This window comes from Lonchura striata, chromosome 3, assembly GCF_046129695.1.
Source record: "Lonchura striata isolate bLonStr1 chromosome 3, bLonStr1.mat, whole genome shotgun sequence".
Taxonomy (NCBI): Eukaryota; Metazoa; Chordata; class Aves; order Passeriformes; family Estrildidae; genus Lonchura; species Lonchura striata.
In genome coordinates, this window is record NC_134605.1 from 81,818,519 (window position 1) to 82,106,876 (window position 288,358).

The 288,358-nt window shown below is 37.6% G+C and overlaps 4 protein-coding genes and 1 long non-coding RNA gene across 7 annotated transcripts; 3 read left to right on the forward strand and 2 right to left on the reverse strand.

Annotated features, from left to right (window-relative positions):
- The first annotated feature begins 4,070 nt into the window (after window positions 1–4,070).
- Window positions 4,071–21,943, forward strand: LCA5 (lebercilin LCA5). Of its 2 annotated transcripts, XM_021541599.2 has the most exons (9): window positions 4,071–4,344; window positions 4,808–4,929; window positions 9,117–9,498; window positions 11,969–12,498; window positions 13,972–14,109; window positions 15,358–15,454; window positions 16,567–16,712; window positions 18,572–18,710; window positions 20,528–21,943. In XM_021541599.2, exons 3-9 carry the CDS (start codon window positions 9,300–9,302, stop codon window positions 21,331–21,333), a joined length of 2,055 nt encoding a protein of 684 aa, XP_021397274.2. In that variant the 5' UTR covers window positions 4,071–4,344; window positions 4,808–4,929; window positions 9,117–9,299; the 3' UTR covers window positions 21,334–21,943. The 2 variants fall into 2 exon arrangements, with proteins under 2 accessions (XP_021397274.2, XP_021397275.2); XM_021541600.2 differs by lacking the exon at window positions 4,808–4,929.
- Window positions 21,944–76,291: 54,348 nt separating this feature from the next.
- HMGN3 (high mobility group nucleosomal binding domain 3) lies at window positions 76,292–99,729 on the forward strand. The gene is made up of 6 exons (XM_021541597.2): window positions 76,292–76,449; window positions 90,702–90,752; window positions 94,738–94,767; window positions 95,408–95,455; window positions 97,791–97,904; window positions 98,414–99,729. Exons 1-6 carry the CDS (start codon window positions 76,435–76,437, stop codon window positions 98,450–98,452), a joined length of 297 nt encoding a protein of 98 aa, XP_021397272.1. The 5' UTR covers window positions 76,292–76,434; the 3' UTR covers window positions 98,453–99,729.
- A 13,074-nt stretch (window positions 99,730–112,803) lies between these two features.
- LOC116183431 (uncharacterized) lies at window positions 112,804–114,588 on the reverse strand. Its single transcript, XR_004148067.2, has 2 exons — window positions 114,337–114,588; window positions 112,804–113,995 (listed from the first exon to the last, which is right to left on the reverse strand). It is a non-coding gene; the product is annotated as an uncharacterized LOC116183431 (long non-coding RNA).
- Window positions 114,589–114,885: 297 nt separating this feature from the next.
- Window positions 114,886–217,921, forward strand: PHIP (PHIP subunit of CUL4-Ring ligase complex). Of its 2 annotated transcripts, none has more exons than XM_077782322.1 (40): window positions 114,886–115,251; window positions 115,361–115,419; window positions 115,603–115,632; window positions 115,790–115,849; window positions 125,819–125,969; window positions 126,083–126,181; window positions 136,698–136,858; window positions 141,901–142,122; window positions 142,715–142,815; window positions 148,392–148,462; window positions 149,231–149,331; window positions 149,447–149,487; window positions 150,562–150,660; window positions 152,484–152,637; window positions 153,542–153,676; window positions 168,737–168,865; window positions 173,802–174,027; window positions 176,925–177,062; window positions 178,071–178,254; window positions 178,901–179,024; window positions 186,088–186,228; window positions 187,010–187,086; window positions 187,758–187,989; window positions 191,092–191,211; window positions 194,671–194,778; window positions 195,171–195,295; window positions 195,496–195,578; window positions 198,647–198,758; window positions 198,976–199,037; window positions 200,562–200,717; window positions 202,668–202,788; window positions 204,284–204,409; window positions 206,383–206,455; window positions 206,841–206,891; window positions 207,188–207,337; window positions 208,784–208,936; window positions 210,916–211,079; window positions 211,556–211,836; window positions 212,156–212,317; window positions 213,903–217,921. In XM_077782322.1, exons 1-40 carry the CDS (start codon window positions 115,206–115,208, stop codon window positions 214,544–214,546), a joined length of 5,472 nt encoding a protein of 1,823 aa, XP_077638448.1. In that variant the 5' UTR covers window positions 114,886–115,205; the 3' UTR covers window positions 214,547–217,921. The 2 variants fall into 2 exon arrangements, with proteins under 2 accessions (XP_077638448.1, XP_031360270.1); XM_031504410.2 differs by having other exon boundaries at window positions 114,887–115,251; window positions 213,900–217,921.
- A 17,129-nt stretch (window positions 217,922–235,050) lies between these two features.
- Window positions 235,051–247,114, reverse strand: IRAK1BP1 (interleukin 1 receptor associated kinase 1 binding protein 1). The gene is made up of 4 exons (XM_021545370.3): window positions 246,823–247,114; window positions 240,289–240,354; window positions 236,369–236,499; window positions 235,051–235,364 (listed from the first exon to the last, which is right to left on the reverse strand). Exons 1-4 carry the CDS (start codon window positions 247,087–247,089, stop codon window positions 235,094–235,096), a joined length of 735 nt encoding a protein of 244 aa, XP_021401045.2. The 5' UTR covers window positions 247,090–247,114; the 3' UTR covers window positions 235,051–235,093.
- Window positions 247,115–288,358: the final 41,244 nt, after the last annotated feature.

Below are 288,358 nucleotides of genomic sequence, written 5' to 3' on the forward strand. Positions count from 1 at the left end.
ACTGAGGCTGTGTTACCTGCTGCTTCTGACGGCAGCTGCCCCCATTGTGACACTGGGGCTCTGATGTCACAGGTGTCTGCTTGCATTCCTGCCAGGACTAAATAAAGGTGGACGTTGTGATCTTAAAAGCTTTTTCCAAGCTAAATGTTTCTATGATTCTCTTCCATAAATATCTCTCTTGCTACTGGATATAGAAGAAGCACTCCTGGCTGCCCAGACATGCTTTGAGGTAAAATATCTATAGTACAAACCCATCTATTTTGATCAAATATGTTTTTACAAGTGTGTCTGCAAGGTACTACCTTTGGTATATGCAGGGAGATGTATATAAAGTTTTATGCATCTACACTATCATATTGCCTATTCTGAGGGAAAACCTCAGAAAATATGATGGCTGAAGGAGTCAAAAGGGGTCTTCTTTGGTACTTCATACCTTGTCTGATAGTTTTAACCAGCCTTTGATCTTTTGCAGAAACTGAATGTCTAAGTCTGAATCTCACAGTGAATTTTCACATCATGTACTCTGGTTAAGCAAGCAGCACATCCCTTTGACTCTGTCATTTGTATGATCATGTAGTTTTTAAATCCCCACTTCTTATAGAAATTGTGGTATTGAAAGCAATAGTCGAAAGATATTCCCTTTTCAAATCTGAATGTCATCTTTATTTTGTCGATTCAGGGAATCTTTTTATCCATCACACTAGGTGCAGTTATTGCAACAGTTCCCACCCTGTTTGCCACAGCTATTTCTGTGGTGCAGTAGAAATCAATAGCATTTTTCTATGCATCAGGGATTTCCTATCAATATTTATGTACAACAATTAAATGAGCACAGGTTCCACTCATCTGAATAAGCCTGGCAATTTTACCCCTTTTTGGAACCTCAGGAAGTAGCAAACTGTTACATTAGGACCTGATTTAGTGTCTGAAGGTTTCTACCCCCCGTCTAAAGAATCCCTCCTCTCAGTTCAGCTCCGAGACTAGGGCAGTTCCTTCTGAGCCTTCTACTTCCCACTCCAGCTCTTGAACTTAATACTCTGCTTAAATGACGTTTCCAACCAACCAAGCAAGCAGTTAAGACATCAGACTTGCTTTACATAGCCTTAAGAAAATTGCAAAACTTTGTCTTGCTCAGGTGATTCATCTGTTTGTCTTGTCCAAGAGAATGTGAGATACAGCAGCATCAATTACCTGCTGTGAATCAACTGTTAGGTTGTTAAGACTATGTCTAAAATACATTATTTGTAGTTTTTAGACTAACAAATTTCTATCAATCAATCCCTACGCCAACATTTCATAATATCTGAATTTTTTCCAGCTCAGAAGATAAGCTCAGAAGTCCAGCTCTGAATTTTTTCCAGCTCAGAAGTCTGTTGGCATTAGTCTGGATGGAGCATTTGATGGAGAAAGCTGATGTCATTTGTTGTGAACAAGAGGCCTGTTTTCATTATGACTCAATACCTGTATTCAGTACTTGGATTACACATACATACTGCCTAAATTCAATACCTGTTGTTACCCATATTTGGTAAGTAATGATTAGTTACTCACTAACCAGGCCTCAAATGGTTAGCCATGGCAATTAGTCTATAAATCATTAACACAAAAAAAAAGTCTCTCCCACGTATTTTAATGCTTTCTCATGTTTGTTTGGTTTTTTAATTGCTTTTTGTGCTGCTTACAATTTTCCTAGCTATGGTGGGCATGGAGATGGATTATGAATCCCTTTCATCCTATTTACAGCGGCAACAGCATCTCAGATTCTGGCCTGGCTTGCTGCCAGATGCAAGCAATACATTTCCTCTAGTTGCAAGCTATAAAATTATTGTGTCTTTGTCATTCCCTGGATCTTTTTGAAGGACATCAATGATTCTCTGCCAGCATTGCTGTGATGAATTATATGCTTTTGCTGTTTAGCACAAGGGTGAGCTACACGAAGCCACAGAGGAAGAATTTTAAAAAGATCCACATGAGTTTTTATTGTTTATTGAAACCAATTTCATAATAGCAATGCAAGTACAGCAAAAATATTAAGTGCAATTAGGGAGACAATTGAAATTAGGAAATTCAAAGACAGGTTGTTGGGGTTTTTTGCATGCTTCATGCCTGTTTTCTTGCCTATTAGGATCAAAACATGAAAAGCTCCATTCAGCTTGGGAGATTCCATGTCGGTTTTATGCCACACAGCTACTTCTGTGCTTCTGAAATACCACTATACATCTCCTCTCCTTTTACAGGAGTTTCTGATTGCATTCTAGCCTAGTTACTAAATTACATTTTCCAGTAATTTAATTAAACATATTTAGAGTTCTTGTGCATAATACACATGATTTTTGAGAATTTCTTGTTTCATAATGACATTTGGGTTTTTTTTTTTCATTTTTCCTCCTAAAATGTGTAGTCAGGGAAGAGGGATTGCAATATTTTGATTTCAAGTGCATTAAAACTGTATCTTCCTCATATATTTCCTTATTTTTATTGTGAAGTGACAGGCTGTGCCCAAAAATATTGCCTTGGTAATAAAAACTGGCAAACAAAACAAAAACTTTGTCCAGTTTCCTCCATTTCTCTTTTCATTTAATGGTCATGGAGCTTTTATTTTGAACATTCAGAATTGTGGAAACACAGTTCTGCCAAGGGCAAATATGTCTTCCTCTCAAGGATGTCCCATTTATGCTTTCCTATACAGGCAGGATATAATCTTTGTCTGAAATGTTCTATTTTATCCTGCTCCACTCAAATTCCTGTATTACTTTCATCACTTTGCTAACATAACATACTCCAGCAAGTGAAACAAATAAGATCTCCTGTTTCCTTTTCCCTTCCTCTCTCCACAAAGAAATTTCCTTAACTACATGTTTAATAAAGACTGCATTAGGGAAAAAAATAGCAGCAACTCAGAGTAATAAAAGCCAAGGTTTAGAAACCCTCTTACTTTTTTCTAGAATAAACCACAACAGCCTGTTTACGTTGGGCCTGCCTTTGAATTCAAGCTTTTTTGCCAGCTTTTGGCAGTACTTTTATCCTTTTGTCAGTACAATCCATTCATTCATTTGCTCTCATCCCTGACCTGTCATTATCCCAGGTGCCACCCTGACCCAAAGCCTTGTGTTCAAACTGGCAATGCCAGAACGTGCCCAAGGTTCCCCAAAGGCTTCCTTGGTCCCACTGCCTGGAGAGGACACTACGGGTCTCAGCACTATGGCAGGCTGCTCTACTAGCCTTGTGCTCCCAGACAGCTCTCTGAACAAAATCACAGAAATCATTAGGCTGGAAAAGACTTCTGAGATTATCAGGTCCAACCTATGACCAAACAACATCATGTCAATTAGACCATGGCACAAAGTGCCACATCCAGTCCTTCCTTAAACACGCCAGGGATGGTGACTCTACCACTTCCCTGGGCAGCCCATTCCAATGTCCAGTATCCCTTTCTGTGAAGAAATGCCTCCTAATGTCCAATCTAAACCTCCCTGGAGCAGCTTTGAAGGAAGCTGTGTCCCCTTGTTCTGTCATCAGCAGCCTGCAAGCAAAGGCTAACCCCACTTGGCTACAACCTCCATTCAGAGAGAGCCAAAAAGCCTTCCCTGAGATGCCTCTTCTCCAGGCTGAACACCACCAGCTCCCTCAGCTGTGCTCCTGACCCTTCACCAGCTTCGTTGCCGTTCTCTGGCCTTGCTCCAGCACTTCAGTGTCCTTCTCGTAGCGAGGGGCCCACAGTTGGACACGGCAGCCACGGTGTGGCCTCAGCAGTGCTGAGTGCAGGCGCACAATCACTGCCCTGGTCCTGGGGCCAGGCGCCATTGGCGCTCTTGGCCATCTGGGCAGACGCTGCCTCATGTTTACCCGGCTGTCAACCAGCACCCGCCGTGCTTTTCCATGGGCTGCTTTCCTTGGATGTCCCGGGGCACCCGGCAGAGGTGGGGGCGGTGAGGGCAGGCCGGGTTTGGCAGCCGCCGCTCCCGGGGCACAGCCCGAGCCCGCCGCGCCCCACCCCGGCCGCAGCTCGGCGGAGCGCACCGGCCCCGGCCCGCAGCGCCCCCTGCAGGCGCGGCCGGGCCACAGCGGCGCCGAGAGGCGGTGCCGCACCGTTCAGCCCCTCCACATTCCCTCCTCTTTAGCAGCGCCTCAGCCAATCAGCAGCCGGGGCTCGGCCTTCTGCCAATGGGAAGAGCTGCTGCCGCCAAGCTGGCAGGGCGGGCGGCCAATGGCTGGCGAGCAGAGCCCGCCCCCGGCCCGCCGCCCGTTGCCGAGCAGCCGCTGTCAATGGCCGCCGCGCGGCCCCTTTAAGCGTAACGCGGCAACCGCCGGCGCGTCCTGCGGGCGGGCCTCTGGGCTGGGCAGGTACGGCCGGGACGGGCCGGGGGCGCCGGGGACGTCGCCGACATCGCGGGCGAAGGGAGCGGCACGGGGAGGGACAGGACCGCCGCGGGGCCGTGTTTTTCCTGGGGGCTGTGGGGGCTGGGAACGCGCACGGGCCTAGGCCTGGGGTTGGCCTCGGAAGGGTCTCGCGCCGCTGACGTTCAGGTCCTTTTTTCTGAAGTGCAAGTGGGTTTCGGTGATCGCATTTAAAATGTACCGTCGCGAAGTGCTGCTAGAGAATGACATTGGGTGTGTTCTTTAAGAAGGTCTGCGCGGAGCGAACGTCGGCTGCCTGTGGCTGCGGACCGGGGGGTGCTGTCGGGGCCGCTGCGCTGAACGCGGTACGTCCGCGCCGGGGCGCGGCTGGGAGCGTGAGCGGCGGCACGGGGCTCCGAGATGCACTCCGATTTACAAACAGAAACATGATCTCTTCCCCCGCTTGTAGGACTGGCCTGCATGTGCTCTGTTTGAAGTGCCATTTCCTCATTTCTGACCTGGGACTTACAGCAGCTTCTTCATTTTGAGATCTGACACGGGTAGCGTTGTGGCTTAGTGGCACAGAGTCAGGTAAATGTAACATAGGTTTTTAAAATCATAAAGCGTTTTAATTCATCAAAATGCAGGACAAGGCAACAGTCTTAAGCTGTGCCAGGGGAGATTTATGTTGGACATTAGGAGCGATGTCTTCACAGAAAGGGTGATTAAACATAGGAATGGACTGGTGGTGGAGTCATCATCCCTGGAAGTGTTTAAGAAAAGACTGCACATGGCACTTTGTGCCCTGAATTTGTTGACGTGCTGATGTCCAGTCATAGGTTGGACTTCATGATATCTGAGGGCTTTTCCAACCTAGTTGATTCTGTGATTTTGTTAAAAGCTAGTAAATTTAGAAAAACTGCATACAGTTAAGCCAGCAGCTGCAGTACCTAATGAAGTTATACTTAGTCCTCACTAAGGCTTGTCACTCCGTATGTTTTGATGTCATAAAAGTAAATTATTTTGCTCGTCTCTCTTCTGGAAAACTTACAGTATTTGGATATGAAAAAGATGGATGCAGGGAGAGGAAGAAGACAAATTTATTTTTAAATTATTCTTTGCTCTGAAGTTCAGCACTTCAGTGACTTGGGTTGATGCTTTTGTACTTGTCAGAAGCTGGCTTTCTTGCAGTGTCCCTGTCTCAGAATAGGTGGAAGAACGGAGCGGGCCGTTAGAGGTCAGTGTTTGTACGGGGAAGTGCCATTCTTTGACCAGCAAAAGCACTGAGCTTCCCCTGGTCTGGGAAGGGTGTTAATACTGAAAAGGACTTAGGAAGTTTTATGAGACTTGCACTAGAGAACTAAGGTCTGAGTGCACTGCATGAGAAGAATTGCTAAGTAATTTTCCTTCCTGACTATTTCATAATACCTGTAATCCCACAGTTCAATTTCTGTTTGTGTGATTTACTTAGGAGTAATAGGGAATCTCCTGTCTCCATTGCAGTTGTTTTGTGTGTTGTCTGTTTTGTCTGTCATGTCCTTTATAGTGACCTTGTTCTTGATTGTTTTTTGTAATGATGAACATGGTTTTGGTACAAAATATGTAAATAATAGCAATGGACAAAATATGTAAATAATAGCAATAGATAGAAGTGGCAGCAGTAAAGGAGTATGAAATCTTGGAAACAAAACTGTTTCTAAAGTTCATGCAAGTCCCACATTTCCTTCAGCCACTCTGTATTGATGTGATCTCAATTCATTAGGCTTCTAAAAGCATGCCTTGAGCTTTTGAGGGGAGAGGATTGGGATTTTGATGATGGTGGTAGAGTTTAGTAGACCCACTGCTAATCCATAATGTTTCGGTCCTCACAACTTATTAAACATACAGGGGAAAATAGATGTCTTTGTGGATCTTATTCACAAGAGTTAAACTTACTTTATAATCAACTTAAACTAGTTTGTAACAATTGGAAAGTCAGGGAACCAAAACATTTCTTAATTAAACAGTCCTTAGGCTCACTGAAGTGAAACTCAGATATCCTAGTTATTCTTTTGTTCCCAAGATAAACTGTGCATACTTTTGTTAATCAAATTGTATTATAAACTGTTGGAAAAATTAATTTGGCAAGACTTGACAGATTGAGGGTTTTTTTGTTTTGTATGGAAAATATTATAATATTACCAGTTTATGGAACTGAAAACCATTTGAAGATCCAAGAGATGTTTTTGGGTATTCCTCAAGGGAGCTTTCTTTGTTTTACCTTTTTTAATTTGTTTCCATTCCGCTGCTTTTCAAGTATTTCCAGAATGCATTGAAAATTCCTGTTCATTTATATCACTGTATGTCAAAATTATGCTTAGTAAAATATTCTCAGGGGTGAGGAATATCCAGTACAGGAGTGGTGGATAATTCTAATCCTTCAGTTCTTACAATTTATTTGTTTTAAATACAGCGAGTTCTGAAAAGCATTCTTCAAAAAGATTATTGCCTCTTCAGTGAACTCTTGTGAGGCTATAAAATAACTGATCAGCTTTAAGTTGGTACATGAAAGTGAGTGCTCTTGTTTTATATATATAATTAGACATGAACTGTAGGCATTTATGCTTTCCCTAAATGTATGAATATGAGGTCTGTGCCTCCAGAGTACTATTTTTATATCTCATATTATTTTAGTACTTTAATATAAATATATTAATTTCTATTTTTTTTGCATTCCCTGAAATTCTGTCCTGTGGAGACCTGATGCAGTATTGCCTGTGCACCTTCTAGTGAACAGTGTGCCCAAAACGCTGCCTGTTCAGACTTGTTTTGCTCTTCAAGGAGCAAAATAACATCCATTCTGTACAGGTGTTTGTGGGGCCAGGAGTTAGGAAGGGAAGTATTTGGGAGTAGGGAAGCACCCTGATATGTTCAAATATTTCTACATGATCTTAGCTGCAGTTATGATTAGGCACACCTTTTAAAATTTTAATAACTCCACTATCTTGTAAGGGAAAAACAAAACAATTGTTCCTGATTATTTGGATGTTCACAATAATGATACCTTCCAGCTTGTGTTTAGCAATCTCTAGGACAGGTGGTCTCAGGTATAGCTTATTTAACTTGCTAGGCTTTGCAGTGAGATTTTCATTTTCCTCAGATTCTTTTGACATAAGTTTTTGGTGTCTAATTTTTTTTCTATCACTTTGAAAATATTTAGGTGTTTAAAAAAAATTATTTTGGAAAATTGCTCCCTAAGCAACAAAAAATATTATTTTCCAGGTAATTCACTATTCATTTCCAACCATCTTCCCAGTTTAGAAACCTGATGGGATATTTATTCCTCTAATTCCTTCTGTATAGATTATGAGGCCAAATGGATTTCAGTCACTGGAGACAGGGTTGTGCTAACAGTGAACTGAGCCAGAAAGCTTGAATTTGTAATGAAAACTGTCTTGGCAGCTGACATTTCTGCTCTGCTTGGCTCTGCAGTAACGCATATATAGGCAGTGAAGGCTGAGAAGAAGGCCAAGTTTATTTTATTGGGAAATAAAAATATAGTGAAAAATTTACAGCTCATTTACAGGTATGTTGAATGTCCTGCAGTGTAGAACAGTTTTGACTGAAAGCAGCTCAGTTTTTGGTGTGTAATTTGCTTTGCCATTTAGAAATAAGCTAGGAGGTTATGTCATTCAACAGGTGGAGCTGATGGGCTCTGATGCAGGCCCTGTTTATTCACCCACTAGACACCTCATATCTCAAAGTTGGATTGAAAAGATAGAGATGATGAAATTAAGCTTGAAAGCTGCCAAGAGTGGTGAGAGAGCCAAAAGACAAGGGAAGCTGAGCATAGTCAGTAAAACACTACCTAAACTGTTGAGAAAATTCTTTTGACCTTCTTTGAAGGTGAAGAAAATTTTGAATATATTTGCTCCATTACATTCTCAGGAAGTGTCTCCAAATACAAAATGGGATGATTTCACCTTGAGATATGGGCTTTTTCAATTTGTTTCGGGCTGCAGGAGTAGACCTCCTTATTTTGTACCTGCTTCAGATGTAATGTTTATCCTGTACTAGTGTCGTGGTCTCTCTAACCAGATACAAAAAAGGTATAAATATAGATGTAAATATGTAAATACACATGACACAAATGTGTGTGCTCTGGCCAATCCTTGAAGGCATGAAGCACCAGATGTTGTAGGGTATGGGAGTACTTTTCATGGTGAAGATTGGGATAGATAGGTACAGTCTCATTAGGAGTTAAGGATTTGATGTTTTCCAGACAAATGACAAATTTATATTCAAGCCCATTATTTAATATCGTTGGAATGCCAAAAATTGAGAAATGGAAGATTTAGTCAAATTCTACAAATGTCTCAAGTCACAAAAATGAGTTGTTAATTCATTTGGTTAAGAAGTTTTAAAACATGCCTAAATTAGTTTTCTGAATATCAACAAACTTTCACTTGTGTTCTCTTTTGTTTTCCAAATTCTTCTTTTCCATTCTCTAACTTGGGAGTAGTTACTTATTCTAGATTTAGCTGTGTTGATATTCTGATTTCTCTTTTGGGATTGAAATACCTCAGACTATTGAATGTAATACTAACATTCCTAGAGTGACATTTAATATAAATAATTAATACAATTACTAATATAAACAATAGGTATCAATGTGGATGTCATAATGTTATAGGAATCATGAATTATTTTACAGCTTTTTTACCTTTCTTTTTTAAACAGTTTTCTTTGTTAGCAAAACCATTCTCACTGTTTTTTTCTCTCTCTCTAAATTGTTACAGAAAAATGCGTTCTGAATGATAACTATTGCTTGCTGAACTGAACTGCAGAGATCTTGTACTTGGAGATGAAGATGATAAACCAGAGGAAATAATCCAACTGCTGCCATTGTGACAAGTCAGAGATCCTTTGTGCCAAAATGAGCAGTCTTTGAGAAAATACTGGAAAGCTGTTAAACCTGAAAAATGGGAGAAAGAGTAAGGAGCCCAGATTCTGAACAGGAGAGGAAATCAGATGAGGATAAAAATAGTGACTCCTATTATTCAGATGAAGGTAATGAATCTCGTTCATCCAGCCAGTCGCCAGTACTAAGCTCTCCATCTACGAACCAAGAAAAAAGACATCACAAAACACAGACTTCCAACAGCCTGTTGCACTACCAAGGTAGGTAGGTAGCAGAAATTGCTGCTTTGTAACTGCTCCAAAGAGTTGATTATCTTTGAAAACTCAAAATAGACAAACTAGCATTATGAGCATCTACAAATACAGTTCATGTAAATTATACTACAGATGGCAGGTAGACAGTAGCTACTCCATTGAAAATTGAAATTAATCTTCTCCTGCATAAGGAGAAGTTGTGGTGATTTTCAGAATTCTTCACAGTTTTCTAAGCAAGTGAATATGGCTTTTATACTAGCCATCTGTGAATCATGCTGATGCTTTCCTTTTATCACTGACAAAAAGCTCAAGGCCAAAAACCCAAACCCAAGGCATGTCCTTGCTATGTAGTCTGTAAAAAGGAGATGATTGTTAAAATTTCCTTGACAAAATAACCTACAGATACCTGTCTTGTGGAAGTGTAGTCGACTAAGCTTTACAGGATAATACTGTGACTTTAAATAAACAAAAGACTGCTAATATGACAAAAAAAAAGAAAATATTTTTGATGAAAATTAGGTTCCGATGGAGATTCAAAAGAAAGTTTTTCCTGCTTCTTCTCTGAGGGTAAAATATTTCCAATTTGAGATGACACAACTCCACTTTGAGCTCCCTCACAGACATAGGCTGCTTTTTTGATTTTTCTTGGGGAGGTGAACATCCCTGCAAAGAAGAGTAGCATGGTTATGCAAGCCCTGGGCTGAAGTAGGACTGTGAAGGCTTTCTGCTGCACTTTGACAGCTTGTTCTAAATAGTTGTATACTTTTTTTGGTGAAGTCTTGCCATATCCTGCCTTTCTTGGGCAGATGTTTTTGTCTTTGATAAATGCTTGATGCTGTGTGACTCATTTGCTATGTGTTATAATCTAGGCTGTTCCAAAAGTTCTGATCTTAAGTGTTTAATTTGCTCAGGGAATGTATCTCTTCAGATCCTTGAAAGTGTGTGTATCCTGGTGCAACTGGTGTTTTGCTTCTGAACACTTTTCCGTGTTCAGAGTGGCATCTCCTCCATGGTAGTCCTGGGTTATCTGTCTGGGAACCAAAAATGGCACTTACACCATGCTATTTAATTTGGAGGAGGCAAATGTGTGACCGGTTCTTTGTTTACATAGCCAGAATTGAATATAATTATTACATGAAGGTGCTATGAATGTCATATTACATTGTCTTGAAATACACTATTCCCCAGTGTATGAGCAAAAGTACAATATTGGTACTGGAATTTTATGAGCGGCCTAAATACAGAGAAATTCTTACAGGGGCTGCAAGTGTAGGGTTAATGGGAACTCCCTTAGCTGGTGATAGGAGTGGCATCATTCCTGCAGTGCATGTATTAGATAATCTTTTCATACTTGAATGTGACATAAGTGTTCTTTGTAAAGGAAAAAAATACAACTTCTTTTGTTTGCCCAAGGTGTGGAAAAAATGAGCACAAAGCAGAAAAAGAATGAGTATTTTTCCAAAATGTCTAGAGGAAATTATAAGAAGGTATTTTTAAGCTGTTATTTTTGCTGACAAGTATTCTCAGTAGAATAGAAACATGGTGTATGGCAAAGGGGAGGAAGAATTTGCTGTCACACACACTGTCCGTGTACACGTAACTGGATTTCTGCTGTATCCCAGCTTTCAAGCCAGAATTACAAACTGCTGCTCAGTTTGCTCTTCTTTCAAACACTGACATACCTTAAGGAATTATGCACTCTCTATTAATTCAGTTGTTTTAAGAGATATTTTTAGTGGATTATATGATTCATTCTTTGAGCTTGGCATGAGGGGCACATAAGATAGAAACAAAATGTTCACCTTTTATGTGTGAGGATGACAATAATAATAGTAATAAATAGGAATGCAAGCGGTGCATACAAGTAATCAGAAGAGAATACTGTGTGGAAAATAACTTGTGATACAAGAATAAATTACTCATGGAGAGCTGAATTTTCATTGGATTTCTAATTTTGCTTCGGAGGCTTTTTGCATTGAGCCTTTGAAATCTGCTGTTTTGTCTGTAAGCACGGCAGCTGGATTTGCAAATACTACTGCATTTGTCTGGGAGAATTACATTTTGCATAATACATAACTGGCTAATGCTCAGCTAATTGTTGCTATTGTAAAAGCAACAATTTTGTATGCATTTACAGTATAGTATTTCTAAACCATTTTAATAAACAATATCAAATATTAACAAAATATTACTTATTTCTGATACAATTTGCAGATGATTACTTTACAAGGGTCCTATATTAATGGCTGCAGATATTACTTCCTACAGCAGATCACAGACATAAGTCTCCATTTTTCAGCTATCAAAAGGAGCATAACTCTATCATATATATGCGCCTTTTATTGTCTGGTTTGAAAGCTGCCATCTCTGCTAGATATAGTATGATTGTTTCAGGCAGAGCTTGGCTCCAAGTATGTCTGAATAGACAAACTGCATTGTCTAATAGTAAACACCCTTTTTATTTTTCCTCTCTTAGCCACAAAGAAATTGGATTCCAAATATGCACCAAGCAAAAGAGGGACACGGTGGGGTTTCCGTTCTCAGAGCCTCACTAGGGATTCTCCTGCAAAAGATATAGATCTTGTTACAAAAAGAGTTCTTTCTGCTAGGCTGCTGAAAATCAATGAGCTCCGAAATGAACTGACTGAACTCCACATCAAACTGGATGAGCTGCAGAAGGAAAACAGGGCACTGAAGAGGCTTCAGCATAGGCAGGAGAAAGCCTTGAATAAGTTTGAAGATACAGAAAACGAAATCTCTCAGCTCCTTGCTCGGCACAACAATGAGATTAGAATATTAAGGGAGCGCCTACGAAAATCTCAGGAGAAAGAACGTGCAACTGAGAGACGGCTGAAAGATACAGAAGATGAACTGTACAGGAAAAAAACTGTCTTGCAGAAACTGAAAAAGCTATCTGCAGATAAGCACCTTGCAGAAAGAGATGACCTGGCAAAGAAACTAGCCTTAGCAGAGAGCAAGCTGGAGGACAGGGAAAAAAGAATTAAGGTGAGATGACTTTCTTTTTGCAAGAAATTCTGGTACAGATATTTCTTTCCGCAATGAATTGTAATTTTACACAGCTGTGGAGCAAATAGAAAACCAGTATTTTTTGGTTTTACCATAGAATCAAGTAAATTATTTATAAGGTGATTATATAATTACATATAAGATAGTTGTGCATTCAAATTTCTCTTTACAAATTAAGCATATTTTGTCAGAGTATATAATGTGGATTTGTGCTTTTAAATGTTTTTATACCTAGCAATAACATTTCAGAAGTGGGTGCAGATGTAATACAGCTTTATGCAATGTAGTTTCTCCTTTTGGAAGGAAACAGTTTGTAAAATTTTCTGGGTATTTAGGGAACTTTACACTAAAATTCTAAAAAAAAAATTATCTAATAATTATTTTCACTTTTTCAAGAGCATTCATACAGTGTTTGATTGTCCACTATTCTGCACATCTAAGAGCTCAGCTGGACAAAATTACATCATGTTTTTTAAATACTGAAATATCTTTAGGCCTTTTTATGGGTATCCATTATAAAAAAATTGTCCACTATATTTTAATTCTGTCCAGCAAAAATGAATGTTTTAGTACTGTAAATATGTCTATGAACTCATCTTAAAAAATGTGTTAACACTATTTAATCTGTTGGTAGTTGTACTATTTTGATAGTAGATATATTTTATATACAGTATATAAATTTTATACTATTCCTAGCTTAAATTATGTCATTGAGATGATGCTAAGGTTTGTTGTCTATATTAGTAATTAAATGTAAATTACATTACAGAGATCTGGAAATCCAAGGATTAAGCTGGAAACTAAGCTTTCATAAAATAAATCCCAAAGTACCAATATATAAATGGCTGAGTTAGTTAAACCACCTCATCCTGTAGTGTCACCATCTGTCATCTGTACTTTTATGATTAGGTATTTCAGCATTTGTAATACTGGATCATGTTAAAATGAATCATACTTTAAAAAGTAAGGGATTTTCTTCTAGTTTTTTTCCTGCTTTCATCAACATAGCTTCACTTAAAACAGCTATTACAAGATGAGGGCATGTAAATGAAATCATAATCACAAGCTAACTTCTAGTAGAAAGGTTAAAAATTCCTTCTTGTTTTCTTCCTTCTAATGCTGCACTTTCAGGGAAGGATTCTCTCTTACCCATGAGTAGGAGATTTGTCTTAGAGATCTGGAGGTCCACTGTGGCAAGAGCCTTACAGAAAGTAGTGTGAGTTTCTATTATGTCCTCAAATCACCTCTGAATACTCAAAAGGATGGGCTGCAGCATCTGCAGGTGCTTTGTCCCCTCAGAGTTAGGTTTAAAGGTTTAAATGTATTCAGTGTTACAGCAATGGCTGAGCCCATATCTAAACTCAAGACACCGGTTTACTTAACTTTATATAAGTAATTTGACTATAAAAATTACTTCAGTTATTTAAAAACATTATTTTGTTTTAATTGAAGGATCTGGAAAGAAATCTTGAATTAAGCAGTAGCAGTTTTCAACGCGAGTTACAGTCAAAGAAAAAAAAGTTGTACGAGGCTCAAGAAGAAAACAGAGTTCTCCAAGAAGAGCTTAATCAGCTAAATCAGAAGCTGAAGGTAAAATGTGAAAGGAATAGAAGTTGCTAACCATGTTCTGGGATTTTGTCTTTGGAAGTATCTGTAATCAGGTTTGAATAGTTTACCAGCGGCTGCACTCTCTGATGTGTACTTAATTATATACAACATGTGAGTTCTTTTTCTGCATTAAATTGAAATGTTCTGTGCTCTGACCATACAGTGTTTATAACAGGAATGTCTCTGTGCTAATCATTATTGTTAGCACTAGTTAAGAAAAGCAAGATCAAATACATAGCCAAGCATTGAGAATAAATCACAACATCTATGGAAAATTAGATTTGAAGGCTTGAATTTAAAATTAAGTCTGCAGGTGTAAATAGTGCTTTGTTACTAATATACTTGCATTGCAGTAGGTTTGAATGAAGATTAATGTAATTTATTTGTGATATCCACATGTGTTGCTAAATGTGTGCAAATGTTTATTTGGACCCCACACCACCATCATTGTCCAAATTCTCAATAAAAGTACTTAAAATATTGTTATGTTCTACTTAGTTTACCTTTAGAAAAAAAAGTAAAACAAGAAAAAAAACCAAGTGAGACTCCAGATAAAGTACTTAATTTCTGGGAGAATTTTCCTCAAACTCCAAGTCTCTATATGCTGGAGATGAACCAGTTCACCACATTCCCAGCTGTCCAGCAAGTAGCAGTAGTTAGTAGCTCTAAAATGTTTAGTGTACGAGTTTTAAGATTTGTTGGTGGAGAGTTTACAGTTTGAAAACCTTTTTGTTTTCAGATAAATTCTGATAACTCACTGTTCATTTCTGTATTTGATTCAGTAAATGTGCAAAACGAAAAGTATGTCTCTATAATGCAGTGGGCCACTGCTAACTGATACTGACATACCCTGTGACAAGTATCACTGCTTGCTTTTAGATGTTTAACTCTTCACAACACTTAAAGTTGAGTTGTGCAGTCTATACATATAGTGTAAGTCTTGTTTATGGAAGCACTGGCATTTAGTTTTATTTTCATTGCAGAGATGTTTTTTTTTTTTCCTCTGTAATATTTTGCTAAGGAGTTTTTTGGGGGAGAGAAAGTTGTCTGCTTTCTCACAGCAGAAACAGAGTTAGGAATGTGATTGTTATCCTTAAAACAGTGGATGAAACAATTATTTATTCTGTTTCTATTTATAGTATCTATTTTTAATTTTATTTACAGCTTTGCTAGTGACTGGTAAATGAAATACCAGTAACTCATTCTTATACCTACCTCTTCCATTCACAGGAAAAAGAAAGAGAACTTGAAGCAAAAAATATATATGCTAATCGTATGTTGAAGTCATCACCTAGAAAAGACATGGATATTGTACAAAGAAAAAGAGGTAACTTGTATAAAGCAATAAAACCAGAAGAATTATTAGCATCACTTTGAAATGTCTCAGCTGAGTTATACCTTCCATGCTACTCAATACTCAACCCCTGACACTGCTTGTTCAAGCACATTTACCTTTTTGCACTTCTTTCAACACAGCACTGGTTATAAAGCATTAGTTTTTTGTCTGTTCCATAATACAGCAGAGCCAAAACAAAGAACTTCACCAAACAGCAGTTTTAACTCCTTTCATACCAGAAGTTCCTGGGTAGAGGAGGAGGGGAGCATTGGTAGTAAAATCTCCTATAGATGATAGATAATACTTACTTGACAATAAATTAGAGAGGCTTTAAAAATATGTATCTTCACTGCTAAGAATATTTTGGTGATCTGCTTTATTTTATACTAATTCAAATGTATTATCAGTCAGATGAGCTGCACTCATTTTTTTACTCAGAGTGTATGTGTCCCAGAGCATAATCTTCTAGAAGTATCAGTACAGTGATTTCTTCTAGTATGACAAGACAGTCTCAAACCTTATCCTACCCACATAAATATGTGTGTCTGTGTGTGTGCTTAGACTATTTTCACTGGATCAGTAGAATCTACTTGTCAGAAGAAGCAGAAATTTATGGGACTGTTTTAAATATTTAATGCCAGTATTTCAAACAGTTTGTCTGCTGCTTGTTTTATTATAGATGCTCTGCCATTATTCCATTTGAGGTTCAGATTTTTTAAAATGTCATTCCATAGGGATAAGTATATGTGTTTCAAAAATTCAAGTAAGTGAATTTTAATTTTATGAGTTTAATTCTGTGACAAGCAGTAAGATGAGTGAGATATTTTGTGGGTCTTTTTAACTAACATTCAGTGCACTGTAATGACCCTGTAAGTAGCATTGAGGTGGGATTTAAATTATTTTTTCAGTAGAATTTTTGCATGCATATTTTTTTATTATTAGGTTTTACAGATGCCAAAACAGCTGTGTGAAACTCATCAATACTTTCCGCTTCCACTGACTTCAGTACAGTGTTTGCTGCAAATCATGAAAAATGAGAGACAGGTATATAATGAGATATTTTCAAGTGAAAACAACATCTGATTAGTTTGTATTTTCTACAGCCAACAACCAAAATATTAAAAAAGGACCACAACTCACAAAAAGTGTACAAACCAGTGGATGCTTCTCACCAGCAGAACTTCTTCCAGAATCAGAAGTTGTCTGTGGTGACACAGCAAACAAGAAAGAAGGAATTCTTCCTAAAATAGTGAGTTCCATAAAAATTTGAGTCCCAGTCCAGACTATTCACATATCAGATTGTAAAATGCAGAGCTTATATATTAGAAAAAGTGTGAATATACCCATGTAAAGATATAGCAAATACAATTTCAAAAACAAAATTTCAAATTCTGTTCTTTAAGACAAGATCTACCTTTCTAAAAATATACTCAGTTTTTTTAAAGATTTTTTAAAAGTTTTTTAAAGAGTTTGTCATATTCTTTGTCTTACTGAGAGCCATTAGCTCAATTTATTTCTTTTTTCTGTCACTTTTACTTCTTTGAAGTTTTTAAGACTTCATTTTCACCCCTTTTCTTTGTTTCTAATGCTTATTTAAGGAATCTGTTAAACAGTGATGGCTGCCTTCTCTGTATTTCCCTTTGGTCTTAATTATGGTTTCTGTTACTTTCCAGAATTATTTCACAGTGCATAAATCTAACATTTCCTTTTATTGTCACAGTGCTGGTATTTCTTCTGACTTTCCAGCTTTGTCAGTATGCTTGGGTTTTTTTGTTTTTCCATTTCCCCTTTTAGTACAAAATAGTACCAATTAGAAGTATTGCTAACACTTTTGTGACCTTGGGCTAAAATCAAAGGTTTGTAAGGTATTATGAATCAGAGCGATATATCTGACGAATCAGATTCTGGTACAAATTCTGATGACATGAGGCTAGGATCTGTTTTTCAGAAATAATAGTCTGAGGATGGTCTTGGCTGGTGTCATGTTAGGGCTGAAATTTTTCATGGCAGTTTTATTTGTATGTTCTCTCTTCCCAAACCCTTTCTGTGGCTATGGATGTAGTTTAATATATTCTTCCAGTATATACTTGTGTGTGTGAGTTACAGAACCATACAGTTGGTACAAGTGCAGCTCATGGAGTCCAGCTGTGTGTTTTCTATATGTCTATTGCTTTAAATAATGGAAATTAGATTCAGTAGTCTAGGCTTTCATCAGTTTTTAAAGTTAAGCATTTTAAATACCTGGCCACCATCTCCTTATGTACTTTATATTTTTAATATAACAATGGTAACCTTGTACATGAAGGAAAAATACTTGAAGGTATATTTTCTTTGTTCATTAAGTAGTAACTATTTCTTTTAGAAGGGTATTTTTAATCTAGAAGTTTATTTTGTTCTAAAATAAGCACAACCTACAAAATTAACTACCATGTGTTGGACTATGCTGACACTTTTTCTTCACTTCATTGCCACTACTTTTCTGTGTTACTGATTTTTACTTCTGTTTGTTAATATCTTTTCTGCAGATTCTTGCCTTTTACATATGTATGTGTAGCCACCAGCTAAAATTGTCATCCGAGATTAAACCTTTCTCTTTGATTGTTTGTTACTTAATACCCTATAAATTTAAGTACCAAAATGAAATTGTCTGAATCTACAACTCACTCACTTGAGTTAAAAGGTCAGATTGTACAAGTAGAGGGCAGCTAATTGCTTGCTTGTTAAGAGAATATGATGGTGAAATGTGGCCTTCTATTAAACTCCTTGAAAAAGACAGTGTCTGTTTTTTATGGAGAACCACACTGAAATTGGTAGTTTTGCTTTATGGCATTGGAGATGCGACTTCCCTGAAATGTGCAATACAAAATAGAGTTGAATGTCTATTCATTTTGTTTAAGGTGTATATAAGTATACTAGAGGTGATAATATTTTCGGGTCAAACCCCTGGGTCGTCAAAGCTGGTTTGGTTTAAGGTGACTTACTCATTTTATGTTTAGCAGTAAGGATGTGATTTCAAAATGATATAGAAGTTCTTATGATTTTGTTAGGTTGTTTATTTTATTGACTGTTTTTGCCCATCAGCTTCAATTTTCTATTAATTTATTTCAGGAGAAAGAAACTCAAGACAAAGGATGGAAAGAACAAACAGAACTCCTAAGACAAGAACAAGACAGGGAGAGGGAAGAGAAACTGAAACATTTTCAGGAAATACAGTCCTTAGAGGAGAGGGTTCCAAAACTTCCTGACGGTAAGGAAATGGGCAGCTGAAGGCTGAAAAATGCACCATAGAATACTAATGAAGTGAGGCTGCTGGTTTCTGGTGAGAAGAGCAAAATGATTTTGCAGAGATCACTACAGTGGAAAATTATTTTCAGTTACATTATGCAAAGAAGAATCAAAAGGAAATACAGGATATAGAATAATCCATGTCCTGTACTCAGCTGTGATTAAGTATGCAGCAGCAGAAAATGCTGTCCACAAAAAAGTATTGGAGTCTGAGAGATTGTGCTTTACAAAACAAGAATGACACAGAAGGTAAATGCTGCTGTTTTCTCTGACTAGCTAAATGTTATTGAGGTAAGAAGTAGATTTTTACTATTGAGATTTGATATACTATTTTTACTATTGTTCTATTATAGTAGAACAAATGTGTTGTCTCTAATATAGCCTTTTTTTTCTGTACTTTCTACTGACTTACATAATTCGAAATTTTAGTTTCCCTTTTCAGGTCTGGTTATCTGAATCATTTGGTGTGGCTATTTGAGAAATGTCAGTTTCTATCATTACATATTAATATTGCTTTTTTGTTAATTTGGTTTTCACAGCATCTTAGTGACTTAAATGCACAAGTCATCTCAGGTATTTTAGATGGACTGCATCCTGTCATGTTAAAGAACTCTTTCAGTGATTGCAGTTAATGAACAGTAGTACTTACTTTATATGACAAGAATTCTAAAAATCTATAGCTGCTTTCAGAGGTAAAATCTGTGAAAAATCTTCTTTCACAACTTACATAAGCCAAGAATCTGATTTTATGTCTCTGAATAAGATGATTTAACCATCTTACCCACCATATGGAATAAGCTGGTATTTCCCCCACCTTACAGACAGGAACATGGGTTTTTACTTAACTTGTATAATTATTTGCTATTGAAAAAATATCTATATTAGGTAAATGCTAAATTAACTGAACTACTGCAGTTGTTTCTGAAATCCTGAGCCAAAGTACACTAGATAATACGGAACTTTGTGAAAGCCTAAGTCAGAAATTTGAGTAAAGTGTTCAAAGGAGAATGACACTATGTTGCAGGGGCCAAGTAGTCATATTCAACTTTTGGCCAAATATACATCTGTTATCTTGGGGAGGAAAATATTTTGAAGAGAGAAATATTTGAGAAGCTTCCTCCTTTTTCTACACATAAGCATTTCCAGGTTCCATCCATAAGTTGCTGTTTTGTACCTTTGGTGTCCCTTCATAGCTGTGCACAGTCACTCTGAGTCCAGGCAGTGATACACAGAGCACTATGTAAAGGTCTTTTCTGTATGCAGCCGATGCACGGTATTTTAAATCATTCACTGCTTGAAACAGGTGATGACTCCTATGACTTTGAGGCCTGATTACTTCAAATAAATAGTCCCCTTTATGAAAAAAAAAAAAAAAAAAAAAAAAAAAGAGCCCACACATACATACCAGGATTGTCCTTATGTCAGCAGTGGTGAAAAATAAAAATAAAGTACAGTGCAAATCAGAACTATTAAAATCAGTAAGGTTGTATTCATTTTCATTCAAACTCAGAAAATGGGAAGGCAATTGGCAGTATTCAAATTGCTTTGAAAATTCTAAAGCATGGGTAAGGTCCTTTGGAAGATGACAGTAAACTTTTATAAACCAGGAGTGGATTTAGTTGCAATTTTTGAAGAATTTATTTTTGCAACAGGAAAATTACATTGTACATAGAAGAGCATGTTAAAAACTCAATGGCTTTTACTTGCATTATTTTCAAAGTCTTATAAGGGTATTTTAAAATTAAAACATTTAAAATACTGTTCAAACATTTTTTGCAGAGTGGCAAAGGAAAGACTATGACAAAATTAAAAAAGAAAGCAACTTTTTATTGGATAAAGAAGATAAAATAAAGATGGAGACAGAAATCCACAAATCTGAAGTAGAGAGAGAAAGCACTGAAACACTGGAAGAGCGACGAAAAAGAGAGTTCTTGCTTGCTAAAATGCAAGAAATAGATAGAGAAATTCAAAATACAACAAACACAAAAACAACTTCCCAAGCACTACTTCTAAATACAGCAAGAAAATCTGATTCCCTGGAGAAAAAAGAGAAAATTAATCCATTCTTTGAGATTCCTGGGAAGGTTACTAATGGATTTCCTGTAAGGGACAGCCAGGATGACAGCACAAGAGCACAAGAGCAGAAGCAACGAAACGTAAGGACTGTAGATTTAAGTAGTGAGTTAGCATTTGGTAGTTATGTACCTTCCTTTGGGAAGGGATCACGGAGACCAAGTTGGCTCACTCAGAAAAGTGACAAATTAGAAGAAAATGTTAAGGAAAATGCAGATTCCGATAGTAAGAAAGAAAAGAAGTCCAATTTAATGGAACAACTCTTTGGAAGCAGTGCCAGTACCGTTCTTCTTTCTAAAAATAACAGTACACCACCCTTGGGCATAGATTGGGACACTAGTAATAAGCCTTTTGTTGATAAAAACAGTAAAGTCAAGGTAAAAGAAGACAATGGGCTCTTTGGTGAAGGAAGAAGCCTAAACAGACACCGACTGCAGTACACTACAAGCAAGCCAGGATTTAATACCCTTGGTTCTTTAGAGGATGAAGTTGAAGAAGTAGTCTTACAGTGATCGTGTTTTATATGTTTCATATGTAAATACTGAAAAACTATTTTCTTGTAATATTTATTAGATATAGATTTGAAATATTTCAGATTTACTGTAAAGCCGTATGAAGGAATAATTTACATAAATGGGTATGTGTATAGAGGAGAGATGCAGAGGAGGGATGCTTGGAGGTTTTTTTACCTGTATTTTTACCTGTAGGCTGCTCATAGTACACTGCTTTTCATTTGGAGTAGTTCTTTTAGGCCTCAGATACTTTCTTTCTTGGGCATTTGGAGAACCTCTTAACTGTGCCAGGAGAAGGCATGTGTAATACCAGTCATGAAATGAGTAGAAGAGACATTCTTAGCACTAATTCTCTTAGAGTATTTTACACTGATGTCATGTTATCTCAGAAGAATATCAAAAGAAGCATAATTAACTCAGGAACAGCTGCTCTCTCCTTTTGCATAGGTTTTTGTGGACCTTACTACCAAATGTGTAACTCTTCTCATATATTCAGATTATATTTGTTATACAATGCCATTTTTTGTAATTTCTGGATTTTCTATGTAAAATTCCAATCATTACTAAGTAATTTTTTAACAAAATGGTTTTATTAAATGAGTTGAGTAAATTTCTTGTGTGTAGATCATCTTTAATACAAAGTTCTGACTTCTTATATCATATTATTGGTATTTGGGGTGCTGTCTTGTGAAGGCTGACCTAGAACAGAGACTAGACAGAGTTAAAGAATAAAGTAAGTTTTTATTAGATGGATACACCTTGGGCAGCACAAGAGCCCAGCCAGGGCTACACCCAAGATGAACCCAAAATAGTCATAAAATGGACAACTGGTCATGAGGTCTCACACTTTTATAAGTTTGGTCCATTTGCATATTGGAGTTAATTGTCCAGTTATAGCATCAGGTTATGAAGTCACATCCTTCTTGTTTTCTCTCTTCAGTCCACGTCATTTATGGTCTTGGGCCTGAAATTTGGATTATTCATCCCCAGCTAGAGAAGGAATTGTTTTGTTTACCTACTCTGTGGAGAGATCTTACTATCCCCCAATATGAAGCTCAGAACTACATACTAAAGCAGTACAGAATCTGAAAAACATAAAAGCTAAAACCTGAGACATCAGGAGGGAGTTGGTTGCAACTTCAGTCGTGATGTTATTTGCTGGTTGGTGCTGTGTACACAAAAGATAGGCAATGAAGAATTTAGCAGAAGCATTCCAGGAAATAAGATGAAGGTCATTCATTAAGCTGAAGGTCATTCCTCACTAGAACAACAGATTTTCAACACCTCTCTGATATTCTCCCTCTGAGCCTGATTCAAAACACACTGAAATACAGAGAATTCTTACAATTCAAAGATGCATTTAATCAAGACTTTTCTGAACACAGTGGCTCTTCTGAAGAGAAGGGCAGTATCTTCATTATGCAGTAACTCTCTTTGCTCCTCTCATTCAGAAAGAAAATTAGTTACAGATCCAGATCCAGGGTGTGGACAGTTCCCAGTAGTGAAGAGCAGCTCATGTTCACCTGCTGCTTACAATCCCCATTACATTCCCTGTAATACTACAGAACTTAATGGTGAGAATATCAGAAATATTTTAACCAATAACAGTGAATTTAACTCTGTTACTTTCCTGCAAAAACTTTTTGGGGTAAATACTGTGGTGTAAGAGGTAGGAGAGGGCTGTGGGTAAACACTGGGTGTTTGTGACTGGATAGTTACTTCTCTTGTCCTGCCTGTGGGTGGTGCTGCCCTTCTGGAAGTGGGTGCTTTGCTCCTGAAGATGACATTGAGGTGGATTCTTTGTTTTTATTTTTTGTGGTTGAGGATTTGGAGGCATAAAACAATAATGTATCTGCTGCAGGTATTAAGAATCATGTAGTGTATGGAGGGGACTATTGGTTTTGTTTCTTTGGAAGTCGGCTCATTAACAACTGGCAAATTCCAGCTACAACGCTGAACTGATAAGCCCTGTTGTTTCAATTACAAATGCATCATTTCTAAGCTGTTTTTTATTATCAGCCCCTTCTCAAGGTCACAAATATTCACATCCTGTTACCAGCCTCTTCCTAATGCAAATATTGTGGTGACTCACACCAAAAATAAAAGGTCTATCTGCATTAAGAAGGTGAAAATAAATTAATCTGATGGTAAAAGTGTCACAGGTATAATTTCCCTTTTCCTCTCAGACCTGTCCATCTCTACAGCTTATTTTTTTTCTCTTGCTGCACTTTCTACTTTTAGAGTTAGTAGTAAAAATACCATTATAGATAAAATGTGTGAAAGCAGAGGTAATATTCTGATTGTGGGAGAAAACATTTCTATGCTTGTAATATCTGTAAGCAGCATTTCTGTAATATCTGTAACAGTTTTCTACTCACTGGAAGAAACTTTTGTAAGGTCCTAAAAGGCTTTGTAGACCTTACAAATGGGCACATTGATCCCCTGTAGTCCTCTGGACCCCTGATCTCATCTGCTGTAGCTGGACAGTCTGCATGTTGCTTTTACTGGTAGCAGTGTCTTAACAGCACTTGATTGACTGCAAAAAAATCCAGCTTTTGCAATAAAAGGTAGGTCACAACAGTTTTGATGATGATTTGTGTATTATTTGGTGGTTTTGTCCAGTCGTAAGTTCTGTTTGATGTTTAGACATGGCTATTACATCTGTTCTTGCTTTCCTTCTGAACCATCAAAGGTGATGGAAGAAATTCCTCCATTCCAACAAGGAAGGATCATTAGAGTTTGATTAACAGTTTTAGTGGAATATTCAGGGACATTATTACTGCCCTGGAAAAATGGTCTTAAACTTCTGATCCCCAAGAGAGTAGTCATCAAATAAAAGTATCTGAGGAACATCTGATGAGGGTGGTCAGGTGTCAGGGCTCACCTGACAGAGAAAACAGGAAGTTTTAAAAAGGAATTTTTTCTCTTTGAAAGAGGAGATGGACTGGTGAGTGTGTCAGGGGGAATATAATAGATGTTATGTAATCCAGAAGAAAAGTAAACCACTGGTTGAGAACTTGGGAGACCTTTCACAACTCTGAATTGAAGCCTCTCAGCTGAGGTAAGAAAAGGGAAGTGGGAAATGCTTAACATCTTGAATATTTTTCCCAGATCTGTGGAATATTTGGGCTAGCTAAAAAGTGGAAGCAGGGGGGAAAGTGATTTTCCATAACCTTATGGGATTCTATGTTTGTGGTTTTGCTTCTTCTATTGCACCCGTGCCTAAAGAGGTGAATTGCAAATCTGTGATGCTTCCAAAACGAAGACACATAGAGAGCATGGGCTTAGGGTACTTGGTAGCCTCAGGTTCATTGCTGGTCCTGAGACAGAAGGTCTTATCCTGCCAGGCCTGAGCCTATTTGCAGTGTCAGAAGGTGGGACAGAATATCTGATCTGGCATGTTAGGAGTATGAATTTGTTCTTGGGACAGGTGGCTACAGGAACTTCACAGGGCTTTCACTGATACTTGTGCTCTACAAAGTGCTTTGGGTGAGCCTTTGCTATTCAAGAGAATAGTAATAAATTCTGCCTGTGCTCTGCAGCAGAGACCAGCACAAACCAGTGCAGCAGACACGAGTGCCTTCAGGAGAGTCATGGTTGCAGAAAGGGAGGTTTTGTTCCCAGCATTGCACGGCTTCGCTAAGCCTGACCTACTCTTGTTCCAAGATGACAACTTTAAGCATAAGAGATGCCCCGGGTGACATTGCTCATTTATAAAATTCCCTTTTGTTGGATCAAATTTAATGTGGTCTCCTGTTTCGAATTATCTCTTTGATTAGCTGCAAAGTTTTGATGTCTGCAGGAGGAGAACAATTGCATCAGTGTGTGCTGTCAGCCGGGACTCGTGGCTGCTAGGGAGTTGCTAGGATACCTCTCTAAAAGGTACGATTCACTTGATTAACCACCAACCCAGTTTGCATGAGAAATATTTTTCCTATCTTTGTTTTGTTCTGGCATCAACTGTGCATTAGATGTGCATGTGTGTTTAGAGCAAGCTACAGGTTGATTTTCATGTGTGTCCATTTCCTCCTTTTGATATGCAATAAAACGCTCTTTGCTTCACAGCAAAGAACCCAGAGCAGTTACAGTAGCAATTCCAGTAATCTGTAAAATGAGCATTGCTTCTAGAGGGGAACATCTCTAGGAACAACCTAGAAAACCAAGGGAAGGTCTGACTTTAGATATGCATTTCTGGCATTATAGCTAAAGCTTCACTTTATAGCTGTGAAGATGCAATGGAATTTCTATCTCCTGTGTATTATTTTCTTTCCCCACTCTGAGCAGGGGGTTAGACCAGATGACGTATCAAGGTCCCAACCAAAACTATTCTATGATTCTGTCATCCTTGCCTCATTCCTCTGGTATTAATGCTCCCTTCCAGTAGAAATGCCTTGCACAAAGCTGCTTCGTTCCACTTCCACAAAGTTGTCTCAGAACACCTCTTGTGTGCCCATGTGTTCCTGAATATGGGAGTATTGTATTCAGGATGCAAACACTAACTCAATTCTCTCCCCAGTAGTTGCTTCCTACATGTTTATCTTTCCAATGCCTTCTTTTTACCTCCATTTTCCTGTTTCCTGAAACATCTTTTTCAAACATTAAAGCATCTTGCCATAATTTCTATGAATCCTCTCTTGTCCCACAACTCTCTGCACTTTCCCTCAGACTTCCATAAACTCCTTTTGCTGCTTCCATCATATCTTTCCTCCAATGGACCATCATTCCTTCCTTCTATCTGAACTGACTTCTGCTTTTCATCCCCTAGGCCTGACAGTTATCCTCTCCCTTCGTTCCCATTATCTCCTCTCCCAGGTTTCATTCCCCACTCTCAAGCTCCCTGCCAGCTGTGTTGTGCTGTGTTCCCTCTCACCTGTGAGTGGAAGTAGTGTTGCAAGAAGATAGGAAAGATGCTGGAAAGGGATGTGACCTTATTTTGGAACTGAGTTGCCCACACTGGAGCACTATGATGCAGGTGCTGGAGCACTCTGTCCAGCGAGCAGGTACCAAGGTATGTGTACCCAGCAGGCCTGAGTACCCACAGCACAAGGCTTGCCTGCTCAGAAGTTCTCCTCAGTCTTCTGTTCTCTCTTTTAATTGGGGAGGGTGGCTGGCTTTGGAAGTGCCATTTATGTCCTTGAGGAGCTGCCAATCTTATCTCACCTCTGCAAGTCATTAGGATTTCCTCTGTCCTTTCTTGCCCTGAAATTGCCAAGGCTGTTCTTCCCAACATCCTCCCTCAATGGCATGTCTGTTTTAGTCTGGGTATAGATCCCCTGCTATTCCAAGTAACCTAAAAACCTGCACATTGCTGTGCTAGGATCTTGATGACCTGCTAATCTGAGTGCTTCTGACAGCCTTTCTGCTGCTCCTCCCACTGCTCCCATATCCCAGCCTTCCCAGTCGTTTTCCCTTTGTGCAGTCTTCTTGTTTCCACTGCTGTTCTCTGTGCTGTGATATATTGGGAGTCATGGGACTCAGGCTATGTGCTGCTGTGTTGTGCAGAGCTTCTAACAAGCTTTGAGCTTCACAGTTTGCTGCTTAACAATTCTCATGGTAGCAAGGATGGATAACGCAGGTGCTATTATTCACTAGAGATCACTTAATTACTAGTACTCAGCATGAAAAAATTGTGTTCAGATTGGCAAAGGTCACACATACTCCCATACCTGACCTTCCTCTTGCTGTACAGCTAACTCTGGCTTTGAATTCTCAGTTGAAATATCTTAAACTGCCTGGGTGAACCAAGCACCTGAGCCTTGGGGAATGATCTTTGTTTAACAAGTCAGCATTAGTTTGACTGGTACATGGTTTTCCTTGTCTCATAATCCATCCTGTACAGTAACAACAGCAGCACCTGGGTTTCAGAGACATTTTTGACTCAACATGCTCTCTAAACCAATAGGTCTCATGCCACCCATGTGAAAACCCTGAGGAAATGAGAGGTGAAAGTGGCCTTCTCCAAGTCACAGTGGCCAGTGGTGGAAGTTAGACCTGGAATTTCCACATTGTCATGCATTATAAGACACTGTCCCCAATTTGTTTGTGTATGGGTATCCTCTATTCAAGTCTCAGGTATAGTGCAGTTCTGGAATGAGTTGTGTGCAGTTTTATTTATTTTTTTTTCAGAAAAGCATAAATCTAATATGGAAACATTCCCAGGATTATTCTGTCTTCTGAAAATCATGGTTCTCTGATATTTTGCTTGTTCCTAGTGACTACACCACAAATATTGGCACATGTAAGTAACATTTGTGAGCAAAGGATGTAGCTTCACCTTATCTGTTGAATTATAGCATCCTCCTGATACTACACCTGCTATCCAGTGGGGAAAAAAAATCATGGTTAATGCTTGAGTATGATCAACATTTACAAGATTCACTGAAAATACTTAATTTTAAGCAATATTATTTTTTTTATCTTCTCGTCAGTTATAAATTACACTCAGGGTCTAGAGTTTCTCCAAAATGTAATCAAGTAAATCCTGATTTTAATGAGTGGCAATCACTAAACCTGGGAATAATTGTCCTGACTTTCTTAACAGCAAGGCATTGCAGCACCTCTTGAATTCAACACAAGATTTATCTTCCTAGGGAAGCAGACTCTTGTCCTAGAATAATGTATACCCATGTATAAGATCTTCACATCAGTACATTGGAGATCAATAGCTCTTCTCCTGATTTGGCCAAATGATGGTGCAATCAGCCAGAGCTCAACTGGAAGATTGAGACAAAGTGTGTGTTGCTGTTCAAGGTACTTCATATTTCTTTGAAGGGAACATGTTGAGTTTTATAAGTGAATCACAAAGTAATTGCAGGCTCCTGATGGCTAAGGCTGAGACAAAGCACTGCTTATAGTTCTCTGGTTGCTCTCTGGTGCTTGTTCACTCACATGCTTCATTCCTGAATAGCTTTTGCAATCACGGTCTGTGTACCTGCTGCTGTGCTGTGTTATCACACACTCACACAATGGGCAGGGTTGGAAGGCACCACATTGGGTCACCTGGTCCAACCTCCCTGCTCAGGTTGGGTCATCCTACACCACATTGCACAGGATTGCATCCAGATGATTCTCGAGGAAGACTTCACAATCTCTCTGTGCAAGAATTATTTAGATTAAAGTTTTATGAAATAGATCAGGGCTCACTTCCACTTGTGCACTGTCCTGGTAGTTTGATGTACCTTTCTTTCCTTAGCCATGATCTCAGGTCTTGGTCCCAACATTTATGTTGTTTGAGACAAGGATGCCTTCTTACCATTCAGAAGAGATATTAATGACTCTGCATTTTATCATCTTATGGATTATTTAAGTTATTGCACCTGGGCTGTCGCTGGGTTGTTCCATGGCTGCATGGGCAGTGGGTCCCACAGCTGTGAAGCTTTCCTGTGTATCACACGAGTTCCCTTTCAAGGGCACCACTGACTTCCCTGAAGCCTACATTGATGCTTGTGCTTGCTGTTACCGAGGCTTGTTACCCCTCTGAAATACATTTTAGTATTTTTTGGCTCTAAATATTTTGGATGCTCTAGGCTACTGCACATTATCTACTGTGTGCAAATAATTGACATAAAATTCACATTGTAATGACTTCTGAGGCCTTGGCTATGATAATTTTCTCAGCCACTAAGCAAAATGCTGGAAGGAACATGCACTCCAGGATGCTGAACTGTGTCTTCTCACAAAGGCCTTAAGAGGACTGGAAGGCTCAACTTGAAAACACTGAGGCCAGCACAAAAGTGAGACTTCTACTGTGTGGTCTAGGAGATGCAGATTCTTCTGTCACATCTCTGTGACTAGATCTGTAGAGATGTAGTGGATTCTCCTTCCCTACAAATGTTGCTGTTTCACAGCAGATGGGATGTGTCTGCAGACAGATGTTTCTTTTCATCTTCCTCTCTCCCACGCTCAATTTGTTTCTTTGTGTGCTGTCCCCAAGGTGGGCAGGACGTGGCTGCATGGTCATCTTACTCATAAAGTGGTACCAAATGAGCACAGCTTTAGGAGGTTGGTTGTGACACGAGTTCCTTTCTAGAATGAAGGAAGTTGCTTTTAGGTTTTTTAATCTATATTTCTGCTTCTTATCTTTGATGAAGAAGTATGGATATCAGGGAGATATAGAAAGTGCCTTCTGTAGCCTCACAGCTTCAGGCAATGCACAGTTCAAGGGAAGTCCACAATGATGTAAGCAGGATAATTGTGAACATAAATGTCTGTTCTGCAACAAAAAATGAGATTTAATTTTAGAATTGAACACTCAAAAAGATGTAACTCATTTTTCCAGACAATTATTGTAATTTCATGAAGAGCATCCAACAAAATAGTAATTCAGATGCTTACCTGGTCTCTCACTCCTTATTATTGCTTATATCCTCTTCAGTGCAATTGCATCAACATGGTCCTCATACAGCGTTTATATTTTCTATTTATGCAGGTAATTAACTGCAGGGCTGCCTGAGTCTTTCTCGAATATTGCAGATGACTGAGGACTGTTCAGTGTTTGCAGCATCTGAGCTGGGTTTTTGCTCGTGCTCATAGCGTTGTCTTCTTCATTGGTTTGAAAGGTGCCCATGGCCCCCAGTGGGAGCAGCTGACTGGTAGAGGCAGAGGGACAGGACTGGGTTGAAGGACAAAGAAAACCCGGGTGGGGGTGTAAAAGCCATCCTTTGGAGGATTGCAAGGGGGTGTGGCAGGCACCGGGGCTCTCACAGGGCAGAAGCAGTAGCTGGAAGGCAGCCCAGAAAATGTCCCTAGGTGTATAATCCTGTGAATCTCACCAACCCATCACTTTCCTCTTCTTCCATCCCTGTCATGGGTTATTTTCATAACACCCAGCAGATTAAACCTCTTATTCAGCAAACTCAACATAATTTTATCTTGTGTTAGTAGCACTTACTGTTACACTGTTGCACCTCTATCCCCAAAAGCTTTTCAACCTCACTTTTACAACGCACTGAAAACATCAAATCTCTTCTGAAATGTTACAAACTGTATTTTTTTTTCCTAGTTAAATCAGCAGACCAAAGTTGGAAGAAAAATCTATTTCTACCAAACTTCTAGTTTATTTATGTAGTCATTGACGGCAGGCATGTTTACATCTCTGTGATCCTAAACCTTAGGGAATTGCATTTCATTTCAGGGCTGCTGGGTCTGCAAAATCCCATGAGATTTTTAGCTTTGATTTAAAAATAAACAGGGTGATTTTTTTTCCTATGGTTGTAGAGCAAGCCTTGAAAGATAGAATTTGGAGACCTCAAAGAAAAAGAAAAGAAAGCACATTTAGGAGATAAAAATATATTATTAAATAATAAAAGTTTCCAAGTGCATATTTCATCTGTGCCTTCTTTAAATTTTTTTTTCATTTTCATGACAGAAGGTGACAATTCATTATTTTGGATTTCCTTAGAGAAAGGTTTCTTCAAGTCCCCACCAAGATGATCATGAGTTTCAGTCTGGAATACACCATTACACTGAATGCTGTGTTCTTCCTATGTAAAAGAGGATGTATCCAATTAAATAACTATATATTATTGATATCTCCAATACCAATACCTTACAGGAAGGGAATCTGACTCTCTCCCAGCTCTCAGCTCCCAGGTACCTCAAGGGAACCTTGCAGCTACTACACCCACGTTGTCCAGTTTCAGACTTGAAAGGTCACATTTTAATCTTGGCTCATACAGAGCCAGTGGGATTGGTGACAATCTCTCTGAAGTCACAGGTTCTTTGTACATTTTTATTCCTCTCTTCAAAAAGGTGAGAATAGTGATATGTCTCAAAGTATTACCAATTAATATATAAGTAATTGTAACCCTTTCTGAGATCTTCCTCCTCTCACAGTTCAATGGTCTGAGGCACCCCAGAGTTGAAAGTATTCCAGTTTGTACAGTCCAAATTGAAATGAAATGTTACCCGCTGATCTCAGATGTTTCACCTTCTCTGTTTCAAAACCATTTATAGAATACTTGACTCTCAAACCAAGATCAAGAGCACTGAAGAGGTGCCTGATCTGCTAGGAAAGCAGTGGACAGTAGGTTCTGAAACACTCCTGAGGCCATAGGTGTGGAGCATCTCTGAGTGAGAGGGGCCCAGCGGGCTGCAGCAGTGTGTGGGTAGAGCACGGATGCTCTATGTGGTATCTTGTGTTTATCTCATTAGCTTGCTGCTCATGGTGATCCTTCATGGGATGAGCTGGTTCCCAGCTGTCAAAAAACAGAACAAGCAAAGCAGAAGACAGCCACAGACACCAACTAAACCTCAGCCTGGTGTTGGTTCTTGCCCTTTCTGAGCAGTTCCCTGCCACAGGCTCAGTTATAGCATAAAAAAGTACTTGGCACCCTGGATACCTTGTAGGCTCCAAATTCAACTTTTTACTGCAAATTGCACAGGTAATCCTAGTCCTCAAGTGAGTTCACATAGCAGCTGAGAGAGAGGCCTTCAGCAGCAGAGGAGGATGCTTCTCTTCTCTCAAGTACACTCTTGGCTCTCATCTTTCTGGAGGCTTGTCCCAAACAGATTAGCACTTCACCTGCCTCAGCCTGAGAGAGGTTTTCTACAAAAGTTGTGTTCTCCTGATCTTCCTGTTCTGAAGGTCAGTTACTGTCAGTGCTACCCCTGGATGGTCTGCAGACATTGATGCCAAAATAATGAAATTGTTCCTCCTTTACTATGTCTATAATGGGTTCTGCTTGAATTTTAAGCTAGACTTACCTTTCCAAAACATAATTGGCTTGCTCCCTGAAAAGTCCAAATTCAGCAATATTATCTTTATTTAAATGGAGACTGTAGTTAATAGAGCGAGTTGCATCTTTCACATTTTTCTAAATATTTTCTTTTTACTACATTTTATGGTTTTTTTAAAACTGTCATGCAATGTTTAGATGACCAACACCTAGACCTCTGTTTCAGTGTAACAGCAGAGAAGCAGAACGCCAACTCTTCATCATAAAACCCAGTCCTGCAGTCAAAGGAACACGACATCTCATCCTTAGCTTAAGCTGAATTATCTCAGTCTTAAGACTGAGGTATCTGGGTTGCTTGTGCTTCCTTACAGAAAGCTATTCTCACAACTTCAATGACAAGAAAGCCTCTGATTTTCAAAATTACTTAAATGGTACTCCTCTGTTTTCCCACTGACTCTAAGGTATTTCTGAAAAAAAGCTTGCTTTGCTTTGTGATGCTAAGTAAGTCAGTTCCTCCTATCTCCTCTGGAAACAGGGCTCTGTATCCCCTTTACTGTCCATATACCCTCCAAATTTGTATGAAGTCCTTTCCCTATGAGCTTCTCAGGCAGAGGTAAATTGGTGCAGGTGTCTCCTAGAATCATTATTAAATATTATTTTGAGTTTAATTTGATACATGGATGTGACCAGCTTCAAAACTAAGAGAACTAAGACCTAGGCATGTGATCTGTGCTTCATCTCTTAATAATGAGTAATTATTATGTATTATCGATTTCTTATCAGTTACTGTAGTTTACAGTATTTTGCTCAAAACACTAATGAAAATGCGGCTGCAGTTATATTAAATTGTGTGACAGTTATCCAAATATAATGAAATTTGTCATCCAATGTATTACTGATAACTGATGGGACCTACACAATCCCTGTAATTTTCAGCTTTGTGGGCTAACTGCCTTTCACACCTAGCAAACACAAAGACAGAGGACAGTTATGATGATGGACAATTTCCTATTGTTTCTGTTGAGGACAGGAATGTTAATATTTAAGCAACTGGTGTTAAATACAAAAGGCATAGAAGCTCTCACTCCTACTCAGTCTGTCATGCCTTACATATTTAAAGACAGTGTTAATCTTTTAAACCATCACTTTGCACCCAAGCTTCAGGATTAGCTCACCATCTAGTGTAACTCCTTAACTTCTTTTCCTTTCCCCAGGATGCAATCTCCTCTCCCATAAGCATAAATGTTCTTTTTCCAAGTATTTAACTATTTGGCTTCACTATAAATTAATTCTATTTGTTTGTTTGTTTGTGCTCAGTTTATCGCATCTGCAAGAGGGAACACCAGTCCTTTTTTTTGTTGTTGTTGTTTAACAATCTTCCGGGTTTTGTTTTATATACAAACTTTATCAACAATATTATATATGCTGTCTTCACTGATACAAGTTAATAATGGGAAGACACGGGGCAATGCACTAAAAATATACTTCCTTAGTAAGTCCCAGGAACGCTTATCTTTGAGATCAGCCTGGTTTTATTATCTACTACCTTAGTGATGATTCAGTAAAGAGGTAATCTGCAATAATCAAAATTTCATATATGTGTATATATATATATATATATACACATGTATTTCATATATTGAATTAGCATTTAGATATTTATCAACCAAATCTGTGATATGACTAAAAGGATACTGAGCTGCTTTGGAAAAAGATTTTGTTTTCTTACTGGTATTGATTGTACATCTCTCCTGTTATTTGCTTAATAATGAAATCCCGTATATACCCTTCTGTTAAATTTGCTAGAACTGATATTAGGCTGACAGAAGAATGGTTAATTTGGTAATCCTTTCAATGCCTTTGACATACAAAAACACATTGAAAGCAACCCTGTGGAAAAAGATTGAGTATTTCTCATTAATGAAAAACAGGACACAAGCCAACAGTGTGGACTTGCAACCCAGAAAGTCCACCACATCCTGGCTGCATCAAAAGAGGGATGGCCAGCAGGTCTAACTCTATTTTTGACACCCTACCTGGAGTGCTGCATCCAGGTCTGAAGTCATCAGCACAAGACAGACATGGACCTGTTAAAGCAGGTTCATAGAAGGGCCACAAAAATGCTCAAAGGGCTGGAACATCTATGTAGACAGGATGAGAGATCTGGGACTGTTTGACTTTGAAAAGAGAAGGTTTTAGGGACACTTTATAGGAGCCTTCCAGTACCTAAAGGGGATTTATAAAAAAGACTAAGAGTGGCTTTTTACACAGGCAGTTAGTGATAGGATAAGTGGGAAAAGTTTTTAACTGAAAGAGAAAAGATTTAGATTAAATGTTAGAAAGAAATTCTTGACTGTGAGGATGGTGAGGCTCTGGAACAAGTTGCCCAGTGAAGCTGTGAATGTCCTATCTCTGGAAGTGTTCAAGGCCAGGTTGGACAGGACTTGGAGCAACCTGGTCTAGTGGGAGGTGTCCTTGCCTGTGGCAGGGAGGCTGGAATCAGATGATCTTTGAGGTCCCTCCCAACCCAGATCATTATATGATTTTATGATACATTCTTCTATGTAGCCACATTTTTTTTTTTCTTCTTGCTTCTTTACTTCTAAAGGCAAAAAAATATACCTCAATATACAGTTGCTGTTGGCATAAACCAGCATATTTCCTATTGCCTTCTTTTCAGTTTGGGACAGGATGAGACTATCTAAGTGTTTTTCTAAAATCAGATGCAAAAACATGAATGAATCATACAGAAAAGAAAGAGCAATTTGTATTTGTATACTAAGCCCATCTATTTCCAGGGAGCATCCTTTAGTGATGAGAGAATTCATTCCTTTTGCTTTTCATCTTGTGGGTACAATCATTGCTGCTGTGCTTTTACACTGGTGCTTCTCCACTGTGACACACTCTTCTTTCTTCATTAATTTCAGGTGACTGATGCTCTTGACTCTGTTCGCAACATCTTTTGTAGCTATTTACAGACTAGGAAGGTTGGTTTGCTCTCTTCTCACCCAGATTTGTTTATCTGAGGAAGTGGTTGGGTTCTCATTGCTTTTCTCATCAAACCATAGTGAAGTTTCCCTTTCACATAGAAATGTCTCAGACACCTGTGAAGCTGAGAGCCAGAGATGGGTAGAAGACAATTTCCCCTTGCAAAATTATTTCAGATTTCAAAAGCTGTTCTATCCTAGTCTGGGACAAATATTTTTCCAGACAGACAGGTTGAGAGAGCTGGAGGTGGTTTGGGGTACACCACATGTAGCAGACTCTGCCACCCTCATCCAGAGCAGAAATTCGGTCTGTTCTCTGCAAGGCCTAAAAGGCAGCTCTGAGGAGAAGGAGGCAGAGGTTAAGAAACCTAAGTTTAGGAATCTGACTCTTGGTTGTAGAAGCATATCAGACATCTGAGCTTCTTCTAGTGGGTATCAATGGAGCCAGTTCAATTCCCTCTGAAGCAGGTGCCCTGTGCCAAGTCAGACAAACTGTGTGGATCCACTGCTTGATTCAGTCACCTACACATGGGGCTTTGAAATGCTCTGTGCTGCCTTGCCTGGCTTTGCAAGGTACATATCTCTCCTACATCCTGTGTTGGGTCTATGAGTTCTGGGTAACCCTTGCATTAAATAAACATCTCTATCCCATTGGGCAGGACTTTGACCCAAATCCATCACCTCTATGTCAAGTAGAGAGCAGATTTTTTTTCCTCTGGTTGGTAGATCTGTCATTTATACAAAGCAGAACAGCCTGGATAACTGAGGAGTGCCTGTATCCCAAAAGTTATTGAATATTGCCAGAGGAGCCATTACCTTAGTATTAGTAGTAGAATATCTTGGAAAAAAAACCTGTTTGATAGCAGACACATTCCAGAAAACCAAAAACAAAACCAAAACACAAACAAACAAAAAACACATAGAAAATTCATGACCTGATGTTCCTAATCAACACACTTGGAGTACAGTTCATGCTCAGAGCAGTGCTGAGTGTCTGTTTTATCTGCCTGCCTGGACTGCAGCTCTGCCTTTGGGGGAATTGCTGAGCTGTATCCCTTCCTGACTCTGTCCCCTGCAGCTGGCCCTGCAGCAGGAAGCTCTCCAGAAGAGGGGTCCCTCCAGGCAGGCAGCACTCAACCTCCACAAGAAAAGAACATACACAGGCAGTGGAGGATGAATAGGTGAGTCTGCTGTGGCACACAGGTGCTCTGTCAAGGGGATAAGAACTCTCCTTTTGAAAGACAAAGTTGAACTGCTCACCCCTCTGTCCCTTACAGCTCCATGGCTGGCTCCTTTGCAAAGACCATTTGAAGCCTCTCTACTTTCTTCTTTCTTTTTCCATTTACTACTTAAGATGGAGTTTTGGAGATAAATCTTATACTTCTAAAATCCCACTTAATGTATTATCATCCTTAGAATGTTGGTGGTTTTTCCTGGCTTAATTACACTAGGAAATACACAAGACCACTTCTCCTCACATCCTTTTACCAAGTATGATTTTTTTTTTAATGGACAAGGAAAAAATGCTTGGATTGATAGGGTGTTCAAGTGATGTCAGATTTTCTCTGTTGTTATTCTTTATTAATTAAGCAGTATTTCTGTATGTAATTCCTCAAGTTCAACATGATTCGTCACCCCCTCTTGAAATTACTCTGCTTTTGAGGCTTTTGAGTCCAAAATGGCCTGGGTGCTGCAGGTTAGGATACATCTTTCTTCTTCTTTTTTTCCCCCCTCTTTTCTTGTTGTCTTGGATGAAAAGCCTTGAATAAAAAAGTCTAGGAAGTTATCAGCCCAAATACACTGCTATTATATATCCACCTACCCCAGTGCAAGTCCTTTCTTGCACTGTTGCAAGAAATGCAATGCTACTACTTGCAGTGTTACTACTTGGCTTCAGTTCTGTCATCCAAAAGGACAGTCGGACAATTTTGGTTTTGTGTTTTTGAGGGTTGAAAAAACTTGTCTTCCTACATCTATCCCCCAGCAAATCTGGAGTTTCCACTTTCAGAAATTCTTTTGAGATATCTTGGCTAACAAAACTGCCTAATTTCTGATTTTGTTAACAGGGAATATTTACAGAATGCCAAATCTCTTCCAAGGTCCTTCATTGAGGTTCTTCTTTAATACTGGGGCTTGAAAGGCTGCATGTGCTCCAGGTCACCCTGTGTTCAGAGCAATTGATAGCCTTTGAAACCTAGAAATTTAGGAGCTGTCAGTCAGTGTTTCTAACAGAAGTATGAGCATCTTTTCATGCACAAACACTTCTTGTTAAAATGACTCCTGGGAGGTATTCTCTTTTGGTTTGTGGGTGGCTGACAAGAAGGTACTATGGTTTTGGCAACTGTTTTCTGCATGGTATTTTTTCCCCCTCTCCTTTAAGAACTACACTATCTAGATATAGCCTAGGGGCATATCCTCTGTACTGAAATGAGTCAAATTTTTCCAACTGTTTTGTTCTTCCCTGACTCCATTCTATGTAGACTTTATCCTAAGAGCAGTAACCATCTGGATTGTCCCCTATTGGTGAAGCCAGTTCATAATGACAAAGACAAACCAGCACCCCTGAAGATCCACTGGGAAAAGGGAGAATCATATATTTGAGTCAGGCACAAATACCTGAAAGCTGATTCAGCAGTTGCAGGACTCAAACTATTCACTTGGCAGAACAAATACTTCCTTCTACAGAGAGAGAGAGAGATACTTTGCTTGTTCTCTTCCACCTATTCCAAACTGCCTCTCCATCTGTTTCTCAAGAACCTTAACATAATTTCAGGCTGTCTTCTTCACCCACTTCTCTTTCTGGGATGCCCCAATGGAGCTCCACTTCTGCTTCTTTTCTCTCCTTGTGTAACTGCTGGCTGTTCCCTTATACAGCAAATGTCTCTATGCAGGTGATAGAGATGTTTTAACTTCTGTGCCTCCCTGCTCTGTTCAATCCTGTCCTGCTGGCAGCTCTTGAATAATTATCAGCTCTCAGAGTGGCTAACACAGATCTCAGCCAAGCCTTCTCCCACGCTCCTTTCTTTGTGGGGGAAAACCAGGGATATGCTTAAAGTCACACATCCTATCTGCAGGCTCTTTCTGTGACTTCCATAAATATAGATGTTTACATGCCGAACATCACATGTTAAAATACATTTATTTGTGGCTTTACTCTTCTAGGAGATGCAGTTTCACTGTCCACGAGCTGGTACAGAAGTCACAAGCAGGTGCCAAATGTGACTGCCCTTTCTTCCTAAGGCCATTACAGACAACCAGATACCTTGGTGCTTTCTTACCACGTACAAACACTGCACAAGGAGCTGGCAGTGGCATGGACCAGGCAAGGCTGGGAGATGCTCATTGCTCTTCAGAGGCAGGGAGGATCTGAGATCACGGGCACAGGAGCACCTGGGGACTGACACGGCTGTGAGCTGGGCGTGATGGGAGTCCCTCAGCCAGCTGAGGGGGAATGGCTGCTCCAACAGGACTGATTCCATACAGATGCTGCAAGGTCAGTTTGTACACTTATTGGAGAGCCCAGCTGACTGGCGAAACAGCATTGCTCAAGTTTTGGAAAGGTGAAAATTCAAAGTCAGGTTCTAACCAAGCCATGCCACCAACGATCTCTGATTTGTAACAATTAATGGCCTTTTTGTTCTGGCTTTGTGCATCATGCAATGAGATCATGATCCATGACTACACTCCTATGCAATAAAATAATACAAATAATTAATAATAATAATAATGAATTGAGTTTTATTATGTCTCTTGCACTGCTTAAAATCCCCTGTGAGCAGTTACTGTCAGTGAGAATATTTAATGTCTTGATGCAATTTGAAAATGTAGTCCAAATGACAGTGTAATAAAACAAAGAACTTCATCAACTTCTAATTGAAATTAATGAGGACTGAACTTCTACTTTGTACATAAGAGACTTTTCCCCCAACTTTAAAAGCTGTTGGCTCCGGGAGTGGTATGACTCAATTTGAATTATCTTCTTTTTCTACCTCAAAAAGATTTTACTGCAGAAAACTAGTCTTATTTCAGACAACCAGTAAACATCATACAGATTAAAAAGTTAGACTTTTCTCTCAATTCCTGCAGAAATGTTTTCCCTATGTATTAGCAGATCTGTAAGAAATCATAGCCATCTGTATTTTGTGAGACTAGGAGCTGAAAATGCATTCTTTATCTAAGAGACTATTTTCTACCATACTATTTCAGAAATTTATACATAGACCAAATCTTAACAAAAAAGACTCTGTTATTTCAAGGTCATTTTGAACCTCTGTGGCAGAGGTACAAATATGAGTAACATCATCAGGCAGAAGCATAGTGCACTGAGGCATGCCAGCATGTTTGTCAAAATGGCTGTGGAAGCCCTTTTCCCATCCCTTGGCAGCAGAAGGGAATAGCAGAGATGATTTGAACTGGTCATTGCATTTTATTACCATGCAATGAGACAGGAAAATATAATTCTCCATGCTGACATTTGGCACTGGTACAATTTCACAGACCCCTAATGACTGCAGTGGAGCACAGTTCAAGCCACTCAGCTCCAGGTAACTGAAGTGTTCCTTGTCTTCCAAGTCTTCCAAGTTATATGTAACATTTACTTTTCTTATAATTTTTTTGCTATAAAACCTGCTAAACCAAGAATTAATATTTTCTTTTACTTTTTTTTTTCTTTACTAGTTTGCACAGCTTTGCAGAGCTTTAAGAATGTCTAAATTGCTGCGAGCTTTAGCACAGCCATTTAGGTCATCCCACATTGCTATACTGCAGCTGTTTGCATTACATCTTGTGGGTCACTTGTGAAGGGAAGAGTTGTTGTGATGTACTGTGCTTGCCAACAGCAGGCACAAATCAGGAGAATTGTACTTGGAGGCATATCATTAAATTTCAGCAAACAGGTTTACTGGAGAAGTCATTCATCCTGTGAGATCACTAAAGCTGCCATTGTCCATAAACTATTTAGAAGACCTGAGTAAAGGGCTACTTAAAGTCTTCAGCTGATAAGGCTTAATGCTGTGTTTTCTCATTCCTTTGTTTATGATTCTCCTACTTGCCAGTGGTTTCTTCTCAGTGCCTGAATAATTTGTGTTCATGGGCACCTACTTTCAGGATTGTTGGAAAGACAGGATATTTAAATACTAGCTCCATCTAGTACCTACAAAGAGACCTAAAGATCTGTAAGTCTTTTGATGCCACAATATGAATGGATGGTTAGCTTGGGATAAAAGCATGCCACACAAGCCTCTAGGAAGGTGAGTTCAGGCAACAATTTTTACCTCGGATACTGTTGGTTTATTTCTTTTCATAGCAGTTACACACACTGCTTCTAAAAATAATTTTTTTATATATACCATCAGCCTGCACTCTGGGTCTAACTCAAAGACTGTAAAGGAAATTGAGATTATTCTAAGCAAAGATAAAAAAATATCTATAAATAGGATAGAAGTTGTGATATTTTGTTATATTTTACTTTAACCAAATGTGAAGATATAAAAACTAAAACTTCTGTTTTCTGAAAATGTGGTTAGTCTGCACCTTCCAGAGACCAAGGAAGCAGTGTCCAGAACCCACAAACTCTTCAAAATGGTTACCCTTGTGGAACAAGAAACAGCTTGTCAAAATCCCATCTTTCATAGTGGAATTGGCTACTTCTTGACAGAGAAGGATACTTCCTGCAGCAGTATTATATACTTACAAGGCATGAATCAATTTGCATTTTAATCATGGGGGACCCATACCATCAATTGGTGAGAGTGCTTTTAATTTACCTGAGCTCGGTCATTGGGTTGATCCCTGCAGATTTACCTCTACGGCAACACCTGCTTTTATCATGACATCTCTTGAGTATTCAGCCTCCATAAAAATAAATAAATTCTCCTGAAACTGTGTTAAATTCCTTACCAATGATTATCCTTTCACTATATGAAATTCTAAATAAAAAAGATAGGTTTATTTTAAGCCTTCAACAGACTGTTGTAGTTAATCGTGTATATCAGGCAAGCGGCTTGGTTGCTAAGAAAATCTTTGGCATGTTTCCATGGGATTTGTGTGTTATCGACAGAAAAAGTACCAAATGATAGGAAATGCATCTGCTAATTTGAATAGTGAAACAAAAAAAAAAATAATAGAACCATTTTCTGCTCAACTTTTGAGTTAATGCAAGCTCAGGCCAAAAATAACATACTTCCTATCAATTCACAGAGAAGATTTTTGGCTTCAAAGACTTGATTAAGATTACAAAAAAAATAAAATCCCCATTTCTATGTGGGTAGAACATATGGATCTCTGGCTGTCAGTGGTTGCCCTTATACTACTGCACAGAGGTTCCTAGGACGAGCTCAAAGCTAGAATACATTCTGGAGGTGACCTGCAGAAGCACCTGGTGTGTTTGTTACTTGCAGAAGAAATATCAGTTGTATTTACATTGAATGTTCTCCCATGTGCAGTTGTCTGCCATATGATTAGGAAGACCTTTCTCCATAGTTTTTCCAGCTATCTCAATTATCATGGTCCAGAAGAGAGAGAGAAAAACGGCCAGAGATGGGGAAGACAGAGTGCCTCCTTTAAAAGACCCTGACAGTGCTTGCTTCAGGAAAGGACACAGCAGTAGGCATCCAGGGCTTTAGTTGAGCAAACCCTGCCTAGAGGAGCAGATGCCTAGTACTGGGTCATAGCCTGGAGCTCAAATTGATGCCAGAGAAGTTCTGCCAGGTACTGAAGCAGCCAGTTGCAGAGAAAGCCAGCAACCCCAGCATGGAGATGGAGCCCCGCACATGCCAAGTTTTAAAGACTGGCTGACCATGAAAAACATACTTATTCCTCTGCAAAACTTTTTTGTATTTAAATATCAGCCAGAGTCATCTGGAAGTCAAGAATCAAGCAATGGGGTTAGATCTTATTGATGTCTTCTCAGAAACCATCATTTTAGGTGCCCTGTATTTAGACCTTTGGCTATGCTCCATAATCAGTGCATGACCCCATAATTTAAGATTTTGGAAAAGGAATTAGTCCCTCAGGTCTAAATGTCAAAGAAAACAGTGGCTGTATTGTGGGAGGTTACATTGTTTAGCAGGGTAACATAGCTTAACAAAGTATTGTGGTGGCCAAGGAGACTACTCTGAGAACAAAGTTCCTGGGCATGCTGAGAACATTGATCTACAGTGTAAAGTTCATAAAATCTTGTGGAAAGTTATTTATTCTGTGGGATGATCATTTTATTTTTAACTTCTTGGATTTCTGTTGCTTTTAGGCATCTTTTTTTATCCCTGGACAAGGAAAATCAATCAGAGCTGAAGCCTATAGCCACATAAGGCATGTGTGGGGTTCCGTAGTTGCTGCCTACAGTGTTCCTTTACCTTGTGAAAGAAACCTGGATTTTTTGTTCACTCTCATTTAAAATAATTGTTTCTTATTTCAGTTTAAACATGGGTGAAATTTAAAGGCCAAGGAACAGGGTTTCTGCTTCTGGTTACCATTGAGCTACTTAAGCAGCAAAGCAGTACTGGACAATGAGGGGATCCTATGTAGGCAAGAAAATTGAGAATATAAGACTCCGTGTTACAATTCAGTAATAGTCCTGGAGAGGCTGAGTCATTTTTTGTGGAAGATAAGCAACCATGGATCTTTTCTACTTTCTTTCTCCTTCTCTTTTTTTATCCATTCTCTGACTTGGGGCAAATTCTCCCAACTTCATGGTCCCTCAGTTTTCTCTTTCTGCAAAACAACGAATCAAACGTCTTTGCTAGAATTTTGGAGGAATGGATGTAGTTCTTATAAATATGTAATGAGTTCTATTTTTGCTAGGAGGGAAATTGGACTACTATATATATATAAATTTAATGTTTGCCACTGGCTTTGGAATTTTTTTCAAGACATGCCAACAAGACAATATACTTAGAAGTTAGTCTGACATATCTCATTGTATGTCAAAGGTTTGCATCAAATATTTGATTCGAGCTTCTCTATGAGTCTGTTTTTAAAAGAGCAGACACAAGGCACATTTGCTTAGCCTGCATATCCCTAGAAAGGAATGAGATATACATTTTTAAACCATCTCCATTTACTTATGAGAAGAATATCTATCTGCAATACTTCACATATAAAATGCTTCATGCCCGCATAACATATGCACAGAGCATATGCTTTAATTTTAGTTCAGTACAATACTTCAAATTTAAACAAATTAGCCCAAGGCATAAAGTACTACCGACCATTTTTTTTCTGTTTTTAATATAAGCCAGATTGTAGAGAAGCATTACTAATGAAAACAGCAATCATAAATCTGAGCATATTTTACTTACCCCATATTAATAACATAATATACCTCTTTTTAAAATTTAGGTTTAAATTTAAATTTTTATATAATGAAAGAGAATTAATTGGTAATGACCTTATCTTGCTATTTCTTCACAGATTTTTGTCATCACTATTTTAGGGAATTTTGAGTTGATGGTACCATTAAAACACTGTTATTCAGGGCTATCTGCCTTCAACTTGTTCAATTTCCATGCTAGGTAACAAGGGAACATGGGCACCACAATCTCTGAACTACTTCCAAGGTAACTGCTAGTGATAACAAGGAAAAGCAAGTCAGATGGTTAAAATTCGCTGTTCAGGAGTCCACATTTTTAATCCAGAGAAATGGTATCTATTATGTATATTGAACAGGTACTCCAGTAAATTCTCCTTCTCCCATGGAACGCTTAGCTTAACAAATGGGATGCTATTTTTTTCCAGTTACAAATATTCTATGGCAACACCATAGGTAGTTGCATTGCTAGTTATATAAAATTTTATGGTGAAGCCTCTTTAACTTCATTCAGAAGTCAGAAGTACCCTCTTGAGAATCCTCTCACTGAAGGGAAATTCAATAGTTAATATTATTGAATGTTATTGAATTCTCAGCTATTGCAAATAATTGTGTTAAGTCATTTGAATAGAGATAATAAATAGACTGGTTTTTCTCTCCTGTGCAGCAAATGGGGCATTGTTACAAAAAAAAAACAAAAAAACAAACAAACAAAAAAATTAAGACCAGGTTTAAAGTCCATATAAAGCAATATGTTTAAGTATCTTACCAAAATGTACTTGGGTATCCCTCCTCTTCACAGCAGACAAGGCTTCCTACAGGATCCTTGTTTGTGGAATCTATCTGACTTGCTTGTGTGAGCCCTCCTCATTGGTTAAGAGTAGTTATCTGGGATGGCTTGAGCAGAATTCACTTGGGTCTTTGGGAATGAGGGTTGGAGAAGAGGAGTGAAAACTCTCCCATTGGCTCAGCTGGAACTGGAGGAACTGGAGGAAGATGTGCCCTGTCAGGGTAGGTGAGAAAGGGATCCAAAGGATGGACTTGTGGAACTTGCTTTCAGGTACCCAGTTAAAGTTGTCCCTCTCAGTGCAGCACCAGCAGCACTAGCACACAGGAGACCATGAGTACAGCATGTGCAGCTGTGATCCCACCCTGACTCTGCTTCCTATGCCACACACAGAGATGCACACACCCACAGATAGATAACCCTCTGCAGGGAGACTCCTACATCCCTTGCATCACAACTCTCCCTGTTTCTCACCCAGAAAGGAGAAGTCTGAGGGACTCACTTTTTACTCTTTTTTGTCTTAGAGTGAGAAACCTAAACTAAAGTCTGGTTCCAGATCTCTCTTCAGCTTAAGAGAATTTAAACTTCAATCACTCCTCTGAGGAATTTTCAGTCCTGTATGGATAAAGAAATATTTTAACCTTATGTGCCATTTTCTGGAAATCCTCTATTTAATTTTTTTTCAATAGCAGTACCTAAGTACCACCCTGAAGGGTTTATGTTTCAACAGTGAGTATAGTGGGGTTCTGTAGGGAGCCAGTCTTGTAGGCATGCATTCCATGTGTGCTGACAATGCCTGATAGACACACCCCACTTTGGGGACAAACTGCCTCTTTCCTGGACAGTCCTGTAGTTGAGCAGACACCAGACTATTTAGCCTTGTTTAAAGTAGGGCTGCCCTAAAACGGGAGTGTGGTTTAGGTGTATAAGAAACAGAAAAGCACTCCCAGGATTAGACAGAACAGATTCAGATTCTAATTTCTGTATGAATCTCGTTTTAATTTCCCTTTTCTTGTTTATCTCTCTGAGATCTGGTCCTAAAACTCTTGCTTGGCATCATATAAAGATGCTGCAATGGAGCAAGAAGTGGAATTCTATGTCCAGCTCTCAGATTGATTAATTGAATACCTAGTTTGTGTTTCAACACAGCCACAAGTATTCATTTACTTATTAAAAGATGCATCAGTGCAACAAAATAAACTTTTCACATGAGCTCCCACAGACCTATTCTTGATTTATGGCATTATACTAGTCAAGTCAATTTTGTTCAACAGATATCAAGGGAACAAATTTTAAGTGCTCTGTTGAAGCACTTTTCTAGTTTGAATTTTATGTGAAAACCAACAGAGTTTACTTTGACTTATTCCAGTGCAGATGAGAAGAAACTCTACTGCAACTATGGTACCTGAAAAGCTGCCTGTTTCAAAGAGTCATTTCTTAACGTGTCACTTTCTCATCTCTCTTTGTTTCTTGGTTATAATTAATTTCTAAAAAAAGAATGGTTCAAAATTTAAATTAACTATAAAATCTATAAAAATATAAAATTAAGTATCTGAACCTAGGCCTTTGACAATTACATTTATTACTGCACACTGACTGAAAAAGATACTGCATTAGATACAGAAGGAAAATTGACATCAAGCAGGCACTCAACATAAAGTGCAACAATATGTATTAGAGAGGAAAGGCATTTGTGGGGCATTTGATTAACATACTTTTAATTGGACTTTCCTGCCTCATTGGTTTTATTATTTCAATTTAGTTCAAGCTGCTCAAATACATAAATAGGCAAAGCACCTACTATAATTAACACAATACACTGTTTGCAAATTAACATATTTCTCAGATTGTGTACACACAAATAGGATATTGTGCAAATATTGCTGAACTCCTACAGAAATATAAACAGGATGGGAATGTCCATTATTGACCAGAAAAAAAACTGAACAACCAAAGAAAAATAACACAAACACTTTTCTCTTTGAAAGCTATTTGGATCACTTGATCTTTGTGATTTGTTTTCAACAGCAATTTTAACTTTAGTTCTATATTTCAGTAAAAATTCCTAGGATGTTCTATCAATACCATTCAAGCTTGAATTTGAGTGTACTGTTTTGTTCCCCATGTCATGCTCTCTAATCATATAAAAGAATGTGTGAGACCATACTTGTATAACCAAATTGAAGAAACAACACTGAAAAGCAAGCATATACTGCATAAAGTATGCCTAGAGCATAGAAACCCAACAGAAAATGCTAAGTTCTATTGCTATTTATAATGCTGGAAATATTTCAGGATTTTTAAGATCACATTTTAGGTGCTATTAATCTAGGATGTAATTAAAAAAGAATATTTAAATGGCACAATTGCCAATAAAACCCATTAAATATTTAACAACTGAAAATCATATAGGTAATTTGGATTTGATACTTGCATTCTCAGAATATGTGAATGGCATCTGGGCAATAAAGCACATGGACAGAAATTCCATAGCCAGGATATAAGCTGAGTGAACAATTTGTTGTGTGAATATTTGGAAGAGAAAGAACAGACTGAAAACTGCAAATCTTCCATGTTTGTTTGAGAGGTCTTCTAGTCTCACATGATTTAAAAATTAGAGTTAGTATAATATTTAATATATTTTTAGAGGTTTTACACTTTAAATAGTTTTTAGTTGCCATTTTAAAAATCCCAGAGTTCCCCTTCCTCAATAAACTCTGTTTAATTTTCATTTTAGGCTATGATTTACCTTGGGAGCACCACCTACTGTTGAACACTTATATGTACAGTGGGCAGGGGAAACACCTACAAAATCGATGGTTCTGGTCAAATACACCTTAGAAAAATACAGAGTGTTTAATTTAAAATAAACCTAGACAATGAAAGACACAAGTTCCAAAAGTTACCTGTATATTATATGATCCAATAGGGAAAGATATTATTCTTTTCCTCACACAGATTAAGTAAACATTGCTTAGGAGAAATCAAATATTGGATTTGTTTTATATGTACTACTCTTCTTTCTTCACTAAACTTTGCCACATAAAAGCATAAAATTCTTATTTGCTTTTTCATTATAATGTTTTTTACCATTTCACCTACAAATTCAATCAAATAGGCTTGAATAATTATTAAAATTAATATAGTTTCCCTCATAAATACTCACAAATGATTTTACAAACATTATTGGAGTCCTTACACGTTCTTTACCTACAGTTATGAAAAGCTAACTGTGTGTAAGATGTTACAATTTTCTCATTGGCAAGCAGGATTTTTGAATTTATACTCAGTTTGTGGTGCACCTAGGTATTTCTGGGGGATACCTAGGTGTCTTGCAGACTGACAGGGCACTGGGTGCTCACTATTGCCCTGAAACAAAAGGTTCTGTAATGTACACACTTAGCTAAAGAATTCATTTTATGGGGGAAGGAATTTAAATTGAATCTCCCTATCTATGTTGCAATCTTTTGTGCTGAGCAAAACAGTAGCAAAGCAAAGTAAATGTCCATTAGGAGGTAATAGCTGGAATATGCTCCACTACTGCTGTTTCTGCACTGATTATGCAAAACAGCTGTCAGTCAGGAAATTCCTTTGGGAAAACAGCACTTCCTTCTTTCCAAATTAATTACATTAAATGTGGTGAATTACATTAGGGAATGGGAGCATGCAGGAATGGCTGTAGGAAGTTTGCTTCCATGCTATCAGAAAATTTCAATCACCTGTTTTCATAGAGGTGCACAGTGTAACTGAACTGTCCATATTAGTTTCTTCTCCAGATGGGATAAATATAGAACAGACTTGCAGTTTTTATTTTTAAATGAATGCAAGGTTGCTTTATTTTGAAGGGGAAAAATCCTCACCTGCTTCCTTCTCATAAGCTATGTAATGATATATATGTAATGATATATATATGTATCATTATATATATTTCTATATAATTGCCTGTAATATGTTTCCAACACACATATCAGAATTAACATTCCTCTTATTTGTATTTAAAATTTCTTCAGACTCACAGTCTTTCAACAGAATTGCTTCCACACCTCTAAGAAATATGCTTCACAATGGCCAAACCTCCTTTTAACTGAAGACAACAAAAAATAGATACAACTGTTGACAAAAATCTGAATGCTGATGAAGGGCTCTCTTATCTCTACATCTAGATGCCTTAAGGGAAAAGAAAGTATCTTCCTTTAGTATTCTCTGTCCTCTTTAGTTCTACATCTTGTGTCCAAGACACAAGGAAGACATTATAGGCTAGTTTTACTTGTGCCTAAAAAATTTTCCAAACAGATTCTCAAAGCCTTCTCAAAACCACACTGTTCTGATTGCTTAGATGTGGGGTTTTTTTCAATATTTTGTTTTGAATTCAGACTGTCATAGCTATTTTCTATTACCAATAATCACTTTAATCACTAAACCTTCTCATTAATTTACTTGCTGCTTCACTTTGTGGTACAAATAGTTCAATAACTACTGAATAATAATAGCTGAATAACTCTGATTGTATATATATATATTTTTAATTAGCCATTATTTTCTGATCCCTGAATGGCAAGAGGCTGGATCTAAAAATGTAATTGAAATGTGTGTCACTGTAGTTATTTAACAATATCATTATAACGTAGTCTCCACATGTGGGTTGAATTAAATCAGTCAAGTTTGAAGTCAAAATAAGTAGAATTTCACAATGTTTATCACTGTATGTTAAGCTTCATCATTCTGCCAGTCAATCATTCCAAGCTACGGATTTCCTAAAGTTATGGCCTTAATCTAATATCATAAGTTTTTCTTCTAAAGTTAATATTTCACAGCAAGAAATGGAATTAAATATTTCAAATATACTTTCAATATATTTAGAACTGTCTGAAATCAGATTCTTCCTGCTAAAAGAGTTTTTAAGAGTGTGATAACATTGACAGTTTTCTTGACAACCCTGAGCAAGCTCTGCAAATATTCCCTTGTTAGAGATCTCCAGTTTTTCCACATATAGGTTCCACCCTGCAAGCACAAGCAAGTATTACTATTGTTTTCAGTGTCATTATCCAATGTTCATAAAATTCAGAAACAGTAGAAAGAGTGGATGAAAATTCACCTTCACTGAAGATAATGTATTGACATCAGCAAGATAGGATTTCACTCAAAATGCAAGAAATAGAGGGTTTTCACTTTTTCACTATATGGTTTATGCACCTGCAGTATCCTTGAGGAAAAGCAACACTTAGAGCTAATTTAAGTAATCAGAAATATTTAAAGAAAATTACTGTTTCAACTAGTGAATTGTAATAACTATACACAGCTGTTAAAATTGCTTATGCTGCACCACCATCAAACTCACAAAGCATCTGTGATGAGAGATCAATCATTTCCTGGAATTTATCAAGACATAGCCAATTAGAACAATAAGTAGGATCACACACATTTTCATGTTGTATCATCAATTCATCTTTTACAATATGTAGCTTTGATTGTAGCCAACATTTGTTTTGTTAAATTCTATCTAAATGCTTTCTCGGCTTCTCAGTTCAAAACTCCTTTAATGCATTTCTTCTAAAAATGTTCTAGTTTACCTTTTTCTACTGCTAAACTCACTAAAGCACTTGAAAATAATTTGCAGTATGTTAGCTTCTGTAATACTTTATATTTGTCCTTCATTTCATATGGTGAATGCTTGTGGTTCAAAGTGTATTAATTTCAATACTCTAAGTTCTTTTGGTCTGAAGGGACCAAAAGTTCCAGGGAACACAGACAACCACTTCAAACCATTTTAATGAGTATTGTCATTTTATCTTGACTAGAAAGAAATCTTAATCAACTTCAGTGCCAGATAGTCCAATCACCATACATAGTCAAAATGATTTGTGGTCTCTAAGTATATCTAAGATTCTGGCTATCAACAAGGCTTAATATTATTCAGTTTTATCTCTCTAATAGAAGAAAGAGGCTTAGTCTGTGCTAGTTCCCAGATTTCATCTTCGCTCAGTGAAGAGAGATGGTCTCCTCCAGAACCTGTTTGATCCTCTCTGTCTCAGAAACTTGCTCTGTGTCCGTGCAGAAAGAGTCCAGCACTGCTGAGGCTGCTAAGGTTAAAAGAGATTCACTCCACAAAGAGCAAGCAGATGAGGCACATTATAGAAACACTATTTCTACAGCAGTAAAATCAAGAAATCAAAGGAGATTATGCAGTGCAGCAATTCTATTTGACCTTTCTCACTAGTTTGCACCACCTGTTAAAACAATCAGACTTTGCAGTTTCATCTTTGCAACAAACTTCTATTCACAACCACTGCCCAACACAACAGATTCCTCCATTCTCAAGCATTACCTACATTTCTTTTGTCCCACAGATGTACAGTTTCCCTCAGATTGTCCTGAAGTGCATGTTCAGCACACTTAAAGAGCAATCCATGCTGCTGTCTGTCTCATTCTCTGTTACTTGTTGCTTTCACACCCTCTTGTGTTGTCTTAAATAGTATTAACATCAGAATTTTTTTGCAAGTCTGGGCTCCTCAGCTGAGCCCTGTGAGACAAGTTAGAACCACCAGGCCATTCGTGATTCCAAATTCATGACTACATTTGAAGACACTGTCAGTTAAATAGTTTATCCTTCTTTTACTCCATATCAAATACATCAGTTAACTTCATATGTGTGTAGATTTTTGTTGTAGTATACCAGGTCATGCATTTTTTACTTCTCTACTATCTTTACAGATTAAATGATTAAGTGATGAAATGTCACTTTAAAAAATCAACACAGCAGGATCAAATCTATTTTCAGTGAAGTCCTGTTAGCTGGTATTAATTATATTCCCTGGTTTTAATTCTTGAAGAATCAAGTCCCATATCAGTCATTCCATTAATTCATCCAGGATTGATATCAGGATATCAGAACTATAATTAGCTGGGTCATCCTGCTTGGCTTTAGTGTAAAAACTGGTCACACTCTTCTCAAGTTGTCATAACTAGATTATGCTCGCTCTTTCAATTAAAAAAAAAAAATTAATTAGCTATGTGATTGCTGTAAATCAGAATTTCTTCAAAGTAATCTTCCAAAGCAGAGCTTCATAGTATTAAAGTATCACATTAACTAACAATTTTCCTGTGTCCAAGGGAAGTATTCAGGAAGGATGTTCTCCATGCTCAGATTGACAAGGAGTTGGCTCTAGCTTCCCTTCACAGCCTTTCTAAACATAATTACTTGTGGCTGTTTGTGAAGCTGTTAAGACAACCTCATCAAGCACAGAGACTTGTCTCCTCAGCCTAATGAGAGAAGGGACAACTTCCACAGGCACATTCCAAACTGCAATCCAGCTGCTGTGCTGCCCCAGATATCCTCAGCTGCCAAGTAGAAATTACCTGACTCATGGTCTTGAATGGATAATGCTTACAATATCATAGAATCACTGAACTTTTTAGGTTGGAAAGACCTCTAAGGTCATCAAGGCCAACTACTAACCCAGCACTGCCAAGTCCAACACTAAACCATGTCTCCAAGTTTCTTTTAAATACCTCCAGGGACAGAGGTAATCTGCATAATCCACATTCATTGTATCATAGGGTACATCCCTGCTCATTTTCTTTACTATCTGAATTATGGAGTCATAGAATTATAGAATCAAGATCTGGCTGTCAGATCTTTGGCCTTAATTTGTCCAGCCTCATATGAAGCTGCCCCCAGTCCCCTCTGGCAACAGAAGTTCACTACCCAAATGTGTAAAGGTGTACTTTTTAAATCTGGGCTTTAAGATGCTCTATCACTTGTTTCAGTGGGTTTCCCTAGTTCTAGTATTGCAGATTTCAGTGATAAGCAGTTCAGTTTAACTAACACCTACAAGATTCTTTAAATCCACCTTCGTTTTCTCCTCTCCAGATTGAAAAGTCCTGTACTTTCACAGTATTTTTAGCCCCTGGAAAGGGAAGAATGGAAGGTTTTAAGCCTGTCACTCTTCATTTTGTGTCACTCCAGGATGGTCATCCTTTCCTCTCATTCCATGTGTGATGAAAAACCAGATAGCATCAAAGCTACTGGGGGAAGTGGGAGGCGGGGGTTGATAAAAGAGGTTTGACTTTGCCTGTGGTTGTGGGACAGCTCACAGCCTTGTTATGTGCAAGAACCTTGTTGTTGACAAAGCTCCTGTGTATATCCCAAGCTCTGTACCTAATCCCTGCAGACACCTATCCCCACAGGACTGCTGTTCTCACAGGATTTGTGAAAAGGCAGTTCATTAAACCCAGAATGTTGACCTAAGTATGAATGAGAGCCTCAGTGCACTCGTTCCCCAGCCCCACTCTGACTGCTGGGACTGGAAGCTACTCATGGTGGTGCTGGTGTAAAGCAGCTTTTTCAAGGGTGACAAGTGAGACTCCTCACAATAGATCATCCTTTGAAAGTCCATCAGTTGAAGATGGATATGCCTCTTTGTCTTTTTCTTTTAAACTGCTAGTGTTTAATGCTGTCTAGCATGGGCTTCATAATATATTTTTGGCCAATTTTCTGCTTGCCAGTCTGGAAAATCAGCATACACTCATCTTTCAATATTGAGCTTTGTACACAGCTAATGTTAATGGAAAACAAGGGACTGTTAACAAAGACAAAGAGCATGAGCTGACATTATTTCCTTCAAGCTTCATTCAGCAGGAATGCCCTGTCAAGTGGAGCACATTATTCCCAAAAGCATTTTGAGAATGAGTGGGTGAACATCCTCTATCATTCTGTAATACTTGTCAAATATCAACTGTGCTGTCAGGAGGGATATACAGCATTAAGGGTGTGGCTAGAGGACTGACACTCCTGAGCAAAGAGTAGCACAATACCTGTAATTCTTTTGTTAGCTCTTTGTAAAATAAATAAAGAATAATTTCAGGGAGTGAAAACCTGGACAGAGTCTGGCTCAAGTTTACAGCTGAAAAGTATGCACAGGGAAAATAGAGGACAGAGTCCTCTGTAAGAAAAATGATCTGACTGTGTTTGTCATTGGATCTGCAGTACATCATTTACAAAAGCAAGGGTCTTACAAATGTTTCCTTAATGGTTTCCTAATTATTCTAATTAACGAGTGTCTAGTAGGTTTCATCAGTCATTGGTGAACTCATGTGGTGTGTTTCTAGTGCTGTCTTGTCTTTAGAAATTCTGTTGAACAAGAATACAAAACAGTGACGAGGAAGAATCCAGTGACTAGAACTTGACAGAAAATAATAAACAAAAATAATTATCATTATTCAAAATGTAGGTAGAGTGTTGGAAAAAAGGCAAAACCAGAGGGGAAATGGTTTACTGTCTTACTGACTGGCATGATTAAGTGTGCTGTGGATTTCTTCCCTTTTTTGCTGGTCATAGTGATGCTAGAACAAAGACTTGACAGAACCTTTTCATTCTGTATATATTAAGCTATAATCTGCCATTTTAAAAACAGCAGAGAATAACATATTACTCAGCAATATAATATCAAATAATGAGCAAACAATTCAGGAATAAAGTCCCACTGAACTCACATTGTTGCTTAAGCTGAACAAACTATGGAAACATAATTATGTTTTGGGAGTTCATCTTGTTTTTCTGAGTAAGTCTAAATATATGTTTCACTAATCAGTTCATAGTTTGTTTCATTTTTCTTCTTTTTTCCTAAGAAAACTTTCCTAAATCAACACAACAGAACATGAGAATATGGACAGTATAAAAGTACCATGACACAGAGACACAAGTTTATGGCTTTTTTCTTAATGTCACTCTAGAAAGAGTACCCTAACATGTTACAGATTACTGGGGGACATTGCTTTTCCATGAAATCCTAACTGAATCAGTTAGGTGACATCAAGGATTTCCAGCTAAATGCAAATCAATACTATAGGGAAAGATGATAATGGAAGAAGCAGTTTGATAGAAGGAGAAGTTTGGATCACAGGTTTTCAGATACTGAGGTTCTATTGCATAATTAATCTTCATCTTCCCAATGCAAAACAGGAATCTGCTGTAAAATACTACTACCTGTTTTTTCTTTAGGAAGAAAAGTACTCATGGTAGAAGTCAAAAGAAGCAGGGAAGTCATTAGGAGATGCTAACAAAGTGATTCAACGGGATCTATTCAGAACAAACCAGCAGTGTGTTTTTTGCTTGAAAAGAGAAATGCATTTTTTTCCCACTGACAACATCTGAGTCCCTGAAAATCATAGCTAATTGTACAACCTGATCCAGTTTAACAGTGTTATATGAATGAAATATGCTCCTGAAATTCATCCTGTTAACAAGGGTCCACTATGCTGACCACCTTAGAGAACCTGGTCCCAAAATTAATTTCCAATTGATCATCTCAGGCATGAAAAAAAGACATTATTATACTGCAGTCAGCCTGAACATTAGCAGCACCAATGTCATTAATTCAAAGGGATGTTATTTGCAAACAAATGTAGAACCTCTATGATATGATCACTGGTGTCAAGAGGACACAGTAAGCATAGCTGAAATTTTAGAGCAGGCAATAGCTCTGTACAGCTTACTAGCTGAATTATTTTCCTTTGAATGTCAAACCTAACGTGCTGCTAGAGGATGTTCAACACAGCAACACCTAGCATTGCATTAAGGCTTTGCTTAGCAAAGGCCGAGCTTCCCAAGAAAGGTGGATAGCAATAGCCAAGAGGTAGAAATTCATCCCAGTGAAATCTTTCTCTGTGTTTCTCTCCACTTCAGCAAGAGTTTTATGAATTTTAATCACTTGGTCTGAATTTCGCACACTTCTTTTTTAGGTTTAGTGTAGAACATGCAGTATGCAGGCTGCACATGGCTCATTCTGGAACCCAGGTATAATCCATGGTCTCAGAGATCCACATCAGTTTTCATTTCTCTATTTTCCTTCCATAATTACCAGTAAAACAATACAGTGATCCTAGCAGCAAACAGAATAAAGTACTTAATTTCTGCAGGAACACAGAAGGAAACACTCAAAAATCTCTTATCCTCTTCTCAGGCTTATATGTACCCATTGCCAAAGCTGAAGAATTTCTGTGAGGCATCAGCTTCTAGGACTGTACTGAGATGCTACAGTTCTTTTTCCTTTTTTTTTATCTTTTGTAATGTACATTTCTTATATTTGTACAATTTCTACTCTTGAAAACTAGATCTGATTACATCTAGCCATTCTAGAAGCCATAAATGTTTTTTTAAATTAATCTCTGCCTCAGGCTGGGGAACTTTTACATGTATTTGGTTAGAATTAATTACAGCTTAAATGTATGATTCTTGTTCCAAATAATGACTTCACAAATGTTCCCTAAATCCTCTGACTTCTCCTATCCACACTAGTGAGGTCACTGCAGACAGAAACTTATTAAGATAATATTGGAAAATTTTCTCCTAGCCAAAAATGCTAAAACTGATTCTATAAAAATCAAAACCAAGGAGAGAAAGGAACATCCTGTATCTCCAAGTTCAACACTGAGGACAGGCTGATATATATGGGTTTGTTAAGCAGGAAGACTTAAGGGATGACCAGGGGCTTATAGAGAAGACAGAGTTTTCTTCTACATAGTCAGAAATAAATATGAGAGACAACAGGTACAAAGAGCTACAGAGAAAACCAGACTGGATAAAAGGAGAAAAAACTCCAAGCAATTCACAGGAGAATGGTCAAGTGCCAAACAAAGTTGCCCGAAGTGGCTGTGGAATCTCATTTCCTGGAGATAATTTCAATTCAAGAGGACAAAAACCTGAGCAACCTAATCTAACTCTGAATTTAGTCTTGCCTTTGAGAAGGAGGTTGAACCGAGTGACCTCCAGAGATCTATTCCAATCTAAATTATGGTACATTTCTTCTTGTTTTGCTAAGCTACCCAAGCCAGAATTTTTTGTCCTCTGTTCATAAAAAAAGTCTTGGGGCTGAAAGGCCCATGGTGAAGAGATTGCAGGCCTCCCTTGGAGAGCCAGTCCTTAAGCCATTGACTTCGCACTCAAGGTGAGAAATACTCCCACCCAAAGTGCCTTGCTCCCCATATGTTAATATATTGTTACCTACTGGATCAGCTTCCCTCGCCTCACCTCCAAAGTTGCACCCGATTTGTTCCTGTGCTTTCCCCACCCCTGCTTTCTCCTATAAATACTCCGTTCTCGCTGTGCTCGGCGAGCTGGCTGTCGCTGGCCTCCTTCACAGAGTGCCCTGCACTTAACAAAGGCTTTCTCTGTGGAACGCCTACAGTGCTCAAAATCTCTTGCTCTGTATTGCCTCAGAAAGAGCTAGAAATTCCTATCTGGGCTGGGAGACATGCCTGTGCACCTGGGCAGTCCTTTTCAGGACAGCTTCTTCAGGGATTGTCATGGCACTCCACCATCAGACCCCGCCACGGCAAAAAAGAACCTCAAACTCATTATTATCTACCATTGGAATGGTAGATAATACTATTTTCCTGTGTCAGACAAGAAATTGTAAAGAATGGGGTGTATTAAACTCATGTAAATACTTGTAAGAAGTACATTATCCTATTTGTAGGCTGATATAAAATAGAAGCTCAGTAGATGGAGACACTTCACACTGAAATGTATGCAACAGAGTCATGACAAAGGAAGATGTTTTACTACGTGTGAAGTCAAAGATAGCCTGGTGTAGATGACACCTGCTCTATCAGTGTCACACTTCTGACCTTGAAAAGGTGAGTCTATTCCTAAATCAACAAGACAAAGAAGATCTCTTGTACAACTAAGTTTTTTTGGTCGGGATTTCTGAACCTGAATGGATTTCCTGGAAACTTTTAAAGAAACAGTGGCTGCAGGGTTAGGATGGTGTACTAGTAGGTAGTTCCCACTGTGGAACACAACAGGTGAGAAGAGCAGAGAGAAAGAATAAGTGAAGAGAGGGGTACATCTATGCTAGTAAAAAAGGGAGGACTGTGACCAGTGCTTGACCTTGAAGATAGATATTATGGATTAGCAAAAGACCAAAAGTCCCCAGTGCTTAGGTCCAGACCCCTCTAAAGAAATTGATCATGTACAAACTACAGACTGTTTGGCACTGAGCCTCTTCTGTATCTTATGTATCACCCACAAGATCCTATGATATAATTATTATCCTTTGTCTTTTTAAAATTTTAATCACAAAGTCTCTGAAATAACTTCAGGATGAAATGTCAGTCTGTCACTTTCATGCCACTGGAGTATGAAACTGGAGGGTTTGTATCATGTTCTTTAGGAAGCAAAAGTGTACAAAGCCTATTAGAAGACTTTCTGGGAGTTAAACCTGATAGTCTTATCCTAAGTGACTGCTGGATTGATTTCTGGATTGAGTTTCTCCCAAAACTGTGTCTGGGTTTTTATCTTACAGAGAATGAGATAGAGTGGTCAAATACAGAGCCCGGAGTAAGCTGGCAATTACATATCCACATAGGCACCTTCCCCTTGGTCTTCCTAAAACTTTTAACTGGACAGCCATAGGGTTTAGTGTTAAAGCACACTCCCTGGCCCTGTGTGTTTGCCAGAGTAGAGGTGTGTCTATGAAACCCAGTGTGTCTGCAAAGAAGACTGTAGACAGGAGATTTTTTCTTAGATGTTGATTAGGTACCAGTAGATTAAACAATTGTTTTTTGTTTCTATACACCCTTGCAATTGTGACATCTACTTTACAATTGGAACTAATAATTTATATTTCTTTTGACTTAAGAATGATATCAAAGTAACTGGCTAAAGTAAATGGTAAGTGGTCCCATACCTCTTTTATTTAGCAAGACATTCCTTTAGATTGGTAACAGGGCAACTGTTGGGGTAAATTGTTTACTTAGGATTTCAGCAACTGTCCTACTTTCCTGGGATAATCAAAGGAAAAAGGACTGCATCCCCACAGTAGCTGCAAGAGCTGCTTTGAGAGTTTCCATGACTGTGCTGCTACTGTCCAGGTACAGAGGAAGCCTGTAGCAGCTCCTCACAGAGAATCACTTCCCTAGCTGACTTTTTCCCTCTGCACAAAAAATCAATTAAAGCAAAACCAGCACAATTACAAAGATAGGGAAAGGAATTAGTGTGCTCCAGTCACAGCAGAAAAGTTGTCTAGACCATAGCAGGGTAGTAGATGCTGATTGCAGAGCATCCACACTGCCCAGTGAAACCTCCCCAAGCACAGGCTGCTCATGCACACACTTCACAGTACCTGAGCTGGGTCTCCAAGGGGACAGCACAGTGACACTGGGAGTCTAAAACATTGCTTCTGTGTGTGTGTGTGTCTGTGGTGGGATGAGGTTTTAGCTCCAAGTGAAATTATTATGCTGAATAGAATCCACTAGAGTAATGATTTTATAACAGGATTATGAAAGTACCTATTGCCTGTTCTGGGACTTGGTGTGGCCCAGTGGAGTTTAGGGGTGTCTTGAGCCTCCTGGGATGTGAAGGCTCAGGGACGGGAAGCCTGGCAACTCTGTCTTCAGGGAACAACTTCCATCACAAATGATCACCAGAATTACCCCAAAGAATGGTAGTCCATGCAAAATAATCCAAGATCAGCTTTGCTGTATGGTACTCACATTTCCTGGAATCACATTTGCCTCTTTCATGGTCATATCAAGACCATGTAGTCCTGTGGTCATCTGATGGACACTTACATAACAGCAGAGATTTCTATTCTTTGTTCCCAAGCCTATTACTTTGCATGTCATATTGTTACATGCAATTCCATCCTCAAACTCTTCTCCAGTTCTCTTTTATATTCTCAGTTTCTGTTTTATACTGTCAATATCCAAATCCTTTTCTATGTTAATGTTACCTCTCAATTTTACGTCATCATCATCTTCCATTAGGTTACGTACATTTTCCCATGACAACACATGCTACATGAAAATATTAAATTAAAGATTGATGCAGACCAACACTGCTCCCGGAGAAAATTTGCCACATTCCCTCTAGTATTATGACTGTTTGCAGCAAAAACTCTTGTGCTCTGTGTTCTAACTATCCTCTTTTCACTTCTTATACATAGCTCCATCATCAGTTGATGATTTTCTGAGTGGAATTGAAAGAGAGTAAACAACATCCAAAGTGGATTAAAGTTATCACAGTTCAAGAGAAAGATAACACAGAGGCAATACTTTTGTCCTCAAAAAATTGTGTTGTCATCATATAATCTACTTCTGGTGAACACAAGACATATTTTGTTGCATTTATCCCAGACACACTAGCAAAAAAGCAAGTAAGATCAGCTTTGCTATATAAGATCTGCTGCTTTCTTTTGTGCTTCTCTTTTTGTATGTAAGGATATATGTTAAATCTACTATTTTAATTGCATTTACAAGATCTTACTCATCTAAATATGCAGCAATTTTTAATTTAGTCTACACTTTTTGGTCTCCAGGAAACTTTTCAGTCTGTTTTTGTGTTTAACTAAGAGTGTCTACTTTTTTTTTCTGATATACTTTTGATGTGGTTAATTGTTTGCCTTGATTCTGAACAACTTCATACCAGTCTCTGGTTAAAAAATTCACGCCATATTTTGCAGCTTTGACTTCAGAAAAATCCAGTTCAAACATTCCTTTCCCTTAAGGACTTCAGTCCATCCTGCCTCACTATATAGTTTTCTCAGTTTATGAAACTTTGCCCATTCAAAATCCTCACTGCATGTACAGATCACTTTTGTTAATCCTTCCATTTCATCATCGGTCCTTGCCAGAAAACAATGAGCTCCTTGGTGAATTTTCTTAGCCTAAAAGATTATGAGCTTCATTAATTCTGGCTATGGTTTACATGTCCAGATGAATGAGTCTGAATGAAGTTGTTTTACCTGAGGCACCTCCTCTGCATTTTTTTTGCAGAGAAGATGAATGCAGTAGCCCCAGCTTTCTTGTCCTACTGGCATGTATAGACATTTGTTTTAAAATACAAGATCCTGTGGAAAGAATCATGTAAATGTCTCTGTCTGAGACAGTCACTGCAGGTTGCTCTCCGAGTTCCTGAAGAGAAGCAGACATTTTAAGGCTGCAACCCAGAAATAAATATTTCTAGTCCTTCCAATGACTAATTTTGCATAGAGAGGCTAGACATTTATCTCAGAAGTAGCTTCTACAAGGCACATAACTGCTGTTAAAGGAAATTAATCAAAATGCTGCTCTGCTTTAACCAGTTGCTTCTGAAACAAACTATTGCACCCATTTTAGTGCTAATGAGGTTGTGGATTCTCTCTGTTACCTATTAACACTGTTGGAGACAGGATAGTGGTTATTGGAGCCTTTGATATGATAGTGTGGCTTGCTCTTATTGCAGACATTTTTCAAGATAATTATGTCGCTTAGATTTTGGTTCACTGATAATTAATAGTAGTGAGATTCATTTGCTAGATAATAATTAGTATTATCTCTCAGTAGTCTTTTATAAATTAAGTACAAAAGACAATGCTTGTTCAAAATGAAATGCTAATCTGAATACCTGCCTTAAATTATACATTAGATTTTGTACAGAAAGTGATCGTTTTGGGAGATCTCTATAAAAGGTGGTGTATATAAGGTGGTGTAAGTTTATAGAAGGTTATCTACTAAAGATAAGTTGATGTGCTAATAAACATACACATATTTGTCTAAAATTTTACAGTTCACTTAAATTTGCATGGCCACAATTTCTTTCTTCACCACAAGTCATCCTGATTAACCTTGTTGTCTTATATTCTTAGTTAAGCAGTCAATAAAAAATTGGAAATTTAACACATCTTACTTCAAGCCAGGAATGGCTTTTCCTCTGATCATCCATACAAAAACTTACTACTGAAAATATTATTCTAAGAGGAAATAATACAATTAGGTATTGGCTTTTGTTTGTTCATTAATCATTAGGTCCAACATATTGTCTCGGTTAATGTAGGCCCTGATTTGTCATTAATCAGATATGTAAAATAACAAATTCTTTATGAAGAAATAATTCAACTTTTACTGTAAGGCTATGGAGAGCAAAGAAAACTGCGTGAACTATGAGATAGTAATGAAACACCTTGACATCTGAACAATTTTATGATACTCTTATATCTTCAGGCTGACATACAGAAGAACAATAATACCAATATTAAGCAGCATAGAAGTACCAAGTGGTACTGACATTTTGACATAAGAAAGCTTAAGGTGAAATACAGACACTCAGTGCCAAAAGATTACGTGATTTCCACAAGCTCAGGTGAGGTAAAATGTGATGCAGGTGAATTTCCCCAGCAGTTGATGTGCAGTGATGAAAAGAAGGAGGACCACTTCCATTTCAGAAACAGCAATTTCTGCAGCAGGAAAGTTGCTCACAGACTAGTGAGCTGTACAGTCATGACACTTTTCAGGTAATCATTTTTCATCAGTTTAAGCCCTCCTTATACTTGTGAATATTTTAGCAATATTCACAACAGCATTTAGGTTGCAAAATTTGCAGGGGTATTTTAAAATACTGATTGATATTTTCCACCAAAACTGTGTCTCCATTTTCCACAATGTTATAAGCTCACTATTTTCTGGTTTTCACTTGTGATAGATAAGTCTTTGCATCCTTTCTAATTATTGATTAGAGAGAAAACTTTTAAAACAGCTAGGTAGGAAATAATGGATAACAAGTACTATTTGGGAAAAAATGGGCTCTCTTTTTATAAACACAAAGCTACATCCATGAAGAATACTCTAGTGATTGTGATGAGCATTTTAAACCCCATTCCTTCAAAAAACATTTGGATTACAAGCCCAATTGTACAAGCCCATTCATTGGAATTTGAAGGTTCAATAAAGTCCTTTTCTGTAGCTTTTAGTATAAAACTGGCATGTACTTGAACATTACATGGAATGAAAGTAGTCAAAACAGATTAGATTTTATATTTGGTTATATCAAAAAAGAGTTTAGCCTGAATTACCTGGCATTAGCAAACAAAACTCAGAGCTATTTAACATAAATGTGCAGCAACTGTATTACACACAGTACATGGTATTGTCAGTAAGCAGTCTTTGAAGATTAGCAGCCAGGCAACTTAACAATCAGATGCATTAAATTCAGCTGTCAAGTAATATAGTGACTCACAAGAACTTAGAACAAATTTAGGAGAAAAAATCCCAAGTAATTCCAGTTCAGTCTATGTGTGAGGAAGAGCAGATTTCGGTCCAGTGTGGGTGTGGTCTCAGGTACTAATATGAAAAATAAGTGAAAGTACTTTACAAGGTTCCTAGATAAGAATACATTAAAGTATTCTAATTTTTTTTCTCCTCTTTGGTTTTCCTCTGCCTTAAAATATAGTAGCAGTGCCCCAGGCCTTTGAGCATCCTGTCAATTACTTTGAAATATAACTAAACCAAACAATACAATCAGTTCATGCTTTACTACCAGGTGGTAGCTCCATGCATCTGTCTGCATGTTATTCCTCTCACCACTCTTCAAAAGGAAGCTAACAAAAACTGGGAGGCAGGACTGGGGGGGGGGGCAGGTGGCATCATCCCAAACTCTGCACAGAGAATACACTCCTGACCCATCTCTTTCAGTTCTGCTGCTCTCCAGCTAACACAGCATGTCTCCAGATTGCAACCTAGGCTCTCTTAGGTATTACACATAAAGATATCCTAGCACATACTTGGTTCATGCTACTTTTAATTTATCTCACTATGCCAGTTCAGGAGAGTTTAACTGAAGCAGACTCGTGCGGATTTACCCCTAGCTGCTTGAGGATAGAAAATAATAATGGAATTCATAATTAGACAAATTGCCAGTTTTATTACTTCTGACCTCCATATCTCAGTTCCAGATAAAAGAACTACTGCTTCATACTCTTAGATGAAAAACCATTTAGATCAAGGCTCGGCAAGAAGCCTTGGACAAACTTGATATATCTATTTAGAGCCATGACAGAGAAGAGCAATTTATCAATATCAGTAAATCCTGATGAATGCCAAGACACCCGAGCCTTCTAAATCAAATGAAGGCTTCAACCAGGTTTTGTCTAATAATTGGTTGCTGAAAGCTGAATGTGAGGTAGGACATAATTAATTGGATTCTCCCTCCTCACAGCATAGCAAAGCCCTAAAGTGCAGACTGTGAAGGTTTAGGATGTCAAGCAGGAATAGGAAATTAGCTTGCAGAAGATATAGGAATGGAATTCTCACCTTCTCCAGCAGGTAGGATCATGTGAGATGTGATTTTTTTGGATTGACATTTCCAATCCCCAAAATTTATTTTGAAAGTCAAAATTTATTTTTGAAAGAATTCTGCACTCCATATGCTAAGCCATTGTCCAAATACTGTGAAAATTTTATATCTACTTGGCAAACATGAGAAATCCATATTTGGTTTAAGTACTATATGATAACTAATTCCATCATAATCACATACTGATCTAAAGGGCTAAGGGACAATTTGAGGCTTATTAAATGAATTGATGCACTATTTTAGCTTGTGAAACAAATCAAATCTTGCTCTGCCAGGGGACAAATGTCATTTTCCATGACCATGAATTCATGTAATATTGGGCAAGTCATTTACACTTTCTTTCTGTTTTCTTTCCTTAAATGGGATTACCACTGCCTGACTGCAATGAATTTATGGACAATACATTTGTTGAAAACTGTAACTATGCTGTAGTAGAGAACCTGTGTAAGACTCTTCCAAATAGAACAGTGGCACTTTTAGTTCTCTCACATTTAACCAATCTACAGAACATGTGGATGAACCTCTAAGACTTGTGGCATCCAGCAGGTAGGAGGAATAAGTGAACAAGGAAGAACCATCTTTACATTCCTGATGTTTCCTTGGGACATAGATAATATGAGAAAAGAAAATGGTGGGGCCTGCACCGGACATGTTTGGGTTTTGCCATCAGAATAAAAAAATTGCACAAAAATACGCACACATATCTAGAGGAAGAATTCAAAGAAGTAAGTGAGCTTGCTTTCTCTTATATCAGTTTCTCCTCTGCAGAGGGAAATGGAATCCTAAGAAACTAATTTTCCTTTAATTTGCCAGAAGACAGCTTTGCCTGAGAAACAAGCTTTCAAGCTAGAAGGTAGACCAGCTCTAATATTTACCTGCCAGTAATCCCCTGTAAGGATTATACATTTTAAAGGGAGAAAGGTGTGCATTCTGTGATGATCCTTTTACTTCTCAACATTTTTCATAGTTGTTCTGTCAAAAAGTACTGCTTCTTTGAGAACACAGTCCTCCTGTAAATGTGTAGTTGACTAAGATTGTTGATGCTTTTCAAAACCCACTGGTAAAAATCCCCAAATCTCAGAAAAACTAATTCCCAGACATGCAAGGCAATAATAGCCAAGATGCAGCTTATGCAGCTTACCTGTCTAAAATGGAGGACTTCCCATTGTAAGATTGTTAGTCTCATTCTTGACAGCAGTCATCTTAGAAAAAAAAAAAAAAAAAGAGAGGTGATACACAGGCAATACAGTCAAACCTTAATGAATGTTGAATTTCTACTCACTTGTGGCAGCATGTTTCTTGTGCCAGAAAAATGGCAGAAGATGATGTAAAACACAATTAGTGCCTAGCTAGTGGAAGAAAAGAGATTAAAAGAAAATTTTGGGAAAGAGTAACCAGTTTCTTATTTTGCGCATGAGAAAAGCCCATGGAACCCAGGTCTTGCAGCCACATATAAAGTCACTTAAAATTGCTGTATCATTGGCTGCTACTGTCAACAAGAAGCAGGGCTGCTACTGGTATTTCTGCAGCCAGACTCTGTGCTGTGCAAGGCGGGACACTGACATCCTGCCATTGTGGCCTAAGTGAAACTTAGGGTGAGTCTGTCCCCTCTGAATGGGAACTCCCCAAAGAGTGTTTGGAGCTCAGCATTGTGGCTTCCCCTGCATGATTTACCCTTTCCTGGGCTCAGTCAGCTGTATGAGGTAAAAATGAGCACTTCATAGGTTGAGTTAAAACCCTCTTGAAAGGGATGAATATAACCACTACTCTTTGTTCAAGTTCATAGTTAGGAACTGCACAAGAAGCCTCACACCAAATACTGCCACACATTACCACTCCAAACAAATGTGTGCAATGTGAGATCCCACTCAGGAATTTGGACTGTCTGGGTGGAGGGCTTATAAAGGTGGGGTTTCTGTGAGTATTCTTGTGGATATGTGTGGGTGGGACAGAGAGAAAGCAAAAGGGAGAGGGAAAGAGAGAGGCAGAGGAGGAAGCAGGAAAATAACAGAGAGGATATTTTTCTTTTTCTTTTTTTTTTTTTTAAGCAGATGTGAGCTTGTTTTGGTTGTGCTCTGAGCAAGCACACTTGTTGTGCCCACACTATCAGCAAAGGCTTAGCAGCCCAGGCTTACTAACCATGGCTACACTGTTTATGGTTTGGAGCTGACTCATACCCATCCAGAGTAAAGGCTAACAACAATGCATTAAAACCATAAGAGACCTGAAAAAAAATTCCAGACACAGGTAGAATAAGCAAGCTGTGTCTTCTCAGAAAACCATAAAGGTCTGAGATTTCAGCAGGGCACTGCCCATATAAGTTTAAATTAATCTTAGCTATGGAAATTCATCTTCCAGTTCTTGTCCTTCAATCTGGTAACTTAGCTACATATACATTCTGGAAAAATTTCTCTTCTTAAATCTGAAACTGAAGCACACTCTTCAGTTATCTTCTTCATAAATGAACTAATCCTTATTATTAACTGATTTTGTTGACTTCAGCTTTCAGCTATGAGATTGTGTTTGTCTCATTTTTCTGTTCTCTGACATTTCATCCATATTCTGTGATGCTGGCTAAGTCCAGCTGATGTGCATCAAATCAAATACTGATATACCCATTTAAAAAAAAATCAATTATTTCAGACCTCAAACTTGGATAAGGTATGTCCAAGTCTAAAATGAAAATCTGAAACAAATCTTTCAGCTTTCTTCTGAATGTGTATGTGAAGCATATCAGCACCTATGTCACATCTGCACCAGATGAAGTGGCAAAATTGTGATGTTTCTCCATCGCTCCAAGAAGACAGAAGGAATATAGTCAGGAAGCATAGCTGGCCTTAGAGAAATATCTAAGATCTGCTTTGACAATTTCTGCATTTTATAAGAAACAATCAGTGAAGAAAATTCATGAAGAGTTATTGGAGCCAAAACTAAAAACTTAGATCTCCCCCTGTCCTGGGTAAAGGACCTAAGGCTCTGAAGCCGAGGATCACATCTTCTTTTCCACTGGGTGGAACTCAAATGCTTTTTTCATTTCTCTGGTGCTGATAAATTACTGGCAGCTGCAACTCCAACAGGTGGTAGATGCTCAGAAAACACAGGTAAAAGACCACTGATTTCAAGTTTGTCAATCAGCTGTTACTCTTAAAAAGACATTTCTGCCACATGTCCTGAAGAGAGGAGACATCCCTCTCATAATGTTAAGTGCCAGAGCAGGGCTGGAATTACCATCAGCACTGGTTAGGTGTAGGCAAGCCAAAACCTTAGAGCGTGCTGATGGTAACTCCTAGTGCTGCCTTCCTCTGACCACACAGAATGCAGGAACCTGACATGACTCCACCCAACAATTTTAGAAGTTCTGCACAAGACAAAGGGACTGCAACTTTCAATGCTGTGGTGTTTGCTTATAGATATAGATACAAGCTCTCAAGAAATATACTGATTTTCCAGCTATGGTAGTTGTATTACATTTGTCCTGAGAATATGTATCATTTCAAGGGCAAACACTGCAGGTCTTTTTATATGTTGATATGTCTTATGAATGTCTCTGAACTCTACATTTCAACAACCTTCTCCAAGGACAAAAGGATAATAATTCTGTATCTTGTGCTTTGAAAATTTAAGCCTAAATAATTCAGTGAGAGGTTTGGTGTGTCTTTTCCCCTTAGATTTAATAAGGATAGGATTCATTCTTCTTATGCATCTCACAGTGTAATGGTCAAACCTGGCAACGTTTTTAGTCAGTGATTGAGAGCATGTCTATGTGTTCCCCACGTAATGAGGAGTGTTAAACTGGGCTAACAAGCACAGCTGACTGAAAGCTGGTTGCTTCCTGCTGAAGCAACAGAGGTATTACCTCTGCATTACAAGGCAACAGTGATAATAGCAAATTTCTTTTTCATAATCTAGCTGCATACATAGCTGTAGATAAGGTATTTAAAGGGAAACAAAGAAGCAGACAAAGCTGCAGAGGTGGGCTTGAAGCTGTGAGCCCATTAATTTCCTTTCTAAGACAAACTTTCAGTTAAGAAGCCAGAGAAACCTTAAATCAACAACATAACTTTTTAGCATATATCTTATTCTGTATCCAAGTACAATATGCCATATGCAACATATATTGCAATAGCATACTACAGTATATGTCAGGTAATATATATTATTTTACATTTTCAATTACATGTACATTTTGTATAGATGTGCATATAAAAATAATTGCATGTTTAATTATAAAATCAACTTAATACCCTAATTTAAGGGTTTTAAAGATTAATGGCACTCAGTATAGCTGAACAATCTCACCTCCCCTGCTCTTCAAATACATGTCTCTGGCATATAGAGGTACTATAGCAAAACACTGAGGCAGTTTGACTTTACCAAGTGTAAATCAAAATGCTTTCAGAATCCACTAGCATATTGCAATCCAGCAGCTTTGATTTCTTCTCACAAGAGTTAAGAAGAAATTCACTTAATCAGTACAGCTAGGCTCAGTTTACCAACTTCTTTTAATACTTTATCACCTTTGTTGAAAACTGTACTGTGAACCCTCAAAATCAATCATCACAACTCCTGCTGGCAATTAGGATTAAGGAAATTAAACTCAGGAGATACACTAGTTGTACATACAAAGCTGATCCCCATGGGGGAGATTGCTTCACCTACTAGAGCCTGCCAGAAACATCTCTTAAGGCTTTACATCATCACCACACTGGAAAAAAACACAGTTCTATAAAGTGGCAGTATCATATATGCTAATATATCTTGTAGGCCTCTGTAATTTTCTGTTAGAGGGCTCTGGCTTCAGCATTGCTTTATCAGTAAAGCCCATACCAGGCATATTGCCTCAGCTATGGTACCTGTCTGTTAAACAAAAATGAACAAACAAAAAGAGATCATCAGTCAGCTCCAGATAACTCTCTTACTAAAGTTCTCCAGAGTTTAAATTCCAGATGTCAAAATTAGCAAGTACAGGACCCCTTCAGCTCATCACTGGAAACACTTGTTACTATATTTGCTGACTTTCACTGTTCACCCAGCTGCGCAGATTCCCCTAGGATAACAATGCCTGAAATGGATAATAGTTTAGCATTTGGGGAATAGAAGAAGAAGTATGAATTTTCAGGAAGACTGAGTTCTCTTAAGTTCTAGTTTAGTTTAGTTAGCTTCAAGGCCTTTACAGAATAAGACAGGTAGGTTTGTACACAGTTTAAGTATCATTCATATTTTCAAATGCTTTATGTCTTTGCAGGTGTCAGGGAAAATATTTATTGAAGGGCTTGGCTTTGGCCACACTTTGCTTTTATCAAAGGTAATGGTTTCAATGTTTTCAGTGGCAGCAGGTAGTTAACATCAAATCTTTGGGAAATCCCACCAATGATGTCTCCTTGGTCTGAAGATGATGCGTGATGTAAGATTGTGGGTTTGGGGGGTGGTGAAGCTTGTTTCAGTTTTGTTTGGTTTTACTTATCTCAGGGTGTTAGGAGCAAGATGTCACAGAAAAGGGATGGACTAATTATATTCTCATATATGGCTTTACTAGAAGGAATAATTATAAGACAAATTCAGGGATAAAGAGACCTGCATGTAACAAAAAAACTAAAGAATGTGTTGCACGCATGCTGTAAAGGAAAAAGGTTTGTAAAGACAGCCATATCTAAAATGCCAAAACTGTTATAAATATATTTGATTAGACTTTACCATGTCTGCATGCGTATTCAGGAGTTTTTGTTTGGAGTTCTTCTAATAATGATAAAATTTCACCAATAAATGCTTTTTCAGTAAAATTACTGTGTTCTGTTTACTATACAGAATAATGCATTCCTGCAGTAATGGTTTTCAATGACAATTCTAAAGCAGCACTCTTGATTTTTTTTTTTAAATAAATGTTTAGAAGCTGCAATTTATAAACTCCATAAAATGATCCATTATCTTTATTTCCTGGGTTTCCTTAACTGTTCCTTGGGTGCTATGACTAGACTTTGATATATCAACAAACATTAATTTATGGTGAAATTTGTGTCTGGTTTATGTGTTTACTTACTGGTTGATATGTTTACTTACAGGTTAATATGTTTACTTACTACATTATCTAGCAGTTGATTTAGGATTTCCCGTCTAAATTACCCTGTCTATTTAGAGGCCTTATTTGATAATATTTCCCATTGCATTGTCTTTTTCTTCCTGTCAGCTGAATCAATAAATTATTGGTATATTTTTCATTAAATAAACACAAAAAATGATAAGCACAGTTAGCCCAGGAAAACACATGCAAGGGAAATGGAAATAGCTATTATATTTTTACATTACTTCCTTGTTACAAAATAGCCAGTAAACTAACCTCTCCATCTCTAGTGCAGCCTTACAAAAGACTGATTCATATTTAACATTTAACAGCAGATTCTTACCCAGAAGCAGATACAGCTTCAGTGTAAAGGAAAGAGAAATTTCATTGCTGCAAACTCAGGAGCTCTGAGGCAGACCAGTGCAGCTACAGTTTGTGTTCTTTTGCATTCTCTTCACTTTTTTAGTTTGAGGCAGATTAACTGATTACAGAGAAACTCTAAGCAGAAACTGAAGAGAGTTAGTAATAGGGGGTGCAGAGAAACTGCTTGTTTTATTTAGCTGGTCCAGAATTTCAACTTAGGAGCATTGCCTTGAGCTGTTCAAAGTGTCATTAAATGACAAGCTCAGAAAACATTGTTCCTGTGCTGCAGCATTTTGTCATTAGTCAAGGTGGACTCTCCACATTTTCAATTAAGAGTAGCAAAATGTATACAAAAAAAAAAAAAATTAGGAACATAAATAAATGTATACATACAACATTTAGAAAAATGTTTAACTACTATTAAACTTTAGCTGATCTAATTTGGCTTTTTCTAGTAATAGTCCCTACATTTAGATTCTTACTAATTATTGACAGCAGGGTTTAATGCTGTGGGACAGTAACAACTCGCTAGTTTGATTTTTTTCTTATTGTATGTTAAGAAAGGACCTACCACTAACCTAAAGTTGTCTTAAAATTCTTTAATTTTAAAGTCTAAAACACCCTTTTCCCTATTTTTGTCATTAGGATATATTATTTCAGAGAACTGATGGAAATGCTACTCTATACTATCAGAAAATTTAAAGAAAAATAATAATCTAATAATAATAATCTAATATTTAAAGAAAAATAATAATCTATACTTATGAACCACTTTATTATATTTATGTGGGTTTTACAATTTCAGAGGGTGATTCAGAACCTTAGCAGGATGACAAATGTCTCATAGCCACCCAAGTCTCTCCACGAATGAAAGAGGATGCTCAGGGATGCTGGTTTTCTGTGTACACACTGCAAGTTCTGGCTTCAGCTAGGCTACCAGAAGAACACTTTGGGAACCCTGAGCTGCTCATTACCACCCCCACCAGAGATTTCCACCTCCCAGGTTCTACCAGAGTAACTTGTCTGGTTGCTCCCCAGCCTGTGTCGACATGAGCCAGGCCCATTCACTTTCAATGACAAGTCTTTGCAGGTCTATCTTGGTCTATCAAACTAACACAGAGAGTGAATTTTTGAAAGACTGGGCCAGCAGACTTGAGGGCAGCACTTTCCAGAGGATTTTTATGGTCAAGGGAGTGGAGGAGTTCCTTGACCTAGCAAAGCTGCCACTGAAGTGGGGCAGCACTGCAGGTGCCTTCTTATCTGACAGCAAGAATGCACGACAAGTGCTATATTTTAAGTGCAGCCAGTTCCAGCAGAAGCTAAATGAAATCTACTGCTCCAGCTACAGATTACTGCCCTGCCTCATTAACTGGATCTTAGCATTTCCCCAAACCCCACACTGTATCTGGGATTGCTGTTAGTCTCATTTTTTAAAGTAGTTTGATTAATGAAATACCTCCAAATATTTGTGTTTCTAGCCTAACCCAATTCGATAAGTGGTGAACTAGGGTGTGGCCACATAAATTGATATATTGGTTGACCTGACAGGGATCTCTAGTTTCACCTGGTTAAGTGGTAGGTGGAGCAATACCTAAGACCTTTGTTAAAGCCTTTTGAAGAGCAATCGTGTCTTCTTCTGACTGGTTGATATAAACCCCCGTCTAAAAATTACTTCAGGATGCTTCTCTTTTCTAATTTTTTAGCTACTTCATTCTAGAAGTACTTAGACGTGCTAGGAATAAATGTGGAAAGCAGTGTATTCCAGCTAAGTTTCCTGTATTCATAAACCAAATACTAATTTCACACTGGAAACATGAGCATATATGTTCAGAAAGGACTGACACAGAACTAAAGACAGAATGCTGAAGGCAGGGCTACTGCAAGTAGAATTACTCATGAGAAGGTTTAAGATGATAGAATCACTTCTCTGAATTCTTGTGTAACTGAAATGAGTCTCTTCCCCTGTTCATGTAGATGAATTCAAGGTTTACTTCTTTTAATACTACTTTATCTTAAAAGGTGGAATCTTTCTTGGACCAGTTGTTGCACATAAGGAAAACAGAAGGTAAGACCTTAGATAAGGGAGATGAAAAACATTGTGATAATGTTATTTGTCTCAGCTTAGTGTTCATATTACTACTTAGAATGGTGGTGTTGCTGAAGCTGCAAAACAATGAGCTTGGATATTAGAGGCAATAAGTTGCCTCATGGAATTGTGTAATAGTATAAGATAACTTGAATGGCAGATGGTTGCCCTATTTGACAATGGGCTGGATAAACATGTGGTGTGCTTCTTACTTAACTTCAGTGCAATTGAATGTGGTATCTGACCCTGCTTTTAACAGAGTGTTGGACTAGACAATATGCACAGGTCCCTTCCCACTTCAATCATTCTGTGACCTTAAAAGTTCTGTGAGTCTGTGATCTTGAATGTTAACAACTCACTGGCTGATCATGTAAGTGTCCAAAGTAGTCCAAGTGTTATGGTGTTTATGGTGTTAGCCTGCTTATACTCAACTTCATTGATCTGATTGATTCCTCTTGACTTGTATGGAAACTGTGTATTCCAGATGCTATGTTCCTGCTAATAATCCGGAGAAATTAATGGGAAAAAAAATTAGATTTCTAAATTTAACTGCCCTTCTAATATGTGTAACACGGATTGCACTTTTAATGATTTGTACCATAGAAAAGTTGGCTTTGTTTTCTGTTTCGTAGTAATTAGATACTAAATATCTGGTTTTTGCTATTCCCTGTAGTATTTGTGCAGAACAGTATTGAATGAAAGTTCAAGAGGTTTAAAGTGTAGTGTAGCTTTGAGGAGGTAGAGATGTCCCCAAAACAGATGTAGAAGCAGCTTTGCTGAATACTATGATATGTTCCAAAAGCTTGATAACTTGAAAAACATCATTATAGTAGTTTGGAGTGCTTAATCATTTGTCTTATTTGAAGATAAAATGTAAAGCTGTTCTGAAGTTTATTTGAAATGGTTTCTGTGAGTTTCTTCCTACCAATTGAACTGCATGACAAGTTTATTTTCACAGGTAAATGTCATAGATTATTTTTACTTACAAATAACAGTTTTGAAGTAACAGAAATTTTTATACAGCACTGGCATAGATAATGATAATAAAATAGTTACCAGACTTCAGAATGCCTATGTTTGAAAGAGTGGAACAAAAAGTGTGTTGAGACTGTTTAGTCTGTATATCCATAGCCCCTTATCATCACAATTAGGAATTATCTGCCTACAGCCACATACTCATTTACAAGGAACTGATGACAATGTCTCCTTTGACAATTCCAAGGCTATATTTCAGGCTGGCTCTGTAGACCAGCCAGCATACCTTTGACACAAAATGTGATGTAGGGCTACATTACTTTGATCTGTGTCCTTCTTAAATCTTGTCATAAAAAAGTGATAGTGTGTTACAGTTGCATTCCCTAATTACTTAAAAACAGAAAGAGTTGTGGAGTTAAGCTATAAACTAATTTCTATGACAACCAAAAATATGGTCAGAACATGGCTTTTCTAGCAGAGCCTACATCTGTGGTACAGAAGTTTTCACCACATATTGGAAAGGAGCATTTTTGCCTTTTTCCTCTGAAATCCTACAGATCAGTGTTTCTCTTGTTAGTATCAGGGCTTTTCAGACAAGAGGCATCTTTCTATACCAGCAGGCCAGGTATGATGGAAAAAGAAAACAGCTGCAGAAAGATAAAGCTACCCAATAATTCCTGTGTTTTTTAACTGAAAGCTGTAGCAGTAGGCCAGCCAGCCTGAACATAAATTGTGTTACAGAGAGTGTCGCAACGACACAGAGGGGTGAGTATATACATAGTACAAAAACAACTTGCTGCTATTCTCAGGTTTTGGGAATTTCACCTACAACTTGGCACTGTCCAGAGACCTGATAAGACTTGCAGTGACAGAAAGTGAAGAGAAAAAAAATCTGTATTGACACAGAAAATACTGAGAGAGTGAAGAAAGACACCAACTGGACTCTTCTACCCATCAGCAACTTTCCTAAATTATTTCACCCTGAGGTGCAATGTTTCCAGTGAACCTGAATTTGGTTCAATTGAGGAAAAAGGACATCTGCAAATAAGTTATTGGCTCTACGAGTTCTTTCTCTTGCTGTCTCACTGGTAAAATTTTGCTTTTCCTTCTTAGAGCTCATTAGTTGTAGATAACTATAAATTAAGTATCAACAGGATTGCTTCTCCCCTTTCCATAAATCCAGGGGAAATTACCTCTTCAAGTCCGCTGGACTTCCTCTCTGCCTGTTACCAGGCTCCTACTGCTCTAATGGATTTGCTGTTGCTGTCTCCTAGCTGCAAATTTAAAGAAACTGGAGTGACTGTGAAAAAAGGGTGGGAACAGTTTTAGAACTGTGTTGCAGATGATAGATAAATATGATTGTTCATAAGTAATACAGCTAGGATGAGAACAGTTCTCCCAGCTAGCCGGATGACACCCCTGCCTTTAGATGAGTCCTGGGGTGAAATGGACTGTTCCATCCCACCCCCCAAAAGATGTATGGCTCATCCCACACCTCTGTACCTGCCCCTAAAACATTAGTGCATGCAACCCTATTGGCCATGCCTTATTCCAACCCACCTAGAAGCCCCTGATAAGTAGGCTTCGAGGGGCCACGCGCTCTCTTGGAACCTCTTCGCCCCTCCTGGAACCTCATCCCCTCCCTTAGAGCTTCCTGCCTCCTAGACCCTCCTTTTGTCTCTCCCCTCCTCCTCCCCCTCTCAGGCCCGGCCATGTGCTGCCCCTGGGAGCACGAGGCAGGACCCTCCTGCACCCCCAATAAACCTCCTTCCCCAAGAGCAAACTTCAGAGATCTCTGCCTCAATCCATCCACACCTTGCTGGAGCGTGGTATTTTCCACAGAACTGAGTTTATGCATATGCAGGGAAAGAGCCAGCAAAGGGTGCCTGGGAAGATGATAGAATCTGTGTTTGCAGAGACATTCTGAACTTGACAAAGTCTTCAGCTGCCTGCTGTAGAGGGCAAAGTAAACTCTCTGCAAGAGAGGGCTGTACTTGATGTCCTCCTGAGATTCCTTTCAACCTGAATTATCCTGCAAGTCTAAAAGTAGGGAGACAAAATGGAAAAGGCATATAATCAAATGAGGAAGATAGCAATAGAACTAATAAAAAATTCTAATTCCACCGCCAACCCCCCCAGGATTATTTTAGTTTGGAATGAGATGTGGGACTAATCCCAACTTTTTGGATGACATAGGAGTAAAGCATTGCAGATTTCCATAATTCTGTGGGTGACATTTCATCTGTATTAATGGAGGGCTACCTCTATTTTCTCCTTCTGAATGGATGGTACACAGTGAAGCTGCAGGGGGTTGCTTCCATCATTCATTAATGACTAAAGATACCTGGGAAAATGGAGAACAGATGGGAAAAGAAACAGGGAAAAGTTAAGTTACAGAGTAATTCTGACCCGTTTCTTTCCTATGTTACTCAGTACCCAGGCAAGATACTATGTTAAGGTGGGCCTGAATTTCCGATTAACGCTGGCATCCCCTGTTGAAGGCCATATTTCCAGTTTTTCTGTGTGGAACTATACCACTTTGTACAAACTATTTAAATATACATGAATAGCATGTAAGCAAGTGGGTGTGACTTCCTAATTTGGTGGTTTACACATGTAACTGGGAGCAAACCCAGATGAGTTCCTACTCTGGTGAATTATTAGTACAAATTATTTAATTAGTACAAATTGTTTAAGCTCAACAAAGCTCTTGAAACCATATCAACGGTAGGATCTAACCTCTCCTGCTCCAGAGATACCGTAGTTTGTTGTCAAAATAATAATGTTGTGGGAGAACAAGAGGTACGAGTTCAAATGCCCTCAGGAAAAAATGAGGTCTATGACTGCTGTATGATGCTCTATGCACATCCTAACCACAGCTCGTGGTTAAAAGGCAGGTGGCCAACCCCTTGGAAAACCTTCGGGTTTCGTTCTGCTTCTTCAGCAGGTATTTGAGAGGGATCACTTAGTTTAAATATGCGAACAAGCCAATCACTTTTATTTTTCTCATTAAAACTAAAATAAAAATAAGGTAGGTGGCATTTGAGCTTCAGATAAAGAATTGATTACCCTACCTTGTAATGGAGTGCTTCTCTCAGTGGCACTGGTTTGTCTTGCTAGTGATTTATCAGGGCAATGTAATGAGGAGACCTGATACAACAGCATGCTCGCATCTGGAGCATGAATGGATTTACACGGCAAAACAAACCCCCGGGTTGAAAAAGGTAGAACAGTAGCGATGGAAAAAGACTGCGGCTGATTTCAGTTGAGGAGGGGAAGCCAGAACCTAGAGAGGGGACAAAACGAAGGTAAATTTGAACAGGCTGAAATAATGCACCTGCACAAGGACCACTGCAGAGATTTACTAGCGGATGCTGCTCGCCGCTCACCGCACGCAACTTGCCCGACGCGCCCAGACCGCCGCCTGGTTCGCCTTCCCGACGGCTGATGGAGAATCCCGGGCCCGTGATTAGCGGCCGCCGCCGGGTTGGGGGGCGCGGCGTCGCGGGGGAGCCAATCGGGAGCCGCGGCCGCCCCGCTCCGCCCGCCCCGTCGGCGAGGCGGGCGCTGGCGGCGGGGGCTGCCGGGGCGCCGGGGGCGGCGGGGCGGCGCGGCGGGCACCGGGCGCGGGCACAGCTGCGGGCGCCAGCCACGCCGGTGTCGCCGCCGCTGCCGCCGCCACCGCCGGGCGGATCCCGCGCTTCTGCCGGAGCTTCTTTCGGTCGCTTTACTTTGGCGGCCCGGAGCAGGGACATTATGCCGAAGAGAAAGGTGAGGCGCCCCGGGTGTGCGGCGGGTCCTGCCTCCCCGGGTGGGGTCGGGGGGGCCGAGCGGCGGCCGGCGGCGGAAACGCGCGTCGGGGGCCACGGGCGCCCGCCGCTCTCCCGCCGCTCTCCCGCCGCCGCTCCGTGCTGGGGTTCGCGGATGGCTCCCGAGCCCGGGCATTTAGCTGCCTGTTGCAAGCCCCCTCGCACCCGCCCCGCCGCTCCCCGCCGCCTGTTTACTTTCCCGGTGCCGCGCGGGGCGGCGTCGCCCCGCTCCCCGGGGGGCGAAGTCGCTGTCACAACTCCAGCCCCCACCTTCCTCCTCCCTCTCCGCCGCCGGGGAGAAGCGCTGCAGCAGCTGCGGCTTCGCCCCTGGCCCCCGCGGGAGGAGTTTCCTGCTCGCAAACTCTGGCGCCGCGGCGGGGAGGAGGCAGCCCCCGCCCGGGGCGGCCGGCTCCCGCCGCGCCGGAGCGATGGCTCCGAGTGGAAGGGAGGAGGGGAGAGGCAAGCCATGTTTAAAACAAACTACACCCTTCTCCTCGCCTCCCGCGGCAGACCCGTATGTACCAACTCCGGCGCCCATCCGGGCAGGGCCCCGGGGGCGGGGGGCGGCGCCTCCCGGGGGAGCGCCCGCGGCCCCGCCGCGCCGGGGGAGCCGTGAGGGGCCCCGAGTCCCGCTCCCCGGGCTCCTCGGGCGGGAGCCGCCGGTGAGACCGCCTTCCCCCAGAGAGAGAAACTTGGGCGGCCCTTGAGCGGCCGGGCTCGGCGGTGTGGGGGATTTTCCGTGCCTCCCGTGCCCGCTGGAAGCGCTCCGGCGCTGGCGGAAGGCGGGCTGAGCCCGGAGCCGGCAGCGGCCCCTCCGCCCCCGCAGGGCCCCGGGGGTGGGCGGCCCTGCCGCTGGAGATCCTCGTCGAGAACTTGCCGCCTGCCTTCCTGGGTGCTAACAGAGTGGAACGGGAGACTTGACACTAATGCATGCAATGACAAAAAAATTATAGCTGCAGTCGTTTAATTTTAACTAGGTCAACCGAGGCAAGGCAATTTGTGTTTTCCCAAATGTCACCTGTGACCTCCTAATACACTGTTTCTGGGCTGGGGCTCCAATCTGTTTTAATAAAGTTACAGGTAGATGATGCCTTCCGGTAACTTGGTGTTTGCTTGTCCTTTGCTTATTCCTTATGGGAGGTATCAAAATGTGAAATTGTCAAGTATGCTACTGAATTATTTAATTCGTATTTGAGGGCCTGATTCTGGTTCTGAAAATGGATACAGCTGTGGGGTTGATTGGAATAACTGGGCTTGAAGTCTGTGAATGATGGGCCTTTTTTCCACTTGCTCCTCTGTCGTTGCACCCTCACGTGCTTCTGTGCTTTTAGTGCTCTTGCTTGTCGCCAGGAGAAACTAGAAAATGATCTTGTGTCCATAGGACGCCCCCTAACTTTTGAAACCTTGTGAACTTCCTACCCTGTTTACTTTGCTCTTCTGCATTCTTACACTACAGGTGTTTCAGGCTGTCCTCAGTGAGGGTAAAGATACTCTTGTAGGTTTTTGTGGTCTGTTGTGAAATATTTTTAAGGGAAACTACCTTTCAGTCGTAAGTCCATAAGAAAATGTCTCATTTTTAGAAGGTTATTTAAAATAAGTAATAAAAAGGTTGTATATGGAATGAGAGTAATGGAGATGAGTTTTAACAGCATAGTAAGTTTTATTTTGGTTAGCATCCTATCGGTAAAAGTTTACATTTAAAGATTATATTCAAAGTGTAGGTTTTGGGAAGCACTGGTTCCAGGAAAAGTGTGTGATTAATGGCTTTGCTTTTTAAGAAAAGTGTAATTATAGTTTTTTACAATAGTCAGTTTTATTCCAGAATAATGTCTGCAGAGTGAGAAGTTGGTGATGCAGCAGTTACTGAATAATTACACCAGCCAATTTTGACATGGAGACAAAACCATCACATAAAACTAATAGTCAGTTCTTCTCTTAAAATTTCTAACTTGTAAAAAGTCTTCTTTCTAACACAGAAAATTCTGTAATTAAATAAACATAAAAATAAATTTTCACTGTTACAAGGGTAGGTAAATAAATAATATTGCAGAGAGGGCTTAAATCCACCTGTATCTATTTTTGTGTATCTGTAGTTATCTGCCTGGTTCTTTTTTGTTTGCTTTTCTTTTCATCTGTAATGTTTCTCATCTCTGTGTAAACTCAAGTCACTTGCTAAGTCCCTGGCCCTGTGTTCATTATGAATATTATGAACAAAAAAGTGTAAGCTGCTTCCCCTTCTCTAGAGGGCTGTGGCATAGGATACCAGGGTATCATTACTCATCGCTTGAGGATCACGGAGAAAAGGAGGAACATACTCTGTGTTGAGATGGTGCTAAATATTGTGCTAAAGCAAAAAGGGGTTGAACTCTGAACTGCCTCTGTCAGATTTCTGTACCCTTCATCTGTTGTAATAACATGTTGTGGTGTGAACATGGCCTTTCTTAAGAAGAACAGCATGCCAGTGTGGGATAAACCAGAATGCTTGTTGTGGCATTGCTAGATAAAACGCCTTGAAATTGATTGGGGTGTTTTGCTTTTCACTTGTCTTTGTGGAATTAGCTCTTGGGTCATATTTACAAACTCCTTGACCTTGAAACAGCCCCAATAAAAATATCTCAATGTTATCCATAAAAGGATGAAGAGCCATTCTGTACCTGATGACGAGGAGGATCATGGTATGGTCACATACAATTGCATAAGCAGACATCAAGATGAATGACACTTGTCTTGTGAATATACATCATGTCTCACGGACATGAATAGGTCAGGTGATGACTTGTCCAGTATTGGATGGGGAGCCTGTCATTTAGCTGGGATTGCACTCCAAAATGACCCAACTTGTTCTCTAATCTGAATATCTGAATCTGTGCAATACCACCTGCATCTCACTTGTTGTTTTGATAACGCTTGGAGTTGAATCAAATATGAGGAGTAAGTGCAACTCAGTTGCACTTAGTCATGTCTTCTTTTATCATTTGCCATCTTTGAATATTGTTATTTTTTCAGAGAAAATAAAAAAAATTATTGTGGTCTAATTAGCCATTTCTGTTGGTTATTTGCTGGCTCAGGAAATAACCAACAGTCAGGAATGTAGTTTCTGCAGTACAGTTGATGCTGTGAAGATATACTAGAGACCATCTGTGACAGGTTCCTGTTCTGCTTTAAAGTCAAAGGTAGTTGGTTGTATTTACTGCTGAAAAACAAACCCCTGAGCATTTTGCTTAAAATGCTGCTTCTTTAGCAGAAGTCAGAAGGGACCACATTGTTGTCCTGTCATAGGACATTTAGCTACATGATCACACAGTTTTTTTGTGAGACCCTAACTGATTATTTTGCCAACCAGGTATCTAATAAATGTATTTTCTAACTTTTGGGGTTAAATGCATGTTCTTACAGATACTAACCTAGAGCTGCTAAATTATCCTTGTGCTTTTTTGTATGAATCTGAGTTCTCTTTGTGAAATTCTTCTATGTGTTTAAGTTTTTATTGCTAAAGTGTCATGAATATTCAAAGAGAATATCAACCATTTTTATCCATCAATAGGGGAAATAAGACACAGAAATAAATTGCTTAGTTGTTGGAATGGTCCCTTTATCTTGAATTCTCAGGTTAAGATGTCTGTCCTGACGTTTTATTCTCACTAATAAGCACCTCCTGCACTTTTGACTGGCATGTTTGTTGTTACTTTGCCAAATTTGTCTTCTTGCATTGTGCTGTGTACTTGCAATAGTAACCAGTTCTCTAAAATTTTGCTAGAGCAACTTGTATGTGCTCAGACAATTAAGTAATGAAGCTGAGGTCCTGCAGGTGACAGCTCTTTTTTTGCTGTTTCTCTGAATGATCTTGCTGTTGCTCTTTGGTCTGTGGAATGAAGTCTAGGTTTGGCAAAGCATAGTGGCAGCTGAGCTTGTGTTCATGGTGCAGCAGTATGAAGTACACTCAAGTTCTGTTCTGCTCCATTTCACATCCCTTTCCATGTCTTGATACTAAAGCTGTGATTCAGTCTGCATCAGTGTGATATACTGTATGTAACACAGCAGATTTTTTTCAAAGGTTCTCTTCATTTTGAACCTATCTGACAGGAAAGAAGCTCCAGTGATGATGTGGGGACCTCCATCTTCCCAATAAATTGTTCCAACTCTGGGGCTGGAAGCTCTTTCTCTGTAGCCAAGCCACACTTTAGTTTATTCTAGAACACAAGGGAGTCTCTGTTAGCAGTGAGACATAGAAATGGGGGAGGTTCTGTATTTCGTTTCACAGTTTGTAGGTGATTATAGAATAGAAAGGAAAAGGGAATCAGTACAGATCCAGATGTCTTGGCTGCTGCCCTCTTCCCACTCCTATTCTGTCCACTTCTTTCTCCAGATTTTTACTTTGACTCATTCAGCCTTCATTCTGACTGCTTTCTTCTTTCTCCCAATCCATGAGAATTAAAAGCAAAAGTCAGAGCTCTGAAAAAGGTAGTTTTTCTTCCCACATTTTCTGGTGAGTCACTCTTAGACCATTCAGTAACTACTGGAAAACAGGCTAAACAGCAGCAGAAGATGCCCTTCTTTGCATCTGTCACTGACATGCCCCGGACTTTGACAAATTTCTGTCTAATGTGACAGTGGAGTCCTCAGGTGGACTTCTACCTTCAGCATGCCTTGCAGGGACAGGTAAAATGATTGCTATGCATAGATGCTCTTTAAATTCAAGCAAGACAAACAGAACAGATGTGCCCGAGCATCTTAAAGATTGCAGGAGCCTTGTAGTAGAAGGGAGACAGATGTTTTGCCATTAAGAATTTTAGAAATTGTACTGGATTTGTAACTATTGCAGAATTTTAAACCTTGAGGTGTTTAAAAGGAACTGAAAACTGCCTAGTTGGCCTACTTCAACAAGGCCAACAAAGTCAGTTGACCAGACTGACTCAAAGGATCTACATCTTTAATAGAAAAATTAAGCAGAAAAGATCAAAAACTTTTTATCTGCACATGAAATGCTTGGATACAAAGCAGTGTAGGAGTGTTCAGTGGCAGTGGAGAAAAAACATGCTTGAGCAATACCACGTTGCAGTAAATGAATTTTACGGGGCTATTAAATACATGCAGCAAATAATTGTTGAAGTTTTATATTAGAGACTCTTTAACTTAGAGCTAATTATGTAATCTTAGCTATTGTTATTATTGTTATTGTTATTCAGGTATGGAGATAAAAAGATCATTGACCAAGGATTTAATGATCTAAAACATTTCTGATAATTTTATACCAGTCTGTAAAGATCTGACTCATTTATTAGCAGTTGATGGCGATGTATATAAATTTTCTTCTTAGACTACACTAAAAAACAATTGGACTTAATGAATGGGCAACCTAAAAATTCCAAGGTTTTCACTTAATTGTCAATTTAAAATTACTCTTCATGCTTCTTGGGCACATTAAAGCATAGTAGTACAATCTTTGTAAGTTATCAACTATTTTTAAATCATCGATTTCAAAATTGGCTAGGTGCATATAATCTTTCTATATATGGTTGTTCAACACTAGATATGGGCAATGTTCTTTTGTGTGCTGGAGTATCAGTATTGTTAAGTTAAAAAATAAAAAAGCCTTGTGTGTAAATGGAATGTAGTTATATATGTAAGTAGAATATACCTATGTGTTATTTAGTTTAAGATTGCTTTTTTTCTGTACTACTTGGAAAACTTCACTTTCTCTGCTGTTTTATACCCAAACAGTAACTGTGTATAGGAATGGTGTGTTCCAAGGTGTTCTCCTTTAGAGAAGTTGCATTAAGTTGAATTTTTCTTGACAGGATTGTAACATTGTCTTTTGCCTAGAGTGTAAATCAAGAGATTTTTCTTGGAAATTAGCATTTGGTATGATCATCATGGCCACCATCTACTTCCCATTCTTTACTGCACTAAGCTAGCATTGAGTTTTATCCCATGGTCCAGTAGCCAAAAAGGTGCCAGAATTGCCTTTCAGCCCATGGCTCTTAAAGCTTGTCTGCTGAACAGGTTTGAACACGATTTGGAAGTTTTTTTAAATTCTGGGTCATTTTCCTGATCTAAGTTAAGAGGTGGTGCACAGTGGCACAATGAATGTGTGGTAACCTACTAGAAAGGAGTAGGCTGGAAATGAGCAGCTGGCTGCATGCAAAAAAGAGGTGAGGTCTTATACCAGTTTTATCATCTGCAAAATTGGCAGTGTGGGACTTCAGTTTCAGCAGCAGTTCAACAGATATTTCAAGCTGGCATATACAGACCAGAAGCAGAAATTCCAGGTGCCCATTCCTGTCCTTATTCTGATTTAATCTGTGGGATATCATATTTGTTTGAGGTAGTTTTTGGGCAGACCCGACTGCTGATCTGTTTTACCATACCATGACACAAAGAGTTAAGCTGGAATTGGCAGCAATGATTAGGTGGGGAAGGGCAGAATTCTTAGCAGCAGCCAGGCATTCATCTTTGATTTGATTGTCCCTAACTCAGAGTTTCTAGAGGAGTATTCTTTAATTCATTAGAATAATCAGAGCAGCTCAGTGCTCAAATTGTATCCTTGCAGCACCAGAGGGAGGAGGCATCAGGCTTGGTTTATATTTTGTGGGTTTTTACCCCCTTGGTGTCTTGGGAAGTTACCAGTTTTTGGAGATACAGCTCCTGTTTTCCAATAGTAAAGAGTTGGTGTTCTTGGTAATGGTGAAAGCTGCAAATAAAAAAATGCTGTGTTCCCTATGAATGTTGGAATCTGTCTGCAGAAAATAATTGTGTATGTTCCCATCACTCCCAGCTTTGTAGGGACTGTTGGTATATTTGCTCATCTCGCATAGCTTTCTCCATTGACCTAATGCTACCTGAGTTAATAGTAGCTTCCATTATTGAAAATGAAGATCTAAGGACTTTTTTACCTCTGTAGCGTTTTGCTCCTCTCAAGCAGAGTTGAGATGTATCAGTGGTCTGTTTGTAGAAGGAAATCATCCTTTACCTCTGTTGCATCATTTCTTCCTTATCCCACCTGTGCCCATTTGGAGATATTTTAATTTATTCTTCTCTTGTAACGGCATTTTGGTTGCCTGTGAAGTTCTTCATTCGGACTGTTGTAGTAGAGCAATACTGCTTTAAACCACAGCTGTAATTATGACTGGGATGTGAGAGATGGGTGTATCTAAGTCTTTGTACCAGTTGTGGTTTTGGTACCTACTATCATCATCTCAGAGGTTTGATGTTCTATAGCACCAGTTAGCTGAAACAATAACAAAAAAGTTTATTTTTCTAGATTATTGTGGGTTTTGTCACTGTAATGTCCTCTGGTAGAAGAGGAATTAAACACCTCTTTTCAGTCCTTCACAGTATTTTTGTTTGTTCAGAGGTGGCTATTTTAGGGAATCGGTTGTTATTGAAAATAATTATCTAAATGTAATTTCTATTTTTATACAATTTTTTTTCATATGTACTGTGTGGTGGTTTTACTTTGCAAATCTGATCAGTTCTATTTAAATACAGATTTTGGAACATAATCTTGAAGGTTTTAAAAATTGCCTCTATATGTAGACTTGGATGAGTTCAGCAGCTTCATCTCACTTGCAGAACTGTCATCAGCTTTGAAAGTTAGAGAAGTAATATTAGGGACTGGATTTCATCCATAATCTTTTTTGAATCTGCCTTTTTATTTTATGGTGGCAGTAAAATGGTTAAGCAAATATGGAGACAAGAATCTACTCACTACCTAGCTGAATTTTCACATCTGGTGCTCAGGGGAAGCTGAACAATTTCAAATGTTCGGTGCTCTCTGCTGCCATGACTGATCTGTATTTTTCAAAATGCAGCTGATTACTTCACTGTCTGAAAAGTGAACTGTCTTGTCTAATTTTAAATTAAAATGCTATATTTTTTTTTTAAGTATAAGCCTCTAATAACTGCTCTTTTTCATTTTGCCATAGGTAGATGTCATGTTCAAGATATATATATATAGGGGAAACAAACTATAGGAAGGAGAAACTTGGAAGGAAAAATAAAAGCCAAACCAGTTGTGAGATTTTTAAAAATATCCTATCAAATATGCAATGTATTTTCAAAATGATTTTTGCAAAAATGAAATGCATTTTCAATTATATTTGTCAGTCTTTGACCCTCTATTCAGTGGGAATAGCAAAACCTCAATCTACAATGAAGGAATTTCCTCTTCTGGAAAAGCACTTACTCTGTCTGGTTTTGGTTATCTAGAAATACCCCAGTTCTAACTTGATTTGCTGTTTTGTCTGGAAGATCATAAAGCTTATAGAAGTCACCTGTCTTAAGAATTAAGGAATTTAATAAAATGCATTTTCTGCACCTACTGATTTTATTTATGGCCAGGCTTTTTGTATTCTTATTTTCTTGCATATTCTTTGAAAATGCATTGCATGTCAAGAAGTCACTCTGCTTGGCTTGAATCTTTAAGGAAGAGTGGAAACCTTGATCAGGAAGTATTTCCCCTGATTTTTCCCAATTAACATGTAATTTGCATATTAATACAAGGGATATTAATGCTTCTCTTTAAATTTAAACCTTTAAGTACCATTCATCTTTTCAGAGCTTTATGATCTTGACATTTTCCCCCAAAGAATTAGAAAATTAGGTATTCTGCTCTTAATAAATGTAAGATGGAGGGATTTAAATTCTAAAAATGATATTTTATAATGTTGGAATAACTATTAACAAAAATATTAAAATATTAAGTACTTAAAGAATAAATAGTTAAGCAGAATGAGGTTTTTTGTAGTTGGTTTTGTTTGTTTTAAGGGTTTTTTTTGCAAAATATTTATTTACATATATATACAAGAAGACCCAACCTCATTTCTTGGAAGAGAGCAAGACAGATATAATTTTGGATAAGTATTTAAAAAATCCAGCCTGCCGCTGAACGGTTTTATGCTGTACTTCCCTTGTGGTTCTGGCAGAGTTGTTTATTGTTTTTCTTTTTTGCGTAGCAGCATGCATAGTTTTTTCCTCATCCAGGATCAGACTTTTGGTAGGAAAAAGAAACGAAGCTGTGTTGTATGAAGACTACCTGGTTTCTTAAAGCATTTATTAGGGGGAATTAATTTTTCTTGCAAAGCTAATTTACATTGGCTTGGCAGTGAGCACTGTTCTATCCACTGAAAACAGATCAAAGAACTAGTTGCAAACAAAGGTTAATGACAACATGCTGGAGGAGCTAAATGAGGAAACAATAGTTAGAAGGGTATTGCAGGAGTTGGTTGGTGTTAAATTAGTGAACATGTAGTCTTCATTAATCTAAACCAAGAAATAAATAGCATTTTAATTACATTTATGAACTAGCTCGAAATTCAGAGCTGCTCTGAGGATAAATAATTAGAAGATATAGCATGTATGGGGAAACATTCATGGCATTAAATTTAGTCTAATACATAATTAAAAGTAAATGAAGGGTAGAAAAAATTTAGGGAAAGAATGCAATAAACCCTGAAAAATACTTCATACTTGATACATCTGCTCCTCTTGCAATGTGCCTTTTTTATTTTTTCAAGTTTTTACCTTATTTTGGTTGGTGAAAAAGAATTGTAGGAGGAATGACCAAAAGCATTACATCATGGAAACTGCAGCTGCAAGAGTGAGCCAGGAAATCTATGGGCAAATCCCCTTGCAGGCAGCATATCAAGATGTTGCTGAACCAAACAGCTTGCAAAGAAGGGAAGAAATGCTATTCACAATGCTCATGTGCTAGGACAGTTAAAGCTTTCTGCCTTTCTAATTTCTAACTTCTTAATGTGGCAGTTAGAATGAAATTTGCATCTGCTTTTTTTGTTTGTTTTGTTTTCATGGAGGTATGAGGGGACTAATTTCTCTCCCATCAGAGCCAAGGTGTTGAATTTCGGCTTGTAATAAAATCCTTCAGAGAATGAACCATCTATTTAATTTTATACCGACCTTCTACTGACTGTTACTTCTTACTTACTTGTATTCTCATTTTCCAGGCTTTTTAATGTACTTCTTTATAAAAAATCCATTCATAATAGTGCAAACAAAATACTAATCCAGAAGGTGGACATTGCAATTTCAAATGCATGTCTTTGGATCACTCAAAAGACATCAGTGGCTTCACTGCTTTGGGTTACTGTACTCTCATGATATACTGCTTATATTTCAGGGTTTTGGTGTAAAAAAATGAAGCTTTATGTTTCTTTTGTGGTGCATCTGTACTAAGTAGCCTTGCCTTAAGAACAGTAAAAACAGGAATTTGACCTGTATTTTCTAATTAATATTTACTTAAAACAGTTGTCTAGTTTTCTCTTTTCAACCTAACAATTCTGTAATGATGTTGGCTTTGTAGATACTGCAGTATTGCTTTGGTGGTTCTTGTTACGTATACTTCACAGCTGCTGAAAGACCTGTGTATACAAATAAGCTCAGTGTTAATATTCCTTCAGGGGTTTTTTAGCATTCTCCAAATCTATTAATATTCTTTTGTTTTTTCCAATCCACTCAAAATAACTTTCTAGATTGTTCTTAAAAATAGCTGGGGTAAAAGCAAGTGGAAAAAAAAAAGCCAAGTGCTAATAGACAGTCTTCTAGTTTGAAAGTTATGCAGCTGTGACAGGTCTTGCAAAGCTTAGCTACAGCTTAAGTTGCAATCTTATTGCCAATATTTAGTGCTAATTGAGATGTGACACAATGTGTGGTCATCTGAACCTAAAACTTGCTATTTCAAATGTCAAAAGCATATTTAGAGATAGCCAGTCATCTTCCTTCCTTGTGTGTACCTCCACGAGGGAAAAAAATCACTGCTGTCTGTGTCCTTATTTGCTTTTCTATGTTTTGTCTCTTGTAGGCATCCATACAGTATCACACACAGCAGGCCTATAGGGACTACTTTATAAATATAATACAGACATATGATGGAGTACAGCTGAAGAATTACTGAGGCTGGAGTGCTGCCCTTGTCAAGTGGTTCAGTGCTTGTATTGGTCTTGGATTTTGCAGCACAAAACATGTAGTGTGGGTATTCCTGCTCCTGCGTTACGATGTACGGTGCAGTATCCAGGGTGCATTTTAATGTGGCCGGGTTGTCATGCAAAGTATGGTGAGCCATTGCATTAGGTCATGAGGAAAAATGTGCCAAGGGGAGGGGTTACTTAGCACACTTTGAAACCACAGGTTCTTCAGTACTTTGTCACTAGAACAAAAAATGGGGGAAGAGTTAAGGGCAAAGGCTTTAAGGTTTTGGTGGTATCTACATAAAAGTCCTGTGACTCCAGATAGGAGTGCAGACAGTCTCTGCTTGTGGCATGCCAAGTTCTTTGGGAGCTATGCTTGGCACAAATCCATTTGTGTATAAATCTCTCTTTTCCCTGGGGAAGAGGAGAAAGTATTGCAAAAATTGGTATGAAGAACCACATCAGCTGGGACTCATCAAAACTCACAGAGGGGAAATTAAGTTCCTGTTCCTCTTTTAACAAATACATTGTAGCCATATCTGACATATATATATTTTTTGGTGTTTCTATTAGCTGCAATACATACACAGAGTAGATGGAGTCCCAGGCTGCCTGGCAGCTGCCCCGTGCCACTGCATTCTTGTCTGTTGTACTGACTCAATTGTTTGTGCAGCTGTGCAGTAAAATGATTCTGCTGGAGCGGGGAAGACTATATATTTATAATTTGTCTATATATTATAATATTTATGGATTTGTTTAAGCAGCAGGCTATTTTTCAGCTGGATCAATTGCTTTACTCATGACATGGCCTCCCACGCAGCTCTGCCAGTGTAGTAGGGAGCCAAGGCTGGGAGGATGAGCCCAGCCGCCAAAGGCCTGGACTTGCAGTGATTGCAGAGAGGAGGGAGTGGGTCAGAAATGGAAATGAGAGCATGTCAGAACCCCTTGCTGCTTATTCACACCTCGGAAATCACTATTATTCTTCATGTCCCTCCATGGAGAAAAGTTATGCGGCCTTCAGAATTGCTGTTGGATTTTCTAACTTAAGAGGGAATGCTGGACTAATGAATTATCTAACTTAATTGAAGTATGTTGTGTAATATATCACAATAGTTAGTATACAGAGGTTGTGGTTGCATTAAAAGTATCTTAATATGATTTTTTCCCCTTGTGGCTAGCCTCATGAGCAGTTTATTTAATCTGTTCTCTAGCAGTAGTATTGGCATCTAAAATCAGACTGCTCTGTCTATCAGAAATGTGGGAGACTCCTCTTTTGTAAATGTTAAAGAGAATGGGGTGAATTACTGTGTGTTAACTGCAGTACTGCAGACGGAGAATTAGTTCTTGTGCAATTCCTGCAAGGCTATTGGCATGTGACAATGCCATCTTGGCATAATCTGGCCCTCTCTCAAAGCTCTATGATTCCTAAAAGTGAAGCAGGGTCAAACAGCCTGATTGTGGCGTGTCAGTCAACTTCCTTTAGCTTATGAAGAGTTTTTTAACTTGGCTTCCAAAGGAAATGGATCATGCCATCTTTCTGTCCCTAGCCCTGTAAATCTAAAGTGTCTTGACCACTGCTAGAAAAAAGTGGTAAAATCTCAGAGAACTTCCATATAAGTAGGTCCTGCCCAGGAAGGAAGGATGCTATTTGGGTTCCCTCTCGGAGAAAGGGTGCAGTATGAGTTTGTTAGAATTGAGAAAATTCATGTAGGAGAAACATCTTATGAACTCATGGACAACAGAAAAGCTATACCCAGAGCATATCCTGTATTATGAGTCGAAGAGGAAAGTTGTAGGACACATGACTTTGTTACTGACAGGAATAATGGAATAGCTTGTTGTTATTTCCTTTCTGACTTCTGATGCTCCCAGCGTTATAATAGCAAGCTGTAGTAATCCTTGGTAATCAAACTGAAAGACTTTTAGGAATGCAAACCTGAAACGATCCTGCAGGTGACTGGTGAGGCTGTAGTTGCATAGGGAACAGTCAGGCTCCATTTTGGATGCCTGCCTGTTGCTATTCTGAGTTGCTCTACGCTGTGCGATGCTGCTTAACTTCCTGCTGTTTTCAAGCTACTTACATGATCAGTCCTCGGCTTTTTTTTAAAAGCAGCTGCTTTTGTGGCATGCTTCCTTTCTGTCGGGAGAGTGCACAGTAACAAAGCCACGTTTTATTCCCTGGTGGGGGGATGTCTTTCTCTAAGTATGTTAGAGCCCAATGCCAGGAGAAGGCACTGGTCAACTGCTGCAAACGAGCCGGTCATTTTCTCTGCTCCAAAGCGCAGCTCTGAGACATCTTGTGTCAGAATCTGCAAGGAAGTTTGAATTAAGGTTGAAATGGAAAGAAAAGGGAAAAGAAAACTAGCCTGCTTCCTTACTGATTGTAAAATGAAACAACAACCAAATTGCCTTCTCAGCTGCCTGTAAAATGCCTTTTTGAAATATGCATTCTTGTAGTTCTCCTCTAACTGCTGCTGCTCACTCTTTATCTGGGAATTGCTTGCTCCTACCTAGAAACACAAATGTTTGCAAAATGTGAAGTTACACATCTTGAGCTGTAAACAAAAGAGATGCTTGATTTTTACCTGCCCCGCCTTCTTTAATTTAACCAACCTTTTTCTAGTACCTACGCAAGATTAATTTTACAACATTCAAGTTGATACTTTGTTCTTGAGAAAGATGCATGTTTGTCCCAAGCTTTCCTGTCAATATCTCAGTATTTTACTGATTTATGCTCTTCTGATGGAGGAGGTGAGATATGATGTAAGGATACTTTTAAAACTTCCAGCTGGGTGAGGCTGAGAGTAAAATGTGTAAAGGAGGTAAAGAAATCATTCATTTCAGTAATGCTGTGGTTTTTTTGTTCCATCTCACTGCATCACATAACAGGTTAAATTCACGTTAGGGAAAAAATGTGTAAAATTTCTTGGGGATCTCAAAAGCCATCATAGAGCAAACCTCAGATTTTCAGTTCCTACTGTTGTGCTATCAACAGCTGATGAGGTGGAGCTTCCACTGGGGCCTGTGGATGCTTTAGTTAATGGGCTACAGGGACTCTGAGGAGTGGTGAGTGATAGGATATGTATGTACCTGGTGCTCAGACCTCTGTTGGTTTTGATAAAGAGACTGATTTGAGTACAAAGCTGCTTGTACATACAAAAATGGATTTGTCAGGCTGCTTTAAGTTGTTGCAAATGAAAGAGCAGTTAGTCTTCACCATAATCTTTGTTTTGCTGTTGTCTGCACGCTTTTAAGTCTGTAATAAAAACACTGATTTAATATTTTGTTTCAGTCTCCAGAGGGTGCTGAAGGCAAGGATGCAGCAAAAGTAACTAAACAAGAGGCAAGTATATATATATATATTTAATTTGTTTTGGCATGCAATTATTTAATTGGAGATTGGCAGTCATGTATATCAGGTGGTTATGCATTTGTCTGGCACTTCTGGTGAGATGTTTTCAGTGGGAATAAAGACACTAAACCACATTTGTACCCTATCTGGCTTCTTTTCGTCTTGGTGCACTGAGGATTTATACAACTTACTAGTCCACCAAATAAATTTGGGAAAGTTTTTGGGCTTTCATAGACAAACTCTGGTAGATCTTGTGGTAACAGTGTTGTGTGTTACTGCCTGGAACTGTTACTCTGTCTCTAGTGGGTTGGCAGAAGAGGGTTAATGCACACACCTCAGCCAGTCTACTTCAAAACTATTCTTAGCTTAAGTGACTGATGGGAGGGTGTCTTGAATTAAGATACTAGACTCTAAACTGGAGCAGCTGACACATTTGTGTGTTTTCTTTGACTGAATTTGTTTAAAGGACACAGTACATTCTGTTAGAGAAGACAGCTGGTGATATCTTGGTATCTACAATAAAGTTCGCTTGTTTGTTTTTCACAGCCCTTAATGTGAATTTAAAAAAACAGGTATAGAATTATGAGAATTTGTTTTCTTAGGTTGCCTTCTTTTGTGGCAGACAAACTTAAACCAAGACCTTGAGAAGAATGGGGGAACATTTAATTGCTCTCTTTGTAAATCTTGGAACATATTTGATTAGGAAAATAGCAAGTAAAAAAATGGCGTGCTCTATAGTTTACTTGCATGTAAAGAGCACTTTTTCATAAGTTTCCCCGAGCAGTATCTTAAAGAAACTAGCTAGCATTGAAGGTCTTTCTAAGAATTTCTAACATATAATCTTATGAGAAGAGAATGAAGGAGTGAAAGTTAAATTTCATAAAGGAGGAGATTCTCAGTGGAGTATTGGATTTTTTGGGGGGGCTTTTGCTGCTGAATATATTTGTTAATGATATCTAGGTAAAAAGGTACTAAAGAATTTACAAAGTTGCTGAAGTTTACAAAAATTGTCAGAGTAGTGAGAGAGGCTGAGAAGACTGTAATTTCATTGACAGATAACCAAGTGATAAAATATCAAAAGAAATTCAATATGGAGAAATGCAAATGAAAATATGGGGAGAGGAAGACCCAGTGGTGATCACGAAGCTGCTAATCAGGGAAGAGATTGTAAAATTGCAGCGAATAGTTTCTATAAAATGTCAGTAGTTCTAAACAGAAAGTAACTAAAACATAAGAAAAAATGCCAGAGGACAGAATAAGCATCAGTGTACCCCAAGATTAATTTTTGTGCTCTCAGATAAGGGAGTACTAAAAGAAGTCTCCTGATAGATGCCATGATAGAATTAAAAGGATACCAAGTACAGTGGGACAAATAGAGGATGTACAGCAGCTTTAAAAAAGGGTAAGCAACCTAAACTAAAAAAACAAACTACAGTTTTTCTAGGATTCTTCATCTTTTATATAATGGACTTGTGATAAAATAATTAGTAACACAAAGGCAGTTAGGGAATTAATCTTCATGAAAGCTGTAAACAAGAGGACTCTAATGGAAGTAAGAGGCAAGAAGTTAAAAGGAGAGACAGGAGAGGGGGAACATTTTGCTTTTTGTTTTCCACACAGTGCATAATCCAATTATGGAACTCATTGACATGGGATGTTACGGAAACTGGAAGTGTAAATGAATATTGTGTTATTAAACAGATTTGTCTAGAAAATAATCCTTGGGGGCTATTTAAACACCTGATGTGTATATGATATCCAGGGTGGAAAGTTGGCAACTTCAGATTGCCAGAAGCTGGTGCAGTGGGAGAGTGCACAGACTTGTTCTGTCCGCTCCTTTTCATGGACTTTCCATAGACGTTTGCTAGCGGGCCAGTGCCAGACTCTTGGGTGAGCTGCTAATTTCTTGGCTAGTGCAGCTGTTCGGGAGGGACAAAGGTTCCCAAAGCACATGAAAATGTGACCTTTGCTGACGTAGCTCTAGTTCCCTCCTTATAATCAGATAACACAAAAATGAGAATTAAATTTATTTAGCTGTCAAGCATTTTTGAAGACCTTACGATTTATGCTGACTTTCTTACGGCAAACAAGTTATGGAATAGGAGATAGGGGAGAGAATTATAACTTATCTAAATCAACATACTGTCCTTTAAAAAGCAGATGCTAGCAAAACATTTCAGTTCCTAAATGTTAAAGGGATAGAAATAATTGGTTTAGAAAGCAGATTTGTAAAAGATGATACCTTGAGTTAGGGGTTCTTTGATTACCTGACCAACTGAAATGTTTTGTTTATCCTGTTGTAAAATAATGGTAGGCTGCTTCTTAAGTGGTTGATATGCTAAATTGCCAAGAAAAGAGAGGTTTACCTTTTTGCTGTTAATAATGCATAAATATTTCATAGCTGAAAATATCTTTAGGTATTTTTTTTACTTCTATTTTGCTGGATGCAGATTTGAACTATTCACTACTGCTTTCCACTAAGAATTCTTGAATAGCTCCAATGAACACAAATTACAGCATTCTTCAGATATTAACAAGAGCTTTTTCCTGTTGCAGGATGTGCCGAGCCATGTTTTTTCAGCTCAACTTAAATGCTTAATATGTAATTAGAAGTATTCTTCATTCTCTTTTTAAGCCAAGTTTTGTTGGATATTTGTTGCAGTTTAGTTTTCCCTTTATTTTGGCCACAGGTGTAATTCTAGTTTTATGAGTAGACTTCAGCTCAGTTTATTAACCATGCTGTGTAGCTGAGTGAATCTGTTTTAATTAATAAAAAAAAATATTGTGAATGAGCTAACGAGTATTTTAAAGGCTGCAGTAATACGTTTATGACAAAAAGCAGGATGAAATAAAATCTAATAGGGAAAGTATGTTGAAGTGATAAAGAAAGCTGGAGAGAAGTAGAATCTCTGGTTCAGGTCTTTCCTTTTGAGATTTGTGTTTAAATAGAAGAAATAATTTCTCTTTCTCATCCTGCAGCTGTCTTTGCACACCTGGACTCTCAGAGCAAGTGTGCGGAGGACTGAGGAAGTGGAAGGACTTAGTTTCATGTTTTGAAATTTTAGCACTCTGATATCCTCTAGAGAAGGATGTTAGCTTTATTCAGCTGTTAATCAGATGGGATTTGTGCCCACTATTACAAGTAACATCTGCTAGGTTCTAAAACGCCATGCTAAGTGTGTATGAAAAAGGTTCAGTCCTTTGCACACACAGGTAGTCAGTCAAGCTTACTGGATTTGTGAACCTTTCACAGACCAGGAAGGGACTCAGAAGTAGTTGTAAAAAGGGGGTGGGGGGGAATATTTAACTGTGTGGAGATTTTGATGCCTTAGAATTGTAGCTTTTATATATTTCATATATTTGTAATCCTGCAATTCTTTAGTGTATAATCCTAAACTCCATATATGGTGTTAGTTACTACTTTCCCATTTTGGTCAGACAAAACAATTCCTCTCTAAGGCCTGGAAATCAAGGACACCTTACTGTCTCAGGCCCAGAGAAATGTAAACAGGAGTTCGGAAGGAGCAAACTTGAAGTAAATTTCTTCATTACCTGAAGCTGTAATTGGAAGATTAACCCCCAATATGCAAAAGGACCAGACCTATAAAAGAATGAAAACCCCTGACCTGTCATCCATTTTAGGTGTAGCCCCTGGGAGGGCTTTGTCTACCTGAAATGTACCTGAAGGCCTTTAATAAATATAGAGGCTTTTTATTCCCTTACTTTTGTTTGACTTCTGTTTTTCGGTAGTCCCAAGAAGGCATCAGTATAGATTCCTGAACAACTTTTATTTCTAACTTTCACATCACTCTGTCCCTTCAAAATTTTGATTGCCCAAGGTGAGGAAGATGTGAATTGTCTTTGGCCATAACCACATATTTTGATAGATATGTCGTATGAAATGACTATGTTGCTTTGGATACTTTTTCCTGTAAGCTGTAAAAATGTCTTTTTTTCTTTTTTTTTTTCCCTGTAGCCCACAAGACGATCAGCAAGACTGTCAGCTGTAAGTATGTATAGTACCTCCTGGTATATTCTTTTCTAAGCACATATGGTTTCTCAGACCAAACAAGTATTTTACATTTTGCTTGATTCAATTTTTATTCTTGCTGAGGGGTATTTAAGAACTCTAGCAATGAAGTTGTCTTTGTTTTCTTGGTTTCAGGTTTTTCTGACAAAAGATACATTTCCCCACTTCAGTGCAAAACTGTCTGTTAGGTGCAGTATTGACTTTATTTCATTTTGCAGGCTGAAGTTAGCTGTGGAAATGCAACTGCTTCTCTGGAAATGAGAAGGAGCTGTGTTTCAAGGACTTCATTTGATGCCATTGCTAGCACTTGGTTTTAGTTCCTCTTCTCTGTTCGAGTATAGCTGATGGGGTTTTTTTAATAGTCACTACTAATCTCCGTGTTTTACTTGTAGAGTGACCCCAAATTACTTTCACTTCTAGATGAGTGAACTAATGCAAACAGGTGTGTACAGAGATGAGGTGCATTTGTGCAGTAAGGTTTTTCAGACTTTTTCTACATGCATACTATTGAGCAGGAAGTAAGGAAAGGTGTAGGGTAGGGGGGGAAGCAGGGTGTGGAAGAGGCTGGCTTCTGGTGTTATGTCTAACATGTTGTGCAACTGGAAATGTTTTATAGAAACCTGCCCCACCAAAACCTGAACCCAAACCAAGGAAAACAACAAAGGTAAATACTCTTCCTTTTTAGTTTACCATCATTTTAGCCAATAGTAAGCAAGTATACTCCTTCTTTATGTTGCAAACAGTTCAATTCACAGCTTTTTTTTTTTTTTTTTTTTTTTTTTTTTTTTTTTTTGAGGCATGGGCTTCCCTGCCCTCTCTGCAGCTCCCTGCCCCCCTCCCTGGAAAAAAAACGGCAAATTAGATCATTCTTTTCTTTCTGTTCCACCCCTTCCTGGCCTCATTACTGGCCCAAAGAAAATGTCTTGCCTATTTGATATGCAGACCGTGTTAGTTTGTAGTGAATTGCTAGTTTAAGAAGAATTTTTACCTTTACTACACCTTTCCTGAAAAGTACAGGCTTGGTTTAGTAAACTCTTCCTGAGACCTAGCAATTTCTACAAAAGCATTTGAGATTACTCTGTATCATTCTGTTTCCTTGTCTAGAGGTGCAGTACTTCATTTTGTACTGAGAAACTCTTATCTGTTCTTGAAGCCTGGCTGCTGCTGAGAATGCACAATTATAATTAAAGGTGAAATTAAATATATTTAAATTGAATGGTTTGGGTTTTCTGGGCCAGTTACAGTCAAATTAAAATCTTATTAGTGTTTGAATACCTTTTCAGGATTTTTGCATATAAATCATGTACTTCAGAAACTGTAGATTTATTTGTGCCTATGGGGAATGTTGAATAAGAGCAATTGCTTTATTGGGAAAAAAAACTCCCATGCTGGACACTGAGTCTAGCACTCCTCACACTTCCATTTTTCAAGTAGTTTTATTATCATCTAAATTGGTGCAAGTGCCATGATACAAAGTCCACACGTGAAAGTAAAACTGACTTTAAACACTGTGTGATTTATCATATAAAATTACCAGTACAGTCTTGCTGACTCCATCCTGCTCCCCTCTTAAAAAGAGCATTAATAAAGAAGAGAATGTGATAGCCTTCTGTAGCTTCACATACCTGTGAGATGAGCTTGGTGTCATGGACCAAGTCTAAGTTGTGTGAGAGACATTTGAAGCTTATTTTGGGTGACTCAAATCCTTTATAATATTACTGTAAATAACTTTGTAATACAGTAATCTTTTTTTCCCAAACCCTAATTGGATCGCATTTTAAGGAATATATTAATCTTGGTCTCCTCAACAGAAAACAGCAAATGTATACTCTGAACTTGCTAGTAAACAATGAATGATGGTACAGATTTGAGATAATTTTTATTGTTAAAAGCTTGCGTGTTATGAATTTGTTAAATCAACTTGTAGTTTGTTCTTTCGTAGGTGAAGAGTTATAACTATGTTAATACTAACTGTAAGCTTCCAAATTAAGCTGCTATGTAACATTGAAGCTGAGGGGTGGAAAGAGTAATTCAGGCTGCCCTGGAACTGGGATTACTGGTGCTATCTCCTCACTGTCCTACTCCTGTATGGGGATCAGTGTGGAAGGGTAATAAATGAAGAAAGGCAGACATTAATTTCCCTGTTCACAGCTACTATTTGCCATTTGCATGGAGAATTTGGAGGAAATGATTGCATGAAAGATATCCAGTGTTTATCTGAACTACTTTAAAAACTAAAGTAAAATAGTAAATGCATTTAAATTTTATCCCATTGCACTTTAAATATTTAAGCTTTGTCTCTGCTAACCTTTAGATCACAAACATAAGTACATAGAGAAAGTATTTATAAAAAATAGTAGACTTCAACATAGAAATTAAGAGCAAATCTCAAAATTAAATTGTGGCTGTTAGAATAGTTCCTTTTGGTAAAGTTTTTGCTTTGTGTTGCTGCAGATGGACTTTTATCAGTTTGCCTCCCTAGTGTGTCGGCCGGTTCTTTCATTGACATGGAATGACCATCACAGATGTTATCAAAGTAACAGAAGGACAGCCAATAAAACCCCTTAATTTTTAAAATCTAATTTAATATTTTATATTAGTTGAAAGTGTAGTGCTGTAACTACACAAACAGTGTGGTGTTTGTGTTTGGCTGAATAAGCTTTCAATACACTGTAATTGTGTTTGTTCACACACATATCCTGTATATACCTCATAGGACAGCTCTGCCAGAGTAGTCCGGCAGGGTTTTGTATCCCTGAAAAAATTAGCAGAAAAACGAAATAAGTAGACACCACTATTTTCTAGAAATGTTGAGTCTCTGTGTAATTTATGTGGGTTTACGATTTCCAGGTAGCCTTTAGATGGTGTTCTGTTTCAGCTCCAGTACATGGAGCTTGCCAAGACTTGCTGTTTAGTTCATGTGAAAGTTGTTTTGATAAAAATGCAGCGTTCTGGCTACTCATACAACGTCTATGGCCATGTTTTTAATCTTCTGTCAGAAGGAACCTGGAACAAAGGCCAGCAAAGGTGCTAAAGGGAAGAAGGATGAAAAGCAAGAAGCTGCAAAGGAAGGTACTACACCATCTGAAAATGGTGACAATAAAGCTGAAGAGGTACTTTGCACACATACCTCCTGCTGATTGAATCAGTGTTTCTTAATTATTCAGCCTTTCAGACATTGTTAGCATGTTCATAATGTTTCTTTTTATTGCCCATAATGTTATTGCAGATTCGCATCTCGCTCAACTGTTAGTGTTTCAACATCCAGAGGTGCCCCACCCAGCACACTGTCAGTAAAAGGGCAGATTGAAACAGTGAAAGTTAAGGGTGCGGTAGAGCATTCAGCATGTGTGCAGTGAATAGGAACAGGTGGTAGTGTGGTGCTTTTCAGTGTGAAGGATGGAAGCTGACAGGTAAGGCTTGTATTGCTTTTGAAAAGCTGGGACCGATGAGTTGAGAAAAGTGTGTGACTGGAACTGTTCCGCTTGTATAGATGTCCTGTGGACACAGGTTTGGAGCTGTTGCAAGTAAGAAATCTAAGGAAGAAGGATAGCTTGGGTATTTAGGTACCTAATAGCATTTCACTACAGTAATTGAATTTCTTTCTTTTTTTTCTCCACAGGCTCAGAAAACTGAATCTGTAGGTGACAAGAATGAATGAAATAACCATGAAAATTTTGGGTTGATTTTATGTACCTCTTGGACAACTTTTAAAAGATATTTTTATCAAGTATTTTGTAAATGCTAATTTTTTTAGGACTATGATAGTTGACATATTAAACTGTATATGAACATTTCCCTTCTCATAACAGTGCTTTTAGAAATTCCCATTGTTGCCAAGTAATATAAATATCAACTTAATATTGCAAGGTATGTGTAAAATTGGATCAGCATTCCATACACTTGCTTTAAGAAATTGTCTTGTGCATATGGTGATGTTTTTACTGTGTGTATTTGAATTTTTCATGCAGTTTTTCTAGAGCAATAATCAGTGGTGCTTTTGTACTTAGGTTTTATGTGATTTTAATGAAACATGGATAGATGTGGCCACCTGCTGACTATTTTGGGTTCTTTTAATGGATTAAAATAAAAGGTCTCCTTGCCTGCAAAACTAAAGACTCCTAATGTTTTCTCTAAATCTGAGGAATGACGTACTCACATCTTTGACTGCTACAAGGCAGACTACAGGATTTAGTATGAGTTGTTTTGCATGTGGTGTGTTTGTTTGCTTTTTTTTTTCTGATGTCTGATTAAAAACCATCCACACAGGAGCAGCAAACTGGGATTTTCAGTGGCCTACAATTTAGGGGACTTAAAGATAAATTCTTCATAGATACATTCATCAGATACACTGTCACAGGGTGAGTAGAGTTGCCATACTCTGACAGGATATTGTGTCTTCAGTGAGCTATCAGTACAGAACAAATTGCTTGATTGATAGAGACGTACAGTAAGTTAAAAGTAGCTTTGTTTCTCCCCACTCTCTTTTCATTAATGTGCACCGTAGTCTATGGAAACCTTCCTTTCTATCTGTAGCCTCAAATTTAATATAAGTAGTAAATACTGTTCTTCAGCTGAGGACAGTTGTTAATACATTGCAATTGCTGTTAAACAGTGCTATATACTTGGTACCTGGTGGAAGTGGAACAATGAAAGTTGGTTTTGAGGTGATTGTGGTGATGTGGTAGATTAGCTAATGAATTTTTAGTGTCCATGTTCCAACTCTGCAGCTCATTCTAAGCACCTTTTATGATTTTTCTCCTTCTCTTTTCTCTAGGGGTCCTGGTGTTTCTATTGTTACTTCTGGGATGGGAGGGGTGAAAGAAAAGATGTTCCCTGTTCTTCAGTAGCATTGATTTGTATTGCTCAAGTGGTAGCCATTATGTCTGAGGATACCTTTTGCTTGTTTGAGTCAATAAATAAATGATTGTTGCCTGATCTAGCGTTCTATTTATTCTTTGGGAAGAACTCTCTAGTTGCCTTTTTAAATTAAAACCAAAAAGAAGCCAAGCATATCTACACTTGAAAATTGAAGCTTGATTGCCAAGACTCTCTCTGCTAGCTAGAATAGGAGTTAAGACCTGCATTGATATAAATGTCACTTACACTTTTATGATAGGCTTGCTACACCCACAGAAGAGGAGGCTGTTCTCTGCAGCATGAACTTAGTTTTGTTAGAAAATTTAAATCAATGCTCTGCTTTTGGTGATGGAAGGCAGAGGGCTATAACAGAAACTGTAGAATGGAAGTCCTTACTGTTACCCAGTGATAGATATTTTGTAATCCTGCACACTACTTCTGATTTGCTTTCTGATGGACCCTGTTGAAAGTCTGTTAGAAATTATGGTTTTGGGAAGTTGAACCATCTGAACTCTTTCTCAGAATCATCAAAGTGCTATTTGTAAGCATTTTTTTCAATTTATGAGTTTCTTGTTCCTCTGTGTGTGTATATATACTCTGATTATTTTGTGTGGATCACCAGGAGATTAGTTGCCTAATCCTATCTAGACACTCAAAGCTCTTGAAATGACCCTTTTAACTTAGACTTTAATTTAGGCATGAGCATCAGAAGACACTTCTCTGGACAGGCTTACTTAAGGAGATCTATTTTAATAAATGGTTAAAAGGTGGGTAAAGTTGGGTCCTTAAACAAATTGCACAATATCTTGACCTAGTAATTTTGGCATTAAATTCTTTTGTTGTCCCAACTGGATTAGGAGATTCAGCACAGTGCCAGAATTCCACTGGAAGCACTTAACAAAAGATCCACTTGGCTAAAGTGCAGTGAAACACACTACCCTGCTGATTCACTTAACATTTCTGATTTTTCAAAAGTGCTTTGCAAATGTCATGCTTACCTATATGTGTCAAATTCTCAGAGAAATCTTCAAGGCACTGTATCAAGTTCTAGAACATGTTTTTTAAAATTAGAATGGTCACACATTCAGACATATGTAGCAAGAGTCTTTGTGGGCAGGTGGTGATCTGCAGAGCACCTTCAGGAAGTATGTGAGTATTTTAGTTTTGAAGTGGCAGTTGGAAGTGCCAGGTGTCACATCTCTGCCATAAGGAAACTTGTATCATCAGTATTTAATGACTGACTGCTTCACACTTGAACACAAGGTTTCGAGGGATCCCTGAAAGCAGTATTTGTCTTTTGTGGGATGTAACAGATGGGTAATTCAAGATGCATCAAAAAAATTGTGAGGGTGTCCAAGTTTCAGCCAAGGACGGGGTTAATGTTTTGCAGTAGCTGTGAGGGGGCAGAGTCTGGAGCTCTGTGGGCAAGTCCAAGACCCAAATGTTATTTAACACCATCTTACCTCATGGCCAGGGTCCCAGGGTTGGGGAGAAGGGACTCTGTCTCCTCTGAGAAGCATGTCCCTTTCCAGTGCTGGGCTTAGTGTTCATCCCTCATTGTTTAGTGAGCTCAGGCTTGGTGAGCATTCTGTGTGTAAATACCCACTCTTGTGTACACTTTTGTTATTAGTATTGTTGCTGTTATTATTCCTACCTCACTGCTGTTTCCAGTAAGCTCTTCTTATCTCAACCTGTGATTTTAACCTTGTGTGCCTTCAATTTTCAACTCCATCCCCAGTGTGGGAAAGGTGAGGGGAATTGAGGAGAGTGAGCAAGTGGCATCTAGCTTGGGAGAGTCTCACTGGGGGCACTGAATTGGGGAGGACCATTCCTAAACCACAACAGAAGGACAGACAGTTTTTTTAAATTTCAAGGGGGCAATTGCTTCAGAAACAAGACAATTCCCCTTGGTTGTCACTTTCCACTATTGTCCTATCATTGACTGACCTTGGGCTAACTGCATATGTCAGCACAAGGTTACACTTGGTATTTTGTCTGTTCAATGGCAAAGGCAGCTTTTTCTCAACTGCAGATAAGATGCAACCAATTAACAGAAATCCTAATGGAAAATTACATGGAAATTGTTTTAAACAGCAGTGAAAATTAAGTTTCAGTGCATCTTGCTCAACCTTTAAAAGTTATTTGGTCTTGAGAGTTATTTGGTCTGTTCATAATTGCAAAAAGAAAAAAACAGGGAAAGAGAAAAGTACTAGCAAGAAAATAAAGATCACTTAGAATGAGTAACATGCAAGCTGAAATTCTAGTGGAATTGGGAAAAATAATAATTTAGCCCACAATGTCCATTTATATAAAATAAGACAGCAAAATTCTCTATGTGAATTAAAGCACTAAATATACAGGAGACTGTCTATAAACAACTCCAGTATAGCAAGAACTCTGTCACCCTCCTGGCTCAAGGTTTATCTTTATTGTATTTGTAGGAAGACGTGAAGAATACTTTCACTGTTAGTTAAATTGCTGCATACATAATAGTCAGGAGAGCCATTAGAATGTTCAGGGCAGTTTTTTTTAGTAAAACAAGGGTTTTCTACTCCTGTTCTCTATAATATGCATACTTTTTGCTTAGTTTTAAAACTGATAAAGCCTAGCTATAGCCAGATTGGCTTGCCAAATTGTTAGTAACTGCTTTCTAGAATGTCTTGTTCTGCATTTATAATAGATCAGGATGAAATAGTTAATGGTTTTCCCATAGAAAATGGACCGTATAAGAAATAAACTGTTTTGACACATTATGCCTTTTATGATGACAAGGACTAACAAGTGTTTCACTAATACAGCAAAATACCCTCACAATCTTCAAAGTACCATAAATGAGTTCTGGTGAACACTGACTTAACTAGCACTAGATTTTAACTTTGTCTATTGATATTAATCATAATATGAGTGGAAAATAATATTTGCATACCTGCTATGATAAGAATAAGCTAGTAATTCAAATTCATGCTCAAAAAATAAACCTGATTGTGTAAGGCCATTGTGCTTAGTTTTAGTACTGCATTTATGTCATGGTAATATAACTTGTAGGAATTGTTTTATCACTGTTTCCATTCTCATTCAGAAATAAATTTCAGACTTGAAGCCCATAAAAACTGAATTTATACTGGACAATTTCAGGTACTAAGCTATTTGATATGAATCTTCCAATAATGAACAATTTAATGGAGAGCAATATAATTTAAGATGACAGTGCAGTGACTGGAAAGAGTGATCTTGTCAAAGTCCTCAGTCTTTCTGAAATGGCTATAAAATATTACTGTAGTTCCTTGCAAAATAAAGGTTGTAGAACAAGAACTTTTGTCCCATTTTAAGACAAAGCTGGAAGGCCATTCTAAGCTTTCTTTAGAATAGTAATAATAATAATAATTCTAGTTTCTGGTGTCATATATATGTATATGTCAGGCATATTCTGTAAGAAGTTGGAAGATGTGAACTCTTAAAGGGGTTTGCAATTATTGGAGACAAAGCATGTGATGTATGTCAGGTTCATCTAGAATAACTGAGTAAGGAAGGAGTATAAGTAGAGGAGAATTTCTGTGATTCTGTTCATTGGCATCTTATACATGGCTGCACGTTATTCGCAAGAGGGAGGAGTGCTGCTACTGCAGCAGCTGGAGGTCATTCCAGAATGAGCTTGGGAGAAAGTTCCCTGGTGGCTGAGTACAGGAGCAATGTGAGAATGCTCTGCAGTGATTGCACAGCAGCGATGCTTTGTGGAAGACAATCCGGGTGAGTGGGGGGCAGGGGGCAGAGCTGGGAAGGGCAGGAGGGGGAAAGTAGTCTGATCCTGTCATCTGGATGGGTGTGGAGAAAGATGTCTTGTACAACATAGGGGAAACATTTTTCTAGTAGTAGGAGCAAGAGAGAAACAGCAAATTTTTTGCATGTGCAAGCAAGCCTTGAATGTCACTAGATTTATTTTTTCCCCTCGAGTCCTTTATCAACAATCCAGTTACTGAGGGCACAGTGCTTTTGTTTTGTTCCCTCTGGGATACATTCCTGGTAAAGCTTTTAATTGTAGGGTTGTTTTTTTTTTCCTACTTCCTTGAAGGCATTTTTGCACTTAAGTATAATTTGTGTATTGGTGCCAAATCTCCACCTGCAGGATAACTACTGGTTGTGTTGATGAACCTCTGGAGTCTTTCAGGAAGCTTTGCCTTCTTTACCCCCAAGGGAACTAGGTGAATAAAGGTTTAAATATATGGTAAATCTGAGCATCAAGGGGCTACTGGGGAGTCTGCTATCTACCTCAGTGACAATAGATACCGGACTTCGAGGTGAGATGGAAGAGAGAGAGCCAGGGGAAGGCCAGGTGAGCATAGCACTTCTGCTGCTGTTTTCAGACTTCTTTATAGTAGCCATACACAAAATGAGGGTTGCTTGGCCTCAACAGCCAAGCGGGAGGTGGGGGCCTTGGATTCACAAGGTGTGTGCAGTGGTAGTTCATCAAAGGGAAGAGTGTGACTTGTGCAGGTTGTTCCAGTGTGGAGTAGCACAGAAACTCCCAAATAGTTGCATAAGGATAGATTTGGTAGTGTTTTTGGCAGCTGGTTGTCTTATATGACTATGATGAATCAGAAAGTTGACAGTAGTTATTCAAAAATAGTGACTGTGGATAGTGTTTTCAGGAATTAATGACGAGATGGCTAGTGCTCTGCTATTACACATGCTATTAGGATTATGGGAAGTGTATTAAATTGGTTTTAAATATTGAGCTGCAAATGCCAATTACAGTAGCAGTTAAATATAATTGTGAAGACATCCCAAAAAACCAGCAAAAAATAAAACTGTATTTCCAAATAGATGTCAGCTTCAGTGATGAAACTGCAAGGTGAATCACTGCCACACAGGCTGTGAGCAACAGATGTTAAAGCACTTGTCTTTGGCTCTGTCAAGCCACTGTCCCATTCACACTTGAATGATCACAGGGGTGTCCTAACTTCTTTTTTAAATGCAGTCTTCTTTAAGTGAAAACAATAATATTGCTCCTCATCTGGTGAATGCTTCAGCATTAGCATTGGATTAATCCTTTCATGGTGGGGTGGTGTTTTAGGTTTATAGATCCTACAATGCATTAGGTAATATACAGAAAGAAGCCAGCAGCACAAATTTTGCATTCTTACAAAATTCAATGACCAGTTCATCACTTATAACAATAGACTTGGTTTATACCAAGAATGGAAAATACTGGCTGTTCCTTTATTCATGAAGCAATTAAACAAAGCATTTGGTATCATATATCTCTTAACAACAGTGCATCTGGCATGTTTAGTAGATCTTAGTAGATTATATTATTGTTGGACTATGAGAAAAGGACTTAGTTATATATTACTTCTTTCAAAAGGGGGTGTTCCACCTTCCCCCCATAGTCACATTTTCACCAGATAACAAGCCAGTGGCAAGAAGCTTTATGGCCAAACACTGAGGATTCTTTTCAATGCTTTCCATGCACTTGTCTTCCTGTTCCCAGTAAGGTCTGGCAATGTCTTTGACAAATTAGAGGACTGGGCAATCGCCCAACTTTTGTTAAACAACAGCAAGTGTTTAACAAAAGCAAGTGCTGGATTTGTACCTGGGATGAGGTAATCCTGAGTGTACAGAGAGAACAGGGAATGGGATACTGGAAAGCAGTGACATGGAAAGAGAAAGGGACCTGGGTGTCCCATCACCAGCTGGGCAGGGGAGAGGATTGTCCTGCTCTGCTCTGCACTGGGGCAGCCTCACCTCGAGTGCTGGGGGCAGTTTTGGGCACCACCATGTAAGAAGACATTAAATTATTTGAGAGTGTCCAAAGGAGGGCAGCAAGGATGGTGAAGGGCCTTGAGGGAAAGCTGTGTGAGGAGCAGCTGAGGGCACTGGGTCTGTTCAGCCTGGAAGAGACTGAGGGGAGACCTCACTGTACTTACAACTTCCTCATAAGAGGAAGGGGCAGGCACTGATCTCTTCTCTCTGGTGACTGGTGACAGGACCAAGGGAACGGCCTGAAGTTGTTTCAGGTTGGATAATAGAAAAAAGTTTTTGACCCAGAGGGTGGCTGGGCATTGGAATGGGCTCCCCAGGAAAATGGTCACAGCACCAGCCCGACAGAGTTCAAGGAATATTTGGACAATGATTTTGGGCACATGATGTGATATTTGAGGCTGACCTATGCAGTGCCATGAGTTGGATTTTGATGATCCTTGCTGGTCTCTTCCAACAAGATATTCTATGATGGTAAGATGTAAGATGTCCTTTGTGACACCTCTCAAGCACCTTTAAATAGATTTGTTGGCAGGAACTGTAGCCAGCGCTTGACTACCACAAACTGTGGGCAGTTATCAAGTCAGAACACTGTAGCAATAATTGAGATACACTGTGAATCTCTCTGAAAGATGTTGATTTGTTTACCTCCTTGAAATGTTACATTGTTTCCTTTCAACTTCTCATCAGTTTGAGACTTTGTATTTTCAGTTTGTTCTCCACATCGACTCTTCATTCAAGGATCTTTAGTGCGGCCCTGAGAAGTTTTTATGATTATTTTAAGCATTTCAGCATTTTCACACTTAGTGGACAGAATAAAGACTCAAATGATTTGGAGGCTGAATAAAAGTGAACTGAGCTGTTTTAGCGTTTATTACAAACTAGCTAGGATTTATCTCTGCCTCTAGAACTTCCTAGCAAAGGACATTGTTGTAGAATGTATTCCATGTTTTACATACTATACCTTTAGTATAGAGGTATCTCAGTTTCAGAAGTAAAGCACAATGGCAGCTTTGTTTGTTGCAAAAGCTGTGTCTATGCTAGCAAAGCAAAAGGTGCCAGGACACAGAGCTGCAGACTTGAAGCCCAGAGCTTACACTGTTAAATTGTTGACAGCAGAACCCTGCACTAGGTCCAGGACAAGCAGCATTCTCCCAAGCCACCTTTGGCATGGTTCAGGGGGTAGCTCAGGCCCAGCTGACAATACAGATGCAGCTGTCCTGTTCTGGAGGTTGAAAGAGCCCAGTAATATGGATATGGCCACTGGCATGAGCAACTGGCCAGAAATTGACTGAGCAATAGTGCTCTTCAGATTACTAGTATGGGTAAAATTCAAAACTGAGGAATACAGCAACAAGAACACCTTACCTTCTGTGTCCTGGAATTTTAAATATTGTTGTCTGCAAATATGTAATGATCTGTCCTCTTACAGAGTCCTACACTATTAGAATTATCCATCAGTAAATGAACTGAAAGGCATACACACCACTCTTCTGGGGGAAGAGAAAAATGTAAGTATGCTGGCTACTGAAAAATTTCAACTGAAAATCAGGGTTGGGAGTATATGGGAGCAACACAATTCAGAGGTTCACTTAATGTGGTGAAATCTGGGATGCACCAAGACTGGCATGTTGTTAAAACTGTCAGAAACTGCTATGCAGGGTCTGAGGAAAGCACTTTCAAACATATATACAAAAATCATTGATACATGTAGACATTGATTTACTATAACAACAATATTAAAAATAAATTCCTATGTATTTCTTCAACTGCTCAATTAAGTTTTCATAAGATGTTTCTTTACATTAGCTGATTGACTTTTAGTGTTGTTTGATGCTTTATTTATAAGGGTCTGTCAAGAGCTAATTATTAGTAGTCAAATTTGATGCTGAAAGATCAAGTTCAATTCCTTTTTTATTCAATCTTAGAAGTTGGATTTTAAAAAAATTCACATGTGCAGAAACTAGCACTAAGCTTCTGCTCCAGAGCTTATTGCAAGAGCACCCATCAGTAATGAGGTGAGAATGTGTATGACACTAACTATAAAACAATATTTCCATTATTTCACCATTCAAAATATATAGATACATCATTTTCCAACAGTGAGAGTTTCTGAGTGTCTAAAAAACTTCTTAGTTTGCCCAGAACTGCCTGTTCCTGCTAGCTCATGATCCACAAATCTCTGCTTGTCTTGTTTTTACACCCCACTCATGGATCATTTTCTGAACATGCTTACCAAACTAGGTCCTAACCAAAGAGGGGGTTGTGCAATTTTAATTTACTCTTGTGTGCAGGAGGATCCCACTTCAGTTCAAATTCTTCCAGGATAGAGAAATCAGTATTTTGTGCCTCACAACAGACTGAGCTAGCCACCTGGGAAAATATCCTCAAGATATGGTTCTTCTTAATCTCTGGTAAGAAAGCTGCTTCCTTCTGCATGAGAAAAGTATCTGTTAGTCCATCTAGAATGATCACAGTCTTTTAATCTTGTGGTAGGGCCTCACCTGGGAAAAGGGAGTCACGTGTGCCAGTCTTCATCTTACATCAGTATTAAGTTAAAAACAAGGAAGCAAACAAAAAATTCAACCAGTGTCATATGCAGGGATCATTTGCAGTCTGATCACACTTCTTGTGAAGCACTGGTACTCTACAACCTGTAAAATCAAGAGCTTGGTTCAATTACTTTAAATCAGCAGTTATCTTACACAATTTGTATCTCAATTAGTACACCATGCCTGTGTGGCTCACCAGAGCTGGGCAAACTGACAATATAAAATAATCCTTTCAAGGCACCAAGTAGATGCTATACAAGAATACAAAATGTTGAGAAATCTGGATCAGCAGACCAGTATTTTCTCAGAAGACTGAACAATAAATGGAGATCGGAATCTCAGTGATGCGTATTTCATGGATGACTGACAAATCACATATGCTACACAAAGTAGGCACTGTCAGCCAAATGGCTCAATGCTAACAGCCCTGGATTTTTACTGTAAGTGCAAATATTGGTACTACTCACTCTACATCATTGCTATTTTGGGGAAAGTAGGTATTTCAATTGCATAGAAATAAAAATACTTGGTAGGTCTAAATTAAACAACATTAGAAGGAAATACTTGGGAAAAACTAGGGATGGTCTTTAGGCTGGCAACAGAGCAAGGCTGTTTTGGGTCAGACTAATGATCTTTATAATTATGTATCTGTACTATCACTGGCTGTTCTTACCTATAGAAGTAAAGACTGCTAAAATCCTTGACTTTGAGACTTCTGAGGCAAAAGTGAAGCCCGAATGACTATATTTTGTTATGAGGGAAAACATAGTTTTTAATTTGAAATCTTTCAAGTGTTTAAATTAATGAACTATACCCTAGAGTTTATAGAAGGTCTTGCTTTAGCTTTTCTCAAACAGAGAAATTTTGTATGCATTGACTGAATATTACTTCCTCCATTATTTTATTCCTTTTCCTTGGTCTTTAATCCCATTCCTAAAGTATTTTTCCTTGATCCTAATTTTGTCCTAAGCTCTAATTTTTTGAGATAAGGTGAAAGACTTAATGCAGTATTACAACAGTAGATGTTATTGTTTTGTTTCACTGGCTTCATATTAGAGTTCTAGAAAAAAAAATTACCATATTCTCAATGTTGAATATGTAATAAATAGAACGGTCTTTTAAAAAGATTTACCACTGGCTCTCAAATAGACGGGTTTTTTTCTCCCCCTTATATTGACTTGGAGCCCATACGGAGCATGAATGACTCATATAATTTCTTCAATAGATTATTTTGAATGTAACATCATGAAATTATATCTACATTGTTCTGCTCATCACTTCCCTGGGTAGATCTCACTGATATTTCTTATGACCTCCTCTACTTTTATCTAAATTGCATATTAGCAAGTTTATCAGACTGTATGTCTGATAACAATATCACAGAATCCCTTAAGTTATTACATAGATATAAATCTTTAACAGTCTTTTGTATTAACTCAGAGAAATTCCAAGTCTTTACCAAACTAATGATAGCCAACATAATTTTGAAAAATCAGGCAAATAACCTCTCATCTGTATTTTTAAAAGTTGCATTTCTAACAGGCTACTACAGTAAATGAAAACATCAAATCCAAACCCCTAATTGGAAATGACCCTCAAACTTGGTTAAACAGGAATCTATATTTTCATTTAGAGAAATGGAAAGACAAACAGTAGCTGAAGGCCACTGTTAAATTGTGTCTTAACAAACTTTATAATTTACCAATTTAAATAAAATTTGTCACTTAAGACTTCAAGTCTTAGACTCATAACACTAATATGAAACCATTGAAAAAAATTAATGATGCATGTTATTTTGAGAATCTTCAGCTCAACAAAATTTGCCTTAGCATATTAGAACAGTTTACTACAAAGTGAAGTAACAGCAAATGTTTCCAAAAGTTTTGTAGAAGCAATAATCTAAGCAAATAATTCTCAATATACAAAGCAACATAATTCCTATTTTCATTATGGAGTAATTCTTCTCTAAAATATACCCTGTGTATTATTTTTTTCAAAGCTTTCCTTAAAAAAATTTCTACATAACCTTAGAAGACTCAGAAAACTTTGGAGACATCAAATAGATGTGAAAATAGACATGGCAAATACCCAAGAGTCTCTGTGAAGAAAAGCCCAATAGCAAACAATTAAGTACAGCATTTTAATAATTTTCTCAATATCCTCTGGATAATTAGGGAATGGATTCAGTGTAGAAAGCTGAAATGTCAGACAGATCCAGGGAATTTAATTGAAGGTCTTTTACAAAATACAAGAACACAAATAAATGTGCTTTAAAACAATACAAACCCAAACAAAATTCCCAGCATGAACCAGTAGAATTGCTCTATTCAGAAGGAATAACATAGGCCTTATTCTTAGTTTCTCTTTGTAAGGGAAGGTTTTGCACTCAAAGATATAACAGTGAAACTGAAAGAATGTCAAGGCTGGTGCAATTCATATTTATTTGGGTAACAGTATACTAAAGAGGTTTTTAGATTCATTGGAAGAACTCCAACAAGGCTGATTTACTGCTCAAAATATAAATGGCATATAGATCTACTTTCAAAAGCCCAATAGTAGATTTGCAGCTAATTATTTGTTTTTACACAAAATTGATAGAAAACATTTTCATAGGCTAATCATTTTGTGTTCTTTTTTAAAAATGTTAATTTGTCAGTGCTACTGGTGTTTTGGGTAATGCAGGTGTCTATGCTCCTCTTCATCATTGATGAGAAGCTAGCAGGAGTAACAGGAAATATTTTCAAAAACAGTGGAGTGGGAAGACATGCATGTTCTGTGGTAAAGGGCACACTGAAATGGGAAATAAAGTAAAAAATAGAAGCATACAGTTCACTATTTAGTATCTGATAAGGGTAGAATACAAAGCAGATAAGCACTCTATAAGAAACTTCATAGTAGAATGTTCAGGTAGGTTACTAATGCAGGATGCAGAAAAGATGGATGTATTCTTGGCATGAAGCATGAACAAGTGAGTATTTAAATGAATTTTGATATGAAACTACTTAGTTAAGCTCCAAGTTATTGGCTGAAAATACAGAAGGAATTTTCTCATAGTAGTATTGTATTTTAGCATGTGTGGTCCTTTCTGCATGAAGTTAACATAAATGATAATAATAAAAAAAGTTGCTGGCCTCACAAGCACTCATCACATGTGTCTTGCCCTGGTTGGTTTCAAGAGTAAGAATCAACAAGCAACTAGTGGTGATAATTCTCCTTCGAGGTGGAAAAAAATTACCAAAAAAGCCCTGTTCAAGTAACCAACCAACCATCCAAACCCGAGGAAAACTTACTGCTTTATGTTGCTCTCAGCCACCCCCTGCCAATATCATGCTTCAAATATTTAGCTACATTGTTCAGCTTGACAATCTACAAACCCTACATACTTTCCTTTGTCTCTAGAGAAAAGGAGAAGAGCAAATTTCAAAAGACACAGAAAGGCCTTTCATGTCAAGTACTGCCACTACTAGGGTCCAAAAAATATACTTTCTGAGCACAAGGTATAAAATCATACTGACACAAAAAATCCCTACTGGCTAAAATATTTCAGTAAAAACAAAAACAAAACCTACCAAACCTCAAACCCCCAAACTAACTAATCCCAAAAGTGCAGAAAGATACCAGAAAATTAAAGAAGAAAACAAAAGATACTACATTCTTATCTGTCAAAGGTAACCAGCAATTAGAGAATTCTAATATATCTGTATTTGGATACTTTTAGAGCCTATAGCACTTTTTAGGGGGGAAGAGGAGGATGGAAGGAAAAAAGGGGCCAGGTTAGGGTAAAAAGAGACTCCCCAACCAGCAACTATTGGGATCAGTCCATTGCTTATTTTAGCTGATGTGTAAAATCTACAGCAACAGGAAAATCTATGAAGCTTTATTTTTTTTGTAAAATTAATTTAGCAATTGTGTGTGAATATCAACATTTGAAGGCCACAAAATAAAATAATTTCATTACTATTTTTTCTTTTTTTTATGAAGACCTTTGAGAGTAATTTCTCCTGAAAACATTAAATCTTGCTGATAAAGCAGGACTGATGTATTTTATTTTAGAATAATGTAAGGTGACAAGATCACATGAAAGAAAAGGGATTATTAGAAAGTAAAACAATAAAGATAGCAAAAATTCAGAGATTATATTTTCTTCACTTGTGTACTTTACAAAAAAAAATCTGAATTTTAACTGAAAGAATAAAAAAACATTTTAAAATATCTCTGACAAATGAATGGAATATTTGTTACTGTTACAGAAATTCTTAGGACTCAATCTAATGTGTATCATGAAGTAATAATAATTAGGCATTTTCTCTTGTGTGTGACTTTCATGTTGTGTCACACATACACATAAAAATCCCCTTGGATTTTATCTGTAAAAAGAAAGTGGAATGTACGTTTGTAAAAGCTGTTTATTAAATATTGCTTGTAGTACTGCAGTGCTGCATCTCAAGTCTGGGACTATGATTTAATTTTGCTTGGTGATCTAAAAAAATTAAATAAAAGACACAATCCTTATATTCTTGTCAAAACAACAAGAACTTTTTGATTCTGTGGGCTGTATTATGAACTGCAATAGGAAAAGGTGTGAGTTGCCAAAAGAACAAGGAGGCTCAATATATATCTAGGAGAGTTTTTCCTCTACTTTCAGACTCCTTAACTGTTAAAATTTTTCTATTGCTTGGTTTACAGTTTCAGTGATGTCATAGTCAGTATACTTTATTTTATGTAAACATCAAGGGAAATTAAAATGTTAATCACATTATTCATGTAGCCCTTTGTCGTGAGAATCACCTATGGAAGATATTACAATACACATTTTACATTGCTAAGAAAAGATGCAAGTCACTTTATTTTTAAAATCTTTATTAGACATTAAATATTATTTCATTTCCTTTTTAATTATTTGAAGTGTGGATTTAAAATGAAGCTGAAACAGAGTGGTTATTGTAACAAATCTAGGGAAAGAGATACATGTACTTTTAAAATACATAGTGATCATAGCTACAGATACAGTGATCAAATCTAGTACATACAGTCTTACTTTTCTTTTTATTAAAAAAATAATCTATCCTACAAAATTAATTTATCTTAATGATAACAAATTCTAGATTAGAATTTTAAAGATTTTTCAGGACATGTGATAATTGTATATAAAAAATGCACAGCATCTATACATCCATTATATAAATATAGTTTTTATAATAAGACAATGGAAATAGGATGATAAAACATCACTTTTCTTTAACCTTTCAGGGTAACATTTCTTCAATAAAGCAGAAGGGTGATTGCAGCAAAGCTTTCTCACCATGTCAAGCACAAAGCTCGAGCTTTTACACAGAGCTTGCAGGCCTTGGAAATACATACAAAAATGCTCAACACAGGTTACTCTCAGCTGCACAGAAATCTTGTTCAAATTTAATTTTGTTGAAAGTTAGATAGTTGAGAATTTCGGGGAGTTTTAAGTACAGGAAAAAAATAGTTCTTTGTGTAGTTTCTGTACGATTTCAAATATACTTTTGTCTTTGCTTCACAAGTTGCATTGGTTAATAACTGAGGCTAAAGAAATATTTAAAAATTACAGCTTGATCTGTTTACATTGATCCCTGCTAAATTCATTCTTATTGTCGACAAACACATTCGTTCTTGCAAGGCCCCAACTCGACCAGAAAAAGGACGGACACGTTGCAAACCTAAAGACAACGAATCATGCTCCTTTAAATCCCTCATCAGATATGGATTTTTTTAAAAAAAGCTAATTATCAGCGGACACCGGCTTTGTTTTTTCTTTTTCCTGTAAGCAGCTAAGAAGCAGTTACAGCACAAACCAGCGGGTTTTATTCAGTATCCTCAAGGTAGCAAACATTAAATAAAGAAACTATGTAACCTCTAACCGGGCTCCGTACAATGTTGCAGCCTTTCAGGAACCTTCGGTAGGTTATCGATCCGCTAGAGATTTACCTCCAGTTCAGCCATAGGTTGCAGGCATCACCATCTATCGCTCGTCCTGCCGTTGACAACACTCCTCTTATCCATCGCTCCTGGAAGGCAGAAGATTCGTCAGTCCCGCATGTCTGATCTGCTTGGCGGCAAGAGCGATGAATAGAATCGTTATCAGCTGTCGGGGTTTGTTTGGTTGTTTTGGTTTTTGTTTTGGGTATTTTTTTTTTTTTTTTAAGGGAAGTTCTCAAAGCGAGCGCCCTGCGAGTCCTTCACCCTCCAGGCGGGGCCGCCTGGGCAGACCCGCCGAACAACGGAGAAAGGCGCCTTTTTGGCTGCTGGGGGCTCGCTGGGATTTCCCCCCGCTCCAGACCCACGGCAGGAACCCGGGCGCGATGTTGCAAGAATCAGAACCAACAACGCGTGACACTGTGGCACTTACGCGCAGATGCCAAAGCCCCTGGCAGCGCCCCGAGGTCCCCGGCTGGCTCCGAGGGAGCGGGCTGGGCTACGGGGGAGCCGCGAGGCGGGGGTGTGGAAGCGCCGGGCCTCCCCAGCGGGGCCGCGCTCCCCGGGGGCATTTTGGCTTCGCTTGCTTCCCATTCTGGCGACGCTGGAACAAGGGAACTTCCAGCGCCGCCGCCGCCGCTGCCCCGCCGCCTCCGCGGCCCCTCCTCCTCCCCGTGCGTCGTATCCCTCCGCGCGCCGGCACGGCGCAGAGAAAGCGCCTTTCAGCCGCCCGCCCGCCGCCTTCCCGCCCACCCCGCCGACATCTTCTGCCACAGCCCGCCCGCCTTCCCGCTAATAAACGCGTAGCGCTCGCCCCTCTCTCCCCTCCGGCGCCGGACAGCGCTGGGGGCCGCCGCGGCAGCGGGGCGGTAGCCGGGGTCAGCAGAGCCCGGGTCCCCCCTTGCTGCCCTGCCTGGCCACCCCCGGCAGGCAGCGCCGGGGACTGGGGGGGCGCGGGGAAGGGGCGGCGCGCGGGGCCGTGGGGGCTGAGGAGGGGGCGCGGAGGAGGAGGGGACTCTTTCTCCTGGCGGAGGGATCGCGCTCGCTCGCTCGCGCTGGCTGGCGGCGGCGGCGGCGTTGGCGGCGGGCGGCTGCGAGTTGTTGTTTCCTCCTCCTCCTGCTGCTGCTGCTGCTGCTGCCCGTGGGTTGAATGGTGGAGCCGAGACTCTCCCCGGTGAACGAGCAGTGACAGCGACCGGGCGGGCGCATTTCGCTGGGACCCGACGCTGCCGCGGGAGCGCGGCCCGGGCAACCCCCCTTCTCCCCCTTTCCCCCCCTCCCCTCCCCGGTTTTCGCCTCGCCATGTCCGGGGACGGCGGCAGCCGGCACACGGCGGAGCTGCGAGCGGGTGAGTGGTGGCCGGGGGAGCCGGAGAGGGGCGGCGGGCAGCGGGAAGAAAGGGAAGCCCGCGGGAAAGAGGCGAGCTCCAGCCCTGACGGCCTCTCCTCTCCCCGCAGAGCTCTACTTCCTCATCGCTCGCTTTTTGGAGGACGGACCATGCCAGCAAGCGGCTCAGGTAGGGGATGGAGGGATGGATGGATGGAGGGACGGATGGATGGATGGCGCCGCCGGGCCTGGTGGGGAGGGGGCGGCCGGGCAGGGCGGCTGATCGGGCGGCGCGCTGGCCGCCTCGTCCTCCTTCTCCCTTTTTCTCTCTTTTTGAAACCTTTCCTCACGCCCCGCTTTTGTTTTGCTGCAGGTCCTGATCCGAGAAGTGGCGGAGAAAGAGGTAAGAGCGGCGCCGTGCACCCGGCTCTCGCCCCGCCTGCGGCCTCCCTCCCCCTTCCCTCGCTCCCCGCTTCCCCCGCCCCATCCCGGGCGCTGCCGGGGGGCTCCTCGGGGGAGGGGGGAGCCGCTCACGGGGCGCCCTCTCTTCCCTCCCTTAGCTGCTGCCCAAGCGCACGGACTGGACGGGCAAGGAGCATCCCCGGAGCTACGAGAACCTGGTAAGAGGAGCAGGCGCTGGTAACAGGAGAGAGCGCTGCGACGGGCAAAGTTGTTTTTCCCCCTCCCTCCGTCTCTCTGAGCAGCCCGGTAAAAAAATTGAATTTCCCGCAAAAAAAAAAAAAAAAAAAGGGCAGCAACTTAGGGGGGAAAAAAAGCAACAAAACTTTGGGATTTATGTTTTTTTATTTTTAGATTTTTGTGACAGCCTCTGTCCCTCCCTGCGCCCCCCGTCAGTGTCCCGGGGCGGGCTCGGGCCGGGGTCCGGCCGGTGCCCGCCCGAGCGGGGTCAATAACAACGCGCGCGCCGGGCCCGGCCGCGCTCGCCTCGCGACGTCACGGACGCGGCGCGGGCGGGCGCCACAGCCGCGCGCGCGGCGCGGCGCCGGGCGGGGCGGGGCCAGCGGCGGCGGGTGCCGGGGCGCGCGCGGCCGTGCGGGGGCGCTGCGCGCCGGCCGCCCGCGCGCGCACAATGGCCGCGGCCCGGCCCCGCGCTCCGCTCCGGCCCCGCGCTCCGCTCCGTGGCTTGGGGCTTTTTATACACCGCGCGGTGCTGCGTGCGAGTAACCGGGCTTGCCGGGGTCACACCGCAAATTTGACTTGAGTGGATTTTTGGTTGGTTCTTTTTTAAGGTTTCCTTGTGTGTGCTTTTCGTCTCAGGTTAGATCAGTAATAAAACGAAGTGTTACTCTCAGCGATGTAGCTCTGGCTAGCAGAGAGGGGCCTGGATTTTTTTTCCCTAACATGTTGGTAACTGCAGCACTTGGGAAAACAGCAATTAAAGTGTCCGAATTATCTCTTAGCAACTTGTTGCTAGTACAGTTTTCATTGCAGGTACACTATTGTATAATTTAGTCTCTGAATTCCTGAAAACGGTTTAAGAGAAAGACTGAGCCTTGTTTATGATGCTCATCAAAGAGAGATTTCTCTTGCTGGTTGCTTGTAGTTGTTCTGAGCTGCAGTACTTCTGAAACAGATATGCTGAGAACTTTTGAACTTGCACAAAAGGAGACAGAACCATTTCCATTTGTAATGCCTCTGATAAAAACTGTTGCCACATGCATTTTCTTAATTATATAACAAATGCTATAGTATGAAGCATAGGTATTTATTGTAGTTAGAACAGGTTTATTTACAGCATTGCTTTCTTTCTTTAGCAAGAGTTACATTGGCCACAGGCATTGTCATGTGTATGGTGTGGAAGAGTTGACAGCAACTAACTTGTGGAAAACATAAGAATGCTTATCAGTACCTTTTAACTTTCCTGAAATAAAATATGAAGAAACTCAACTGGGAATTTCAAAATGCACGATATATTACACTATTCTTATTTACTTATTTATTTGTAAGACTGTGAGGCTGTTTTGCCCACTTCAAGGAGTTGCTTGGTAAAACTTACTGATACCTGTTCTCTTTTATCCTATAAATTATAAAGACTTGGAGGTACAGTCATAGTGTAGCATGGAAGTGAGTTTCTTCTATATAGTCAGAGTATAAAAGGATGTGAAGAAAGGAAAAGTGAGGAAAAAAGACATTTTAAAGTTTAAAGTAAAAAGAGTTGGTGAGAAATAAGTTCATTCAGACCCTTTCCAAGAAACTTTTTTATGGATTGCAGGTAAATACCAATTTAGTCAGTGTAGGTCTGTAATAACATAAGATGTACTTCCTCAAACTTTGGACTTGATGCTGGATACTTATATTCAGAGCGGTGGTGCTGACTAAATCCTTTCTCTTTTCCTAGTCTTTTATTCATAACAAAATTTCCTTAGACTTATTAATAAACATTTCTAAGTGCTTTCCCACCTTTTCCCTACCTAGATTTTGGGGGGTGTGTGTGTAATTGGTTATTTTGTTCTTGATGCTTCCCTCCATCCTGTATTTGTTCTTGCCTTAGTTGTCAAAGCTATGTGAACTTTGTATTACTTGACATTTTAGGCATGTGGAAGCTGGCACGGAAATGTATTTGCAGCATGGCAGTTACATTTTGTACAAAAGAAGAGTTGAGGAGTTTTTCTCTCTGTCCTCTTTCATTAAACAAAAACTTATTTGTTTCAAACCAAAGGATTCTTAGCTTTTGAGATAGAAAATTATTGAACTAACATTGTTTCTCTCTCTTTTTTTTTTTTTTTTAATTTTTCCAGCGTTAAGATGCCAACTCTTCCTTCTCAAGATGGCACATTTTGCCATGTTTTAATACCTTTTCTCAGACATGAATGTCCTAAGCTTTCACTAAACTTTGTAGAGAGGTCTGAAGGGTTAAAAGGCTAAAAAATAAAATTGCCAGTAAATGTAGGGCTAGATATCTTATTTTTATTCTGGGATAGAATAATGGCTTTGTGTAACTGGGATGAAAATTAATCCCAAGTTTCTCTTTTGTTGTGTAGAAAATCATGCTTTTTATTATATTTATATTTTTGTAAAATAATTCCTTTAATATATATTAATATATTTTCAAGATATTATGATATTTCTGATTTGGTCCTCATTTGAAAGCATTTATTGAAGAATTTTTATTGGAGTTAACTTTTTGTTATTAGACTGGAATTCACAGCCCTAGATGTTTAATTTCTGTTACTTAATTTGTGCAAATAATGTTAAATCTGGTGCAGTTTTCATCTTGCAAGTTACTTTCATTTTTCTGTTTGGCCAGTGAAAGTAAATGTTTCATTTTCTTAAATAAGCTGATACCATGCTGTGGATGTTTGTAATGCTACAGGCAAATACATGAGTTTAGAAATGCTATTATATTACGTTCTTAAATGGTTTTTCTTGAATTTCAGTATTCCTCTATTGTATTTTTCTAGAGTCAGCATGTGTGGTGAAATAAATAACTTGAATGTGGCTTTGGTAGTGTAGGCTCTTATTTCAGAGCGTTGATATCATTTTAATATTGCCAGTATTAAGATTTCTATTTGTGCTATAACCCTAGACCCTGTGAGAATTGAGTCCTTGGTAGGTCTACCAAGCATGATGGGTGACAGATCTTCAGTAACAGATCTCAGGATGTTTTGTGATCTTGCTTTTGTTGTGAAAACTTGCAAATTGTAGGCTAGCTTATTTTCTCTCTTTTGAAAGATTAAGGTTTTCTCACTATGGGGGACAGAAACTGAGAAATTTTAAGAGTTAACAGCTCATTTAACAGCAGAGCAAGGCAGGGTGAATTTGTTTAGACATTGTGGATAAGATGTTTAAGTGTTATGTTACATCGTTAAACTTTGGAACACTTTTGTTAGGGCCTTTACACGAGCAAGCTTCGGTGCTTCATTTGACTCCAGGGTAATTGTTTTTTTTTCATGTTGCAGTTTCCCTATGGGTGTAGCTGCTCTAATTGTATGCTGTGGATGAAAGCTGTGCATTTCTACTGCATCCTTTGTGTAGGCACTAGTGCTCATTCAAATGTGTGGTTAGGTGGATGAGGCAGCTGACCTGTCTGAAAAATAAACAGTAATTTTAAGATGGCTCAGCTCTTCTTGTGTGCTACACCATGGGTCTTACCAACACCATGAGGGAGATGATAGGAGTGGGTGTGGAGGGGTTGGAGACTGTGTTGCAGTTGCTTCTTTTGGGAGCAAAGTAGACTTAATTTGAATGAAACCAACTGTTGAGATTCTCTTTGACAATTTAGAGCTACCATAGGGAATGTTGTGTGTTGTTTGGTTTTTTGTTGTTGTTGTTCTTTGTTTTGTTTTTAAGGTCTTCTATGGTACAAGCATAGTAGTGTAGATGATCACAACAATTGTGTGAATTTTCTTATCCAGAATATTAATTTGTCATTTTCTCTTTTGCATTAGAATTTTATTCATGGTGGTGATGGTGGTTGAAGAAGGGAAAAGCTGAGGCTTCACACCAAATTGGATGGCCCAATATGTTTACTAGGCAGTATGTCTTGGTCTCGGGAACTGTTGATGATTGTTTTGCTTACATTTGTGCCTTTCTTTTCTCCAGCCCACAATTGTTAAATGTGATATCAAGTAAAAACTACAAAACACTTTTTTCAGGCCATTCCGCTGTTCTTTTTTTATGGTGCAAACCTACATGAAGTTACAGAGAGTATCGGTGGGAATGGGGCACTAAGTACATTGATATTGTGTTTCTTTGTTCATGTGGTAGTTAAGTCCTCTAGGCACAATTGTGGTTACTATTTAGAAATTGTTTCTTAATGACAGATAATAAGTGGTTTATTTCTTTAGGAAAGTAAGCTTGTTCTGTAAAGATATTCAAAGAAATAGGGAGCAAAATTGAGTTGAATCAGAGAGTTGCATTATCACCTAGATTTTATTAACAGTATTTTGGGGACATTCTATACAATATTTTGGAAGGTGTTCTGAAAAACTTGGCACTATGGCTAAGAAAACTGAAGTATTTTGATTGTTATCCTGAGCCAGATTTTTTGGTCTCATTAACAGTGTTTCTGTTGGACATATAGCAACATAAATTATCTCCTGAGTTCTGAAAGACAAGTGCTTCTGCTCTATAGACTAGTCCCATAGTTGATTCCCATAGTTGAGACCTTGGGTGATGTTAAAACCTCTTTGTTCAAACTATTATATTTTGATATAGGGAAACACTTGTTTGTTGTGGGTAGCACCACACATTTGTTTGTTCCACAGATAATCAAGAAAATTGGCCAAGCCAACTGTTTTGTGCTAGTTCTTTCAAACTGGGACTAAGATACACTGTTGAGAGATGGGATGAAGAGGAATATCAAGTTTCTAATGTCTAACTTTTTGTTTAAAAAACCCCAAACCCACAAAACCCACAAAATGTTAAGAGCGAGTTTAAGAAAGGCAAATAGCTACAGGTAATTTAACAGTAACAGGCACAGCTGAATATCTTAGTCCATATGGCAAAAAATGCTGCCTCTGCTCACACCTTCTCATGTGGTAAGCTTGTGGCACAATGTTTATACTAAGGCTTGAGTTTATCTGCTCTGGCCTCACACCTATTAAAAGCATTAAATAGTTGAAAAAATAATGTGTTCTTGGGATGGCTGGTTTCATATAGATGTATTTAATTAGAGAAAGAGTAATCTCATAGTAAAATATTAGGCATTCTGATTGGAAATAGTAGTTAAGGATTAGTATAGTTTTAGCTCAAGCAGAATTAGAAAGTATACAAGAAATAAATATATTTTGGGGAAAATGGATCTCCCTCCCTGTTATTGGTTGTCCCTGCCTTGTCTCCCCAGACCTCCCCCCACTTCCCCCCTAAAAAAAAGAAAAAAACGGAATGAGAATTCTTCAGAGAAAACTACTTGCATTTAATTGCAATTCCTAATTTTAAAGTGATAATGCAGTGGCTGATGGTACACGGTACTCTATCAAATTGATGATCTGATTTAGTACAATAATTACTGTAATTCAGTTTGGGGCTTGTTTTGGGTAATATGTTACATAGCAGGGTAGTTAAAGCGGGAGAGCTGCTAGTATTAGACTGAGCTTTCACATCTTGGAATATAGGTAGCTGACTGACGCAGATTTTGTTGTTAAATGCCCTTGCATGAAAATGTGTTTTTTCTGAACCATATTTACAGCCAACCGGGTAGTTGAACATATTGACTGTTAGCAGGGTGGGAGAGGGAACTAACAATTTTTTGAGAGAATGTTTCAGTGTGCAGAGTATTTGGAACACTAGAATAAGGTCATATTTCACTTGATGTCTGAAACACTGATGGTGAATAACTGCATTATGTATTGCAAATTTAACTAAAGACTCTAGGTCAAACCACAATTCTTTTGTTTCATTCTTTGTGATTCTGATGCTGAATTATGCTGCAGAGTCATGCAGAATGAAAATATAAGCACTTAGCTCTATTTCAAAGGTGATAAAGATTTGTACGTTAGTCCAGATGGGTGTGTAGCTGCATTTTGTGTATTCCTGTGCAGCTTGTTTGGAATAGATGAAGTTGGGGGATAGTCGGTAAAGGGAAAGGTTTGAGGGTAATGCTGCTTCTGATTTTCTAGAAAATAATATTTAGGCTTTAAGATCTGAAAATTTTGTACTTGCTAACAGAGTTTAATTTATGTTACATTGATAGTTAAGAAGTGTTAACTTACGTGAAAAGGCTGTGAGAACAAAAAGAGGGTTTATTATTTTATCTTAAAAGCATGTCTCCTATGCATTTCTTTTGGGAGAACAGACAGATTTAGACATTGAAGTAAGTCTAATAGGGCGAGAAAGAAAAACAGCTAGAGTTTCAGTAGAGACTGGCAGAGAAAAAATCCTGTGCTTTTTGTGCTGTTTGACATCACAGTTTTGGCATATAATCTTAAAATTCCTGTTTGTAGAGTCCAGTTTTCACTTTCATTTAGAGCTGTATGAATTTTAAATACTTGTACATCTGTTATTTTTTTCCTTTTGCTTTCCTTTCTCTCTTGGAACCAGAGATAAAACCAAATTTTATTTTATTATTTCATTATATTAATTTCAAATTTCATTCTGTGTTGTCTTGAGCTTTCCTGTTTCTGACAAAGCTTCTAAAGTTGCTATTAAAACAAAAATTTATTTATTTTGTTTTGTCTCAGTACTTTGAAAGTATTTTGAAAGTACTCTGGATGTGGATTTTTTGTGTTGTAGGTATATTTTTGTTGATTCTAGGTTCTTTTTGTGGTTTGTCAGTTCTGGTAGGCTACACATGGAGCAATCTGAATAATTTTAATGTATTAAATAAACTTATCTTGTCCTGTCTTGCTTTGTTGCTACCAGGTTGCGGTTATCTTTCCTGTACTTCTTATTTTTCCTTTTTTAAAAGGGAGAAATTGGATGAATTTCTGTTACAGTTTTTCAACTAGTGACTTCTACCATGATACTCACACATACAAATTAGCACTGGAATAGACTTCCTAGAGAGTCAGTCAAAGCCCCAAGCCTGTTGCTGGCTGAGACATGTGGACAATGCTCCTAGCACTGTACTTTAACTTTTGGTCAGCCCTTAAGTAGTCAGTCAGGCAGTTGGAGTAGATAAAACATTTTTTTTTAAATGAAGAAATTATGTTACCTGGAGAAAATTAATAGCATGTTTTTAATAACTTATTGAAATTCCACATTTTATTTGTTTGTAGAAGAAGAAAAGGAAAAATGAATCAGTCAAAATAAAGACTGTAATAAAATAAGTTTTCATGTCTGATTTTGCAGAGAAATGAAACCTAGCTTTTTTTTTTTAAGTTTCTTGTGTGTACTTTAGCTTTTTGGAGGAAAATGAGAGCAGAATGTTGACTGTGCATGGTTCATGAAATAGCTCTATAAACTTCCTGGAACTGACAAGTGTTTAAATGGGCAATGCCACTTCTGTTTTGGCAAAATCTGCAGCTCGCTAAGTATTGTTGAATCAGTTTGTTAATGAGCCACTGCAAATGCTGCTTAGTAGTGAACTATGATTACTTAGACAAATACTGTGAAGAAGCATCACACAACTACTGCATAATGTGTCATAAATAGCTCTTTTCACACAAATGGACTTAAATGAGAAGAGACTGTAGTGTGGGTGTAAGGTATATATTGAGATCTTTAATACAGATGATCAGGAACAAAACAGACAGATACCTCTTATCAAAACATTTGCTTTAAAAACTACAAGAGGAATTGAGCCTACCTAATTTCTCCTAAAATAAAAAGTGAGCACATGGCTGATGACAAATCATGAGAAATATGACTCAAGATGTTAGCTTGCTGTAGTTTTGGAATGTGTCAAAGATGATTTATTTAATTTACTTTAGATTTTGTGCATTTTTTAGGATGTGTAAAAATGTAGGGTCTTGAGCAGGATAAAATGACAACTGTATTGTGTATTTAGTTGTGTTATTCATGGTTAAACAAAAAAAACCTCACTAGTTATTAATCTTTGAGAGATGAATTCAGATTCTGCAGATTTAAATTCTGGTTTCAGATGGAATTAAGCAGAAAGCAGTGTTTGTTAAGCTTTTGTGCTTCTTTTGATAGGAGAGAGGCGAACAAAAGCTAAGGAAATGGATCAGGGCTGTTGATGGCTAAAGTGTATACAGCTTCATAACTTCTTATGGCTATTTAGGTATTTTAGAGCTCTCATGCATGTATTTTGACTGATTGCTCCTTTAAGCAGAAAAACACATGTTGATTTGCTATTCTGATTAGTTTTTCACATCTTAATAATTTGGAATTATTTTTTGCCTTAAAATAATTCAGAAGAGCACACTCTTATGTGTGCTGTCTGATGACATTGAATTTAGCAATTTAAAATTAACTGATCTTTATAAAGAGCTGCAATTTTATTTAAATAAAATAAATTTTTAATATTTTTTGAAAAAAACCTTTTTCACTTGTGTGAATTTTGCAAGTTATTTAACTTTTAGGCAGCCAAATTCAGAGAGCTTGCAAAGCTTTCTACAAATGTAATATAATCCACAGAAGAAAAACTCCTCTTTCCAGGGAGCAGCTAAACATTTGCTTGCTGATGGGAGTAGTAAATGAATTCTTACTTTGCCTTACTTGCTGTGCAGATTTTGCTTTACTTATTCAACTGTTTTTATTTCAACACACAAGTTTTTTCTCTTTTACCCATCTGATTTTCTCCACCATTCCACTGCAGTGAGAATGATCAAGTGGCTGCAGAAGGCTGAGCTACTGGCCAGTGTTAGACCAGGACAGGAGAGAGAAAACTTTCCCTACTTCATTAGGAGATTGTGATGGTGGTGGGAATTACTGGTGTAAGCAAGGCTTTTCCAGAACCTCAGTTTCAGACATCAGCACTCTTTATGTTAAACTGCTGGAGTGCATTAAAAGATTGTGGTGTGTCAGCAAGATAGGAGCACATTTGATGAAGAATGAGGTATATTCTGTTAATTGGGTGTAATACAGAAGGATAATTCTGCCCAAGTGTCAGTCAAGACTTCCTCTAGTTACAGAATAACAAAACATCACAAGCTTTTTCTTCAGTATTTTGCTGCTTTCTTCCCTCTTCTGTGAAGTAAAACTGTGAAGATGTATTTTAGGCTATATGAAACACAAAACGACTACATGCCAAATTCTATACAATAATTGGAAAAATTGAGTCCATTCTCCTTCTTAATTTATGATTTTAATTTGTTTTTGTTATAGTCTGAATTGACAACAGCTTTTGCATTTTAAAAATGCTGTTTCTTAACCAAAAGTCTTATGTTAGTAGGATTTTTTATTGTTGTCACATACATTTCAAAAGCATTTTCCCCCCTTGTTATTTAAGACAGTTCTCTGGTCTAGAATTATGCTAGTTCAAAAGAATAAACTGTTTTTATCTGGCAGTCATTAAAGGTGGCTTATTATCAAGGTAGTGAGAAATTATGTTGCTGATAATAGGTGCTTGTTTTTGTACTGTATAATTGACCTGTTGCAAAAACTTGTCATGTTTATAGACGCAATAGGGAAGACATAAACCAATTTAAAAGTTGTATTACTTAAGACAACATTTTTGTTTAAAAGCTTTAGATGTAAAATAAATCAAGCCAATTGTAAAGTTTCAAGGTGTTTTAACTTAGGTAAATTGAGGTGGACTGTTTTTGCATTTTCTTTTACAAAGCTATATTATTTATTTGGTATTTGTAATTTTTGAAAGAAGTAAATGTTCCTGTCTTTACAATCTTTGTCTCATCTTTATCTTATAGTAACTTGAATTGACGAGACCACTACTTAAATGTAATATTGAATATATGCTTTACATTTTTTTTTACTGTGGTTATAAGGGAGCTTATTAGTGTATGACCAATTGTGCCTTGAAGTCAGAAAGTAGTAAATATCAACAGTTCTCTGTACAAAGTGGCATGTGTTGAAGAGAAGAATTAATTAGGACCAGCTGGAATGAATTATTGTACTTAAAGGTCATTATTTCTTTTTATCCTTTAATATCCTATAATTTCGTTACGAATTTGTGTAGGAGTCTTGGGGGGAAAAGATTAAACCAGTAATACATCAAAAATATTGTATTCTTTCTCAGATGTTCTGTTTGCTCTTTGATGTAATAGGTGAAATACTACAGACATTTGGCACCTGATCACTTGCTTCAAATATGCCATCGACTTGGACCGCTTCTAGAGCAAGAAATTCCACAAAGTGTCCCTGGAGTGCAGACATTATTAGGGGCTGGCAGACAGTCTTTGCTTCGTACAAACAAAAGTATGAAAATTTCATGAGAATTTTGAGAGTTCTTGATATTTCATACCTTTCCTGTGGTTTTGCATGAAAAAGCTCATTTGCCTTTATATTTTGGTGTGATTTTTAATAAACAGGTTGCAAACATGTTGTATGGAAGGGATCTGCTCTTGCTGCACTACATTGTGGAAGGCCTCCAGAGTCTCCTGTAAATTATGGCAGTCCACCTAGTATAGGTAAGTCAATTTTATTCTGGGACTGCCATTTTAAACCTAACTCTCAGGGTGATTGATTATTATGATGGTGAGAGAAATCGTAATTCTGTTTATATTTGCCCTTGTCAGTGTCACATACCTTACTTCTAGTGTTTTTAAGATGCAATGTTTCTGTATTCATTGTAAAATTTTCTCTGAAGCTAATTTTGTCTTTGAAGTATGAAACTGGATAAAATGTATTTAAACAATGACTACATACAAACAAAACTCTTTCTTAAAGATATAATAAGGCTCCCAGTAGATAAATAATTAGTATTATAGGGCAGCAAGACCTATACCCATTGTTGGGAAAAGTAAGTAATGTAGACTGGTAATGGTTTCCTTTGGAAAAATTTGAGTCTTGTAGAAGTTATTATTTTTGCTTTCTGGTCCATTCACTAATTTTGTAGCTGTCCTTTAGCTTTCTCTGCTGTGCTGTATCATGAAGGATGCATGTTCTGTCTGTACTGTTGAAAAATTGAAAGCTGCAGGTCAGAGGTATTGCAGTTTTTATTTTTAAGCTCTCACATGGTCACTGAAATGTTTGTTAGCTTTCATGTTTTAAGAACAAAGATACACATTTGTTTAGTTGCTAGAAGGATCAAGGTGTGATATTTTAGAAGATTGTTTAAGGAGCACCCTTTATCTTTTTTCATGTATAGAAAAATGAGCAGAATCACTGGCATCTTTTCATCTTTCCCTATTGATGTCCACTGAAGGGAGAATGATTAAGACCAAATTGTCTGTGTGGATTACACCAGAAAAAGACTGGGTTTTTTTACTAAAATGGTAGTTGCAGATAGATGCGCAGTTTTAGATGAGAGTGGGCATCGACTATCCAGTTGATTGGCTCTGGATCAGGTGCAGCTGCTGCTGCAAAGACAAACGTTTCTGTCTAGGCAAAAAAAAAAAGAGAAGACTTGCAGATACATTGGGAAACTAATATATAACAAAGTATGTGAAATAATATATTTACATATGCTATATATAGTATCACAATATAAATATGTACGCAGACACTAATAGGAACAGAGACTTTTTTTAATGTGATAACTTGCCATTGGCAATTCTTCAATCTCTAAACTCCTTTTGGAGGCTTTTGGAACCCACTAAGTTTTTAATGAATTTAAATGGATACACATAACATGTATGAAAGATAAAATCAAGACAGGTTAATTTGGGCTGTTTGTATTTTTTCTTCAGTTGAAGGAACTCAAAATCAAATCTCAAAATACACACCATTACACTTAATCCAGAGAATTACAGTTCTCTCCCAACAACTGAAGCAGAACCATGCTATAGTTAAACACTCAGGTTCAGCACAGCCAATTTTGACTTGGTAGATTGCAGAATGTTTAGTGTCCTAGTAGCATTTCCATTTTAAAGCACAAGTTACATGCTTTCCATGGTATTTCTATAGCTGCTTGGACTGTAGGATGATAATGTGATTTTGCTTGTTGTTTAGAGCTGAGCTTTAAGAACTCCTCAGTTGGTATGTGTATTGATCAGAAGTGGTTCACTTGAACCCTAATGTAGCACCTGCATCATTCAATGTGGTTTTGTTTAGAGCCACTAGTTTTGTATTCACTTAGAGGGCATTTTCTGTGTTGTGCTCTAGGTGTGTAGGAGAAAATACTTGTTGCTGGTTAGAAAATTCCCTTCTTGAGTGGTAGTGCAATGGCTGGATGATAATAATCTTGGAAAATCTTGGGCTATTTTTTGCAAGGTGACTGTAGGACTGAGGTTTTTAATAGCTGATTTCTTTAGTGGTTGTTTAGCTTTTCGTGTGAAGAAATTTTAAAACATGTTGGAGGAATCAGAATGATTGAAGACTGTTTTATGTCGTACTGTAGCTTACAGTGTATGGTAGCTGGTGCATACTTTTTAAGGGGGAAAAGATCAGTGTATGAGATCCATGGTAGCTGAAGTTCAAAGAAAGCTGTAGAGCTGCTGTGGTAGTGAAATAAAATGTTAAGAAAAATAACTTTCAGACTCTTTTTTAGAGAAGAACAAGTCAGGCTTTCTAAATAAATGTTATTTTTATTGAACCTTTTGCAGAGCGCTGAATGTTTGCAAAATTGCAGTTATTTCAAATACCACTTTTTTTCATGACCAGTAATTTCCTTTTCCAAACATTCATATAAGTGCTGCTAACTGAATGTTTTCAACTGTGAAATGTATTTGGATTTTTGGGATATTTGGTTCAGAGCTGTATGCTAAAGCACTTACTTTTGATGTATCTTATTCTATCTACTCTGATCTCTCAATGAGATAAGGAACTTGAATAACACTTCTTTTATAAATTGAATTAGAATTTTTTTTCTGTTTCCTTAAATAACTTACAATTTTCCCCTGGGAAGACTACATTTTATGTAAAAAAAAGAGAAAAGTTAGAACCTATTATTCTTCAGGCTGTATGTATTTCAGGTAGATATCCTACTAATGTTTGAGGAACAGGAACAAAGACACTGAAATTCCTCTGTGTTGGCTAGGAAAACTTAACTTACATTTCAGTGAATGTACAAAGTCGTTAATTTATTTTCTAGCCTGGTGAATTAATGCAGGTATAATGCTGATGGAATATTACTTAGAATTATTTTTGTGTATGTAATGCCACCTGCCTTATAGGTAGCTGGCTTATACCAATTAAAATAGATCTGTACAAATACATATTTCCCCTGAAAACTATAGAGTATCTGTAGAACACGTTGAAAAGTAAAACTTGAATATTGAATAGTCTTTGTCCATTTGGGCTCACTTGTGCAATATAGCTCATAAAAAAGCTGCTGAAGTGCCTAAGAAATTAGAGCAAAAGCAGCTAAGTCATATGTGAATTTGTTTTGTTAAAGGTCTCAATTTTGTGGATGCAGAAAATGAGCTCTTTTTCAGTAATATTTGGGAGCTGCTGAAAAAGGAATGAAACTAAACATAAACCTTTGAGAGCTTTGAGCTCAGAACTCTTGGGAAAGCTGACCACTTGGGCATGAGGATGTGGCTGAGACTGGCTGTTTGCCCCAGACAAAGAAGATTTTTTTTTTCCTGACCAGCAAAACGATGTATTTCACAGTTTTGCAGAGTAATCAATCTCAAGAAAAGTTCTGAAGCGTTTTACACTTTTTCCAGTATGTTTATTAAGTGGTACTGGTGTTTTGGCTGTAAAGAGAAAGCCAGGTTCTGAAAGCAGTGTAAATGTCTATTTTTAGAAATACAGTAAATATTTTAGGCCTAAAAACTAGCTTCCCAGTACTTTGTGCAACTCTATTATTCTGATAACTATAGGAAGAAAATAAAGGAAAATACTGCATTTCTATTAAAAGATCTGTGTAAAAGTAACATCTTGTTATACATGTTCAGTCAAGTCTAGAGTGAGTTATACTAAAATAAATGACTTGGTAGTGTGTAAGAATAAATAAGTGGTTGAAGTCATGGAACTTTGAGTAAAGTACCAATGGAATTATATAGTGAAATCAAGTGGGGTGTTGCTGAAGTAAGGGAAGTTTGGAAGATTGTGTAGGTTTCATTTGGTTTTGCTTTCTGCTTCTTGAAATATCTCACCTCTTACCACTCTGAATTAGGAAGAGTCCGCAGTTGCTTTCATCAAGCAAATGAATATTTTATGTGACGTTTGAGATGTATATAGAATTTTTGTGTTTTCACTCCAGTTAGGAGTTGATATTCTTTTACCTTCATGATTTGACCAGAGACAAGTTTTGACTTGGTAACATAGCAAGCTTAATAATTTTACTTGGTTGACAGTCATGTGTAAGTCAGGAGACTTGGAATACTGTATAGAGTTCAAAAGCTGAACAGAGAAATGGTAGGAAGTTATAGGCCAGCTCTAGCTGGTTTTTGTTTTTGTTTTGTTTTGTGGGTTTTTTGTTTTTTGTTTTTTTTTGTTTCCCTTGAAAACCTTTGAAGAAGGGAGAAAAAAGCCCTTCAACAGCACCAAACTGAATGCTTGATACATTCAATCTTACTGCCTTGGAGAGTGAAAGGAGTTGTCTAGCAGTCTCTACTATTATTTTTAACAGCTCTGAATTCTGTGGTATTCATTAGAGGCCTGTCTAGCCTCTTAAGTTAATGAAACTTGATTCAATAAGGGTAAGATTTGTAAGTGAATTATATCCTTTGGGTATCCTTCCAGGATTCTTCTGAATCTGGTTCTATTTTTGTGTGTCTGGAAGGGGAATGAAGTTGGATTCTGGTTTTCAGAACAGAACTTCCATTAGTTAAATACAATTCCAGAAAGGAAGACAATGAAAGATTGTGTATGCATTTTAAAAATGTAAATGGTAAAAAATGTAAACATGTAAATGGTACAAAATTAAATTTGATTTATCAAAGGCCAGTGGTAAGGCAGATTACTATCCCCCATCTTTAAGGCATGTTCCATATTCAGGGATAAGACCATGTAAATAAGAATATAAAATGGATAATTTTGGTAAAATTAAAAATAAGGAAGAAATCCAAGTGAAAAAAAAAAAGAAAAAAAAGGCTAATAATGCCATATTTTTCAGACACCCAAATTTATCATCCTTTTAACAGACTTCTGTTTTCCTTTGAGCTGTGTGTTCTGTTTGGGATGTGAATGAGTTAGAGAAGTTCTGAAACTTTGGAGGCATTAATTTGGTGCCTGTTGCATGCCTTTTGAGTGGGAGAAAATCTATACTCTTTTGTAAGTTCCACTGAAAACTCCCACCACTTCACTTCCATCAGCTTTGTTTGATTTTTACATCGTTCCACAGGAAGCCAAACAAATAAGGTGTTTTTGCTGCCTTGAGATGTGTGGTTTTGAGATTAAGGTTGTTGGCAGCAGTGAATTGTAACAGCAGAAGCAATATTTAAAAAACAAAGTTGCATTTTAGATTCCTGAAAAATGGAATTTAAAGTCTTACATTTAGAGCATTTAGGTCAAGAATGGCAGGTTTTTTTCTCTACCTCACTTGGGTTTTTAAATTCTAGAGATTAAAGATTCTGAGCAATCTTTTTCCCTTCTTTCAAAGGAGGATTAGACTGGATGATTTTTAGAGGTCCTTTCCAACTTCAACCATTCTGTGATTTTGTAGTAACAGAAGTTGGAGTTATTCTGGCAATAAATCTGTTGAGGGATATGAATCAACACATGAAGAGTTTTTCAGGTCTGTCAGCAGTAGGAGGAACAGTAGTCCTGGTGCTGAGTGGGGCAGGGGACCTGAAGTAGGATGAGAAGCAGACTTTATAGAACTAAAGGCGAGTCCTCCTCATGACAGTCCCTGGGCAAGTGATGAAGCAAATATTTTTGGAGGTTGAGGTAGGAAAAGACAGATACATGGTTAAGAGTTGTTGGAATTGGTCTGTGAAGGAGAAATCATACCTGAATAGCCCAATAGCCTTTTAAAGGAGATGAGGGGCTTGGAGATTAGGGGACAATAATGAATGTTACTTATCCAGCTTTCTGAACAGACTTCCATAACATTCTCGATGACAAACTGAAAAGATGTGACAGAACTGCTGGGGTCAAAGGGCTGTGATCACCAGAGTGAATTCCAGTGACTGGCACAAGAGCCAGTCAGATGGAACAAAAAGTTTGTCAAACAACTGAAATCTGGGAGTAGTGAATGATTGAGGAAGACCTTGAGGGTGGAGAAATGGGTCAACAAGAATCTAATGAAGTTTCACAAAGAGAAGAGCAAAGGTCCTGTCTCTGGGGAGGAATAACTTCATGTACCAGTGGATACTGAGGGTTGACGGCTGGAATGCAGCTGTGGAGAAAACTACCTGGCTGTCCTGGTGCTGATGTGTCATACACAATGTGACCTTGGACACAAAACCCAAGCAGCATCCTGGGTTGCTGGAGGCAGTGCATTGCCATTAGATTGTGGGTGTTCTTTCCCCTCTACTCAGTGCAAATAAGGTCACACCTGGAGTGCTGGATCCAGCTCCTCAGGAAAAGACCTACATGGAGAGTCTGTTAACTGGTAAGCATAGCTGTTAACTGGTCTCTCAAAGGATCAGAAAGGTGATGAAGAAATTGATGTATCTGTTATACAAGGAGGAGCCAAGAGACCTGGACTTGTTTAGCCTTGAACAGAGAACGTGGCATGGGCCGGATGGTGGTGGTAGTATCAATGGTTATAAATACATTAATTGGAGCATGTGATGAAGATGGAGCCAGACTCTTCTCATTGGTGCATCCTGACATGACAGAGGTCATGAACCAAAACTGAAATAGAGGAACTTCAGTTTAAACATAATAAAATAGCTTTGGGGGTGATAAGATCTCTGGCACAATTTGCTCAAAGAGATTGTTAAGTTGCCATCCTTGGAGACTCAAAACTGGACTGGATGCAGCACTGAGCAACCTGCTCTAGCTGACGCTGCTTGAGCAGGGGGCTTGGAATAGATGACCTTTATATAGGTTCCTTCCCACCTCAGCCATTCAGTGGCTGGGTGGTAGTAGACCATTTCAGTCTTTTGAAGCTGGTCATATTGTATAAATATAAGTGCAGTTACTAAAAACTAGAAGCCACTTAATTTCATTTGGAACCAGTTAATAAACAATTTTTAGCAACTTAAAAGGATAGAATTTCTGAAAAAAATTCAAAATGTCAACAAATTCACAGCTTTCTCAGACACTGGCTTTCACTGATTATTAAGTATGAAGGGTTCTGATTTTGAAACCAGAATATTATCTGGGAGGAAGTGGTAGTTTATCATACTGTGTTGTGCAACAACCATTTAGTAACATCTGGTTTTTTAATCTGTTTTCTATTCAATTTATTTATTTTTAAAACAGGACCTTATGTGTTAGTAGAAGATGGGAATGTAAAACTAAGGTAGTGTTAATTTCCTTGGTCAGCCAGGCATTGGATAGTTTTTTCAATGCATTGTCCATTTCACAGCGCCCTTCCAGCCAGGGAGCATGCAATCTCTATTCTGTTGTTTTCTTGTTTACAACCCTTCCCTTTTAGTTGGTTGACACTGTAAGGCCCAACCAGCATTCTCTAATGCATCCTGGGATAAAGTGTAATCTTCCTTCACTCCCTTATGTAGTTTGTGGCTCCCGCTGCAACCATTTAACTACTTATACCTTGTCATTCTTCCTATGATTAACAGCTTTGTTCATACTCACTCATTTGTGTGAGGCCAAGCAAAGACAGAAAAGTGCTAGTACGGCTAAAACGAGAGAGATTAGACTTGCTGTCACAGAGAGTTCTAAATTAATTGTTTTCCAAATGCATTAAAATATGGCTAAATAGCATAGAGACTTGACAAGTGTTGATGTAACAATTGTTATAAAACCAAGGGCCTATAATTTGTACAAAGGCATTATTATGAACAGTGGGTAACCTTTCTCATCTTGTCTTGGACAAGAAAACTCAATTTTATTGTTTGAATGCAGGAATTTTTCACACAGGTATTTTTGATTTTTACTTGTTGTTTGGAGGGGAGAAAAAAGCTAATGTGCTAGCAAAGATTGCAGGTGTTTGGAATAAATAATGGGAGTTGGTCAGAGAAATCAGGATAGATTCTTGGCACTTGGCAAAATTGATAAGAGTAAATAGAAAGGTCGTTAAATGAAAGGGATATTGAAAAACAGTAGTAGATGTGAGAATTCCATTTTAAATAACCAGAAGATACCCCCCAGTTTGGGAAGTCTTAAAAGTTATGTGCTTATGGATAGTGTTAAACCTGTGGGAAATTGATTCTTCCCCTCCCCTGTGCTAATTGCATGAACTTGGTAAAAAAAATTCTTCCCAGAGAATGTAAGTTCATAATACTGTGGAGGGTTTTTTTCTTGCCAACTTGCTTTCTAATTCACTTAGTTTTATTTTTAACCAGTTTTTTTTTAATACATTTTAAGTTTTGATTAAGGCTAAAGAGTAAGATGGATTCCAGTATTGTTTCCAGTGTCAGTATTCCCTTTTATATCCTGTGGTAAGTTGATACTGAGCAAGGGGTGTTTCACCTGTTGAGATTCCCAGGGATATGTGAACTAGTAGTAAGTTGCCCACTGGTGATTAGCATCAGCGAGACCATTCTTAGAAATACTGGCTTGTGTTCTGCTAAAATTATCTTCTCCAGTGTGACCAAAAATCTGCCAAAACCAAACAATTCTCTTCCATAAACCCTCTCAAGTTTGAAGCTGATCTCAAGTACTTCAGTTTTTTATAAATTCAGGTGTGTATTAAAAATTGCATTCTTATGTAATTTTTTGTTTTATCCTAATGTCTCCCTGCAGTTTTGTTTCATTGACACATCTCTGCAAATTAAACTTTTAGTTAAGGTTTTTTCAGTTTTTGTGAGCTATTGTTTCATTTGAAGGCATTGAGATAAATCATATCCATGTTACATTATAAGTAGACAAAAGGTAATTTGTGTGTAGGCTGGGATTATTGTTGGGACACTGACCTTTATTCTGTTTGTGTGTGTGTACTTGTTTGGTTTCTTTTTTTTGTGTGTGTTTTTTTTTTTTGTTGAGGGTTTTGTGTTTTAAACGTAGGATGATTTGTGAGATACCAAAACTAGATTTATCTTGTGCCTGCACTAGTCTTGGTTTCCTGCTGTTCTGCAGTAGACTGCTGGCAAGGGAAAAGTTTGTCATAAAGCAAATGCAACTGCATCTTTTTCTGGTATGAGGGAAGGGTGAAGATATAGTAGAGCCTTAAGACAGCAATTGCTCTTCAACTAAAAGTGATTTGCTCTACAGCTAATAATTCCACTTCTTCACAGAGCTTCTTGAACTATGAAAAATTCCTTGAATTGGGGCCTGAGGCTAATGGACTTGGCACTTGGCTATAACACAAGAAGCTTGTGGTTCTTGCAAATTTGCTACAATCCCACTGTAAAAATTGGCTTATCTGATGTAGTGTGACCTGTGCTGGCTTATGAACCACTGTTATGTTGGTCTGGGCCAAACCTGAGCGGTGTGAGGGGTTTATAGCTCTTTTGTAGTTGATACTAGGGAGCAAGTTGTCCATGAGCCAGCAGTTCCCTTGTGGCCAAGAAGGCCAGTGGTATCCAGGGATGCCTTAGGAAGGCCTTTTCCAGCAGGTCAAGGGAAGTGATCTACTCAACCCTGATGAGGTCAGTCTGGAGTGCTGTGTCCAGTTCTGGGCTCCTCAGGATAAGAGAGACATGGAGGTCTTGGAGTGGGTCCAGTGGAGGGCTGTGAGAATGATTAAGGGACTGGAGTGTCTCTGAGATAAATATGAGAGAGAGAGCTGGGCCTGCTCATCCTTGAGAAACAACAACTCAGAGGCTTGAGAAACAACAACTCAGAGGTGACCATATCAACATCTGTTCCTATCAGAATGGAAGGTGCCAAGAGAAAGAAGCCAGACTCTTCTCAGTGCTGCTGAGCAAGAGGGATCATGCAGAAACTGATGCACAGAAAGTTCCCCTGAATACAAGGATGAACTTCTTCCCTGTCTGGGTGACCATGCAATGGAATAGATTGCTCAGAGAGGTTGTGGAGTCTCCCTCACTGGAGATGTTCAAGAACTGTCTAGGTGCAGTCCTGTGCCACCTGCTCTAGGATGACGCTGCTTGAGCAGAGAGTTTAGATTGGATGACTGCCTGTGGTCCCTTCCAAATTTCTTTAAATCATCCAGCACCATTTGGTGTGTGAGTGTTATATTACCAGCCTTCTGTAGATTATAAAATGTATCACCATTGCCATTCTTTGGTTTGATAAGGATATGGAGTGTGACTAATGTTTATGCATTAGTCTAATGTCTATATGGATTCTATGTGGATAATATGTGTCTGTATGGATACTAATGTATCCATGAAGCGAAGTATTATACTTTGCTTTGTTATTCCATTAATAGCAGTTTGAAATTAATTTCAGTGAGCTTAATTTTCGTCACTGACATTCTTGATGGAAGATTTCCATTTTGTTAAACTGAATTCTTGCTCTTGGAACTTTTTAACTTTTAAACTTGAAAAATATCACCAAGTTCTTTGAAACAAAGTTTTGTTAGTCAGAATCAGAAGTTTCTGTAAGTTTTGGTGAATCTGTTTGTATATTTGTTTGATGGTTTTGTGTGTTTATTTGTTTAGCTATAGTGGGTAACAGGGTTCTTAAAAAATGAATGGTCTTACAAGTGATGGGTAAATGTTTGAGCAGACCGCAAGAAGCAGGTTGCCTTGGAGAAGATTTGAATGTGTGCTGACCTTCAGTTAAAAGCTATGTGGGAGCTTCTGCACCTTTTATACTTGAGATAGATTATTCCTTCAAGGAAGCTGCCTTAGTACTCCTGAATTTGGGCACTTAAAGTTGGAAGTAATATTGCATCTTTGTACTATGCCTTGCAGTTCAATATTTTTTCCATGTCTGTATCATAGGCTACTTTTGTATGTATTTTTCTCTAACTAGGGCAAAATAAGAATTATTATAGTAAGCTGTTCATATGCGCAGGTGTTCCAGTTTAAAAAAAAAATTCTGTCCTTGTTAAGTATTTTAGGTTATGAATGCAATATAAATGTGTCTCTTCTTTCTTTACCCATTTGGTAGTGGATACCCTGTTTTCAAGAAAACTAAATGGAAAATACAGACTTGAACGCCTTGTTCCAACTGCAGTTTATCAACATATGAAGATGCACAAACGAATTTTAGGACACTTATCTTCTGTATACTGTGTAACTTTTGATCGGACTGGGAGGCGAATATTTACTGTGAGTACAAAATCTTTATTTTTGTACTTTATTTATTTATTTTTTCATTTTTAAGCACATATAATATGTCATCTAATTGTTTCCAAAACCTGAATAGGATAGACACACTGATTATGAATGAAAAGCAGAATAAGTCCTTTACTGCTGTTCCTCTCATATTTGCTTTTTAATAGCCATGCTGGTTTACACACAAAAATAGGTTTGGCATATGTCTCTGAACACTAGAGATGTGATGGTGGGTGCTGATCTGTGTAGTTCATTAAGAAAATTGTTCATTTTCAGTGGAAAGGATTTACCTGTATAGGTTCTTTCTTCTGGCTTTGTTATCTCTAGCAAAAATATAAGCAAAACAGGGAACTGCCACCACAGAATTAGATTAGAAAGTCAGAGAGAGAACAATCACATGGTGTGTTGTAACAAATGTTGATTCACAACAAATTGTCTTTATGAGATCCTAGGAACTTTTTTTTAAATGTTCTTAGTATTTTTAACTATTTACTTTTTGTTGTTGTTGTAAAGTCATAGATACTACACAGATGTCTGAAATCAGTACTGAAATTGCAGGTTTCTGAAGGGATGGGATTTTTAAAACCACACAGGTGTCAGTGTACTATTTAGATTTCTTGGTAAGTAGTCGGTTTCAGTAGAGACAAAAGATTTCATATACACACCTCATGCCAGTCCAGGATGCTTTGGCTGCATTTATTGCCTTCCTACAAACACTGGATGTAATTGATGCCTGTGTGGATTCAGGAGCTTGATTGTGTCCTTTTAACCTAATGTCAGATAGCTTGAACAATGGTGATAGAAGTACAGTTCAGGTTTCCTATTTTGCCTTGCAGTCCTAACTTCTAAAATTCTTTCAAGGCAGTTGTAAATATGTAAATATTCTCCCTTTTGGCTACATATATCTTGCTTTGTCCCATGGGGAAATATATGGTTGAAGGAATGGGACACCTTGCAGTGTTCTGAGCAGGCCTGTTTTATTTATTTGTTCACTTCAGGCACAGAAGAGACTTGTTTTCATATTTATTTTGTTTTTGTCAGCAAGCTAAATCAAAGGCATTAAAATCTTATGTCCTGTGGTTTATACGTGATTTACTTGCTGGAAAATGGGCTCTGTATTGTGGGCTTATTCTGTACATGACATGGCAGAATGCATTAAAGATTTTATGAGAGAATTCTCTTGACTGTGACAGCAGTTTTTTTCAAAGAGAGAAGTAGAACAACATGAAATAAATTGGGAGATGGAGAGAGACAGTATGTTTCCACAACCCCAGAGTTTTGCTGGCATTCCTTTGTTGACTAGTGTTATGTTTTAATTGTTTGAAAGAAAATTCCCAGTTTAGATCATGATTACTTCAGGTGTTAAATAAAGTAGCCATAAATATTAATTGTGGTTGCTGAATTTTCATTTTGGAGGGCCTAGGACTGAACTTCTTGTGTCTGCACTTTTAGGTACATCCAATGTTCTTCGTGTAGATGTTGAAGTGGTTGTTGGCAAAAGGTTGTATTCCACAATTCAGTAAAATCCAAGTTGCTCTAGCTGGCCTCATATAGTTAGTGGGTCAACAGTCATGAACTGTTGTGTTGTAATTGCATCTGTATAATGAAATGGTGCCAGTTCTTTTCAACCTAGACTACTGCAACCACTAAAGTCTCTAGTATGGTACGTAAATTTGCATGCATCAGTAGGGAATTGCTCTTGCCTTACATTTTTACTCCATAACCTTCAGTGTGACGTTAGTTAGATGAATTGTTTTAGATTTGTAATTGTTTCTGGAAACTTCATCATAATTGTTTCCTGTTCCACCTGACATCTGATGGATTGAAAGCCTCTAAATTCAAGCTTTGTTCATGTTGTGTTTCAAATTCAAAGGAAGAGGTGTTCTCAGCACATTTTTGAGTCATAGTCACCTGGGAGATGTTGTCCTTGCTAGAAAGTTGTTACTTCTATTTTCCTGAAGACAGTGGAAACGAGACAGTATACATTTTTCTTTACTAACTTAGTTGGTCTTTATTGTGTTCACATAGCAAGGCTGTGGTGCTGGGGTGGCTTCTGTGAGATGTTGTCGGAAGCTTCCTCCATGTCCAGCAGAGCCAATGCCAGCTGCCTCCAAGATAGACTCACTACTGGTTAAGGCTCAGCACATCAGTGATGGTGGTAGTGCCACTGGGATAATGTGTTTAAGAAGGAGGAGAAAAATCCCGGGATGGCTGCAGTTGGGAGAGAGGAGTGAAATACATGAGAGAAACAGCCCTGCAGACTCTATCATGAGTGAAGAAGGAAGAGGAGGAGGTGTTTCAGGTGCTGGAATAGAGATTCCCAGCAACCTGTGGGGAAGACTGTGGTGAAGAACTACCCCTCTGCAGCCTGTAGAAACTTTGTATTCTGGATCTACTGAAAAGCGTGACTTGCAAAACCCATGCAGGGTAATAGAAACAAATACTGTCTTCTCTAGTTCCTGCAGTACTTAAATTTCTGACTGTAAAAACCTCCTTTTCTCCCTATCTTTATTTTCGTGTCTCTGCTGAGATTATTCTTTCTAGGGAATAATAAAACAGCATTGTGTAATACTCTGTGTAAGATTTCCAACCCAAGATTAATTTGTGTGTTGCTTGGCAGTTTCACTTCATCCCACAAGTGTGTGTAATGGTAGGAAAATGAACCAATTTTACTCCATACCTTGGTAATGCAGTCATCAATTCTCTCTCGGTGCTGAAGTTGTTTTAGGATTCATTTTTGACAGATTCTTTTTAATAGGTATATAATTTGTAACGGTTGTGGATATAACCTTGGAAACATGAGCTGTGGTGTAAGCCAAATGCCCTTGCTAGTAGTATTGCACCAGTATTTTAGAAGTTGTAGATTGTCCCATTCAGATGAGATAGCAAGACATGAATTTTGAACTCTAATATTAATGTCTTGCCAAGGTGCTACAGAATTTACAATTTTACCTTATTTTTTTTCTCTTTTGTTTTCCTTTTCCCTGCCTTATTCCCCCCACCCCCTCCATTTTCATTGTTGAGACTTGGCTGACAGTATTTTTTCTCTGCAGTAGAGATGTACATCATGTGCCTCTATAGTGACACTATAGCCAGCTGGCAGGGAGCAGGGTGGTTTTATGCTGATCTTCTTTCCTTGGTTTGCTGTTACTAAAAAGACCTCTGGGTAATCTTCCAGGTGGTGTTAGGTGCTACAACTATTTTTTTTTCCTTGCTGACCATTTTACATCTTTGTGACTGATTTCTGCTCTTTCTAGTGTTTGGTAGTTCTGGGTTTGCCATTCCCTTCTCCTGCTTTCAGGTCTTTCTTGAGCGGTGAGGCTCTTATTTGCAGTATTACACACTAGCAAGCACACATACCCTTCTGTCTCAGCTTCTTGGGTTTTTTGGTGGTGACTGAATTTTGAGAAGAATATGAAAGCCTCTTTGTATTCTAGCCTCATATAATGATAACAGAACTGCATGAGCAGATACTACCTTTCAGATCATTGTAACATCCTTCCTGACAAACTGATGATGTACAGGTTAGATGTGCGGACTGTGAGATTGTCAGTTTAGGGCATTTTCAGGTTTGAAGGGCTGTGATTACAGCACGGGGTCCAGCTGGAGGCCAGTCACTAGTGGTGTACCACAGGGTTTGGTACTAAGACCAGTACTCTCTCAGGCTTCATTTAAGGACCTGGGTGACAGAACAAGACGGTGCCTTCAGTAGATGCCCAGAAGATAACAAAACCTGAGTGGTGGATACAGCGTCATGTTCTAGCTGACCCTACTTGAGCAGGGAGTTTGGACTAAGTATCATCTCACCTCAACAATTCTGTGATTCTGTCCTCTGCTCATTGCTGTAACTCAGACTCTGGTTGTGTTCCCTGGTCTGGCACTGTGGCAGTCTAGCAGTTAAAAGAGGCAAATGTGTTCCACAGAATCTCAACATGGAAGTTTTATGCATAGGTAGAAATAATATAGGCTGTATCATTGCTCTTATCACCCAAGAGGCTAAAAATATAATTATCAACAAGTTTCTGTAACTATTTCTTTTGCCTAGGAGACCTGGTTCTATTTTATAAAAGGTAGATGGCATGCCTTCTGCTGTTTTTTAAAATGTAATTGCTAGATTACAGAGGCAGATATGCAGAAGCACTGAAGTAGATGGAACAGGAAAAACTGATGAAATTTTATAAGGGTGGTGTCACATTGTAACTTGTTGCAGCACTTGTGTGTGTCCAGTAGCAGATCAGTGTCTGAATGTTAAAACCCAACTTTCTATTACTTCTGAACCTAAGTAATTTAATTAAATGTTTACAATAAACATTGTCTGCCAGTGTGTGGTGCAGTGTTGCAGTGCAGATGCTCAGACTTTCAGGGAGGCACAGAAATGCAATAAAAAATGAAGGAATGAGTTCTGAATTTTTGTTAGAGCTGGGAATTTGTATACAGGCAAGTAGCTGCTAGAATTGTGTGGGTAGACCAGCAAAACTTGAGTTAAATATGAATATGGAGATGAAGCCTCTTTAGTTTGTTGAGAAAGAATGGTCATTTCAATGTTTATGTGAATGTGAATATTAAAGCAGGTTTGTAGTAGTTTGACCTAATAATAGAATAGCTGTTCATACATGCTCTTTACCGAACTTCTTGTGGTAAGTATGATGATGATGAAATGAAGAAGATAAGGAATATATGTTGGTATAAAAGATAGACTGTACCAGTTTATAACTCAATTTCACTTTTAATGTAAAGCTTTATTTTAATGTATTGCAACAGCTTCTACAGTTTGTGCTGGATTTTTGGAAAAATATCTTACTGAAACATAAACCAGCTTGCTGTAGGATTTGTGATTTGTATTATAAATGCATCATGATTTGTATATACTGTTGAGAATCAATGTAAACTTGTGTTTTAAATGCAGTGTGGAAAACTGTTAAAAGCATGGGTGGGAGTATCTGCATGTCACTAGTTCTGTTTTTCACCTCACTGTGCTAACTCTAGCATCAAAACAGCCAATGGTGTGGTTGAAATTATTTCTACCTTACTTCTAGGGGTCAGATGATTGTCTTGTAAAAATCTGGGCAACTGATGACGGAAGGTTGTTGGCTACCCTGAGAGGGCATGCAGCTGAAATATCTGATATGGCAGTAAACTATGAAAACACCATGATAGCTGCTGGAAGCTGTGATAAAATGATCCGAGTTTGGTGCCTTCGAACTTGCGCACCCTTAGCAGTCCTGCAGGGCCACAGTGCATCTATAACATCATTGCAGGTAGGTTTTTACTTTGCAAAAATGAGTCACGAGAACGTTCAGTGTAATGAAAATGCATGCCTGGCAAGTAACCCTGAAATGAGAAGGAATTTTCATGGTATGCATTGGAAGAAACACATTTATTGTCAAAATGCCCAACCTTTGAAGAATCCCAGACATAATCCTTGTTCAAAAAAATTGCATGACACGTGTGGGTAGTTCTATTTTGAAGTACCATTCCTTTGCAGGCTGTGATTCTGAGCACAGGTGCCTTGAGTAAAAACTGCAGTCACTGGGAATACTTTAGTTTGTTTTTGTTTAGAGTTACATGCTATTGTGCAACTTGGGTGGTGGGGAGGGAGGAGGAACCTAGAGTGCTTTGGCAAGTAACCCGGAAGGGTTGTTCTTGGGGGAGTGACAGGGCAACATTTTGTTATTTTGGTGTTCATTCCAATCAGTTTCCCTTATGTATGGTTTGATGCTTGATTTTTTTTTTTTTTTTTTTTTTTTTTTTTTTTTTTTTTTTTTTTTTGAGATTAATTGTAGAACTCCTTAGCACATCTGGAACAGATTAACAGGAAGACTTTTCTTTTTTTCTTCCTCCTTTTCCCAGTTCTCTCCACTATGCAGTGGCTCAAAGAGATATTTATCTTCCACCGGGGCAGATGGAACTATATGCTTTTGGCTGTGGGATGCTGGCACCCTTAAAATAAAGTTAGTTGCTATTTTATTTATTACTACTTTTGTTTATGTAATTAAGAATGATGTACAAATATGGAGAAAAATTTCACTAAACCAAGCTTGTCATGGACTATTTCGGTATGTGATTGTTGGGTCTGATCTATTTCTGATGTAGCTATAAGTTGCTTGCTTATCTCTTAAAAACTAAGTTGATAATACAACATTTTGTGCAGTGATAATGTATATCTGTTAATTTAGAAAATGAGTTGAGGTATTTTGTTTAATATAATGTCAAAGTTGGCACTCCATTACTTGCATAGGTGCTTTTCTAGTTGTTTGGGCCTTAACTATTTTGATGTTCCCTGCATCTTTTGTCTCTTTTGGTACTGTAAATGAAGCTGTGTCTCAGGTTCTTACTCCTCTGTTGCCTAGTGCATGCTGTAATCAAATTAAGATGACCTTTTTTACTGAGGACAGAAGAAGATAGCTTACATGCTTATTTTTATGCGAAGGAAAGGAGTTGCCACCACATTATTTTTCTCAAGGCTTCCTAAGTCTGAGCTCTTGTTGGCAAGATGAAATTTTAATCTCTCAGATGGGTACACCTTTTGAGCCCGCATGTTTTTTCCTTTTATCTTTCTCTTTTCTTTCTTTTCTTCTCCTTTTCCTAACTAAAGTTTTAGTCTGTGGTATTGATTTTTGAAACTAATTGTCATTAGAAAATAGTGAATCCTTGAGAGTTTGGTAGATTATAATATATAAACTGGGACATTAATATTTTAAAATTATGGAAGTTTGAATGAATCATGGAGTTGGATGAGATTTGTCTTGACATGAAACTTAGAGAAGGAGAAAATTGGTACTGATTATGGTAGGGGATTCTCCCATGGTGATATATAATTGTAGAATAAAAATTGTTAGTGATGTGCTCAATAAATATTAAATAAATAGAAGATATTTGAGGAATGCTTTCATGTAGAAGTCATTTCAACAGATGTGATTAGACAGGGGCATGGTGAAAACAGATCAGTTGAGATGTCTTGTGCAGCACAGCAAGGAAGTGGTTTGGTAACCTAAGTCATGCCAGTGACTCGTGTTGCTTAACAACAAAGTGCAGATTAAATTTTGAGATTGGAATTTTTCTACTGCTCTTACCTTCTGTTTTGGAAATACTTTTTATGTTGGGTTTGAAAAGGGGGAGGAAGTCATTAAGCTGTATTACTTCAGTCTGGAAAAAAATGAATACATGAAGATGAGTAATGTACAATCATGAGTGTGTTGAAAAGGGAATATTATGAGGAATTGCTTGTGGGTCATTATGGTTCTAGAAGGTATCAAATGAAAGTATCAATTTTCAAACTGAAAGGTGGTTCTTTACAAAACATGCAACTGAGTTACAAAACTCCTTGCCACAGGGTATTATGCATTATATGAAGATATTTAAAGGCATCACTGTGCTTTTTCTTCTTTAGGCCTTTGTTTAAGCTTAGTAGAGCTGTAATGTATTTCAAGTAATTGATGCTTTTTAATCCAAACTAAAACTTGATAAAAATGTCTAAATAAGAAACAGGTATGTCTTTTGGGACTGGAGTACAACTGTATGCCATTTGTGATATCAAAACAGTTGGACACACAGACAAGTCTTAATTTCCTGAATTGAACAGTATATTACTAGTTTAGGGAAACAGTTATTTAGGGGAAGTTTTACTCAATGTACTAAGCTGTAAACTTTTCTAACTGTGATGATCATGATTATTCCAGTAAACCAAAACAACTTTTACTTGTAAACTTGCAATCTAGCGTAATTTTCCACAAGAAGGCTGCATTGCATGGCCAGTGAAGCTCAGCAATGGGTGTATATTGTCATAGCAGTTTTCAATTAGGTGATTGCACTTCTTACACACTTGGATGTGGTTCTCCTTCCAGAACTGCAGAAATGTGGTAGGTTCCCTCTACACCTGTTCAGTTATGTGCTGGGGGAAAACAAGTACTAGCAATATAAGAGCATCAAGGGAAAGAAAGATGCCTGTTAATTTTTGTCATAAGGCCTCTTTTAAAGTTACATTAAAAAAATATGATGTGTAGGCCATCTGGAAGAGAGTATTGCTGGTAAGGTGGGAAGTTTGTCTTTACATTTATCTGTGTAGTAAAAAATACAGGCTTGTTTCTGTTCAATATTTCTGAAGAGGAGGAAAGCTGGCCAGGACAGCTTACCATGGTTGTTCAGCCTCTGAACCTGCTGCCCTGTATCTTGGTTCTAGTACAACTCCCACCCTGGGAAGGAGTAATTGGAGCTTTCAAGTAAGACTTAGAGTTCTGAGTAGTTCGGGTGAAAGATATTGTAATATGCTTAAGGCAGAACTTGATTTCATGTTCCTCCTGAGCTTGACTGCAGCCTGCTCTGCAAGAATACAATTGCTATCAGTGATGAAAGTGTGTTACTAAATTATCCAATGCTTCAGATGGGGATGGGTGGTAAAGTCTTGAAATTTTAGCTTCTTTAAAGAAAAAAAAAAATCGATATATCCAACACCTGTTTTTTGTATTCAACACTGCTTGAATCACCTGGTGCCCTGGTGAGGGGCAGCCTCCTGATGATCATGTGGTTGATTATAATTTCAAGATGATTGGCAGTGCCGCTAGTACTTTGCTGAACTTTTTAATGGAATACGGGAAAGGCAGAGTTGGTATTGTGTTCAGTGTACTCTCAAATGAAAAATGATCAGTTTTTTTCTTAACTACACTGAGCTGTATTTTCTCTGTTTTGTTTTTCTTTCTTACCTTTGCAAATGTTTATTTTGTTTTATTTAATTAATAATATGTCTGAAATTAGGGGCTTCCCATGTTGGTCTCCTATTTTTCAATAGCCTTGTTAATTGAGGCATGTTCTGTGTTTGGGTCAGACATATGGCCCAGTTTGGAGATATTAGTGACAGCTGTGTTTTGATAAACTGCAAAAGGACACATCACAATAGATTTAGTTTCATATGGTGCAGCTGACCACAAAATTCTCATGTTGTTTAAAGAAAAGTGAGCAACCTTGTTCTCATGATTCTGTGACTAGTGTGTATGCATGTTCTTTAGTGTTACAGGGGCACCTGTGTGCTCCTCTTCTTTCCTTGAAGAGATTTATGACCAGGAAGCTACCATGTATGTCTAAAAGCAGTAACATTCCAGGTAGATTAATTCACTTTCCAAACAGAGGAGCACTGGTTGTTGCTGCAGGCAAGGAATTCACAGAATGTAGCCCAAACAAGATTGAAAACAATTGAAAATGTAGGCAATTGAGTCTTACCCTGGGTTTATTCTGGGTGATGATAGTAAACACAGGAGTTGAATCCTGCATCAGTTTGCAGTAGGAAGGAGTGAGAAAGTCTGCCTCATCAGAAGCTGAAGAATCATGTGCGTCATTCAAGTTTAAGGAAGAATTATTACAACTGGTCAGTGCATCATAGTTAAATTAGTTTCACTGTGAAATATTTGCCTATATATCCTTTCAGAGGAAGACACAGAGTTTCATTTTTCTTCTGCCACCTTTTGCATCAAAAGTTTCCAGTGTTAGCCTGTTACTGACAGACCATATGAGCAAGGCAGCAGAACCATCTCACAGATTTGAATAGAGGAGCTTGGTGTATTGCTTTTCTTCTCATCTATTTATTCTCCCATAATTTTAAAAAGAGGGGAAAATAGTCAGGAAAAATACATGCTGATTTTGACATTCCTGTTTTGGATAGGACACTGATTTTTCAATTGTCATCAGTGTGATGGGATATTTCCCATTTGCTTTCTTATGCAGAAGGCACTTGGTTAAAGGGGCTGGTAATATATCAGAACTCAGATATGCTGAACCTCTTTCATTAACTTGTGAACAAAGACTTAAGTTAGAGAGGTTATATCACACATCTGTTTTCTGTGAAGAAGTCTTGCTTTAACTACTACATGACCAGAGTTAGGCTAGTCTTCAGATTAGATTAATAAACTAATAAAACAATAAATGCATTGAAAATATATTTAAAGTGAAACACTGTCCTGGAGAGAGCCAGCTTTTGTCCCATTTCCATGCTTCATAAAAATACTGATTGCCCAACTCATTTTGCAATCTGCTCTACTGTAGAAGAGTGCTGTCTCTAATCCCTAAAATAGCACACATTGGAGAGGCATAAGTTTGAGAATTTAAATTGGTTCTCCAAACTAGAATGTAAATGCATACTTTCTCTATTTTGTAGTTGTCCTAACGCCAAAGGCAGAGTTCATGAACAACAGTGGAAGAAAATAACAGGCTATTTATCTATTTACATTTATTCCAAATGATGGAAACTGCATATTGAATTGTTTGGTAGATCTTGTTAGTATTTCAGTTAAGGAGCATTTCAACTGTTTTGTAGGAAAGATCTTTGTCTTGTTTAGTGTACCTTGTGAAGTTTTCTTGTCACAAATCTGCATGGAGTTACCTTAAAACTCCTGCAGGGAAGGTCACAGAAACAGCCTATAGTGAATGGATAATTTGGAGAAAGATTTCTTAACTGGAATTGCTGGTGTTTATTACTTTGTTTTACGCATAAACATCACCAAGGTTTAATGCTTATTACTTTTTTTGAGATAGCAATAACTCATTAGTGGAGAAAGATCTCTTATGCATCTGCCTTCAGGTGAAATTAATTATACAGGCCATTTTGCTTTTAAAAGAGAACATTTTGGATAAGTTCTGAATATGCATTCTTTTATGTTAGAGCAAATCTTTAGTGATGACACTCGTGGGTGTAGTGCTGCTGTTCTCTCATAAGCTAATTCTTTGAGGGAAGATTGCAGATGGCATACTGTGCAAGACCACCTACTGGTTTGAGGTTGCTGTAATGCATGAACAGAATTGAAATAATGATTGAAGAACTTGATCTGATTTGTTTTGGTTTTACACATCCTTAAAGTGTCACTGAAGCTTTAGTTTTGTTCACTCACGCTTTAGTTTTGCTTGCACATCAGATTCTGAAATGCCTAGAGAAAAGTGAGGGCCATAAAGTAAAATCTCTTAAAAACTTCTAATCTTTGTCCTGACATATTGGGTACTGTTTGAAACTAACCTACAAGGATATATGTAATTTGAAGAAACTCTTATATTCTAATACTGTAAAAAACTCCAAATTTATTTAAATTTTTTGGATATCCTTATCTATATAGAACACCCAGCTCTGGATCTCTCTTGTTAAAACAAGCACATGCTACAGGAGAAAACAGTACACCCAGCAGTTTAAAACTGAACATCATGGCAAACTGGCTCTGAACATCATGGCAAACGGGCTCTGTTCTGCCTTGCTGATAACTTCGGGAGAGTATTTTGTATAGCATTATCAGAAGGGAATGGGATTTAAGTTATGTTACAACTCTCCTTGATGCATGAATTACTTAGTCCATCTGGATGTCTTAGTTTCCTAAAGATCAGATCATGAAGCATAGTCACACAAAATTGTTTATAAATGGGCAGCCATCTGTTCCTTCATATTTAATTTTATCCTTCTGTCCTTTATTTCCTAGATACTGACTTGTTTCTTGAAACCCTATTAGGAAATTATTTAACTGTTCTTTTGTTGTTTTTTTTTTTTTTTAATTTGTAGTCCAAGGCCAACAAAATTTACAGAACGTCCTCGGCCTGGAGTCCAAATGATCTGTTCTTCTTTTAGTGCTGGTAAAAGACTTTTTTCCTCCTCTCCTTGTATCAGTGTAAGAAATAATTTGAAGTGTAAAGTACGGTACAGTTACTGTAGCATATTTCTTTTTTATTAAGATGGATTTGAGTTTAAGTGGCTATTAAAAGACCCCGAATACTTAAAATAGAAATTCAGAATTTGTGAATTAATACTTGCTGCTACAGAAATTCCTAGGAACAGTTAAACATGGAATGTTGTAAGTAATTCTCTTGGGACTGCAATTCTTTTCAGAACAGGATAGATGTATACCTTTTTTACAGAATAATTAGGAGAGTCAGCTTTATCTGAAGTGTAATATATGGGGATTTGTACAAAAAAGGGCTGATTTCAGAGTTCTCACAGTCTGGGTTTCATTGATTCTAGAGCTGGTAACTGAACGATGCTGCATAAATAATTGAATAAAATATCAAAATGTACTGGAGCTCTAGTTCCTTTTGATTTTTTTTTAAGAGGGAGGCTTCTAAGGGTTTAGCTGCAAGCAAATTGCTCTGGTTAGCTAATCTTTTGGATACATCTGCTGATGCATATTTACTGACAGCAAATGTGAGGTAATTCAGCTCCAGTTAAACTTTGGAGTTTCTGAATCTTGTTTTGATTTAAAGGTCAGTTACAGGCATAGTTGAAATGAGATACAGCTATAAATTTCAGAGAATAAATTGAAATATTTGATGTTACATCCCTTTGAAAATACTGTAATAACAGTAGATTGCCCTTTTTTTAAAGACTTATCTGTTTGTTTTTCTCAGGTGGAATGTTTTTGGCCACTGGGAGTACAGATCACATCATTAGGGTTTATTTCTTTGGATCAGGTCAGCCAGAGAAGATATCAGAGTTGGAGTTTCATACTGTAAATACATTTTTTAAAATTACATATGTACTTGATTAAAGTAATAATTTGGATAAAAGGGGATAACTTGGAGAAATTTGATTTCTTTTTTCTTTTTCTGCTTTTTTTTATATAGGACAAAGTTGACAGCATTCAGTTTTCTAATAGTAGTAGCAGGTAAGCACACTATTCAGAGCTAGCTTTTTGACCTTGTAGACATTTTTAAATACCAGTTTCCAGAGAGAGTTATTAAAAAAGAGCTTTGTTTTGAGTTTCATCCAGTATAATTGTCTATTACTAGTAGAGTCTCATTGTTTCTTTTTAATAGTATTCCTTAGTTTCACAGTTGTTTTCATTGTAATGATTGAAGTATTTTGAATATGATAAAATTATGGGTATAAAAAACTTGAAACTTCTTCCTGAGAAATATGTGTATATATATATATATTTTCACATATCAAATACATGTACTTTTAGATACATTTTAATGTGTAAACCTTTTTTCAGTTAATTTCTGTGAATGCAGCAGTCACTTATCGAACTAGATCTAGCAATGTTTCTAGCCTAGTTCTTTTTTTAATGTTTCACTTTAAGTTCTGGATGTTGGATATGAAGGATGCTCAAGAAAACAGTTTTATTTGTTATGAAGCATCTGGCACTTATTTGATGTTCTACACTTTTATCATGATGCAAATAGTTGTAAACCAAGCTTCACCCACCTCCTTCTCCTCCTCCTACCCCTGAACCTCTAAAAGGGGGAAGAAAAGTGTGTGAGAGAAACTCAGGCTGGGAAACAATTCTTCATATAAATATCATAATACTTAGAATACAATGCTAATTTACTGGGAGTAGGTTATGTTTTAAATAATGTCTGTACTTCTACTGGCAGGACTCTCCTCTTGACCTGGTGTGATAGGGTCTGTTCCTTGGAATGTTCATTGGGGTTGTGGTGTTCCACTGCCAGTGCAGTGCCATAACTCAGCAAAGTGCACCAAAGGTCACAAAACAGTTAGTTTAGAAGGGGCTCAGGATAGGGAAGCAGGTTTGGCCTTTTGGAGGCCTTCAATTTTTTTGCTGGTATGGGAAGCATTTTTAACCTCAAACCACTTGCACAGCATTCTGACAATGTTTGGAGTTCTTACTCATACCTTCTGTTTTTGAATTCTAATGTCTGGGAGTTCAGTTTTCAGGTGTTTTTTCTGTACAGATCTGCCTTTGATCTCTGAGTAACTTTTCCTCCACTTTTGTTAGATTTGTGAGTGGAAGCCGTGATGGAACAGCACGAATCTGGCAATTTAAGCGAAGAGAATGGAAAAGCATTTTGTTAGACATGGCTACTCGCCCAGCAGGGTAAGGGATGTAAAATGTTCTGCTATCACATAGATTCTTGAGAGTCTTTGATATAATTTGCTGACTTATTAACATTTTTTTTTAAAAAGACAGTGAGAGAAGAGAAAAAGAGAAAGTTTAAATTATTATTGCTCAAATGCACAGTATGCTTATCTAGCTCTTGAAATCTAACTAAAATAAATATCTGATAACATATTCAGGTGTGGAAATTAGCTTGTCCTGATAATAGTGCCACTAGTATTTTGATTAGATTAAGACAATAAAAGATAATCAAAACCCATTGATGGTCAAATTTATATGTATTGGTTCCTTTTCATACAATATGCCAGAGCAAAGAAATTGCTGGCTCTCTAACAGTTTCATGTTTGCTAAAACAATCTGAGAATTTACAATTTTGTAGGTATGGGAAACTTCTGTACACTAGAACAAGCAACAAAAGAGGTTTGAAGATGGAGAATGACTTAGTAGGGATTGTGGCTTGCACCTTTATATTTTGCATGAATATATTTTCCAGTTGGCATAAATTAAAAGGACTTATAGGAGGTTTAAGGGATAAACATTTTTCCCCTTACTCAGTGCTTTGAAGGATATTTAGTAGAAAAGAAAACTATAATGATTTCAGGAGTAATATGTGGTAAGAGATCTAAAGGACCAAGGGAAAGGTGGAAGAGAAGGCTAAATAAGCTGTAATTTAGTTAGATATTTTGATTAGACATTGTCTTTTCAGTTAAGGACAGATGCAACAAAACATAGGTATCAAAATGTTGGACAAGAGTGTATAAAACACTACTTTGATAACAGACTGAGTTACTCTCACTAAAAAGTCTCAATTTTAACTGATACTGTGCAAAAGAGGAATGGATTCTTCTTCATTGTGGTCGTAAGTGCTGAATTTATCTGAGGAACTGAAATGCTCATTTTAGTGAAACACTGTAGCTGAATTCTGTTTTATCCTTGTGGTGAGAGGAATAAGTGCAGTTCCAAATTTGGTCTTTTCTCTACAAGAACAGTTTTATAAAAAAAATGAAATCACTGCACTGAAAGGAAAGAGTGATTCAGCTTTTAAAGCCTCCTGGGTTCTGCATCGGATCTAAAAGGGAATTTGGCTATAACTACATTTTCTATTATTGAGTTTTACAATACATATATTGTACAATATGTTGTTGTGCTTACTATATGGAAGATTCTGTATTTTTTTGCCTACTTAGTGGTAACATGCTATTGTTGCATTTGGTTGATGTTTTCATAGAAGTAAATGTGCTAGAGAATTTAAGGGTGATTAGTCTTTAAATCACACTACCAAAAATGTAATTTTTGAGTATTCTGATATATTATAGATTACTGTTGTTTGGGTTTCATGGAAGATTAAATGCCATTATTACCAATAGTAAAGTGATGCCAGGGTAGTGCTGTAGTTCTAAATATTGCCTGAGAATTTAGATAATTTTATGGTATAGAATACTTCTCTCTCTGAGAACTACTTATTATGAATATTCTTTAGGGCAATTTCTGGTTTGGATTTCTGTTCTTTAGATGTCAAAAAGAATATTGTAGCTATCAATTTTAGTAAATTAGGTCATCAGAGTGCATTTTCTGGAAGATTCTTTAATCATTGTTTAAGTAGCTACAATTCTTTGTGATTGTATGTGCCACATTATAGAAAACATCTTTAATTTCTCTAGTTTCAGAGAAAATTTAAGAATATTTTTCAAGAAATATTCTTAAAAATACAACAAAATACAGAAGTATTTTCACTTGTTAGTAGTTTTAAACTAATTTGGCAAGGTAGGATTACACTGAAATTTTTTACTTTTTTGTTTTAGACAAAATTTTCAAGGAGTTGAAGATAAAATCACAAAGCTGAAAGTGACCATGGTGGCATGGGACCGCCATGACAACTCTGTTATAACTGCAGTTAATAATATGACTCTGAAAGTCTGGAATTCTTTCACTGGCCAGCTCATTCACATTCTCATGGTAAGGTATACCATCTTGATTTATCAACCTTGAATGCAAAATTTATTTATACATCATCAGTGTTCCTCCTTATATGTTTTTTCCTGACTGAAAACTGCCATGACAAATGTTGATGTCTATCAGCTGCTTATTAGAAAATAAAAACTTAAAGTTGCAAATAACCACTGCTGTTCAAGATGTCTGAAACTAATTTTGGACTATTTTTTTTTTTTTTTCAATGGAGTTCTATCTTGAAGGAGAGAAGGATACAGCTTTTTAATCTTTATTTAATGTGACATTTTAAAATACTGTTAATGGGTGAATTTGCCCTCTTTAACCAGAGACACATCTTCAATCTAATAATTTCATGAGTACAAAAATTAGTCTTCTAGCTAAAATAAATCAACAGTTTTACTAATGTCTGACACTTCTTTTGTAATTGAGAAAATGGTTAACTCTAGATAACTTGATACTCTGCTTAGAGATGGAAATTCTTAATGCAAATCTCTAAAATATAGCATTATTTTAAAGATATTGTTCTCTAACTTTAAGTTATATATTTCATTCTTTATGAGTTTAAATTCAATTTCTAACTGATCCTCTGCTGAAAAAAATGGAAATCTGTGGAATATTGAGACCCTAAGATACCAAGTGTTTTGGACACTAATCTTTTTAAAATCCTGGGGAAAGTATTGGGGTGTACTTGTGAAAGTGGCATACTTGACATACTACTTAGAAAGGTAAAATTGCAACTGGAAAGAAAAGAGTGTAATCCACTGGTACCAAAAATAAAGTGTGGTTAAAATAGTTTTTTGCAGGGTATTTGCATAGGTTAATGTGGCAGCTGCTAGTGTTGCCATGTTGAGTTCTTGGGTAAATATCTGAGACAATACTCCTTTTCATTCTGCTGTGTCTTTATTTTCAGGGACATGAAGATGAAGTGTTTGTGCTTGAACCTCACCCATTTGATCCAAGAGTTCTCTTCTCTGCTGGACATGATGGAAATGTCATAGTTTGGGATTTGGCAAGAGGGGTCAAAATCCGGTCTTACTTCAACATGGTAATTACTGTGCTTTATACAGATATGTCAGAGCAAACATTCTAAACCCTCTGCTTTTAGTACATTCTTATGTAGGCCATCTTGAAGTATGATTTATGTATAGGGCAAAATCCTGCATCTGGTGAAGTCATGAGAAATTCCTTTTCAGTTCAGTGGGGCAAAGAGCAAATCTGTAAAAAAAGTTGTTTCTTTGGCTATATTTCATAGTGGGTTTCTTTTTTTTGTATGCTTGATCCACGCAAAATTGGAATGTTAGTTACATTGTCAGAGATCATGTGTAAGACAGGGTGACAAAGACCCTCCTTTTATGCTCTTTTTCCTGCCTGGGGAGCCAAGGTGGAACTTGGTTTATTTTTGCATTATTAATTCTTAATTTGGCTAAAGCTGTTCAGGAGTGTCTTTATCTCATACAAGGTTGTTATATGTCACCTTGGCCCATTGGATGGAATACTGTCAGTCTTTCTGTGTAGAACTCCTCCACATGCAGGTTTCAAATTTGGTCTGTTCTGCACTAGACTAATTCTCCTGCAAGATGAATGCAATACATGTTTTCATCTGTTTCTTGATATTAAGTGGGTCTTTGTATGTATCTTTTCCCTCAAAAATGTTATGATGTATTGTGTAATTCAGACTTCATCTCATGGACAAAATTACAAAAGCCTTTGTAGAATATCCACAATCATTTGGAATGCTTGAGAATAGGCAAAAGGTCTTCAGCTGTAGTGGAATGGCAGTCATGGAGACCAGCATAAAGAAAATCATCTGAAGAAGAGACCTATCATAGATATATTCACAAAAATATAAGAGACATTTAGAAATTAACTCAAGCCAGGAAGGTCACTGAACCTAAAGAAAGGTTTTGAGATATGCATTACAGTAGAGTTCATAAGGTCTTAGAGAAAATGCAGCCATTTCTTAATCAGAGACAGTGCAACCTAGATTCCTTCAGCAATGACCTGGGTTGAGTAGTGTTCTCTCTGCAGTGATTTCTGTAACTGAGCTTATGAAGGATCCAAGACAATCACACTGGAGCTATGAGCATGCATCTTCATTACTTGATGCTATCGACTGTTGCCAGTTGAGGTGCATGTTCTCATTTCTTGATTAGTTTGCATTTCCAGTTCTACTTACAACGGATGTATGATGGTTTTCATTGAGTTTAGGTCAGAAGAGTCTGAGCTTAGCTACTCTTTTTAAACCAAGACCATTTAAGAGCTATAAGAATCTAAATTACAGGCGCCTGTGATATTAGGCAGCCCCCAAAACATTGAAATATTTATGTCAAGAGTATCATGCAACATAAACACCTAAAAAAGGTAGTAGTCACATACATTTTAAGATTTTTGGAGTCAGAGAAATTTGTAGACAATCAGAAGATCTCAGCAGCTAGTAGTGTACGCTTTATGCTAGAAACTAACACGAGAAAGTCTGTCTGCTTTGTGAGGTGAGGGGAATTGTAAATCTGGCAATCAGTTAATCTCAAACCAATAAATTAGACTGTATGAGCCAGGTATACAAGAGAGGCATCTTTCTACAGATGGAATATTTCACTACTGTGTTTGATGCAAAAGACATGGGTGGAAATTACAGGTTTTCTTAGATGATGGGTGGCAGGCAGAGGACATTGTGCAGCCACCTCTGCAGAACTACAAAGTTTAAGTGCTCTGGTTTACTACACTGAGGTAAATGAATTCATACAGAGCTGCCAGTCTTCTCTGTTTCCTAAATGGCAAATGAAAAATCTCTCCTTATCATTGCCTGGTCTGTGGTACCAGAAAGTAGCATTTGGTGATTTTCTTACAACAAAAGTTCCTTAAAAAATGTTGCAGAACTTGAGAGAATTGGTTGAATTAGCAAAATCATAGATGACTGTTGGCTTAGTGTTAGTCTAGTCAGGTATTTCTTCCCTAGATGGATTCATTTGCACATCTAAAGCCTTGTGGCAAATTCCTAGAGTTGAGTTTTTTTTAAATTACTTCCCACCCTTCCCCAAATGCCTTCATTGTCAACATAAAAAACCCCAAACAAACAAAAAAAAACCCAACAAATAAAAAAATAAAAAGGAAAGAAAACACCAAGGGATGCAAGCAGTGTCAATCTTAATTCTTTTATCCAGTCAGTGAATATGAAATTGCAAAGAAAATCAGTCACCAAATACACGTTTGTTTTGTATTTAACTTAAACTTTGATTTCTTCGTTTATTTGTTCCTTGCTGGTTGCAATTTGGTCCCACTAGGTGACTCTGGTGGTCATGCAGAATATCCTTGCCCAGGTTTTTAAACTGAAGATTTCCTATTACATTAATTGTCATAACTGTGGATAATTTGAAGCATCTTTGGTCTGTTTGAAGCATCTTTGGTCTGTTTGCCAGATTTTGGTCCTTATCACTAATAGTCACCCTATACTGTCAAATGGGGTACTCTCAGTAAGTATATATGCTTTATATATTTCATGTTTTCGCCTGTAGTCTTCATTTCATTTGGTCTAGTTGTGTAAGTATTGCATAACTTGGTGTTGGAGTCCATGGTCATTCAGAACTGGTTTAATTCAGTGACTTGAGTCCCCTACAGTCGGGGGAGTTTTCAATATGCCAGAGCGTGCAATTTGCCATAGAAATATCAGGACTGTGAGATGGTTAAAGCATTTAGGCAATTTTGACATTTAGCAAGATGATGAGATGGTTTTAAATTGCATTTGTAAATACAGTTGTTTGGTTTTTGGCCTATGCCATAATCACTCTAAGCCTGACTTAATACAACTGCTAATGAGTTGTTAGTGCAATACTAGGGCAGTTTCATCTGCTGTAATTCCCAGGTACAAAGAAGTACTCTGAAAAAACAGGGTAATAATTCTCAAGTGGTTCCTTTAGCCAACTGTTTCAGAGTTTATGTATTTCACAAAAACTATCTTGTTGCTACAGAAGAACATTGCAGACTCTTGCAATGTTTAAATTGTAATTAATTTTGCTGAAGATTGTATGAACTGTAGATGTTTTAGTGGATGGTCAAGGGAGAAAAATATACTGAATGGTAGACTGTCTGGTGAAAGCAGCTACATGATAATGTACATAAAGATATGTCTGAAATGCAGTCCCTTACTCAAAGCTGCAGTGAGGCATCTGGATTCCTTGAGTGGCAAGACACGTTTCCAACAACTGAGGGAGGTCCTTGCTTTCCTAAAGGAGTCTACAGGAGCAAGTGGCACTCATTTTTTGGGATTACCTTGGCTGTTAGTGTCAGGAAATGGAAGACCTAGATTCTGTTATATACTCAGTAGTAAAGCACTCAATTCAACATCTCTGCTGCTTACTCAGGAGAACGTCTTGGCTATAAATGCCCTAGACAGGACTTCTTCCCAGTTTTCCCAAATTGCGCTGCTATGGAGAGAAGTGAATCTGTAGCCTATGGGTTAGTTACTGGCTAGTCTTCTTGGGTATACAAATCATGTTCTAGGTAGATTAGAAAGTGGTAGAAATTCTTTGCCTTTAGGTGAGCTTTTGTATTTGTAGGAGTCATGTTCCATCAGGTCATAAATAGAAGGTGTACACCACTCAGTTCTTGTCATAGCATTTGTTTTCTTTCATGTGTTCCCACTAAGTTACTTCCTAGTAGATCTGACGCCGCTGGTTTGTTAGGAATTCCAGGTTTGACACTTGGGTGGTATGTGCTTCTGCTTAGCCCTTAGGCTTTAGGCAGAAGTTTCTCAATGCTGAGAACATATGAAGGCAAAAAAAACCTACAGGGACATAATATTTCAGATCTAAATTGAGATGTCTGGTGATTTTAGGTGGATGCACGGGCCTTTATTTGATTTGGTGATTGGGTTGTTGTTGATTTTATAATTTAGACATTTTGTATTGGTGTTCCTTGAATCTGACCCTAAACAGGTTTGTGGTGTTATGGTGCTGCCTTTGATTGTCAGCTTTTGGACTTAGGCAAGTATCACTTAAGCACACCTTCCTCCAAGAAGTACCTCTTGAGGATGGGCTCTGCTGACTCAGACTGCTTGCAAAAAGCATTTTGTCTGGGGCCTTGGAGTATAGGTTTCTCCTGATAGTTCTTATCCTGTGGGTGGGCTGCCCTGGGAAAAAATATTGAAAGAAGTTTCCTAAAAGATTTTAGAATACAAACCCATAGTTCTGTGGGGTTTTTTTTGGGTTTGGTTTTTTTTGTTTTGTTTGTTTGTTTGGTTTTTTGGTTTAGGGTTTTTTTTTGTTTGTTTGTTTTTGGGTTTTTGCTTGTTTTTTTTTTTCCCCTTTAGTTTTTGGGGTTTTATTTTTTTTTTAAATTATGTGATTTATAAGATAGATTTATGAACAGTTGCAGGAACATATGGTGACTCCTATTACTTTAAAGTATGTTTTTGAAAGTATGAAGATGTACTACAGTAGCAAGGATGAAAGATTAGGAGAGAGCAGGCATTTTAAATTTTTTTGTCACTATAGAATATTGGAATTCTTGCTGTGTCTTTGAATGTCATTGCTTTACCTGGATCTGATACCTGGCTAGGCAGATTCTGTAGGTAGGCATTGCAATTACTGAGACAGGAAGCCTGTGTTTTGATAAAGATGAGCATTATGACATTTAAGAAATCTTTGTGTAGTGTAGAAATTAATCAATTAGGAATATTGAAGCCTTTAAAGAAAATAAAAATATTCTGGATAAGAGATTTTAAAAAAATACCCAAAGAAAACCAGCAACAAAAGATCTTTCATGACTAGGTGTTGTTATCCTGTCTTACTTGATTGACTCTCATTGTGAGTCGCTTCTTTGAGAAGTCAGGCTCAGCTGTAGCCAGCAGTCAGCCTTCTTTTGTCTGACATATGTCTGCCTTAGGTGCCTCCTGTGTGCCTGACAGCTTGTCAAGGTCAGCCTTTTGCTTATTTGTGATCTTAATGTATTGCCAGTTGTGAAGTGTTTGTCTGGACTGATTCTTGTGACATTACCTTAGTGCTAAGAGAGTCTCTGAACACTGTTTAGGGTATCCTTAACATGCTCTTGGCAGTAGTTCTGGAACTCCCTTGGAACTCAGGGCTAAGATGGCGATAACTCTCTTTCATCGTATTGTGAGGAATGCTTTGAAATACTGATATGAAAAGAATTTTTTTACAATTTGGTATTAAATTCAGATCTGAGTACTTCAAAATCCTCCTACCTTTGTGACTTTGAGTTGCTGAAAGGCTAAGCCACCTTAGCCTTTGACACTTATGCATCACAGTATGTGTATCTCTAACTGTTGAGAATTGTATGATGAGTCTTTTTCTAAATGCCAAAGCATGTTTCATGAGAGCATATAGAAATATCAAGGGTGTTTTAGAAATGCATTATAATTTGAACTCTAAACTAGTCATTTGAAGCAACCTTCTGATTCTTTTGAAGGAGGAAGAAGAAAAAGAAAAAATTCTAACTGAACCTGCTCTTCCCCTTTCCCACCTTCAGCTTCCTTTGAAATGACAAGTAACTCAGTTATATTTGTGAAAGAAAAGCTTTAATCTCCCCCAGAAACATCACTGTTCTCCTCTGTGTAAATGCTTACTCTCCACTTAGTAAATGCTGCTTGCCCTGGAAACCATATTGGTAGTTCAAAAATAGCAGTGTAACGCTTAGTGCTTGAATTGGTGTTTGTCATTCTTATGCCCTCTGTCCAACTTTTATGGAAATGGTCAAGAAAAATAAATAAAACAAACGTTTAAAATGGCAAGGTCTGAGGGGCAGACTGACATGCTTGTAGCATCCCCACTGGAGAAGATACAGGCACAGCTCTGTTTCTTGGCTGTTTGTTGAAAGACTGATCCTGGAGCTAAGGTATGCTTTTTCACTGAGACATAGAAGGACAACAGTGTCTTTGCTGTAGTTGATGTAACATAGGATGAGGATTCTTATAGGTTCCAGGAAAACAATTAGTGTGGTTTTTTTTTGTTTTTAAACGAGCATATTTTGCACTAAGTCTCTGTATCAGAATCCTAGCTGTTTCTCTTTGTTTCTAGGCAGTATTCTGTTGCAAGCTCATGATGAAGAGTCCCATACTTTAATTTAAAATGCATTAGTTACATTTTATGTAAATAGACATGTATCCAGAACTAGAAAGCTTGTGACATGTTGTGATTTACAATATGTTTTTTTACAATATGTGTTCTTTACAATATGTTTTAATTTTCAACAGGTTATGAAACCTAGACCTTAAATATTAACATTTTTAAAGCAAAGTAAGAATTTACACACTTTTGTGTTTATTTAAAAAGAAGGTTTAATAGCTTATTCAAAGATTTGGTTGGTGTGATTAGCATAGTTTCTCCCATATGTGTCAAAAAACAAAACAGGTACAATGTAAGCAGCTGAATTGAAAAGTGACAGTTTTCTAATAAGTTAAGGTTTTGCACTTGCAATTTTCATATAAATTTAGCAGCACATTATTTTGTCCAACTTCATTTAAAATTGTTAGCCCAGAAGCAAATTACTTAAAATTTTAGGATAAACCTGGATTTAACTGCATTAACAAAGATATGTTTATTTTTTTTTTTTTATTTTTTTTTTTTTTCTTCTAAATTAAAATCATGACAGCTAAAAGAGAAATAGTGAGGAAACTTTAATTTCTGAAAGGACAAAACAACTTATTACTGGAACCTTATGGAAATAGTTATAGATCCTTTCAGCAAGATAAAATTATATGACTTGGCATTATGTTACCACATCAAAACTTACATGTAGTTGTTCTCTTTAACAACTGTATTAATAGGAAATAGCAATTCTAAAGTTCTTGGTACCGAAAAATGCTTTAAAGAACTTAAATGTTGTTGAACATAAAGTGTAACAGGTATAAGCTACTTTATGAGACCTAACAAACTTGAGGGTTGATTTTTTGCTTATGTTCTTGGTTGGAGTTAGAAAAGTACTGCAGAAGTTAATAATCCTTAGGGATAAAAAACCCAAGACAACAAAAATCCCAAACCAAATTAAGAAAAAAACTCAGAGCTTTGCAGCAGGGTAAAATTGTTACTGGCTTTACAAACATTTCAGTTATAGAATTATAAAATACAAACATCATCTACTTTAAACTATAGAATTTTAAAATTTGAATGTCTCATCCTGTCTTACCAACTTGACTCATAGCTTGAGTTGGCTTCTCTAATGTAGTCTCAAATATGAGATTCAGTGCTTGTTATCAGAAAGATGAAAATACTGAGCTGTGGTTGAGAAAGCTGGTCAGCATTTCTTGGCAAGACATGAGGACCAGATATTTAGCATGACTGACTTAATGTAATTTTTACCACAAATTCTAGTGAAAATACCCCAAAGGGGAAAATTTACCACAGCTTGTTTATATAGTTTTCAAACCAACACATGTTATGCCTCTTTCAGCGCTATTTAATTTTTAGTAAAAGGGTTAAATATTGGTACTTTAAAAATAAAACAAATTGTAAATTTGTTTTAAATTTTTAACATCTATGTTAAAAATTTAATGTCAAGTACATGAAGTGAGACAGTTGTGTAAATAAATTTTACTAGATTTTTTGAAAAGCTGTAGTGGTTATGTTTGTTTATTCCTGAAATACTGTTTGTGAAGAATAAAAGATTTGCTTCGCTGGGAGACCTCAGTGTGTTACTTGAGAAAATAAAGACTCCAGCACCTGCTTTTTCACTCTAAGGATTACAACATGACTATATTTCTAACAGATACCACTGCGAATGTTAGGTAGAAAATGTGTGTTGGAAGGATCTTGGAATGATGCAGGACCACTCATTAAAACCTTATTTACTTTTAGCTATGGTGTAGTAGCTTTCATTTGACTGCATTCAGACTTCTTATGCAGTGAAGAGTGCTTTCATATGATTGAGAGAATGTACCCACAAAGTTATTTTTAGATCTCTTGATTTTTCTGGCCAATCTTGAAGTTAAGACCCAAGCTCTTACAACTTTGCTATAGTAAAGAAAAAACCCTGACTTGTATTGGTCCTTAGTTTTCTTTTTCAGGTTGCTTCTTTGTTGAGAAGCCTTGGGCTGAAGAAACAAAAAGTGGATTTGATAAGGTTGTTTTGAAGGTGATCTCTGAAATTCCTTTATTTCATTTGATTGCCTTTGAAAACAATTTGAACAGTAGAATCAGCAAGCAGACACTAACCTACCTTGTAAGGTTGTGCTTATCTGGTTATATGAAGATTATAGTTGTATGTCTCTAAATGCTGCTTTTATTTAAAATGATGTAGTAGTGAAACTGATTATACTTAGATATGCTGGCATAAAATCAGGAAATGGGGTGATACATAATTTAACAAAGCAATTATTGTATTTAAAACATTAAACTTGTTTTTGAAACTGAAAATATGTATTGCCGTGCATCCAGTGAGAAAGCTTTGAAGCAAGTGAGTACATTCATGCTAATTTTGTTTTACATTCACTACGTGAAGTTACCATGGTGAATATGTCTTTTCATAGACAGATACAAGTAAATGTGTGTAAATGTAGATAATTTTTTTATATTATATATATATTATGTACTAAAATAACCCAATCAAAACACAAAAATTCCAAAAAACCTTAACCCTAAAATCATCTTAACAATGATGTTAAGGTTGAAAATTATGGATACACAGAAATTAAGGAATAAGATGGCTGAAGATAATGTCCAAGTGTTTTGTCCCCAAGTCTGTAGCAAACTGATTGTCTAATGTAAAGTTGTCTGGTGCTATTCCTGGTTCCATGCATTTCTTTTCAAGTCCTTATTTACTTTTCTAGGATGTATATTTGCATTGCATGATTCTTTTTTAAGCTTATTTAAACATTGTATATTTAAAAACAAATTAATAGAAACACTTTATTAGCTTTTGAGAGCTTTGGATATGTTTTATATTTATTTGGAGTTATTAGCATGAGCAGTGACAGAAGTAATGTACTGAACTTGACCATAAAAAGGTCAAGGTGAAGCAAGCTGCAAGAATTTTCCTGATTTCTACAATGGAAATTGTGAAGGGTGTAATTTTGATCCTATTAATGGAGGGTCCGCAGTACAGTTGAAGAATCGGACTGTCTGGATGCAGTGATGTGTTGGTTGTCTACTTGCCCAGTCTCTCTGCCCTCTTTATACATTTTATGTTTTTTTATAAATCAGTCAAAAATATTAGAAACCCCATGGTGGTTGTAGTAGGAATGTATTTCATAATGGCAATTATGTCTAGTTTTTGTGAATTTGGACACACACATTCCCTGTTAATGACTGTTTTAATGTTTTAGTGCAGTTTAATCCTTGTTTTGTTTAGAATTTACTGTCAGTGTTATGGCATTAACTGACTCAGGTTAAAAGGGTTTCTTCCTGCAAGTTGTCAATCAAGCAGAGACTACTTAGTTGCAATTGGATTTTTCTGTGTGCTCTTGCTCCTTCAGAGAGATGGTTGTTGACTGTCCTTTATTTTTAGCTTTAAGTGGACACTTCATTGCAGGTAGTTCTTATGCTATGGCTACTTATGTCTGTGTACCTTAATGTTTTTCCTACTCCATCTTCTGAAGTCTGATTTTCCACTGATCTGTGTGATGTGGTTTCATATTTTCTAATTCTGCTTCTACTTTCAATGACAACTGGCAAACTCTAAAGCCATAATAGCATTATCATATCACCTACAACATTGCTTTCTTTTCTTTAAACCTGTCAGGCCTACGTAGGTCTTTAACAGCTACTTGATTAGTTTTAGGCTAAATGACATACCAATAGTTTGGAAGTCCTTGTCAAATGAACAGTGTGTAAAATCAGGCTCCATTTAGAACACCTTAGCAGAATGCTTGGTGTGTGGATTTTCTGCCACATAAGATGACTTTTTTGAATAATGTTTAAAAGCCATGTCTCTTGCTTATATGAATAATGTATTGTAACTTCCTGTGGGAACTAGAGACGTGAAAACAATATTTCTTATGTTGTGGCCTTCATAAAGGCTTTCACTTTCAGTGGAATTATGTGGAATTGTACTTTTAGGTCAGCTTTTGTAGTTATGTGAAATACAGAATGACCTAAATAAGGTTATGGATGCATTTTTTTTTTTGAGTCAGTTTGTCTGTAGTCCTACTGTAATGGTTTGAAATTTTTGAGAGGTTCTATCTTTGAATAGCACATAAGAGCACATCCTGAGAAACAGATTCTGGAGAACGAAACCAGCATAATGCTCTAGTAGTTCAAATGGAAGAAGCCAGTGCTAAGTTTGTAGGATGTATAGAAAGAAAAATCTTTAACAATAACAAAAAAAGCTGTAAATAATTTATATATATATATATATATATATATATATATATATATAGCCTTTATATAACTTCAGGCATCCACAGGGTGGGTAATCTATCAGACCTTTTAACTGATAGATTTATTTTTAAGATATATGCAGCATTCCTGAATAAATAACGGATGTGGCTGGTAGGAGGATAGAAACATTTTTAGTAAGTATGCTAGTCTGAATTTTATTATTTCTTGTCTTCGTGTCATTTCATCTCTTGTTACTGCTTTGGGAGCAGTGTAGAAGATCTGCTGTTTTTTTAAAATTTTTATAAACTGGCTTAAAAAGTAAGTCTACTTTTCAATCCTCCAAATGAGTAGCAACCTCCTTTAACTTTGCAGAGAATCTGTAGATACTATTTGGCTTATGGAAGCATGTTGTGGTTGAAGATTTTTCCATAAAGCAAAGGAGAGCACAAACCTACAGAGAAAATTCCAGATACCTGGGGGCTGGTTTGGCTTGAACAGTTATGTAGTTTCATAATTTATAAAAGAGATTTCAATAATAATTAGTGCTGCTTTTTTTGCTAGTTTTGGAAATTTGTTCTAGCATACCATTATTGTCTTTGTTAGAATCTGGATTTCAGTTTTCAAGTTTGGATGTTGCTTGTAACTTATATTCATTTGTTCCTATGCATGTAATTAGAGAAGTTCTCATCCTCTTTAAGGTCTTTTAGTATAGTAGTTCTCTTCCTGCTAGAGGTCTTTTAGTATAGTCATACAAAATAGTCCTCTCTCCTTAGTGTTTATATAAAGAAGTTTAGCTCTTAGATTTTGTGTTATCATGATGAGTGGCTCTATAGCTGTTCCTCTTGGAATGTATTCATCTTGAACATGTGAAGCAAAAAACATGTATTGCTTTGGAAGATTTTGTTCTTGCTGTTGTCTATTTGTCTAGCACATATGCACTTTCTTTTCTGGATGCACTTCTGGTCTGGTTTAAAATTGCACTTTTTGTTGCTGCATTTATGTAATGTATTGCAAAGAATACACAGTGATCTTTTTCCCTGTATTTCCAACTAATTGCCTCAGTTCCTTAACATGAAGGATGGATTCTACCTCAGGCTAGTAGAGGTTTTAGTTCACTGATTTTTATTTGGTTTTTTAAACTTTTTTTTTTTAAATGTGCTGGTAACTAGTGTTGGAAGATTTTTTAGAAATATGTAGCATTATTTTATGTAGACTGAGTTTCAATGTGCTAGTAAATTATTTCTAATAATCTTATTAGGTTCATGCTATGTTGCATTTTGTCCTATTGGCTTTTAATTGCTTCAATTGATATTATTTATACTGTCCCAAATTTGGTCTTAGTGGATGATTCCCTAATGTTCATTTCATCAAAGGGCTCTTATTTTTTCTTTAGTCCATCTCAGAAAGGCCTGCCTTGAGAAACTTTAGTGATAACATCCTTTAGCTTTGTATGTCTTTCTGAAATCAGTAACTGTTAACCTTTCTTTATAAGGTTTGCCTACTCTGCATTTCTCCTACTAATCATAATCATTTGAATCAAGTTTAAATATCATATTATGCCTTTGAAATCTAGCTAGGTTGAATGAGTTATATTTTCTTGGCATTAAAAAATTAGTTATTTTTCTGAAGAAAGTCTGCTAAATTTCTCTGGTACACTGTACTCTATTAATATTTCATCTTATTGGAATTTTTTACTTTTTCTTCCATGTCTTACACACTTCTTGAAAAGTAAGATTTAGCTGTTTCTTACTATCAATTGATAACAGGTCAAAAAGGCTTATTACTGAGCTTGCTATGTAAGTGTTATTATTCTGTTTTCATATAACAAAAAATATTTTATGCATTTAAGACATTATTTTGTGTACAAGATTGACAGCTCCATTCTCTTTGGTTTGGGGCAAATGATAAGCTTTCCTCAAAACTGAGAGGAAAAGTCTTCCCCTTTTCATTTTCTTATTTCATCATCAGTCCTTCCTTCAGTATATACCAATGTCCACCTGTTTAGTTGCTAGTGAAAATATGGGCAAATTGGTCTCTTAATTATTGGAGCTAAAACTAAAAATAATCTTTATTTAGTCCTCATTGTATAGCATCACTGGTTCTTCCCTGTTAGGCTGAAAAAACCTTGCTACTTGCTTTGCTACCTGGAGTGTCTTATTCACTTTTCACTTTCCTTTTGTTGTGACACAGTCTTTGCTGAAGCACTGGAACAGGATATAAGAGAAACTGGGGGCTCCCCATCCCTGGAAGTGTTTAAGAGCAGGTTGGATGGAGCCCTGAGCAACCTGGTCTAGAAGGTATCCCTGCCCATGGTAGGGGATTGGAACTATGTGATCTTAAGGGTCTTTTCCATCCCAAATAATACTGTGATTCTGTGGCAGCTCTTAATTAACTAGTGTTTTTTCTGTACTCCCAAGCAATCTCTTCCCTTCAAAATTGATATCCTTATATGCAGCAGGGCAAGGTCCCAGGCAGAATAAGCACTCTAAATCTTCTTGGGATACAGTCTTTATCTATAGTAGTTCTTGCATCCTTGACTTAAAAGGGATGGAGAGGGGAAGGCAGCTTCCTTCTTGCTGAAGTAACACCTTCACTGATTTACTACAGCTTCCCTTTTTGCAACTTAACGTTTAGTTTCTGTTTCAAATTACTAGCTCCTCTGGGTTAGCTTTATTATGGAAAAAAATTCTATTGTAAGTTGTTACTTATTAATCCTGAAATAGTTTTATTGAAAAGAAAATTCTACTGGGTAGAATTTGGTTCTCTGATCACTCTGGTTGACTTTGTTCTTTAATTTAGAATAGTAATTATATCGTGGAAGGTTATCCTCAATGGTAGTTTTTGTTCTTATAAGAATCTTTATTTCCAAGTATTTGTACTTCAGACTTGAAGATTTGTACTGAAACGTCTTAGAGTTGCCCTTTCTGGAAGCACTTTTTAAAACCAAATTCTGGGCACGTTTAGATTAAAACTATTTGCACTGTACTTATCCCCAAATAGTATAACACTGTTCTTTTCCTTTACATAAGAAGGGAATGTTTTCTGATTAACACTCAGATTTCCAGGGGTTTCTTGAAAATGGTCCATCCAAACTATTTCTTGAGGGAAAGGATTAAAAAACCCATCATCTTAGTAGTTGGTTTTCTTTCCTTCTGATTATCATTTTTCCCCTCACCATAGTTAGCAAATAGTTCTTCCCACAACCTGTATTGTTTTCCTTGTAAAACAAAAGGTATTCAAAACTTAGGCTGAACTGTGAAATTCTGTTTATGAAGGACTTGAACATTAGGAAGCTTGATACTGATGTTTCCTTTGTTGGAGGAAGGGTAAGGGAACAGAAATCTCTATGTATAAAATATTTATTTTCCAATTTTTAACTGTGTTTCTGCAAAGCTTATTTTTGTGGTGAAAGTCTGCCTGCTTTCCACCTGCTGTCCCAAACTGTCTCCCTTTAATACAGTGAGCTTTCTATATGCAAAAGGCAGCACAAAGTTGTAACTTTGCTGTGGTAGTTGGATCTCACTTAGACTAAATTAATTCCTCATTCCTGACTGTTGTGGTGTTAGTGTCACTTGCTTGAAGTTCTGTTTTTATTTTCCATCTCTTTCTGTGAGATACTTCTATTAATTTCTTCTGGAATAATGGGCAAAATAGAACATAAGACTTGCATTGGTTTATGTTCCTCTTTCGCTAGTCCAGAAACTCGTTTGACTTTGAGGGAAATTACCTGTAGTGAGAAAGACCTGAAAGCAATAGATGGAGCAGCCTCTCTCACTGGGGGGATATGCAGGGGTGTGGATGTGTTGTAAGACTGTGGGGAAAAGATTTAGAATTCTTGCCTTTGTCTCAGCCTGTAAGAGAGCGAAAACAGTACATATCTCAAAAGATTTTTGAGGCTTTGTTAACTTTTTAAAATAATGCTGATGGCCTCTGGAAGGTGCTGCAGAAGTGCACAGCGTTACTGTCTGAAGGCTGAATATAATTGTTTTTTGTTTTGTTTTGTTTTTCCCCCCTTTTCTGGCAATATATAGGCATGCCACAGTTAGGGAAAGAACTTTGTTTGGTGTCTCTTTAAAGAAAATGCAAAAGTGCTTTGCTGGGGAGAATAGAAAGGGGCTTTCTGAAGAGGTGCTGAAGACATGAAAATTCAGAGTGGTGATTGGTCACCTCTGCTTGATTGACAGGTTGCAGGGAAAAACAAAAACCCATTTGTTCTGGCTTAATGGAACTGGAAAACAGAAAATGAGTATCAGGTAAAAATTCCTTTTTTAAAATCTTTGCAGTTCTCCTATAAAAGGTGGAGTTTTTACACAAATTTACTCCTTCCCCACTCCAGTAAATTAGGAGTAGGAATTACAGAAACAGGTAGTTGCTAAGCTGTGTAATGTGGGTTGTCTATGTCAGTGCGTTTTCCAGGGGGCAGGTGTTGTGGAACACCCTGCAGCAGCCACTACTATTGGGGTAGCTTAGCAAGAAGGCAGAGGATGGAAAGGGTGTAGTGACTAAGCCCTGAACTGGGCCCAGCTCTCTGGTTAGGCTCATTAGCAGGACGTTCAAGGGGAAGCTTTTATTTTCACTTCCTATACTGTGCCTGCTTTGTGGATAAAGTCTGTCAGTTTCTACTGCTATCAATTTGGAATCTTTCATGAGCATTATTACAAAATTCACTGAAAAGTGAATAGCTTAAAAAGTAAGCTTTGTTTTAAAGTAACTTCCATCTAGCAGTATACTGTCATAAAGATTTTATAATAAATTTCAATGTCAGCACCACAATTTTGAGAATCATAATTGAAAATTATTAATTTCTGTTAATTATTTTGTATGTTGATGTATTTCAGATTGAAGGACAAGGACATGGTGCAGTTTTCGACTGCAAGTGCTCTCCCGATGGACAGCATTTTGCATGTACTGATTCTCACGGTCACCTTCTGATTTTTGGCTTTGGTTCCAGTAGCAAATATGACAAGGTACAGTGCAAGATGTAAATCAAAATGTCTATCTGTGTTGATTGCATTTGTGCAAACTTCTTCAGAGCTTCATTTCAAGAGGGATAACTTGACACAATTTTGAGCCATTAATATGGAATATTTTGGATGTCTGTTGTTGACAATGAGATTTTTCACTGTCTTTTTTTAAATTATAGAAACATTCTGTTAAACTACTGCTTACATGAGAAGTTCATAATAATAATAATTTAAAAACAGAATTCAAAATTTACCAGTCACTGTCTACTTTCTTAAGTGACAAAGTTACAAATATCTACTAATGGATCCACATGGATAATGGGAATATGCTACAGTAGAACTGATTATACTTATACATTCTACTTGAAATATTTTCTTTCTGGTTCCTAACTAAGCCCCAAAAAACAGGTGTGTAATAGAACTAATTCTAAATATTGCATAGCCCGTGAGAGAATTATTTACAAAAAATGTGCTATGTTTTAGTGATGCTATTTTATGTCTGTTTATGAAGTACTATCATGGATGCCTTTGTGCTTACACAGCAATATTCCACCATTAGCCTGATTTAAATATTATATCTTTATTCTAATGTTATAGTCTACATTGTGTATTTTGAGTGTGGGTGTCCTGCCACAGACCCTCATGACTGTAAAGATATGTGATGTTTTTTTTTTTCTTTTGTGGAGAAATGTACTCTGGGAACCCTACAGGTTCAGAATGTCCACAAGATCTTGGTTCTTTTACCACCCAGGAAGGAAATGAGGTGTTTCTTCTCCCTTTACCTAAGACTTATGTACATCTATCTGCTCCATTTTCATCTCTGCTTGTGGTAAATGACATTTGAATGTGGTTGGTGAAGTGCTATTTTTTGGATATCTGCTTTGAACCTTTGGGCTCAGGCTGGTTTTGAAAGCATTTTGGCAAACGGCAGTGCAGAGGGACCTGAAGAAGGGAGAGCTAAAGGAATTTTAATATCTTGTAAGCTGCTGGATTTCTTTCTATAGTCTTACAGAAGGATTTACATTTGGGGATTTATTTTTTCTTCTTGTTTCTCAAACACTATTTTTTGAGAATCCTCACTACTAAGCTGCTGTTGCTATCCCTCAGTTATTACTATCTGTGCATTTCCCCGTCTATTTCAAGTAAAACAAATTAGTAAAGACATCACATGCAAGGAAAATCAGGATTATCAGATCATTTTCTTTGCGTTTCAGAATTCTGACAGTTCTAAACTTTAAAAACTTTAAAGCCTGTTGTAATAGGAACATTTTTCTTACCATCTCCATGGATCGTTTCAGGTTTCTTTTTCTATCCAGTTGTTTTGGAAGTATGTAGTTCTCTGCTACTTTGAAATTCTGGAAATTAAATTTGAACTGTGAGTCTTTTGGTCTTTGCTGTGGTAGATCAGAATTTTCCTCTATACTGCTATTTGAGAATTTACCTGTGAGGGATTAAATGTGTTTGTAGAGTGAAAGCAGTTGCTTTTTCCTGCTTAAATTCTAAAAACCCTTGGCTCTCTTGGGGTTTTTGCTGCAGTCCCTGAGAAAAGATTGTTTTAAAATTTTCACTTATTGAATGATTTAAAATAATCTTGTACAGCTGTTGCTGTGCCGAAGTTACTCTTGGCATTCTTCATAACAGAAGAAATGGGAGCAAATAAGGACTTATTTGTTACCACTTTAATCTCAGTCTTCCACTCACAGAAAACTTGGAAGTGTCTGGTGTCTTCCATGTGTGGTTTCATCACCTCCATTTTTGTCTGACCTGATTTATGTGAAAATGTTACTACAGGTAGGTAGGTGCTGGAGATGTCTGGGTTTTTTCCTGTCTTTCTCCCCTCAGATACTGGGAAGGGTTTCAGACATCTTGTCAGACTATGATCTGGTAGGATATGTGTTTTTTGGCCCTTAAAGTGTTTCCCATCTCTCTGGGGAAATTAATTTTACAGAAGAAAGAAACATGGTAGGTAACCTGTCCTGTATTCCTGCATTTTGGAACTGACAGTGATTATAGCTGAGATGGTGTTAATTCTACTGAGAGAACAAGCTCTTTGTATTTTCATGTTATGTTCAGATAGTATCTACATTTCCTAGTTGACTGGAACCAGTGCTTAGGCTTTCTTTCCCCTGCAGTGTGATCTTGGCCACAGTGAAAGTAAAGTGTTAGCATTTTGTTTGGAGTTTATGGGGTTTTTTGTCTTTTTTTTTTTTTTTTAAATAAATTATATGTGTTTTTGTGAAGTAATTCTTTTATGGGGGAAAATAAAAAGAGTACATGTGCTGCTTGTCTGGGGCTGCTTGAGCCAATCTCAGCTGAAATCTGAGTGTGTCATCACCAGAGCTGAGCTGAGTTCACTGTCAACAGGGCATGTGCACTTCTGAAGTTCTTGATTAGGTGGAAGCTTGTCCAGGAGTGGCTACCAGTTCTGAAGTGTAAGATACTATTCTGTTGATTTTAAATCATAGAATATTCTGAGTCGGAAGGGACCCACAAGGATCAAGACCAACTCTTAGCTCTGCACAAAGCACATCATGTGCCTGACCACGTTGTCCAAATGCTTTTGAACTCTGTCAGGCTTGGTGCCATGGCCACTTTCCTGGGGAACCTGATCTCTGAGCTTTCTAAGGCATTTGTTCCTGCAGACTGCCCAAACCACAGTACTTAGCTGCAAGTTGACAGTTTGTGTATGGTGGATTGGTGCAATACTGGGAAAAACCTCTTTGTGTAACTGTGCCCATTTGGAGAAACTGAACATTCTAAATGTGTGATTGGAAGAGAATCTATCTATAGAGCCCAGACCTTGTGGAAAGCTTTTGTGCTTATTCTCCAGCTAGGTTTGTGAAGTCATATGAGTAGAAGACTCATGCAAGTGGTGATGTGATATCATCTTATTGTCATGAATTTGATCTCTAATAGTATATAAACAAATAAGCCTTATTGTTAATACTTCTGGCTGGTTTTCTGATGGAAAGTCTAATTCTTATGATTTTTCTCAGGATAAGACATATTCCTGGATTCCAGTAGGGGTATTCTACCTCAGAGTTGTCCTGAGCCTGTGTTCTCCAAGAAATTCCGCGTTATCTTATGGAGTAGAAAATTGTTATTTAGTCTCCCTATTATACTTGATTGCAATATAGAGTACACAGAAGTGTAATTGCAACAAAGTTCCTTGTGATCTTGTACTGGGTCTTCCCTTTGCTCACAAAACCTGGGATGCAGGCTACACTGTACAGCCAAGATGCAACATAATAAAACTCACAGGTTGTATGATCTTGCCATTGGAAACTCTTTTTTCTCAGTGTGGGAAATACTTAGTAGGAAGACTTATACTAGGTGTAAGTAATGCATATTCTGATTTCTGCAGACATTGTAAGCTCTCCTAGGGGACCTCCGTCTCTATCATATTGAGCTATTGTGAGATGAAGAAACAAAGGTGTTAATCAGGCCTTGATTCTGTCAGTCAGACACATTAAAGGACTTTTATCTTTTTCATTCAGCCTCTGTTAACAAAGAATTTAGTAGCAACATTTAATCCAGTAATCTTTTTTTATTGCAGTGGGCTATCACCTTGTCCATATATATTTTGTAAGAGTAGTCTTTTGAACCTCTGAAGTGAATTCTTTTCCATTGCTTTTTTCTTTGTATCTTTCAAATTTCTTCCTGTTGTTATTTTTCTGAGGTTTTGTAAGGTCTAGAGCCCATGACTACTATGATTTTTTTCCATTTTTTTTTTAATCCATGTCATTTGGATGCACTTTCTGATGTTGTAATTGACAAATGTCTGTTGTCATCTTTGTTTCCTGGTCTTCTTGCTTCCAGAAGAGACATTTGTCATTGAGAGTCCAGACCTCTGAGTAGCTGCTGTAATCTCTGCCTTACTGATTTCTACATAACAAATTACCAGAAACCATGTTATGGATTGGTCATGATAGAGCATACTCTCCACAGATCAGACAATGTTCTGTGACAGTTTGGGCATTCCTCTCTCCATGCTCCAAAGACAAGATTTTTGGAGATCTCTATGCATTGAGTCAATCATTTCACTGTTTTCATACTGCACTAGAAATCTTAATTTGTGTGAATTATGATTTTATGATTTGATTTTCACTTGTGCATTCAGTTCAACTGAATACGTGAGCTGCTACAGGGTTTGCTTACCAGTGTGTGGTCCTATGATGTGTAGTGTATGCATCAGCTTCTATTCACTTTTTGTTTTCTGTTCGCACTTCAATATCTTTCTTATTGCACAATACTGAGATACCTGTGTCAGTGAGGGATGGAGCATACATCTTTTTATATTTATTTGGACAAAAATATTCTTCAGTCTTGAGGGTCTGTGGAAAGTCATCTATAATAAATTAGGAGCAATTGGACAGAAATAAAAAAGAAAACTTAGTGAAAATTTTAATTTTTATTTTGGCTTTATTTTATCAACTGAAACTTCTTCTGATATCTACCATTATAGTAAGGCTATATCTTTTTTGATGTTAAAATATTTGGCAATGCCCTGATGTAATAAATATTTTCCTAGTCTTCTGCCTGCACCATATCTCATAAGTCTGTGACACAATTTTTTATTATCAGAAAATTTATTCATTCAGACTGTAGAAGAAAATTTATAAACTAATACATTAATGCTGTATTTGGTCACATGTCTTCTAGTAGTTAAATATTACCCCACTCCCCTATTCTTTAAATGCTTCCCACCCTGAAACATGTGGATCATTCTCTTTGCAGTGTTGTATAGAAAAGAGTACTTTGAAACAAAATAATAATGAAGTCAATTATCCCCTTTAAACTGAAATAAACACATCAGCTTATAGCCCTGGTTTTGCAAAAGCGACCATGAATATCACTGTTAAAAATACTTTTGGCAGTTCTCTTCTGTATGCTTTTGTAATAGGTTCTTTAAAAAATTACAAAATGACTTTGTTTACAGATAGCAGATCAGATGTTCTTTCATAGTGATTATCGGCCCCTTATCCGTGATGCCAACAACTTTGTCCTGGACGAACAGACACAGCAGGCTCCACACCTTATGCCTCCCCCATTTTTGGTTGATGTGGATGGCAACCCTCATCCTGCAAGGTATCAAAGACTAGTTCCTGGTCGTGAGAACTGCAGGGAGGAACAGCTTATTCCTCAGATGGGAGTGACATCTTCAGGTATGGAAAATTTCACTTCACTGACCAGTAGTCTATCTAGTTACTTCAGTTGTTCTACACTGCACTTTGTTCTTTTTCTTCATTTATGGCCATAGTCGTTCTCTGGTGTGGAAGAATTACAATGTCTTTGGCACTGATTGCTTGTGACAATTTCATTTACAGTACTGTCATCAATCAAGTTGGCACTAGTTGATGCTACACCACCAGTTAGCTTGGAGTTTGTTTCATTATTGGAGCAATGTATAATGCTATGTGAGCTCTCAGTTATCTCTTTGGGATAAGATTTCCTGCTTTAGAAAACCTAAGAAACAGACTGACGTTCTACAGATCAGTTAGAAAAGCTAACACTTGCAATAACAAAAAAATGAGGAGACATCTGAAAGAAGCAAAATTCTCTTCCTCATTAGTTGAAGACAGTCAATTTTAAGCTTTGGTGATTTGGTTAAAGAACTGAAGACTTGAAAAAGATGCAAAATGTAGGAATTTCCTTGAAAGTTTTATTCTTAAAACAAGGGCCAATGGCTGGCTGTTGGAAACTGCCTAAAGGTGTTTTGCATGGGTAGGGATGGAAAAGCAATGCCTACTTATTGTATGTTACTAATTTAATATTAGTGTAAATAAGAAAATAGTGACTGTTGGAAGTAGCTTTAAATGTTTTCAAAATAAGCATTGTTAATGATTTGAATATTCTTGAAAATATGTGAAAATTGACTGTTCCTGTAAATTGTAGTCTATTTGTTCATGATACTTAAACCTGTGGTGTGTCAGACATTCCAGGAAGGGTAACTGAGAGTGTTTTTACAAAACAAAAATATCTCTTTATCCTTATTTGTAGAGCTCAGGATTATAGGGCAGTGAATATTTAAATGTTTTTAGGGGAGGATTTCCTTATTTCCTCCAAAATTACAAGAAGAAATGCTACTTGAGAAGCAACTATAAGAAGGAAAATATCCTTCCTGGTGAATGTAAATTTATTAGTTACTGGCTTTGAAACAAAATTTGGTTTTTAGGGAAGGATGTGACTTTGCTTCATTGTTAAAGTGTGAATCCATTGCATTGTGAAAATCTCCAAATTTGAAAATGTCCTGGGCACATTCTTCAATATATCTTGAAACAAGTCAGACTCTGCACATAGACCAAACAAAATTAAATCTAGAGGTGTGCCTGTATGACACATGAATGCCTATAGAGAGATGATGTCCATAGCATTTTGTTTAATAGCAGGGAGCCATCCATCAGCTTGACAAGTACTGGAAAAACACAAGATATTTATCTACCTTTTTACAATATAGCAGCAATACAGTTGTATGCAGACCTAAACAGCGTTTATACAGTTTATACGTTCCCTTCCATTAAGAAAGTTCCTTTTCTTTTTGAAGCTTTGTTGTGGGATTTGATGCATCTCACTCAGAGCACTGGCCATTTATTCCTTGTTAAGTTTTCTGTAGGGACTTCTAAGAGTAGGGGGAATTCAGATTGTTATACTTGATTTACTGCTTTGATGAACATGAAGCACCTTTAAACCAGATGTTTTGAAAAAAATCAAGTATACACCCTGTCTTTATTATTTTATTAAAAAGAAACCATTTGCTGTTTCTTGCTAAGGCATTGTCTCACAGGCTAGATACATAAAAGACATTAATTTTGTTTAGATAGCAGTTTCCTATTTAAGATCATTCTTGGGTTATTAGCAGTATTTCCCATTGTTCTCAGTAGACAGTATGCTCACGAGATTGACAAATTAATGTCTCACTTACCTGACTCAGAAAACATCCAGCTGTGGTTATACCAGAGCTCATTCCATTATTCCGAGGTTTTGCTGCTTTAGGGAAGTTGACTTCAATAACCTTTAAAGCCTGAGAGCACTATCTTAAATATTTATGTTTTTTTCTGAATACTGTTGAGGTAGCTGCTTCTGTTCAGAAACATAATCAAAGCTCTTCATTTCATAGCACAATTACTGTAATATCTAGTCTTTAATCTTGCAAAGTGCAGTTCATACTGTGATATTTCTTTGGAGTCATGCGGGAAAAATAATTTCTAGATCTTGTTTCTTTGAACATTGTTATTCCTCATTATGAAGTCCTGCTTCTCTTGACTAGAGATTCCAACCATTCCACTCCACCATCTCACTGTTCTGTGTGGAGATGTCAGACTTCTTTTTGAATCAGTACTGTAACCCTTGTCTTTTTCTCTATACCTCTCTGTTTTTTGTGATCATTGTAAACAGGTTTTGTGTTGTTCATGCTTATGTGCTGTGTGTTTTGCTTGCTGCTCAGAAACAGTATTATCACGTTGGAGTCACTGCTTTGGAACTGTTTCCCATCTTCTATTCACAAGACCTATCCAAAAGGAGGTTTCTTGGCTGTTTTACATACCAAAGAAAATTACCGTAACTTGATCTGTGCAGTCATTATGTCCATGTGGAGCTCAATTAAACATTTTTACTGCTTCATTTTCTACAGTATAGATAATTATTTTCTATTTCAGTTAGACCTTCTTGATGTAGTTCTTTCATTCAAGCTTATAAAGTGTTTTTTAATGCATTTGAGGCAGGCTAATCTTGCATTTGAACAATTTGCATTGACTGAACTGACAAACAACAGTTGCATTAAGCTTCTGTGGCTTGCTGACACTTGATCAAATTTAACATTTTATTAGAAGTCAAGTGTGGTCATCTTGACCCTGCTACAGAAAATATAGTGCTCTTAAATATATTAAGAAAAGAAGATGTCCTATTTTAAGAAATAACTGTTGGAAAAATAAGCATTAGGCCATAGTTCCATGTTGGTAATTTCCTATACTTGTATTAAAGCTAAAACTTAAATGAGCTGTCTGTATCATTAATTTCCCAGAGTTTTACATTTGTGTGTTGTTCTCTATATTTTACTTCACAGGACTGAATCAAGTTCTTAGTCAGCAAGCAAATCAAGAAATTAGTCCGTTGGATAGCATGATTCAAAGACTTCAGCAAGAGCAGGACCAGAGACGTTCTGCGGAGGCAGGAACCAGTACTACCAGCCGGATCAGCAGAGGTAGATCACTGGGGGATGGGTGTTGAGTCTGGGATTGGAAAACATAAATCCCTTTATATTATCCATGATCTGTGCATTTTGTTGAACTGGTAGAAAGGAGGTAAGGAGCTGTAGAAAACAGTACAGCTTTCCCATCTTTTTTTTTTTTTTTTCTTTTTGCAAACTGTTGGGCTTCTTAGCATTACAGATTTATCTTTGTTATTGTCTCCTTACCCAGGGAAATGCAGCAGCTGCGTTCCCTTAGGAGTAACTACCCTACTGTTTAATCTGGAACTGGCCGTCTAGTTGTTTGACATCTGACTTCTTTCAAATAAGGACACAGGAGGAAGAAAAGTGGAAGAACTGCTTATTTGTCTGCAGAGTTGTTCCATGTTTCAGTGTTTTGCACTAGCGTACCCAATAGTTTTTAATAAAAAAATATGGTTAGCAATCCACTAGAGTAAGCATGATTAGCTTGTGTGTGTAAGGATGTGGAAAAATGTTGATATTTTGCTACTGTGTGGGTGTTTGAAGGATCTTGCATGTGTGTCTTGTTTTGGGTTGGTTTGGTTATTTTTAACCTCTTGACCATTTCAATTTTTGTCTGTAAATTTTATAGCTTGATTATTAATTTCTAGTGTTGAGGCTTTCTTTTTTTGAAAGTAGAAGACTGTTTAAAAAGCACAGATTCAGTCAGATTGCTCACTGTTTCATAGCACAGATCTATAGTGCAGTAGCAATAGTCAGCTTTGCATAAATGTTTTCAAAGGTATTTTTAAAGAAGCAACATTTGCTTCACTTCAGATTGTTACTACACCTGCTTCTTTTCAATGTGAGTTTTTAAACAGGGTGCTGCAGCCCAGTAGCTGTTTGTGCTTTGTTGTGATGACTGTAAAAACTGCTGAAATACTTATACTCTGTTAATATGATTTCTTTGGAAGTAATAGATCAAGCAGAGTTATTTTTTCAGTTTCATTCCAAGTTTTTCTTTTCTAATGCTTCCCTAAGGTATTGCTTTTTGACTTTTAGGATCTGTAAGCTCTACCTCAGAAGTACACTCCCCACCAAATATAGGGTTAAGGCGCAGTGGGCAAATTGAAGGTGTGCGTCAGATGCACAGCAATGCACCAAGAAGTGAAATCGCCACTGAGCGGGACCTTGTGGCTTGGAGCCGCAGGGTGGTAGTGCCTGAGCTGTCTTCTGGTGTGGCCAGGTAAACACAGATGGAGAATTTTACTGTGATTAACTTAATTAAATGGAACAGTTTTGGATTTCCTATTGCCATTCACATCGTCATTTGTTTTCTATTTTGTCATCTCAAATTTCTTATAAAATCAATTTCAGTTTGCAATCACTTGTTGGTATATCACTTGAAAAATCTTGTTATTTCAGAAGGATTAGGAATAAAAATTGTTCTTTTAATGAATGATGCAGTAATTAAACTTGTATAGGCAATGGAATCTAGTTGCTTCCATATCTTCTTACTTGTAGCATAATACCTGTCATTACATGGTGTTTTATGGCTGGAATACTGACCTAAACTATTAAGGGCCTGAGGTAAATTGTGATTTCCAAACTGGAACTTAAATTTTTTTCAGTAATTACTTCTTGTGATGAATACTTAAATCAATAAGTCAAAAAACCTACTTGCCATAGTCAAGCACAAGCTGCTCTAGTTTAATGACATAGGATGAAAATCTTACTTTGTTTGAAAGAAGCTAATTTTAAAACCATATGCTAACTGTAAAAGAAGAACTGCTTCTCAAAGAATGATGTTGACTTATTCCTTGGTCTGGAATAAATACTCTTAGTTTTAGTAATGTCCTTTAGAGTTAACATCTCCATTTCTTTTTTTTTAGTAGGCAAGAAGAATGGAGAACAGCAAAGGGAGAAGAAGAAGTAAGGGTGTATCGATCAGAAGAGAAAAGAAAACATGTAATGAGTCACATTCCAAGAGAAAACAAAATACCTACTTTCTCTAAGGTAAGCAGTCCACCACTACCTTATCACAGAATGAAGCATAAAATTTAATTTAATAAATTGAGTCGCATAATTTTACATCCCTGTTCTCAGTTTTAAATTTACAGACCAGGGTACAGGAGTTTGTTTGCACATGCTTATCTATGGTTTCCTAGCTAAATAACCAACTATCTTTTTGTAATAAGGGGAGTAAGTTTTAGCAATGGTAAAGCAGAACCCATGCTTTGGGTTTCATAAGTATGCTTAATAGGGAGGAGACTCTTTTCAACCTCAATTCAAAGCTTGTAAAACACAGCTTTCAGTAATACTGCAAATTGTGGCAATTGCAATTGAAAAGTAAAAACACTTATGGGATATAAGAAAAGTAAAAATCACCTATGGGATATAAGAATGCAGAATCACGTTTGGGATAAACGACTGCAGCTCTTACCTTTATTAGAGTACCATATTTTATGCCTGTAAAGGAAGGAACTGAGATGGAAAACGATTTGAAAATAAGTAAATTTCAGATGCTTACTAGTGATTCTGTAATTTTTAATTATGATGAATTAATCTTGTATGTAGTAGAGTAAGTTTGAGATGAGCAAGTTTATATTTGATATTAAATTTCAGTATTTGCTACTTTTTTCATACCCAGCCAAAGTAGATTTCAAAAGAAGTGATGTGAACAGTCCCCTACCCACAAGTACTCTAATAACTTTAAATTTCTTTATTAAATGTATTTCTTACTTTTTCCTTCCAATTTCTTTCTTGTATTAAAATTTGAATCCATTGCTATCTTAAAAATTGTACTGATAGACTCTTTTCTGTTCTGCAGGCACCAACATTGTGTGCTTTCCCAAGAAATTTGTTCACTTTTGTCTCCAGCTTTCATACATAGTCCTGCCACATGACAGGACTCATTAGTGAAATACCAGGACATCAGAAGTCTTTGACTCTTTATTTTTCTTTTGGGAGTAGCAGCAAATGGGCCTGACAAATTCAGATTATAACAAAGTTTTTTTCTGTCTTAAGGGATGTATTTTCCTGTCTTAAGGAAAGCTGAATTATACACTTTCTTTTAGTTGAGTTAAACAGTTGCACTGCTCAAGGATTTCTATTTTTTTTTTCCTTGCCTTTTGCTACAGCCTAGTAAAAAAAAATCCTTCCTGATAATGTGAATTAATACCAAATTACCATTAAATTTCTAATTGGGTTACAGTTTTCTTTTAAATTATTACTAGGACATAAAAGTTTAATAGAATAGTCTAGCTTGTCCAGCATTTTGCTTTTAGCAATTACTTTTATGATGTCTTTGAAACAAAGAATCTTAAAGCAAAAGTTTTTTTTTTAAATCCTGTTAAAAAAAAGAGTTTGGTCTCCAAACTGTAATAGTAGCACTGGATCTTTTGGGCAAGATATCTTATTCCAGATATTTATGTCTTTGAAATCCTTCAGAACAACTGCTACTTAGGAATAACTTTCTTCAGTTTCATATATTCAGACCTGGGGGTTCTGTGAACTGGATTTTGGTTTCTCAGAGTGTGAGACACATAACTTGTTAAATCCTTTAGTCACTTTCTACCTTTGTTCTGAGGAAATAAGAAAAAACACAGGCAATTGTGATCTTTTCATATGAGTATGTCAGTAAATTTTCTACATAAAAATTACTGATATACTTAGTAATACTTTCAAACACTTAAAGCCTTCATAAACCCTACTGAATACATTGAATAAAACACCTTGAAATAAAAAAGTGGTATTCTTCCATAGCTGATTCTTCATTAAATACATCTCTTTTTGGAGGACTTAGACTGTTGAGATGTACAGTAATTCAAATCTCTTGAGTAAAATCTCAGAGGGATTCAGAAATAAGTAGATATCCCATGGGCTTTAAATAAGCACGTTTCAAGAAGAAAAAGGTGTTTGATCTTGAGTGATTGAGTCTCACAAATTAACTGCTCAGATTTGCATGATTTTTATTGTTACTTACAGTTAACATGTGCAACACCTGCTCAGGAGTGTCTGAACAACAGGAATAGTGAATTGGAATTGTCATCTTCTGTAGTGTTCACAATGAATTCAAATAAACACCTGGGATGAGAAGCAAGATTGAATGTAATCCAAAAACTGTTGTGCAATATTTTTAGGCTTAAGTAGAAATTAATAACTTCATTATAGTTACTCTTCTGTTGCTGTACTTTTACAGTAGCAGTGTGACTTGAAATACAAACTGTTAGGTTGAAGACAGAACTGGAAAGCACAGTGTAAATATTTATTTTCTTTGAGAATATCGAGTGGGTTTTGATACTGATTCCTTGTAAGCTATATTACAGTACTGTTGCAAGAATATAGTCCTTATTGCATAGTGAATTATTACAGGTTTAATGAGAGAATTTATGATCTAAAGGAGATGGGGAACACCTCCAACAAAATACAGGGCATGACATTTTCTTCCAGTAATCTCTAGACCTAAGAACTACAGCATCAAGAATTCTAGAAAATGTCTCACTCTATAAAACTGTCAGCTTCTCTGGGAGCAGAGTAAAACAAGGCTTTTAAATAAAACAGTTGTAATCCATACCAGTAGGAAATACTGTTTTTTAAATCAATTTTTGAAATTTATCAGGTGTATTAATATAATAATGATAATGATGAAATAATATTTTCTTCTGTTTCCTTCTTCCCTTATAACTGAAAGAAGTCAAAATACAGAAGTAAAATTAAAAGATATGCAAGAATTAATATTATTAGCATTTTGGATTGCAAGCTGAAGCGTAGGTCAATAAGAAAGAACACAGGGCAGCTGTAATTACATTTTGAGGAGATTCCAAAGTCATATTGCTAATTTTTAATTCAGGGTCATGGTAGGGTGTGTTAAAAGTAGTACACAATTATAGCTCAGTCTTCTTCAACAATATCTTCAATTTAAATGGAAGTCACAGAAGTGTTCTATTGAAAGCACAGTTTTCTTTGACTCAGGTCATAAGGAAAAGTGTTTGTATATGTTGCTAAAGGGACTAATGGAGTTATGGGGGCAAAAGTAAAAACTTAGATATTTTGACTTGAATAGTATTTAGTAAATAGTAAATCACTGACCTGCAGGCTGAATTACAAACTTGGTTTGATTTTCAAAGTCATTGGTGAGGAATAGGGATTTTTCCATTGTTAAACAAAAACACTTTAAAAAGCAAACAGCAAAAACGTGAACCCCCAATACGTTAATGAAAGAGGATAGAATGGAATTTTTACATCTTCAAAATGGAACTGTATTGCAAATTACTTGTTTTCAAGAGCAGATGAAAATTGAGATAAATAACATGCTTAGGTAAATATTCCCAGTCCAAGTAATTGAGAGGATTAGTTTATTAAACTACTGGGATTAGAGCATTTTAATAAATATTTATGAGTGTGAAATTTCTGTGTACTAGAGGGTTGATATGATGTGTGTCCTAGTAAAATATGACAAAAATGGAAATATTTGTCATTAAGTGGAAATGTTATGCCGAAATTTAAAGGAATTAACATGGGAAATTGTTATGGATGGACAAAAGTAAGGATAGGCCTCTGTTGTGATGGGTGCAAATGATTGTATTGTAAACTAATAGAACCCAGGGAGGAGAAACATGCGCTTTGTTCAGCTGAAAGTGGCTTATTTTTGTTCTACAGAAATAAGTTTTTCTACTTACATGTTAGTTAAACAATTCTTCCAATTAAATCAGCAAGATGTTAAGAGAAAAATTATCTAAAACTCCAGAGCCTTGCACTTAGTGCTTAATGTCTGTTATCTTCACTGCTTTTGGAACAGTTCTTACTCATTTTTTACATACATGTGATGTGGTAAGAGTAAAAACTAAGTAATTATAGACACTGATTCAGACTTAAAGGTGCTCTTTAGCCAAAGAGAAAATGCCAGGGTAAAGAGATCTATTTAATGTTGGGGTTCTGATATTGGACATACACTTGTGCCTTGCCCCTGTTAAACTTCCTAGCAGAAGTAAATTTCTGTTGGCTTAAGGAAGGAAGAATCATTTTCACATAAATAAATAGATGCTGCTGGTTAAGAAATACTATGAAATTGCTATAGCCAAAGCTTCCCAGAGTTGCTTCAGCCCTGTATGAAACAGCAGCAAAACTGCAGTGTGGTCTGAGTTGTCAGGACATCACTGGCTTTCCACTGTATCTCTCAAAAATGATGTTACCTAGACCCCCAGCAGTGTCCAGTATCCCTTTCAAATACAGGAAATGCCATCATTTTTATTTCGCAGAAAAACATGTGAAATAAACATTCTGTCAGGAGCTGTAATTTCTGGTGTATCAATAGGTGTGCTCTGATACTGACTGGTATGCTGACAGGGTACAAGGTACTTGTCAGCATATATGACTGTTCATCAAAGTGTTTAGAGAGAAAGTGGTGACTGAACCTCAAATCGTAGGTTATCTTGGCTTTATTTCCCAGCCTGCTCTTAGAGGTGAGAGTACAATTTCAAGCACTTTCTTTAGGTTATATATTGAGAGAGAGGAGGCATCTGCTGCGTTTCCTCGGTTATAGTCAAATACGCTGGTGATAACTACATTTTGTCAGGAAAAAACCTGTAGTACTCATTCAACTTTAGCTCTCCTCAAATAAATGAAGTTCTGCCTTACAGCTTCTCTTCAGATTTTGAAAAGCGAAGCTGAACAGGAATGATGTTAAAATACTTTTCTTTTTTGTCAAGATGAGGCAATTGTATACGTTATGACTTTTCTCATCCCTGTTTGAGCAGTGGGTTTAGACAAGGTGACATCTAGAGATCCTTTCCAACTTCATTCTATTCTTCTGTTACTCATGGATAAGTACTTGTGGTTTTGTTTCTCTGTTTTTTTTTTTTTTTTTTTTTTTAATAATTTTCTGTTATTGTTTTGGCATTGTATCTTTCCCAGAGCATCACTATGACCCAATATTTATACAGTGGTATTACATTTTTCCATGTAGGAATGATTGTGACAGAGGGGCTGGGGTGTTGTTTTTTCCTTCAATCTTTGAACTGCCAAAAGAACCGTTTTCAAAACCAAAGAGTAATGCAAAGTGCTTTAGTTTTCCAAGCATCTGTAGTTCTATTTGAGTAGGGAAAAGCACTGTTTATGATAACAGGATTGGGTAACCTCACCTCTGAAGAGAAACGGGGCGGTAAGCTTTTAGGACTTCTGTTTCTAGAGAGAAGACATGAACGTTGCAGTCAAGTTGTAATGTAGCTTCTGCAAAATATGTCTCCCTTATCTTAATGGATACTTGACTAATTTGTTTCACTGGGGTTATGTGATTCCATTCTGTTATCCTTGCTTTCTCTACTATATTTCATGGGAAAAGTCACAGTGCAGTAGCAGAAAGGAGTTAATGTAATGCTGGCTTTTGTGACCTCTTTGCTTCAGTATTGGAGCTTGATGAGAAGTGAACAGCCCCAGAAGGCTGAAGGACAGAAGGCTGTGTGATGGGCTTAGCCACAGGGCTTAGGGCTGCCTTGGAGCTGTTCTAGGTCAGGTCAGAGCAGCTTGAGGAGATCTCTTGTGCGCTGCCAGTATGAATCCAGGAGGAATAAGTGCCTCAGGTCTCGAAAGTCTTAGACAATGTTAAAGTGCTGATAGCTGCGCAGTCCCATTAGAAGTATCTCTGGTAACTGTGCTGTCAGTGATAACTTCCCCAACTCGACAGAAGGACAGAGCAACAGAAGCACAGTACTCACTGAAAAGAGCATGGAGCAGTTTGTGTTGGTCCTCTGTGCCTTGATGAATACTGGAACACAGTACAGAGGGTGTGTTGGCTTACTTTAGTGAACTGTTGCAGTCATGCTTGCAGAAGGTGTCTATCTTCTAAAAGGGAGTGTGGGAGAAGAACTAGTTACTAGACTTCTGCACTTTAATGATGATTTTTATGGCTAAGGAAAACTAAATCGTAGCATCTGTTGATTAGCCAGTTTTTACTACAGCTTTTACTGTAAAAAGTGGGAGTTATTTTCCTCAAGAAGAAAATTTAATCTAATGAATCAGCTTTTATCATACATGATAGAAAAGGTATTTTCTTTCCTACAAAAGAAAAAAAAATATCAAGAGGAATAGGTACAAGCAGTCTGCTCTACTAGAAGACTGTCCAAATATTAATGCCTTTTTTTGTTTTGTTTCAGTTCTGCTTTCTTAATCTCTGGGTCTGTTTTTTTTTCAACTATTATCAGCACTTAGTAGATATCTGAGGTTTTCTTTGTGGCAGATGGATAACACTGGGGAAGTGTACCTCTTTTTGTGGCACTTAGGAATGTACCCGGAAATTATTTTGTTAGATCTGAGCTGGGGTGAAGGTTGAAAAAACAAATTAGCACAAAACTCTTGAAAATGAGATCATAACTCTTGGGTTTTTTTCCCAGTGATTGGGGACTAACGCAAGATTGCACACTTGATGTAGAGAACAAATGTTTGCATTATATATATTCTACAGGAGGAACAAAATCTCTTAATGCTGGTGCATGAAATGTTTCTAAATTACAGCTTTATTTCATTCTTTTAAGCTTCATATTCTTTCAAACTGACTCATTCATTTGAATTCTCCAATGCATCATCATACTCTTTAAAGGTCTGTATTTGCTAACCGTCATCTCTCTATGCTGAGGGATGTATTACTGTACGAGTTTCTTTTCTAACACATCTGACCCCTTGGCTGCAAAATAACTCCGAACTTCTGTTTAAGAATCTTCTTTCCTTAGCCATTTTTAGTGTAATTCTAAGCTTTTACAGGCCCTTAGCAACCTATCAGTAGTTATGTTTTAGCTCTTGTTTTACATTAATTGACATGTACTTTGCAGAGAATGAATAGTTTTAATAATTACAGATTTTAAAATTGTTTTTGTGTCTGAAAAGAAATTTAATTATTTCCAGAATACATGGAACTGTTTGGGGCTTATAATCATTCAGCTATGCATGTGGAGTGTTATCTTCAGCTGCTCTTTAGTTTTGGACTTGTAACTTTTTGCCAATGCAAAAATTACTTCATGGAATAGTATTGTTAAAGAAAATGCATACTCAAAAATTATGTATTTTGACTTTTCTATCTTCACAGAACCATTCTCATGATAATTTGCTAGACGTTAGTGACTCAAAGAAGCAAGCAGCTAATCAACACAACTACCGTACGAGATATGCAGCAGAAGAAACTGCAAGGCCCGCTGAAGAGTTGGAAAATGGACACAGTTCTTCAGATGTAAGATCCTTATTCTTGAGGCAGTTCTTACACATTCCATTTCTATGCATGAAGCTCCTGCTTCAGCTAATGAAACATTGTTTCTAGTGGAAACTCAAGTTACATTTTTTCATTGGGCGTTTCCTTTCACCTCTTTAAAAATTACCTTATATTAGGTTTTCACAAGTTGTTGTATATGTTTAGCTTTGAATTGAAAAATAATTGATAAAGAGAAAAATGCTCGTTTGTAAGGGTATTTTGCAAAGTATATGTGTAATTTGTAAGCCTAGTTAGTACTACCCACATGGCCTAGCAATGTGGTCACCGACTTTAGATGACCCTGCTTGATAATATGACCTCCAGAATTCCCTTCCAGCCTCATTTATTCTGTGCTTCTGTAACTATGGTAGAGAATGAGTGAGGAATACATAACATTAATACTGGGTTTTTGTTTCATATTGAAAAGATGTGGAAATACAACGTTAAAAACACTTGAAATAATTTTTGAGAAGGTGAACTAGCCTTGTCAAATGAAAAATGTTGCTCTACACTGCACCTGGCCAGGCACAGATTTCTTCATACTTTTTTATATAAATCTACTAAAGTAAGGGAACTATCTGCAAACTAAAATGCCTTTTAAACATAAAACTTCTAGAATGCCAGATGCTTTATAACACATATAAAGCCTAGAAAAGTTTTCATTGTATTGTCATATATTATAACTTGAGCTCTAAAGAAAATTCCTTATTTTTCTCTGCTTCGCCCTCTGCCCCTTCCCAATGCTCTCTGCTCTCCTTATTAGGAAGGAGAAGTAGTTGTTGCCAGTGGTGGAACATCAGAAGATGACGAAAGAGCATGGCATAGTGATGGCAGTTCTAGGTAAGTGACAGTATATATATAGCATACAGAGAAAATTTTTGCCAAGAAGTCTTTAATAATTTTTTGCTTTAAACAGTTAATGAGTAACAACTAACACTTGTGCAGATTTAGAAGAAAAAGTGAAGAACATGAAACTTTCAGGATTTAATTTTCAGTTATATTGCTAACTAAAATTTAGGGAAGGTTTTTCCTTGTTTGCTAGAAGCAGAGTTCTTTTGCAGGAAGGTATTTCTTTTCAGGCACACAAACACTTCAGGCAGGTAGTAGCAGTTTCCTATGGTGCTCAGTCTGAGCTGTGATCCTTGGTTTGAAATTAAAGAGCAAATAGAGCATCCCTTATTTTTTCATTCAAAGCTATTCAAAACCAGAAGTCTTGAAAATGATATCCAGACTTCAGTGTTTATCATCTTGAATTGATGAAGTAAACACGGTGTTTACTTTAATGGATGCTATAAGTATGTTTCTTGCAAGAGAAATTATGTCAGGGCTCTTGGTATATTACCATTTAAATTGTAGAGTATAGGGTTTTAAGCATCAGGGTTTTAACTATTAAAACATTGTAGTTAGCTAGACTGTTAACTGTAATATTTTATTTGGTTATATTGTGTAATCCAATGTACTTTTTAACTTAAAGGGGTTAATTTCTTTTTTATTTGTTATATCATATATAGTGACTATTCTAGTGATTATTCTGACTGGACAGCAGATGCAGGAATCAATTTGCAACCACCAAAGAAAATTCCTAAAATTAAAACAAAGAAGGCAGAAAGTAGTTCAGAGGATGAAGAAGGACCTGAAAAACAAAGGAAGCAAATTAAAAAGGAAAGGAAAAAGTGTATTGAGGAGAAAGATGGACCATCAATGTCACCAAAGAAGAGGAAACCCAAAGAGAGAAAACAAAAGGTTAGATGTTCTTTGTCTATTACAGGTTGCTCATTCAGCTGACTTAGAATTGGATGAATATTTCAGTTACATATACAACTTAATATTGTCTACTTTTAAAACATATAATGACTTTAACTCTTTACAAATGATAATTAAAGACCTCTTGCAAGACAAATGATAGATGGCTATAAGGATATGCTTTCTGAATATGATGCGTTTGATGTAAGGAGCACTTCTAATGTCCTTATCACTATCCTTGCTCACACTAGGAACTTCCTTTCTGTGGAAGTAGAGTATTCAACTTCCAATACAATTGAGTATTGATATAAAGTGCCAGTATTTTTTACAGCTGTGCTGACTTGTCTTCCTGTAAAATTGCAATTTCTTTTAGATCTACACAACTATTTAATTTTTTTTCTGTCAATTCTATGATATACGATATTTGCATTATGCTTGCCACTGTTGACTCCATCAAGGGAAATATGACTTGATCAGAATTTTGTTGTCTATATTTCTTTTGCTTTCTAATATAATGTAATTGCAGTTTAGATGAGTACATAGAAATTTCCGGTGACTTCAGTTATTTTCAGTTACATTTTAGTTGTTTTGTTTTTGACTGTTAGATCTGAAAACTTCATTCTTCCTTCTTTCTTTACAGAGACCAGAAGTGATCTGTCTGGTAGATGTTAATTGTTTTTGTAAACCTATAGCCTCTATTTTTGCAGTACCCAAGGAAGTTAACTGTATCATCTAAACTAAGTACCTGTATTTTTTTTATTTATTAAATTAGGAGTTCAGCATTCTTTAAGATCATTATTTCAGTGTTTTAGCCCTCATTAGAAGGTAGACTGACAAAACAGATTTTCGAACATGGAGGTTGGCACAGTGTCAGATTAGCTGTGACTCTCTGGTATGGCATAAAGAATGTCTGGTGGTAGTGTTTATTCTTTGTTGTGGCTACTTTTTCTGTATTGTACACAGTCATTAGTTGCACTGTCAATACTAATAGTATATTGCTATTTACACAGTCTGAAATCAGAAGAAGGTATCAGAAGGAATAAGAAAGCAGATGAGAAAAATAGATGGTGGGGGACTTTTTAAATTATTGAAACTTCTAGTTTAGCTTCTTATTATAAAATAAAAAAACATGTTGACAGCCTACTATTTCCACTCAGATTAAAACTAAACAGAGTGTTTTGGGAATACTGCATCCATTCAGTCCACATTATTGAGATATGGGACGTCTTTGATTCAAAAATATCAGGTTTAGCTATTCCAGACTTTTAAAACTGACCTGCTTATTTCTTGAGCCAGAAGAAAATATGAGGTTGGAAGTAATTGCAGAAAATCATCTCTTTCCTCTATCCCTAGGTAGCATTCGTTATACCTGTCATTTCTGACAGATGTTAGTTTTTGAAGTTTCTTATGATGGACATTTGACCTCCCTACTGAGCAGAGAGCTTACAGGCATTTCTTGTAGAAAGTTCTTCCTCATTCTGATCCTGATTCAAAATTAGGTCTTTCCGTTGAGGAAAGAAGTTCTGACTGCCTTTGTAGCCACACAAAGAATCTCAAAAATTAAAAATGGAATAGAGAAAAATTTACATTCATCTCTATTAATGCATAGGTTTAATGATCTTGAATGGTGCTTACATTTCGAATCCCCCTCTACCAAAAATCAATCTAAAAAATGATACAGCAGTGAATGACATGGATGGATCACCCAGGAAGATCAAAAGTACTGAACATTTTCTTTTCTTTAGATCAGACACAGAGACTGACTCTTAGAATGGAGAGAGTTTGGAAAAGATATGATGAAAAAGCTTATATAAAATAAATGCATAATGATTTCCTTCCTTATTTTGTTACAGTGAGATGTTGCATCTGATGGCACAGACATAAAGCTCAAAAATGAGCCATTTTCCCATTCAGTATCCCCCTCCCACCCAAACCCACTTGAGCGTGTAGTCAGGTAGTGGAACTAATTACTAAAGGATTTAGTAGAGTTTCAGAAATTATTTAATAAAGTCACTGGAAATAGTCCCTTCCTGATGAGTAACTAACACCAGACTTGGCTTCCAGAAAGTTTTAAACTAATGATTAATGTGTAAAGTTATAACAAGGGAAGGTTCTCTGGTTAAAGGCTATTTCTTACCTTCCCATAATTTACCAGTTAGCTAGACACTTTGCTCTGATGCAGTGTATAATTATTTTGCAAAACAGACCTGCTTGAACCTCAGAATTCACTAAGTGGTTCTATGTTATTGCCTTATCACAGTAAAGAAGTTCTATTGAGGTGGATTTTTTTCTTGTTGTTTTGGTTTTGTGGGTTTTTTTTTTGTTTGTTTTGTTTTGTTTTTTTGTTTTTTTTTTGTGGGCTTTTGTATTTTACTATATGTATGATTTTTCCTGTGATACTTACTGGTGCAATCATCACAGTGCTTCTTGTCATGTGGTTTCACATTTGAATTGGTATAATGGAATTGCACATGGCATATCCTATTTGCAGTCTGGAGATGCAGTCCGCCAGCAGTGGCTGTATGAAGTGGATTTCTGTACAGATGTCCAGGGTTGCTTTCTGTACACAAACACACAGAGGATCCTGTTAGGAATTGCAAAGCAGCCTTGCCTGAGTCATTGTACAAACCCCTGCTTTATCTGACTTATTGGATACAGACTAGCAGTGTGTACCTAGGACTACCAACTGCTCTGAGTGTCATTGCTTACAAGTATGTGATGTGGAAATACATTCTGAAAATGCAGTTCCACAACATTTTATAGTAAATATGACAGTATGTAATGTGGATGTACCCAATCCAAGTAATTTTCACATGATTTACCTCATAAATCTTTTCCTCCTTGTTTTGTGCAAGGCTTCTTAATTGGAGGCAGCGGTATAGTTTTAATGCCTTTTTGGCCAAGGCTACCATGTGAATTTGGTTCAACAGAATGACATGCTGCCATTTTATGTTTTTGGACATGAGACATAATTACTGGACTGTTAAAAAATTCAGTTTTCGTTTGAGTTCATCCGCATGCACCTCCCAAAAAGCCTTAAAAGGCAGTTAAGATTAATCCTCAAACTAACAATAATTCCTACTAATCCCCTGTTTTTTTCAGAGGCTGGCTGTAGGAGTTCTGGCAGAAAATGGTTTGACGCTGGAAGAATGGCTGCCCTCGGCATGGATTACAGACACTGTTCCTCGGCGGTGCCCATTTGTCCCACAGATGGGAGATGAGGTATTGTAGTTTTACCCTCTGTGTCCTTTCTTCTTTCAGGTTGTTTTTGCCTTTTGTATTTTCATCTGTGCATTTTTTCCCCAGAGAGTTCTAATAAAAATATTTTGGGTTTTCTTAAAAACATTCTTTGATCTGGCTAAAATTTGCTTTTGCTTCCTTGTACTTAAAAAAATGTTCTGCATAGTGTTGCTTTAATGCTTTAACTTTTTATTATTATTCCATGCTGTTGCAGTAGTGTTCTTTCTTGTATGGTATTCACTGTGTTGATTTCCTTATGATACCTGTAGACAAGCTGTGTGAGGTGCTTTATGTTGTGAAAATATTCCTTAATTGTAGAGCATTTAGTATCCTGAAGAACAGGTAAGAAATCAAATATGAAATTAAGTCTGGAAAACATACTTCAGTTTGGGACTTGAAAAAAACCTGAGGAATTAAGCCTCCTGGGGAAGGTTGTGAGTTTTTTGCTTGGTATGATTGTTTTGATGTCATTAAAAAAAATAATTTATTCTGAAGAAAAACTCTGATATTGTCCTTATCTCATGTGTTCCTGATATAAAAAACTTCTGCTCATCTCTTACAATGGAAAACCACAAGAAAAGTTTTGTGTATATGTATTTTATACAAACCAGACTGTAAATATTTTGCAAACATGACCCAGATGTCTCAAAATATGGTAGCAAAAGGATACCCACCAGTTTCTACTTTGGAATATGTAGCAGGTGAACATTACACTGAATTTTACGAATAAGTAGTATTAGGTAGAATGCAAACTTGAAAGCCAGAGTCTGTGCATGTTTCTTAAAACCCCCTCAGGTTAAAATAAGAAATAGCTGGCTTATGTGGTAATGGGCAGTGTGTGTTGTTTCTTTGGGGAGCAGCATGTTTTCTGAGTTACTTAGCAGAGTTGTTGTATAGTTCACAGCTTCAGAATGCTGTTGGAGAAATACTTGACATGGTGGCAAAGTTGATTAACTTTGTTCCCAAGCTAAAGCTTTTTGTGGGCACCACCTCAGAAACAGAATCAGGAACAGAGGTTGTATGTGCAAGCAGTTTTGTTTTTACTGGATCACTTCCCTGATCCAGTTCACAGCACAGCTATGCAAAAATTACATCAACAAAGCCTAGTGAGGGAAGGAAAGAGCATTTCAAGTTGAGAGTTGCAGCTAGAAAGAATGCTTATGGATTGATACCCTCCAGGAAGCATGTTTTGGAGACTCTGCTGTTCAAAAGATCAAGTCCAAATAAATATATTTGGTGCCTGATACCATCTGGATACAGTGAAGTAGCCAAGGAGACTCAGGAGACTTTACCATCATATTGGTTTAGTAAGATAAACAGTTGTGTTTGATTTGGCACCTGCTGAATACCATGTACAGTGTGTACTAGGAATATCTAAGTAGGGTACCTACTTGTGCTGAAAATGCTTTATGTGGGAAATCAGGAAGTTTTGTGTCCTGTGCCTAGAAAGTAGCAATAATTGCACCAATAGAGAGTATGTTTGTAATCCAGCTGCTCTGTCTGAAATTTCACCTTTGATACTTGCCCTGGATTTACTTAACGTGAAAAGAAATTATTATTCTAGAAAGTTACTTTTGAGATTCACAGAAATAAAGGGTTGGTTTAATTAGAGGAATGTTGTGAGAAAAAATATGGTGTGGCGTTCCAACATTTTGTTGGATAGTAGATAAGTTTTATAAGATTTTGGGGGAGTTATATTTAAAATCTGTTCTCAAGCTGTACAAACAAGTAAAAAAAACAGTAGTGCTATATTTAGTTACACTTAGTGTATAAGAATAACACATACCATCCCATTTCGCTTTCTGAATAGTGCTGTTTACAGATCTCTGCCCTGTGTCTTGAGGAACGGTGGAAACACACCAGAGAGATGGGGTTGAGACTTCATCATCTAAATATACAAATACAAAGCATGTTTGTTGTAGTGTTCTGCCCTTAACACAAAAACCAGTTTTGTCTGGGTACTACAACAAACATGCAGAAGCAGGAATTCATCAATAATAAAAATATTATTTCCTGTGAAAATACATTATTTTTTTCCACAGATATCTTTCCAGTTTGTTGTTCTGTCAGAAGACTGAATGCTTAGTCATTTGCAAAATAAAGAATATTTCACTTAGGTAAACAGTGGGTTGAATTTATGTAGTGGTTTAGCAGAAACACTAAGTGTAGCAGAGATTGCTTGTAGCCTGTACACTTTTTCTGTTTTAATTCACTGGAATGTATGGGAAACAATCATCACAATGTTGAGAGTGTAATGTAAATTTGCCTTCAGATGTGTCTCAGTAGCCTCTGTTCCTTTTTCTGACAGATAGATTCTGACAGTGCCTAGGAGATTCTCACTGCTTTCATGCCTTTTGTAGCTGGTGTATGTTTTGTCCCTATGAGGATATTACGCATATTGAATACTCTAAAAACAGGGATTTTAAAAAATGTAGTGCTGAGTCCTCCATTTAACAAAAGATAAAATTTGCCACATGACACCGAGTTCAGTACCTGTTAATGTAGAAAGCCAGCAAAGACTTCTTTATAATGTTTTATGATACAAGAGTTTTAGAAAGTAGCTAGAAATATAAATATTAGTGTGTTTATTTGTGTATTTTAAAACTTGGAGTGATTTCTGCTCTACTTTTTTTTTGTTGTATTGGACGTTTAAATTAAAGCTATCTTTCCTTTGTGCTATTAGATGGAAATCACATGTTGGGACATTTGAAGAGGAACTTTTATTTGGCATAAATTGTACCAAGAATACAGCCATTTATCAGATCTTTGTTCTAACTCATTTGTGGAACCTCTGTTTCACATTTCAAATACATTCCTTGAATACACGTTTATGGGTTTCAGCTCACTAACTCATTACAGTGGTGGCTTATAATGGTATGGTATGATATACAAGATCAAAGCAGAACTGGATTAGACTCTGGATGTCTCAACCATGGAAATTTATACTAAAAGGATTAAAAATAATTAATAAGCACTGGAAATGTCTATTTTAGTTTGTTCAGGCCTTTGTTAGGCTATTTTTTCAGTCATATGGAAGCAAACACCAAAATCTTACCAGAACAATAACAGACTTTTCCTTTTAGAATATATTTCTTGTTCAAAAAAGATAAGCTAGATAGTGAATTTAGTGAAACTTGATTGTTAACTTAGGGCTGTCTTGCAGTGATGTGGAATTCTTGTTGCTGTCATTGAATTGCTCTATGGTGCCATGATAAATGGATGGTTTTGTTACTGATTTTGTTGATCTCACTCATGAGTAATTTAGGGTATTTTGCTCATACAGAAAATGTTCTAAGTCTTTCCTGCTTTTTTTGGTAAATGTTTCTATAATAGCTTTTAAAATTTTCCTCCAGTTAATTTTTGAGGACCCATGACTTTGGCAGGAAAACAGACTGAAAAGTTGATGAACTAGATAGGATAACTGTCACATTTCACTTTTAGGTTTACTATTTTCGACAAGGTCATGAAGCATATGTTGTAATGGCCAAGAAGAACAAAATTTATAATATTAATCCCAAGAAACAACCATGGCATAAAATGGAATTGCGGGTATGACTTCTTTTTCTTTTTTGTTTATATCTTAATATTAAAAAAAAAAGAAACTAACATGGAAGTAAGTGCCTTAGGCAAATAAATCTAGTGCTCTTAATATTGTAAGATAAGGGGAAAGATTTAATTTACTAGTCAAATTAAATCAGACCTTAAACTTTATTACTTTTTGTATCAGCTTGAGCAGATAAGGTGGTTATACTTCATAGCAAAATATTTTTCAAACATTGCATTGTGACATAATAGCTCATTGTGGAATACTAAATTTCAGATTCTTGATTTTTATGTGATCTGGCAGAAATAGAGAACATTCAATATAACCATGTTTTCATGTTTCAGAAAGCTATTTCAATTAACTTCAGTGGTGATACATAGTATTTTGTTTATTCTAGGAGCAAGAGCTGATGAAAATAGTTGGGATTAAGTATGAAGTGGGATTGCCTACTCTCTGCTGTCTTAAACTAGCTTTTCTTGACCCTGATACGGGTAAACTGACTGGAGGAGCCTTCACCATGAAGTAAGGAAAGCAATATTGTATGCAAATTGGGGGTTTTCTTGGCAGGGGATGGACAGGGGAGTGCTGAAGTTGAAAGCTAAATTATAACATTAATATTGACCTTGTGCTTTTGAAGTGTTGATTTCAAAGTGGTTTTGTGTGCTTTATGTTATGCTTTTGCTGTTTTATTGCTTAATAGTTGTGTGTTCTGTTGTAACTAGGTACCATGATATGCCAGATGTCATAGATTTCCTAGTTCTGAGGCAACAATTTGATGATGCAAAGCATAGGCGATGGAATATAGGTGAGTTGTGGGGAAAGTTGTGTGCTGTGGTTTTGTTTGATTTTTTTTTTTCCTAAGTGTCTACCTATTTTCGTGATAACTTTCTTAAAAGTAGGTTATGGTAAAGCAATCCTAATATTATGGTGAAGTCGGAGAGTAACCTCTGCCCATATTTAGCTGGGGAGTTCTACTTAGTCCTTGACCAAAGGAACTAGAATAATTTGCAGCAAGGAAACAAAACAGTGCATGTGATCTTTAAAAGAAAGTGCAAAGAAAATTTCAGTTGTATATTTGTAGAGAGAATAGTTAGGGATATGTTTTAGAAATATGGTGTTTATTGCTAGCTAATAACTTCTTGCAGCCTATATATTGTATCTCTTTTTTTTTTAATTGAAGGCCCTCACAACTACATTGCTACTAGGATTATTTTCTACCAATTTCTAAAGTTTCTGCTGAAAACATGGGAATACTTTTTCAAAAATTGCAAATTGATGTCTAGATTGTACAAAAATAATGCTCTTTCCATCTTCTTATACTTTTTGAATTCTTTTCTAAATCCTGTGGTTCAGCTTCACTGAAGCATATATAGTTGTAATTTGCTGCCAAGTGATGAGGGAATGACTTGGATTCTTTTTACTTTGTCTGTGCCCAGTTATTTTGGAGTACTGGATACTGGAACAATGCCCATGAGTGGTACGTCCTCCAGTCAGATCTCTTTCCAAGTCATCTTTTCCGTATGATGACAAAGATTACCTTTCAGCAATGGAATTAATTAATCTCCTGTCTTTTGATGTCCTTAGGTTGTATGCCTCAGCAGTATCCTGAGGTTGGGTATTTTATAATGTATAAATTACATGATGCCATAGGAATAAGTTCCATATCATCTCATACTTCATGCTATGTTGTCTGAAAAGACAGCTCCTCTTCAGTTCTATAGGGAATTTGGTAAACACCCTAGACTTCTGATCCAATGAGAAATGTAAATCTTGATTTCTTCTCAAAGATCATTTTAGTTTTTTAAAGATCTCATGAGTGACAAGGTTGATGAAGATCTACTAATAGGTCGCTAAGTTTGCTCCTTCCTCATGGTTATGGATCTGTGCTCTTGTCCTCCTCTGCCACATTTTTGCACAAAATCATTGCAGCAGCAGAATGATTGCCATAGTTTGTTTGTGAACAGCCTAGCCAGGCTTCCTGAGCTGGTACTGTATTTCAAGAAATTTGCAGTCTGGAATAAATCTAAGCTACACAGAAAGTATTGGAAGTACCAGGACCTGTTATCAAGATTCCAATGCAAATAATGTGAATTTTTGTTGTTGTTTTTGCTTTGTTTTAGGAAAGAATATTTATTTATCTTTTATATTTTTAATATTAAGTTTATATTAATGTATGAATCCTTTTAGAAGGAACAAACATAAAATTTGAAATTACAGGTTCTTACTTGCATTCAGATTATATTTACTGCATATCTTTGTCTTACTATAGTTAAACTTCAAGTTTATTACTTGGGCTAAAAGCTATTCCAGTAGTATTCCTGCAACTTCAGGAATACTACATGTCTTAGAGAGGTGTTCATACCTGTCTCTTACATAGCAGCCACTGTGAGTTCCACATACATTTTTTGTTATTTTCAGGTGAGCATTATGCAGGGATACTCAGTTCTGGAAAACTGCACTAGAGCTGACTTCTGAGAGACTTTGGACTGCTCTGTGCATAGATGAGGCAGCACAGAGGACATGGGGAAAGTAGAGATTCAGGAGATGGTTCTTTCACTCATGCTGTTTTCTGCTTTAGCATTCTGTCTGTAGGAATGCTGTGGCTCTTGAGAACTTACAAGCAGCTACCCGTATATGCCTCTTTAAGTGGTTTTGATCTGCTTAATATCCAGCTCAGTGAAGTCACTCCTAGTTGTACCTATGAATATTTCTTTGTAAAACTGATCATTAGGAAAGGCCATATTGGAAAACTAATTTTATAGCTCTTCAGAAAATAAATTTTTCTTTCAAAATAAAGCATCAGCCCTTATTTACATTTTTGATCTTGCATTTCAGATATTTCTGGTTTACTTGGTTCTATTCAGCACAATTAGGGTTATTAATAGAAGCTTTATAATAGTCCCGAATTACTTATCCATTAAATTCAATCTTTAAAAAAAAAATGCAGTAAAGAAAGCAGACCATTTTTGAGACTATATTTACTTCCTATTATTTCAGACAACTTCAGCAAGCATTTGGGCAGAGGGTGGATGTATTGAAATTGAACAAATACTGCAGCAGCTGAGAGTGTGTATATATTCAAATCCCACATAAAATGTGTAGTTCTTGGAATCTCAGGCTTAAATTACATTTTTTCTTGTATTGAACTGAATACTACACTAAAATAGTTTCTTAATTTTGTGGCATGTGTTGTAGGAAATGTTAGCATTTATGATGGTCTGTAATACATGCACTCGCATGTGTAATTTTTTTTTAATAATGCTTCTGACCTTTTTTCTCAGCTGTGTGAATGCTTTGTGGTAGTGAAGCCATTGCAAGTCACAGTAAATTACTTTGCTAACCTTTTGAGTGAGCTTTAATAAATTTTATTCTATTATCAGTCAGATTGCCTGCATAGTAAAGAGAATTAACCTCTTGAGTTACATTTGCATTGCTGAAAAAGCACTTCAGAAACTAAGGAGGATGAGCTCAGCAGCTTGTAAAATATTCCCCATACAGAAGTGTCATAGTGCTCAGTTATTTTAAGGTAGCATGTAGTATTTAATGCAAAGATTTGAGTTTTAAAGGAGTCTTAAAGCATTGAAATGTCTTACCTTTATATTAAATTAAGAAATAAACTCATAAGTTAAGAATACGTAGGTAGATTTGCAAATCATTATTTTTCTAAAATGCCATATTAACTTTAATTTTAGTTAAAAAATAATCTTCAGAAAGAATTTAATAGTTTTTAACTAGCATTGACTCATGATTTCCTGCTGAGGCTGTAAATGTTCAGAAGGATTTCTGTATTCAAGATCAAGCCAGATAGATCTAAACCTGCTTTTCTGGGAGGGTAACATGCCTTATATTGATGAAATTATTTTTTGTTCTTAGGTGATCGTTTCAGGTCAGTGATAGATGATGCTTGGTGGTTTGGAACAATTGACAGCCAGGAACCTCTTCAGCCTGATTATCCTGATAGCTTATTTCAGTGCTACAATGTCTGGTTAGCAAATTTATCTTCAATCTTCTTTATGTTAATTAGTTATTTAATTTGAAGTACTGACTGAGAAACTTACTTTCACTAAATTGAGTCATGCATCTTGTTGTACCAGTTTATTATAATGTTCTATGGTTTATAAATTAAAATTTTGTTTTAAACATTAAATAATTAAATTGTTGAAGCAATATTAGTAGATAATTGAAGTGTGGTTATTTTTAAGCTGGGACAATAGTGATACTGAGAAGATGAGCCCTTGGGACATGGAGCTTATACCAAGTAATGGTATGTTACCTAAATAATATAATTTGCTTTACAAGTGTATTTTAAGAAGAAAAAAATTGTTATATGGTTTTACATAAAAAATCCTGGTTTTTGGGGGGAATGGGAGGAAGGTCCACAAACAGTTGCATTTAAAGAATATCTTTAAATCAATTACTAAGTAAGCCAAGATAAAAGAACTGTGAAAAAACAGCCATGCTTGATAAACAGAGTGATAATGAAAATAGAAATAATACAAAAAGTGCTATAGATAATGTACAGTTAAACTTAACTCTTTGTACAGTTAGGAAGATAAACCCATACCCTAGGTGAGCTTGAGGAAACTGTCTGCTTTAAGATATGTCAGCATTCCTGCAAACATTCAGTGCATTGCAGATGCAGCCTGTGCCTGTGAGAGAGTTTGGTAATAGCAGGATCTTTCTCCCCCTCTGGCCCAGCACATGTAGCAGATACCCATGCTGCAGAGTGGACAGCATAGCATGGACACTGTTCACATGTTCACAGTTGGTTGGTTGAGTTTTTCTAAGACTTCACAGAACTCAGGTTAAAATGCGAAGTAGAATCAGCATTTTTTCCTTGTGTTTTCCATGAAACATTTGATAATACTGTCTCTCGAAAGTAAGCATAAATAATTCATAATTATTTTAATTGTAATTGTGTTAATTTCTACTTTTAATTTTGGTTTGATCCTTTTTTTAATGGGCACCTCTTTGTCATAAGTAAAATACAGGTGTTAAGAGTGAGAACATGATTAAAATAATTAAAATAGACTGCCCCTGTTTACTTTTTAGTAGAGGCCAATTCCTGTTGTCTTAAAAAAGGAAAAAAACATTTTCAGATAAAGAATAGTACTGATTAAGATAACTAAACCTGAACCTGATCTTTTTGCTATATTCATTAATATCAACATTTGTTATTCCTTCTTAAAGATTGTTAAGAGGACTGTTTAACCTCATACTTTAAAAATCTGCTGTTACAGTATAAATTGTCAAAATTGGCAGGTCCTCAAGGATGCTAGGGGGATAGCACTATTCATTTGCATACTCAGAAACTGTGGTTTTAGATTTGAAATCCAAACTGTGGCAATGTAGAACCACTACCTGGAGAATGTTTTAGCAGCAATGTCAAAGTTATCTTAAACTCTATCTGGAAAAGTTATTTTCCTTACCAAAATAACTTATTTCCAAGAATACTGGCTTTTAAATACAGAATAACTCCAAAACCAAAACACATGTTTTAACTGTGATAAATGAGCGTCTTAGTTGGTTTTAAAATAAATTTTACTATTAGTATTTGGAAGAGGATGAATCTTCAGGGAGGACCTCTACACTAAACTGCATTGTAAGGATTTAAATGTAACACAGAATAATATACACAAAGGATACTGGATATGTTCAAAATGTCTTTGAGCAAAACAAGAACTATGCATTTATAAAAATTATTTCATGGTATCTTTGATTTACAGGTATAAGTATTACACAAGATACAGACATTTATGTTTTATTTAATTTTCATATTACATTCCAGCTGTGTTTCCAGAAGTACTGGGAACTAGTGTTCCTTTAACTGACGATGAACGTAGAACACTCCTCTACAAACCTCTGGATGGAGAGTGGGGTTCCAGGACCCGAGATGAAGAGTGTGACAGAATTATTGCAGGGATAAACCAACTTATGACTCTAGGTAAATTCTGAATAATATGGGAAATGTTTTTGGTTTGGTTTGTTTTTCAGACTATAATCATGTGCACTTCTGAAATTACTAAAATGAATGTGATAAAATACACATTTAACTTTTTGATTAACAGGAACAAAACTTTCTCGTTGAACATTTTTGAAGTTTTTTTATAGTTAGTACTTACAAACCTACATTTTTTTCCTGTTTCCTGAGTTAACTGTTGTTTTTGGTAGATAATTTGACATATGCTAGGGGTGTGAGTTTTATATGTCAAAAGCAAATTACTTGATTTTTTTAACTTTAGCCACCAGAATCTCATGTTGGGGTTAAAATTAAAACCTTTATGATTAAGTGAATATTAACTAAATTACAGACACATGGTGGGGGAGAAAAAAGCATAGATTTACTTAGATACTATGTGTGGATTTTCCCTGAATTAGCCTCTTCTAATTCCTGATTTCTTCCCCACATTTCCTTAATTATGCAAAATGTTGAGGGAAAAGTAATTTACCTTAGGAAAGCTACTTGCTATTTGGTTGTGGAGCAATTCTTTACTGGCAGTTTCTGAAAAAGTAATTGTTAAAATGTTCAACACATTGCTGCAAAATTTACCTGATCAAAGATGGATGTCTGGCTGGAGATCTATCAGTAAACAGAGGCTGAATTATAAGTTTTCTGTCTGTCTATGGGGATCAAAAGGTGTTCAATCAGTAGTCTTAGGTTTTGGGCTAACAGTGGTCGTGCATTAAATATAAAAGTTACAGATACTTCATTTAACTGATTTTTGAAGCACAAGGTAAGATTTATGTTTCAAAAAAAGCCCAAAACCTCTTAACTCTTAAAATAATTCTGATCACTTGTATATCCTATATGGTTTCTTTGATGACATACTGCATAAGAAGCCTCCCTTTGCTTCTTAAACAAAGGAGTTATCTGTACAGTGTAGTAGAACAAATTAGAGATTTATTAAAAAAAAAAAAACTGAGGAAATGAAATGTTTTGCTCTGCCATCTAAGAGTAATAATTTTACATTTTGCATTATGGTGTATGGCAGACCACTTAGTTTGGAATTTGGCTGTAGCAGGTGTGGTGCATTGGTACAAAGTAGCAGTTGCTAGAACATTCAAAAGAGTAACTAAACATTTTAGAAGAACATTTTAGAAGAAGAGCAGTCTTCTTAGCAGCAGCACATTTTCTGTTTGTAAAGACTTACAAGACTTCTAAAGGTGATTTTATGGTTTTGTATTACAGTATTTTCCCTTGAGATACAAGATGTTAGAATGATGTGTCTAAGCTCTCAGGATGATTCTAAGTACAGGAGGGAAGAAGCAAGGAAGTTTAGGTGCACAGACTTAAATTGCTCAGCAGTCCTCTAGCACTGTATTGGATTGGTTTTGGAAGGCTTCTTTGCTTTTAGGTACGGACAGGAGAGAGTGTTTCTGTTTTCCTTTGAGCGTGGATTTTACCCACAATTACAGAGGCTGAAATAGCACTGTAACTTTAATGGCAGGAATGTAATGTATTGCTTTGTTTAAAGATGTGAGAGTGGCAGTATAAAGCAAAATGAAATGAGCCTGTGCTGTAAATAATGATACTGAATTGCATGCCTTCATCTGTGTATAATTTTTAGACTCTGTGTATAATTTTTAGACTTTTCAAATGTGTATATTTCGAATGCGTATTTGTGATGCCTTTGGGGAGTGTGGTGCTTCATGCATAACACCCAGTCACTGCAGCAATGGGATGTGCAGCACAACCTCAGCAAGTACTCTAAATAGAATACCAGAAATAATTTGGAATATCTAGTTACTCTTATTTTTGGGAAACTGCTGTGCATTTAAAACATGAAGGAATAGCTTATGTTGCAGGCGGGTGACTCTTGAAACTGCTATAGAACTTTGTGATATATAACAACTGGGGGTTTTGTGGTTTGTTTGGTGTTTTTTTTTCATCTAGATATTGCTTCTCCATTTGTGGCACCAGTGGATCTTCAGGCTTACCCAATGTATTGCACTGTTGTGGCGTATCCCACAGACCTCAGTACCATTAAGCAAAGACTGGAAAGCAGATTTTACAGGTTAGACCCAAGTCTCAGCTCTGCTGTGATCTACCAGCAGCTGTATTTTTGGTAGCTCTTTGTCTTGTCATACCAAACTAGGAGGTGCACACGGGTGTGCACTTTTACTTCCTTTCATCTTCTATCCTTGGTCTAGGTTTCCATTTTCTAAAACTCAAATAAGGATTGAGCATCTCCAAAATTGATTTTATAACTACATGGCATTCAAATTCCTGGTTATACAAATTACTTGTTCCATTGGAGATTCAAATTGCAGGGTTAGCAAAGTGACTTTTGGTCCAAAGAATAAAGTTTCCACTTAATAATTTTTTAAAGTAATAATTAATAATTTTCAAATTAATTTTAATAAGAGAAATCTTAGAAATATCTCAAGTGGTTTTTTGTCCTGATATTCTTTAAAAATATTCTTGCATCACTTAAGCAGCTACACAGAATATGACTTCTTAAATTATTGTTGTTGAACTTTTGAGTTGTTGTACAACAACAACAAAAAAAAGTTTATGCTTTTTGATACTGTTTTGATGTTTTCCTAAACTGTGATTGCAGTTGCTGTGGGTTTTTTCTCCTTTTTTTTTTTAGTAAATATCTATATATAGCAATGCTTTTTAATTTTCAAAATAGCACCTCAAAATTGCAATACTGAATTCTATGTTTATTGTGTCATATGAGGTAATCCAGCTTTCTCTTCTACAATGCACTGCTTTGCTGTCAGGTGGAGGGAACTTTTTGCTGGATTTTGTTTCTCTTATCAAAAGAGTAAACAGTTATTTTTTGTAATCAACACACCTTCAATAAATGGGCTTTTTTAGTTTGTAATATTGCTGAGGCTTAGTTAGGTAGCAAGTGACCACACTGTGTTGTGCTTTGCAGTGATTTTTATATATTTTTTTTTTTACAGTTAGTAGATTCTTTAGATCACTTTTGATTTTTGGTGGTTTTTCATGAGGTTTACCTTAAAACTTTGATGCTGTCAATCTTTACTATATTTTTTTCTTTTCAACTTGGATCTATTTTTTCAGTTATTCTGCTTTTGTGCATCATTTTTTATAATGTGGCTATTCTGCATTTAGGTTATTAATCAGGGGAAATCTGATTGTTTTCTGTCAGAAAAAGGTATACTCTACAACATTTTTATTACTATATTGTTAATCCTTAACTGAATTCAAAGGTTATGTAGGATGGGTTATATATATCGTAAAGGAAAAATAAAAACGGAAGTGTCACAGCTGAGTTTTCCTGAGGGGTGTCAGCTGTATGTTCTTAAAGCCATTTGTATAGATTACCATAGAATATAACATAAGAATGGGAAGCCAGAGGAAGCTGCCTGCTGCTGGTCACTTAGGGCAGCATATCCAATATGCACGTTTTCTGATGTAAGGGAAAACAATGGTGAATGAGAAGAAGGCTGTAACGCTTTTTCCCCTGTTAATATACATTGCTAGAAATTGTCCTTATTTATTTTTCCTTTTCTTTTCCTCCAACTGTTTTGGTACAGGCGCCTTTCTTCGTTAATGTGGGAAGTCCGGTACATTGAACACAATACTCGCACCTTTAATGAACCTGGAAGTCCTATTGTCAAATCTGCCAAATTTGTCACAGATCTTCTTCTACACTTCATAAAGTGAGTTGCTTAGTAGGTCTGTTGTTATTCCTATCTCTTACCAAGCTAAGAACCTTTTTAGATCTGAATTTTAAAGTAAGATAGTTCTGCACTTTAAATAAACCTGTTGTCTGCTGTTGGGGCAGAAGAGAATAGAGCTTATGTTGACAAAGAATTCATAAGTTTTCAAAACTAGTTTTATAATACATTGAGTGTCATAGATTGGCATGGCATTTTATTTTGAGAGACTTTCTCCTAAATGATAAAAATGGGTTTGAGTATCTTCATGGACTTACAGATATATTCATTGGTAAGTTAGGAGTTATAATTTTGAGTTTGAATACTGGCTATGTTAAAATAATTCTAAAATCTAGATTATAATTTATAATAGGTTTGAAAATGATGTTTTATATGTATGCAAAGTAAAAATTAAAGGCTTTGTAGTCAACTGAACTTGTAGCTGTCTTTCAAGCATTCTATTATTATCTATAGACAAACTCAATGACAGGTATTGTAAGATTTTTCAGTCAGTCGACACATCTACAGAGCTGAAGCTTGTAAGAACTTGCTGTGCCCACAGCCTTGGTTTGCTCATACATAATAAATACTGCTGTTTCCACCTTGTAGATACAGCAAGATACTTCATTTGTTTAACAAAAATGGTGATGTTTTTAATTATTTAGTTTGTCAGTGTTAAATTGAATCTAGTTCTTTTTTATTTTTATGTGTTCTTAAAAAACATTACAACTCTGTTTAGTATTTGGAAATCTAGGACTTTGAGTCCATAAATAAATCTTCAATTTCTCCAGTGCCTGTGATTTCTGATAATTGCTGGAGAATGAAAAACACTTAACTGCTTTAGACATTAAAAGTTTTAGTGAAGTATATACCATCAGGAACAGATATACATCTAAAGGGCTTTTCTGTTACTAATTTTGTTCTTTAACATCTTTGTCCTACATGTTTTTTTTCTGATTAATTAAGCAGCACAGTGTTTTTCAAAGTGTATGTAGCTTAGAGTTTTTCAAAGCGTATGTTTTTAATTGGCTTAGTTAAATTAGTGGATATTCCTGGATATTCTTACTTAATAATGGCCTATAGCTTGAGCCTATTAATATACTAATTTAAGTGAACTAGTAAGTCATGGAAAGCCCAGATTTTGTTTGTAACTTTAAGGTAGAAGGCCTAGACAATGGAAAATAAAGCCCATGGTTCTAATGAGAATGAAATATCTAGATGCCTCTGAGAATATACATCTTAGTTTCTTACATTACCCAAGTATCTTAAAGAGCTGAAAATGGGGGGTGGGTGTTTCAGTTAATTTTTTTTACCTTCTCTTACAGCTGTTATAGTGGTAATGGCAGTAGCCTGTATTAGGGATTCTGATTCTGACTGGAGTTGCTGTGTGTTTACAGTTACAAGTGCTAAAAGTGTTACAAACCACTTTTCTGCCCAGTGGTTTGTATACAGTAGAACACCTTTGAGCGTTCCTCTGTAAAGAAGTTTTATATGTTAATCAAGAATTGAAAATCAGTGTGTTTTGCCGATTTAATTATGCAGGCTTGTGCAATAACAGTGCTAGTCCTTCCATACTTGCATTTCAAATGTCATACATTGTGAGTGCTAAATTAAATTACTAAGATGTGATTTTGTACAATAAATTTACTATAATGCACCTTACAAAGCTAAATGGGCCTCAAACCTTTTATATAGTACAGGATTAGATTTTTCTGATGCTGAGAAATACATGGTAAAGGATTATGATTTTTAATTTTAAAATATTCACACTGTTAAGTCATCTATATTTTACAACTTTTTGAGCAGATGGTTAGCTTGACTTTATTACTTCAGTTCTCTTAGTATTCACATAGCACAAAACACATTCTCATTTTATTTGGGAATAGCTTCATAAATAATTTGTTTCCTAGGCAAATTACAGTTGATTCCACAGGTGATGATAGAAAATAAATGTTAGCTTGTGTTCCTTTTTACAGAGACCAGAGCTGCTATGACATAATTCCATTATACAATGCAATGAAGAAGAAAGTGTTGTCTGACTCTGATGAGGTAAGTGCTTGTGTCTTGGGCGCTGGCATTGATACACTGGAGAAACAAGACTGCTGGCTGTCCTGGGGAGGACCAAAGTGCTGGTATCAGTCACTGCTCGGAAGTGTACTTTTCTGTCAGTACAATGTTTCTTCTTGGCGGCTGAGAAACTGGGTGAAATCCAGCCTTTTCTCTTCCTTTAGTGCAGAGAGCTTTAATAGTTTGCTGGAGGATGCTGCTTCTGCTAGATTTCTGGGAGATTGACAGTCATATGAAATGCTTCTCAGAGGGATGGGGGTAGGACTGTAGAGACTCAAATTATAAGTTTAAAATATAAAAGAATTCGCCTACTCATATATGCTTATATTTTTTAACCTTTTTATGTGACTCATTATCTTGCTCAAAGGAAGAAGAGAAAGACACAAATGTGCCAGGGACATCTACTAGAAAAAGAAAGGTGAATGTTTTTAAATTTTTTTTTAATTGATATTTTTTAGTGCTACAATTGATAAAATGGATTTGTTAAAAACTAAATGTAAAACTGAAATATTTCTAGTATTGTGTAATCTCAGGTTTTTGAAAGTTTTGAACTTAGTGACGTGTTGTTCTACTGAACTGTTTTATGTAAAGGTATTTCTGTCTGTGCTACTGCATGTTGTGAATTCATTTATATCCTGTAGGGTAATTCTTCCATTAGATTTTGTAAAAGCAGCTAGTTTATTTAATATATACCAGGCAATACTGTCTTTTCAGGATCATCAGCCGAAGCGACGACTACGTAATAGGGCTCAGTCATACGACATTCAGTCATGGAAGAAGCAATGCCAGGAGCTGCTGAATCTCATTTTTCAGTGCGAAGACTCTGAACCATTTCGACAACCGGTGGATCTTCTTGAGTATCCAGTGAGTATTTTAGAACAAGGTGACTGGTTATAATGCAGTTGTTAAGTGGTGGGTCGGTTTGTTTTTTTTTAAATTTTGACCATTTCTTCAGTTCTTTCAATTGAAACTTCAGGCAACTGTAGTGACAGAATGCTTTTCAGCACTTTGTTGTCACTTGTTTAATATTTACTGTTTTTTTTCAACTAATTTCAAAATAAAAAATACTTTTCTGCTCTCTTGATACTTTTGTTGGAATGTATTTTATATTCAGGGATGCTTATGTTATTCAGTAGATTACAGCTTTTGCAATTAAGTTATCTTTCCTTTTCTGATTGAAAAATGGTCATATATATGAAATGCATATATTTGGTTGCTGCATGTGATGTGTTTTGAAGGACCATTGGTTTCATTTCAGAGTATAAAAACTAAAGGTAAGATTATATGAAAAGTTAATGTAATAAAGGAAAGATTTTCTTGCTTTCCTTCTAGCATATCTTAAGTTTTGTAAAGTATCACCCCAGGGTGAATCACTTGGGCAAAATTAACTGTCTCAATTAGAGAAAAGAAATGCTTCTCTTTCAGAAGTCACTAGTAGATCTGTCTTGACACTTCTCCAGCCACTGGGTACCATTATTTTTTAAGTAGCCTAATCTTTATGCTGTGGCCAACTACAAGTGTTTCTATGTGTTCGAGATCCTCAAATGAACTGATAGAGAGCACTCTACTAGGCTTGGGCATGAAACACACTGCTCCCTGGTGTCACAAATCTGTTTAACATGCAGAGGCACTCCTTCAGGTTTTATTTACTCTGATGGATTAACTTAAACTTTTTGGTTACATTTGGTATTTAGGCTTTTTATTGTATAAACATGTCTCTGTTTCTTCCATATCCTGAAAAAAAATTTTGTCATTGGCTTCACTTGGGTCCTACCTAAGCCTGTGGAGTTTTTAATACTTCATTACATTCGTAAATTGTCAGGTCTCTATTTGGGAAACTGCTCAGGTTTCAGAAAGGATGTGATAAGCCTCTGATTAGGCTCAAGTATTCAAACTTCATATTTTAAAGCTAAAATGTGAGAACAGTATTAGTCTTAGTCCTAAGTTTGAGCTGCTAAGGCACCTAGAAGGCTTGTAGACGCACTTTCATATCACTGTTATCTTCATGTCAGTGTGTCAGTAATGCAACCCTCAGGACACAAACTTCCGAGCTCTGTGTTTCAGTAAACCAGTTTATAAAATGAATTAAATCACCTACCAGTTAACTTCTAACTTTGACCCTACTGAGTATGTCTGCAAGGGAAGTATGTTGTATATTAGTGGAAAGGGGGAAAATGTCTTCAGCAGTCTTCCATACCTATTTAAAGAGGACATTTTGGTTAAACAGGTTTATCAAACTCGTCCTAATGAAAATGATACAGTAAAGCTTGGGAGAAAAATTGTAAAAATGGCTTTGCTATTTCCAAACAGGATTATAGAGATATTATTGACACACCTATGGACTTTGCTACTGTTAGAGAAACACTGGAAGCTGGCAACTACGAGTCACCAATGGAGTTATGTAAAGATGTGAGACTTATTTTCAGCAATTCCAAGGCCTATACACCAAGTAAAAGATCAAGGGTAAGATTTTATTCTTTTCTATTGTTGTTGTTTGAAAGAACACTTATATCTGAAAAATATAGGACCAAAAAAGCAGAGAGACAGTGTAATTTGATTGTTCTTAAAAAACAAGTTTAATTATTTCTGATTTTAATATATTAATATTTCTGAGAAACAATTACAGCTTTGTATTTCAACAGAAAGGAATGTGAGTTTTTTAAATACCGAAAGTTCTGATGTTCTGCATATGTGTTTCAAAAATAAATATTAGAAAGTGAGTCTAAATGGAAAATCACATGGAAGAAAAGTTCTGTAGCAGCAGGATTATGAGTACAATAGTGAAATTTAACTGATATTTTGGGGAAGAAACCAGATTTTCAGAACAAACACACAGGGAGCCTCTCTACTTTGAAGGTTGCCCAAAATTGAAATACCCAGATATAGACAGAATAGGATGTTGAAATTCTGTGCTGTTCACTGCTGTGCAGTAGGATTGTAATGAAGCTCTTAGGACTTCTGGGAAACAGGACAGTTTTCTAAAGCACCACCTTACAAAGCTCCTTGTACTGAGATGTTCTGCTAATAGTAGGTGCAGTATCTGATGCATATTTACATGGGTTCAAGGCTTCTGTGTAGCTTTTCTTTTACTAATGTGTGTTAGGTTTTAAGACCAGAATTATTAACAGCTTTTATGTTTGGCTGTTCTGAATAGCAAGTTAATCATTAGGACTTCATTGTTTTAAGGCTTAGGCACAAATTTCTTAGTAGGAAACTATCAGGATCAGTGATTACTCTCCAGTCAGTAGCAGACAGGCCCACTCACTGTTGAGGCTGCCATACCCCATAAAATAATCACTCTTTCAGTTGCAGCAAATGGCAGGGCTTTTGGGGCAGGTCTGGATTCTTTTGTGGCTTTTCTTTCTCTCCTTGGCCCTATCATATCTGACATTATCTTTAGCTTTGTGTAGTTTCATAGATTCTTTTGACATTTTCATTTCTTTCATATTTCTTCCAAACAGACTGGTATAGTAATAAATTTGTCTTTTTTTTTGCTTTACTCAGAAGTTGAAGGTTCTTATGTCAAGAGTTTTAATATTCTAGAACCTATGTGCTTTCAGTGCATGCAATATGTAGTTGAATGTGATGATTTTACTATGTTTTGTATCTTACTTTCTGTCACTGATGCTTTCTCGAACAGTAGACCTAAAGTCATCAGCTTTTTTTCTTGGCTTGGCACTTCAAACACACATTCCTTTGCATGCTATCTCCAGTAACATGTGCAGAATCTGTCAAAACTGTCAAGTCTGGCACTCAGATGGTTTGGTGTATCATTAAATAGGAACTGGTTCAATATTGTCTTTGTGTTTCAGCACAAAGGGTGCTGTGTCTCCTCAAAGTACCTAGACAGGTCACTTTTGTGTTTTTTATTTCAGAATTAATAGCAATTGTGCTCAAATAATTACTTGTGATCTAAACTGAATTTGGGAGTCTCTGTAAATCATCCAAGAGATGGGAAAAAATGTGCACCTACATAATTTCAATACATTTATTATACCTGTTGCAGCCAACTTACTTGCAGTATCAATTCATCTGTAAGAGACTGGTGTTGAAGTATAGGATATAAGGATGCAAGTTAATAGAGCAAAAAATAAGATTTCTTGACCCTAGGTATGATACAACAAAATTACATTGAGAATCTCTCTTTGTAATTTTTGTTGAAACTAGAAAGGGGTACATTCTAGAAAGGCAGTTGAAAGACTGTTTTTTCCAATTCTTCCTTTTCTGTCATCTTCAGTTGTGATACAATTTTCAAAAACATGAAAATAGTTAAAGCAAACCTACACATGAATTAGCATATATTTATTGAGGCAGATTGTAAATTTCCCTAAAATGTTTCTACATTAATCACTTTTCACTTTTCTACCTGTTGTTCAGTGATAAGTAAGTAAAGGGATGCTTTGGAAAGGTATCAGGCTTGTTTACTGGCTTTTCTTTTTCAGATCTACAGCATGAGCTTGCGCCTTTCTGCTTTCTTTGAAGAACACATAAGTTCTATTTTATCAGATTATAAATCCGCCCTACGCTTTCATAAAAGAAATACAATAAAGAAACGAAGGAAAAAAAGAAGCAGAAGCAGTTCAGTTTCCAGTAGTGTTGCATCCAGGTACATTAATTCCTTTACAGTATTCATGAAATGCTGTGAAATTTTGACATACCTAAACAATAAAACTTAGTGTGTTTTTTTTCTTAATACTTCCTTTACTATTCCCTATATTGCAGAATGGTAGCTTTGACATGCAAGTCCCTATGATGTGGAAGAGTTTTAAACTTTACTTAGAGCTATCCTAGTGTAAGTGCTTAAAATTCAAATAACTGCTAAATGTGTACAGTAAAACAGCATCGTTAGGATAGTGATGGCATCACGCTTTATCATATAACTATAGTATTTATTGTAAAGATTCACTTTCCAGAAGCTCACAACTTACATGAATTTCCACAGTAAATGCCATATTTTTAACATACTTCATGCAGAGGTGATTGTTTTACTCCCACAATCTCAGACACTAGCATTTAATTTTATTTATTCCTGTAAAATGACAAGGTGGTCATCCAGGATACAAATTGTTACTCCTTTTCCAGCCCTGAAAGGAAGAGGAGATTAATAAAACCTCAGCTGAAGGCAGAAACTTCTGCCACTTCATCATCTTCTGCACCTGCACGGTCGACAGCATTGAGACACGCTCCGCCTCAGATGAACGGAAAAGCCGCTGAGGCCTCCTCCCTCGTGCGGACTCGAAGCAATAGGGGGATCACAGATGTGGCTGTTACAGAGCAACCATCTACTTCTACAGGAGCAAAGCCTTTAACTATAAAGCCTTTAATTACAAAGCCTAATACTACTGCAGGGTCAGGAAAGTCAGGCAAGTTGGGGTGCTTTTGGTTTTGGTTTTCTATTAATTAAACTGTTAATGTTTTTAAAGATAAAACTGGCTCTTTGGAAATCTGATATATTTATTTCAGCTAAGACTGGTTCTGTTTTCAAACTGATGGGCCTTTGAGGCTCTTCAGAGGAAAATTGAACAAGTTAGGCTATGTTGTTTTATCTAGAAAGCTTTCTCCCTTTTGGATCACAGACTCAAATTGTTTGTAGTAGCACATGAGTTCAATTTTAGCCCAACAATATTGAATGCAGTATAAACTACTTGAATTGATAATTATGTTTTCTTTTTATCCTTCTAGTACTGGAGAATTCAACCAAACATTCCAAGAACCAGAGTATCGTATCAAACCCTTCCCCATCTGATTGCAGTCATAACACTAGGAATAACTCCACAAAAGAAAATCCTGAGAAAGAGAAGCAAATTAAGCGCAAAGTAAAATCTTCCACTGTTAATCCACAAGGTACCAAATTTCTTTGGAACTTTCTCCCCACCCTCAGAGTTATTGATGTAGTGACTATAGTGTTGTACTTTAGTTGTGGTAATTTAGGGGTAGGGAAATTAGAATGCATTACGATTTAGCAGAATAGGGAAATAATGGAACAACTCGGTCACCGTTAGTTTCCTTCTTGATGAATTAGCATGGTTTTGACTACCCTTAACACCATTTTCATGTTATAAGTTTCTAAATCCTAAAGCAGACTTCTGCATGGTTACACTTTAAATCCTATGTGTTTAATCACATAAAACTTTTGTGTGTTATATTTGGGTCCAGTAACACTGAGTGTGATGACATTCGGCACAGCAGCAAGCATAAGGATCAAAGGACCTCAGCTGCAAATTCTTTATTTCATTTTTTGGCACAGAAAAAACCCAAAAACTATGCAGTATTTACTGCTTCTATATTTGAATGGCCTGCTTGGACCTAGTTCATGAAATCTCCTGTGTGAGCTTGCTTGGTCTTTTGATGTCAGAATGCCTTAAAATTCAAAGCTTCTGTGGAGGCTGAAATAAGATCTCCTAGTCAGAAAGCTTTCCTGTTTATGAAGGAGCTTTGAACTGTTAGGAAGATGCTTGAAGCACGTAGATCCACTAAACATCTTTTCTCTGAAAATGGGGACACAGTAGTCTGCAAATTGGGTCCCATCTAATTAATCTGCCTATTCCTTGTAGACCTCTCCCCAAGGAGTTCTTTCTTTACTCCTCCATGCTTCTGAAAAAGTAGCTTGTGGTCTGATAAGTTAAATCATCTGTCCATCGCTTGTAAACTTTCTCACAAAGGCCCCAGCTGTTCCCACACTGCATGGCTAAATATGCAGCTGTTATAGGATGGGATATCAGGGGTTTCTGAATGTTGTTGACATGGTCCTGTCTCCTTTCATTCACTCGCAGGACAGAGGAGGCCTGTGCTTTTAGTGCATGATGGTGCACATTCAAACTCAGCAGAAGCTGTGCGTGGGTGTTTCATGAAAGGGCTGCAGGAACTATCATGCTGGCTAGGAGCCTGTTCGTGGCCATATTTTAGGCAAGGCTGAGGTGTCAGAACATCTTTCTAAGAGGTCCAGTGACGTACCCCTTTGAGGAAGTTGATTACCCCTCATGTCATGAAAATTCATGCCCTCTAAAAGTCTCCAAGCAAGTACATTATGCTGTCTGTTAGTGTGAGAAATCTGTACAAATCTGATACAAAAGATGGTACCTCAGGTTGAAAGAAAATCTATTCTATTTATTTCTCCAGAGATGACTTACTGTGAAGCATTCCCAAACCTTACACCATTCCCAATGCTTCTTGGCTTATTTTGTTTCTTGGGGATTTTTTCCTTGCAGCTATCATGTGCTAAATCCAACTAGAAGTTACTCCTCATTCCATTGTAATAAAAAGCTCTCTGAGCTCAACTTGGGGGTTTTTTAGATTTTGACAGATTGGCAATCATTCTGAATCAATTCAGATATTTTAGTAAGAGTTTTTTTTAAGGCAGTGTGAAAATGAATGCAAATGCAAATCCGTTATGTGACGTGTATATTTCTGTACCATTTTTTTACAGCAGATTGCAAGAATAATACTTTGGCATCAGGAAGCATTCAGGTAAATGGACATGGAGGACAGCCTTTGAAACCTCCAGTTAAAAGAGGTCCTGGACGGAAGCCCAAGGTGGAGACTAATAACAGTAGCTGTGAAGTGGTCGTGCACAAGAAAAGAGGCAGGAAACCAAAAAAGCTACAAATTGTTGAACAGCAAAAGGTTGCAGAGCAGAATACAATCCAGACCACAAGGGATATACCAGAGGAAGCCTCTGTTTCTACTGCATGCAATTCTCTTTCTGAAAATAATGTGAAGGAAGACTTGTTACAAAAAAAAGGCCGAGGGGGTAGAAAGCCAAAAAGGAAGATGAAGAGCCGCCAGCCAGGCTCAGACCTCTTAGCTCCTGCAAATGTTAAAATGCAAACAAGAAGCAGGAGGAAAAAGACACACGAGCCTATGGAGGAGGGTTCTGAAGAGCTTAAAGATTCTGAACCTCACATGAGAACTAGAAACCAGGGTAGGAGGACAGCCTTTTACAATGAAGATGACTCTGAGGAAGAGCAAAGGCAGCTATTGTTTGAAGACACCTCCTTAACTTTTGGAACTTCAAGCAGAGGCAGAGTCCGAAAGTTGACTGAAAAAGCAAAAGCTAATTTAATTGGTTGGTAATTTTTACCTAGGGTTTTACTTCAGAATGCTATGAAGCAGGTACAGTTAAGGAACAGCAGAACAGACTTCTGCTTCTCTGCTGCTATTATGGGTTAGAAGAGTATGTTCTGATTTGAGGAGAAAAATTTAGCAAAATGATAAACTGAAAGAACATTCTTTGAAAGAAATATATATTTTAAACTTTTGCTATTTATTGCCCTCCAAATAGGTTATACATTTCAACAGTCATTTTGTTCATGGTTGAGAATAATTGAAGCAATTTCTGACTGATGCACAGAGTTCAGAGCTACTCTGCTCAAGTAGTATGTAATATCTCTACACAATTGAAAAATGGTAATAGAACTTTTAATTGCCACAAATTGAAAACGGAAATCTATTTTTGACCAAGCCAAGGTACCCTTTGATTGTAAAGTCAAGTCACCTAGGAAGGCAGACTTAGGCAAAAAGTGTCAGTAAATTCACTTGCATTTCTATTAAATAATAAAATACCAAACTTTGCTAATCTGTAAAAGCTTAATTTCAGTTGTGATGGAACGTTCAGCTGCAAAAGAAGCCTAGCACAGGCCATTGTTTATTCAAGTTCTGCCAAACATAGCAAAAATGTAATCACAAATATATATATCCACATTGGAAAAAGTTTGACTAATGTCTAATTTTTCAGACCTTGATTCTTGTATCAATCACTAAATCTCTGTTTATTGTGCCAAAGACTGAGAATCAGTGCAGTGGAAAACCTTTTTTTCTTTTGAGTGTCAGTACAGCATACCATTTGCAGTGATAAAAGCTGTGTCTTGTTTTAAATAGTAAGTTGTTAACATTGTTCTGAAATGTATCCTTTTTGGTACTTCTGGTAGAAAATAATGCACTGGTGGGGTCCTTTGACAGAGATGTGTAGTCTAAATGTATAATTGGTTAAAGGATTCAAGGAAATTACAGGACAGGTATGGAATTATGATGTTTACTTTCTGATCCAGATTGTTGTTTCCACAACTTTAGACATGCTTAAGAGGCAGAAATGACCTACAAAGAATAGTGTATGTGTATATATTAATATATACATAAACACATATGTCTAAAATATTACCCAGGTATAAATTTTTTTCAGGATTTTTTAGATAGCACTAGAATTGAAAATTTTAAAATGTCATACTTTATAGTTTAATTTTAAGGGGAAGATTGGTTATTTTCAATTATTAGGGTTAAAAGGCCAAATCACTTTTTATGCAATCATGTTTTATACAGTGGTCTCATTGCACATTGTGTTTTTCTGCACTTTTTATGGTATATCATGCTGACATTTGTCAATATACACCCTAAAGAAAAATTCCATTTAATGATTGTGCCTTGTATTCTATTATTTCTTGCATCCTTACTAAAATTAAGTTGTCTATTGTAAATGATAACTATATGACTTAGGGGAATGTATTGTTATATGTACTGCTCTGGAAAAGAAAAGCAGTTATTTATTTGTTTATGGTACATTTAGTTATTTTATACCTTTACAAACAAAACTTAATACCATTTTCTATCATTTAAAAAAAGTATTGTCCAGTTTGAAAGAAAAAAATACATAAGTAGTGGTATTTACTGAGATCTGGTATGGTACAAAAATGTAACCAAAATTTTCTGGTTATACTTTTTTTTTTGTTTTGACACATCATCTACAATGTCTGGAAGGGAAGACATGCAGAATTAAGATCTTAAATTTGCACAGATTCTGTATATGTATTTGAGGCCAGATTCTTCACTCTTTATTTTCTTACCGAAAGAAAGCCCAGAAGTTTGAACAAAGAATATTGGTATTTGCCACCAAGAGTAATAGAAATAGGCTACTGTGGATAGCATATTAGTATCCACCATACCTAGTTTTAGATAGTTCATTTTGCTACAAAAAATGGCTGAGATATTTTCCAGATCCTCTTTGAATTGTTATGGATTTGAATTTGGGGGCCAGGGATTAGTTTGTATTTTATTTGTTGGCATATTTATTTTTTCTAATAAGTATTTCTTTATCATCTGATTCAAATGGAGTGACTAAACATATGGTAAGATAACAAGCTGCGTTTGGACAGTTGCAATACAGCTTCACAATTCAAAACTGATTGATTCTACTTGTTAATTTTGTCAAATCTCACTGATGAAGGCAATCATTTGAAAATGTGTAATTTCCTGATGTTATCTGCATTGTAATATATAAAATAGATTATATCTAAAATTCATCTTCTGTATTTACTCCGTTTGTAATAATGTTTTATATGGCATGTTTATGTATATATTTATATATCAAAAATACCTTGTGTGTAAGTTTTGAAGACTGAAATAATCTGCGTTCCCTTACAGTAGGTAGAGGAGTGTACATCCTAATTTTACAAGGGTAGAAGGCCTTGTCTGCCAAACATGAGTACTGCTTCCCACCCACTAATATTGGTGACTTTAGCCAGTAAGTTTTTGATTCTTATTAGAGACATTAATGTTTTTCCTTTAAAAATAAACTGTGGATAATTTGGGTCAATTTTTTATAGAAGCAACACTAGACATTTATTAGAAATTAATACCAGATTTATTTAAAAGTTATATTTTTTATAATTTAATTTCACTAGGTTGCAGACTTTATTTATGAGACTTTAGTCACCATCAGACTGTATTTTGGTTGGGGCAAAATTTATTATTTGAGGTGGTTGTGGGATACTGTATCAATACAGAAAAAGAGCTTTTGATTACAGAGTCTTAGGTTTTTAAATGTGAGCAATAAGCTGTTGGTTAGTGTTCTGAAATAATTTAAGATCTATAGTTATATGCATGTTTTATAATGCCATCTCAAGTACCTAACAACTGGTTCAGAAAATGGAATATCAAAACCTCATGTGATTGTTTTACATTTGCATTGTAAATAACATAGCTTCATAGTCACATACATGCAAATGATCTGGCAGCAATTAACTCCATTTTATTCATTAACTTCATTTATATTTGACATGGATATGAGGATACTGTTCTGGTACTTCTACGCTATACTGGGAAACATTATAATTGGTATTTGCTGCTGAGTGGTATCTCGATAAAAGTGTGTTCTTTAACTGCTGGTGAGGAAATACTTCTGCTTCTGTCATAAGTGTGCTCTAAATGTTTAACAGGAATCATTGTACCTGTGCCTACATACTTAACAACTCTTTAGCCACTCTGTTTCTGTTGTTAGTGTGTTCTCTGGGAACTGAACTGAAATCTTACCACTGTAGTGTTCATTATTATTGTCAATATTGAACTAGAGCTCTTTGTCACTTGGCAATGACCAGTGATACAATTTTACAGAGAAATGTCTTCCTCCAGTGATTCGACTGCTGTGATAAAGATTTACAGATGTTTATTTGTACAGTGTCCGGTGTGTACCTGTGATCAGTTTGTTGATAGACTTGTAAGGTTGATTTGGTTAACTATTACTATGGCTTAATATCTGTAAAGCTATTAATTGATAAAGGACCCTGATGCAGCACGTATAGATATTAATATCTATTAAAAATGTAGTGTAGAGACAGCTTATTCACTATACTGCTGTACAAATATTTTTAAGTACCAATTCTGTGCCAGAGGCTTTTGACTTACCAAAAAAAGGACTACATGCAACACAAATAATAGTCTGTCCATTCAGTAATTTCAGGCTTGTTAAGATTTTTACACCACATTTTTAAGTATTTTGCTCACACTTGTTGGATTGAGGACTACAAGTGAATGCTTTAGCGTGTAATTTGAATTTAGGCACATGTTAAATAGTTGATTGGTTCTATAAAAGCAGTAGGCTTAACTGGATGGGACCCTTTCACCCTGTATTTGTATAGTAGATTGGAGGTTAGAGGTTTTTAAGCTCACTTTCATCAACATTCACATTTTATTTGTAGTATGTGAATCTTGTTGAGGTAATTTTAACATCACTGGTCAATTAAAATATAGCCATACCACAATATTTACATTGTGTCCCGAGTCCTTACCTTATTCTAAAATAGTGTATTTTTGTTGACAATAGATTGTCAAACTTTTTCATTTTGCCTTTTTTTAACAGTGTTTTAAAATATTTACTTATAACTCTGCTACAGTGCTGTGATAGAGAAGGCAGAGGGTTTTGAAAACTCACCTAGAAACAGCAAAAGCTCATTTTCTGTTTATGACCTAAATGAAGACAAATGAACCGTGTAAAATGAGTATATATTTTCTTTTATCCCTGAAGTTCTTGTAACAGTTTGGTTTCCAAGGGGACCTAGATATTCAACTGATAAAAGGGCTGTTAGTTTTCTGCTGTAAATTACTGTATATACATGTTTGTTCATATGCAGAGGGAAGTCTATTACATTTCATAAATCTGGTCAAGGCTTGACAATGTGTTGCAAATAACAAATCTGGCATTGACAGCTTACGTAGCTTCTTGGTTTTGAATCGTGAATACAGCTTGCTCACTTTCTATGATGTCTAGAGGAAAACAGCAGGTAGCTTTTAAACCAGAGCTAACCTCCAGATGCTCTTGTGTTTCTGCTGATTTTAATGCGGGAATTCGCCATGTCATTTTTACAGTGTGTTAGAGAAGGAAACATGCCAGGAAGCCAGATTAAAAGGCATTTCAAATTGCAGAAAAAGGTGATTAGCTGCTTCCCCCCAACATCCCACCCCCCCACCCCCTCCCCCCCCTTTTCCCAAGGTTCTAACAGCCTCAAGGCACTCTAGAGAGAAGCCTTATATGCTGCAATAAAATAAGGGTGAATAAATTTAGCTTTTAGGAGATATAAAGTGAGACAGTCATTTGGGTCCTTTTTAATGCAGATAAATACATCAGGAAATTCACTTCAAATAATGCAAACAATACATTTTAGGGAGGGAAAGTAGTACTATATTATGAATTTCTACACTGAAAGAACAAAGAATGAGGTCACACAAATTAGGAGTAGAAAGAAATAGAAGTACCTGTCACGTACTGTGTGATGTACATGTACTATTTTGTGCTTACAACTGTGCAGGTTGGTTTGCTAATGCATTGAGACCATACAGAAGTTACATTTTTGGACCATACTAAAACTGCAGAAGTGTGGTGGACAACTGGATAATGATCATGTGTGAATTAAATTCCATCATAATGTTTCAATATGTATAGAATGGAGCTCAACTTCAAGTAAATTACCTAGAAAGGTTAATTTTAAAACTGACAGATTTTCAGATTAAAAATTACACTTATTTTGTACAGAATTATGTAAAACACAAATCTGTTGTATGTAATGAGTAACAGTTTTGAAAACTATAATTCTTTAGCTTTATCAAGGCTTTTTTCCTTCCAGAAATCTAGATTATCATGTTATATATAACCTGAAGTATCTCACCAGGATAACAGTGCCCTTTCTTTTTGTACATATGGATTGGAAATTTCTTTACTGTTATGTGGACACTTTCTATGTTAGTTTTGATGCATAATACTTTGAATCCTTTTATACAAACTAGAATGTATGTGTAAGAATTACTGTCACTGCAATGTAGTAACTACAAACTTATTTTTAAATAAATAGAAAACATGTTTTTCTAAGCTGTCCAACAGTGTTTGCTTCTATCTGGTAATTGACTGCTATGGGATGATTAGTTGTATGTTTTTTAGAACTCCCTAAATTCAGCTCCTCTCGATTCCTTGTGGAATATGGAATAGCTGTATCTGGTAGTATGGTATAGTGGGTAAGTGGGAACAACAAAATTGGAACTTGAGCTCTCTGATAGAGATCAGAGTTTGCTATTTGGTAGGGGTTTTCACTAAGCCCTGCAGTTCAAGAGGCAATATAAAGGCAGTAGAGTCTGGCACTGAAGATACCTCGTTGAGTCCTCTTAGCTCACTTTCATGTGTGCACCCGGGCACCTGCCTCTAACCCTCCAGGAAGCCTTCCCTGTTCAGGTGGCAACTGTTTGTACCGGAGCTACATCCAATCAATGGAAATCTCTGCTTCCCAACAGCTCTAGAAGATGCTGGAAACACTTAAGCAGAGAGAATCCCCTGTCTCCCTCCTGGTCTGCCCTGAGTGGGTGATGCAAGGATAAGCAGACATAGGATGTGTTTTCACAAAACTGCAAGGTTGGTTTGTTTATATCTACATTTTTCTGTTCAATAGATGCAAGGAAAAAGAAATGTGGATTCTCTTTAGTTTCATGTTATTTGCTTTATCAGATGACCTTTTCCTTAATTTCTTACCTGAAAACACAAGGAAGTGATGGGAGAGGCCCTCACAGATGCAGGTATGTGTACTTCTGGGCAATGGGAATGTGGAATGGTCACAGCAGAATGAATTGAGTTCCCTGTGATTTTCCAGACTCTACATGTGAAGACTGGCAAAAGCAAGACTTGTTTTAGCAATTGACGAAAAATCTCTTTACCAAGCATGTGAGTTTTGCTCATTGGCACATTCTGCTTGGAGAAAATAATTTAAGAATACTGAAAATATGACACACTTTGGTGCTGCTGTTATGTCCTGGAGGTAGTTCTGTTGAATGTACATTTCCAGTGTTGCAGCACAATTTTAATAGTGGTGTGCTCATCCAAGCATAAGCTGCTCCAGGTCCAGGGTTTTAGTTTTATTACTGAGAATAGTCTTAAGCAGTTAATAACATTTCCTTTGTTTTGAAAATATCTAAAAAATATTTTTTCCGTGTAACTGTAGAGAATCCTTAAAATACAATTGTATCCCTGTTCCCATTTCTATGACAGGTATCTTTTGGAAGCCTACTATGGTTCTTTCATTTTGTGCAGAAATCAAGACTTTGCTTAGTATTAACAGATGCTGTGAAATGTTGGAACCTGACAATGCTGTTGGAACATGTGCTGATTTTAACATCGGCTGGAAATTAAACTCCAAACAAGCCACACCCCAGCCCCTGCCCCTTCCAGTAAAGGAGGGACAGAAGAAGAGAGACTATGGGTAGAGATAACAACTTACTGAAACACAAAATGATGGAATAAGACACCCACAGAAAGGTATTCACCACCAGGGACAAGAACAAAGGCGGTGGTGAACATTCTCCATGGGTCGTGTCCATGTGGTTTTTCCAGACAAAGGCAATAGGATGATCATTCCCGCATGCTGCCCACATGGTAGCTGGGGAAACAAAGGCGGTGTGGTGGGGGAGCTCCCACGGCTAACATTTCCCAGCCCAAAATAATGGAAAACAGTGACAGACAAACCCCGCGGAAGCTGGGTCATCTGAGTTAGGGGTGGTGCTGCCACTGCTGAGCTCAGCTCTGTGCGAGTGCCTTTGCTGCCACTTCCAACGCTCCTGTACACCAGGGCAGGGCAGAATGGTCCCACTGGGATGCTGGCTTTGTGCTGCCCCTGATCACTGTTCCTGCAGCGCCACACATGGGAGCCACGCCACAGCCTCCCCTCAGCACCATGCCCCAGGATGGAATCCCAGGATAGAATCCCAGGATGGAATTCCCGGGTCCTTTGCTGCCACCCTTCTGCAGGAGCAGGAGAGGCAAAAGTGGCCATCTTCCAGTAAGGGCACCTGGCTTTTCCTGCTGAGTCCAGGCCGAGGTGATGCGGTGTGTGGTAACAACTTGGTCACATCCACACTGCTAAACTCCATCCCCTCTCTAACCAGGACAGATCATAACATACATTAAACAAAGGAAATTGTATGATCATTGAAGTTGACTATTTTGCTTTTAAAGTGAAAAGTTTTTGTGCCAAAGCCGGTGTTCACTGCTCTAGCAATCAATATGAGCTTTGCAAAAAAAATCTTTGTCACTTTTCCCAAAGATAAATGAGCAAAGAGTAATGGCTTTAAAAATTAATCAGTGTTGTTAGTTGAAGCAAATGTGAAAATAAAGCAAGTGCCAGCAAGCAATGGACAATGTGTCTAGAATTTAAATAGCAAAAGGTTGAGTTACTCTACAACAAATTATAATGCAAAATACAATTTTTGTGGCTTTTACTACTGTTAACAGGAAAATCAAAGCCCAAAATGTCTGGTTGCTTTTCTAGCACAGAGAAATATGTGCTAAGAAATCTTTGTAAGAGGCTTAATTTACTGTTTGACAGGACTGCAGTGAGAATTTATGAATCTTCTCTTATACTTTGAAATCTGTGTGAGTGCTGAAGGGAGGACACAGTAGAGAATTTGGGAATTATGTTCTTAGTCTTGTAACAACCATACAAATTTCCTTTGTGCTTCCTTTTCTTGTCTCTGAAATGGGAAGATTTTACCCAAACTCTGTTTTACCCAACTCTGTTGGCCTTTCATTTTACTTTAGCTAGATAAATTAATACCAAAAAAAAAAAAAAAAAAGAAACCAAACAAAAAACCAAGAAGGAGGAAGCAAGAGGCAAGTAACCAACTCATCCAGCATCAAATTTCTGTAGAGGCCTATTCCTGGAGGTACTGACTTAAAACAATGTTAGCATTCAAGAGCCAGGCAACCTCAGCTGTAAATTTGTGTTGTGTCTCAGATCTCAGAATCTGACTTTGAACAAGGATATTCAACATAATAAAGACAGAACTTAAAATGCAAACCTGGTTAGAATATGATTAAAATGTTAGAAAGAATTACTGTATTTGTATTCAGTAGCAGAGAAATCTAGTGGGGTCATTTCTTTGAAATTTGAGCACCTTAATCAAAACTTGAATTCTCTTAAATATTAAGGAAGATGAAGTAAGCTTCCATGAACTGCTAGGTTATGGAATACAGCTGTCAAAAACTTTAAAAAAAAAAAAAAAAAAAAGACTACTAGGAAATCCTTAATTAGTGATTGCCTCTGAATACACTGCCTATTTTTACCCAGCTAGAATCTGAACATGAGGAGCTGGGTATATCTACAGTCTGTACTGTTGTTGTCCTTCACTGATACCAATCAGTCTGCACGCACAAGTACCTGGGGAAAGATTAAATATCTGGAACTCAAAACATTTATGCTGTTTCAATACTTGTAAACTGTTTGAGGCTGTAAAATGTGTGCTAATGTTAAACTCTTCTTAAAGTTTACAAGGGAAATCAGTGGTTAAGTTATTTAGGAAAAGTTACTAGAAAACTCACACAAGCATTGTCTTAAGAAAGGGCAGATCATCTGAAATCGTGTTACGGTTAGGATTGCTCATTTTTTCTTGCATGCTAATGTATGAAGTTGTAATTTTCCTTTGGCTTTGGCCTCTTTGCCCACCTCTGAGTCATGACAGAACACACAGGGCTGGTTTCTTTCTGACTCTTGCACTGAAAATCTCCACTCAAGCACACAGGAGTAATGTGTTTTGTAAAAGAAGCATCCTCATCTTTCAATTTTATTTACTTTATATTAAAATGTCTTAATGTTTGGGCAGTAATATGTTGCCTGAGTAGGACTTTAAAACCTTCAGCCTCCCTGTGGAAGGATCAGGTTCTTACATGTCTCCTGAGGTTTTGCTCAAGGGAGTCAGTAGGTCCCAGTATTTACTGCAGCCTGGGCTGGTGTGATGCAAACACAGCCACAATGGCCCCAACGAGTCTGCTCTCCTTGGGGTGGGCTCTGTGAGGCAGATAGGTTGCTCTGAACAACCTGATCTAGCTGAATATGTCTCTGCTTATTGCATGGGAGTTGGATTAGGTGCCCTTGAAAAGGTCCCTTCCAACTCAAATGGTCTATGATTCTATGATTAAAAACTGTTTTTCTTAGGTAGAATTTGTATTTCTAGTCTAGGCTAGTATTCATGTGAGTTTTCAGTTGGGCATTCCTGCCATGTTGCACAGGTTTAAATCCATCCTAGGCCTGGCCCCTTAGTTCCCACATGTTCACTAGGCATGGCTTGATAACATTTTTGATTTTTTTCAGTCTTCCCTTTTGGAGAGTTGTGCTCAGTGAGAAGTGATGGCTAGAGCATTTCCTTCCTCTTGGTAAAGCTCCATGTTTGCTGCTGCTGAATTTCTCTTCTTGTCTACAATGTTCTCATTGCTCCGATCTCTCTGAATCATTCACAATTTGAGTCTGCTTCCTCTGTTTGCTCCCACTCTGAGCACCATCAGCAAGTCTGGTTGCTGTTGAATTTAGACCACAGAAATCTGTGACACAGATGAGGCTCATGGCCGGGTTTGCCCCCTGCAGCAGCCCAGCAGGGGCAGCCCCGGAGTTTCTGATGGGCGCTGACACATGTGCTAGGGAAACTACTCGGGATGCTCCTGCTCCAGCTGTGACAAAGCTGTGGGGCTGCACCAGGTGCTCTCTGAAGTACCAACAGCGTTTTGAGAGGCACGACATGAGGCTGGCTAACAGGGCTGTGTTACGACATATTTTGCATAAACTTCACATGAGAGAGCTACCACCAGACTTCTGTTCACAGCCCGTTCAAGCCACTTGTCCATCCGCATCCGCAGAAAAAAATACCTAGGTAAGGAAGTTGGAAATGTTACTTTCTTTAAGTTAACCTCAGAAATAAATTAGAACTTTTTATTTCTTCATTTTAATATTTCTAAAACTGTCAGGGTGTAAAGTCCACGCGGGTGTTTGCTGCATTTTGAGACTGAGAAATCCTGATCCCTTCTGCACTGAGAGCTTTTTGTGCGATGGACAGACGAGAGCTGGGGACAACCTCCCAAGCTGGCTGAGAGCCTGGCGCGGTTCAGGCTCGGTGCTCACCTCTCCGGGGTCCTTTGGGCGCTCCTGCGCAGGGGAGCGCACAGCCGCTCCTGCCGCCCCACCGGGCGAGCATGTGCATATTTGTGCATATTTGGTAGCACAAAAATGGTTTGATTCGGGCTACCGCATCCTTTCTGTCTGGGGGATCCGGCTACTCAAAATGCCGATTTTAGAGACAGGAGGAAGATGTGCAGCGACAGAAGTTGTACTGCCCCACTCTGTAAGTGCAGAGGGCAGCGCGGTCGCGACCCCCGGGTCCTGTCCAGCCCTTCGGCCTCGCAAGGTCCTCATGGCTATTTGGTAGAACTGTGACTCTTCCTACCCCCACAACACACAAGGCTAACCAAGTACTCTGCAACTACTGACAACGACTAAAAGGAGATTAGGAGATGTTTTTTCTTTACTGGTAACTCTAAAACAGATGATGCAGAAGTTAAAAATAGAGTTTGTGGTAAGGCTTCATCACACACTAAGATGTTTTTATATTGCTTACAATATTCTTTGAACACTGTTTTGTGATCTTGACTCCTTTTGTTGGGCAGTTTTCTTAAGTCTACCTTTCCATGTGCACACGTGCTCTGTATATTACAGTAACCCAAATTATTTTGCGTATTGCACAAATTCGGATAGCAGGATCTAGAAGCTCCTTGGCCACAACTGTGAATTGCTTCTGCTTGTGGGCTGAGTATCCCACTCCAGGAGAGAGCAGGAGCTGCAACAGCTGCTCCTAGAGAACAGGGAGTGGCTGAATGCTGTAGTAAACCTGGGTACTCTGAGAACACCTGTGTAAAAGACACAAGTCTCAAATTTTAGCACATTTTAGTTCTCATTTGAAAAAGCCTCACAAATGTAAAGACAATAAATGTGCTGCTCAGGTGAAGGTGAATATCTTGATAATTTGGGGAAGGAGGAAAGAGCCATGAATATGCACTGGTATGGTGTTTCAGGTGCCTATGGGAATGAGAGGTGATCTCAAATCCTTTTTAATCTAGTGGGACTGTGACACATTATCGACCTGGTACAATGCTGTAAGTGCCTTCAACCTGAAAGCCCCTTAGTTCTGTCAGATGTGCAATTACCACTGAATCTAAACAGATTATTATTGAGGTCGTCAATCTAGTATGCCAGATATGTTTAATGCACTGGACCAGATGACAAAGCAGCACAAATTTGGTTCACAGACAGCAGCTTTTTACTGCAAATTGGACAACCATACAAATTCCCAGTTCCTTATTCCTTTTTTCCCCCCTTTCTATTTACAGACAAAAGAGATGCCTGTATAAATCTTAAAAGCAGGTTTTTGCTGTCTTGTGTACTTTAGTCTTCTATTAGCTTTTATAAGTACCATGAAATTTAATGCAGTTAAAGTGGCCTAAATTAAGTGTGCTCCAGCTGTAACCAAACTGTAACCAAAATGCCTGAGTACAAATTGTACATAATGTTGTGAACCAGCAAAGCAACCTGAAGGAAACTTTCAAGTTCTACACATCTAGCAAAGCTCACAGCTATGTTTTTTGTCTCTTTTAAAAATTTTTATCTTCCTCTTTTCAGAGTAGGGAACGGTGAGTGTTTTTGACAAAACTTCCTGTTGGAACGCCTCACATCAATGCAGCTGCAGCTCTGCAGATTTCCATGCTGCTTTTTGCTCTTCCTGCACAGTATCTAATATCTCAGTGGTATGGAACGGACTCTGCTGAGTGCATCCAAATAACAGAAAGGTTGTAAGATGCATCTTCCCTACTGCATTTATTTGTAAGAGTTCTCTTTCTCATCCCCAGTGATATTTTGAAAGCTGAAGTGTGGGTGCATTGGCTATTCCTATAAAAAAAAACAACATTTCAACCACACCTTGGGCATTTTTGTGGCTTAATATGACTGTATTTAGTTTCAAAATTCAGATAGCAATTGTTGATTTCTTCACATAAAAATCTTATTAATCTGCATGAGTGCCTTAATCTCATTCTTTTTTTGGACATTCCAGTATATATTTACTAACGGTTATGTCCCTTTCAAAAGATGAAAATTAAGCATTTGATTAAGTAACATTAGTTCTAATTTTCCATCACCTTTTGACATTTTTTGACTTATATTTTCTTGCATAGTGAGAATCAGTACAGACTCTTAACCAACAAAATTCACTCACAGTAAATTACTTAAGGCAGTGACAATGATAAGAGCTAAGTAAGGAGTGCCATTTTGTCTATGAATTAAGAAGCTGTCTATTGACAGAATCCCACACATATATTTCCAAATAAAAAGTGGAGACTATTACATCAGATCCAAATTTTTATAACGGCGTCCACTGGCAAACATTGGCATCTTGAAAATGAACCATGCAAAGAGAGACTCAGTTGTACATGTGGCCTGTGCAGTGCAGTGGTTGTGTGGTTCATCTGTGGGATTCCAGTGCATGAAGCAGGAAGAGCAAAAGATTGGTCTGATGAAAAAAGAATTAAGCTTGGCTTATGCATAAAGACCCAGAATGAAATAATTTTCAGGCCTCATGGAATGAGTCAACCACTTATTATTTAGATTTATGCAAAAACCTCTAGGCTTTTTTAATAGTCTTTTGATTATGTACAGCATTTAAAAAATATCTCATGCTCTCTATTCTCAAATAACAGTTGAAGCTGCAGAATCTGAATGTAATGTAATAATTCCTATGGTCCAAGTACAGGAAGAAAGCAATCTTGTAATGAAAAATGGTATTTTCCAAAATTTACATATGGTTTACTGGTACAAGTAATGATTGAAAGAGTATTTGTTTGCAGTGTTAATATTAATCTTGAGGAGAAATTGTTCACAGTCACTAACCCTTTCTTTCTCTTTGCTACAAAAGTGAAACTTTAAAGTTTAAATATTAAAAATCTATGTAAGAATACTAGAGAAGGTTTTAAAAACAACATGATGATAATTTTTACTCCTAAAGGATAATTGCCTCTTGGAGCATCTCAACAAGATCTTACTTGAGTCTGGATGTGTGGGCAGATTGTTGAAAGCTGTGGCTCTCAAAGACAAGGTAGGGTGTTACTGTCTGCACCAAGGAGATTTCAGCCATGGTCTGTTCTGAGCAGGAAGGTGTGCTGTGGAGGAAGTAAGTGACAAAGAGGAAGTATCTCTTATTTGCTTCTTCAGACTGATCTGGGACTTTCTACACTGAACTCCATTTAAAACTAAACGTAATTCATGGCAGTAATCCTGTACATGCTATCCTCTGAAATGTATCTGACTCTGAAGGCAGAACAATTAGCCAAATTAATGACTGTAAGCAACTACATGTTTTTAGGATTAGATGCTTTAGTGTTGGATGGATATCTTATGCTGTATATTGTAGTTCAAGAAAATCTGAATTAGGAATCACAGACTGTGGAGTTGTACTTTTATATTTTATTACATCTTTATTCTGTCATGGTTTGTTCCAGTGTACCCCTATACTGTATTTGTTTCTCCCTGAGTTTTCCCGCCTTTCCCCAAGTGCCGGTTTCCCTGGAAGGTGCCAAGTCATTCCCCTGTCCCCACCAAGTCTGTCACTCGGTGCCCCTTCCCCTCCCTCTAGAAACTTCCATCCAGGGCACCGAGTGATTGGATGAGGTCCTGGGACCCCTGCCCTGTCCATCCCTCACTGGATCCCCCAGATGTCAATCCCCACAGAGTCACTCCTGTCTGTTCCCCACTGGCTGATCGGCTCCCTCCCTCTCCCTGTGTAACCTGTTGCCAGCACCCCCGAGTTGCATTTGTTGGCTGGCCCCCTCCGGTGCTTTTGGATCCACAGGACCCCAATAAACATCGGATTTTTGCCCCCAACAAGCGCCTCTCCTCATTTCCTCACTGTTGGAATCAGCAGCGACCTCAGGACCCACCAAGCACTCTCCAAAGCCCAGCCGGGTACAGCGGAGGTGCTTCCACTCGCCCCGCAGGAGAGCTAGCTGGGGCTGAGGACAGGGGGCTGGGGCAGGGACGCGGCAACAGACAGAAAATCTGTGGGCTAAGAAGTAGTGAAATTTTGATTATTTGCCATGTTACAGTGAATGGTCTAGAAAAAGTAAAATTATATCCATTCATACATACACACCATTTTAATTTAAGAAGACTTCATGGACTTCTTTTGGTTCATTGAAGGGCTTATTTGTGAGATTTAATTCTTGTAACAGTAGAAATACTCCAAAGGTTTTACTTTGTATGAACCTTCAGAGGTCCTTTATTCTTAATCCATGTACAATAACCAACAGTGTCAAGTCCTCTAACTGTGGAGGATCCTGACTTAGTTTTTGCTCCCAGCAAAACCTAGGGGAATGGTCTATGAATGGAATCAGAGGCTGTGTGTTCTTCTTCGGTTTACAATAAATTGCTTCTCAATTTTGTGGAAAGCTCCATGCATATCTAAAGATAAACCCTGCAAAGATAAATGATCCATTGATTATCTGTATATAGTTAGAACTGTTAGTGTCTTCTGAATATTTTATGAAGAATTGGTTATCCTAAAAATAATGTCGAGACCTTCTATGTTAGCTGCTGTTTTAACAAAGCAGTTAGACACGTTAAGATTTTGCCCATTCCTTTCTGTTAAGAGGTAACTGTCAGCCTTAAGTCTTTCTGCACATTTGAGCTAAACCAAAACTTTTGTAAAAAACCATCGTTTGCACGGAAACCTGCTCTCACTTTCCTCCAGGCAGGGTGAAGGGAGTAAGAATGAAAGACACCATCAAAGAGGAAGGAGATAGGACAACCTGTAGTTCTTTGGCACCAATGGTTTGCTGACTAGTATGGATGTAGAGTGTTACCCAAAAACTTTTGTTCATGGACTGCCGCCGTTACATTACCAGCAGAAGGAAATGTTCCATTTTCTTATTGTTTCTTTACACTTCCTCTTTTTCACTATAGCAATGAAAAATGTTACATTTCCCCTTTCTAAATATATCTGTCCCCTACTGCCCACCTTTTAAATTCAGCTGAAATTCAGTCTAGTGCAGAAGCTACACCTACTGCAGCCTTAGACAGGGACTCATCACCAGACACCTTGTCCGTACCAGTATAAACCAATTCTAAAAGACTTTACAAAAGATGCTGAAGAATCATGCTGTTAAGAGTGCAAAATAGTGTTTGCACACCTCTGTAAAATTAGTGGGTATCCTCTGATATAAATCTCTGTTAAGATCCCTATGCAATATCAAATGCATACAAATAGAAAAGTGTCTTTCTTAGTGGATGGGCCTTTGTAAAATATAGTAATTAATATTCTGGGGGAAAAAACAAAGCACCTGTTCTTCTTCCCCTCTTAATCTAATTATCAGTTATCTTCAGGTAGAAGTCAGAATAATTGCTGTTAAAATGTTTAATATGACTGATCAAACTTATATCCCTACTAAGTCTCTTTTTTGTTAAATTAGAATCAACTCATGTTCACAGTCCAAAACCTGAATATATTAAGTTCCGTGTGGGCCAGGTAATAATTCACAGAAGATTTGGCTACTCAGGAGTCATTGTCGGATGGGATGTAAAAGCTAATGCTCCAGAAGAACATCTACAACCCACATATCCTCCAGTGAAACAGGTTTGAATGTACTAAACTCTTGCTTTATTAATATATACACAGAATAACTCAGGTTAAAATACCCTCAGAAACACTGTTACAGACCAACCTTCTGCTATCCTAGTGGGAAATATTCCAGAGTTCTGTATCACCTGTGCAGCTGAGTGGTACCTTTCCTGCTTCTGCACTATGGTCCCAGTATAGCTTGACTTTTACGCCACTGAGTGGCTAAGCTTCAGTGGTCAGGGCTGTAGTGGACACATCTCAAATTAAAACTACTCACTTTTTATACACAGTGTTGTACTTAAAGTACCAGCATCAACCTATGATGTCTGAATGGATTTCTCCTGGTGTGTTACTGAAGTTGAGAAGCTGTTAAGTCCTTTATCTGGTTATCCATAATTGGTGGCATCTTCACTACACTTAAGAAATAAAAGTAATCCTCTGTGTTTAATCAGTTTCAGCGAGAAAGCAATATTTTTTTGAGGATCTGATTACTTGGAGTGTAAATCTATTTAAAACCACATTTTGTTAGAATTCTTAAAGCCTTTGAATTTCTCTTCCTTAAGTCCTTGTAGTTGAAAATTAGATGCTACATCTTTGTTGACTAATCTGGTAATGCAGTGCTGCATACTCTCCATGCCACTGACATGCTGCTTAAGTGGCAGGAAGACATTAATCATTAAGTTAGAGGACTCAAAATGAAAAAAACATTAAAATCTTTGCCTACAGCAGAAAATTCACATTCAGCTGGGAACTGACACTCAGTCCCATTTTGTGTATTTTGTTCCTTCCCTCATGTAATTTCATCCAACTGTCCCACATCTTTGGCTTCTAAAATACCTGCATCCTTGGTTTCTTTTCTCCTCTCAGTAGTGTTATCGCCAGCTGAACCCCCAAGAATTTCCCAGCAGACACTGATTCTTTTTACGTACCTTACATTGTTCTGCTGTCCCAGCGGTTTTGTGTTCATCTTTATTGTTTTAATTTCAAGAGTGATGACAAGGGGTTTAAGTGTCTTTTGTTGGTTTTGAGGTTTTAATTGCCTTTGCCTATTATGTCATAAGCACTTTGCAAAATGCCGTCTGACCTTTAAGCTGCAGTTTACTGAACTTGGTCCTTTGAAATCCCTCAAAGCATCAGCCAGGTTTTCAGCCCAACTTTTCCTTGCCTTCATCTGACTTCCAGATCTTTATGAAATAACTGAGCAAAGGCCATTGCCTGTTCATAAACTCCATCTGCATTCACCCATCACGTTTTTGTATTTAAATTGTGGGTTACTTTGGGCCAGAGTATTTATGGATAGCAGCAAATATCATGGCCCATATTCCCTGGCCTAAGACTTGTTTTCATAGGCACTTCTTTGTTGGAAGATTCATATATAGACACGTAGAAGTTGCTCTAGCTCTTTCCAGGATCAGCACCATGGTTGTTGGCAGGAAGACACTAATCATGTTCTGAACTTCTCTTCCTCTCTGGAGTTTAGTTGTCACTTGTGAAGGAAGAAGGGTGATAGCAGATGGCCAAGGGCCTAGGTACAATAAGCAAGGATATTTTTAAGTCTCGTTTCTTGTAAGGTCTGTGGGAAAAAAGGTTAATTAAACTCTTGACTCCTAAAAAATGTTTCAAATATGTTGAGAACTTTGTGTGTTGCAGTTCTGATTGCTTTATATTTATTCTGATATTGATAAAATAATAAAAATGAACTGGCTGTATATATGCACACACACACACACACACATATCTCAAGTGGATTTAGGTTCTGTAAACCCACTGAATGTTAACTGATTATAATATGTAACCTTTAGTCATCATGTCTCTTTGAGGCTATTTATTTTCTTTCTATTTTTACAGGATCTAAAAGATACTCCTCACTATAGAATTCTAATTAACAGAGCAAATGGATTTGGCAAATCTACAGCTTATGTTCCTGAGGAAAAGATAACAATTATTATGGAATTAGAGGTAGTATTTATTTTTATTCAGTTGCAACTTGATTGTTATTCTGTATGTTTAAAAGTTGGCTGACCCTTGGTTTAATAGATACTAGCTAGGATGCAAAGTTAATGAAAACCAATAGAGAAAGCAGATAAACAAATTACTGCTGTACTTTCAAGCATGGATTTTTGAAGCTAAAAAATGACCACACTCAGGTAATATCCACTTTAAAGTATCCGACTCTTTAGCAACTTGATTTCCACTATATATAGGCTGTTGCAGACACTGACTTTTGTTTTGCGATTTCTGGGGATCTAGCAAAGTATATTAGTTTCTCAATTCTACTTCGAAAAATCTCCATTTCAAATAGCTTCTGCTCAGCTGCTGCCCAGACTGAAGAATATCTACTTTCTTAATGCAAAATTCTTTGGGAGCCAAAAATTCTGTTCTGTGTATCAGAGTTGAAGTAGCTTTTGATTCCTTGCTTATGCAAGGCACACCTGATTTTTAAACTAGTATGAGACTCTAAGCCAGAAAACAGCCTTCAGGCATGCATGCCACATACAGGTGGCTTTTTGCAAGGGACCCTAAGCTGTTGTGGATGCCTTCTCTGTGACAGTGTCAGGGTCTGTATTTAAAATAACAGCAAGTAGAGCAACAATTCACCTAAAGGAGATACTTTTCTAGTCAAACAGAGCAGATTAAAATTGGCACATCCCTCTGCCTTTTGGGAAAACCTCCCAAAGGAATTGTGTAAGGCAGACTCTCTATGCTCTCTCTCAAAACTGTGCTGCTGCACATAAAGGACCCCTCTCAACCACAGTGTGACAATCACCTCTTTTATTTGGGGGAAGCCTTAGTTCAGCCCATTCTGGTTTAGCCACCAGTTGTAATATAGAATATGCCAACATGCCTGAATTTAGGAATAGAAATTATGCTGTTCCAGATGAATATAATAAATATTTAAATCTGGATTCTGCCCACACTGTCTAAAAAACGCACCTTTCACTATGTCAGTTAACTGGCTACCTTCAGTTTCCTTTCTATTCCATGGGGAGAAACAGATACTTTATCTTAAATGTTTACTTTGTAGAATTAGCTTTTAAGGTTTTAATAAATTGCTTTATTCACCTGTGCAGTAGGTTAATTCTCCACGTAGATTATTAGAGAAACTATTGGTCACAAGCTCACAAAACCAGGTGTTTCAAAGTAGTCTAGCTGAGATTAATAACAGATGGTGAGTCATGTCTCAAGTACAAAAGGTCTGTGGCTTGCCCTCGCTCAGCCTTTTGTACAGTCTAATAGCCACAGTAATTTCTTGAAGAGTTGAGAGATCAGGAAATGCTTAGACTTGTCATGATCTTTTCCCAGCTGACACTTCTGAGCCACTCACTGTGGGCTTCCTGCATCAAGACAAGGCTTGGATTGTCCTTGGTGGGTTTGCATCTTCATTTTGGACCTAAGGCATCCCCTGGGTCTGTCTTCACCATTTCCCCCACTGCTTTATTGTTCCTGCTGCCTCATTGAATTAGATAACTGATCCAGCTAAAAGAAATACCAAATACCTCCAACAGCAGCATGAATGACTTACTAGCAGCATGAGTGTTTCTTACTGAATAAGAAACACTGCTGATTTTAAACACTGATGCTGGTGTAAATCTAGCTTGTAACATCTTGTGAGATCTATTCAACATTTGTAAAATACTTGGAGAGAGCTGCTATTCTGATGACAGATATTCAGTTATGGTACACAGAAAATGCCATTGAAAGTACCTCTATGTACATTAAATACTCATAAGGAGTTTTCAAACAATGTGGTAACTTCGACACTTCATTTAAGTATTGGTCTATATTTATTGCAAATTCTGATGCTTCTTCAACTGGAAATTTTTTTCCTCAGGTGTGTCACCCTGATATGGAAACCTACTTCATTGGATATGATGGATCAAAATACATTATGCAGTCATGGTTGAAAAAACTCTACCCTCATGACTGAGTACTTCAGTGTCTGTACATGTAATGTATGTCCAGACAACAGATACCATTTTTAAACTTGAGCAAACAGACACCAGGATAAAATGTATATTTTTTTCCTATGATGAAATAAAACATTCCTTAGCAGGTTTTATGTTGGACACTCAGTTTTGTCAGAAGTGAACACAATGCATATTCAGTTTGCCGTGACTCAGCAATGGGGATTAATTTCTGTCCAGTTTTGGGAGCAAAGGTGTATATGCGGTGCAGTTTCAGCCAGGTGTGCCAAATGTTTTGCATGTCAAATATCTTGCTGTTTTACAGGGGCCAGGAAACAAAAATAAGCAGGTCTGAACTTACTTTCAGAATTAACTGTATTTTAAGGAATGGACTTACCACAAGAATGAAGTAAAAAAAAAAAAAAAAAAAAAATCAAAAGGCACAAGAAAGCATAAAAATTTTATTAAGATGTGTACGATTTTAAGGTTTCTAGAGCAATTTGTTTCTCCTGTTTTCTTTTCCCTTTATCTCAAACACAGCAAACACTCTACAAGAAGCATAAGCAGTAGCATTCTGGATTCTTTCCTGCAGAGTCTGTGAATCAGCACAGTGTAACAGGTGACCGTCTATGTGGCCTCCCCATTCTTTTGTTTCCTCTTCTTTTATCAATAAAGGCTTTCCCAATGCCTGGCCAAACAGTCGACAGACTTCCTGGGCTTTCCGGCGCGTGTTTCCAACGGCAGTGACACACACTTGGCGGCTGAGAGGTGGAAGCAGCAGCACAATAACAAGCAGGTTCAACTGATGTACCAGTGCTCCTGTCAAGCTTTTTTTTTTAACATCACAGGTTTTGTAACTGCAGAGATGTAAGGCACATCACCTTCCCCAGCTTCTGAGCCACAGCTTGGGTATTGAGGGGACAGCGTGTGGAGGAAATGTCAGCATGCTCACTAAATCTGATGAGATCAAGCATTTCTAAAACTTGCATGCTGCAGGCATCCATGCTGAGTCTTGCAGAGCAATTCAACCCTTGCTCCAGGCATTTCAGCGGTTCAGCTGCAAGGTGTACTAGCACCTGCTTAACATCACTGGCCATATTTCCTGATCTCCTGTAGATATCTCTGACATTCACTTTTGGCATCTCTGGAACTTTTAACAGCAGCTGATTAAGCTTGCTTCTTAATTAGCAGGCAGTTCTTTTCTTACAAGAGGAAAAAACCCAACCAAGACTAACTTCCTTCTGTCCCTCCCTCTTAGTGGGAGAAGCCTGGACTGTGACTAGTCAGTGCTTAAAACAGATCAAGAATGTGAGCTTCAGGGCAGCATGTTCTGATGCTGAGGAAGTGCCACACATGGTTATTTTCAGATCATGTCAGCTAAACGTAATGGGCATTGGCAAGCATATTTAAAATTATCAACATCTGGTAACACACTTGCACCCTTAATGAATAAATACAAATGAAATCTACACATGATGATGTAAGCAAAGCCAAATTCTGTTGACCTAACATTAACAGAAGATTATACTCCAGTGGAAATCAGTGGTAAAATAATTTTTATTACATTCTACTTTGGCATAGACAAGAATAAATTCTATCTTCAAGGTTGAACAGCATTAATTTATAAGTTATATTTAAATACAGAAATCTGTAACATAAATATTAATAGGTGCGAAGGAAACTACTTGCTCCCATTGAAAACAGCATAAATTATGTATTCATATAAACTGAGGCTGTAAGATTTTTGGCATCTGAGAGAACTTACCGAAGTGTGTCGATGGCTTCTGGTGTGTGGTAGAAATTAGGTGGATTGATGGTAACAGAGGTTCCTAACTTTTCAATGAGTAGATTGCAAACATTCTGCATTTTTCCAAAATCACTGAATATGATACAGACCTAGGAGTGAGTGAACAGACATCACATGAGTAATATTTTCATTTTCCACTATGACTCAACACTTCATTTAAGTCAGTATAAGGCCAGACATCTACAAGGTAACTAAACTTACTAGTCCTGTATAAAACTCCAACATTTATGAACTTATAAGACTTCTATATAGCCCTAGAGACTAGCATTAGGTTTGCAATAGAAAAAAATTCTTAAATAGTTTAAAACTGAGGATTAAGAAATCCCTTTCTGAGGAAATACAGAATTCTTGGTATGCAGACAATCTGATGAATGAATGTGTTCTTTGGTGCATGACTAGATGCATCCTGGCAGAAGCTCATACAAAATGATGTAGAAAACACTGTGCACAAAGAAAAAGTACATTTTAATTCCAAGCATTAAAGAAACCTCAGCTATGAGATTAAGCTAAGCCAAACCCAGTTCAGCTTGCAGTGGGCTCCAAATCCTGTGTTGTCTAAACAGACTCATTGCAGTGCTGAGAGGGAACTGGGCTGAGAGGGAAATTCAGACTTGGATTAAAAACAATTTAAACACCTAACAGTCCCTGGCTTTAAGAAGCATTAAATGAAGATGCATTAGGAATTCAGGTCCTTCCCAAATGCTATGAAGCAGCAATTATTATCAGCCTTGGATCGAGAGCCCAACAGTTTTCCCGGTGGAAATTCCAGCCAGGCACAACTTTCCAGGCAGAAGCCAGTTTTTCTCTGTGGCAAAGCACAGCTTCCAGGACTGAAGCAATGACACTGAGCTGATACAGCATTCAGCAATCAGAAATCCTGGATCCCTAACTCTTTTTTAAAAAACCTAAAACCTCATCTTCACTTCCAGTACAGTGCTCTCACCATGAGTAAGGTTTACCTTCTTTCTTATCCCCGACTCCCTTCTTTTTGCATACTAATACAGCTTCCACAGGAATGGAAGAAAAAGCCTGCAGTAAAGAAAATTCTACTACCTGGGACATACAGTTGCCCCCATGGCTGCTGCACTCTATGTACCACTACCCCAGTGAGGGGCTATGACACACAAATCCAAGTTACAGCATGTCAGCTGCACTGCAGCAGTTTCCTGTGTGCATACCAGAGACTTACCTTGTGGAGAATGAGATAATTCAAGGAAGCAGAGTCTCTCAGTGTGTGAGGAGGGAGCTACTTCACATACAGAGTAAGGTAAAAAGTAATTAATGCTCTCATCTTGTTACCCTTGATAGCCTTTTGGTGTAGTACATGAACCTTATCCTGGCTTGCACTGGTTCAGTGGCTCTGAAAGGTGTAGTGTCAATTGAACAGAGACTGAAGATGAGGCTATACCTACAGTTTTTTCTTCAGTGGGAGTTCTTGGCATATATATAAAAAGCATACATGCCCCTGTGATATTTTGTCAGAAAACTGTCATAGCTGTATTTTGTGGAAAGTCTCACTATGAGGACTGCCATAGTGTTTTCAAGATTGCCATCAGCATTTACAAGATTTGTTCCTTCTAGGGGATGAAACAGAAACATGATGAAACAAAAGAATTATGGGTCTTAAGCAGGAGATAAATTTTTCAGACTGGGGCATTTCTGGGCACTCAGGAATTTTACTGTTAAAAAAGAAGCACTTGATCAGGTACCCTCAGGGGCAGAAAACAACTGAGCAATAGCTGATTTTGCTGTTTCCCCCTCCTAAAAAACAAACCCCACAATTTTCTTTTAGAGCTACATCTAATACATTCATAGATTCCACTTGCAATTACAGAGAATACTTGAACATTAAAATGCAAATAAATGTTTTAATTTCATCAGTTATTAAGGTTAAAAAGTGTGAAAAAATAACATGAAGCTATGCAAAATTATTAGACACATTCCAAGGTTCGGATAAGGCTGCTAATGACAAGAAGTTATGGTTTTTAAGGAGGCAAGTGTATTAAGAAATGCACAAAACCAACATAATCTTCCTCCCATGAGAACATTATGCAATAAATGAACTATTATGATAAAAATATTATAGAGCTTTGTGATCTTATACACAACATCATTCTTCTGCATATTTTCCTTTGTTAGAGCATGAATTAAAATTATCTCCTTACAGTTGAAAGAATATCTTGAATTTTCCATTATACTTTTAAATAGCTGTATGCCTGGGAATTTTTCAGTATTCTAAAATTCTTTACAGAAGACAAATGGTAAAGAGTTTGCAGAATGAAGTAACACAAGACATCCAAGACTTTACATATAACACAGATATAATGGCAAACTCTTTAACAGAGAAGTGAGTGGAAGTGAGTTTTAAATCCATTTATATTGCTAAAGTAGGCAAACATGCTTGTCAATGGAACCTCATTGGTTTATGAAGCTGCACTAATGAAACAAGGTTATACATAAAGGGAGAAGTGAGGAGAGGCTGATCTCTGCATTAAGAGTGGCCACAGTGCTACCTCAGTGTGCAGGGCAGCCAAAACAGCAGCACTGTGGCTGGATTCTTCCAGTTCCAACCCCCGGGCTCCCAGGCAACCACACAACTTTGCAATAGCAATCACAGCTGCTCCAAGCTGCTTACAAATCAACACTAAATGCAAGCAATTAGCCTTCCACATATAATCCTTGTATAAAAACTAATAGCAGAAGATGGATAATTGGTTAAGTTACCACTTAAGACTGAAGTTGTAAGCCTAAGCTTGTCTGTAGCCTAAACAATGATTCATATAATAATTAATAATAGAGTTTTATTACTTTTTAAGTACAGGTCATCTAAAAAACATGGTTATTTAAGCTCTCAAAGTAGTAGGTGTCTCCACGAGGAAGCTGAAGTCATTCAGAACATGACACTGATGCACACCATTTAAGTATCTTATGATTTATTTTAAAATTCAAATTTTGTTCTCCAAATTATCAATAATTTCTGTATTTATTGGTGTTATTTAGATGAGAATATGCCTTAAAGCAAACAAACTAAGGAGGCTGAACTTGTTTAAGAGGACTCTAAACCACAGCTCTATAAAACAGCTATCATTTTATTACAGGCTTCCAGGTTTACTTTGTAAAAATCTCTAAACTTGCTGGGTAGTGATTAAAGTTTTATGGTCTAAAAAATACATTAGCTGAACACACATAATTTCCCTCAGTGAACGTTTAAAGCACAGCATTTATTTTCTACTATGGCATGAATGTGCAAATATATACTTCCCTTAGCAGACACTGAAGTAAATGGGATTATTCCCATAATATCTGCATTTCACAGAACACTTTTTACCTACAAAATACTGAGCCAATTACCCAAGAAAACAATTATCTTTACTTTACTTAGAGCAAGCTGATGGCAGAGTTGTGTAGAACTGACCAACATCCAGCTGCTCTGCAACTGTGGCCTAAGCAGATCTTGCATTTGCTCCCAGTTCAAGGAGCTAAAATAATGGGAAAAAAAAAAAAAAAAAAGGTTATTAACTGGGGCAGCTTTCTGAACTCACCAACTCCTTGCAAGAAGCAGAGAGCAGGTAGGGCTGTGGGTGAAGGAAAGTTCAGAATTGTTCGTTTGCTCCCACTGCCCCAGAACTAAATACGCCAGTCTGTATCATCAGGTAACATTTCAAAAGCACACATTCATCTGAGATGAAAACAAGTTCTGCACACAACAGAAGACTGCAGCTGAACTCTGCTATAAACTGCAGTCTACTTAAATAGTTTTTTTTAACTATGCTGCTGTTATGTTCCTTGGTCTGAGAAAAGATAGTCTGCAAATTTTTACAGGTCCTTGACACACTTCTTATTATTTTGTTTTATTTTTGGTTAGGTTGAATACATACCTCTGCTTCCATTTGGTAAGTATTTTCTACTCTACTAAAATCTTCTGTTACAGTCATATTTTCTTCCTAAAACAAAATAGAGGAATATAACCTTAAAAGACAGAAATTAAGCATCTGCTGTATGTACATGATGTCCTATAAAAGCTGAACTGTTTTGGCATATTACTTATGACTTTGCAACAAAAATTTTGAATTTTCCATGTAAATATCTTCAGTTAAAAACTAGCTGGATGTTAAAGACTTCTTGCATTTTTCTAAGTCAATGATACAGTAGCTCTATAATGTGATTTTGCTACTATTACCTTGAAGAGCACAATTAGGTCATAAACGTGGCTGTTAGGTAGAAGCTGTATTAGTGTGTAACTGTAAATTTACCCGGTACTATAAATCTAAAGGCTTCAATTGCTTTTAGAAAGTTAGTATGTGAGAAGTGCTTTTTAGACCCCTATTTTAAGATATTTTAACAGCAGCAGCAGCTTGTAGCAAGGTCATATGAACAAAGACTGTACAGCTATTATTCTGGCATAATGGTAACCCTTGAAAAAGGCTGTTCCACCACTGATACCTCAGCACCAACAGCAGCTACACTGGTCAACATAATGGCTGCACAGAGCACTAGCAAATCCTGTAGCACATATAAGTAAGATACTGAACTCAGGAAGATAGAAAATAACTGCAGTTACATATGAATATTTGACCAGCTTGCTACTGGTCTAACAGTCACATATTTTTCACTCATTTTGCTCTGCAGTAAACAGTTTGAATGAACAATTTATTGTGAAATTACTCTAAATAGCAAAAAAAGCACAGCCTACAGTTTAATTGCAGCTTTGCATGTAACACCCATGAACTATAGTAAAGCAGATACCCAGCCTTCCAGTTACTAAAGTTTTATTTACAAGATTTGTTTGTGTAGGAAATATTTGCCTTCAATGTTGACACACAAAAGATGCTTTGTGTCAGAGTATTTCCTACAGACGCTCAAGTCTTCAAGTTTATCATGTAGCATGCATAAGTTTATGCAAATAACATTAACTGTGAGCAGCATTTTTCTTTTAAAATATTATATGGTTTTACTACCATTGAATAAAAGCACAAAAAACTGAAATTTCAAAATTGTATCATGATTTATTGGTAGTGCTCAAGCACAACAGTCCTATTTTTAGATATTTTCAGAAAATCTCTTCCAGTAAGAGCAAGGATTAGCAAGGGCCAGTAGTCCATGAAAGCTGTATTTTTTTCTTTTATGTGGCTGGCTGGAGCTTGTTAAAGAGTGATCAAGCCAGTCTAGCACCATCAGCTTATTTAATTTACAAGATTTGGTAAATCTTACTATTTATGATATAATCCAATTACAATTACCAATAAAGATTTTTCCCCAGAGGTTTCATGTATCTTATTGAAATTATCACACAAAAAACACAAACTACTACAATTTGTATCTTAGAGAAATAGCTGTGCTGTAACACAACTATAAACATAGAAAAAATGCATTTGTTTTCCCTGGTGCCCTCTCATTAATCCTTTTTAAAAACAGGTTTTCTTTCCTGCGGAGTAGATCCAAGCCTTGGAATTTGGCTGTACCCTCCCTAGGTTCCTGTGCATTTAAGGACACTGCCATCCCGTGGTACCAAGTGCTATGGCAAGATCGATATTATGGACTGAAAGATCATTTTGCACCATGTATTACAAAATTTCCTTCACAGCTCACTGTAATCCCACCCAATTTGACAGTAGCTGTATGTGCTGCTGAAGATAAATGGACAAAATAATTGCTGAAGTCATAACAAGGTGGCCTTCTGTGATACATTTTCTGTTAGATACTTTGCTTCCATTAGTGACTGTGTTCACACAAAGATATGGAAAAGACAGGTAGGAGACAACAGAATTTTAAATTGGAATCAAGACTGAAAACTACTTCAAAAGCAAAAATTTTTCTTCCCTACTGTTTATGTCTACTATTCATATTTTGGCTGAGGAAATACCCATTTGATTGCAATAGCCACAGAAGAAATACTTTTCGCTGTGACTTAGGGAAATCTGCACTTCAGGTGCTCTGGACATCTGGAATAACTTTCTACATTTTCTAAATCTCTGGGCCAAGAATCACAGAAAATAGTTAAAACAGATATAACAACATTGTTATCTCAATCAACCCAGAAGCCATTGAACAACTCTGAACAGAATCACACTTGAATTCTGCTTATAAAGCCTATTTCTTATGTGGCATCTCATCACAGCTTCAGGCACCCTAAAACAAAAATGAAAAAGATAGTCAATACCCCATTGAACATATAAAGACTAGAAATATATTTTGCTTTATATTTTCACTCTTTTCAACTGAACAGAATCTTTTATAGCCCTTCCTCATATCTGCTACTTTTGAAAAATGTCTTAGTCACAGGACCATTGTGCCCACGTTCAATGACATTGACTTCTTACAGGAATGACTGCTCTTTTCTCCAGGAGAGAACAGGGGAAAAAAAAATAAATGGGTAAGTCAGCAAAAGCATGCTTCAAGGAGACAAGTATGCAACAGCACACTAAGAGAACAGCCCATCTGCACATAAAATTATGTGTTCTGCTCCTGGCTAATGACTTAACAAAACTATGAGATGTTTTTATGACACATAAACCAAGCCTGAGCAAGGGAAAGCGTTTATAGATTGGAAAGTATGCTAATGCCCATTGCGTAATGTATACTGATATGTGTAACTGTAAATAAAAAGTATCTGGAGACACTTGAAAATGTCTCTTAAAATCTACTTGTACATTTAAACTGATATAGCCAGTATAACTTTACATTATAAAGAAAAATAATGATATCTGAACAATCAAAAGAGTTAGCTTCTTCCATCTGATCATGTCATTTTTGTTCTTGGCACTATAGAAATGGTTAATGAGAGTCTTGATGTATGCTTCTGTCTCCTGACAGTCATCCACCGTGTCTCCAGACAGATAAGGATGGTGAGCACCTTCTGGGATTGGGTAACTGTGCTCCAGCCTCTCATCCCCACACTTTGGTCTGTTTGGCATGAGATGATAGGACAATAACCCAAAAACCTATGGGTGGAAAGTTTCTGCTGCTTAAAGAAAAATAACGGACCTATATATAACAGTTATTACAAGAAAGACAAAAAGCATATTTGTACTCAGCAAATGCAGGGTACTCTGGAGATATTTCTTTAAATACGTGGTAATATAAAAACGGCGATGCCTTACAAAGGTTTTTACCTTCAGTCAGGGATACATTGGCATTGGAAGATTTTGAAACTAAGTGAGCAAACTTTAAAACCTTTTTTAACTGATTGTATGCATGTGCATCCATAACTGTGACTCCTGAATTAAGTTTTGAAATATGGAGAATGTTGCATATAAATGCAATGGAGGTATCCCAGTTCAGACAATCTCTAACCCAGAGCCTCCCAGATATAGTTGGCTAGATGGTTTGTTTTGTTTTGTAACACTCTGACAGGTACAACAAAGATTATTTTTGAACAAGGTGCCGATGCCAACTGTTAGATATAGCCATTAAAGAAAATAAGTGTCATCTCCACACCACTCCCCAAATAAATCATAGGTGGCAAATATAAAATTTGTTTGCTTCTAGAGAAAGAGAAGAAAATGTTACTTTTAAGCAGCTGAGCTGATTAAGGGAGATTGTTTTGAAGGCTGCAGGGAAAGAAAAATCAATGGGGAAACCACATTCTGTGCTCTGAAGTGCTCTGAATGCATATACTTACAGCATTCTATAAATAAATGCCACTATTTGCATCTATTTCTGATTAAAATCCTGTGTAAATGTATATGGAAATCAGGTGCTGCCCCCAGGCATCCTGACAAGCTGCTAATGCAAGCTCCTGCTGCTGCAAAGGTTATGGACTTCTGATCTCACAGACTTCCTACTATAGCAACAATAAGGGTTAAGAAAATTGTTCTGTAGATTAATTAAAAATAAATATATAGTATAGTTAGATGATTTCTAAAGAGGCCTTAGATAAGCCTGCAACAACTAGAACCATATGGAGACTTTGAAGAGAGATTAATTTTACAGTTGTCTAGAATGGTATTAGCGGCAAGTGAAGTTAGCAAATGCAGTTAAGAACAAATTGCCAGCAGTGAGAGTTGTTAGTGGAAAAGCTGCAAGGCAAATAAAAGCTCCAGCAGTAGAGTGATTTAAAACTGGATGAAACAAAGCACTAAAAATTATACCGTGGGGAACTACTCTGAAAAAAAAAACTTCATGTTGTTTTTCTCAGAGTTCCCTAGAGCTAACACTTTGCTAACACTGAGAAACCCACAACTCAAGCAGCATTTCACAGTCTCTCAACTAAGTGGAAAGAACATTTCCATTCTCCACCACACAGCATCTTTGAAACAGAAAAAGATTACTGTGAAATTATTGTAACTATAATAAGACACCGAATATTCTCACATTGTAAAAACAGCCCACTCTCCACCCTGCTTGCCTGCTGACATTACTTTTCTGAACCTGACTGTTATAAACCCAAACAAAACCATTTGTTTGCCCAAGTCATACTTCAGTTTCCAATCATTTTTTCTAGCCTGGAGTGGTGCACACAGCCCCTCTAAAGCACACTCACCTATTTAACACCCTGACTGCTCTTGTTGTGTGCCAGCCGCCACATGTTGGATGCTCCTTGCTGTCCAGATTCAATCAGTATCCAGTCAAAACTGGAAATCAGTTGTTCAGATTCACTGTAGGGTAAATATCTGCAACTATCTTTTCTAACATAGCCATGCTCTGAAGAGCTATCTAATTACAGTCAGGATGAAAATGCCCCATAATTTGATGGCTCACCATGTTGGTGGGTACAAAGGTTAACATTTTCGCTACTAATAAGAATGAATGCATACTGAATTGCTTTGTCTTCTCCCATTCCTCTTAAAATTCAGCACTATAAACTCCTGTTAACTCACTTAATAGACACTGAAGGCATTTAACCTGTAATCCCTTACAAAAATGCACCAGTTTTGGCTGAATGAGTCATCCTGATGGCAATGGAACCCATGACAAATGCTGCCTGTGACAGACATGCACCCAGCCATGATCAATACCTAGCCTAAAGCAGCCTCCATGTCCCCCTTGTCATCCAATCCCACAGCTGCAATATGAGCTTTCTCAGGGGCTACGTGGTCTTCTTTACTGTCTTCTTTATTCCTGAACAATTTGTATCGATGTTACAGCGACCACAAAACAGCTCAAAATAAACCGAGGTAATCTTATTTTGTTTGGGAAGTGAAAAATTGGTGCCAGTGCTTCTCTTCAAACATATGCAGCATTTGAAATGTGGGCATGCAATTTCACTGTGGGCACATCACTGTTTAGGCCGAGTAACTTATGCTCTTGCTTTGCATCTACTAACTCTGACTTGCACTGTAACTCCATGCAGTATCAGGAAACCCTTCTGCAATTCTTTTTTACTCCATTGAATAATCTTGTGTTCATAGCAAACTCTATAATCACCCTTTTTCTCCACCTTATCTGTGAATACACTCAAAAGGCACAAACTTCCTAGGGAACTTCAATAAGAAGTAACTTTTGAAAACAACTGCTTATTCCATAAAATATCTTTTTTTTCCCCTGTTTTTAAGAGCCCTATGTGTGTAACACTGTCAAAAATTCTTTTGTGAAATCCAAAAACATCACCAACACAATTGTTAGGAGACGTATCACCCTTATAGAGCATTTACTGTTTGGATAAAGCTTTAAAGGCAAGACTATATTTTTTTCATTCTTGCAAAATCACTTCCAGAAGCTAAAAAACTCATTGTGGTAAAGGAACTTTACACAATGGGGCTTCTGTCACTTCAGCTATCTTGATCATATCCTATGTTTTTCAAAACCTCTCCATTTTAGTAGAACAATAAAGAGATAAAGAGCTCTGTACGTATTTGCTGGTAAGCTCAGGTAAGCACAGTTACTCTGACACACACAGGTACGGGTTAGGCTGCTGTGTACAAACAACTGTGTACAACTTTATCAGTTTCACTCGTATGCACGGGCGAATGCTCTATTACACAAACAAATCACAGAATTAGGTTGGAAAAGACCTCCGGTATCACAGAGTGCCCCCTTAGACCGAACAGCACCATGCCAACCAGACCATGGCACTGAGAGCCACGTCCAGCCTCTCTTTAAACGCCTCCGGGGACGGCGATTCCACCGCCGTGGGAATCGGAGGAGGATGGCTTCCACATGCTAAACAAGCAACCTGTTGGAAAGCCCGAGGAGCGACATTCCGCCTTTTCCGCTGCAGCCTTCCAAAGACTTTCCCAGGCTTTCCCAGGCGGAGGACCGAGGGCTCCAAGCCCGTCACTCCCGCTTCCCGCCGGCACCGGGGCCCTCCGCGGGCGCCGCTCCTCAGGCCGCCCCGGCGGGACGGGCCCGCACCCTGCCGGCTGCCGAGCGGGACCGGGACCGGGAACGGGAGCTGCCCCGCCTGCTGTCCCCCCTCGCCTTCCCCTGGGGACGCCCCGGCGCCTCAGCGGGCCCCGGGCGGCGGAGCTCACCGGGACGCCGTGCAGGCGGGCGCAGTGGGCGATGTACTGCAGCCGGCGGGACACGCTGCTCCGCGCCGCCGCGGCCGCCTCTTTGCGGCTGCCGAGCCGCAGCGACACCCGCGCCCGGTCCGGGCGGGCGCTCAGCTCCGCGCTGCCGCTCACATGCACCTCCCGCCCGGGCAGCGCCGGAGGCTCGACGCGTCCCTCCGGGGCCGGGGACGGGGCCAGGTCGAGCTCGGCGAAGACTCGTGAGGGGGGCGGCGCGGGCGGCGCCATGGCCGCGGCTGTGGCGGCCCCTCACGGCACCATGGCAACCCCGGGGCGCCACGTCACAGCGCCGCCGCCCCCGCCCCCGATCCCGCCCCCGACCGCCGGGCTCTGTGCCGCGGGTCCCTAAGGGTGGGAAAGACCTCGACTATATATACTCCTGTCGCTGGTTGCCTGGGAAGTGGGGAAGGGGACACTGCCGTGGTAGTGTCTGAGCGTGGTATCCAGTCATGAAAGTGACTATGCACAGGGCAAAAGGACAAGGTTCATGCCCTGGCCCAAACAGGATCAGCCGGAGCAGGTTGCCTAGGTCTATATCCAGTTGAATTTTTAATATTTCAAAGGATGGAGACTTCAGCACCTCTCTGAGCAACCCAAGTCAGTGTTTAACCATACTTGGACTAGAAATACAGTATTATGTTCACCTGGAGTATCCTGTGTTTTACTCTCTGGCCACTGTGTCCTGTCACAGGGCAACACTGAAGGCAGCCTGGCTTCCTTGTCTTCCATCCATCAGGCATCTATATATAGACTGATAAGATCTCCTTGATCTTTCTCTAGGCTGTAGTTCCAACTCTGTCAGCCCTTCCTCATAAGAGAGATGCTCCAATCCCTTCATCACTGTCGTGGTTTGACATGGAAAAAGAATCTTTTCGAAAGGAAGAGGTCAATTTGGATATTGACCAATTGAAGGTGGACATGCCTCTGAGAACACAGAGGGGTTAAAAGCAGAATTCCCAGGGGAACTCTCTGGTTCCAGTCAGCTGCAGTGCAGGACTCTCCCCTGCCCGGCCGTGGCTGGGTAGGGGAGGGGAAGGCCTGACTGAGAGAGACTGTATTTTGGGAGGATACCGGTGAGCCAAAGAGACATGCTTCAGCATCTGGGAAAAGACAGACGTGGAGTGAACAGATAAAAATTAGGGAGGTTTGTGATGGTGCCCCCTGTCTTCAAAGAGAAGAAGATCTCTGTTCTTGGACCCTCGGCCCCAGGGGGAAAGGGGGTGACTGCGGTCCCAAAAATGAAAAAACTGAACTGTTGTTTTTTTCCCTCTTGGCAGAGCATCCTTGAAAGGAAAATCCTAAGAGCAGTCTGTCCATCCATGCATTGGTGGTGAGAGCACTGTGCATGGAAAACAGAGTGTTACACTGGCAGATTTTCTCTGGGCAGTGCCATGTGTGACATGGAAACACAGGATGTCGCAGCTGTGTTTCTTGGGCAGCCTGTGGCACGGGAGGGATTCCTCTCTCCCTCGATGGACTGAGTGTTGATTATCTGGAGGGTGGGAACCTGATTTGGGTCCAGGTTGTGTCTTGCTGTGGTTTGTTGGAGTTGAGCGGTGGGAGGAGGAATGCTTTGCAAGGTTTAAATTTTGAATTTTGTGTGTGTTTTTTTTTCTTTCTTTTTTTCTTTTATAGTAGTATAGTAGTAGTAGCAGCTTAATAAAGTTTTTTCCCTTGTTGTTAAGCTTGGGCCTGCTTTGCCCTGTTCTCGGTCGCATTTCACAGCATTCAGATGAGAGGTTGCATTTTCATGGGGGTGCAGGCATTGTGCCAGTGTCAAACCATGACAATCACGTTCACAGCCTTTTGTTACACTGTCTTGAGTATGTCCATATCTTCATTGTGTTGGAGAATCCAGGAAAAACTCCAGGTGTGCCTCACCAGTACTGAGAAAAATGGGAAGAATCACCTCCTTTGACCTTCTGGAAGTGCTTCCCCTTATCCAGCCCAGGATGCAGCTGGCCAGCTTTGCCATGGGGTCCATGATCCCACCTCTTGTCCTTTTCTGCTTTCCAGCCAGTGAAGCCCCAGTGTGCACTGGTGCACAGCGTTGTACCTCCCTAGATGCAGGTTTTGTTGTTTTCCCTTGCTGAACTTCATGAGATATTTCTCAACCCAGTTGTTCAGCTGGTCAGAGTGACTACTAAATGAGTAGCTCAGTGATGAGCTATGTATGTCTGGTCTTGTTTGTATGAGGATTTTTGGGAAGGACTCTGGATATGTCATACTGTTAACGTTTGTGGTACATTGTCTTTTGATTACCTGAACTCTGTAATCTAGCACAGAGGCTGGAATGGTACTGTATGCTTATACAATGTCTTGCAGCCTTCAGAATTCATACTGCAAATGTTGGAAAGTCTGTGTTACTGTGATAAGTCTGTGTCTGAGAAATATTGCTATACTCTCCTCCTAGATAAAAGCATGACATGCGAAGACATCAAGATCTGATTTTAACAGTCAGATGAAGACTCATTGGAGGTGTTGGGAAACAGAAATATTGAGGGAGTGAAACCCTATCTTTTGTTCCCTTCATTAGTCTGCTTGGTGTGCGTGCGCTTCATGTCCTGTCATTAGACAGCTTCTGTACAAATTTCCTTTCTCGTCATTAATATCATATCTGCCTTAAGAGGTATCAGTGACTTCTGCCTGCTTCATGACTTTTGGAGTCTTCTGCCTTTGAATCTGTTTTTATCTCCATATTTGCTGAACACTTAAAGCTTCAAATGAAACAGATTGAACCTGTTAGGTATTCATTACGTCTGGCAATGACACTCCATGTTTCTCAGCAGGAGCAAGCAGTAGAGACTCCTAAAATTTTGAGTGCAAATGACTTTGATCAAAGTTATATGACAAGATAAGGAAGAAGCTTGTAACAGAATCCAAAAATATCAGTGCCTAGTCACTTAAATCAATTTGAGAGCTTGTATGAATAAATTCTTGACACTGCTGGCTTTAAGAAACAAAATGCAAAAAGGAAAATGAGTACAGAGGAAATTATAAATGTATATTCCTCAGAAATAAATTCTTTCATTAAACAGAGAGTTAAATGCTTTTGAAAGTAGTCTGTCACATCTGTACTTACTTTTTTCTTGTTTTGTTTTTGTTTAGCCAAGATGTTTGTAGAGGAATTACTTAAATATGTAATAGTATCAATCAACATAATCTAAGCATTGAATGGTGCTTATCAAAAAATCATTAATAAAGCTTTTAAAGAACTCTTGGATAATGTAATGAAGCCAAATTGTGTACTCTTCATTTTTTTACATGTTCAAGATAATTCTGATTTAACCATTGCGTAAAAGTGATTTGCCTTTTTATGAGACAGCCTATATCAAACAAAACATGTTGCAGTATTTATACTCAATATGTAGATATGCAATGAAATCTCACAGGTGCTATGTACTTCAAAATTCAGTGCTCTGTGATCTTTAAATTTTGGGGAATACAGTGTGTCTTGTAGAAATATTACATAAAGGTATCAATTTAAGAGCATAATTGGCTGAATCCCAGAAGATCTTTCTAAGGCCAGATATAAAATTACCTGAAATGCAAACTAATCTATGGAAAAAGACCTTTCTGTGAAACAAGATCAAATGTGACTGAGTGGTTAGTATGCACTATAAGAACATCTTGCACCAAGGATCATTTAATTACTATAGCCACATTTTTGCTTTGCACTCTTTAAAAATACATTGCAAAGCTCAAGTTCAAGTGTATTGAGAGTCAATACACTCTCAAGTGTATTTAGAGTCTGTCACTCAGAATTTTAATATAGAGCCAAATCTACAGATAATAAGCTTTTCCTGACTTACATTTTGAGTAGGAGGCATTTTTGAATGTGATGGATTAACCTGTTGTTTTAGAGTTGGAAAATCTAATTTAATTGTGAATATCATTCTGCTAATTTATCATTGAATTAAGAAATTGAAAACTTAACTACAGACTGTGAAGAAATAGAGATGGTGCTAAATGGTGTGTGGGATTTAGTTTTTTCCTTAGGAAACAGATGGTTTTATGTTTAGATCTATTTCTGTATGGTAGCAGTGAAGCACTACATTGCTTTTGACTTTTAGCAATGTATCTGGATTTGTTTAGTGAGGTAAGACTTTTAAGGTTTGGAATATGTGTAATGAAGAAATGTCTGTTGCAGCTGCTGCAAAATGCTGTTTCTGTGAAAAGACAATTTGCAGTACTGATGTTGACTGATGTCTTTCTGTTGTCATGTGTCTCCGCTCCTGACTTAGTGTGCTGCAAAACATTTAATGAGTGGAGGCCCTGTGCCATACTTATGTATACTTGGCTGTTCCTTGCAATGCTTTTATGCAAAATCAGTCTGTCATTCATTCTTATGTAGCACTGACAATTGCTCTGTAGGGCAAATAAATATCCCCTGTTAGCCTGTTTTTTTACCTTTCCAGAACCATATAAAACTCAAAATTGAGAAGGTTAGATCCAAACAAATGGAAAATAATCCTTCAAAATTTAAAATTATTTTCAAGAATAGAATTCTAAATTACTGAATTCTTAATAACAAATTTACTGGATTTTTAACAACAAACACCAAGGAGCTTTAAACTTTTACTTGAGTATCTTTTATCTTTTAAGAAGAAACATGGAAGAAAAAGAGATCAACACTAGTAGCTCTGTCCCTGTTCGTGTTTTATTTTCAAGATCAACATTTACTGGATAAGATAAAGCCAATATAGAACTTAGATGATTTCTGTAAAATCTCCTATATTGAGGAAATGTGTGTCCTCAGAGGGGTTTTTTTTCCCTTCAGGGACTAATGAGAAAAACAGACTTGCCAAGGCTTGAGAGGAGCATACTAGGGCTCACAGGAGTTGAGGCTGGTGAGAAAGGTTTCGATTTACAACATACAGAGGCCTACAGAGAAAGGGAAGTGCCTCCAGTCCTCTCACTTGGTCTGTGCCTCCAGAATTTCCAAGGGCTGCTAATGATTTCTGTAGCTCAGGATGTCAGTGGGTGAGCCTCTGCTCTAGATGTCACTTGCTGGAAGACACTCCAGAATTTACAGTCAGAGTAGAGGAAGTAGCTGGAAAATTTTCCAGTGTTGCTGGAAAATATGAACTGATTCATCACATTTTTATTTTACTTTAAAGAGTAGTAGTGATTTGACAAGATAATTTGTTTTGTATGTAATTACACACAAAGCTACTGTCTCAGGCTGAGTGCAGATGTAATCTGACTTTTTCTAGTTTTAAATTGGTCCTATTAATATGAGTGGAGATTTCTTTACTTTGCTTTTCACAGTGAACTTTAACATATAATGTTGGCAATTATCTTGTTCTATGATTGTAGTTAGCTGTTGGTGTTGATTTAATCTACTGATTGAAAGCCCACAGTACAAAAAAGAAGTAATTACATCATTCTTGTCCATTCTGTAAAAATGTTAAGAACTTAATAGAGTTGCAAGTGAAATCAGTTAAGAGACTGATTGTCTTCAGTCATGACTGAATGAAGGCCTAAATCATGGACCATACTGATATTAATAATGCTGTCAGAGGGAAAGTTAGGTTTAAGACTAGTAGAACTAAGATTTAAATCTGTTCTCTCTGGCAGACATCATGTACTGTGCTCAGCAGCAGCTAAAATTGTAAAAGGTCACGGTCTCTGTTGAAGTGTATAAATGCTACAGGAAGGCCAAGTGACTCCTTGAAGTGGTCTTCAGCATTGCATTTGCAAGGAATTATTCTCTGTAAGCAATAAATCTTTGCCAAAAATGTATGTGTAATATTTTAAAACTAAATTATAAATAAAATCATAACTTGAAGATAGTCCTGTAGTATGTAATAATTACAATGTAATTTTAAGATACTGGGTTATATTAAACTCTTCATTAAAATTTACATGCCTAATAATTTTAATACAATTTATTTAAAATGTTATCTGAGCTTTTGTAAGTTCTAAAGCAAAGAACACATATTTTCTTCAGTCTATAATTTTATATTTTCTTAGAAGCTCACAATAACTGTGAATGAACAGACATGCATGCTTCTTATATAAAAACGCTGCTAAACATCTGGGTGTTAGTTTTCCACAAATATTTTTCAATAAGGCAATAAATCTTGGTAATTTTGCCACCAAGAACCTGACAGTTACAGCAATTATATGTTCAGCAGGAACACTTTAGAGAAGCTTTGTTGAGGCAGTCATACAATTGAGGAGAATTATGTAATGTTGGATTTTAAGAGCAAAAGTAATTCTTGTGTCCTGCCCTCTGTAAAAGGCCATGTAGCTTTCAAAAGTTTAGAAGTGAGTTTACCAAACTTTTTGAAGATTCTGCTGTCTTGATGAAAAGATTTTCATATTATGGAGTGCCTCTTGATGTCTTGGGCAGATCTTTATTGATTAATTTTTCTGATTGATAAAAAAGGATGAAATTATATGCCAGCTGTATAAACAGAAAATGCAGATTAGAAGAGGCTGGAAATTAACAAATCTATTCTTTTCCAAGCAGTCTTTGGCATATTTTAGGCTGCTCACTTCTAAAAAGAACTTCTGATATTACAGACTTCTGCATATCCTTATCTGTCCTCACCATCTCGTGTTTGCACGTCTTTTTGCTTCAAGGAATGCACTGATTCAGCTCTTAATTATAATCAGCAAAGAAGAGACACTGTAGTCCATAGCCTCTCTCTTTCCACAAGCAGAGGTCCTTAATATCAAGCAAAATTCTTTCTGCACCATTTCTGTGACTTCCCTCTCTGTTGTTGCAAAGGCCTTGGTCTCAGCTTCAAAATGTAGAGGAAAAAAGTTTTTATTCCAAATGGATTTCTTTCTGGGACTCAGTTTCTAGACCCTGTTCTTTGTTGATAGGTATAGTCTGATTTGCCAACAAGTCTTAAATTCTAAAGGGTCTGGTTTTTCCCCAGGTCAGCTTTTTTCAGTGGAATTTTATTAATGGAATTTGCTCGTTCACAAGTAATGTAATGTAAATGACACAATAGAAATTAGGTATATTTTAAAAATCAATGCTTAAATTTGTTTATTCAAGCTTGAATTAGGAAATGTTTTTTTTTTTTTTAATTAAAAATAATTCTTTCCTTATGTATTTTTTATTTATTTAACTATATTGAATCTATCCCACTGTCACATTATTGTGTCACAGAGAAAAAACACCTTCTTTTTCCTCAGGGAAAATTACAGTTTCAAGTCTTGAAGCACAAGATAAATTGAGTATGGGATGCAACAAATGTTGGCTTTCAGTAAATTACCCAGGAACTCTTTATTAGATTTGACACCAGAATTTGAATCTCCTGATTCGAGGAAATCTATACTTTTACTGCACACAGGCTGAAGAGTTCCTTTTCTTAGTCTTTTTTTCCAAGCTATCAATTCAGATGAAATCTTGCTATTGCACAGTTGGTGGAGGAAAAGATAAAGAACTGATCACTGTAAATCTAGGCCCGTCATTGGGCGATCTTCACCTTTTCTGAAAGAAAAAAAAATCAGTACATAGCATTGCATCTTTTAAATATTTGCAATAAGATGTAACTTTGGTTTTGCTATGGATTTTCATAATGACTTTAAGATTAATGTTAACTTTGTCTATTGATCTGAATTAATTAATAAACAAAAAACCTGCAAAGTTGCATGTGACAGATACTTCTTTCAATATACACATCCAAAGATCAAGCTGTAGACGATGAAAGAAAGAGATGTGAGAATAGCTTTGGGAGGTGTGACAATTCAGAAATTAGCTGAAATATGCAGGAAATGTGCAGGAGTTTGGATGCAAAGTGGAAGCAGATGTGGGAGGCTCAGACCAGAGCATCTGACAGCTAACTTTCAGGGAGATGAAAGCTACAAAGAGAACAGGTAGCGACACAGCGATAACTTTAGAAGAGTAAATGGGATGGTGTTAGAAATCTCTTCCTAACTTTTGTGCCAATACTTTTTTTCTTCACACATTAGAAGTTGCTGGAAAAGGCAACAAAAGTTCTTACTCTGTTTTTGGCAAGCTTTCATTAATTAACCCCAGATTTTCCATGATGAGAGTTCTTACTATCAATTTCTGTATTTTGTCTATGTCCTCTGGGTTTTGCTTCCCTCAATTTCCCTGCTCACTCTACTCAATCCAATTGATGTTTTTCGTCTTCATCTCTACCTTTTATAGATTTTACCCACCTTTCTGGAGTTCCCTCAAAAGCTAAATTCATTGTGTTTCCACCCCCTTCTTTATGTTCTTCCTCAGAAAATGTTTCCCTGGAAACCCTAACCTGGTTCACTCAGAAAAGTTAATCCATGCCATTTTTCTCTATATTTATTCTTCCTATTTTTGTGTTAATAAGATCTTTATTTAACTAGGTCTAGATCTGTGGAGAAAAAAAAAAAAGCTCCAATATTTTGAATGACCTTGAGTATGTATGACTGTAACATCCCTATTTTACAGGAGGGACCCTATTTTGCACTTGAAATGATGAATTAGAATTTTAAAAAGACAGACCACAGAGAGGTATACAAATACTAAGGAAAACAGATAATTACAAGATCAACCATATGGTTCTGTATATAGAAATCTGCTGTGTTATGGAAATTTTTAAGGTTAGATTCTTCACTCTTTTTCTTTGCAAGTAAGCAGAATGCAGCAACCTGTAATTTCAGATTTCACCACACTGTAGTGTGTTCCAGAGCAGAGGGTCATAACAGGGCCCTAATCACAGAATCATAGAATGGCCTGGGTTTGAAGGGATCCTAGAGACTGTGTAGTCCAGCCCCACTGCCATGGGTAGGGGCACCTTTCACTAGGCCACCTTGCTCAGGGCCCCATCCAAGTGGCCTTGAGCACTTCTAGAGATGGAATATTCTCAACTTCTCTGTTCAGTGCCTCACCATCTTCACAGTAAAAATTGTATTTGCAATATCTGATCCAAACTTCAGCTCAGTTTAAAGCCCTTATCACTTGTCCTATCTTTACAGACCCTTGTAAAAAGTTCCTCTCCAGCTTTCCAACAGGCCTCCTTAAGATACTGGGATGTTGCTATAACATCTTCCTGGAGCCTTGTCTTTTCCAGGCTGAACAATGCTGATTCTCTCAGCCTTTTTTCATAGGAGATGTGTTATGTCCCTTTGATTATCCCTATAGCCCTCCTCTGGACTTTCTCCAACAGGTCAGTGTCCTTCCTAGGCTGAGGACAGCAGAGCTGGATATTTAATCCAGAATGGAGAATATCACATCAATTTGTCCCTTTTTTGGGTAATAGTTGTCTTTTAGGAAGCTGAGCACGGAAGAAGGTAATTTTACTTTTAAATACTAGGATCCTACTACATTAAATAACTCTCCTGTGGCTGTATTACTGAGATACAGTAATTGCCACATTTTTACAGAAAGCCAAATATTGAGATATTTTGCAGCTCCCATTTGACTGTATTGTCTTTGAAAGTGATCACTGAAGTGTGTTAAAAAGGAGCAGCACATACTGAAAAATAAGTACAATTGTTAGTTTTCTTGCAAAATTTTTCTATGGGATTGCAATAAGTAGGAACATTTGAAGTTAATGCATGTTACAAAAATGGAGTTCATGTGTCATAAAATATGATTGCTCATTATAAGCCATTATTTTCCTTGTGCCTTACTCATTTTGGCATTCTTTCATTTAGTTTAAATCAGTAACTTTAATAAATTATTTTTGTGCAAATGATGTATACCATGAATCTGTTTTCACCATTTATAAGGCATCTATTTTTTTTTTAACAGAAGGAAAATTACAATCCTTTATTCATTTATTTTGTAATCCCTGAACAGTACTAGGAACTGTGGAGTCAGTCAGTGTAAATGAGTCAAGCCATATATCTGAAAAGCAATGAGCCACTGAAGAAATAGTTTTGAAGGAGACAGCTTTTTATTAACCTTTTTAACACCATCCTGAAAGATGCTAGGGATTCTCAGTTCTCATCAACTTCAAAGAAAATTCAGTGTTTAGTATTTTCTTGAAGAACTGGGGGTTCAGAGATGAGGGTCAGATGATAATGCGCTGATAAGATCACAAACACTTGCGAAAGACAAAGCTGTATGTAAAAAAGGCATTTTTTTTCCAATTTCTAGTATGTCATGGATTCTGCAGTGACAAAAAATGGCATAAGATGGCAGTAAGAGATTGCAAAATACAGTGGTTTGGTGTGACATATTCCAGTGAATCTACCTATTGTCTTGCAATAAGGATGATTTTATAAGAGGTGATAAATGGGGATTTCTGGGCTGCTTCAGGACATTTTTTTTCCTAAATTTCTTTTTGCATTTTTCTTCTCCTCAGAGGAAAATCTCCAGTTTATTTGGCATCTATACTCTTTTATGTGAGTGTGGGAAAATGGAATAGTTTTTCACACTGCATTGCCATCTGTGTGGAAGTGCTTGAAATTCACTGCTCATACTTTTTAAAATCTGTGCTGTATGAAAATCACTCCAAATTTAGCATTATATTAAATATGGTATCATGTGCTGATAGAAACAAAGTAGGGGCAAAACAACCACGTCAGTAATGCACATGCAGCTTTGCAGCCTTGCTAGTGGAGCAATATGGACAAGGGGCTGCTCAGTTTATCCACTGCTAAATTCCAGCAAGGAGGACAGGCTGACCTGGTGACACAAAACTGCCTTCTCTTGGCTAGAGAAATGACTTTCGAATGCATAAATAATTGTTGCCTGTGATACCTATATACAAACAGAGAGCTTTATTTCTGCAGACTGATTTGTCCAATTTAAGAGTTGCTAAGAAAATGTATGAATTATTTACAATATATGGGTGTGTAATTTCTCAGTGCTGATGATTTCATAAGGTTTGTGTTGAAATTTTCAGTAACACCTTTACATTAGTATATAAAGCCATGTTTTGCAGCCCCAGTGTATACTTTAAGTTTCTCTCAAATAAAAATATTCACATTTTCTGAAACCTTTCCAATAGTAATGATGATAAGCATTTTTAGCTAGTGCTTTTTGTCCTTAGATCTGAAAGTGACTTATAAATGTACAGACCTCAGACCAGAAAGGGCTTTATGTGATCAAAGAAAGTAAAATGAACACCAAGCAACAGTGAGCAATAAATGTCTTCTACAGTGACTGGCAACGTACTGCCTAAGCTCTGATTTAGTGAGGAAAGGTAGATATGGAAGAGACCTTAGACTTAGTCTAAGTTCATTATGACTTTCCCTCAACAAAATTATTCTTTTTCAGCATGTGTTTTAATGTAGTTTCTGGGGAGTTATGTAGTTATGCGTGATTTTTATCTGATAGCTATGCCAGAGGTCAAAGTACAAAACTGACATTTAGAAAGATAATGTGGATTTGTTGTGATCCCTGAAGGCCTTGCTCTTTAAGGCAGGAGATGGATTACAGGTATGAATATTTTCATCTTGCACTGTAGTTCACATGTACCTGATTGCTTCCAATGAAGATTTCAACATTTTAGGAGATAAAAAACAAAACTCAATTGATTTTCTTCAGCTTTCTTTTTAAATATTGATGTTCCTGGGAAGGTGAAGTGGACATTCCATCATATGTCTTTTCAGGACAGTGTTTGATTACATGTGGCATAGGAGCTTCTCTGCACCGTGGGACTGGGTGCACCATTTAGAACCTATGTGTTCGTTAAAAGACAACTAGTAGGAAAAATGAAGGAAAAACTTCATTTGAGGTAAACAACTTGAGGTTTAAATCATCCATTTACTCCAAATTTGTGAGAAAGACAGAGTAGCTTTAGAAGTAATATAGTTCTTTCTTTCCTTTCGTTAATGTCTTTGGTGTTAAAATCCTCCTTCATTATAATAGTAAATCCATAATAATGAAATTATAGTAATTGAACCTTTTACAGCATCTTTACCCCATGAATTCTAATGAGAAAGTGATAAAGATCCCTCAGTTTTGATTCAGTGGTGTAAAGAACATCAAAGTTTGGGTTGCTGAAGTTCACATTTTTGTGTTTAATTCACATGGATTCATAGGAGCCATTTGCATTGGTAAACATACCTAACTAAAAGTGTGAATTTTTTTCCTTCAATCTGCTTATAAATTATTTAAAATTGTGAATAGGTTTTCTTCACAAGATTGCTGTTATTGTTAATATGGTAGCTTTTTGAAAAAAATTTAGCTGCAATGCTGCTTTTTATTCTTATTCTTACCCTTTTGAATCCACAGAATTGGAAGCTCTCAGGTAAACTTCCATGGCTTTTTAGGATTTAATTGTTTACCCATCTTTATCCATTTATGAAACTGTTTCCATATTTCAGGCTTGTATTCTGATAAAAACTGTCTTCCAGTGAGAATTCTGTTAATATATGGAAATCAGAAAGTTATCTGTTTGACAACTTTTTATCACATGTGAAAAGAGAATAGATGCTCTCAAGTCAAGATCTTTCTTATTTTTTTGTCCTTTTTGTCATAATCAATACAGTACCATGATTGACAACTTCTATCTGCTAATGATGCGATTTCAAGATCATTTTAGCCTCTGGCTTCTCTTCCCCATAATTTTGAATGATACAAAGTATTTTGAATTCCAACACAAACTATTTCTGATGTCAGTAAGAAATCCTTGCCATTGCTCTTATAATGGAAAATTTGGGTTTTCGTACACTGTCACTGAATGCAGCCTCACAATGATTGCTTTCTTGTGTGCTGCTGTATGATACTGGAAATAATTGACTGTGGTGAACTGGTCCTCTTGTCAGGAGAGGGCAAAACTCACTAAATTAGTCATGTGATTTCACCTCAGTGACAAGCATGAACATATTCCAATGACAACATTGTTATGTATTATCTAAATCTATTAACTTCTGATGAATTCCAGAATAGAAGGAATTCTAGAATTCAGGTTTAAAGTCCATTTTTCATCAGACTATTACAGAAAAACTCTTGCAATGCAGGTTTCTGAGAGAGTCTTGCACATTTCTTTGACCTTTGTAGTGGTCAGAAGTGAATGACAACCATATGGAGTAATTTTGATGCAGTTTATCAGGTTATGCATGACAACACAAGATATGAAGTCAAAAACTGCTAGACCTTCTGGACTGAAATGGGATAAGCAATACATTGGCCCTGTCTTAAAGATTCAAGGGAGAACTTTTCTTGCAATGACTGGACTAAACTGTTTTGCTGTTCTGTCATAATCTTGATGAGTGCCTTTGCCCTCATATTGATTTCCCCTTAAGGTCTGATCCGAAGATTGTTCACAGAAGAGAGGATCTTCCATGGGCTCTGGCTCATATCCGTGTGTGAGGTCAGGTCAGGCATCACAAAGCTTGGCAAGAAAGGGAACCAGGTCACAAAGACCAAAAAGGCAAAGAAAATCCACAAGTGACATTTCAGAGTGGAGTGAAAAATGACACTAAGTCAGAATTCATCTTGACAAAGTCAGACATTGAAAAGTTACCTGTCAAATTTTCTTCATAGCCATAGGATAAGAAATAAATGAGCTAGTGATTCATCGAACCTGTGTTAGATATCTAGGTTGAGATGAACTGCCTCCTGGAGGTGCCTCTTTCTCTCCTTCAACTATAAAGAAGCCCAGGGGACTAGCTGACATTTAGGGAGCTGAATTTTAGGTGATAAAGTTAGAAAATTCCTGTCAAAGGAATCTGTGGAAGTATCTCTTTTGCTCACTGTCCTTTACTTCCTCCTACCCATTCAGACTGTATTACAGGTAGATCTGCTGGCTTGAAAAGGCACCCTCCTGAAACCTTTGGAGGCCTGGAGACTATGCTGGCCTCTAGAAGAATCTCAGCTAGGAAACAGACATCACATCCTTTGACCTGGAGTAAGTTTTTCTTTCTCTGAACATCAGGATTTTTCCAATATCAAGACTAACAATTACAATTGAATAAATGTCTCAGATTACTTAAACTGAGCATAGAGCTCAAGATTCAAGTGCACCTCTTATTTATCTAAAGAGTATAAATCTCCCCTATTATTTCTTCCATCCCTTCTAACAATAAGCTACCAGGAATTTAAATAAGGTTTTCCTACATCCCAGCTGCTGGTCTAACTACTGCACTAGAGGTAGCACATTCTTGTTGAAATCAAAGACTTAATAAGTTGACTTTGTGTTTAATGTGTGCCTACAAATCTGGGCCAACATTTATTCAGGAGAATTCATGCAGAAATAATTTTGTTTCTTTCCTCATTTTGTTATATAAAACAGAGTGTAGCTGTGTCCTTCACAGAGAAGAAAAGCACTTCAAAACAAAATGTACCTTCTGTTTAATTCCATAGAGGAGAAAAATTGACACCTAATTTCTTCAGACCATTTGTTTACTGGGTTGGGCTGAGTTCACTTTTTTCACATTTTCAAAGGACATGTTTTACAAGTAGTTTGCTTCCTAAAGGTATTTGGGTTCAAAAACTATGAGTTGCTCTACAGTGGGGCTTTTTACTTCATATTGCCTTTTTAAGGACCAAAATCTTTGGTAATTGATGGTCAATAACATTTAAGCTTCTAAATTTCATTAAAAATGTGTTTAGGCTATTAAAGGAATTAAATTTTAGAATATTTGGAAAATTTAGATTTGTATATTTAATCACTTTATGATTTTGTACTCAGTTTTGAAACAAAGTTATTTCATTAGAAATAGTCTTTTTTTAAGTGAACCATAATTCTTCATTCAAGTGTTGCATTTTGGTTCATTGCAAACAAATATCTTCAAGAAATTATTAGTGCAAATGGAGACATCTCTTATAAGGCACTCATGAGCTGTTTTGGAAATGATCATCACTTGAGATACAGACTTTGATTTCCTTACTTTTTTCCCATTTCTTTTTAATCACTGAGAGAGAGAGAGACATATCAAAGTGTTTGTTACAGCAAGGCATGAAAAGAGAAGAAATAACTTCAAATAAAATGGATCTGCTCATGAACTATGAACATTGTGGTAGCAAGTGGGTTGGATCCCACCTATGCCATCTATTAAGAAAATGTCAGCTCTGGATCAAATAGAAATATTACTCTTCTTTTTTTAGTTACATGTTCATTATTTGGTTCTGAACCTATGGATACATCAACAAATAGGGCAAGACATTTAGTATGATTGTGAAGACACGCTTCTTACTGAAGTTAATATGAGCCGTCTTCAAAATGTGAAAGCAAAATATATAAAATTAGAAAACAGTCTGCTCTGTATTTAAAAACATTTTAGAATATTTTTTAATTAACTAAAATGCTTATAAGTAAAACCATAAAATTAAGCTACCTTATTCTCAGTGCAATTCTTTTTTGGATTAGTCAGAATTTTAAGCACTTCTGGGAATGCTTCAGTGTTAAAATATATGAAGGTAAATTTTTCCTTATCCGTTTCATTGTCCTAAGAAATGCCTAGATCAGAAATATTTTGATTTGTGCTCATCAAAAGAGTCTTTTAATATCCTTTCTGAATCCCTGCAATTAATTCCTGCAAAGCTTCAGGATTAGCTTGACTAATAAACTCAGTTCTGAATAAACTTAACATTGTTCTTCATTGCTTATAAATCTATCTGTCGACAGCAATGAATCAGCTAAAAGCAAGAAAGCCAGAGGAAAATTAAAATCCTTTCTCATATTTTATCAAGAAGAAACAATATTTTGCTTTCTCTCTGAAGCTGGTTTTGAGGTTAAGTCTTGAAAAAGTGCTAACAATTCTCCCTGGTGAACACACTCTTCCCTGTAATCCATGCAGTTTCTGAAACTGAGAAATACAGAGCAAAGAAGAGCATAATTTACAAATTCAACTCTGAAAATGGCATACACATTTTCTTCCTTGGGTTTGAACTGGAAGCTAGAAATATCTTTATGTAAAACAGTTACAGCCATTCCTGTGTTGATTTGCCACTCTTTACCTCTGGTAAAGCTGCAGCATGTAGTCCATGCTGTGTTCAATGAGAAAATTTAAAGAGTTTGCAGACTGTTGTTGTCTCTCTCTTGATAGATTTGGACCACAAATACAAACATACAAACATTTGATTCAAACATAAACCTGGCACATATCTCCTGCACAGAGAAAAATGCAGTTGAATAACTATTAATTATTAATAATAACAGATTATTAACAATGTGAACACACAAGGTAAAACTGATTCCAGATGGCTTTGTAAACTCCAGTAACCCAGCAAACATTAGATAAATTGTTCTGTTCATTAGTCTCAGTAGATGAAATAAGCTGTTAAACAGGAATACAAAAAAAAACCCAAAACCCTATTATACATATAATTTTGACCTGTTCAGAATTTTAGGCTCTCATGCTGAACCCTAATTTTAATGCAAGTGCAATGTTCTGGTGTGGGGGACAGAAGACTGACTCTGCTAGCTTGGTTTTGGCTTTCATACTGATACAAACAACCCTGGTTCATAAGAGATAAAAATTGGGAGTAAAAATCACAAAAGAAGGTATGTAAACATTAAAGTTGTAAACTCCATGAACCACAACTTTTTTTTTTTTTTTGGTGATTACACAAGCTGAAAGTGAGTATGGTGGATATAATTTGCACGAGCAAACATTGTCACCCAAATATTGAATGGGGCTTGATGTACTATGGTGTTCTTAGTGAAATGCTTGACATAATTCCAGCAGTAGCTTCCCAGCTGGAAGATTTTGGCTTAAATGACCGCATCACTTCCTGAAGGTGACAGGAGCTGTGTTGCCATCTACATTCCCTTCTAGGAGCACATTCAAGCCTTTGAAATGCAATTTTCATCTTTTGAATGCATAATAGGAAAACTGTCCCTTTGTCTTTGGTGATGTATATTTTACCTTTAGACTGTGGGTTGAGGAGTGCTCCTCTGTGGGCCTTTCTTCATGACGGTGTAGCTGCTGAATTTCAGCTATTCCTTTTGCTGTGCCCTGGGTTAGTAAAAGTAATATTATATCAAGTTTGCAGGAGCAAGAGAAAGTTTGAGCAAGGGGAGCAAGGGACTGTCATTTACATCAAGCTGGCTGATTCTGTCCTTGCTCATCTAAAACATACCTCCAGGAAGATTTCCCCCAGTGTGCACATTTTTTAAGGATCTCTTATTTTCTGCAATTGGGTAAGACAGTTTGTGGTGGGCTGACAGCTTGGTCTGGGATGGCACTGTTTTCCCTTTCCTTATGACTGTACTTCCCATGACACTTAGGGTCTGTGCACAGCGCACAAAGCCATCTTGTGCCAGATAGCCCAGGTGAAGGGCTGCAGTTTCTTGGGCAGAATAGCTGGGATGATGTGGGAGCCATTCTTGCTGAGGAGCAGAATATCTAGGCTATGGTAATACTAATATGATCTCACTGTTCCCAGTGAACAAGCTAGGTTGATGATTTGGGTAACATACCCATCTTAATTTGTATGCTTATTCTTTTGCTTTTTAGAACAGATGAAAGTAATTCCTGTTTAAAAATCCAAGCATCAATAAGTTGTCCACACAATAATGCATTTAAATAAATGTTTTGTCTTAAGGATTAAAGTCAATCCATTGAAAGAATAGTTGCTATGGCTTCTTTAATGGATTTTGCACTTACTGTCTGTAAAACACAGTACCTATCTGTGATCTCCACACAAGGTGTCTCCAGACTCCCAGGGAAGTGATATTCAGCAGTTCATGAACAGGCTGGGCACCCAAATCCTATATCATGTTTTACAATGGACCCAGTGTTAAGTACCTGTCTTGGAAATATAATTTTTAAGCTCACGCTATGTACTTAATTTAATTCTGAATTTAGTAGGGACCCTTGGGTATGTAGGATTAGTATTAGCAATAGACAGCCACAGGGATACATTGAAACCGTCTGTGGAAATTGAATTGTCTCAATAACCTCCCTACCCTCTTGATCCTGGGATAACAGTGGGATTTGCATCCTAGAACTATTTAATGAGCTCAGGTGATGAGCTGTTGGATAAGAAACATATGTGCTTATTGGGGAGCAATAGAGGTGCTTTTCTGTTTTGTCAAAATTCAGCTCTCAGCCAGGAGAAATGGAGAGCACCCTTCTGCTGGGCCAGTAACCACTCTAAGCAAATGCTCTCTGCAGTTGTCCCATTGCAGACAGACCACTGGTTATCTAGGAGTGTAAACTTCCAGGGACACAGAGGAAAAAGGGACGTGACACAGTTGGCATTGAATGGCAAGAGCCACAGATTGGCAGAAATGTGTAATTTCTATCACTACTCATGAATTTTATCTGTGTTCTGGTTATGTGTGCATAAATATTGTTGGAATAGAGATTATTGCTTAGGACTCTTGGTCTCCTGACTCTGTTCTGGTTTAACCTCAGGCATCAACCACACAAGTGCTTTCTCACTCCTCCATGCAGTCTTGGTGTGGTGGGAAGGAGAATCAGAAAACAGGTTAAACCTATGGGTTGAGATAAGAACAGTTTAAGACTTCAAATACAGTAAAATATAATAATGCTCCTAATAATAAACACGATAATAGCAACAATAATAAGAACAAAATTGTATTGAAAAGGAGAAAGAGATATAAATAAAACCCAAGAGAAATAAGTTATGCCCAACACAATTGCTCTCCACCCACTGACTGCTGCCCACCTTATTCCCAAGCAGCGACCTTCCCCTCTGGGACAATTCTCCCCAGTTTAGATACTGGGCATGATATTCTATGGTATCCCTGTGGATAGTTCAGATCAGCTGTCCTGGCCTTGCTGCCTCTTGTGCCACTCCTCACTGACAGAACATGGGAAACTGAAAAGACACAATCATAGATTGGTTTGGGGGGAAATGGACCTTAAGGACATTCTTGTTCCAACTCTCTTGCCATGGGCAGGGATATCTTTCACCAGACCAGGTTGCTTAAAGCCTCATTCAGCCTGGCCTTGATATTTTTTTTTAAACCTGAGAGTTTATTACTGCAGAAGACTTAAAGATACAACAGAAATTAACTTAAATGGAAACGCTTTGTTTCATTACTCAACCACAAAAAATGTGTAGTTGAGCTATTAGAGAAAATATAGCATTTAAAAATAAACTTAGAAAATCCTAGACATTTAAAAGTTCTAGCAGAGATGGCTTAAGAGGAATTTTTCCCATTGCAATATTTTTTGTTTCAAATTGTTTCAATTCTTCATCTGCTCTTTGGTGTAAATAATTTTTTTCATGTATTCTGGTTTGTGAGTGCAGAAGCTGATGTGATATTATATCCAGAGACACTGGCAGTCTATCCAAATAAAATACTACTGAACTGTGAGGCAGAAATTGCTGCTGCTGCATTAAATGTTCCAAAGACTGTAAGCATAGTGATGCTAGAAGAGCTCACAGCAGAAGAATTGCTAGGCAAGGATGTAGCCCCAAAAGCGGGAGGATTACAAGCAGCAGAAATGCTAAAGAAGAAATTGGTAGCACTGTTACTACTGCTGTCTATGGGAAAGCTTGGCATCCCAAAGCTTGATGTTTGCAGACCTCCAGATCCAAAGGAAGGCAAGGGTTGAGTGATTGTGTACTTTAATTCAGATGGCACAGCTGCTTTTGTCAATGCACTTAAAACTTTCAACTGAGGCAGCTGATTTTTCCATTGTCTGTTCTGGTGGACAGAATTTCTGTAGAGATCTGAATGTTACTGTTTGCTCTGCAGTCATAACACTCCAGATGGAACTGTTCTGGCAAGAAATCTGATAAGCCTGAGACATTCAGCTTTTCTTTCATTGGTGACTAAGATGAAACTATTCATTGTCCTGAAGATTCCCAAATTTCCATGTCTTTCACTACATAGTCAAGAAGTCTCTTCATCTTTATAGCCATCAGCAATATTCTGATTGCCTGTAAATGCAGAAAATGTGCCCTGCAAAAAGTCCTTGACCCAGGATAGGAACTACTTAACAACAACCAAAACATCAGTGTGTTATCAATATTATTGTCATACTAAATCCCAAACCACAGCACAGAATAAGCTATCAAGAAAATGAACCCTATCACAGCCAAAAACAGGACACTCTCAGAGGAATGTTACTTTATCCAAGTTCCCTGGGATTTATGTCACAGTGTCATCGTCCCTGACATAAAAATAGTAACTGAAGAACAATGATTCAATTGAGAATAAGATTCAACTCTTTTAATGTTAATTGCTTTGGAGTTAATTGTTGAGTAAGAAAGTGATCCAGGCTCTTAATTGTTGAACAGAGAGAAAAATGACTCAGCCCATCCTGAAATGGGAGATGCCTGATGAATCACTGAGCAGAAAGATACCTATATCAAAAAATGCTCCTTTGAGTATGGAGGAAATGGAGAGGACTTGCTTGCCAAAATTGTTGAGCTTGAGGACAAATTAAGTGATGGGAGACAAACTGCATCCTGGGTTTGCTATAAATCAGGGTTTGGGTTCCCTGTGGGTCACACAAAGAATGCCTTAAAGTGATTGATTTTAAAGAGCAGATGGGATGTCAAAGGAGGAGTCCAGTTCTGTGAACATAAAACTGTCCAGTCTTCCTCCTGCATATGTGAACATTAAATGATTGCCCATGCATGGAGGAGTTGCACACCACAATGGCCTGAACATGGGAAGCAATTCTGGTGTGTACAACGAAACTGCAACTGAAAGCCCAGGCAGCTTTCAGAGGTCTGGAGAGTCTTTTGAAATGTTAGCCCTTCATGTAAATTCAGTATATATACTTGAGGTGAAGAAAGCCATTATGGTAATGTTTTATTCATATTTATCTTCTACAGAAAGATAACAGTTTTAGGAAATGAGACGTGCTGTGCCCCCAGGGAAAATCCTCCTGTAGATATGTCCTGCACAGACAAGGACAGAGCAAGTCATCTGGTGGGCACACTGCATATGTGCTTTGCTAGGTGGAAAATTGTAAGTTTAATTGGGTTTTCCTCCTGCTGTTTTTTTAATAGTACTGAACCTGTCACTATGCAGGGAACATTGTATATGAAAAATGTCCAGAAAAGATTAAGGTAAGTGGCATCCTAATTCTTTGTTTAGTGCTTAGGGCATAAATAACAAATCTCAAAAGACTGACAACAATACCAATAATGTGTAAAAAAACAAAGCAAAAATTACCATACCATATAGCTTAGTTGTATGCAAATCAGGCAGCATTAAATGTCAGTATCCTAACATTTTTTAAGAAAGAAAACACAGAGCCAACAAACAATGGTAAACCTCCTGGGCCCAGTGGTGACAAAAATCCTTTCAATCCCATGTGGCACCTGTAGCAATGTAGAGTTCTGTTCATTCTACTCGTAGTGTGCCAGTGCTCAGGGGTTCTTCAGGAGACACAACACAGTGAAGGGAGCATTGGTCTGGGTCCACCAGCAGTTTTGGGTTCTGGAAAACTGTGTGTCTCTGTGTATAGTCCATCTTTAAGGTTCCTACTGCCATACAGGAATCAACAGCCTTACAATACCTGTCCTTTCTGCCCCCTCCAAGGACTCATGTCTCATAAGGAATTCACAGTCAGCACTTGGAGGGGAAAGTTGTCTAAAATCACTTTGAGGGGCTACAGGGAATAAGCTTCCATGTCACATCCTCATCCTTGCCTTGACTCAAAGTCATCCTATCTGTGCCTTCCAAAAGGTTCTTCCTTCTTCCTGAAGTAAGTAGAATGCCCCAAAAAATTTCTTTAGAAGTGGAACAGTAGTCATCTATAGGACAAAACCAGAGGAAGTATCAGTGACTTCCTTACAGATAATCTATATAATGTAATCCTGGGTGGGCAGAATACTTTATATGGCATAGAATTCCATTCCCTTCTCCATCTGAAAGAATTCCAATCACTTCCCACCACCTAGGTGAATGTCTCAGCCAGATGCTCTGGCAGATGTTAAAGGAAAGAGAAGGGAGAAGAATAGAAGGAAAAGAGCAGCTAGTTACATTTTTTTAAGTGTTACCTAAAATTGAATTGGAGTGACTTAATTTTTAAGAGTTCTGTAGGATAACAGTCCAGGGAAAGAGCAAAGTAACTTCTCCAGCCTGGGGTCAGCCAGCGAGGAGTCGCACTTTTGCATGAAAAGCAAAGTTCTTTCACACTGTAGTTTCATGAAAACTTCAGAAAACTTGTGAAACATATCTACTTCCTAACAGTTAAAATATTGTAAGACTTAAGCAGCTTCTTTTACAGTCATTCCATTTTTCTGGTACACGTTACTTGGAGATCCATGCTGCATAGATCTCTTCCATGTCCTTTCTCCCTGTTTTTTTGGTGTCTTTGCTAAAGATTTTAGCTGTTCTTCTGTTCACATTGCTGTCTTTGAAGTCTGTTTATTCCTGGTACCATGCAGTGTCACATAATCAGGTGCAATAGCCTCATTGAACAAATCCTTCCTTCCAAGCAGAAAATATTTAATGCTGTTGGACCTAGATAAAAGTATACTCTCTTTTGCAGGAACCATATTTCCAGTGTCATTTGTGGGCAACTAATCCCATAAGGCAAGTTCTAAGAGTCGCGGAAATAGTCCCAGATAATGAACTTTTTTTCTGACACACCAGCACTCTTTTATAAAAAAAAAATAAATTTGCAAGTCCAATATGAAAATAAATATGAAAATAAATATGAAAATAAATATGTCCAATATGAAAATAAAGAGGTCTTAGAGAAAAAAAAAACAGAACTCACAACAGCTGTTTTAATATTTTTTTATTACTTTATACTTTTGTCTTTAAATTTTTAATGAACTAATATGAAAATATTCTTATTGAATGTTTAGGTATCTGCTATGGGTCTTCTAATAGCTTCATGCCTTTGACTTATCCACAGATCAGAGCTTAGTGGTATGACAGGTGTCACGAGCAACCGTAACTGTGTGTTTTGTTCCAGAGAGTTGTTAACTAATGGCAAAGAAATAACAGCACAATTTCAGTACATATTCTGTACAAACTTAGGAATGTATTCTATGAGTTAGCTGCAAAGAATTTATTATGCTTGGGAAGCTCTATCATTTACAATGTTCTCTGCAGTGGGTACAAACCTGCAAGAGAAATGGATATATGGTTATGATACAAATTTTTTGTATAAAATTCACTTCTGTGTAGAAGGCTAATGAGAAGTCTAAATACCATTTATTGTCTTATGTTACAGTGAACTTGAACTTTGTGTTTACTCTGTGTTTGAAATTTTAAGTTTAGTTAAATTAATATACCTACTGTATGCTATATCAGAGGATTGTTAAAATGCAGGGAATTTTCTTCTGCTGATGAAGAAGTCATGTCTGAATATATGTTTATACCCATATGGTTCAGCCATTTTACTTAATGATTGTTTTCATAGACAACATTGATTAAATTTGGAATTTTACTTCCTTCTCTACCTTGTGCTGTTCTCAGATGATGATGACTGCATTTGGCAGGGACTGACAGTGCATGTGTTTTATTTCAAATATGACCAAATAGAACCATAATTTGGTTTAAGGAGGAACAGTTACAAATATTTATTTGACCTGCTATTTCTTTATACTTGACTCCACAGAACAGGCTACTAATTAATGGATTTAATTTTTCTTATTGCATTGCTTTCCTGTATATTTTTGTCCATTTATGTATCAGCTAGAATCTCTGTAAAGCAGGGACTAATAAGTTTTTTAGGCTGTGCACATCTTGAGATTTTTATCTGGGACTTTATTTTTGTAGCACTCAAAATAATAAGCATAATTTTTAGTACTTTCCTGTTTTGCAATGTTGAGTTGTTCCATCAGATCTCAGTGTGAAAGTTGCTTCAAAAGGAAGCTGCTGGTTATGAATACAGAAAGTTGTCAACTTGTGAAGTGGTTTGACTCCTGAAAAGAACATTCCTGTTTAAAAAATACTTACATCCTTTTGTAGTATTTTTTGATCTTAGGTTGAAGATTTTAAATTGGCTTTTGAACCTGTGTTTGGCACTTTATAGAGCTGAATTAATTGTAAACTTTATGTTTTCTTTTTCTTGAAAGTTTATTCAGTTCCATTTTTCCTTACAAAAATGCCATAAGGGGCTCCCATGAGCCCAGAAGAGAAAATGAAAGCTTTCAGTTAATAAAATGCATTTACCTGTGTGTGTAAGCTCTGACTGACTGAACTTCCCCCAGCACTGCTGTAATTATATACCATACATCTCCCACAGATATATACAAGACTCAAGGTCAGTTGGGAGGAAAAGTTTTTGTAGAAACGCTGGTATGCAAGAATCCTTCATCTCCTGAAGCTGTTGTGCCTGAAGTGTGAAATGGCCGTGAGAAAATTTGCTAAAATAACTACTGTTTGCCTGTACACTCGGCTGCTTCTCCCAGAATGACACTTGCAGATGCAAAGGGTTTCTGTGAACAGAATGGTTGTGGTTCAGCCCACAGAGATTTAAAGGTAGAAGGAAATAGAGAGAGGAAGGGAAGAGAATAAAAGAATGTCTTGGTTTGGAAGGGGCCATAAAAACCACCTTGTTCCAGCTCCCCTGCCATGGGCAGGGACACCTTTCACTAGACCAGGTTTCTCAGAGTCCTATCCAACCTGGCCTTGAACACTTCCAATGATGGGGCATCCACATCTTCTCTGGGCCACCTGTTCCAATGCCTCACCACCCTCTCCATAAAGGATTTCTTCCTAACATCCAATTTAAACCTGCCCTCTTTAAGTTTAAACCCATTCCCCATTGACCTTTCACTACAGGCCCTACTGAAAAGTCTTTCTCTGTTTTTTTTATAAGCCCCTTAAGTACTGAAAGGTTTCTCTGGAGCCTTCTCTTGCCCACACTGAACAACCCCAGTTCTGCTAACCTTTCCTCATAGGAGTGATGCTCCATTGTTGACTTGTGCTCTAGCAATGACAAGGCAAACTGAGGTTTTCTGTGGAAGTATCACTTTGTCTTAGAGATGATGACTATCTGCTTATGTACTTACATCCTTTTTAATTCCTCAAACCTCTTTCAGACTTGATGCATCTCAACTTTTTATATCCTCCAAAGACTCCCACACAATCATGTCCTGATTAGTAATAACTTAAATATACTAAATAGTACTGGCCCTCTACAGCTACCTTTAAATTCTTACCATTTACATGCCTAAATTCTCTACCTTTGTATCCTTTAATCAGTTTCAAATCCCACTACAGAGGTTTGACATTTAGCCCATGACTAATTTGTTTGCCTAATAGCCTTAAAAAGAACATAATGACAATCCAAATAAATTATACTGTACAAACTTGCTTTATCTAATACTAGGATATTAGTAGAGACATAACTTTCTCCTGCAGAATTGCTTTGTCTCTATTGCCTTTCCTCTCGAACACACAGAGAGTGTAAGCCACACCTTCAGTTTCACTGAACTATTTTCTTTGAAGCTGTGCTAATTTGCTTCCATTGAGGACTTGACCAGAAACACACAAGTCTAAGAACTTCATCAAGCAATCCCTTCTCATGCAATTAGTCCTTAATTGTGTGAGTAACCCCATTTAGGTTAGTAGTGAGATAGAATCATATATTTTGGCAGCTACAGCTATTTTTATGCTGAGGTGAGTCACAAAAAGGTGCCACATCTGCAGGACCATTTACTTGGGTGAGACATCTCAGTGCTTCTCCCCCAGTGCTTGGTAGCTCTGTGAACTCCCAGAATTTTCCAATCTTGGTTGGTTGCTCATGCTGCTGAGGGATGAGACACCGAGAATGGAGGCCCTTCTCCGCATTCACGTGTGGCCTTTCTCTGAAGTCTTAGCTCAGCCAGTGTTGTTCATTAAGGAAATGGGATTCCCCATGCCACATAGCAGCTGCTGGTTAGCAGAGCTACCCTCTCAGTGCATGCAGCCTGGGGTATGTCTCTGACCCACCTCAAGGGAAGTGAGCACTTAAACTTGTGTTCCTGTGGTGCCAAGTATGTGTATGCTTTCTCTGTAAATTCCCTGACACTCACATTGGTTTTGTGGTTTTCCTGTGAGCTGCCTGAGAAGCTTGCAGGTACACACTATTTATTAGTGGTGATCAGACTCTACTTGCTTTCAAGATAGCATTTCTCTGTATTAATTGTGAAAAATCTTCCTCAGGGTTTTAGCTCAAACCAAACCTGCAAGCAGCATGCTAGTTGTTGGGTTGTAAGAGTGATATACTGTCAAGTGAAAGGGAGATGCTTCCTTGAACCCTTTATATTTGAGCAATCTATCAGTGCCCCCAGGGAGGATGAGACCCTTGTGCATGCCTAGTCTGTAAGGGCTGTGTTATGGGGACCCCTCTAAATAGACACTGTGTCAGAGGGTGGTTTGACCAATAATTCAGGGTCACACACACTGACAGTGTCCCCACTCTTTGTGGGTTTATTATCAGTTTTGTCAAGCATGTCATCCCCTGCCAACAGCTGCCAGCACCCTTGAAGGACTCAAACTCACATGTTATAGAATAGCACACTTTATTATCAAACACACTGGTAATAGAAGACTGTGACAGGTTCAGGTTCAGAGATTACCATCAGTAGTATACTGACTGCAAAAATGAATCTGAAGCAAAATCCAGACAAGCTCTAATCACCAGTGGAAGCTCGCTGAGGATAATTATTTGGTGAACATAAAAGAAGGTTACCCAAGCAGCATCCCTATGGGGACAAGACACGTTCAGCCCATCGATGGATCCTGGAAATTACAATAGAGTCTTCTCTAACCTTCCCCCTACTTAATCTGTGTTTATATTATTTTCATTGCAGGAGGAGAAAACGTAAAGTTACAGTTTCATGTTCAGGTGGAGTTTGAATGACTTTACTCATTAGCTTATGCAGGGCATGAATAGTAGTATGTATTTTTCAGTTCAGCTTTTGATTACCATCTGGATAATTCCTTGGGCTTAGTTCCCCTTAGCTTCATTGTTTTAGACAGAGCATAACTGCTGTGCTGCTCTATCTTTTGTTTCATATGTGCATTGATTTCAACAGAGCATGACTGCAACACCTTCGTGTCACTCCATCCTCTGTTTCAGGGCTCCCTTGGAGTGATACACTCACCTTCCTCAGTGTTCCTGCTTCTAAGGTGTGCAGGCAGTTTATACTTGGGGAGCTATAGCCAATGTATGCACTCCTTGCTGAACTTTTTTTTTGGTTTCCCCATGTATTATGTATATATTTGTGTGTCTATATATGTTTTTTACCTCCCTGCTATCGGTCAGGTACTTGGATGTGCTCAGGGTAAGAATAAGGGCTGTAATTTTGAGTTGTTGATGCCTGAGTGGTGACCCAGGGGATTAATAATCTTGGTGGTTTGGTGTCTCAGCCAGCTGAGGATGAGCACAACCCCATGTGGGCTTCTTGAGGAGGGGTCCCAACAAAGAATGCTTTGTCCTATACAATAACATATCAAATAAAAATATCAATGTAAGCCTGTTTAAAGCCAGAAATTTCTCAGTAGATAAATATGTCTGAAGTGATCACCATCCAATTTTTTAAGAGGTCTGGGTAAAATGACGATTAGAGTTGATAGGTCTTAAAAGTAAGTGGTTTAAAATGCTGCTATTTATATAAAAATATGTGGGGATGCTTAACTGTGAATAGGAATAATTTGTCAGCTTCATTATCAAAACAATATTCAATGTTGGTATCTGGTGAAACAAAAAGTATCATTGGAGAGAGATAATGCTGTGTTTCTTTTTTTTTGTAAGTAAGCACTAAAATGGTGGTGGTAAATTCAGCCAGGGTATCTTGTATAGTTTTAAAAGGATTCTTCAGTGCTTTCATTCTTTTCTATTGGTTCACTCTACAAATGACAGCTAAAATGTTTTCACAACTGCAGATGAGCAGAGGGCATATGCCATGGAGGCTCTCAGGCAGGAAAAATCACAGCATGTGGCAATATAAATATGACATTGAACATTTACTGGTTGTTCAGAGACCCATGATAAACCCGGAGCAGAAACAGAAATCTTCCTTCTTCATTTAAGACTATACCTAAATAATATAGTCTTCAAAGTTAAATACACAGGGTGACTTTTTTTGGTTTTAGTTTTGGGGGGAGGGAGAGAGATTTACAGAAGAGTAAAAGAGCTAACTGTCTTGAATTTCTAATTTGTGCTGTTATCTTTGAAATGGTTAAATCTTCTGGGATGCAATATTCCTACACATAGGCATAGGACGCTATAAAACATGAGGCTGTGAAACTGATCATATGTAGGCAAATACAGTCCCTTTTTCACTGCTCAATATTAAAAATAAAAATCTCATAAAGCATGAGACAGAAAACTCAATCAAGTTCATATGTACTTTAAAAACTCCTATGAATATGAGTACTTCTCTACCAGTAATAAAAATCTAAAATGAAGAGGTATGAACTAGAGTAACTGATTTTGAATGAAAATACTGACATCTCAAATTCAGCAGGAGATAATTAAAGGAAACTCAGAGAAAGCAGGAAACTAAGTTTAAAATAAGCTCTTTTCATTGGCATTCATTGGGGAATATGCCCAACCATAAAACCTTCCTTTATCGAAGTCAAGTCTGAGGAACTTTGTCTCAGTACAAAAAGATACCAGAAGAGGTTTATAAAATGTAGTGGAGGAGGAAGAATCAAACTGATGATATCAGGCAGTATGAGCCAAGCATATACCTGTTGAACACAGGGTTGAGTTTGTTGAACAATTAGTTGTAGCTTCCACCTTATTGTTTAAAATTATTTTTCCTTTTGGATGTTTCAGGAGTGGCAAATGTCACGCCAGTTTTTATCAAAGGGTTGCAGAGATAATTCAAGGAAGTACAGAACAGTACCTCTGACTTTTGTGTTGGACAAATTGGTAGAAGCTGTTACAAATGACAGAAAAGAGTAGTGAGGTGAAATGAAGGGTCAAAACATTGCATAGGCTGAAGTCATCCTTCGCAAATGTATTCTAGTTCTGTGAAGAATATGTATGTAAGGGTGATGCAGTTATTAAAAATTTTTAAAAATACTTTCAATGATATTTTTAACTACAGAGTCTTGATTATATTAAGATGTAACAGATTAATAGTTGATTAAATGAACGAAGCCGCAGGGTATGAGTAAATGATCCCTATTTCACAATAGAGAGGAGTATGCAAAGCTCCAGCCTCTGTTCTGTTTAGTGTATTCATTAATGATCTGAGAAAGGGGATAAATGATGTGGTGATAACTGCTGCTCGATCAAACAAAATATTTCAGAATAACAAAAAATCAGACCAACTGCAAAGAGCAATAGAAGGAGTTATTGTTATTGCCTGACTGTAAAATAGAACTGGCAGATGAAGTCTAGGGCCCAGATATTTTAAATAATGCACCTGGGGAAACCAGTCTCACTCAAATATATGTATGAAATTGTAATTTCCCTATTAGATATGTGAATTTGAAGTTATTATACATAATTTTCAGAAAAAAAATAATTATTATGATTATTAATAACTGAAAAGCAAATGGGATGTTAGAAGTTATAAGGAAAGGAATAGAAGATAAAATATATCTTTGTCACCCTTACATATATGGAGTGTTGAATAGAGAGTTCATTTCTGATCCCTTAGTCTCAAGATAATGTAATGGAAGTAGAAAAGATAGAGAAGGACAATAAGGTTAACCAGAAATTTGAAATGGCTTCTGCACATGGGGAGATTAAATGAGTAGTTACGGCTTTTAGCCTGGGAGAGAGACTACTGAGATGTATATGGTGCAGTTCAGCTGGAGATGATCATTCTCTGTCCCTCCCAGCCTGAGCAGTATGGACAGTGTAATGGTGCTATTAGACATCTGGCCCAAAACAAACAGGAAGAAGTACTTTTCCACACAGCCTGTAATAGAGCTCAGGAGCTTATTGCTACAGGATGTGTCAGATGTAAAAGTAGGTATGCAAATTGGATTGATCTGGAGAATCAAGGCCATTGAGAACAAACTCTGGCACAGAGCAGCCACAAACACCTGTTTGCTGGGAATATCAGCTGTGGTCAGCAGGGCTCTCTGTGTGCCATGTTTCCTGGCAGGAGCATCTGCTGATAGTCACGGCCAAACACTGGCTACAGGAATGAATGACCTTTGGTTTGACCAAAGTATCTTAAAATATTTATGCTTATAGCCATTCCATCAGATATATGGAGTTAATGCTGTTCTTCACTATTGACTGAGTGTTCAAAGGCTGGCCTGTGTCAGAGGACTCAGGTGGCTGCTGTTACTCAAAACCTCCTACTAGCAGGTGAGCCCTGCTTTCAGGCTTCCCCAGCACTTCTGCTCTGTCACTCTCCCGGACTTTCTTTTTCCCTCCCAAGCCTTGATTTTCTTCAAAGATGGGTTTTAAGTTCTGTTCTTTGTAAGAAATATAAGTACAAGGTGGTGCCTTGAGAAAGCACACGAGCATGATTTCAGCATATCTGTGTGTTGGTCTCGAAGCAAAATACCTTGTGTTACTTCCTGGCATGCAGTGAGCAGTGCAAGCTCTCCTGTCGGGATCTTCCTCTGCCTGCTTGCTGTGGAGGAAGGCAAGGTGCCCACTAATGAGACATGTGATTAATTATGGCATGAAACAGACTAACTAGGGCTCCTTTGTAAATAACTTCTGGCTGTGTTTTCTGTCAGACAGGTGGAAGCTCCTTATTTGTATGCAATAATGACACGTGCTTATCAAGGAGTGATAATACAAGGAACAAAGAAATGACATTTCCAGTATTAATATGTAAATTACATGCTAAGAAGAAACAATCAAGCACTCCTGAAATATAGCAACAAGCTCTAATTGCATTCTTTGCCCTTCAATATGCTGTGCACTGTAGATAGCTCTTTTCCCTAAATGAGCATTTAAAGCTTTTTCTGCTTCTTCATGCCTAAAGATTTCAGATATTTTTTTCCTAAATTTGTTGCACTGTTGGCATATACTGCTTTATTATACCTCATAGAAAGGTGATGTGACCAAAGGTTTTCTAGAACAGCCTTTGTGTGCTCTGATTCCCTAGAAATGTCTGTAAGTTATTCCTAGCTTGGAAACACCAGGCAGAGTGCTGAGGTGGATTTCTGTGTGAAAAACCATTCCATGCTCTTTTGCAAACATATCCAGCCCCATCTTGAAAACCGATTGGGGGTTTTTATTTTGTTCCTATTACATTTTTTTATTCTGGAAATCTGTTCCAGAACTTCAGTCTCCAGATAGATGGAAATCTCATTTCTTATTAACAATTTTTTTTCATATGTCAACAATGTCCATGAATTTGGAAAGGTCTTCTCTTGTGTTTTCTCCTTGAAGCATTTGTAGCACAATTGCACCCTCTATGTGGATGTGGCATTTTTGCAGTTTTTGAGCTGAGTAAGTAATTTTGTAATACTGTTCATTTATGAATCCCCATTTTCCCACTATTCTAACCACTATTCTCTGAACATGGAACAGTCTGAGTTCCTTTCTTTAACATTAGCTGTTAGCAAATGTTGTGTGAACTGGGGCCTTCCTTATCAGAACATAACCCAACAATGCTGCTCCTCCACTGCCTGTACATAAGAAGTAGGATGACTGTGAATCCTATGGAGATTATGGAGACTTGTACAAAATATCCTTGTACAAAATATCAAGCATCTCCAAGTGAGAAGATCCTGGTAGGATAGGAAAGAATACCACAGTATTCAAATTAAACTGCACGCTGAGTATCCGGAGATAAACTGAAGGAACTCATGTAGGACAATTCAGGTTCATCCTTGTTCCTGTCCAAGGGACTTATGCAAGCCCAGACTCTGGCCACCCAGCACAGTGCTGTTTTGGGTGACTCATGACTGGGAATGTTCAGTATTCTTTTTCCTTACTGAAGCTGTGAAGAAGGATTACAAGGGGGAAAGATTGGCATCCTCTTCTAGCAGCTACTTTTGTTGGCAGAAGGAGTGAATTGCAAATGATTTCCCAGCTCCTCTATTCCTTTGCTTGGTCATTGGCATTCACTAAGGAGAACTGGTAGATACTGGAAAAGGAAGGACCTGGTAGGTGAGACTAATCAGAAATTTCCCCTGCACAGAGAGGGAAATTTGTATTGAAGCTTTATTTATGTTTTTACAGGATAACCTGCTGTATCTATCATTGGAAGTGGTATAAATTAGTTTAAGAGAGAGAATTCCCATGTCCAAGTAATAATGGCAATTAGGCATTGCTGATGGGAAGGAGCAATTCCTACATGTAAGACACCTGAAATGCTACATCACATCAGCCTTTGCTTCCTGAAAATGTGAGGTACTATTTGTTCTCCCTTGCAGCAGGCACAGCATTGCTATGTAGTAGTAGCAGCTATTCCGAAGAGTAGATTGGATACACCTGGTTTAAGGTAGTTTTCAAGATCCTTCAAGCTCCATCAACTCATCTGTACTCATTGCACTTGTTTTTGCTCTCTTTATTTCTTAAAGATGGCTTTTACACTGAGACACTAATAATTTCCTTTTGCTTTAAAGTCCCACTTCTGAATGTAGCAGAGAGGTGCTAGAAAGAGCTGGGGAGGGTGTTTTATTCATCAAGAAGGTAAAGGGAGACTTGAGGTGCTGTCTCTGCCTCTGATGAAATTCATTCCCTTATCTAGAAGCTCTTAAATCATCCCTGGCAGAGGTGACATTATAAAAATAATTCTGAAGAACAAAAGTTCTTGTCCTTGGAATACACTGCATTGCACCAAATGGTAGGCATTTATTACCTTTTTTTTCTTGTAGGGAGTCTAGGTGGATGCTTCAGTTTCCTTTAGATTTCTTCAATCAGTTTTTGCAAGCTGACAGATTTTTTTCCCCTCAAATGAATACCTTGTGAAATAAGCTGCACAAAGGATAGCCAGAGTGGTGACTGGTAAACCCCAGGGATTATCTCAGGACACTTTGAGTTCATCTCTGTTCCAGTTTCAGGGGCTTTGGGGAACTCAGCCTTGGCTTGCCATTCACCACCTCTGAAGTGGTCTGATGGCCTTCCTCCTTCTGATAGTATAAAGATGTGGAAGCTGACACACTCAGGTAAATTTGTTCATAGAACAAGAGGCAGTTTACTGGTTTGGGGTTTTTTTTGTCAGTGAAAGCAATACTTAAGATATGCTGAAGGTGAATTAGGGGCATATGGATATATGGAAAGCCTGCTAGTTAGAAGGACACTGACAACTGTCTCTTTCTGTAGATTATTTTAAAAAACTCCAGACTCTAGGAGACAGCAAAGAAAGGATGAAGCTGGTGAGACTATGCCACTATATTAAATGGGGACCTAATTAATTTTGGATGGATAGATTTATGCACAGATAATTTTATTTTGAAGTAAATTCTGTTGCTTGTAGTGATTTTTCAGGACATTGGAATATCCCTTGGTTTGATTTGTACTGGAGTCATGTCAAGTATGGTTTAATGAACTTGTTTAAATTCTGGTCAGGAGTTTTGCCCATGTATTATAACAGAGTATTTGAACTCTTCTATTATGCAAAATAGTGTGTGTGTGAAAATTAAGAGCTGGTCTGCAGGGCAGCATCAATAGAAAATAGTTCACTAGTTTAAATTTTGTGTGTCACTAGAGACAGAAAGGGGCTTTTGGGTGGCTTATGGCTCAGGTGTCCAAAGTATCAGCTCAGATTTTAGTCAGGAAGATGAGACCCATTTTAAAAAGAATCCACAACTTAGACAGGAGGTTTGGCTGTAAGTACATCATATGGTTCAAGAAGCAAGAAGACAACTAGATAACCTGATTTTTATAGTTTTTATATATTTTAAATAATCAACTTGGTGCAGCTGTTCCTTTTATTATTTTTCTTTGAGTATATTGCGATGATTTCTGCCACATAGTGGGAGAATGGATAATGGTTGCCTTTAAAAGGAGCTTAGAATGCCAATGTCTCAGCCACAGCAGGTACTACTGTCCTCTGAGCAGCTTCTCAGTCTTAGTGAAAACTGAGTGGTTCTAATAGAAAAGCCATTTTACTGTGTACACCCAATTAATTTGCCTGATTTCCAGAACGTGACAAGTAATCCTCACCTTCAGATCAGTTCTGAGACATGGTAAGATGTTGAGAGGCAGCAAAGGTTTTAGCACAATCTAGCATATGGTATGGTGTTCTCTTTAGCTTTACAAATTGGCTGTCTCTGACCTTGATACTCTCTCATCTGGACTGTGATAATGGTGAATTTTGAGAGTACTCCTTGTATCTGATAAAGGAAATGCTATTTGGGAATCTGAGGGCGGTAGGGAACAGAGGTGTCTCCTCTACGAGACAGCTTCTTGCTATCTGGACAGCATGAAACTTTTTTTTTTTTTTTTTTTTTTTTTTTCCTTCCCTTCCCCAGGCATTACGGAATTCAGGTTTGTTCAGGGAACTTCTGCATAGGATGAAAGCATTACATCAGTTTTACCTGCCTCCTGGTTGCTGCTTTGTGGCCCTCATTCCTACAGGTGGTGGAAGTCCCTGGATGCCAGGGTGGCTTTGGAAGGGGTGAGAAGGGAAGCTGATCTGATATGTACGGGGGTGGGGAGACTGCTCCAAAGACTTTCTAAATCTCTACTGTAACCCCTAAACTATACACATTTCAGCTTCACTTGGCTGCTTTTGTTAAAAACTGCCACTGATGTAGCATTCAGCTGGGTGTGACACTTCCAAAGAGCTTTCAGGTGGGTAAGGAGAAGAGTACAGTGTTCAGAACTGCCACCAGGAGTCTGTCAAGCCTGAAGTCTTAATGGGGCTGAGGCTGTGCTGCTCTGTCCTAAAGGAGATGTGTTCATGCACAGGAGAAAAGCCACTGGCAGCCTCTTAAGGAAGCCTGGGAAGCTGGACATCCAAAAGGAGAAGTTTGCAGTCTTGACTGCAGTGGGCTCCATGTAGGGAGTAGTCTATGGAAGAGTGGACTGCACCTGTGAGTGAACTGGGAGCTTGCTGTGTCACCAACAGAACTGCTCTCAACAATACCAGTGACTTTCTTGGAGTCCCATATACACATGGGGGCACTTGTGTGAAAGATTTCTGTCCCAGATGTGATAATGAGCTGATATTTCATTATTGTTTAATTTTTCCATGTTCCCTTGTTACTGGTTGAAGTAATCAAGCCAGATAATCAAACTGAGACCTGAGACCCTGGTCTGTGTCCCAGAACAGGGGCCTGGATGAGGTCATGGTGGCAAAATTCCATCTGATTTCAAAAGGGCTGGCTTTCATCCACAGCAATAAACTACCCCTGTCCCTAGCACTAATAGACTAAAACCATTTTTAGCTTAACTTGTAATGCTTTACCTACCACTTTAGTATCAAACATCTTTCATATTGTAAGCAATTCTACAATGTATATAGAGGTAGTAAAACAAGCAGTGATTCTGTAACTCCTAAAATTCACTTAGAATGATGACATATCATTCTATTTTGTGTGACTTCCGAGGGGAAAAAAGCATTTAGAGTTTTGTGTTTGAACGTTTTCCTTAAAGAGAGTTGCTCTGACCGATGTAAACCCTTATTTAATTTTTCAAATAATGCAATTCCATATATTCAAGGGAATTAATTCAAATCACTTAAAACCACTTAAAACCAAACCATTTTCCTCATCAGATACTAAAATTTTTCTTAAGATAATTTTACCTTGTTTACATTTGATTTCTTGGGCTTAAACATGTAAATAAAATGTGAATAATTTTGTGTATGGAAGTTCTGTTTTAGGAAGGTCCAGGTAATTTTTTCTAAGAATGGAGAAGACGTGTGTGGAGGTGCAAGGCAAGTATGTGTGTATATATATATATATATATATATACACACATACATATACACACACACACACACACATAATACACAGGATTTTGCAAAGAATATAACAAATAAGTGTAAAGAGGAAGGAGACAGTAAAGGAGGAAAGAAGGTGGGAATGAAACCAAAAGATGATATAAATTATCTGTAGGCTCAGCATGGTGTTTATGAGTCATTGTAAAACACCTTTAATAAGAGGTGTGGGTTGTCCCTGACTGCTGTTAACGTGTGAGGATCATTACCTGGCTGATAGATGTCACAGTAGAGGTAGGTCTTGAGGAGAGATTTGAAAGAGAAGATTTCTATCAGATCTTTTTCAAAGGGTACATTTTCTCCTCTACATCTGTTGGAGTTCCCAGAGCTGAATCATTAATAAGCATTTTTTCTGCTGAAGTTCAGAGACCCACAGCACTGAGAGTGGGATGAAAGTAAAGTTTGAGAGATTTGCCATGTACACAACTCCACAAGGGCTCACTCTTCCAATAGTTGCCTCATGTTTTCTGGAGAACTGTTGTGCATAAATGAGTCATGGCCATGCAATATAATTCCCCTGCTCAGCATGTTCTTGGAGTGTTTTCCAGGATAACATGAGGCAGGCTGCAGTCATGGGAGTGACCTGAGGAGGTTGGTGCAGCCGGTCCTGACAAGCAGAGGGCTGAACTGGTGCGAGTCCTGCAGCAAATCACCAAGTCTGGATCCATGACAAAGCTTTTAAGTACTTTAGGAATAAAAATACCATTTAGCTAAGCCTGATTTCTTACGTCTGTAAAAACTCTTTCAGAGTACATGTATGCTGTTCTTGCAGGATTGTATCTCAAGATGAAAAGTTGATTTATTTCAGTCTTCAAATCCCTGTTAAAACTTTGACTTTTATGTCAAGGTAATAAATTTTAGTTAGAGATGGATGGAACAGGCAGCGTTTTCTTTTAAAATTGTTTTTTTTTTTTTTCTTTTAAATAGGATTTGTGTTTTTAATCTCATGCAGGATTGGTACAGCTTTAGGAATCATAGTTTTACAGGTAAATATCTACATACCCTGCTGAGTATGGTGCAAGGCAGGTGCCTACCTATCACTGAGGACATGGATTATAAGTAACACATTCCTTCATTTCTGTGGACAAAGGCAGGAGATCCACTTGGGCTCACATCTAGCCTTTTATACTTTAACTTATGTCTGCTCATGCTGCTGAAGGAAGAATTTATGGACACCTTTTTTGTCATCACAGCAATCGTGAAGTAAAAGTGGGGGCCTTTCCTTACACTCCCCACCTCCATGGGAGGAGAGACTTAGTTCAACATTTCCAAGTGGAAACGGGGCTCCTACATTTGGTGTTGGCCTACCAGGACTCACTGTGAAAGAGGATTGCTCCTCATCTGTAAAATATTAATGAGACCAGTCTAGATTTGTGCCTTGAAATTGAGCCTGTAATGTGATGCAGATTTTGGCAGTTGTTTGGCCCATTTCTGGCTAGGGTGGTACTTTCATTTACATGTTATTCAAAGACCTAGGTAGGTGAGATTGATCTTATTAAAGTGATAATAAAATGTTATGTAGACAGATTAATTTCATATGGGCCTACAGACAAGCACTAACAGAAAATAGATTTGAGTCAGTCATTTCCCAGTTCTCCAAAGTCTTCCTCTTTGTTCTTATTCAAGAGCAATCACAGTCAAGCACAGTGCAATGGACAGAGAAAGTCTGGAGCACCATAGCCCAGGGAGGCAATGATTCTGCTCACACTGTGAGCAGTGGTAGCATTCAAACACATATTTGTTATAGAATCATAGAATGGTTTGAGTTGGAAGAGACCTTAAAGATCACCTTGTTCCAACCCCCATGGTACGGACAGGGACACCTCCCACTAGACCAGGTTGCTAAAAGCTCCAATCATCCTGGCTTTGAACACTTCCAGGGTTTGTGCATATCCTGTATAGAATATGCATTACCCATTACAACAACTGAATGCATGCTCATAAAAGCTGTTTGTTACTTTCTTTACTCATATTAGTTTATTGGTAAGTAAAAGCAACAGCTCTCTGTTGTCTTCCGTGGAACAGCTGAAAGAGAGATGTTATTTAAATGGCAAATGTCTTTGCCTCTTTTTTTTCCCCCTCTTTTGAGAGCTTCAGAAGCTTCCTGAGAATCATTTAGATGAAAATTGTGTGATGAGTGACAAGGGAACTTGGGCATAAGGCATCTAATGTGACTGTGACTCCTATTCTCACTCTCAGCAAATGTGTTTCAGACCATTTGTGGGGTGGAGTGCACAGAGTTTTGTGTTCAGGCTGCTGGAAAGCAGAGTCCTGCTGTCATTTCCAAAGAACATGGCAGTAAATTTTTCTCCTATTAGTGAGAAATTTATTTTCTTTTATTCCTAATGTCTATCAAAACTATCTCTTTGAATTCTTTCTGAATAACTTCATGCGTCATCCCACTTCATTGTTTGTCTACCCCCTCTTCCCCCACCCATTTATCCCTGGAAATAACATGCGTGTCCAGCTTTTGGTTCAAGTACAGGTTTTATTCTAACTTGCTTTTTTTCTGAGCAAATATGAAATATGGAAACATGCTGCATTTGTGATGATCAGTTGTCCACAGTCCTGCTAACACTGGCCTCAAACATTTTGACACATGAACTGATTTCATCCAAGTTTTTCAGAAATTTAAAGATAAGAAAAATAATAACCACCTTCAAAAATAATAAACCTCTATGTGAAAATAGCTGGTCAGGTAGAGGAGGGAGACGGTTCATGCCCCATCAGGGCAGAAGCTGATGTGAAATCGTGTTGCTTAGACATCAGAGAATCCAGAGAGACAGCAGAGACTTAACATGCAGATCTACAGGTCACCATGTTTCATCATCTCTGCTGCTTATAGAGCAAGGGGTTTAATTTGTCTCTCCTGAGAGAAACATTGAACTGTTCTTCTTTACTCCCAGGGTGTCATTGGTGCATTTTAATATTTTCTCTTTTTTTCCTTTTTTCTTTCTTGAACTGTCAGTTGTAATTAATTTAGCTTTTGTTGATGCTGCTCATTGCATAGAAAACTTCTGACTGTGGCATCTACAGTGTGGAGTCTGTCACCTGGTTTTTCTCTGCTATTTTTATGTCTGTTCATGTATCAGAGAGGAAATAATGGCTGTGCTCCTAAAAGGGAAAATGACTACTAATGGATTAAGTTGTATCAAATGGATTGTGAGAATGAGATAACCAGCCATAACAGGGCTGAGGCACCCAACACAAACCACAATAAACCTGAAATTTTTTGGCAGCAGAAATGAAAGTCATAACCCAGAGAAGAAGGTAAAATTATATACACTCAAATTTACTATGAAATAATAGTCCCATTCCTTCTTACGTTTTTTCTCTCAGCTAAGAAAGAAACCTTTAACATCACATCTTTTTCAAAACATCATTTGAAGATAAAAAGAAGTGATTTTCTTGATATAATGTATATTTCCACTGAGAGCTCTAGCAAAAGAAATCAAGTAGATATCATTTTTCTGGAGAACTCAGATTAAAATCTACTGTCTGCCAGTGCCTTCCAAATGGAAAACTGTGTTAAAGAATAAGACTTATTTTATTCCTTTATAAGTAAGTGAAGATAGCTATGGATTTACATGCTTACTTTAATAGAATCCCTAACTTGTTCTTGGGAAAAAGGTGGCAGTTAAGCTTTACTGTATCAGAGTTATGGGGACATATTCCTTTGGTTCTCACTGGACAAAGTTTCAGCTTTCATGGTGTCAGACTCAGTAGGACCAATAACATCTAATATTGAAAATTTTCATAAAGTTTTGAGGCTTTAAAATGCTGCAGTAATTACTTTCTTCTCTCTTGAGGTATTCACGGCAAGTTTGTGTCACCTGGCAATGATTCAGCAAGGGAAGGGTGACTTCTCCTGCACAACAACTTATCAATAAGCTGAGTTTATCTTTTGATCAGATGCTTTGCTTCTCTCATGTAGTATTTTTGTAGACAACCTTTTTTAGCAAACTTCAAGAGATCAAAATAGATGTAGGAGAAAGGGAATATGTTAGTGGAAGGAAGTATGAATGACATGGCTAAAGTTGTAAGAAAAAAATAGATGGAATTTTCCCCCTGAATTTTGGAATTTTATTTATTTTGCAGAAAACTCATTTTAGAGAAGAAAGATGGCACCATGTCAAAATATCACATTGCAATTTGTCTCCACCTGTGTCTTCTATGTCCATTGAACCAAACTGTTCAAAACTCAGCTGCCAGAGGAAAAAAAAAACTGAGCAGTAGATGGGAGTATATTCAAGTGTTGAAAATGTTTCTTTTGATTACAGAGCAGAATTAAAATCTCAAAAATGTTTGGGATTAAAAATCTTTAGATCACACAGCTCAGATAAAAGCGTAGAATGGTTTTGCTTAAATTTTAAAGCAAAGTACTTTGAAGACAGAAATTTTAACTTTTTTCCTCAAATAATACTTGACAACAACTTTTAGTAAGTCAAGGTGAGAATCATTAATTGAAAAATTTCTCACCTGCTCCACAAAGAAGTCTTAGATGGCTTTGATTGCATCTGTGAACAGCGTTCTTGGAAACGAGCGAGTTGTGCTTTCTGCTTCTCCTTTCATCTTCATGAGAATGGCTACTGCACGCTCAGAGATTCTAACAGCCAGCACTGCCACTTTTGAGAAAAAACAACCAAATTAACTGCAGAATTTATCAAGATATTATAAAAATTTCAAGACCAAATTTTTTGAATAATGTTTTGACTCATGGCCTCTCTGTTATGAACGTAGTTTTATATGATATTGAATACAAGTTAAACTATTTGGAGATGAGGCAATAAAAAATTCTGGATTACTCGGGACTCTGCATGGCCAGGCATGTTTCTTTCTTACATACCCCTGGACAGTTCCATTATCAACTGATAACTGCCAGCTCTGCTGTCATGTATCTATCTAACGATTGGTTATTTCACATCATCATGAGCCAGCTTCCCCTGTCCTAGTGCTGCCCAAAGGTGGAACAAAAAGGCAGGCTCACACTTTTTTGGTTCTCCTTGGAAAAATAAAAAGGAATTATCTCTGGAATAAGAGTGACAGGATCAAGCAATATCATAATGGTCACAGTCAAAGCAGAACCACTGAATGTGTCATTTTGTCAGTGTGCACTCTCTGAAATCTGTCTAGCTTTAGAGCTGAAATAAATCCACCAGTAAAATAACGTCTTAGACCTTAAAAACTTTTCTGGCTGTTAGTAAGTCAGAGGAAATTTTTCATCTCAATTTAATCAATCATATCAAACTGATATGAGAGTTTACTAACTGTTATATGTGCTTACTATAGCTATTCTGAAGGCTTACTCCGTGACTGGGGGAGAAACAAAAATATATTACATCTGTATAACCACCATGTTGATGTGAGTATTAGTTGATACCACATATATATATTAACACTTTATTGATATAACTGTCTCTGCCTGAGCAGACTGCAGTAATTTAGTTAATTTAGTGCAGCTATCAAGGCAGCTAAATGAAGGGAGAAAAGTAAATGCTAGACACAGAGAAGGAGAGGTAATTTCTGTCACTACTTTGAAAAGTGTTTTTTTCAATCAACAGCAAATTTCTGTGAACAGAGTAGGCATTCTTACAAAGCCTACAAAAAATGAACTGTCATTTTTATGGATAATGATGCTATTTGCTCTAGAGAATTCTACTTTTACAAGAGCTGGTTCAGAACTCGCTGGTCTTGTCTCTATCAACCTTACATTTCTCAGCATCAAAGATGTTAACTGAGTCCTATAAAGTAAATATTTAAGGATCTTGGGAATCATCCCTTCAAAATTTTGCATGAGTTTTTCAGTGGCATAATTTTTTGTCAAGATGTACTTGCAACATAAGAGAGGAACGATTTTCCCTTTGGAAATAAGGAAGCCTTAAATTATTTTATTTCATTCTGCCCTCGCTAGAGCACAATGTTTTTTAG

Excerpts from the sequence above, each read along its gene's own strand:
- HMGN3 (XM_021541597.2), top strand. Across the intron at positions 94,768-95,407 it reads GATCAGCAAGACTGTCAGCT|AAACCTGCCCCACCAAAACC; the intron begins GTAAGTATGTAT and ends AATGTTTTATAG. Across the intron at positions 97,905-98,413 it reads GTGACAATAAAGCTGAAGAG|GCTCAGAAAACTGAATCTGT; the intron begins GTACTTTGCACA and ends TTTTCTCCACAG.
- IRAK1BP1 (XM_021545370.3), bottom strand. The coding sequence starts at position 247,089 with ATGGCGCCGCCCGCGCCGCCCCCCTCACGAGTCTTCGCCGAGCTCGAC. Across the intron at positions 236,500-240,288 it reads CTTACCAAATGGAAGCAGAG|GTCTGTATCATATTCAGTGA; the intron begins GTATGTATTCAA and ends ACTCACTCCTAG. Across the intron at positions 235,365-236,368 it reads GAAGCCATCGACACACTTCG|CCGCCAAGTGTGTGTCACTG; the intron begins GTAAGTTCTCTC and ends TCCACCTCTCAG.
- PHIP (XM_031504410.2), top strand. The coding sequence starts at position 115,206 with ATGTCCGGGGACGGCGGCAGCCGGCACACGGCGGAGCTGCGAGCGG. Across the intron at positions 142,816-148,391 it reads GCTGGCACCCTTAAAATAAA|TCCAAGGCCAACAAAATTTA; the intron begins GTTAGTTGCTAT and ends TTTAATTTGTAG. Across the intron at positions 149,488-150,561 it reads TTTTCTAATAGTAGTAGCAG|ATTTGTGAGTGGAAGCCGTG; the intron begins GTAAGCACACTA and ends CACTTTTGTTAG.
- LCA5 (XM_021541599.2), top strand. The coding sequence starts at position 9,300 with ATGGGAGAAAGAGTAAGGAGCCCAGATTCTGAACAGGAGAGGAAATCA. Across the intron at positions 9,499-11,968 it reads CAGCCTGTTGCACTACCAAG|CCACAAAGAAATTGGATTCC; the intron begins GTAGGTAGGTAG and ends TTCCTCTCTTAG. Across the intron at positions 18,711-20,527 it reads GGTTCCAAAACTTCCTGACG|AGTGGCAAAGGAAAGACTAT; the intron begins GTAAGGAAATGG and ends CATTTTTTGCAG.